This window comes from Phaenicophaeus curvirostris, chromosome 21, assembly GCF_032191515.1.
Source record: "Phaenicophaeus curvirostris isolate KB17595 chromosome 21, BPBGC_Pcur_1.0, whole genome shotgun sequence".
Classification (NCBI taxonomy): domain Eukaryota; kingdom Metazoa; phylum Chordata; class Aves; order Cuculiformes; family Cuculidae; genus Phaenicophaeus; species Phaenicophaeus curvirostris.
The window spans coordinates 720,542-977,547 of NC_091412.1; the positions used below are offsets into that span (position 1 = coordinate 720,542).

At 51.6% G+C, this 257,006-nt stretch overlaps 8 protein-coding genes, 1 long non-coding RNA gene and 2 other non-coding genes across 23 annotated transcripts; 8 read left to right on the forward strand and 3 right to left on the reverse strand.

The window, feature by feature from the left end:
- The first annotated feature begins 1,150 nt into the window (after positions 1 to 1,150).
- On the forward strand, positions 1,151 to 5,260 carry LOC138729631 (uncharacterized). Its single transcript, XR_011338920.1, has 3 exons — positions 1,151 to 1,217; positions 1,517 to 1,661; positions 5,008 to 5,260. It is a non-coding gene; the product is annotated as an uncharacterized lncRNA (long non-coding RNA).
- Positions 5,261 to 8,448: 3,188 nt separating this feature from the next.
- On the forward strand, positions 8,449 to 64,015 carry RNF43 (ring finger protein 43). Its single transcript, XM_069873946.1, has 9 exons — positions 8,449 to 9,968; positions 45,414 to 45,536; positions 52,105 to 52,179; positions 53,705 to 53,836; positions 54,151 to 54,252; positions 54,884 to 55,039; positions 56,333 to 56,435; positions 56,874 to 58,391; positions 63,737 to 64,015. The coding sequence occupies exons 1-9, from the start codon at positions 9,732 to 9,734 to the stop codon at positions 63,778 to 63,780; spliced, it is 2,490 nt and encodes an 829-aa protein (XP_069730047.1). The 5' UTR covers positions 8,449 to 9,731; the 3' UTR covers positions 63,781 to 64,015.
- A 4,564-nt stretch (positions 64,016 to 68,579) lies between these two features.
- SUPT4H1 (SPT4 homolog, DSIF elongation factor subunit) lies at positions 68,580 to 73,296 on the forward strand. The gene is made up of 5 exons (XM_069874016.1): positions 68,580 to 68,670; positions 70,521 to 70,627; positions 70,918 to 70,973; positions 71,159 to 71,212; positions 72,884 to 73,296. The coding sequence occupies exons 1-5, from the start codon at positions 68,602 to 68,604 to the stop codon at positions 72,949 to 72,951; spliced, it is 354 nt and encodes a 117-aa protein (XP_069730117.1). The 5' UTR covers positions 68,580 to 68,601; the 3' UTR covers positions 72,952 to 73,296.
- A 31,977-nt stretch (positions 73,297 to 105,273) lies between these two features.
- On the forward strand, positions 105,274 to 169,466 carry TSPOAP1 (TSPO associated protein 1). 11 transcript variants are annotated; one of them, XM_069873912.1, is made up of 32 exons: positions 105,279 to 105,415; positions 108,257 to 108,364; positions 110,494 to 110,622; positions 112,715 to 112,891; positions 118,700 to 119,017; positions 123,494 to 123,601; positions 124,460 to 124,543; positions 126,621 to 126,710; positions 127,975 to 128,097; positions 128,494 to 128,598; positions 128,949 to 128,999; positions 129,981 to 130,001; positions 133,837 to 134,020; positions 134,257 to 134,477; positions 137,256 to 137,365; positions 139,093 to 139,202; positions 140,595 to 141,410; positions 141,915 to 142,066; positions 143,690 to 144,283; positions 146,317 to 146,619; positions 146,890 to 147,069; positions 151,363 to 152,493; positions 153,088 to 153,211; positions 153,360 to 153,511; positions 153,693 to 153,861; positions 156,105 to 156,176; positions 156,544 to 156,579; positions 157,283 to 157,386; positions 159,193 to 159,264; positions 160,381 to 160,509; positions 164,315 to 164,370; positions 168,157 to 168,296. In XM_069873912.1, exons 1-31 carry the CDS (start codon positions 105,308 to 105,310, stop codon positions 164,339 to 164,341), a joined length of 6,108 nt encoding a protein of 2,035 aa, XP_069730013.1. In that variant the 5' UTR covers positions 105,279 to 105,307; the 3' UTR covers positions 164,342 to 164,370; positions 168,157 to 168,296. The 11 variants fall into 11 exon arrangements, with proteins under 11 accessions (XP_069730017.1, XP_069730011.1, XP_069730016.1 ...); XM_069873907.1 differs by lacking the exon at positions 164,315 to 164,370 and having other exon boundaries at positions 105,278 to 105,415; positions 168,157 to 169,465; XM_069873908.1 differs by lacking the exon at positions 164,315 to 164,370 and having other exon boundaries at positions 105,278 to 105,415; positions 118,700 to 119,002; positions 168,157 to 169,465.
- A 7,924-nt stretch (positions 169,467 to 177,390) lies between these two features.
- On the forward strand, positions 177,391 to 199,407 carry LOC138729467 (myeloperoxidase-like). Of its 3 annotated transcripts, none has more exons than XM_069873713.1 (12): positions 177,391 to 177,473; positions 178,653 to 178,828; positions 180,747 to 180,870; positions 182,745 to 182,874; positions 184,429 to 184,635; positions 185,428 to 185,743; positions 189,464 to 189,624; positions 191,187 to 191,433; positions 191,775 to 191,945; positions 193,629 to 193,866; positions 196,981 to 197,204; positions 198,251 to 199,407. In XM_069873713.1, the coding sequence occupies exons 2-12, from the start codon at positions 178,759 to 178,761 to the stop codon at positions 198,271 to 198,273; spliced, it is 1,911 nt and encodes a 636-aa protein (XP_069729814.1). In that variant the 5' UTR covers positions 177,391 to 177,473; positions 178,653 to 178,758; the 3' UTR covers positions 198,274 to 199,407. The 3 variants fall into 3 exon arrangements, with proteins under 3 accessions (XP_069729814.1, XP_069729815.1, XP_069729816.1); XM_069873714.1 differs by having other exon boundaries at positions 198,254 to 199,407; XM_069873715.1 differs by lacking the exon at positions 177,391 to 177,473 and having other exon boundaries at positions 178,768 to 178,869.
- A 3,634-nt stretch (positions 199,408 to 203,041) lies between these two features.
- LOC138729683 (1-acyl-sn-glycerol-3-phosphate acyltransferase alpha-like) lies at positions 203,042 to 206,361 on the forward strand. The gene is made up of 4 exons (XM_069874109.1): positions 203,042 to 203,177; positions 204,214 to 204,347; positions 204,824 to 204,999; positions 206,137 to 206,361. The coding sequence occupies exons 1-4, from the start codon at positions 203,089 to 203,091 to the stop codon at positions 206,359 to 206,361; spliced, it is 624 nt and encodes a 207-aa protein (XP_069730210.1). The 5' UTR covers positions 203,042 to 203,088.
- Positions 206,362 to 209,517: 3,156 nt separating this feature from the next.
- Positions 209,518 to 221,824, reverse strand: LOC138729594 (myeloperoxidase-like). The gene is made up of 11 exons (XM_069873957.1): positions 221,729 to 221,824; positions 220,725 to 220,848; positions 219,063 to 219,192; positions 217,677 to 217,877; positions 217,270 to 217,585; positions 216,258 to 216,418; positions 215,633 to 215,885; positions 213,220 to 213,390; positions 212,164 to 212,401; positions 211,492 to 211,709; positions 209,518 to 209,567 (listed from the first exon to the last, which is right to left on the reverse strand). The coding sequence occupies exons 1-11, from the start codon at positions 221,790 to 221,792 to the stop codon at positions 209,527 to 209,529; spliced, it is 1,917 nt and encodes a 638-aa protein (XP_069730058.1). The 5' UTR covers positions 221,793 to 221,824; the 3' UTR covers positions 209,518 to 209,526.
- A 10,925-nt stretch (positions 221,825 to 232,749) lies between these two features.
- TRNAS-UGA (transfer RNA serine (anticodon UGA)) lies at positions 232,750 to 232,831 on the forward strand. The gene has a single exon. It is a non-coding gene; the product is annotated as a tRNA-Ser (tRNA).
- Positions 232,832 to 233,724: 893 nt separating this feature from the next.
- TRNAE-CUC (transfer RNA glutamic acid (anticodon CUC)) lies at positions 233,725 to 233,796 on the reverse strand. The gene has a single exon. It is a non-coding gene; the product is annotated as a tRNA-Glu (tRNA).
- Positions 233,797 to 239,763: 5,967 nt separating this feature from the next.
- LOC138729527 (C-C motif chemokine 5-like) lies at positions 239,764 to 242,046 on the forward strand. Its single transcript, XM_069873824.1, has 3 exons — positions 239,764 to 240,017; positions 240,849 to 240,960; positions 241,403 to 242,046. The coding sequence occupies exons 1-3, from the start codon at positions 239,945 to 239,947 to the stop codon at positions 241,488 to 241,490; spliced, it is 273 nt and encodes a 90-aa protein (XP_069729925.1). The 5' UTR covers positions 239,764 to 239,944; the 3' UTR covers positions 241,491 to 242,046.
- Positions 242,047 to 246,667: 4,621 nt separating this feature from the next.
- Positions 246,668 to 248,388, reverse strand: LOC138729627 (C-C motif chemokine 4-like). The gene is made up of 3 exons (XM_069874020.1): positions 248,244 to 248,388; positions 247,616 to 247,727; positions 246,668 to 247,220 (listed from the first exon to the last, which is right to left on the reverse strand). Exons 1-3 carry the CDS (start codon positions 248,314 to 248,316, stop codon positions 247,133 to 247,135), a joined length of 273 nt encoding a protein of 90 aa, XP_069730121.1. The 5' UTR covers positions 248,317 to 248,388; the 3' UTR covers positions 246,668 to 247,132.
- Positions 248,389 to 257,006: the final 8,618 nt, after the last annotated feature.

Below are 257,006 nucleotides of genomic sequence, written 5' to 3' on the forward strand. Positions count from 1 at the left end.
TGTCCAGGCCAGAAGCTGACAGATTCCGAAGCAGAATGATGTGAGAAACTGTGCAAAAGGCTTTACTGAAGTCCAAGAAAACTACATCCACTCTCTTTCCCTCGTCCAGTAGGTGGGTCACTTTGTCATAGAAGGCGAACAGGTTGGAGGCTGCGAGTAATTTCTTAGTCCTGCTTCCCCAGTGTTCATTTCTTTTTTTTGTTATCAAACAATGCAGTTTGATCTCTACAGCCCTTGGCTGATATTGCTTTTCAGGTCACAGTGTATCTGTTTTCCTCTTTTGTTCTTAACTAGTGAAATGTGTAGAATTGTTTCTTGAACAGTTGTCCTGTGGAGTATCCCAATGAGGATGCTTCCTTGAGAACTCTTCCCTTCTCTCACAAGCTGGTTATGGCTGCTTACTCCTTGTTCTAGTACTGTTTATTATGTTAATGTCACAGGGATGGAAAGGTTACAACCGTCACTCGTGAGCTGAGCTGGTGAAGGCTGTGAGCTCTAGTTCTTCCTTCTCCTTGTTTTTATGCCTGGGAAGAGCTGTGGTTCAGGTGTTGGACAAAAGGCATTGCTGGCCAAACAGTTTTCACACGGCCTTGTTAACATCACGAGTGCAACACAGGCAGACGGTGCCTTTCAATATTCCAGAAGTGTTTGGCCAGTGCCGCCAGCCTCATGGTGTGAATATCCTGTGCAGGGATGGGAGTTGGACTCGATGAGCTTTGCGGGTCCCTTCCAACTAAGGACATTCTGTGATTCTACGTGTCTATGAAACACTGCAGGCTCTGAACAATCACACATCTTGAGCACAGTGATTGCTGGGATACTGTAGGAGAGATGAATATTCTAGAGCCGGTGACAGTGAGAACACCTTCCTGGTGACAGGTAAACTCCAGGTGGTATAGAAACAGAACTTGAGTGTTTGGTGTTTTTTTTCAGCTACAGCTTTGTGCCACATAGTCATGGGAACAAATAAGTCCAAGGAACGGCTGCCTGCAAAACACACATGGAGCAGCAGCAGAGGGCTCCAAAAAGCCTATAATTTGATGTCTTAAGAACTGGGTGGGGTGGGGTGAGATTTCTAACTAGAACTATGTGGCTCGCATGTGTAGTTTTGCATCACACATCTCTGTCAGGTTCTTTGAGTGAGATCTGTCAGCACTGACGCTGGGTGGGTAGCAGTGAACGCGCTGGCATTTCTCCTGGCTGGTTTCTTACAGCTGGTTTGATAACCTGGGGAGAGCCTTAGGTTGGAGAACAGGTGCTCTGGCTTTGTATATTCCAGTTTTCTGAGTTCATGTTTTGCTTCATCTGACATTTTGTTAGAGCTGGAGTTCAATTTGGCAACCTTAATTCTGAGCTAAGAACTCTTCTTATGTGAACCCTCTGGGTTTAGCGCCTGTGGGATGTCCCTTTGGAGTGGGAGTGGAGAGCAGTTACTGTGTTCTCCTTGAAGTGATGAAAAGAAGATATTGAGTGATCTTTGGCTTTCTTTCTTTTTTTACTGTTTTTTTTTTTAAAGGCGATTACTGGAGTTCAGCGTGAATTCATCAGGCAAGAGACATCAGAGACACTGTTTGCTGCAGGAAACGAGCCTGAGGAAGAGTCAGCAAAACTCTGATGCAGGAGAAGACAACAGAATTCACCCTGGAATGGCAGCTCCCCTGGTAAGGAGCAATTCTATGTTTGGTTTAGAGATTACCGAGACAGCTACACTGGACTATTATGGCAAGGTGGGATCAGAATAGCTGGGTTATTATCTGCAGTGCAAGTGCTTTGACGTGCCTTTAGTTAAAGTATCATGCTTGTACAATCGCAGTGTCCTTCCCAACACCTTTCTGCAGAGCTGCTTATGGCAACCCCTCTTGCGTGGAAAAGGGTGTAAATTCTATCAGTAAATAAACCCTGAAGTTCCGGGGGTTGTGTCAGAAATCTGGGTGTCACGATGCTGAGACGAAGCGCATTGATGGGTTTGCGGGAGGGCTATGAAAGGAGCACTGAGCAATGTGAGCACTGTTGATGTTAGGGAAAAACCCACAAAACTCATGAAGCTGGGATAGAAGTCCAGACTTTTTGTCTCAAGTCACTCAATCAATTTGGTACCAGTGCTGATCTGGATGCTGAAATACATGAGAAAAAACAGCATCAGAACATCTGAGGGCAAAGAGTCCACAGATCTGTTAAATAAAGGAAAAACCTCCACGCCCACACATGAAAGAACCAGAAGAGGGCACAAAGAACACTTGGGATCTGCTCTGGAGGAAGACTTGGTGCAGCCTGCAGGTCTCAAAAACAGCTCTTTCCCTTCAGGCTGCTCATAAGAACTGACTGCAGAGTTTGAAGAGAAGTTGCTAATGTCAAAGGGCAGATTCTAGGTTCCAGAGAAAGATGTTGGTTAATAATTCAGCTCATATCACCCATCAGTTTCAAACAGTTAAGTAAGGAATAGAATCTTTTTGTCAGGAAACTGAGGAAAAGAGGTTGGATGCCAACCTGAAAGAACAGAGGCTTTTGTTTAAAATGCAGAGTTGAGAGTTCGTGTTCAGTTACTTCTTGCAGTGGCCCAGGAGGTGAAGAAGCCAAGAGCATCCTGGCTTGGATCATCCACAGGGTGGCCAGCAGGAGCAGGGAAGGGATCATCCCCCAGCACTCGCCACTGGTGATGCCGCACCCTGAATCCTGTGTTCAGTTTTGGGCCCCTCTCTAAAAAAAGGACATTGAGGGGCTGGAGCGCATCTGGATAAGGGAATGGAGCTGGGGAAGAGTCTGGAGCCCAGGGGTTCTGGGAGGAACTGAGGGACCTGGGGCTGTTTAGTCCGGAGAAGAGGAGGCTGAGGGGAGACCTCATCACTCTCTGCAATATGTTGGGATCTTCTCCCAAGGAACAAGTGATAGGATGAAAGGAAATGGCCTCAAGTTGCACCAGGGCAGGTTTAGATGGGATACTAGGAAGTATTTCTTCACTGACAGAGTGGAGAAGACCTGGCAGAGGCTGCCCAGGGAGTGATGGAGTCTCCATTCCCAGAGGGGTTCAAAATGCCTGTGGTCATGGCAGTTCGGGTCATGGTTCAGCAGACACGGTGGAGTTGGCCTGACGGTTGGACTGAGTGAGCTTGGAGGGCTTTGCCGACCCTAATGATCTGTGATTTCATGATTATTGGTACCGTGGACAATTGGCAATCTTCTCAGCTTCCACATCTACAGCAAAACATTTGCTTTATGTGCCAGTTGTAAAGTGATGTACAGGGACATTTTGGAAAGTATTTCCATGGGATTGTGCCACAGAGATGACACACTGTTACACTAATGCTAATTAGTGACAATTTGCACAGAGGCTGCTCTCTGGGCAGTGTGATCGTCTGTGCTGCCCCTGCTGCCACCCCTGCTGTCCCTGTCAGGCTCAGTGCATGTGGATGCAAAGCCGGGCAGCACGGCTGAGCCAAATCTGGCCAGGCTCAAGCTCGACCAAACCAAACCCAACCGGGCATGTGGTGCCAGCGTGGAACAGGCACAGTCCGTCTGCATTCAGCTGGGAGCCTGGAGAGGGAGGTTTAAATGTGAGCTGGTTGCTGCTGCTCTGACTGCGTGTTCATCTGTCAGTGCCTCCTTTCCTCCATGAGCCTTTGGAAACCACTTTTTTTCTTTGAGCTTTCTGTGCTAAAATGCTGCCTGGCGACAATTTCCACGTGTTTCTTCACCACTTCTCCTCTGAATGAGATTAAGTTCAATCTGTTTTCCTCTTTTCCTCCTGCACTCCTTTGCAAGGTTTCTGAGCCCACACTTTGATATCTATCAGGCTGTAGAAAAGGTTTTTGTTCTGTCTTTTCCAGTAGACTGTTGCCAGGATTCATTTTTCTTTGTTAGATGGTGACATTGAGTTCGATGTATCCCACAGACAGAGCCAGCATCCTCTGGTACCAAAGGCCAGTGCAGTGGAGATGGAAGGAAAAGTCCCTTCTGTGACCAGGATCAGCTTTGCTCCTAAACCAAGTTGAAAATCATAGAATCATTAGGTTGGAAAAGACCTTGGCCATCATCAATTCCAACCACACCTGTCCACTACTAAATCATATACCTGAGTACTTCATCTCCCCATCTTTTAAACCCCTCTGGGTATGGGGACTCCACCACCTCCCTGGGCAGCCTCTGCCGGTGCTTGAGAATCCTTTCTGTGAAGAAATTTTTCTAATGTCCAATCTGAACCTGCCCTGGAATCAGCTTAAGGCCATTCCCTCTTGTCCACCTCTCACTTGAGAGAAGAGACCAACACCCACCTCACTACATCCTCCTTTAAGACAGTTGTAGATAGTGATTAGGTCTCGCCTCAGCCTTCTCTTCTCCAAGCTAAACACCCCTAAGGCTTTCAGTCGTGCCTCATAAGACTTAAGTTTGTATAAACCAGCCAGGAATCAACCCTCCCATGTGAAGCACTTTTCCTAAGCTGTGAAGGCGTGTGTTTAGAGATTCGATGACATTCGGTGACATCGGCAGTGGTGGTGCTGTTGTATCCTTATCAGGGTCCTCCTTCACTTTCTTGGCCACCAAGACTTGGCCGTATGCTGGAATATCTCTGTGTCGCTGTGGATCAAGGTTGTTTTCACAAAAGAAGTCTCTTGTTGATCCTGTCTGTGACACCACCAGGTGTGGTGTACATCGAGGCAGCTGTCTGTGCCTTTTCTGGGTTGACAAAGGTGCCTGTCACAAGCAGAAAAAGCATTTCTGTGGATCCTGTCAGGGCTTTCCAGCAACGGACACTTGGTGATTGGTATCTATGGAACTTGGAGACCAGGAGCACTTGACTTCCAGTTTGTTTTATTATTGTTTTATTATTTATAGTTTTCCAAAATTAGAATAATTCCTGTTCTTTTAAACAGTGGCCTCATTTTCTTAGGGTGAGAACAGTCTTCCAGGCCGTATTTTATAGCACCTGACAGCAGAACAATTGCTGGGTGTGCTGTCAAGGGAGACGTAGACAAGGGCTAAGATTGACTCAATATTCCTTTTTCTTCCTAGATGTCTGCCTGTGGGAAGATCCACATTATCAGTGATATGATCTGTGAAGGAAGAAATGAAGAGAGAGAAGGATGTGGAAATCATAGAATTCTAGAATGGTTTGGGTTGGAAGGGACCTCCAAGCCCATCCAGTTCCACCCCTGCCATGGGCAGGGACACCTCCCACTGGATCAGGGGCTCCAAGCCCCATCCAACCTGGCCTTGAACCCCTCCAGGGATGGGGCACCCACCACTGCTCTGGGCAACCTGGGCCAGGGCCTCCCCACCCTCATCGTGAAGAATTTCTCTCTAATGTCTAATCTGAATTTCATCCCTTCCAATCTAAAGCCATCCCCCATCCTCCTATCACTCCAGGCCCTTGTTAAAAGCCCCTCCACAGCTTTCCTGTATCAGGTACGGGAAGGCTGCTGCAAGGGCTCCTTCCTAAGTGTTGTTGCTGTCAGCAGGTTCCCTCACCAGCCTCCCTCGGCAGCGCAGAACACGCACACTCGCGACCATCTCAGCTGTGGTTGTAGAGAAACAACTGCTCCGTGTTTTAGCTTTTACTTTAGAACCATTGACTGTCCTGAGTTGGAAGGGACCCACCAGGACCATCGAGTCCAACTCCTGTCCCTGCACAGGAGAAACCCAACATTCACCACCTGGGGCTGAGGGCCTCGGCCAAACACTTCTGGAGTATTGTCAGACTGTGACTGATTCCTTGCGGAGCTGTTCCATTTGGACTTCGGAGGGTATTTTTAACACTTCTTCACTTACATCTTCTACCTGTCTGTGTTCAGAGTATTTCATCTTAAGTAATGAGTTTGCAGCTTTTGTTCTGTTTTAACAATTTTCTTCCAGTTCTAAATTTATCTGTAGTTACAAATTATTTGTTGATTTGAATTTTGTGTTTTAAATAGGTTTTCAAGATAAATTTTCAGGTTCTAAAATGTGGTTGATATGATAGTTCATATGATAGTGTTATTAATAGTACATCTAAAGTTTTTAGCAGCTCTGCAGTTGTTTTTCTCTTAAACCTGAAAGGAGGTTGTGGAGAGGAGGGAGCTGGGCTCTTCTCCCAAGGGACAGGGGACAGGACGAGAGGGAATGGCCTCAAGCTCCGCCAGGGGAGGTTCAGGCTGGACATTAGGAAAACATTTTTCACAGAAAGGGTGATTGGGCACTGGCAGAGGCTGCCCAGGGAGGGGGTTGAGTCCCCTTCCCTGGAGGGGTGTAAGGGACGGGTGGACGAGGTGCTGAGGGACATGGTTTAGTGATTGATGAGAATGGTTGGACTCAATGATCCGGTGGGTCTCTTCCAACCTGATGATTCTATGATTCTATGAACACACTCTTTTGTCCAAGTGCCCCACTTCATCCGACAGTTTCCCGTGGCCATCGATGGATTTCGTGGCCACCTCATTTCACCAGCCTAGAAGACATATCTGTGCGGCCACTGACAGGAAAGCAACCTGTGTTGAACAACCTGTGTTCTCAATCCTTGTTTGAGGAATGACTAAGCTGTTGACACCACACTCAAGGTAGCCAGGCTGTGCCCGGCTGTTACCCACGGCCACAGGCTTTGGGCATTGATCCCAGGTCAGCGCCTAAACTATGTTTCACCAACTAATGCCACAAATCAGGTGGTGAATCCACTTGATCAGGAGGAAGTAGTGGTAATTCCACTACACGGAGGCAAATGCCAGCTTCATTATCCTGAGAAGCATCCAGCAGGAGCATGAGGAGAAGTGACCTCTGCAGCCATGCGCAGTTAGTGACTGTGGTCCTGCCTGAAGAACACCACGGTTAATCTGGCCTGGGATAACCCCACAGGTCTTGGGGAGCTCTAGGCTGAATGCCTGGCATGTCAGCATGCTGGGGTGGCTGTTGTGCATTCAGTGGATAACCGTAAGTACCTTCACTCTTGCTCCCAAGTAGCAAGTGATAGGACAAGAGAAAAATGACCTCAAGTTGCACCAGAGGACATTTAGATCAGGAAAAATTTGGTCATGGAGACAGTTCTCAGCCCTGTCAAAGGCTGCCCAGGGCAGTGGTGGAATCTCCATCCCTCGAGGGGTTCAAAATTGTGTGGCCATGGCCCTTGGTCATGGTTTAGCAGGCATGGTGGGTTGAGCTGGTGTGGGACTTTTCCAACCTTAATGATTCCTTGATTCTACAGTTCTGTAATAAGAGATTTTTAACTCTATTCTTATTGAACTGTATTGTTGTTTACCCTCAGGATGGTGGTTTTACCCCCTTTTTAGCACTCTGCAATACATTAAACTTTTACAAAGAAGCGAGATTTACTTTTTTTTTTCGTGTGTGTGTGTGTTTTGAATTACAAATGATGGAGTATCAGAGCTGGAAAAAACTGCTCCACGTGTCAGGAGTTCTTGCTGACACTTCTACTACGCTTAAGAAGAACTGGACCGGTTTGCAGGGTTCGTTCCCGTCTGGCTCTCCCGGCCCCGTGAGGAGCATCCTCCCCGCTCCCGGCTCGGCTCCGCGCATCCCGCACGCCCCGGGCAGCGCCGCTCCGATTCCTCTGGCGTCAGCCTGAGCCGAAACCTCCTCGCAGGAGCGACTCGAGAAGGGCTGCTGGCTGCCGAGGAGCCGCAGCCGGGGGAGGGCAGCGCCCGGAGCCCTTCCCGGGGCCGGAGGGAGCACGAACCCCGCATCCCCGGTCTCATCACGGTCCCGCATCCCCGGTCCCGCCGTGTCCCCCACCCCCCCAGCCGCCCCCCGGTCCCGCATCCCCGGTCCCGTCCTGCCGCTCCCCGTGCCCCCATCCCTGCTCCCATCCCGGTCCCTCAGCCCCTATCCTGCCCCCCGCATCCCCGATCCCCGGTGCCCCCCCCCCCCGTTCCCCGTCCCCCGCCCCTCTGTCGCCGCTCCCGGTGGGGCCGGGAGGCTGCGGGCCGGGGGGCGGAGCTGGCGGGGCCGGTGGCCGCTCCCCCCGGGCCCGGGGCCGCCCCGCCCCGCCCGCAGGTTCCCCTCGCGGTGCCCGGAGCGGCGGCGGCGGCGGGAGGGACCGGCGGGAGCGGGGATGCTCGGTGGGGCTGGGGCTCCCCCGCACCCCACCCCCACCCCCCCCGCTGCTGACCGGGATCTGGGGCTCCCTCGCACCTCCTTGCCCTCTTCCCAGGATTTGGGGCTCCCCTCAATCCCCCCCACCCCGCTGCTTCCCGGGATTTGGGGCTCTCCTGGCACCTCCTTGCCCTCTTCCCAGGATTTGGGGCTCCCCTCACCCCCCCCCAACCCGGCTGCTGCCCGGGATTTAGGGCTCCCCTCATGCCTCTCTGCCTTCTGCACGGGATTTGGGGCTCCCCTTGCACCTCCCCACTGCTGCACGGAGATTTCCTTCTCTTTACTTTACAACACTTTTTATTATAAATACGAATTTTTATGTTTGGGTTTTTGGGATTTTTTTGGTTTTGTTTTTTTCTTTTAACCAAAGACCAAACCGACCGCCCTCAGACCTGCTCAGCTTCCCCAAGCGGCTGGAAATCACTTTTCCCAAGGATTTACAGCGCCGTTTCCACCCGTCCTGGCCCTGCAGGCTCTGCCGAGCTGGTTCTTTTCCCTTCTCAATCACTTTTTCTCTCCACAGCTGTGTGATCCCTGGAATTTCGGCTTTAACTGGGAATACCCTCGGTCTAAATTCTCCCGGCTATGGAGACTCCTTGATCCATTCCAGGTGACCTGTGGGCAGAGCATGGAAATTCATATTTCATTTTGTGGGGCCTTTAGTTGGGATCTTCTTGATGTTTGCTTGGAAGTGGCTGTACCGGAACTCCGGCGTGCGCAGGAATAGTGCGCGAGAAACCAGATCCGCTGAAACCTCTTCCTTGGTGCCTGTTTGACTTGGGATCGAAACTTTGAAAATGTTTGAAGGCCTTTTTATTTCCTGGGAACCTGAGACCGTGAAGAGAAGCTCCGTGCTTTATTAATGATCCTCGGGAAATGCACCTGGAGTCGGAGGCTGAATACGGATCGCTGGGAGAAAAGGAAAACTGACCTCCAAACTTGAATGAAGTGCTTCTGGCATGAGAAGGATGGAGAGGATCAACACGGTTTGGAGGAGAGCGGGACAGAACTAAACTGCCTTTTCACCGTAAAGTCAGGAAAACCCTCCTGTGGAATTCCTGAGCGGGATCCCGGTAACTGCCGGGAACGTTCAAGGGGAAGGGCTTGAGCTGACGCTGTGAGAACGCGGGCCAGCAGGTGAGGTGTCTCCAGGGCTGTTGGAGATGGATGTTTGGAACCCGTGGATCTTCCTAACTCTTGAGCAGGAGACACGAGGACACTGCGTCCGTGGGAAGGTCTCCCTGTGCCTCCTCTCGGTGGGACCAACGGGTTCCTAATGCTCCCTGCTCTTCCTGCCTGTCAGAACTGATTTCTTGCTTGCTACCTGTTCCGCTGATCTTTCCGGATTTATCTGCTGGAGGAGGGACTCGCAACCGAGGATATTCTTGTAGTCTTGTTTGTTTAAAATATGCCTGGGAGCTCCCAGCGGCCTGCGCGCACGTGGAACCGCGGAAGGGAAGGGGCGATGGCGAGAACTGGAGCCGTTGGCCGGTGAGCAGCGCTGGGGGTGACGGAGCCTCTCGCCTCTCCCTCCACCTCCCTGCTGCAGGGCCTTGCATGCTCGGAAACCCGACGAGCTCTGCCGACGGCTGGAGCTCGCCGCAGGGCGAGGACACGTTCCTGAGCAGTATGTGTGGCCAGAGCCCGCTGCTGGTAGCATGAGCGCTGGCCCCCTGCGGCAGCCGGCTCTCCTCTGGCCTTGGCTGCTGATGGCGACGCTGCAGGCAGGACTGGGCCAGCCAGGGCTGGCGCTGGCGGCTGCGGGAGAGCCAGAGCGGGCGGCAGCGCAGAAAGCCATCATTAGGGTGATCCCCCTGAAAGTGGAGCCAATCGTTCTGGAAGGGGAGTTTGCAAGTGTTGCTGAGGTGACTCCAGCTGAGGGAAAACTGCTCCAGGTAAGAGCAGCTTTATTTTATCCAGCTCCACCTGCCTCCTCTCCTCTCCTCTCCTCTCCTCTCCTCTCCTCTCCTCTCCTCTCCTCTCCTCTCCTCTCCTCTCCTCTCCTCTCCTCTCCTCTCCTCTCCTCTCCTCTCCTCTCCTCTCCTCTCCTCTCCTCTCCTCTCCTCTCCTCTCCTCTCCTCTCCTCTCCTCTCCTCTCCTCTCCTCTCCTCTCCTCTCCTCTCCTCTCCTCTCCTCTCCTCTCCTCTCCTCTCCTCTCCTCTCCTCTCCTCTCCTCTCCAGCTCCCAGCGCAATGTGTTCGGTTTGATTTCCCCACCAAGGCGAGGAGGGATATTTGCTGTTTGCCCACCCGTGTCTTTTGCCCCCATCTCCCCAGTCCCACACGCGCCGGGAGGCGACGGGATCAGGCGGCCGATCCACTGGGTCGTGATCCATAGCGAGCTGCTATGAACGCCGAGTGCGGGCTGTGATCGGTTGATCCCTTGAAGATTATTGTGTGTCTTAGTGGACGTTATAAAGCTGAGTGTGCCGAGTCTCGTGCTGGGCCACTAAACATTAGACAGAAAGCATCGGTCCTTTTATTTAGTGCAATCCACAAGGTTTTCCACACTCAGCCAGCGGCTGGGGTTCCCTTATGGCTGAACTGCACAGCCAGGCTGCCCACCGGCACTCCAGTCGCTGTCCCGTGCGCTGCCTCTAGCCAACAGTTGGATTTTACCTGCCCAGGGGTTCCTGCGGTGCCACCACCAGGTGTCTCTGTCAAGGAAATTGCTGCTGGGTTCTGACATTTCCTAAGGAAACAGCACCTGGACATCTCACCACGGGGTGCAGATGCTGCTCAGAGCCAGAATTGGTGAACAACCCCATCCTCTGCGTGAGCCGAGTTTTGAGCTCTCCGGAGACCCGGGCTGCGCTCAGGATTTGCTTGTCAGTCATGTGCTTTGTTCTTGAAAACAGAAAATGACAGAGCCGGCGTTAATATTAAATCTTCATTTTTTCTTGGCTTTTGCTGGTTTTGACTTTCCAAATGTGTCATGTTGTAATTTAATCCAATTTGTAGCTTGGAAATTTAAGTTAAAGTAATAAATTTTGTACAGAATAGAAAAGAAATACAGATGAGCCAGATTTAGAAGAGTCACCTGTCTGAAAGCGAAATGGGCCATTTATAAAGCCCGTGTTCCACGCCTGTTGAACGGCTCAGAATAAAAGTTAAGCTGTAAAATTACATTACTAGGCTAAAAAAAAAAATCTTAGACAAACGTACTCAAGGTCCTGTTCTGTTGTGAGGCCGTGTCCTGGAAAGTCAATATTTATTCCTTAGCAAAACTGCAGTGGTGTTGCAACGGGGCACAAAGTGGGGAGCGAGGACCTTTGTGGAAGGAGAAGGGGATAAAACCCTCCTGTGGGACCTGGGAGGGGGCTGAGCAAATGCAGTGGCACAAAGTTTTTGTATCGCCTGCCCTCACGGGAGTAAACGAGAATCCGGCAAAGTCAGGAATAGTGTTGGTTTTACAAATGAACTGAGCTCTTTGCAAATCCCCCTCAAAACGAAGAGGGCTAGGGAAACGCTCCCCTCCTCCGAGGAATCTGTGTGCGCAGACACCGATATGCAGTGTGCGTGGCTTCAGGCCTTGATTCTCCTGCTCTGGGTGTGCAGGTGATCGCTCCTATTCCATATCCCACTGAATCCAGTGCAGAAAACCTTCTGGATCTGGTTGTGGATGGCAGTGTTGGGATTAGGGGCCTGGGCTGGGCCTCCTGCTGAGGGACGTTTGCCCGGTACCAGGCACTGTGTGCTGGGAAAGCTTCATCCCTGGGCTCTCCCTTGGGGATCGGATGGTGCAGTCTTTGATTCTGCCACCACGTAGCACAACTCCAAATAGAAAACGGCATTTGAAACGGTCTGAATCTTGATCCTGCAGTGGGTTCCTGCCTCCGGAAAGACAAAATGGGAAACAGTAATCGTAGTTGTTGTGGGACGAACAAAGAAAGAACTTAATGGGAGGAACTGCTTTTAGTTCACCTTTAGATAGTCAGGTATTAAATACACCTGAACTGGGCTTTATGGGGACATCTCATTTTACAGGTGGTTGTCAGCATCCAAGGCTTCCAAAAACTTTAGCTCACATGCTTAACTGATGTCACTGGAACCCTTATTTAAATACACTTCATCCTGTTCGCACATAGAATCATAGAATTGTTAAGTCTGGCAAAGCCCTCTCAGCTCATCCAGTCCAACCATCAGCTCAACTCCACTGTGCCTGCTAAATCATGGCCCCAAGTGCCACATCTACATGGTTTTTGAACCCCTCCAGGGATGGAGATTCCCCCACTGCCCTGGGCAGTCTCTGCCAGGGCTTCATCACTCTTTGGATAAAGAAATTTTTCCTGATACCAAATCTAAACTTCCCTGGCACAACTTGAGGCCATAACAGGTTCTGTACAGGCAATGTGGGTTCATAACATGATTATCTATGGAGTTAATGAGTTAAGGCAGTCTGAGTTTCACACTAGTTTTGAGTAGGTCTTCCTGGCTATGCAGACTCTGTAAGATGCTGCCAACCCTCATGCCCGGTGCAGGAGGACACAGGCTGCAGAGCTTGGCTTGGCAGAGGAGATTGGATGGCCCGGTCCTGTTCTTAAAGCAATGCTCTTTGCTCAGTGGCACAACAGGATTGTTTAAGGGTAAGTGGTGCAGAATTAGCCCTATATTTGGGTGAAGATCTCTTTACCTTATAATTATCTCCACAGTGTTTTAGTCAGTAAGTTTTGAGAAATCCATTCTTCATTTTGTATAGAAGACCCAGGCTGTAGGCGAGGAGCCTCAAATGTGCTCCTACCAGACCATTCTCTTGGTTTCATTTCTCCCTGCCATATTCCCTGGGGTCACCTACAGAAATGGATTTTGATCATGGCGTTTTATGTTCTTAGATGCTAACTTTTAAAATACCTTCTTGACCTACAATAAAATAACTGCAGTGTCAAATTCCTCCTCCTCCCCCCTCACCCCCGTGGCTGGTTCTCTGGATTTTTGGGTTTGCAGAGATGGAATGGGGAGGGGGCAGTGGGATGCCCTGCCTGCCCCTGGCCCCATTCAGCTGCAGGCAGGCAGCGTCACCGCCGGTGCTCTGCACGCTGCGGTGTGATGCAAAGGGAGAGGAATTTCTCAAGCAAGGAGAGCCACTGAAGAGTTTATAGGTCAGAGAACCAACACCTTTGAATTCTTACAGAACCCATCTTCAGGCTTATTCTGAGCACATGCTGGCTCTGACAGCACGTGCTCCACACATCAGCTGCCTAACGCAGGAGCAGGGGCGTTGTGAACTCGTTTGCCATTTCCCAGTTTTTGCAGGTTTGGATCACTGTTTGGATCGCTGTTGAGTTACTCTGGCAGTGTGGACTTCAAAACAAGTTACCGAGAAGTCAAAAACTGCCCTGTATTAAAGCTGGAAAAGGCAAGCATTTCAGACAAGTAGGCTGGAAAGAACACATGTGGATCTTACTGATAACGGGCAACCCATGAGCAGCTCAGGATCCAACGTGCCCTCCGGATGGCAATTCCTATAGCAGCGTGCACACCAGCTCCCTCTGTTAGGGCCAGTAATGCAAGGTTTATAGTCCCCACTCTGGTGGAAGTTTTCACTGTTCTGTGGGTGATTTTGAGGAATAAATCTTGGTTTCCTTTTTACCTGAGCCTCAGTCTCCGCCTGATACTGGAGAGAGTGAATGATGTCGGCTTGAAAATAGACAGGGAAACAAGGAAAGCTTTGGGAAAAAACAGAGTGTGCCACTATAGAGATCTGAGAGAGGGAGATTGAAGGGTTTTTCAGATTGAGTTAAAAAAAAAAAATCCATGTGCAAACCCGATTGTGGGAAAAAAAGCTTTTTATTTGAGAAAAGGTATATGTACAAGCAGAGAGAATTAAACCTGAACATTAACAGCTTTTTTAAAGTTTGAGTGTGGGTAGCCCCAGTCCTGCATCAAAGGAAAAGGATGATCCGTTAATGTGTGTGGTGGAGCTGGGGGGTAATGTTTTGGCAATGTTAAAAGTCTGGAAAAGGTCCCAAACAGTGATATTTGAAAAGAGACTGATAAATTCAAACTGCTCTGTTCTTTGCCTCCTTAGAGAAGGCAGAGCAATCATTGATCACCAATCACTTGATGTGCCTGAATGTAGCAAAATCTTGTAGAGAGGTGGAAGAGCAGAGCAAGCAACAGTATAATCAGTTTGCCCAATGTGCATTATTTTATCGCCAGTCGCACAATACTTTGTTTCATTCCTGTGTGATCTCAGCACTTAAATAGGGACGTGATTGCAGGAGAAAGTCAACTTTCATTTCCCCACTGAGCACATTGTTTTAACTCATGACTGCAGGAAAAACCCTTGGGAACGCAGAGCAAACTCCCTGAAGGCCCTGAACCCCAAGAGCAAGGATCAGCCTCTTTATTCTCCTCCCAAACAAACCAGTGATTTAAAAAAAAATCATGATTTTAAAAGTCATTCTTCTGTTTAGAGTGGAATGAGTGAGAGTAAGATATTTGGCAAGAGCTATGTCTAAGTAGTGGGCAGGTATGGTTGGACTTGATCTCAGTCTTTTCCAACCGAACTATTCTATGATTCTATGAGGAAGATCCTGAACTGCAATTTTTGAGTGTTTTGTACAATTCAGAAGTTGAAAATCAAACATAGATGTATTCAGAAAAGCAGCATGGTGCGTTTGTAATAGCAATGATAGTTAATCAGTGAAAATGCTACCATGAACCCAACATGGGCATCCTGGAAAGGGTGAGTGTTTCCAGTGCTGCGATGCACAGAGCCATTGGAGAATATAATCACCTACTTAACTGCTCATACAGGGTTCCGCTCCCGACCCATAAGGAAGTAAATATATTAGTAAGTCTTCTATACTACTGCCTCCTGGATCAACAAAAGGATGTTGAGTGCATAATGTTGACAGAGATCAAAGAAGTGGGAAAGTCTAACCAAATGATAATGGGGACTTAAATTACCTGTGAATAAACTGGTCCGATAGCACAATACGAGTCAGTTCAAAGAAGCAATTTCTGCCTCTTGGAACAGCTAGTACTAGAGTACACAGAGAGAGATTCCTGACTTGATGTTAAGTAATGTGCAAGAACTGGTTCAAAAGCAGGCGAGAATCACACAGAATCACACAGAACTGAGCCGCTCGTGTTGGCTGCAGCGGAATACAATGTGTTGCTCAAGTGCCAAAAAGTGGAACTCTGACACTGACTCCTAGAACAGAAAATTGCACTGAAGTGAAACAGTGGGATGGCTCTTATGGCTTAGAAAAATATCTTTGGATGTGCCATAGATATTGCTCGGGAAACTGAAAGCACTGGATCGGAAACGCAGTGGTAACCCAATACAAGAAATATTTTGCTGTGAGGGTGGGGAGGCCCTGGCCCAGGTTGCCCAGAGCAGTGGTGGCTGCCCCATCCCTGGAGGGGTTCAAGGCCAGGTTGGATGGGGCTTGGAGCCCCTGATCCAGTAGGAGATGTCCCTGCCCATGGCACAGGTTGGGACTGGATGGGTTTAAGGTCCCTTCCAACCCAAACCATTCCATGGTTCTATGAAACCACTTGCCCCAAAAGATCTTTAAAAAATTTGACCTATAGAATTAGTATAGGATTGGTACAGTACACAGGATAACCCACAGTGCAGATGACTATGACATTAGTATCAGTCCAGGATTTAGGTGTATCTGAAAGATAAACTATCACCATCCAGATAGAGATGAAGGACTCTCAGCTAGAGTCAGCTGCTAGAAAAAGCTGAACTTAGAGGCCGTTCTGAACTTCTGTCCCTCACTTGGATATGTGCAGAGGCTGAGCTGGAGCTTTGCATGCCGTGGCTTTTCCTTTCCTGATCCAGAAAACATGTGGTGGGAAACTGTTATCTGTTTGAGAAGGAGCTTGAAGGTAAATAGTAAAAGTAGAGGGTAAATCTTCCAGCTCCCCAGTGCACCATCTGGTGCTGCCCGTTGTCGTGGTGGAGTTATTTGTGACAAATGTAGACATAGACCCATCCCGAATGAAATATTTTCAGTACTAAAAAGGTCATGGTTCTGGAAGCACAAGTAATTATATGGGGCGGGCATAAATGGGAGAAACAAACGCAACTGCAGCAGAGTAAAGATCCATGGTCAGGTGGCTAGATCAACAGGCTGGGGTGCGTGACAGTCAACTGAACAGTGCTGGCCATGCACACCCATCTTGGAACAGACCCAAGGAGCAAGTGGACATTTCCCACAGATAAGCTGGCAGAGGGGTGAGATCACAAGAGTAGGGAAATGAACCTCAGGCATTCCTGTTAGCTGTAATCAGGCTGGATTTGTGGGCTGGATGCTTCTGAGCCACCAGAGAAATTACTTTTTGTTTTATACCTCCAATAACCTAGGGGTTTGGTTGGCATTTTGTGCAGGTTATGGAGGGCAGTTCTGAATTGCATCTGAATTAATTATTTTTAAACAAAAACTTTCAGAATTGTCAAAGTAATACAACTGTCACCAACATTGTATGATCAGAGAGAGAGCTCCTCTGTATGAAACTTGTGGCTGCCCCATCCCTGGAGGGGTTCAAGGCCAGGTTGGATGGGGCTTGGAGCCCCTGATCCAGTGGGAGGTGTCCCTGCCCATGGCAGGGGGTTGGAACTGGATGGGCTTTGAGGACCCTTCCAACCTAAACCATTCCATGATTCTATGACTTCATCTTGGACAAGAATTAGCATTCATTTTTCTGTATTGTATCTCTATATTTCCCAGCAGAGTTGTAAGCCAACCCTCAGTAGAAGGTTCTGTATCACTGTGGAGCAATCCTCTTCTATCATCCTTTTGGGCTTCCCTCCATTCTAAGTCTTGAAAATTGATAGAGATGAGAAGACTGTAGGTGTAGGTGGTGTAGATGGTCATAGAATCATTAAGGTTGGAGAAGATCTCTCAGCTCATCCAGTCCAACCCCTCCATGCCTGCTAAACCAAGTCCCCAGGTGCCACATCTACACATTTTTTGACCCCCTTCCAGGGCTGGAGACTTCACAACCGCCTTGGGTAGGCTGTTCCAATGCTTCACCGCTCGTGGTCATGGTGGTCTCTTCTGTCTTCGAATTCTGTGATTTGGTCTTTTTGAATATCTGTTTATTCTCCCCTTGTTTCACTGGCTGTAAGGCACAGGGGGTGATGTACGGCCTTTCATTTGCCCGTGACACTTTCAGTCTGCAGTCAGGAACTGTAATCACTTCCCATGCTTCGGAGCTTCAGGCTAGCTGCCAGCACGGGTCAGGCAGGAGTTGGCCAAGAGTTGTCTTGAGACCTTTCCACCTTTTTTTTTCTCAGGAGCATCAGGGACTGGTCTTAGCTCAAAACAAGGTGCCGAAATGTGGAGGTCAGTGTTCACAAGCAGAGAAGATATTGTTTCAAATGTGCTTAGGTTGTAAGGGTTACTCCTGTGCACAAGACGGAACAGATCACTAGATTGAAGTGGAAGACTTTCTTCCCCCCTGCAGCCACCCTGTTCAAATTATCTGAAATTCTGGGTGTGTATCCTCTTCCTCTGCAGCTTGAGACATGAATCATCCGTCTAGATCAACAGATGTATTCTCACCTCGTCACTTCCCTCACCCTAAAGGGGCTGGTTAAGGGCATTAGTGGCCCTTTGATCTCTCTTTTGTTCTTCATCTCAATAATTTGGTCTCCAGTGATCAAATGGGTTCGTCTAACTTGTATTAATGTGCTCAGTATCAGGGCAGTGGCAGGAATGCAATGGGTTTTCACACACAGAAATTGTGACTGGGCAGCTGAATTAATTCCTCTGGCCATGAACTGTGAAGAAAATTATCAGTTTTTCACAAAGTTCAGTTATGACATGTTAACATCGAATGTAAGTAGAGCAGTTGGGGGATTAAATTTGCTCTTGTTTTGACAAAAGGCATGTGAATTCTAGTTCAGAATTACATGAAAGAATAGAATTTAGATTCCTTATTTCTAATACCCTTCAGCAGCTGCTGTTCCTGGGGGTCTTTGTTCAGCCAGGTGGGTTTCCTTGACTGCTGGTGCATCGCTGTGGAAGGGATGCACACACTGCAGGCACTCAAAGAGAAGGACATGTGAACCGAGTTGGATCCAAATATGGAAAAAATGAACAGCACGTCGGTCCTGTTACAGACGTGAAGCAGTTTGCCTTACAAAGGCCAAAATGAGCAATCACAGAGCAGAGCAGGTGCAGTGAAGATAGGGCCTGAAAAAGGATTTGAGGTAGTAGCCACACAGTAGAGCAGAAGGAACAACTTGAGGAGATCTCAGTAGTGAATGGAGAACGTTGGTTCTTTCATTAGTTGAGTTTTGTGCAGGATCCTGGCAGCACTGGATGCGTCTCTTGTGACTCTTGGCTTCATACAGCCAATGTGACTTTAGAAGTCTTCCTAAAAGAGTAAATTTCTTTATGGAATACTTTCTTTAGGGGTGTAGACTTCAAAGGGGTAGACAGGAGGATGCACCATGTCTTTAACCCATGGAAGAACTAGTGTGCTGCTTATATTCTTTAGGAACACTATCATTGGTACCGACAGAAAGACCCCAGCATCAGGTGCATTCATCAGGAGCATGTTTCCTCTCTGAAACATTAGCCAACGCTGAATGCTGGAACCTGTGACCAAAGTAGTATCCGTTCTGTATATCAAAATCTTGGAGTGCACCTTGCACTATCCTGCTCCTGGGCATCAGGTCTCAGGATATAACCGATGGATCTTAGTCCTTACACTCGTTTCTGCCATTGCTGTCCTCCCTCTTCTCCCAGTTTTGGGCACAGACCGAGAAGTCAGCCAGAGTAAATGTTGCAGCACCTGATCAGTGCTAGGGACCGAGAAGATGTATGCTGGTCAATTTTGCAGCTTCCTGACCTTTCCAAAGATATCTGTTACAAGATACCATGGTGGCAGGAAACTGCTCACTAGTGCTGGATCTGTTCATCCCTCCTCATTCCCAATGAGTTGTGTATATCGTTGGTACCAGAGACTGCATCTTTGGTGCCTGCCCAAGGGTTTGGGTGAGGCACCTGCTCTTGGGCATTCGCTTCTCTTTGTGATAACTGTATCTCAATACCAGGTATTCCTGTGGTTGAAATAAGAGCCTCTCTGCATATTAGAGAATACATATATATATATTTAATAGGTTTGTTGGCATCTATAACTCTCCTCTTGCCTAAAAGTGAATCATGGTAACTTGTGAACATCAGGTGTTTGGTCACCAACAAGACCAGTAGATGTGTTAAGTCAAAAGTAAATTACAACCCTTGCTAACTAACCATATCATTTGTATTTTAAGGTCTTCATGTTCAAATAACATCAAATAAGATACTCTGACTTTCCATCCTTTCTATCAGAAGCCATGGAGCCAGAGAATCCAGTGTGCCTGGTGGGAACTCAGCGTCAGGAATGCTGAATGTATCATTTGGAGAAAGCTGTTTTAGCTGACAGGCTCCCAGTGAGAAATGTGGGAGAACATCTGAAGGACCAGGCTGCAGAATCGAGGGATTTGCAAAGCTGACTTCTTTGCCTCAGTTTCTAACAAGTACTGGTTCCATTGCCTATAGGGCAGCGTGTTTCCTGGATCACTGGTAAACACATTCTTGATTCTGAAGGATTAATTGATACCTGTCTAATCCTTCTTCCCCCAAAAGCCTGCTGTGAGACAAAGCAAGGTGCATTAGTGGCAATCTTGCAGATGTCAGTCTGGCTGGGCAGGCTGAGGAAATGCTAGAGCCAGAGTTACCAGAGAAGCTTGCCCATCCTCCTGGACTGACTTGCACAGAAGTCAAGACATTTGCTCCAGTCCCTCCTCTGAACCCTGTGGGTTGTGATGCTTAATAATGGTTGTTAGTAGGAGAAGACTCTCTTAGCTTAGACATGTCATCCCTACATAGACCTGTGTTTCGGTGATTCTGGAGTGTTCACTGGGACTGATGAGCAGTAACGTACGGATTCCATCAGTGCTGATACCTGAGCAACTATTTCTGTCCATCTGAGGCATTTAAAATTTCCTTTGGATCTCCTGGTCTTAAAATTCTACATGGAACTTTGCTAAAAGTGTTGACCTCTGTCCCAGCATGAGGTCTTGAGCAGGGTCTCACCATCCAGACAGCGCGATAACATGAGCCTGCACCAGCTTGTTTCATATTCTAACCATGTTCTTAAATGTGGCTTTCCTGGTAGCAAGAAGTTCTGCCAGAGGGCAAGAAAGACCAGCTGCTGAATGTCTGGCATCCAGTGTCTTTATTCTCACTTCCAAGATAAGATTTCCTATATGCTTTCCTGAGGTCATATCTAAGCTTCACTGGAGCCAGAAAATAGCCCTTCTTTCCCCCCGCAAGCGAACCCCAGATCTCCATGGACAAAGCAATGTCTCCTCTGATGTTTGATGTCAAGCAGACCATCTCCTTCCTGTCTGCACAGAGCCAAACCTGTCAGGTGGCCTCAGTTCACCTGTGTTATGAACTGGGAGATAAAAGAGGTGCAGCGATACTGGTAATTGCATAATGTATTGTATCAGGAGATGTTACGATATGGCCTAAGTGTTCCTGCCTCCGGCCAGCAGTAAATTCCATCAAAGGTCAAGTTGTACAAAAGCTTCTCCGGTGGATATCTCCATCTCGATATCTGCAGAGCTGGCCGGTGGCATTCCATTATACTCTATACTATTGCAGATACTTCCAGGAATGATGCCAAATTAGGCAGATTGTGGTTTGCAGGCTACTCCAAAACGCTTGAGACGCCCCTCACCACATCTTGTGGGGAGAGACAGAGAGGGATTTACTGCTTGGAGTTACTTTCTGAATATGGACATGTATGTCATTTGAAGAAGAAAAGAAGATAACAGGGTAGTCATTGGGCTGTTTTGAGATGTGTAGGACCAATCCACATGAACCGCTCTCTCTGTTTCCACTGCAGTCTCGTAGTTGGGATGAGCTGTAGTCTCACAATGAAGAATATATGCACAATGTGTATCTCAAAGAAGACTGCTTAATGATAGGAAACTCTTTTTCTCCTTCCACAGCAGTAATCTGACTCTTGTGCCATGACTTATGAAGTGAGAGCACAACAGGTAAAATCTAACCACAGTATTTATGGGTGGACATACTGCTTTGAGCAAACACGATGAATGCCAGCATTGAGAAGCCTGATGTCTCCATGGAGGCAAACTTCCTTATGTTTATTTAATTCTGTTGACCTAGTTAAGAACTTTGAGAGATTTTTAATGGCTTATAAACTCTGGTTAAGCAACCATATGAACATGGTTTTAAGTATTCCTATGCTTAGGTGAGGCTGGATGGGTCTTTGAGCAACCTGATCCAGTGGAAGTTGTCTTGCCTGTGCCAGGGGGGTTGGAACTGGATGAGCTTTAAGGTCCCATTCCATGATTCTATGATTCTATGACTTGAAAACTTCTGTAGAACCTAGGTGAAAGCCGCTGACAGTTAAGACCTTTGGGGACATGTTTATATTTGCACAGATTTGAAAGAGATGTAGGGAGATTTTGTGTTGACTCATGGGTTGTCTGTGTCCTGTTGGAGAGATGACTGTCTGAAGAGGTTAATGACAGTCTGGCTGCTTCTTGACTGCAAACCAGTCTGTAGTTTGGGCACGTGTTAAGGATTTCCTTTGATCCAGTATTGTGACTGCTGTAATCTTCAATCTCCTCAGTCTGAATTGCACTCAGAGGATCCCATTTGACGTTTTGACCAGGATCTCACACTGGCACTGTATGTTCCGCTGTTATTTCATCATGATAGTATCCTTTCATCGACCTTTGGTTGTTTTCAAAGTTGGTGCTTTCAAGGATATAAGTCCCTCATCATTTGAGTATTTTCTGAGCTCTTCATTCTGGTGTTACTTTGCTGTCTGTGATTGTGTCTAGATGTACTAAAATGTCCATTGTACCCAAAAGATCAGAGCTGGTGGCAAGCCTTGTTTCTGCCATTGTTTCTGATGGTGCAGGACTCTGTGATACCTAGGGCAGGATTGCCAGAAAGAAGCAATTGTACGTTTCTCCATTTGATTGACTGTTCCCATTAATTAGGTAGTTCTTAAATTACATCATTTTAGTTCCATTTAAATTATTAAACTGAAGTGATTTGATCTGAGTCAAGCCAATGGAATGATATATGTGCATATTGAATGTCATTCTCCATTATTCTTCTCCTAATTCCTCACCTGTGGATGCTTCAGTGTGTAGAGTTTTGTCCATATCTGCTGACTGATGAGAAGCTTGATATGAGCCAGCAATGTGTGCTTGCAGATGAGAAGGCCAACCATATCCTGGGCTGCATCTAAAGAGACGTGGCCAGTAGGGTGAGGGAGGAGATTCTGCCCTGCTATTCCACTCTTGTGAGACCCCACCTGGAGTCCTGTTTCCAGTTCAGGAATCCCCAACATAAGAAGAATATGGAACTATTGGAATGGGTCCAGAGGAGGATACAAAGTTGTTCTGAGGTCTGGAGCACCTCTCATATGAGGCCAGGCTGAGAGAGTTGAAGTTGTTCAACCTGGAGAAGAGAAGGCTCCAGGGAAATCTTATAGCGACCTTCCAGTACCAGAAAAGGCCTACAGGAAGTCTGAGGAGGGACTTTTTAGAAGGGCATGGAGTGATAGGACAAGGAGGAAAGTCTTTAAATTGGAAGGGGAAAGATTTAGATTATACATTAGGAAGAAATTTTTCATGATAAGGATGGGGGGGCCCTGGTCCAGGTTGCCCAGAGAAATGGTGGCTGCTCCACATCTGGAGGTGCTGAAGGCCACATGTGATGGGGCCTTGAGCAACTTGATCCAGTAGGGGGTGTCCCTGCCCATGGCAGGGGATGCAACTGGGTGGGCTTTACAGGTTCCTTCCAACTCAAAATATTGTTTGATTCTATGATTTTATCAATGGTTGATGGCTGGATGTTACCCACGCCTGAATTGTTCATTAAGAAAGTGCAGTTTTGCCAAACTTCCTTTCCTCTCTTCAGCTGAGAAATGAAACACACTGGTGTAAAGAATGAACGGAAATATTGTCTTAATCAAATGGCTTTGGAGAAGTTATTCTTTTTACTATACTCAGTTGACACAAAGCCCAGCTGAGGGATCCACTTACCCGACTTGGAAGGGATCTGTGTTGTTTTGTCTGTAACTGCTGCAATGATGAAGACTTACAATACAGAAACCATACAGGTTTTAAAACAGTAATGTCATCTAGTAGGAGGAAAGATAGATTGGTTGAGCTGGCAGAGCCCAGGGCTGACTTCTGTACAGAAGATATCCATAAGCACTGGCTGAGGGGGAGAACTGTGAGTTTCAAAGTCGTTTGTCTTTCATCTTTCAATTTTGAAATTCATATTTGTTTTGCCGGAGTTCAGAGCACCTTCAGGAGTTCACCTGCCTTTCAGATATATTTACAGTATTTATTTGCCATTTCCACTCGGGCTGCACCTGTAAGCTGATATCCTTGGATTTCTCTTAGTTTTGTTTTGCTTTGTTTTCAACCACGTTTTAACAAGATAAGCATCTCTCTGTGTGTTTCCCCTTCATTTCAGTCATTGTCCTCTCTAGTGACTGATTTCCTGCACTCATCTGTTCATGTATTGTGGGATATCAGTGTACAACCCACAGACACCAGTTCATGAAGCCTGCACTGCATCAGATCATCATCTTAGGTCATTCATTAAAAGTTTCTCAGAGCATGAAAAGGGAAAAAAGCACTAATTTCTCTGAACTCACTCCCTGAAGACACAACCTGTGTAAGCAGAGATGCTTACCAGATACCTGGGAATTTGACGTCATCTGAAACTGAGGTGGGAATTGAGTTTCTTTCAGATTTGCAGAGTTAGAACCATAGAATCATAGAATTGGTTAGGTCAGAAAAGCTGTCTAAGATCATCCAGTCCAACCGTCAGCCCAACCCCACTGTGCCCACCAAGCCATATCTCCAAGTACCATGTCTGCTTGTTTTGTGAACTACTCCAGGGATAGAAACTCCCCCACTGCCCTGAGCAGCCTCTGCCAGGGCTTCACCACTCCATCAGTGAAGAAATTTTCCCTAATACCCAATCTAAACCTCCCCTGGTGCAACTTGAGGCCGTTTCCTCTCATCCTATTGCTTGTTCCTTGACAGAAGAGACCAGCACCCACCTTACCACAACCTCCTTTCAGGTAGTTGTAGCATTATGACTTTTCCACTGAAATTATTCAGCTACTTGAAAATTCAATTCAGGTGTTTGTTATAAACTCAGTGTTTACCACTGTTCTGACTTGCTGCAGAGCAACACAGAAAAAGAAATAGATTTGAGTATATGTAAGGTTTGAACCATAAAGGAATTTACGACTAAAATTGAAGTTCTGCATTAAATAAACTAGGAAATAATTTTGTCTCTTAAAGCCACGTGAGATACGTGTTCTTAAAATGAGCTAAGCAAGTATTTATCTACATTCTACATCCTCCAAGCTCACTGTAGCGGTCTTGCCTGATGAAAAAATACCTGGACAACTGTGATGCAATCTCATCAAGAAGCAAGGAGATGGCTACCTTGAGTAACATAAGAATGCAGTGTACTTTTGCCCGTTATCAACTGGAAGTTTAGGATCAAATGAGAAGCCAAGGTAGTAAATTCAAATAAGAATAAGTTGAATATGCCTTTTCTCTTTCTTCTTATCGCCTGGTGATACTGTTTCAGTCTTACTTGCGTAGTGTTTGGTCAATGTTTATGTATAATCACAGAATGGTTTGGGTTGGAAGGGGCCTCAAAGCCCATCCAGTTCCAACCCCTGCCATGGGCAGGGACACCTCCCACTGCATCAGGGGCTCCAAGCCCCATCCAACCTGGCCTTGAACCCCTCCAGGGATGGGGCAGCTACCACTGCTCTGGGCAACCTGGGCCAGGGCCTCCCCACCCTCACGGCAAAACATTTCCCCCTAAGATCTCATCTCAATCTCCTCTCTTGCAGCTCAAAACCATTTCCCTCATCCTGTCCCTGCCCTCCCTGATCAAGAGCTCCTCCCCAGCTTCCCTGTGGGCCATACACATACAGGCACATTACCATCTGGAGCCAAGCAAATACAGATCATTATGTTGCATCTTCAGTCTTCCAAGGTGTGCACTGACCTTGTAAACAGGCTGATAAGGGAGTTGAACAAGAATGAGCTGAACCAGTCTGAGGACAGCAGGAAAGTGACTGTGCTGCACCTCTTTGAGGGCCTCCCACAGAGATATGAGTGATAACTCCAGCCTTGCCAAACTGCACAATTGGTTTCAGTATTTGACCTGAAAACCTGGAGCCAGATTTAAAGGAAGTATGAAAGCCTGAGTCAAGAGGTTAATTCTGTGTAGGTTCTTCTGTGTTGTTTATTAGCAATTAGGTAGTGTTGAATCTCTTCCATCAGCACCCTGAGCAGCACATGTACAGTTCGTAAACCTGTTTTGTTATCATCTCTTTTGGCTTAAGATTTTTGTGTAGAAGAATGACTTCTTTTGCTGGTTTTAAAAGAATCGTTTTCTTAAATTTATTGGACAACATGAAGTCAAAAGTGTCTTTATCCCAGAAGTGAAAACTATCATATGTGGTGATGCTGACTTCTGCAGGAAATCCAGTCCCTCCAAAAGGATCTTCATTGTGGATGAGTTTTACCCCTTTTGTGGAAAGCCACTGGAAATGACTGGGACTTCCTGGTGTCAGCCGATCTAAAGCAGTGTAGGTGACTCTCACAGGGTGAATGAACCATGTATTATAAGGGCACAACAGTGTTTAGGGGGTTTGTGTCTTAGAGAGAGAGAAGACAACTAGTTCAGCGGTGCATGGGCTACACGCACAGGTTGATATGGTAGATGCTTGAAGTTAGACAAAAAGCCTGTTAAGAGAAAAAGATCAAGGAGGGGTTATCCTCCCAAATCCCAGCAAGTGCTGTCTTTGGGAGCACACAGGCTGGAAATGGCAGACAGGACACCAATTGTTAGCTGGGTCAGATCTTGCCCACATGACTTTCTGGATGTTTTACACTTCTACATCATCTTTCCTCAGGGAATGTGATAGGAATTATTTTTGTTTACTTTTAAACTTCCACTTGACGGGAGCTTGGGGTGCTCCTGTCATCCTTGGGTTATGAATTACAGTGAATTCTATATTTGTATTGCTGATGATGTTCACAATTTTATGAGGTGCTCTGGGTGGAGCATCTAGACAGGTAGATGCTCTTCTTCTCCAAAACCATCCCACACCTTGTTTCTACCTGTCTATTTTTGCTGCCTGGCTATTTTTTAATGTTGTTCAATTTTGAGATAGGGCAGCCATCATCAAATACATGGTCCAGCTCTAGGTGTGCCACAGATAGTATTTCATAGAATCATAGAATGATTGGGGGTGGAAAGGACCTCAAAGTCCATCCAGTTCCAACCCCCTGCCATGGGCAGGGACACCTCCCAGCAGATCAGGTTGCTCAAGGCATCATCCAGCCGGGCCTTGAACACCTCCAGGGATGGGGCATTCATGACTTCTCTGGACAACATCTGCAAGTGCCTCACCGAACCTGTCCAACTCATTAAAAATGCAGAAAATGTTCAACTTCAGTTACTAGGCTCATTTTCTGATGTTTTCATAAGTTAAATGAGCTCAAGGAGAAGTCCAGGATGGGGTGAGCAGCAGGGAATATGTGTCTAGGGGTACGAGAGGAGATGGGAGCTCTTAGCATCCTGTTGCTCGTTAAAGCATACACCAGGCAGCCTGAGCTCCTTCATGCAAGTCTACACATCTTGAGATTGGATAATTTAAAAAAATACCATTTCATCTGCAAATTTTGTCACCTTATTAATTTATCCTTTCCCCAGCAATTTATGACCATGCTGAAATGCTTTGCATGGCCAGTTCCTGGCTTCCCTGGCAATGAACCATGACACAAGCAATTCATTTAGCCTTTTCTGCAAATACTTTTTGAGTGCATCTTTTATTCCCTGTGTTGTTTGTTTGCTAGCTGCAGAAACTTGCTAAGAGGCTTCCTGCTTCTGATGTGTTGAAAAAGGTTTTATTGTCTGTATGTACTTCCCAAGCATGTTTTTCTCTGTTGATCAGTCTCCTTGGCTTGCCAGGATTACAGTATCTTCTGCTCTCATTGTATGGACTGACATTCCACTTTTTGAAGGTTGCCCTTCCCTTCTAGTAATCTCTCCATCACTGTTCACTGCTGGTCTTTTAAGGTCCATCTCAGCTCCTTCTGCTTGATGGGCTGGGTATACTCCAAGCCTCTAGCGGGAGATCACCAAACCATTATTTTATCACCAGGACCCATTTTACCTTCTCGTTTGACTTCAAAAATGTCTTTATAACCACTTTCCTTATTCTTAGAATTTGTTACGGTTTTAGAGGTTTTATGTATGTCACCATTACCATCTTTATGAATGTCACCTTTACCACTTTCCTGAGACTTCTTCGTCTCTGTTGTCACGATTATTAATTTTCCTTTCCTATGAACAGGGGGAATTGAATATACAATGGTCACTATTACAGGAATTATCTAGTTCAAACCAGAAACTTGATGTACTCCTCAGGAATAGAATCATAGAATCATTAAGAGCGGAAAAGCCCTCTAAGCTCACCCAATCCAACTGTCAGTCCAACCCCACCGTGCCTGCCAAACCCTGTCCCTGAGTGGCACAGCCACACGGTTTTTGAACCCCTCCAATGATGGAGACACCCCCCACTGCCCTGGGCAGCCTCTACCAGGGCTTCACCACTCTGTTGGTAGAGAAGTTTTTCCTAATATCCCATAGAAACCTCCCCTGGTGCAACTTGAGGCCACTTCCTTTCATCCTATCACTCATTACTTGGGAGAAGAGACCAGCAACCACCTCATCAGAACCTCCTTTCCAGGAGCTATAGAGAGCAATGAGGTCTCCCCTCAGCCTCCTCTTCTCCAGGCTGACAGCCCCAGGGCCCTCAGCTGCTCCTCACCAGATTTGTGCTCCATCTAGATTTCATCTACCTCAGAGGCAGCTCTGAGCTGCTCTGTAAAGAAGTTGATAAAGATGCCTAGAGCTGTCTTTAGGTCAGACTTCAATGCAACATGTGCCCTGCCTGGACGGTGATAGTGGAAGTCACACATTCACACTGTGCTTTTCCACTTCTGTCACCACTGCCACTTCCCTTAACCTTTCCTGGTCTCTGTTATCACCGTGGTCAGTAGGTAGCTTTGATACTTTATTTTTCTTCAATACAGACATGGAACTTTTTTTTCAATACAGATCTCTGGAACACTTTTGTACAATTAAATATAGTTTTTATGTATGCATTCATATACTTACCGTGAGGGTGGGGTTGCCCAGAGCAGGGGTGGCTGCCCCATCCCTGGAGGGGTTCAAGGCCAGGTTGGATGGGGCTTGGAGCCCCTGATCCAGTGGGAGGTGTCCCTGCCCATGGCAGGGGTGGGACTGGATGGGCTTTGAGGTCCCTTCCAACACAAACCACCCTGTGATTCTATGATACATATACGCACATGTAAGAGATACATTTATTGATACTCATAGCATTCTTGCTTGGTGGGTATCTGTGCAATATCCCATTTTTTCAGGTGCGGGTATTAAGAGATAAATTTTATATCCAGATTCCAGTTATGAATGCATAAAGCCTGACACAAAATTACTTTTTGAACCTGAAGGCAGTGTGGTGTGGTGGGTGCTGCTCAAGAGGGGAGTGCTGAGCACTATGTGTTGCCTTCTGGAAGTGCAGTGAATTGGAAAATGCTCACTGGAGTCACTAGTCCCGAGAGGCAGAGGCAGGACGTGAGTCGGGTAGAGACAGAGGCGCTGGTCGAAGGTCTGAAGTGCTTAAACTCTGCAAATGTTAATAAAAAGTATTAGGCAGGCAACATGTTTCCTCTTGTTGTGTTATGGTTGAATTTCACATGGAGACAGCATGCCACAAACCTCGCTTTCCCTTGCCATCCCTTCAGCCCAGCAGCAGCTTTCCCGAGCCTGAGGCACCACAAGCTCTGACTCATTTACTTAATATTCCTCTAATGAAACTGCCCAGAGCCCTGGACCTCTTCTCCTCCAAAACAATCTTTCTCCTCCCTATTTTTCCACACCCTATGCTTTCTTCTCAGCTCCCATCACATTCCTAATCAGACTTTTGCTGAGCTACCTTGAGAAGACCTTCCCTTCTCCCCAGCCCTTCCTCCCCTGCCCCGTCCCCTCCTCCTCTGGCCAGCTCAGCCGTGGCAGATGGACTACAAGGACCAGCCTACACATCAAGGCTGTTTGGAAATGTCAATAGATGTACCTGACAGCCTTTAGAGTGAAGCCAGGAGAGCAAGAAACAAAAAAATGTGCTTCTTCAGCCATAGTGTGATGGGGGGAAAGGGATGAACCCATCCACATCATGGTCCTCTCCCCACCTGGGCTGTCTAGCAGGACCCAGGATAGCTTGAAACTGCACTAATTTATACACAGCCTTGGCCAGAGGACCGTCCGGGCTGTGTGAGGGGAGCTGGAATGAGTACAGAGTGCTCCTTGCAGGAAGGATGGGAATGGCAGACAGGGCTGTAACTGGCCTGTGGGAAAACCTGCCTCCAGGGCTGTCTGTAGTGCCTTGGGCAGCTGGAGGGCACTGGGACAAGCAGAGCCCCAGCCCAGCAGGCTGCCATCAGGAATAACCCAGGAGCAGCTGTGGTGGCTCCTGCCCAGCTTTGATGATGGATTCACCATGGCTGCCCCATCCCTGGAGGGGTTCAAGGCCAGGTTGGATGGGGCTTGGAGCCCCTGATCCAGTGGGAGGTGTCCCTGCCCATGGCAGGGGTGGGACTGGATGGGCTTTAAGCTTCCTTCAGATCCAAAGCATTCTGTGATTCTGCAAAGATCACATTTCCACTTGAAATCCATGGGTGACGAGGGAGTCAAGGGAACTGCAGACGTGCAGCACATGTTCAGCTGCAATGCTGGGCAGAAATTGGCAGTTTCATCTTCTTCCCCCTGCCCCAGGTCCGTTGCCTTTGCTCTCTCCTTGCTCAGAGGCTGGCCCTGAACACTGGGAGCAGCAGAAAAGCTGGGGTGCAGCTATTATTTATCTTTAACATGCATATTATTATGTTAGCTACTAGCACTGCTCAAGAGACTGCAAAACCTAACAGGAAAACTGTGGTGGGCATAAAGGAAACATGTTTAGGGGTGAGCATTGCACCTGTGGGTTTTCCTGGATGTGGGACACCAAATGGCACAGGACTCTAATTTGACTGCTCGGGATGGCGTGGCTGCATCGAGACATGCTGGTGGGTGAGGAAGCAGGTACTGGTGGTGTTACCACTGCTCATGATGAGGCTATGAGCAACCTGATGGAGTGGAAAGTGTCCATGCCCATGGCGGGGGGGTGGAACTGGATGGGGTTTAAGGTTCCTTCCAACCCAAACCATTGTATGATGCAGGGTCAGTAGAAATCTCCGAGGGGAAATTTCGTAAAGATCTCTGCACTGCTCCTTCTTTTTTGTCCATACTGGTTATTTCACTGAAGTATACAGTGCCCCTCTGAAGGACTTCGGTCCTTGTGTTTCTGGTGGGAAGAAGATGGGGCTGACCATGACTGGCTGCCCAAGGCTGTCTGTGAAAGATACAGAAGCAATGCTGATTCTTCCTAGGGTTGGAAAACTTGAAACCTGTGAAGCTTGGCTTCTCAAGCTCAATGCTGATTACCAAAGTACTTGCTTGTAAGAAACATGTTCTGCAAACTGGTGGCGCTTTATGATCCTCCAGATTTCTCTTTATAAATGTTGATTTAGAAGGTCACAAATTACTTTGTGGCATCTGCAGAATTCCTGCACCCAGTGCTTGCTACGACCGTCAGAGCCATTTGCTGGGGTATTGGTGTTCAATAGCCAGCCAGCTGTGTGACCCTGACCAGGTTTTGTGATCAGTGGATGGAGGATTTCTTCCTCCTGAGCAGCTCTGGGAAGACACACAGGTAGGTTTTGAGCAGCCCGAGAGAGGATTTATTTTTGGTTGGATGATCCACCTGGCGAGGGGTGCGTGGGAGTGGGGAGGGAGGCAGGGATGCCCCACATGGCAGGTGGGGAGATGCTGGGGAGGTGATTTGCCTCTGCTGAAGAGGAATAATGGAGTAAGGAAAACTCCAGGGTGCAAATGGGAAGGAACAAAGCCATTTTAGGTTCATGGTGCAGAAAGTGCAGGCGGCTCATGAACCTGGCGCATTGTGCTGGCAAGGAGGGGGCTGGTGGGTGTTCTTGTCGGTACTGCACACACAAAGCTCTCCTGGGCCGGCTGCTCCTGCAGCCTGTACAGACAGGCCTGTGCTCCTCAAAGATGAGGGATCGGATTCTTGCCCTCCGGGGGTTTCCAACCAGCGCACAGTTCAGAGGAGCCCTTTCTTTCTCCTGCTGTTCACGCCCTTCAAAGAATTTTCTATCAACAAAAGAAATTGTTTTATAATCCACTTGATGTTCATCACCAGTCCTGGGGGGTGAAAGGGGTTTTAAAGGACCAGGGAAATGGAGCCTGGAAGTCGTGGAAGCAGGGGGCAGCACCCAGTGGCAGAGCCCTGCCAAGCTGGGGCAGAAGAAATCTGAGGGCACTCCAAAGTCAGCAAAGCTTCAGATGCAGCTCTAGGAGTGGGGGTATTCAGACAAAATGCCAGAGAAGGAACATGCCCTGGAAAGAAAGGGTAGTGGGGTCCCTGATAGGTTCTCTGGAAGGCTGAGAAAAAAGTTACTCCTGCAGCTTGTGTGACTGGACTCGAATGTCTGCGTTGGGTAACTCACCATGAGAAGATCTTTGAAATTTTGGTTGTAGCTCAGACTGTACCTCAGAGTCAATAAACCTCTGTCACACTCAGAAGGATTTTCTTTGAATATTGTTGGTCATTATTCCAGGAAAAAAAGCAGTCTCTTTGAACTCTACTTGATGGCAGCCCTGTCCTGAATCACAAAAATATGGAATAGTTTGGGTCAGAAGGGACTTAAAAGCTCATCCAGTCCCAACCCCTGTCATGGGCAGGGACACCTCCCCCTGGATCAGGGGCTCCAAGCCCCATCCAACCTGGCCTTGAACCCCTCCAGGGATGGGGCAGCCACCCCTGCTCTGGGCAACCTGGGCCAGGACCTCATCACCCTCACAGCAAAACATTTCTTCCCAAGATCTCATCTCAATCTCCCCTCTTGCAGCTCAGAATCATTCCCCCTCATCCTCTCCCTGCCCACCCTGATCCAGAGTCCCTCCCCAGCTTTCCTGGAGCCCCTTTCAGCACTGGAAGCTGCTCTAAGTTCTCCTTGCAGCCTTCTCTTCTCCAAGCTGAACAACCCCAACTCTCCCAACCTGTCCTCATACGGGAGGTTCTCCAGCCCTCACATCATGACCTCCTCTGGCCTCGCTCCAACAGCTCCATGTCCTCCCTGTGCAGAATTGGACACTGGACACAGGGCTCCAGGTGGGTCTCACAGAGCAGAGCAGAGGGGCACAATCCCCTCCCTCCCTGCTGGTCCCTCTGCTCTGGGTGCAGCCCAGGACACGGTTGGTTTCTAGGGTGTGAGCTTATGTTGCCAGCTCATGTTGAGCTTCTCATCCCCCAGCACCCCAGGTCCTTCTCCTTGGGGCTGCTCCCAATCTGTTCTCCACTCACCCTGTGTTTGTGTTTTGGGTTGCCCCAACCCAGGAGCAGGACCTTGCACTTGGCCTTGTTGGACCCTATGAGTTTTGCACAACCACACTGGTGCGGAGGTGCAAAAGTGGGATGTCGTGAGAGCCTGGAGAGCTCTCATCAACATCAAGAACTATGGGACAACCTAGGGAAAAAAGGAAGATATCCTCATGAAGAAAACAATTCCTGTGGGTTTTGCAGTTCATGGTTTTCAGAACTGCAACCCACAGATGTAGATGAACAGCAGATCTGAGTTTGTCCCTGCCAGTGAAGGTACTGGAGAATTCTCATTGCAAACAGACATCATTCCTGTCCTCAGGAGCATGAAACCTGTGTGATCAGCGTGCAGGCTCTGCCAGCTCTGAAATGGAGCTGCCACCAGCATCTTCTGGAGCAGTTACCCTTCTGCCATCACTGGTACAAATGGGTTATAGAGAGAGATAGACAACTTGCCATTTTTATCATAGACATGCCATGCAGTCTCCTCTTAAGTGGTGGAAATATTTCTATTCCACTATTTCTGTGTGTGTTACAGCCTTGTTTGTAGCCCAGGTCCCACAGCCCTACCTTGAAGCCAGTACCTGTTGTCCATATCTTCACCCTTTCAGGCTGTGATTAGGTCTCCACTTTCAGCCTCTTGAAGCAAAAATTTCTCAAAGCTCACAAAAAAACCCGGGACTCAAGAGGATGGGGCAGGGTTGTGGGCAGGTTGCTGAGGAACATCATCGGAAGGGGGTCCATGTGGAGGCACAGCCTCTGCTCCCAGGACAAGCAGAGAGGTGGGGCTGGCAAAACCAGGCTTGGTAGAAAAACCGTGTTGAGTTGTCTGACCATGCGTGAGGCTGTAGTGAAGGCAGCTGCTGCAGCAGAGATGTCCCTGCCTGGATCTGTGGTGGTGGAGTCAATATTTGTCAGAAAAAGCTGGAAATATAGGTTCAGGAGCTGGACCTGGTTACCTTCCTGGTTTTCTTGGCTCCCATGAACGTGTTCAGAAGCTGATGAGCTTGAAAAGGGACAAAAGGTGTTTTTTAAATGTCAAAGTTGAAAGTAGTTTTCCTTTGCGAAAAAAAAACAATCACCACCAAGCCATCTAGAACTGGCTGGGCGGCTGGTCTGACTCCATGGCATCTTGATGTTGTATCTCCTGGCCAGGAGCACGCACCAAACAACACACAACAGCCTTTGAGCTGTTTGTGTCAGGGCTGTTTGCTTACTTAATTTTAAAAGAACCACATCCAGATAATTGGAAGGATTGCTACATCATGATGCTCTGAAAGTGTCCTTTGGCACTTGGTTTACAAAAGCTCAATAGCAATGGGGTCATTGGCCAGCTGGCCACCAAAGCAGGAAACTGAACGACAACGAGAATAGTGTTTCATGGAGCTGGAGTGCCTGAGACTGCTATGAGCTGTGAGGATGGATCAGCTTCGGGAATATGGGGAGTGCTGGGGGATGAGAAGCTCAACATGAGCTGGAAATATGCACTTGTGTCTCAGCAAGCCAACTGTGCCCTGGCATCCGAAGTAGTGGGACCAGCAGGGATCCTGCCCCTCTGCTCAACTCTGGTGAGACCTCACCTGGAGTCCTGCATCCAGTTCTGGAGTCTTCAGCGCAGGAAGGACATGGAGCTGTTGGAGCAAGTCCAGAGGAGGCCATGGAGATGATGCAAGGGCTGGAGAACCTCCCATACAAGAACAGTCTGAGAGAGTTGGGGTTATTCAGCCTGGAGAAGAGAAGACTGTGGGGAGACCTTAGAGCAGCTTCCAGAGCTGAAAGGGAGTCCAGGAAAGCTGGGGAGGGGCTCTGGATCAGGGAGGACAGGGATAGGACAAGGGAGAATGGTTTTCAGCTCAAAGAGGGGAGCCTGAGATGAGATCTTAGGGGGAAATGTTTTGCTGTGAGGGTGGGGAGGCCCTGGCCCAGGCTGCCCAGAGCAGTGGTGGCTGCCCCGTCCCTGGAGGGGTTCAAGGCCAGGTTGGATGGAGTTTGGAGCCCCTGATCCAGTGGGAGGTGTCCCTGCCCATGGCAGGGGTGGGACTGGATGGACTTTAATGTCCCTCCCAACCCAAACCATTCCATGATTGCATGACATTAACCATGGAGATGGCTCTTGATGTTTGCTCAGCTGTGTGCCAGCAGTAATGGCCACAGGCACCGATAGTAGCCGGGTTGATATCCCCTCCCTGCACACATGTGTCCCTGCAGGAGAAGGAGCATCATGTTGCCTACTGAGGTGATGACTTTCTCTATGGGTAGAAAGAACATTTGATACAGTTGGACAAAAGTGGCATCTCTGCAGGTTTCCAAAGAATGAGAAACAGCCACCCTTGGGCAGATCCCTAGAAGTACAGGAGTGTTTGGGAATTCCCCAACCCCTGGTAGCAGAAGTGATGGATGCGAGCTGTGAGATCATAGACTGGTGAATGAGAAATGCTCTTTGGGCTGTGGGCCTGCCCACACGGCGAGGGGGCTGGTGATTAACAAACGGTCATTCCGTGTGTGCCAGAAGAGTGGCAGGCGCTTTGCAGACATGAGGACTTGATCATAGATGCAGGAAGAAAGCTCGGGCCAAGACAAGCGGGAAGGAGCGGCTGTGGAACTCTTTGTGTTGGTTAGATTCAGCAAGGAAGGTCACTTCTAGACTGTTTTTTGGTATTAGACAAGGATTTGAATGCTTTTCCAGGAGTAGTGCCACCCCCACTGCTCCAAGGCAGTTTGTCCAAGTTGACCTTAGTGGTTTCCTGCCAAAAATACCTACGAACAATAATGACTTGTTAATGATTTATCCTGGTGTTCTTAAGGGCTGCACTGATTCCTAATACAACAGAAACCATGGAAGCACTGCTCTGCAGGCTTTCAGGTTTTGGCATCAATGGTTTTTTTGTCCTCACACAATGATGGGAATGAAGATTGCATGGAGAAGCCAAGGACTTGGTGTACTGGGCAGCGTGAATGCACGTTGTTGGGTGTAACATTAGGGAGCATTGGTGGGAAAATCAACTGAATTTACCGGAGCAGAGCTGTAACGAGGGATTGTGCCTTCCAGAGTTTGCAGACAGTCTTGATCAGACACTTCATCAGCTTCTGTGCAGGAACACCAATGCCAGTGAGGCACAGCTGTATGGGTGGTTTGTTTCTGCGAAGAGAGTGGCAAATTCACATTCCATGGACCAGGCATGGCTCTGGCAATGGGAGCAGTGAGAACAAGCCTTCTCCTTCCCTGGAGTTAGGCACCTGACATTTTCACAGGCCATTGGGGCAGAAGCATAGAGTCTAAGGGCATGGAGGGATTAAAACCTGTCTGTTCTTCTAGCATGGCTGTGTAATAACCCCTTGATCCGACATCCTGCCTCGGCAAGGGGAGCACAGTGAGACTAAAATCAGCAGATACAGAGGGAGAATCAATGATTGCAACAACCACCTCCACCCTTCAGGGCCAGGAGAGGCAACCGAGCCCAGGAACTGGAGTCTGCATGAGTCAACCTACAGTGTAGATGGCTGGTTTTACACAACACAATGTGGTTTTGTCACTGAGCAGCTGTATCAGAAGCTCTAAACAACACTAGACTCTCTTGTCAAGGGATCTTTCTCTGGCAGGGACCAGTGTAACTGCTGAGAAAAAGCAGAGAGGTTGGGGTTGTTCAGCTTGGAGAAGAGAAGGCTGTGGGGAGACCTTAGAACAGCTTCCAGAGCTGAAAGGGGCTCCAGGAAAGCTGGGGAGGGGTTCTGGATCAGGGAGGACAGGGATAGGACAAGGGGAGGACAGGGATAGGACAAGAGGGGAGCCTGAGATGAGATCTTAGGGAGAAATGTTTTGTTGTGAGGGTGGGGAGGCCCTGGCCCAGGTTGCCCAGAGCAGGGGTGGCTGCCCCATCCCTGGAGGGGTTCAAGGCCAGGTTGGATGGGGCTTGGAGCCCCTGATCCAGTGGGAGGTGTCACTGCCCGTGGCAGGGGTGGGACTGGATAGGTTTTGAGGTCCCTTCTAACACAAACCATTCCATGATTTTATGTCCTTGTTATCCTGGCTTTCATCCTCCTTTTGGATCTCCATCCCTTCTCAAGAAGATGCAGGTTGATGAGAGTTGAACCCTCCAGTAGAGGTGATGTTGCAGCTTTCACTGTTTCAAACAGTCTGTGAATGGCTCCCTTCCCTGTCTGCAGTGTGAAAAATACTGTTGGAGCTCAGTCAGTCTGTGCTATTTTAAAGTAATATTTGGTCAAATTATTGGGCGTCCTCGAGTAAGGACAGTGGGTAGGTAGTCTTCTAGTGGATCATATTCTGTTGAGCAAGGAAGCTATTTCACTTTCTGCCCTGTTTTTCCTGGATCCTGTGTATCCACAGCTCTCTGCTGCTCTAAATACTGCAGATGAGGTGTCTGAAATGGAAATTTCTTCACCTTTTTGGCTTCAGCCCCTGGAGTCCTGGGCCAAGAGCTGTGTCATCCTCACCCCTAAGAACCTCCACGTGGAGACATGCCCTTTGGTAATGAATGCTGGAGTCTTCAGAGACTCCCAACAGGCTGAAACTAAGGGGAAGAGTTTTCTGCTTATCTGCTTCAAGTTCCTCTCAGCGTGCAAGCTCAGCTCTTTGAACGTCTATGACATCTCCAGTAGCTGGGCTCCATACAATGCAAGCAAGGTTGTTAATAGCCAAAGGTCCATCTGAGAGAGAACAGAGATCTCTCTTGGAAGTCTCCTAGGAGAATATCTTCAGTCAAAAAAAAAATAGTTATTGGCTTAGTTGAAATCCTTGGTGACGTCCACTTGCAGAGGACACTATGGAAGAAAGGGAGCGAGGTGTGTTTGTGAAACCCTCCAGGCTGCTGGCCACCCTGCTCCAGGTGCGTCCTCTGGAGCAGTGACACCAGTAACGCTGGAAAGGTGTAAAAAGTAGAAGACTGCTCTCTGAATGCTCTGGTCTCTGCTGGCTGTGAGAGGTGGGTTGCAGGGTTGCATCAATTTGGGGTCTTGCCCTGTGTGCCTGTGCTGGAATCCTCATTTCTGCTTAGCATCTTAAGATATCAGTGAAAGAAATTTTCCAGCAATTCTAACTTTGCTGTTTAAACTGGTGCAACTCTGTACGGCCATGTGTTGTGTGGCCTTAAAAGGAGCTCATGTTGTACATTGGAAGGGGAAGGCTGTCAATGAGCCAGGCCTGCAACCCAGACACCCCATCTTTTGTCCCTCCTGGAGCAGCCCAGGAGCTCAGCGTCCCCAGGAGCCTGGAGCTGCATTCTCAGCATTCCTGCAGCTCCTTAGATGTCAGTGATGTCATCGATAGCAACCAGGGAATTGCAGATCCCAGAGGGCCTGAACTCATGTCTTAGCAAGTTGAGCGTAGGAGGAACCAATTTCTGTAGCGCACTGCACTGTGCGAGCAAGTTTTATTGAATCAAATCACAGTGAATATATTTGCATCTTCATTTCTGTCTCCTGGCGATAATGCACCATGTAACAAGAGAGACACTTGTGTCCTTCACCAGCCTCTCTCTCATCCTTGTTTAAAAAGCATCTGAGCAATAAAACAATGGGAAGCCAGTATGGTATGTGATTAAAAAGCAAGTAATTTATTCCTTCAGCCACTCAGTCTTCACCTTTGTGCCTGGGACCTGCTGCCATACATCATCCTTCAAGCACACAATTGGCACCATGTGAAGGCATCTCCCTGGGAAGCATCCCTTAGAAACTCCATATTTTGCCAGCCTGCAAAAAGGATGCTTTTGCATTTTTTGTGTGGGACAAAATGCCATATTTTGGAACACAGGAGCAAAATTGTCTCATAAAGTTTCATACTTTTTTTCATACATACTGCTGGCCATACATACTACAAAGAGCTGTTGGGTGATGGCTCACCAGTGCTGCTGCAGCCTCCTGGAACACATGGAATTCTAAACCCCGTCTGGACTGGAGCAGAGAGTTTTTAACAATGATCTGTGGATCCCTTGAAGCCATGGTAGCTCAGTCTATGATAGTGAGCAGTAGTAAAGAGCATATTCCTTCCTGGAGTTTGGTGGTAAGAGGGGCTGTGGTCCCTGAGGCATGTTTCTATCTGAAATGGAGATTTTACTTCTTTATTTCTAGTTGTAGCAGTATCATCTCTTCTAGCAGAGATTTTAGCTTCTGCTCTTGCTGAAGCTAAAACTGCCACAGGTTGCTGCGGGTGCAGGACCATCAGTAGGATGGAGCCATCCTCTGCAGTATTTCCTCCCTCAGCGGCAGTTTGTTCGGTAGCCTCAGTACTGCTTGAATGTGGCTCTGTGTTACTCAGCTGTAATTAGAGCAGCTTGCCAGTTTGTGATTTATCCCTTCACTCCAGTGGGATTTCCAGACATGGTGCAGTTTGCCTCAGAGAGCTGGGGCTTGTTGTCTAACCCAAATCTAGCCAGCCCTTATACCTACACTTGCATTTTTCCAGCTACAAATAACAATGGAAGTGATTTTATCTAATCTCCCACCACCTGGTTTGTTCTTGTCCACACTCTTAGGCATGAGGGTGTTGAAAATGCTTTTGGCAGGAGTAGCTTTAAGCTGTGTAACCACCAATATTAACACAACCACCCAGGCTACGTGTAAAGAACAAAGTGTGGATGGCAGGAACCTCGTGCAGGGAAGGAAACTGGGACAGCCAGAGCTCATGAGCTCTAGGGTGTTCTCTAATAAAGTCTGGAAGCCAGCACAGGCAAAGCCCTAGGTGATGTCCTGCAAGGAAGAATCCACCTGCATGGATGCATGAGGCACGAGGGGCTTTAGGAATCTCTTGGGTGTTCCTGTATGTCTACATGAGTTGGTGGCCGGTCCCCAAGACACCTCGCCAAGAGTGACTTTCTAGCTTGGGTTTCAGGATCGAGCACCGAAGGCCCCTCCTCTCCGCCAGCGCTTCGGCGCTGTGCTTTGGAAGGACTCCAGGCCAGCAGTGAAGGGCTCTTTGATAATATCTGACGGGCGGGTAAGAATTTTGGGCAGCAGCCAAGGTACACATTGCCTGTAATCGTTAACTCGGTCTGTAAACAGTTCAAACGGCACTGAAGAGGCCGTCAGTTATTACATTAGAAGAAAGCCTTTCATCTCCCCGCTCAGAAGCCAGCCGTACGGTACCGGCCCCTGCGGAGCCGGCTGTGGCTGCAGGTCTGCAGGCAGCACCAGTGGTGCTTGGCCATACAATGAGCACCGCGCTGACCTTCAAACCTTCGACACTGAAGCAATAGCTAAATCATTCGTTTCCCTTTGTTCTGCACCTGGCTGAGATGGTGGAGCCCAGGGATATCCAAAGGGGACGGGACAGAGCAATGTTCCCCCTGAGGTGCAGCACCAGCTGGCAAGGCTTGGCAGGGTGACCCCTCCATCCCATGCCCATCTCCTGCCTGCAGCTCTTCCCTGGGGAGCTCTGGTGCATATGCAGTCATGACAAATGCCCGTGTTTCACTTGGGATTACGTAAGGTTGCCCTGGACCATTGCTGGTTTCTCCAGAAATGGCCACAACAGTGGTTCAGGGCCACATCAGGGCCCTGCAGTCTCCAAGCAACACTGCTTCAGCTTCAGAAGAGTCCTAGAGGATTCCCTAGTCCACAAGTCCTATAGCCTCCCTCCAGAAGCAGTTCAGCCCTGCTGGAGATGTGTGATGCTTCAGAGGAAATCATGGCATGATCTGCCCCATGGAGAATTTCCATATTAATATTTGCTCTTCTAGATCTGTTATCTCCTTTCTAGAAGAGTGAGAATACTCTTTCTGGCATCAGTATTCAAGGGTTTAACTTTAAAACTCACTGATGAAACTTGCTGGTTGAGGAAATGAGACTAGTCTCTGCAGTAAAGTGATCTGGACCAGATGAGTCTTTGCATTTGGCCCATCACTGCAGAGTTGCTTTTAGGACCAGAGCTGTCTCCTTTAAATGTCCTTGATGTATTGGTTGTGGAAGACCTCATATGTCTGTGCCAGCCCTACACTGGTCCCAAGTGACAACATCGCTTTGTGCTTGGGCTGTTAGGGAAGGATGCTGCTGCACTGCCGCGCTGTCTGCACAGTTCGGGCTTTGCCACTGCTTTGAGCTGTCACTTGAGGGGAGAGACTTGTGTGAGTTGTGTGGTATGGTTTAATCCCTGAACCACGGCCGGGACAGCGCAGGAGGCCATTGTGCAAGAGGGTCTTGAAATATTGTCCCCCAGTGTGGGAACACGTTGAGCCCTCTGAGGTGTATGAGGTGTGCAGGGCAGCACAGGTTGGATGCTGTTCATTGGGTTTTCATTCCTGACGGCGTGCAGTGTGCTTGGAGGCAGCTGGAGTGTGAGCTGTTCTCCTGTGACTTGGGCCAGCTTGCCTTTGCTTTCATTTAGTGATGTGAGTCAAGGCTGACCAGAGAATCTCCCTTTGCCTTTGATATTCCAAAATGGATTGTGTGGACCAGAGGAAGTTTAACCAGGCATTGCGATGAAACTTAGCCAAAAACATCTTTTGGCCCACACTGTCCTCATGGTGGCTGTGCTAGAAGTGAAAGTTTCTTCCTCTGCGTGGGACCTCTCTGCCCACAGGACAGTGAACTCCAGCAGAGCCATCAGTAGGACAGGGACAGGGGGGAGTGTAGTGACAGTTTTCTCCTAGACCATGGCCATGCTTCTACAAGTAGACAGAAAAGATCCAGACCTAGTAACTCACCTAAACCATCAACTCCTGCACAGCTGATAATCAAATAACATACCTTTTGGGCTTCAGCACTTCTCTTTGTTGCTCACCAGCTTTGGAATGAAAAGGAGAAGGAGATACAGTTATTGATTAGGGACTGATTTGTTGTGTCAAACCCTCAGGCACTGCTGACCCTTGAGATGGCCAAAAGGCAGTAAAGCTCATGAGCACACGTGAGGGAGCAAGCACAAGAGTATTGCACTTGTATATCCTTTGTCTCCTCTCGAACCTCCCGCCCCTCCTCCAGAGGCCTTGGATGGTTGTCTGGGCTACTCACACGCTGAGGCAGGAGCTGAGTCTATCGAAGAATAATGCATTTGTTATCAGTGAACATGTTTGTCTGTGACTCACATGTAGGTAAGGTGTGTTTGCTCTTATAACAGCTCTTGAAACTTTATTCAGGTACATTAAAAAGCCCCAGATCCTCCTTGCTGAGCTTCATGGCCAGGAGTCTTGGAAGCTGCAGTTTTTTCCTCAGGCCCCTTAAAACACTCTGCCATTCCTATTCCTTTTCCAACCAGCCATTTCCATCTTCTTCCCCTTCATCCCTGCTCCTCATCCCTCCTCATTCTCCCATATCCTTCAAGCAGCATCCCACAGCAATTATCAGCTCTGCTGTAGCTGCACAGAATCTCAGAATCATGGAATGGTTTGGATTGGAAAGATCCTCAAAGCCCATCCAGTTCCACCCCTGCCATGGGCAGGGACACCTCCCACTGGATCAGGGGCTCCAAGCCCCATCCAACCTGGCCTTGAACCCCTCCAGGGATGGGGCAGCCACCCCTGCTCTGGGCAACCTGGGCCAGGGCCTCCGCACCCTCACAGAAAAACATTTCTTTCTGGAGTGGGTGAGGAGACTCCTTTTTTTGAGGTCTTGAAAACAGGTTGAGCGAGTGTCTCTGAGGAATGTTTGAGGTCTGGCTGATCCTGCCTTGGGGCAGCACAGTGGGTTAGGTGACCTGCAGGGTCAACTTTGTTTTCTACTGTTTTATAAACAAAGCCCCCATGTGAGAATTGAGCACATCTCTGGCTTTGCCCAGGACCTTGCTGAGTCCCCCACGTTTCTGCAGGTGAGCTTGGTACAACCATGAGTGGTGCTGGCATGGTGGGAGGGACAGATTGGTGTGAAGACAGTGGGTCTAGTGGGAATAGAGTGGGAAAGATGGCAAGGATGAGTTAGAAAAGAGAACTTCAGTATTTTAGAGGAGGAGGTGGTGTGAACAGGATAGAAAAGAAGGAGATGCCATAGGATAAGGAAACAGAAAAATACAAAAAGTAATAACAAGGACACACGGAGGGCAGGGGTAGGATGAGGGCTAATGTTTTTTAGCTGCAGGAGGGGATACTGAGATGAGATCTTTCGAAGAAATGTTTTGCTGTGAGGGTGTTGACGCCCTGGCCCAGGTTGCCCAGAGCAGTGGTGGCTGCCCCATCCCTGGAGGGGTTCAAGGCCAGGTTGGATGGGGTTTGGAGCCCCTGATCCAGTGGGGGGTGTCCCTGCCCATGGCACGGGTTGGGACTGGATGGGCTTTGAGGTCCCTTCCAACCCAAACCATTCCATGATTTCATGATTCATTGTAGAATAAGAAAGGGCCACTGGTGTGCCTCAGCTCCATGGGCAGCTGCCCATGTGAGCCAGGATCCTGTGTGGCTCCTGCTCTCCCTGCTCTGTCTCCACTGCCTGCGGTGCCCTCTGTGGGTGCTGCTGTTCTCCAAGGCAAAGGACCCTTGCTTGGCCAGGGATGATTGGTGTCCCAGAGGGAAAGAGAAGAACACTGCAGTGCCTAATCTGAACAGAAAATCAAAGAGAAGGCTTTGGAGCACCCATGAATGCCTCTTCCCCAGATACACTGCCTGGGTCCCCTCCAGGACAGCTGCCAGCATTTCAGACATGCTCCTCGCACTCATCTGGGGAAGCTGAGCTATCTGCTTATTCCTAGTATTTATCATTATTGCTGTGATCAGGCCCAGCAATCCTTGTCACAGTGAGGCTGCTCTGTGCCCCTGCAGTGCCCCAGCACCCCAAGCCATTCCCACCCAGGGTTGGACACAGCTCTGAGCAGCACCTGGAGGTGCAACTTATTCCCCAGTGCTGGTGGCCTGCGCTGCCCCAGGCACAGGGAGCAACCTGGGGCAAGTTTGATAGCGCTGGCAGGAGGGTTATCGCTAGGTTAGTATGGGTATCACGAGACACGCTCTGTGTGTTTCCTGTTTTGTGTTTTTCTGTGATTATTACAATGATTTATTAACCAAAAGCCAGAGAACTCCCCGTCAAGCAAACAGGGTATAAAGGTGCTGACATCACCTGGTAAAGCGGCAGGATCACGGGCACGTCAATGCCACCTTGGGCTTGGTTGGAGCAGCACCTGGCATTGCTCAAGTGCAGCACGGGGTAGTTTGGGAGCCTTCTCTGAGCACTGCCAAGTCATAACAGATATGATTGCTTCCCTGGAAACGTGGATATCATAGAATAATAGAATCACGGAACGATTTGGGTCAGGAGCAATATTTAAGCCTATCCAGTTCCAACCCATTGCCATGGGCAGGGACACCTCCCACTGGATCAGGGGCTCCAAGCCCCATCCAACCTGGCCTTGAACCCCTCCAGCGATGGGGCAGCCACCACTGCTCTGGGCAACCTGGGCCAGGGCCTCCCCACCCCCACAGCAAAACATTTCCCCCTAAGATCTCATCACAATCTTCCCTCTTGAAGCTCAAAACCATCCCCCCTAACCCTGTCCCTGCCCTCCCTGATCCAGAGCCCCTCCCCAGCTTTCCTGGAGCCCCTTTCCACACTGGAAGCTGCTCTAAGGTCTCCCCACAGCCTTCTCTTCTCCAGGCTGAACAACCCCGACTCTCTCAGTCTGTCCTCATACAGGAGGTTCTCCAGCCCTCGCATCATCTCCATGGCCCTTCTCTGGATTCACTCCAACAGCTCCATGTCCTCCCTGTGCTGAGGGCTCCAGAACTGGACACAGGACTCTGGGTGGGGTCTCACAGAGTGGAGCAGAGGGGCAGAATCCCCTCCCTCCCTGCTGGTCCCTCTGCTTTGGACGCAGCCCAGGACATGGTTTCGTTTGCCTTCCTGCCATCCAGCACCAGACCATCATCCCTCCCCTGCTAGACTGAAAAACCAGAGGCAATTACTTTCCAGGCAGGGATTGGAGTGGTGCTCGAAGTATATAATTTGAGGCAGTGAATGCACAGTCATCCGGTGTGTTCGTGGGCTCTGCCCTGGCAGCAGGACAGCCTCACTTGCAGTGGGCTTGACCACCAGGACCCAAACCAAGTGTCACAGGCAGGAGTGAGCTTGCACCCCTCCTGTAGCCTGCTCTGCCGAGGTGTGCACCCAGCCCCGGTACCTCAGTCCCATACCTTCTCACCTCCGCGCTGCCAGTGGTTTGACTCAAGCTTCTGAACACCTTTCCATGACTCACTGGGGATTTGGTCACTGACACCTTTTCCTCTCCTTTCTTATTCCTGGTACTTCTCTACCTGCTTTCAGATTTTTTCCCTCCTTCCTTTGGCTTTTCTTCTGCAATTTTATCATAAAGTTGTTGAGTTTGGTAGCTAAGAATAAGTGTGGAATCTATGAGGGCACCAAGAGTTTGCTTTTGTTGTGGCCCCTTCACATCGCCCAGAGGAGCTGATGGGGAGCAAGTTGGCTGCAGGCAGCGAGTCTTGTGCCCTGGGGCTGGGGAGGATGCCAGCAGCCCTCACAGCACCGGGATCTGAGCTGTCAGGATGCTCCATCCCAGAAATCAAGGTCTGTGGTCTCATGGGCTGCTTTACCTCTGCCCGTCTGTGACTGGGACAAAGCCAGGTGTGAATTCAGCCCAGGGCAGAAACTCCAGCTCTCTCTGGACATTTTCCTGGTTGACCAAGGCTTTAACAGTGACTTGCATGGTGTTCAAAGCCTCCCTGACTCTCAGACAGGGCCAAAGGCTGTATCAGCAGTGGTGATGCCACCGCAAGGGTGTCCTACACCCTCTGGGCAGGTCCTTAGGGCACAGAGGTTGCAGTGGGCTCAAACCCTCCTTTGCTGTGCTGAGCCCCAGAGTCTGAGTTTCCATTTGCTTTTGTCCTGCAGTCCCACCCGCTGTCCCTGTGCAACACCAGTGAGGATGAACACACCGAGTCCGGGTTCATCACCATCGTCAAGCTCGAACAGCCGGATCGGGATCCCAACCCCTGCCTGTCGCTGGCCAACAAGGTAGGTGCAAAAATGCCTCCATGGCACCAACCTGGGAAGCGAAAGCACTGGCGCAGGGAACAGAGAGCAGGGGGAGGCAGCAGGGTAGGAAAAAGCTGCTGAAAGGTGGAGAAAAGGACAAGGATAGAACAGGGTCCTTGGCTGAAGGGGTCCTTTGGGAGAGATGCTGTACCACCCAATACCCATCCCTCCTTACTTTTTTGATCATCTGGTTTTGTAAAAGGTGTGGAGTTTTCCCTAATCTGACTGCTCTGGGATGCTCAGACCTTACCTCAGTACCCCATCCCCTTTATTGCCTAGAAATGTTGTGCCCCTCCTGTTTTATAACCTCCTGTTGCCTCTTGCTGCAATTTGTGTTTCTCTATGTCCTCTGTCCTGTGGGGAAAACATGGACATGGCAAACACTTTCTGTGGTCCTGTCTTTAAATATAATATTGTAATATATAAAATAATACTGTCGTGGCTGCCTCATCCCTGGAGGTGTTGAAAGCCAGGTTGGATGGGGCTTTGAGCACCTTGATCCACTGGGAGATGTTCCTGCCCATGGCAGGGGGTTGGAAATGGGTTGGAAATGAGGTTCCTTTTGACCCAAACCATTCCATGATTCTATGAACTCTTTACTGGATGGGCAGTTAAGATAAATGCAACCCAGAGGAATTTGTGGGGACTGTAATAGCACAGGCCACCACCCACCCAAAGGGGTAGGAGATCCCAGAGGTCTTCAGATCAGGTCTTCTGTGACAGAGGTACCTTAGTGAAACAGCATTTACTGTGCCAAAAGCTGAGATCACTGGTACAATTCTCTGGTAATAAGGAAGTTAGGTAGGAATGAGGGTCATTTTAAGCCTTAAAATCTTTGTGTCTCTGATAAGGTTGTGTGGATAAGCCTAACATTAGCTTTTTCTCAGTGGTTCACTGTGTCCTTTTGTTGTTTCCGTACTAAATGTTGTGTTGTTTCCCACAAGCACAGTATGAATGTGAAAACACCCTTGTTTAGCTTTTCTTGGCTTTATCTGTGTTGCATTGGGGTGATGCCACCCCTGCTGTCTGCTTTCTGCTGGGGATGGGACAGGGACCTTTTCCATCCTCCCTGCAGCTCAGCTGAAGAAGTCAGGCAAACTTGTACCAAGCAACTGTTCCTGCACAGCATTTTTTTTTTAATGCAGAAGCTGTGAAAGGGATGGAAAGGAAGGAAAGGGAAGGCTGTGATGCTGTGATGGATTTGCTGCCCCAGGGCTGCTTCCCCGCAGCTGCACTGGCAGCCAGGCAGCAACCTGGTCCCTCTCTGGACCACAGTGGAAGCCTCATTTGGTTTGCTACTGCTCTGGGGATGATGCCAGCTGTTAGCACAAGACAGTGTGCTGGAGTTATCAACCTCTTATCAGTCACCGCACATCTGGGAAAAAGGTCTGGTCCCATCTGTGGGTGTTAGTGATGCACAAGGATGGTGGGATAACGAGGGAACCCAAGAGCTTGGGACACAACACTTGGGACACAACAACCCCATCAAGGCTCTAGGCTTGGGGAAGAGTGGTTGCAAAGTTGCCTGGTGGAGGAGGACCTGGGGCTTGACAGCAGCTGAACATGATGGCTTAACATGAGGATTAATGGGTCAGCATGGATGAACATGAGGTTTGACAAGGCCAAATGCTGGGTCCTGCACTTAGGGCACAACAACCCTGAGCAGCTCCAGACTAGGAGAAGTCTGGCTGGAAACTGCCTGGAGGAGAGGGACCTGGGGGTGTTGGTTGACAGCGACTGAACATGAGCCAGCAGGGGCCCAGGTGGCCAAGAAGGCCAATGGCATCTTGGCTTGGATCAGAAACGGCGTGGCCAGCAGGTCCAGGGAGGTTCTTCTCCCTCTGGACTCAGCACTGGTGAGACCGCTCCTCGAATCCTGTGTTCAGTTCTGGGCCCCTCACCACAAGAAGGGTGTTGAGGCTCTGGAGCGAGTCCAGAGAAGAGTAACGAAGCTGGTGACGGGGCTGGAGAACAGGCCTTATGAGGAGCGGCTGAGAGAGCTGGGGGTGTTTAGCCTGGAGAAGAGGAGGCTGAGGGGAGACCTCATTGCTCTCTCCAGCTCCCTGAAAGGAGGTTGTGGAGAGGAGGGTGCTGGGCTCTTCTCCCAAGGGACAGGGGACAGGACGAGAGGGAATGGCCTCAAGCTCCACCGGGGGAGGTTCAGGCTGGACATTAGGAAAAACTTTTTCACGGCAAGGGTCATTGGGCACTGGCAGAGGCTGCCCAGGGAGGGGGTTGAGTCACCTTCCCTGGAGGGGTTTAAGAGATGAGTGGATGAGGTGCTGAGGGACATGGTTTAGTGATTGATGGGAATGGTTGGACTCGATGATCTGGTGGGTCTCTTCCAACCTGGTGATTCTATGATTCTACGATTATATGATCCAGCAGTGGCCCAGGTGGCCAAGAAGGCCAAGAGCAGCCCGGTCTTTATCAGAAACAGCTTGGACCAGGGAAGGGATTCTGCCCCTGTATTCAGCACTAGTGAGGCCACATCTGGAATCCTGGATTCAGTTTTGGGCCTCTCGTTAAAAGAAAGGCATTGAGGACCTGGATCACATTCAGAGAAGGGGAACATTGCTGGTGAAGGGTCTGGAGAACAAGTCTTATGAGGAGTGGCTGAGGGGGCTGGGGTTGTTTAGCCTGGAGAAGAGGAGGCTGAGGGAAGACCTCATCACTGTCTACATCTGCCTGAAAGGAGGTTGTGGTGAGGTAGATGTTGATCTCTTCGCCCAAGTGACAGGTGATAGGACAAGAGGGAATGACCTCACGTTGCACCAGGGCAGGTTCAGAATGGACATTAGGAAACATTTCTTCACCAAAAGGGTTCTCGGGCACTGGCAGAAGCTGCCCAGGGAGGTGATGGAGTACCTATCCCTAGAGGAGTTTAAAAGATGGGCAGATGAAGTGCTTAGGGATATTAGTACTGGACAGGTACAGTTGGGCTTGATGATCGCAAAGGTCTTTTCCAAGCTAGTGATTCTATGACTTCCAGCACAGCTTGTGACAGACATGAGAGCAGGGGCTCTGCATGTACCTTAGGGAGCACAGCTGGGCACCCCAACTCATCTGTGCCCATCCGGACATGACCATTGTGTTCAGGTGGTCCCAGGCTGCTGTGTCTGCCAGGGGGGATGCTGAGGTAGGGGCAGCAGTGGCTGGTTGGGTCAATGCAGCTGCTGTGGAGGATCTCGAACAGGATGGAGGAGCCATCAAAGAGTCACCTTCCATTTAAGAACCTAAACGGTTTAAAAGCTGATTTTCTAGTTATTCAGGGAGGAGAGGACATGGTGTGTTGCTGCGCTGTGGTCATCCACACTGGCTTTGATCCCTTCACCAGGACCATCAATCCCTCCAAAGCAGACAAGCCCCTCAGTTCACTGCCACGCTCATGTCTTGATAGTGACACTTCACTGGCTTTTAGCCATCACTGCTTTGTTACCAGAGCTGAATCCAACACTGGGTTTCGAGATCCAGTCAAATGTGCATCAGTTGCCATTCTGCCTGCAGGCAGATCTACTCCAGGATCTCACCCAGGGAAGTTCACAGCTCTGCTTCCTCCAAACAGGACTGGTTTAGCCCTGAAATACAGGCAGATGCACCTTAAGCTGGCCACATCTCTGGTCCCTGCCATCCCCCTGCAATTGCTGTCTGGATGCATCCCCACCCTCCTGAAGCCTCTGCCAAGCTCCTTCCTTCCAACTTCATACTGAAACCTTCTTCAGAACCCCTGGACAACGCTTCTCAAGAGCAGGGATGTGTGATGATCACTGGAGCAGGAACTTTGTTTACCTGGCATGTGTTTTTTGCAGTAGAGCTTTGCACAATGAATTGCAGCACTGTATCAATGATGATAAAAATACCCATGTGCACAGTGTTATCAGAACCTCTGCTTTAGCTGTCAGCCAGCCAAGCAATGCACACAGACAGCCCTGTCCAGCCCGGCACGAGGATAACTCCACCAGCCACCTGATACACTTGTCTGCTTCTCCTCTCTTAGATTCTAGCACTGCTTCAGCATTCAGAACTGAAACAAATAGGGAAGGTGTTTGGTCTGCAAGGGGAGAGGAAGGCTTGGAAAATATCTCTGGAATCAAGTCGGGGCAATTCCAGGCACAATTGCCTGGAGGGGAGACTGAGGGGAGAATGGACTGGGAGCAGCCTCAAGGAGAAGGACGTGGGTGCTGGGGCGTGAGAAGCTCAACATGAACCGGCAACTTGAGCTCACAGCCCAGAAACCAACCATGTCCCGAGCTGCATCCAAAGCAGAGGGACCAGCAGGATGGGAAGGGATTCTGCCCCTCTGCTCCACTCTGTGAGACCCCACCCAGAGTCCTGTGTCCAGCTCTGGAGCCCTCAGCACAGGGAGGACATGGAGTGAGTCCAGAGAAGGGCCATGGAGATGATGCGAGGGCTGGAGAACCTCCTGTATGAGGACAGACTGAGAGAGTCAGGGTTGTTCAGCCTGGAGAAGACAAGGCTGTGGGGAGACCTTAGAGCAGCTTCCAGTGTGGAAAGGGGCTCCAGGAAAGCTGGGGAGGGGCTCTGGATCAGGAAGGGCAGGGAGAGGACTAGGGGGAACAGTTTTGAGCTGCAAGAGGGGAGATTGAGATGAGAACTTGGGAAGAAATGTTTTCCTGTGAGGTTGGGGAGGCCGTGGCCCAGCTTGCCCAGAGCAGTGGTGGCTGCCCCATCCTTGGAGGTGTTGAAGGCCAGGTTGGATGGGGCTTGGAGCCCCTGATCCAGTGGGAGGTGTCCCTGCCCATGGGAGGGGGTTGGGACTGGATGGGTTTTGTGGTCCCTTCTGACCCAAACCATTCCATGATTCTGTTTTTCTTTCTGATGCATCATTTATGAATTGTTGGTGTATATTTTGCCTGAGGGAACCATTGATTGTGAGTCTGGCTGACAGAGTGCTGAATCCTTCTAAATCATCCTGTAAATCCATATTTGCACCTAAAGGTTTCAGTCCCCTAAGAGGGAGGTCGGCTGTGCCACGTGGCTGAAGATATCGGATGCAGAGACAGGAAGCACTCAGAAACGATTGCAGCACGCAGGCTGGGAATTGCTTGGACAGAAGCTGTGTCTTTTGCAGTGGAAGCCAGGAAGTCACTTGTTCAGTCTCAGTTGTTCATTTCACATCTTCTGTGTCTTTGTCAGAAGAAAATCTTTGTAGAGCTGTTCTCTGCTCAGCAAACCCTAGCTGGCTGCAATGGATGCAATTCACTACCTGAAAGTCATATTTCTTCTTTGGTGCTGGCAAACGTCGAGGTTCCTTAGATCCCAGGCAGGACCACAGCCTCTGATCTCTGCCTGAGCCCCTGATCCCACTTTTCCAGCTTCCCTGTCTGATACACTGAACCCAAGAGTGTAAAATCCTATGATTCCTGCCTCCCTGGTCTTCCCAATCATCTGCACCTGCATTCCCATGCTGATCTCCGTTCCCAGACCCAGGCACAGCCCCCTGGTACCCAGTGTCTCCTCAGCGAGGTGCGTGCAGGTGACCAGCACCTGTGAGCACAGGATGGAGCTGAACCTGCTCCGCCACTGCTTGCTACGCTGGGAATCCCCCTTCCCTTGGCTCTGCTGGCGCTCTGCGTTTGATATTGCAGCTGGGAAGCGGCGGCACTGACCTCTGGCCCCTGAGCTGGGGTTTGGCAATGCAGTGGGTAAACTGCTGCCGCAGCTCCGGCAGCTCCTGTTTGCACAGGCGCTCGGGACGCGCAGATCAAAGGGCTCCGCATGAGTAACAGCGGCCCAGCCCTGCACTTTGTTCACGTTCCCGTCTCCCTTTCACAGGAGGCTGCCTCTGCCTGCCTGGAGGGCTCCAAGGGCTTTGGTGGGAGGACTTGGGTGACCCTGTGAGGTCCTCCAGGCAGTGCGCTTTGACCTCTAACGAGTACGGCACGCAAACGCGTTTGGGTGGGTGTCCAAGCTGTCCTCCTCGGATGGCAGCAAACGGTGGGCTGTGAAAAGCCATCTCCCTCCTAATCCCAAACCAGATCTGCAGCCCGGGCATCGCCTGAGCTTCTCTGTGATAAATGTGGGGACAGGGAGCAGGGAGATCAATGTGTGTGGGAGTCAGGCCCATAGACAGCTCGAAGCTGGTGCAGTCATGGGGAGACACAGGGACCTGCAGAGGCTTCTGGTGTCCCAGGACAGGATGCCTGTGTAGCAGTCAGCCAGGCTAACGGGGCTGCGGATCCATCTCCTGCACATCCAGCTCTGGAGCAAAGGGGCCCCTGGCACAGCCAGCTGGGGAATCTGGTGTTGAGGTTTATGAGTCGCTGTGGCTGCAAGCCCACCAGCTCACTTGCCTCCACAACTTTAAGGAGAAACCATGGATCAACAGCAGAGCTCTAGCAAAAGCAGGTGCTGCAGCTCTTGGACACGAGTACTGAAAGCAAGGGGTAAACTGGTTTCTCAATCCAAGCAGCAGCTGCTTCTTACCCAGTTAAGAGCCAAGGAGGTAAGTACCTGTCCAAATAGTAGATGTCCATACAGATGTACAAGACAAAAGGGCTACTGAAGCTTCTGTTCCTTTTGACAGGCAAAGCTGGCAGGGGAGCGTGGAGCTCGCGCGATCCTTTTTGACATCACCGATGATGAAAGTGCTGCTGATCAGGTACAAACCCATTGTTATTATCAGCTAAACAAGTGACTCTGTCCTATCTCAAAACATGCCCAGGTCAGGACCCACCAGCCACCAACACATCGTTGGGGGTCCCAGGAGTATTCTGGGGCTGGAGATCCTGTGGGCTGGCCTTGAACATTAGCTCTCAGCTCATCCATGCACACAGACCGTGCTCTGCTCTTCTGCGCCGTCTGTGGCACATCCTGATTTCTGCACAGCATGAGCAGGGCAGCAGCTCCCAAACAGCACTTTGCTGCTCTTAAAGGACACTGTCTGGTCAGCTGAGCTTTTCTGCCAGGAGCTGGATGCTTCCTCTTGGGTCACAGATTTCCCAATCCTGTCTAGTACGGACAGCCCTGGTGTGCCTGAGGAGAAAGAAGATTTCTCCGCTTTTACAAGCCAAAGTCACGGCCACCCTGCTATGCTGGTGGTGATGCTCCTGCTGCAATTTCATCCTTGGTTTAGAGACCTGCAGAGGTCCTTTCTACCAACACTGCTGTCATCTCTGGAAAGGAGTGGGTTTCCCATTGAAATAATCAAGAAATAATGAAAAGCTAAGCTGCAAGAGGGGAGATTGAGATGAAGTCTTAGGGAGAAATGTTTTGCTGTGAGGGTGGGGAGGCCCTGGCCCAGGTTGCCCAGAGCAGTGGTGGCTGCCCCATCCCTGGAGGGGTTCAAGGCCAGGTTGGATGGGGCTTGGAGCCCCTGATCCAGTGGGAGGTGTCCCTGCCTATGGCAGGGGTGGGACTGGATGGGCTTTGAGGTCCCTTCCAACCCAAGCCATTCCATGATTCTGTGATTAGATGAGAGGACAGGTAGAGGAGCTGGTGCCTGAGCTTCTTCAGACTCTGGGCTGACTCCTGCTCGCTGGATCCATCCCTCATGGTTCTGTCATGCACTGAATTTCTAATGCCAGAGAAATGCAGCAGTGAGTGCAGGCCCATGAGGTGATGCTGAGGCTGCTCATTAAGGGCATGGGAAGTCATCAAGGGATCTGCTTTCCACCCTGGCTAAGGTCAGGAGGGCAGGAGGAGAGGGCAGACTGGGGCACTGGCTGAACCAGCCCATACTGGGCTGCCTGAATAGGGGTGGAAAACTGCCAGTGTGATCAGAAACAGAGAGCCTGTCCTGCAGATGGCAGAGGGACGAGGGGGAATACTGTTGGATCTCGCAGGAAGGGAAGAGGAAGCACTTTCATAGCAAAGGCAGTTACTGCGTGGAAGAGGTGGGACCAAGAACTTTTGCACAGGGACTTGAGAGAGGAGCACAAGAGACACTGAGCAGTGTCCAGTTGTACATGAGAAGTCACCATCAGGGGAAATGAAGAAAGTCAGGCTGAAGAGTTGGTAAAAGAGGAGAAGCTTCCATGTGGTTTCCTCATAGACCTTTGGGGGAGCTGTCAGTCTCTGAAGTGCGTGCAAGAAGCACTGGAAGAAACCAGACTTGCCTTGGGGCCAGGATAGTCCTTGTTTCAAGCAGCTCTGGACCATCTCTCAGTGTGTTTGTTTCTTTACAGCTGCGAAAACCCAGAGGTCTGAGTCAGCCTGTGGTTCTGATCAGGGGCCATGATGCTGAGCTTCTCATGGGCGTCGTCAACAAGAACAGAGAGGCCCATGTGAAGATAGAGGTCAAGGAGCCACCAGCTTGGGTGAGAGACCCACCAATCCCACTGCCTCTTCTATCCTCCCTCCTAAGCTGCTCTGGGCTTGACTATCTCATCTTTAACCTTTAACTATGGTCTCTAGGGAGCTGAGAAGCTGCAAGAGAGAGAAATTCCATTCCTGCTGGAATGTACAGAAAAGACTGAAGCCTTTTTCTTTTATCTTTAAAGAGCAAGATAGAGCTTGGCCGAGGATCATGGATTCAAAGCTGATGGTCAAGCAGAGAATGGGATTCTCCTACCTGGTCTCTAATTCCCATCCCTGCCACGCAAGAATAATTTCTTCCCTTTTTATCCAACAGCCAGACTATGACGTGTGGATCCTTCTCACGGTGGTCAGCACTGTGGTCATCATCATTTTGATATTTTTTGTCCGCACAAAGTGCCACCTGAATAGGACTCAGGTAGGAATCTCATGGAGCAGATGGGTCTGAGCAGACGGGAATGTATGAAGGGCAGGAATAAGAACAGTTTCAGAGGGGAATTGTGCCTCTGGGTGAACTGGAGATGTGGCCACGTGAGGCAGGAGCAGGGATGAGCAGAGTGAGCTTAGATGGGCCGGCAGCTTCCCTCATGTGGCAGCCTTGCTGACCCACCAGCACTGCAGCCCCAGTGCCTTCTAGAGCCTAGCTCAGCACCCAAAGATGCAGAGCTGGCCCACAAGCTCTTGATTTTAACTACTGTCAGTATTGGTAGAGAGCAGAAGATTTCATATTTTGAATAGAAACTAACAAATTAAATAATGATCTTTCCAGAGTCAGAGCTATTCCCGGGTTTGGAATAACCCATTTGTCCTACAGAGCCTTTGGGGCTCACCGATTCGGCACCACTGAGTGGTTTTGTATGTCCAGTGCTAGATGTCTCCTGCTGGTGACAAAGCCTAGCCTGGCTCAGTAAAGTTGGACAAAAAGTCACCTCTGGAAATGAGTATAGCCCCCAAATTCCTGATAACCCCATTCTGAAAACAGAAGGGCAAAGGAAAGTTTGGCAAGGTAAGGTTGAACCTCTCCTTAAAGCCTCCTTTCTCCCTGGCAGGACTCTCTGCAGCAGCAGACCTTGCAGGCTATCGGGCAGCTGGCCACACGCACTTACCAGGCAAGGAGCCGGCAGGCATCGCGCTGGGACTCGGCCAGCAGCTGCAGCTCAGCCCCAGTCTGTGCCATTTGCCTGGAGGAGTTCAGCGAGGGACAGGTAGGCTGCTCTTCGCCACGGCTCTGAGCTTCCCAGCCACAGTTCAGTGAGAGCAGAGCAGTCCAGCAGAGGCAGGAGACCCTTGGGACTTTTCCACTCCAGCAGCTCTGGAGTGGCATTGATGAATGTCCCTTGGCAGGAAAAGCCCCTGCTGAAGTCATAGATTAGAATCATAAAATCAATAAGGTTGGCAAAGCCTCCTAAGCTCATCCAGACCAACCATCAGACCAACACCACCATGACTACTAGACCATATCCCCAAATGCCACATGTACACAGTTTTTTAACCCCTCCAGGGATGGAGACTCCATCACTGCCCTGGGCAGCCTCTGCCAGGGCTTCACCACTCTGTCAGTGATGAAATTGTTCCTAATAGCCAATCTAAACCTCCCCTGGCATGGCTTGAGGCCATTTCCTCTCATCTTATCCCTTGTTACTTGGGAGAAAACACTAGCACCTACCTCACCACAACCTCCTTTCCAGGAGCTGCAGAGAGCGATGAGGTCTCCCCTCACCCTCCTAGTCTCTAGGTTAAGCAGCCCCAGGTCCCTCAGCCGCTCCCAGAACCTCAGCACTCCAGCCCCTTCCCCAGCTCCATTCTGCACTTCAGCCCCTCAATGTACTTCTTAGAGTGAGAGGCCCAAAACTCAGCCCAGGATTTGAGGTGGAGCCTCACCAGCAGCGAGTGCAGTGGATGATCCCTGCCCTGCTCCTGTTGACCACACTGTTTCTGATCCAAGCCAGGATGCTGTTGGCCTCCTTGGACACTTGGGCCACTGCTGGCTCATGTTCAGCTGCTGTCGACCGGCACCCCCAGGTCCTTTTCTGCTGGGCAGCTTTCCAGCTGGTCTTCCCCAAACCTGGAGCACTGCGTGGGGTTGTTGTGGCCCAAGTGCAGAACCCAGCACTGAGCCTTGTTGATTCACTAACTTGAGTCACTTGCAGATTCACATACTCTGAAGAAAGCTCTCCAGCTGTTGCAGTAGGGTAAAATGTCCATAAAGCATCCTTGTTGAAACAATGGGGCAAAAGTGAGACTTGCTTATCCAAAGCACTTATGCTGAAACCCCCCTATTCCCAAGGGCTAGCACTTCTCTGGACATTCACACCCCAGCAGTGAACACAGAGAGTGGAACCAGAGCTGCCAGGCTGCTGCACAGCCTCCTCCATGCAAAGTTGAGCTGCCAATCGCTCACCACTAGGCATTTTTCCATCCTACAAGGTTCACTTCCATTCAGGTCTTGGGATGTGGTTGTCCCTCCTCACAGTCCTCTTCTCTCCACCTCTCTCTAGGAACTACGGATCATCTCGTGTTCCCATGAGTTTCACCGGGAGTGTGTGGACCCCTGGCTGCAGCAACACCACACGTGTCCGCTTTGCATGTTCAATATTCTTGGTAGGGCTCAGACACAGCATTTCCAGGCCAGGGATGGAGTTGGGTGCAGGGGTTCTGTCCAGGAGGTTCATGTGCCCTTGGATGATGCACACAGTGGTTGTGTCAGCAGGAGCATATGTCCCTGTGCACATGGTTATATGCAGAGAGGGGTCCCTGTGTGTGTGAGCCTCTGCAGCACACAGCAAGGTGCTGGGCTTGGGCTGGGACCTGCACCAAGAGGAGGGGTTTCCAGTCCTGGGATCCATGGGGAAGGGAGATGGGATCTGAGGGTCAGGGCATGGGAGGCTTCTGAGTGTGCAGGACCATCAAGATGCAATAGTGAGGAGTTTCAGGGCATGGGTGGAACCATCATGGGAGTGCAGTGGAAGCTCACTGGCGCTGGGGCTACTGCAGCTGGGCTGTGGGACGCATGCTGGATGCTCCCTTCTCTCTTCACAGCCAGAGACTCAGTGGACCAGGCCACGGCCGCTGGCTCCAGGCTGGCCCCTCGGGACATGGAGCCTGGACGACGGCTCCACCTTTTCCGCCAGCACCCAGGACATGCCCTTTACCACCTCCCACACGCATACTCTCCAAGGAACCTCAGGAGCTTTCCACCGGAGCCAGCCCAAGCCAACCCTTTCTTCCACTCTCCAGAGCTCTCCCAGCTGGATTTTGGCACCATCCACTACGTGCCCTACAGGCCAGCCACCTCCCTGCCTGCCTGCAGCCACTCATCACCCCTGGCCCGGGGTTTGCTGGGCCAGCAGCGTCCCAACCCCTTAGTGTGTGGGCAGATGCTGCCGCCCCACAGGACGTGCTCTCTCCAGCCGCAGCCGCCCTGCCCGGGGCTCACGGCAGCCCTGGCACAGAAGCAGCACCGCGTACCGGCCCAGCGCCGGGGTGGCAGCCACGGGCACCAGCACAACAGCAGCGGCTCTGGAGAGAGTTATCTCACTGAGCACAGTGGGTACCTGGCAGATGGGCCAGGCAGCGACTCCAGCTCGGGGCCTTGCCATGGTTCCTCCAGTGACTCCATGCTGAACTGCACAGATGTCAGCCTGCAGGGCATCCATGGCAGCTGCTCCACCTTCCGCAGCTCCCTCAGCAGTGACTATGACCCCTTTGTGTACTGCAGCTCAGAGGGACCCACCATGGACAATGGCCAGGAGCAGCCGCGGCCACTGAGGGAGACACGACCCAGGTCCTTGGACCTGGTGGTGCCTGGGGGTGCTGCTCCGGCCAAGCCTCAGGTGCTCAGCCACATTCACTACCACCACCACCAGCACCATCATTACAGGGGAGACACAGACTGTGCACCTGGGCGGACTGGGCAGCGCAAATCCCGCTACTCTGGGGCCAAGGTTGGCTTCCACAGTGCTCGGACACAAAAGAGAACTCAGAAAAGCCCTCACTGCCAGCAGCCTTTGGAAAGCAGAGCTGGGCTACAGGAGGCAGCTCTGGCAGGGCGGGCAGCCTGTCCTCAGCAAGGCTGGGAGCCCCCACACACCCTCTCTGCTGCTTCAAACAGGTTGGACTTGAGTGTTGATGGCACCAGACAATCAGAAGCAGCGGGCACATCTGCTGTCCCACTGCCCCTGAGATACAGCTTCCAGAGCCGTCATCACCGAAGGAAAAGAAAGTGTCCGCTGGATCCCCACCCCGCTCTCCTGCCCGAGGACTCAGCCTTGCCCAAGGCCTGTGACACTCACGTTCCTCCCAGCCACCCTGCTGGCTACCGCTGCTCTCCTGAAGTCCAACCCCTGATCCCAAGCACTCCCCTGCCCTGTGATTCAGGCTCTCGGCCCCTCTGGAAGTGTTTAGTGACGCAATCCAGCTCACAGCTGAAAAAGCAAGAGGAGGGATTGTTAGGACAAGAGGGAAACCACACAGCTCCTGCTGATTTCTCAGGGACAGGCACTCCCAGACACAGTCTGAGTCTTCTCCCTCACCGCCCATCGCAGCAGGGCAGGCAGGGTAAGTCTGGTGTTTGCCTCTTCTCGCAGCAAGCAGGTGAAAGAGGGTGGCTTGCTGAAGGTTCTCATTGCCTAGTGCCTTCACTGCCCTTTCCTACAGGACCATCAACAACAGAAATGTGTCAGAGCTCACCCCTCCAGACATGATGGCCTTGAACAATTAATAAGTCTGTTAATGAATGCACTGACCCCGTCAGTCTGAGAATCGTAGAATCACAGAATGGTTTGGGTTGGAAGGGACCTCAAAGCCCAGCCAGTTCCAACCTCTGTCATGAGCAGGGACACCTCCCACTGGATCAGGGTCTCCAAGCCCCATCCAACCTGGCCTTGAACCCCTCCAGGGATGGGGCAGCCACCACTGCTCTGGGCAACCTGGGCCAGGGTCTCATTGTTATTATTTAGGACAAGAAGTCCTAAAATAATACGATGAGAAAGCAGGTGGCTGTTTTGAACTGAACATCTCTAGCAGCTGGAATATCTCACAAAGGAAGGGGTGGGATCACATTTCTCAGTGTCCTGTCCTCCATTCTGGAGGTCTTACTGACAGAGTCGTTATCATTAAGGCTTATTGGCTCCAGTTGTTTCAGCCAACCCCAGCTAACTGGAAACATTAAGGAAGGAAGTGGAAGTAGGAGAACAGACTGGGTGAGTTTAGGGGTTCACACGTCCCTTATTTGTTACCTGTCTCTGTTGTGTGAGCGTTGCATTTTAGTGTGGTTTGGAGAGAAGATGACAAAGTTTGGCCCTTTGTCTACCTGCTGTACATCTCTCATGGAGAGGAAGCAAATGAGTTTGAGATGAGGCTGTTTGAAAGAACCCAAGCTAGGCCTCGAGTTGCAACAGGGGAGGTTTAGATTGGATACTGGGAAAAAATTCCTTCACTGCCAGAGTGGTGAAGCCCTGGCGGAGGCTGCCCAGGGTGGTGGAGGAGTCTCCATCCCTGGAGGGGTTCTAAAACCGTGTGGCTGTGGTACTTGGGGACATGATTTAGCAGGCATGGTTGGGTTGGGCTGATGGTTGGGCTGGATGAGCTCAGAGGGCTTTGCCAACCCTTTGATTCCATGTGTTCAGTTTGTGGATCTTGCTCTCTCAGGCTCCTCCTGATACAGCACCCAGCACATCGGCATGGGATGGCGCTGGCTCTGAGCAGAGCTGTGCTCCCTCCCTCGCCTGCAGCTGACTCACTGCAGGTCCTTGGGCAAATCAGTTTGATTTAGGTACCAAATACAGAGCTAGCTGCCTAATTTCTGTTCCAATGCTGCCCTTACACTCGTGATTCACTGTGCCCACTGTGCCACGGAGATAATAACTTCCTCCCCGTGCTGGTCTATCCAGCCCTAGCCCACACCCAGGCTGCCGGTGGTGGGACACCTGCCGAGGAGGAGAGGCTGGATGGGTGCACTATGCTGGTGCCTGCAGTGCTCCAGGCTCCCAGAATCCCAGGAACAGATTTTTTTTTTCCCAGGAATAGAGGTGCCTGACCCTGGAGATAAGTGATACAGAAGGTTCTTCAAAGAGCCCAGAGGGATTCTGCTGTGGCAAGAGGGAAGGACGCAACAGTGCAGGGATGTGTTTCTGGTTCACAAGTAACTCTGAGTGCTGGTGTCCCCCGAGCCAGAGGCAGTAGACAGCGATAGTGCCAGGACACAGCCCTTGCAGGATCACAGCAAGGGACCTCTGCATGGACAGAGAGCCCTCCTGGCTGCTCAGGAGTTGCTTTGAGATCCCAGTTCAGAAAGAAACTTTGAGGACTCCCTGAGTCCCCAGAGCTTGTGCACCCAACACAAGGTGGTGGGTGCTGCAGCACCCAGGGTATTGGGAGGGTATGTGCTGTAATGTCTCTGTCTCCCAGTAGATGGTCCCAGCAGCCCAGATTTGTTCCCACCTCCTGATATTGCAATGGGGAAAGTTCTCTGACACCCACCCAGAGCCAGTGCCAGTGTGCTTTGTCTTCATTCCCTCTCCTCTCCCTTTCTGAGGAGCCAGAATGACTGATGTGTTTGAAAGCAGTGTGAGTCTGCCTGTTTGGCTGCAGTAGCGTCTGTGGATGCTTTCCAGACCAACAGAGAGTCAGTATCTCATTGTAAGATTGAGAAAATGCATAGAAAGGACTATTAGGACTTTGAAGGATTTTATTAGGAACCAAGGGCAGTTGAAGAGAGTGGGAGCTCATGCAGGGCTTATGCAGAAAAGCCATGAGGCTGAAAACACGTTGGTTGACATAACACAATCTCTGAGTTATAATCACATTGGTTCTTTATCTTAGAAAGATACTGGACATAAATCAATAGAGACCAAGTGAAAAGAGCAAAGAACAATTTCAATAGACAGTCTTGTGTAAGCAGGGCACAGAAAATAGACAAGGAGACCAAGGAGAAATGCACGTGTGCTTCTAAATCAGTGTTGTAAGGCTAAGAGCATAAGTGGATGGATTAGAAAGCCTGGCTTTAAATTAAAGTTTTGACATAAACTCATCAGAAACCTGGTTTAAAACAAAACAAACAGTGTGAGCCTGTAATTCTCAGGGGAAATTACAGAGAGGAGAAGAGCGTGTCTCTTCTGGTGGCATGGGAGGGACGCTCTGTGTTAAGGAGAGTGTGAAGTCCAATAAGAAGTACCACAAAAATCCCCAGCTGTGCCTAGTGAGGAGCAGGATGGTGTTGGGGTTGTAGCACGTGGCATCAGCACAGGCTGCAGTGGGTGAGCTCACGCAGACACCAGAATCTTCTTCCTAAAAGAAGGAGCTGAAAGAATAAGATGCTTTTGGGCATGGGGATCATTGAAAGCCCTAGAAAAGGGCTGGGCAAGGGGCAGAGCAGAGGGGAATTAGAAGCAAGAAGCTGTTCTTCCAAAAAAAGGGATGGCTAGACAGAGAAATGAAAAAAGAGTTGGATGCAAAACCAAGTGTGCAGCCCTGGCAAGGCAGCCAGGAAGGATTTCTGTGAAAAAACTGGTGAAAAAGAGACAGGCTGTTAATTAATAATAATGTTAATGCAAACATTTTCAGCCTCATCAGAAGGCAGAAGGCTGCCAGAGGCCTGCAGGTCCAGGGAGTAGAGCAGGTCGAAAGGGCTGTTAGTGATCAGTGTGGAAGGGCTTGAGTAGATTCTCACCCCAGCGTATCTCAATTCAGGGTGTGGGGAAGAGCATCCCTCACAAATCCAGTCATCAGTAGACATTCCTGAAGTGCATGAACAGTAGCACATGGCCAGGGCTCTGGCTCCGTCACCTGGACATCTTGCAGGGGCTCAAACCACAGGCTGCAACCTGCTACTCCTGCTCTGAGCCAGGAGGAAGACCTGAGGGCAGTATCAGCTGCAGCCATAGAATGAGGAGCCTGACTTTCCTGCCAAGCAAATTGTTAGAGATTCAAATCCAGGGTCTGACTTGTAGGCACAGGGCTGAGTGTGAAAACCAGGGGAGGAGGCAACACAGTGTTTGTAGAGAGAGAAAACGCCTTGCAGAGCTTTTAGGGGAAGGAAGCTCTCAAAGGATAAAAGGAAAGGTGCTTTCATAGGTAAATAACTGGCTAAAAAATAGAAGACAAAGTACAGACCAGCCTTACTGGAAGGAAGTTACTCGGAGAAGGCAGAAAGTGGAGTTCTTCAACTGTCTGCACCTTTCAGCAATAAAATAAATATATAAAAAATAAATAGCCTGGAAAAGGAGCAGAGCTTGCAAAGTGTGCAAAAGACAAAATTCTTCAGGACTGTCAGCTTTAAAACTGCTTACAAAGCAGTACAGAAGGATCTCCCATTGTTGAGTCATCAGCAGTAGAGTGATGGAGTAAATCCCATGGAAGTAACAGAAAATGCCACACATGAGCAACACCGCTTTTAAGTAAAAATCAGATTATTATTAGGAGCTGTCTGGGAACCAAACAAGGAGCAGCAGAAAGTGCTGTTGTGCAGTTGCACGGGTCTGAGGTGCTTTCACAGCTCCCATCTGCCACTGGTCTCCACCTTTCAAAAAAGGATGCAGCAAAGGTATTGAGTACACTCACAGCAGTGAATGTTTTCTTAGAAAAGAGACAGAATACAAAGATTTTCACGTGGGAAAAGAAGAGGATATGAAAGAGAAGATATGAATTTAGGAGAGCAAGGGAGGAGAGACTTGGTGGTGCTTGTAACAAAAGAAGTGGTGGCATCAGATGGGAACCAGCAACTTTAAAGCATCCAATAAGGTAACAATCAGCACTCATTGCCCAGAGGATGTAGGTGCCAGAAGTAAAATGGGTTCGAGAGCCTAGATCAAGAGCTATCACATGCAGAGATGCAAATCCACCCTCTGGCTCAGGAAGTCCCTAAACCAGGGTTTCCAGAAGCTGGCAGTGCTCCTGTGGGATGCAGCACCCTCCAGGCATGTGCTTACCTCACCCAGCTGCAAGGTGAGGCTGAAGCTTGGTCTGGGGAAGCCCTTGGAGATACTCCACTTGTGCTGGCAGTGCTGTGCATGGGCATCACGGGGAATAATGCTGCCCGCAGTCATCACCAAGGCATAGAAGGTGATCCCAAAGATCCTTGCATGATCTTGAGGTTTATACTGCTTCCTTGAGCTCCCCTACCAGGGTTTCCTGGTGCATAAAGATGCATCGCTGCCTGTGAGACTGTACCTGGGCATCATTTCACTGGAGAATCATTCCTCAAGGAACACTGAATGGATCATTTTAAATAAGTCAGACAAGTGGCAGTGAGTTACAGCTTCCTGAGCCAGCGCAGCATGCATGGCTCTGGTCCCACAACAGGCAGATGCTCCCAGCACAGGCTGATGAAATCTTTTTGTTCCTCTCTCTGGGAAATCTCACCTTCTGCAGCACGTGGCAGCATCCTCCCCCTCACCTCCTTCTCCTGCTCACCCTCTTAGCAATTCTCTTTTTTGTCATACCCTTGATCTTTACTAGAGATGGGGAAAGGGATGAGAGGGCAGGAAAAGTGGAAGAATCAACAAAACTGATTTTAAGCTGAAAGAAGATTGAGATGAGATCTTGGGAAGAAATGTTTTGCTGTGAGGGTGGGGAGGCCCTGGCCCAGGTTGCCCAGAGCAGTGGTGGCTGCCCCATCCCTGGAGGGGTTCAAGGCCAGGTAGGATGGGGCTTGGAGCCCCTGATCCAGTGGGAGGTGTCCCTGCCCATGGGAGAGGGTTGGGACTGGATGGGTTTTGTGGTCCCTTCTGACCCGAACCAGTCCATGATTCTGTGATTCTATAGGGATGTGGAGGAGCTCTGCATCCTGTTGAAGAGCTGACAGGATGGCAGTGTGTTGGAACCTGTGGTCCCTTCCAACACAAACCTTTACGTAATTCTGTGATTCTGTTACATTTTTCTTTTTCCCTTTTCTTTGACTGCAGGGTCTGAAGAGGAGATCCAGGATGTCCATGAACACTCAGTTTAAAACACTGGCCTGTTTCTTACTGGAGAGCTGGAGTGGACAAACATGTTCATCATGCTGGCTGCAGAGGAGCTCCCGTCTCGTTCTCTGCACAAGCAATGTGTGATAACCAGCCCTGACCTGCATGGGCCACACTGAAATGCAACCTGCAAATAAGCAACGTGACACTGTGGTCTCCTCACATGTTCCCATGTTGCAATGGTCACGCAGAGCCATGTTCTCCAGGTCTCCTTCTCCTTAGGAGCAGTCTTTGGGAGTCACCAGCTGGAGAGCTTGTGGAGTGAGTGCAAGCTGCTGTTCTGGCATGTTCATGCCACAGAAGGTTTTGCTAAACCTTTCAAAAATAAACAAGCCTTCGAGACTAAAAGCTGCAGAAATTACTTTCTGTGGCCTGGTAGCTCCTGACTTCATTTCCTCACTTAGGTCAAAAGCCAGGCTTCTTAATTTCACTTTTCCACTCTCAGTTCAGATGCAGGAACAAGCTGTTCTCGATCTCAGCACTCACAGCTCTGCCCTGCAAGGCGCTGTTTCTGACTTCACTGGAATCCCGTGACACTTATGATCACTTCATTATCCCTCGGCTGACACCATCATGGCCATTTGCTGCGTTTCAGCAGCAGCAGGAGAGGTGAAGACATGGGACAATGTTGGCATTTCTGCGAAGCAGCTAGATCCGACTCTCTCCATTGCAAAGAACCCACGCTCTCACCTGGCATTGGCAACAAGTCTCTCACTCATCCTCAAACTCCTCCACTTACCCTCATGGTAGGTGTGACAGTCGGCCCTGCTAAGAGCAACTCATTTTCTCAGCATATTTCAAACCTGCCATGTCTTCATCCCAGGAGTAATGGGAAATTCTTGCATTCTCATGGCTCCTGATCCTCTCCTTCCTCTGTCATTGCCCCAAGACAGCAAAAATTCACATCGAAAGCATCCATAATAAATGCAGAGCAGAGTCCCATCCATCTTCCAGACTTATCTTTGGATTTCTGAGCCATCTGAAATGATCCTGAGAAGGGATTTTTCAAAATACCCTTCTGCTTTTTCTAATATTTTGATGATAGAGACAGAAAACTTGGGAAATTGCTCTTGCTTTATTACTGGTTTTATTGCCTCCCCCCCTTTTTTTTTTCTGGAACGTCACTAGTTCTTATCCTACATCTCCTTAACTGGGGACATTCAAGTGAAGTAGAACCTGCAAATTCTAAACCTAAGGAACCCCACAGTTTTCATATAGCAGGGAACTAGTGTTGGGTTCATTGCTCTAGAGGATCTTTCAGGCCAAAGCATGAGCCAGATTCCCATGAAAGTGTGCATGTATACAGCACCCAGTGTTTCTAGAGTTAATACATTTGTAAGGATCCAGCACTGGAGCTGAAGGCAGCTCCCAACAATTTGAAACCTGGTGCAAGAACAGATGTCCCCAGCTGCTCAGTGCTCAGTCAGCTTTCTGTGTCTTCCTTGGAAGCAGCAGCTTCTCCTCCAGTTCAAGAGAAACCACTGTTAATGCAGTCCCAGTCCAGGACAATCCTGCCCCTGCCTTCTTTCACTGGCAAGGAAAGCTTTTTACAGGGTTTGCTGCTCTTCATCTTTGAAAAAGGTGTCTTTGTCCCAGCTGCTGATCAGTCGCTGACATTCAAGTGATGGTCTTCAAAGCCAGCCAACAGCACTGCCTTAAACAAACCATTAGTCCCTTGCTAGCACTCAGTTTTTGTCTCCTGTGGTCAAGGTACTGCAGGACCATTCACTCTAGAGAAGAGATGAATTTCTTGCATCAAAGAACCCAGCAGAATTCTGTTTTACCCTTTCCAGGCTTGTCCTACAGAGCAAGCAGAAGACGTGAGCTGACATGTTTTCTTCCTTGCAGGGAAATCAGTCTCAAACCAGAGGAGAAAAGGAGTGGATCTAGATTCCCCCTGCTCAGCTTGTCCATGGCTTGTCTCCACCAGCTCCCTGATCCTCACTGACCACCCTGAAGGGCTCGGATGGCTTTACAGAAGGGAGAGTCATGGAATCCAGTTGCTCCTATACGGAGTCAAGAAGGCTGAGAGCCTCCAGGATGCATTTCACTGCCTTGAAATAAGGGTGTTGTGTTTGCAGTCTAAAAGTCCTCTTCTCTTTCCCTCCTTATCCTTAAAAACCAGGAGGGCTCAGAATCTGTGGCAAGCCCCAAGCCTCTTGGAGAAGGCGGTTAGCACTAACGCACCCTTTCCACTCCCCATTGCAGTATTACCAGGCTGTGCAGGGCAATGCCTGCTTTAAGTGTTTTCCTTTCCCGATGTTATGCTGCTGTTCCTTTTCATCTACAAAACGGCCATCCTGGATGCTGGGCCCACTCCCAGGGGCTGGCTGAGCTGGATGGGAGCGTGCAGGTCTGCCTCACTGAGTTCTCCGGTGGGACGAGAGGGAGGAAGTCTCCAGGAAGGGTGTTTTTAAGCGCCTCTTCAGTAGATGGACCACCAGCCTCGCTGCCTGGAAGGGAAGAAGCAACAGCTGAGGAAATGAGGAACAGCTCCTCTCAGTTCCTGCACCTCTTGCTTCTGGGCGATGCTTTGGAGTGCTCAGCACCCTTGGGTTCCAACACTGAACTTCTTCAGCAATGAAGCAGAGCTCATTTTCCTTCATTGCATCCAAAGTCCCAGCTGAAAACTGATGGAAACCAGAGCATCCCTAACACCCTCTGTCCAACCCCAAAGACTCAGCCCTTCCCCAGGGACCACCGACTTCCCAAGACCTGGGTACTGAGGGCCGGGATCTCCTCCCTTCCTGCGCAGAGCCTCCACTCTCCCTTTTATAATGTTCAGATCCTTTGGAAATGTGAATATAGGGGGTTTTTGTTTGTTTGTTTGTTTTCTTTTTTGGTTGTTTTTTGTTGTTGTTGTTTTTTTCGCTGAGTCTGTCCTGGTTCCTGGGGCTTGGGAATAAATTATGATCCAAAAAAAAAAGGAAGAATACATTTTATATATATGCAAAACTGTGTATTTATGTCCGATGGAAACGAGGATGTGTGAATAATGCTGATGTGCTCAGAAATATATTTATTTACTAATATATTTATCCATGTACGTAGTCTGCTCGCCTGGTTCTTTGCACCAAGCCTTTCACATCATGAGACCAAAAGTGCCTCTGCCCAGCATGTGTGAAATGAATTGCTTGGACCCAGATCCTGGCTTCCCACCTCAGACCTCAGCACTCACCCCCAGACCTGGGGGCCTTGATCCTTTGATCCTAGCCCACAGATGCTGCTCCCCCACGCCCCAGCCCCCCGTCCCCCACTCTCATTCCAACTCACCACCCCTGACCTCAGCCCTCAGACCCCCAGCCGTCAATCCCGGCCACTGCACCTGAACCCCAGCCCCCAGTCCCCAAACCCCAGTCCCCACCCCAAGATCCCAGCCCTCAGATCCCAGCTCCTGCACCCAAATGCCAGCACCTAGACCCAGATCCCAGGCCCTACTCCACAGACCCTGGTGCCACCTGCCCCCAGACACCCAGACAGAGATCCTGGTCCCCACATCCCAGCCACCAGTAGCTGCCCCCAGACACTGGGATCCCTGCCCCAGCCTCTGACCCCAGATCCAGACCCCAGCTCCCACCTCAGATCCCAGAGCCAGACCCTGGCTCCCACCTCAGGTCCCAGATCCGGTCCCTAGCTCCCACCTCTGACCCTAGATCCGGACCCTGGCTCCCACCTCAGGTCCCAGAGCCAGACCCTGGCTCCCACCTCAGGTCCCAGATCCGGTCCCTGGCTCCCACCTCTGACCCTAGATCCAGACCCTGGCTCCCACCTCAGATCTCACATCCAGACCCTGGTGCCCAAATTCCAGTCCCCAACCCCACACCCCTCGCCCTCCCAGTCTCAGCCCCCAGATGCTGGCCCCTCACCCTCAGACCCCTGTTTCATGTCCCCATTCAAGCCCCCAGCCCTTGGCCCCCAGCCCCACACCCAGGCACCATCTCCCAGCCCCTGATACCAGTCCCCTGGCCCCAGCTTCATTCCACCTCACCCTTTGGGACCCCAGCCCTCAGACCCCGGCTCCTGCACCTAAACCCCGGCACCCAGACCCCTGATCCCAGTCATAGAATCACAGAATCATGGAATCACCAGGTTGGAAAAGACCCACCAGATCGAGTCCAACCATTCCCATCAATCACTAAACCATGCCCCTCAGCACCTCGTCCACCTGTCCCTTAAACACGTCCAGGGAAGGGGACTCAACCCCCTCCCTGGGCAGCCTCTGCCAGGGACCAATGACCCTTGCCGTGAAAAAGTTTTTCCTAATGTCCAGCCTGAACCTCCCCTGGCGGAGCTTGAGGCCATTCCCTCTCGGCCTGTCCCCTGTCCCTTGGGAGAAGAGCCCAGCTCCCTCCTCTCCACAACCTCTTCTCAGGTAGTTGCAGAGAGCAATGAGGTCTCCCCTCAGCCTCCTCTTCTCCACCCCCAGCTCTCTCAGCCGTTCCTCATAAGGCCTGTTCTCCAGCCCCCTCACCAGCTTTGTTGCTCTTCTCTGGACTCGCTCCAGAGCCTCAACATCCTCCTTGTGGTGAGGGGCCCAGTCCCTTCACTGCAGCCTCTGCACCCGAACCTCAGGCCCCAGCAGCCGCCCCCAGGCCCCAGGATCCCCGCCCCAGCCTCTGACCCCAGATCCAGACCCCGGCTCCCCAATGCCGGTCCCCAAGCCCACAGCCCAGCCCCTTTCCACCCCAGCCCTCCAGGTGAGGCGGACACACCCCGGATGCTCAAAAAGAACCGCGCCCCCCGCCCTCGATTCTCGCCCCGCCCCTCCCATCGGCCCCGCTGCCGCCGCCCCGCCCCCGCCGGCCATGGCGCTGGAGACGGTGCCCAAGGACCTGCGGCACCTCCGCGCCTGCCTGCTCTGCTCGCTCGTCAAGGTGCGAGTCCTCCTGTACCCAACTCCCGCCCCGGGGCTCCCCCCTTCCCCCCCTTCCCCGCCCCGGGGCTCCCCCCTTCACCGCCCCGGGGCTCCCTCCCCTCCCCCCCCCCCCGGGGCTCTTCCTTTCCTCCCTCTCCCTGCCCGGGACTCCCCCTTTCCCCTTCCTTCCTCTCTCAGGGCTCCCCCCTTTCCCCCCGGTTCTTTGCCCAAGGCCCCCCCCTTTCCCCCCCGTACCTCTCCCAGGGCTCCCCCCTTTCCCCCCCGTACCTCTCCCGGGGCTCCCCCCTTTCCCCCCCGTTCCTCTCCCGGGGCTCCCCCCTTTCCCCCCCGTTCCTCTCCCGGGGCTCCCCCCTTTCCCCCCCGTTCCTCTCCCGGGGCTCCCCCCTTTCCCCCCCGTTCCTCTCCCGGGGCTCCCCCCTTTCCCCCCCGTTCCTCTCCCGGGGCTCCCCCCTTTCCCCCCCGTTCCTCTCCCGGGGCTCCCCCCTTTCCCCCCCCGTTCCTCTCCCGGGGCTCCCCCCTTTCCCCCCCCGTTCCTCTCCCGGGGCTCCCCCCTTTCCCCCCCGTTCCTCTCCCGGGGCTCCCCCCTTTCCCCCCCCGTTCCTCTCCCGGGGCTCCCCCCTTTCCCCCCCCGTTCCTCTCCCGGGGCTCCCCCCTTTCCCCCCCCGTTCCTCTCCCGGGGCTCCCCCCTTTCCCCCCCCGTTCCTCTCCCGGGGCTCCCCCCTTTCCCCCCCGTTCCTCTCCCGGGGCTCCCCCCTTTCCCCCCCGTTCCTCTCCCGGGGCTCCCCCCTTTCCCCCCCCGTTCCTCTCCCGGGGCTCCCCCCTTTCCCCCCCCGTTCCTCTCCCGGGGCTCCCCCCTTTCCCCCCCGTTCCTCTCCCGGGGCTCCCCCCTTTCCCCCCCCGTTCCTCTCCCGGGGCTCCCCCCTTTCCCCCCCCGTTCCTCTCCCGGGGCTCCCCCCTTTCCCCCCCCGTTCCTCTCCCGGGGCTCCCCCCTTTCCCCCCCCCGTTCCTCTCCCGGGGCTCCCCCCTTTCCCCCCCCCGTTCCTCTCCCGGGGCTCCCCCCTTTCCCCCCCCGTTCCTCTCCCGGGGCTCCCCCCTTTCCCCCCCCGTTCCTCTCCCGGGGCTCCCCCCTTTCCCCCCCCGTTCCTCTCCCGGGGCTCCCCCCTTTCCCCCCCCGTTCCTCTCCCGGGGCTCCCCCCTTTCCCCCCCCGTTCCTCTCCCGGGGCTCCCCCCTTTCCCCCCCCGTTCCTCTCCCGGGGCTCCCCCCTTTCCCCCCCCGTTCCTCTCCCGGGGCTCCCCCCTTTCCCCCCCCGTTCCTCTCCCGGGGCTCCCCCCTTTCCCCCCCCGTTCCTCTCCCGGGGCTCCCCCCTTTCCCCCCCCGTTCCTCTCCCGGGGCTCCCCCCTTTCCCCCCCCGTTCCTCTCCCGGGGCTCCCCCCTTTCCCCCCCCGTTCCTCTCCCGGGGCTCCCCCCTTTCCCCCCCCGTTCCTCTCCCGGGGCTCCCCCCTTTCCCCCCCCGTTCCTCTCCCGGGGCTCCCCCCTTTCCCCCCCCGTTCCTCTCCCGGGGCTCCCCCCTTTCCCCCCCGTTCCTCTCCCGGGGCTCCCCCCTTTCCCCCCCGTTCCTCGCCCGGGGCTCCCCCCTTTCCCCCCCGTTCCTCGCCCGGGGCTCCCCCCTTTCCCCCCGTGTTCCTCTCCCGGGGCTCCCCCCTTTACCCCCATTCCTCACCCGGGGTTCCTTCCTTCTCCCTGTCCTGCTCAGGGCTCCCCCTGTCCCTGGTGCAGCCCCCCAAGCTCCTTCCACCCTTCCCCTCCCTCCCTGCCCCCCCCCCACGCTGACATATCTGTCCCCCCAGACCATTGACCAGTTTGAGTACGATGGCTGTGACAACTGCGATGCCTACCTGCAGATGAAGGGCAACCGGGAGATGGTCTACGACTGCACCAGCTCCTCCTTCGATGGGTGAGTGTGGCTGCCCTCCTTGGCACCGTTGGCTTCCGCTGGCCAGGAATCAGAGAATCATGGAATGGTTTGCACTGGAAGGGGCCTTAAAGTCCATCCGATCCCACGACCCTGCCGTGGGCAGAGACACCTTGCACTGGATCAGGGGCTCCAAGCCCCATCCAACCTGGCCTTGAACCCCTCCAGGGATGGGGCAGCCACCACTGCTCTGGGCAACCTGGGCCAGGGCCTCATCACCCTCACAGCAAAACATTTTTTTCTAAGATCTCTTACTCCTATCTCTCCCACAGGATCATTGCCATGATGAGCCCCGAGGACAGCTGGGTCTCCAAGTGGCAGCGCATCAGTGAGTGTTTTTTCCTGTCTGGTTTGGGAGCAAGAGATCCCACTTCTCCAGCAAACCCTTCCCTGGGGCACTGGGAGTCGCTGCTTAGGCTGTGGAGGGTGGGTTCTGTTCCCGATGAGGGGGCATCTGCACAGGCTGGGAAGGCTGCTGCTCTGCGGGGTAACTCGGCCTTTTCTGTCCCCCAGGTAACTTCAAGCCAGGCGTCTACGCAGTGTCTGTGACCGGCCGCCTGCCCCAAGGTAATGCTGCTGGCACGTGTGAGGGCGGCTCCTCCAGATGGCAGCTGAGGGGTGGCTCTGTCTGTCAGGCATTGGGGCTGTCACCGTCTCCAGGGTGACAAATTGGGCTGTGCGTTGTGCTGCACCTGCGTGAGGAATCAGGATTTAGGGGTTTGGTGGACAATGTGGGTTGGGAACAGAGCACACAGTGTTCTAAACTGAAGGGATGAGTGAGGTGACTGCAAAGAGGAGCCACAGAGCTGGAGGATGGTCTGGGGGTCCTGCAGACAGCTTTTCTACCTGCAGTCCCTCAACACTCACCTGCCAGAGGCAGATATGGAAGATGTTGCTGGCTGAAACCTGTGGGACCAGGCAGGCCATCAGAGGGCTGAACTGTGATAAAAGTGTGACTCCAGAAAGTGAGCGCATTTGAAACCATACAGCTACAGGGAAACGGGGAGGTTTGTCCATAGAAAAGGTTTTCGCAGGACTGAGTGCTGCTGTGGTGTTCTCTGTGAGCAGACTCCCCTTCCCATCCTCGCCTTGTTTGCATTAAGGTGGGGTTTGTGCCTTTATAAATGAGGTAGAAGGTGTAGAGGGTTGGCCTTGTCTCTGTAAGGCAGAAGCTGCATTATCTTTATAGCAGAGAGCTCCTGCCCTGTTTGCAGTCCCAGAGCAGACTCCCAGCCTGTGCCCTTCCTAGGAGTGCTGCCATCCCATATCCCTGGGGTGAAAGCTGTGTTTGTGTCTGGAGTGCCAGGCTCCCTATTTCTGCCCTGACCTCTGCCATTTGCATTGGAAGAGAGCTGGAACATCACAAGGCTTGAAGCTGAGGCCTGCTGGCACAGCTTTGGGCATGTAGAATCATGGAATGGTTTAGGTTGGAGGGGACCTCAAAGATCTTGTTTCAATCTCCCCTCTTGCAGCTCAAAACTGTTCCCCCTTGTCCACTCCCTGATCCAGAGCCCCTCCACAGCTTTCCTGGAGCCGCTTTCAGAACTGGAAGCTGCTCTAAGTTCTCCCTGGAGCCTTCTCCAGGCTGAACAACCCTAACACTCGGCCTGGCCTTGTATGAAGTAACATATCCAAAATAACCAGGGTGCAGCAGGCAATGGTGAGTTCGATGCCGCTGTAGGCAGGGAACACAAGAGAGCAGGCAAGGGAGCACTGGTGGGAGATGCTGTCTCTGGCCTATCTCAGCCCATCTCAGCTTCACAAGGAGTGACGGGATTGGGAACCCCACAGTAACCAACCAGCTGTGCTCAGGGCCTTGCGGCCGACCCTTGGCTGTGCCTTGGTGCTGCCAAGAGCTGTGCTGAACACCATAGTGCTCTTCTGTCTGTTCTTAAGGGGTTTCTGGGGAGGTGAGACATGCCAGCAGGTCACAGAAGTGGCTGAAAGGTTTAAGAAATGCCCTTAAGAGCTTGACCTGTTCAGTGACGTCCTAATATTCAAATATTTTCAGGTAAGAAATAATGTAAATAAAATCTCTACCTGTTTCTTTACAAGAGGTGATGTTTGTGAGCTCTGCCTAGGCTTTTAGAGTAGAAGTGGGAACAGTTCTGTTAGAAGAAACCAAGATGATTGTGCAGTTCCTGATCTCTGCAGTGGAGTCATAACAGAGCAACCAGGCTTTCTCAGGGCTCTTCATCCCTAGAGAATACTGAAATGCGTTTTGTCTCCTCACTGCAGGGATTGTCCGAGAGCTGAAGAGCCGTGGTGTGGCTTACAAGTCCCGAGACACAGCTATCAAAACATAAGGGCTCTTGTGGTGCCTGGAGGATTCCCCAGCGTGGCATTCAGAGGTGGTGGGCACACAGGGCACTGCTCTGAAACCTTTTAGTTTTAGCATGTGGGAAAGCCAGCCTGGACTCCAGGAGCTTGCTGGCTCGGCTCCTCTCGCTCCATAACTCTGGACTCTGCTGTACCACTGCCCACAAAGACTGTCGGAGCTTTTTTTGAGCCTTGACAAGTGAGAGGGTGTGGGTGGGTCTGGGAAGTGGTGTTTAATGGTGATGCATAAACCTTTTTTACACATGCAATGGAACAGAGGAGACCTGGGATCTGGCTGTGCAAATACTGCAATAAAGCACACTGCCTGGTCAGAGCTGAGTCCATCCTTGTGCTCAGTCACTGGTTCCACCTGCTGCAGGAAGCAGGTGGCACGGTGAGGGGTTTTGGGCTCAGTCCTCTGTCTCCCAAACTGCTTGGAGCCTCCAAGTGCCATCCCTTCTTGTGCCATGGACCACACTCCTGTCTCAAGAGGGAGATCCTGCCCTGCCTGTATTGTGGTGTCCTTTGGTGTAGGAACAAGCGGACTAGTGACGTGTGTCTTATGGCTCACAGCTGGGGGAATAGGTGAGATCACGTTCAGTATTTCACGTGGAGGTCATTATCTGGAGGTGAGGATGTCCTGGGCCTACAGGGTCCTGTACAAGAGACACAGAATCGGGCTTGGAGAACCTTCAGCTTGGCCAGTGCTGATCTCCAGGGCAGGCGGAGGAAAATGAGCCTGTTGCTGATGTGGTTGGGAGGCAGCACTGGACCTGTGGGAGTGGAAGGATGGAGAAACGGGTGAAAACATCCATCCAGTCTCCTGTTTGTAGAAGTCTGGGTGTTGCTGCATACGCAAGTGTCAGCTTGGGTAGTGTCTGCATTGCATGCGCTGCTGAAAGATTTGGGCTCCTTAGGTGATGGGTCTTCATAGAATCATTGAATGGTTTGGGTTAGGAGGGACCTTACAGCCCATCCAGTTCCACCCTCCCACTGGATCAGATTGCTCAAAGACCCCTTCAGGGATGGGGCAGCCACCACGGCTCTGGGCAACCTGGGTGAGGGCCTACCCACCCTCACAGCAAAACATTTTTCCCTAAGGTCTCATCTCAATTTCCCCTCTTGCAGCTCAAAACCATTCCGCCTCATCCTGTCCCTGCGCTCCCTAATCAAGAGCCCCTCCCCAGCTTTCCTGGAGCCCCTTTCCGCACTGGAAGCTGCACTAAGGTCTCCCCACAGCCTTGTCTTCTCCAGGCTCAACAACCCCACCTCTCTCAGCCTGTCCTCATACAGGAGGTGCTTCAGCCCTTGCATCATCTCCGTGGCCTCCTCTGGACTCACTCAACAGCTCCAAGTCCTCCCTCTGCTGAGGACTCCAGAACTGGACACAGGGCTCCAGGTGGGTCTCACAAGAGCAGAGCAGAGGGGCAGAATCCCCTCCCTCCCTGCTGGTCCCTCTGCTGTGGATGCAGCCCAGGACACGGTTGGTTTCTGGGCTGTGAGCTCCCATTGCCGGCTCACGTTGAGCTTCTCCTCCCCCAGCACCCAAAGTTCACCAGCAGCCCTTGATCACGATGGTGGCCTGGCCAAGGGCAGAGTCCTGGATTAGTCGCTTCATGAAATAAGCATGGGTTTGTTTGGTTTTTTTGTTTGATTGTTTGGTTTTTTCTGCGTTAATCCTGTAGATGGGAATCTCAGTTTTTGTTTTCTGCAGACAAGTAGTGGAAAACCAATGTGTCCTGCAAACTGCATTTGATCTGAGACGGAATTGGCTGCAGTGGAGGGTGTGCATTGCTGTTGGGCAGCGATGCTGTCAGGAGCATGGAGGCAACATGCTCCCTGTCCTGCTCTGGTTTGTAAAGCTGCCCCTGAAAAAGAGTCCCAAGCACTGCACATCAGCCAGTGTAGCTTCCTGCAGGGTTTTGGAGCACCCGTGCAGCTGTAGAAGATGGGAGGCCAGGGGAGCTGCGTGGGGTATGTGGCCTAAGTCATAGAACGGTAGAATCTTTGAAGTTGGAAAAGCCCTCTAAGCTCATGAAGCCCAACCATCAGCCCAACCCCCTGGCGCCCGCTAAACTGTGTCCTGACGTGCCGCATCTACACAGTTTTTAAACCCCCTGAGGAACAGACACTCCACCACTGCCCTAGGCAGCTTCTGCCTAGTGCTTCACCACTCTTCCAGTAAAGAAGTTTTTCCTTATATCCAGTCTAAACCGCCCCTGGCACAACCTGAGGCACCACTTGAGGCCATTTCCTCTCATCCTTTCACTTGTTACTTGGGAGAAAAGACCTGCACCTATCTCACCTCCTTTCCGGGAGCTGCAGAGAGCAATGAGGTCTCCCCTCAGCCTCCTCCAAACTAAACAGCCCCAGGTCCCTCAGCCCCTCCCAGAACCCCTGGGCTCCAGCCCCTTCCCAGCGCTGTTCCCTTCTCTGGACGTGCTCTAGCCCCTCAATGTCCTTCTTGGAGTGGGGGAAGCCAGGATTCAAGGTGTGGCCTCACCAGCGCTGAGTGCAGGGGGACGATCCCTTCCCTGCTTCTGCTGGCCGCCTCATGGATGACCCAAGCCAGGATGCTCTGGGCCTTCTTGGCCACCTGGGCCACTGCTGGCTCATGCTCAGCCTCTGTTGACCAGCATCCCTGGGTCCTTTTGCGCCAGGTAGCTTTCCAGCTACTTTTGCCCAAGCCTGGAGCATCGATGGGGCTGTTGCGACCCAAATGCAGAACCTGGCACTGAGCCTTGTTGAACCTCATACACAGGCATGGACCTCTAGGTCCCAGATGGCAGTTTCATACCGGCTGTGCCGTGACAGGCATGAGGTGAGCTGGGATCTCCCTGGGGTTCCTCTGTCCACTGGGGGACAGTCCTGTGTGAGGCTAACAAGAGCTGACAGGGTTCAGACTGAAAGAGATCTGGGAGGATGAGGTGGGCAGCTCTTCCTCCAGCTGCAGGGAGCTGGGACCGGGCAGTGAGGTGTTGGCTCCAGCTGGTTGGAAGGATGTTGGGGATGGTAAGAGGAGGACAACCACCCTGGCCGTGCTCGGGTCCTGGAGCCTCGCGCTTCAAGTGCCACCGGGTGGCAGCACAGCTTTGTGCTCTGGGCTGGAGCCTGGTAATGGGCTGGGGTGAAGCTGCTGGAGACAGACCTGAGCAAGAGAGACACGAGGCTCATCTCCACCTTCTGCTGTTTCACAGTGCCTTTTGCTCCCTCCTGGTTTCCTAGGTTTGTCCCCCTTCCCTGGTTCCAGGGGTGCAGATGACTCTGCTGGAGCTGCTCGGAAGCTAGAGGTGCATCTGGACCCTTCCCCAGTGCCAAGGCCACCTCGTCCCTTGGCCCTGTGGTGCAGAGGAGATGACGAGAGGGCTCTGCATGCAGCAGGGTGGCTGGTTCAGACGGCTTCGGGCTGGGGTCTGTGGCCATGGGTGTTCATGTCCCACCTGCCAGGAAGCTTAAGTCCTGCAGTGACACCGTCACAGTCCAGCACTGGGAGCTTTGCTTGGGAATGGTCTCCAGAGAGCAGTGTATGTCATCACCACAGCCCTCGGGGATGTAAACCCCACGAGGACCTCACCCTTGCTCGGAAGCACGACCACTCCAGGTTCTATAGAGTTAAGACAGACGGATGTTGCAGTGCAAGTGCAATGGAGCAAGAACAGCAAGGTGAACAGGCTGAATGCCACCGATCTTGCAGAGAGAGCTGCACCTCCTCTGCCTGCAGCAGCTCGCAGTGCTTCCAAGAACCTGGTGCCTCTAACCAGGCTGGCTCAGTGAGCCACGAGCTCACTCACTTGCCCACGCCTGCACCACATCTCCCAGCCCACGCTGCCCAAGTGATTCATTGCTCCCAGGCTGCCAGACCTGAGCACTGGACCTCTGCAAAGCGTCTGAAATGAGCATTTCAGTTCAACTACAGCCCCTGGAGCTGCCTGGGCTTTGTAGTAGTGAGAAGCAAATGGAAGCAGAGCTTTATTTGCTGAGAAAAGTAGGGCAGGGATCTCTCACGTTGAAGAAATTGGAGGAAAAATGTGCAGTGACGGTAGCGGGCCGGGCTGAAATCAGGAGAGAAAGCGTCAGCGGGGCAGGGAGCCGTGCATCTGAGTCAATTTAAGACAGCTCCTCCCCCTGCACCAAATGACGCTGAAATATTTCAGCCAGGCTTGAAAATTCTGCAGGTTTTGGCACCCGAAGCAACCTGGCAGCTCTGGGCAGCCCCCACCACGCAGGCAGGAAGCCCGAGCCCGTGGATTCCTTCATGCAGGGTCCAGCTCTCCCTCTGGGCAAGAGAAGTGACTTTCACAAACTGCAGAGCACAACGTGTGGCTGGGCACAGCGACACTGGGAAATGCCCGGCCAAGCTGTCCCCACCTGCACCGGGGCCCCTCCACCTGCCGCCCCGGGCTGGGGAGATGCCCACATGCTGCTCCCCCACCACACAGGGGCCGGGGCTGTGGGTGAAGGGGAACGGGGTGTGCTAGGGTGTGTTGGCCTCACTAGGGGGGCTGAGAATGAGCCCCCCACTTGTGCTGCAGGAGATGCTCTGTGCACGCTGTGACATTGTCCTCTCGTCACCCCCGTGCTGGTGCAAAGACGAGCAGGAGAGGTGCTGCCCAGGGGCGGCTGCAGCAGGGGCAGAATCGCTTCTCTGTAAACTGGGAGCTGGGGGTGTTCAGCCTGGAGAAGAGGAGGCTGAGGGGAGACCTCATCGCTGTCTACAACTGCCCGAAAGGAGGTTGTGGTGAGGTGGGTGCTGGGCTCTTCTCCCAAGTGACAGGGGATGGGACTAGAGGAAACGGCCTCAAGTCGTGGCAGGGCCGATTCAGATTGGGCATCAGTAAAATCTTCTTCACTGAAAGGGCTCTCGGGTTTTGGCAGAGGCTGCCCAGGGAGGTGGTGGAGTCCCCATCCCTGGAGGGGCTTAAAAGACAGGTGGATGAGGTGTTTAGGGATATGATTTAGTAGTGGGCAGGTACAGTTGGGCTTGATGATCTCAAAGGTCTGTTCCAACCCGGTGATTCTATGATGCTAAATTGGCTTTCACTCACTGCCTTCTAGCACGCAGACTCAACTTTCCCAGGTGCCTCTTGGCTGTCGCCGTGTGCCAGGGGTGCTGGTTGCCACAGGGATGCAGAGACCCTTGGTGATAGTTGTTGGGGAGGCAGTGGGGAACCCAAACCAAATGCCAGCTTAAAGCTTTTTTCCTTGGAAACTTGCTGAGGAAACCTTGGCAGGATGGAGATGCAGGAGGAGATGACCTGGGTTGTCCTCGCTGGAGTAAGGATGGCAAATTCACAATGCGTGCAGACCACACAGCCTGCCCATCAGTTCTGTGCCAGGGCCCGTGGGCAGAAGCCACCGAGGTGCCCAAGCTTGTCTGATGTGGTGGGAGAGGAGGCGACCCAGAGCGAGCTTTTTGCAGCACCCGTTTGGATGGGCTGCAGAGGGGATGGGTGCAGGCTTGGGAGCTGCAGGCAGCTACAAAAGCTTTCCAAGCATTGCAGAAGCAAGGCCCACTCCCCATGGCCCATCCCAAGGAATTCCTGGTGCACTCATGATGGAGGAACTGGGGGTGGGCAAGGAACTGGGCTGTGCTCCCTGCTGAGGGGATCTGTAGGGAAGACGGGGAGCTCTGATGTATGATGGGTCCTCTAGGTGGTCGCCCCCCAGGAACTGCAGTGGAAGGAGGAGGCTCTGTTTTGTGAAGGGGAAACAGGCCATCTGTTCCTGAAAAAGGACTGCAAAGGGCATTTGAAGACAGTGCAAGCTCAGTCCTGTTTGTAAAAGAGGCCCTAAGCTGTTTCATGGTGGACACCACTAAACCCATTGGTCTGCTAACAGAGTTGGGGTTTTGGTGGCTGGGGGGACACAGGAAAGTGATGGAGGGTCCCAAACCTCCTCTTGGCTGAGACCTCTCACCTCCCTGGTGTCTTTCTGCAGCTCTGCATCACGGGAAGGGGAGACACCAAGAACTGGTGGGGCTGAGTGGGATCTCTAGGGGTGCTGATGGCCACTGACAACGCGAGGCCACAGCTGAAGTTGCAGAAGGGAGTTGAGAACCCCACAGTATCTCCTCTGTCCCCAGTCTCCTGGACCTTCTGCCGCATCCTGGGTGGCACTTGTCCTTCTGCCTCCTGGCCAGATGTGCATCTCTCAGGCTCTGCCCAAAGCAGCTGATGGGCTGGAAGGGGCTTTTCCCCCCAAGGAATGGTCCCCCTGCTTGGGTAGGAGCCTCTGAGTGCCCAAACGGAGCCCTGGGACACATGCCGGGTGAGGAGGTTGCATCTCCTCCAGTGGGGCCCCAAACAGCCCAGGCCACGGGGCAGGTCAGGGTGGCCACATGCCCTGGTGGCTGCAGGATGTGGCTCCCTGGCCAGGCTGGGGTCTTTGTGTCGCTCTCCCAGCATCGCCTGTCTGGGCCAGTTGGGAAAGGTGCCATCAGTGCCAGGCTTGAGGAGATGCTTCCTGGCAGCCCCAGACACCTGTCCTCATTCCTCAGAGTCTCCAGACCTCAGAAACGCTCGGTTCTTCCCATGTCTTGTCCCCAAAGGGGACAGGGACTGCTGGTGAAAAACAGATTGTCACCACAGGGCTCAGCCCTGCATCTCCTGAGCCCAACATGTGCTGGGAAGCCCTCAGCTCATCCCTCTTTCCACCTAGCAGGTTCCACCTCAGAACATCCTCCAACCCAGATGGGCCCGTCGTGGCGCCAAACACCCCGGGAAGGCGCAAACCCTCGCACTGAGGTGGGAAGGATGGAAAGAGAGTCACCCATCTGTGCCGGGGGGGCCTTGTGCTGGTGCTGGAGCTGTGGGTTCCCCTTCCCCCACCTGGGGCCGGCTGCAGGTGACATGGAAAATGCCGGGGCGCTTTGTGCCTTGCCGGCCGCCCAACGGTTCCGCGCCGGCATTGGCGCAGCGGGGCCACGATTTGTCTATATATGGGCAAAGCGAGGCGCCGGCACGAACCCGCGTGTCCCCCCGCGCCCGCCCCAGCACGTCACTTCAGCTTTTTGAGGTTTCCCTTCACGCTCTCATTTGCCTCCCGCTTCGCTGCCTCTTTCGCCCAGCAGTTAGTTTCTGGTTGACTCACTTTTAACGGCCACGCTCCAACCCCAGCCCTGCCGGCAGCGGAGGCGCAGGGATCAGCCGGGTGCCCGGTGGGGAAATGGGGCTCAGCCCCATGGCTCTCACCCCAGTGGGTCCCATCCCTCTTTTTTAGGTGTAGACATGGATGCTCAGGGTGACTAGGGCTGCGATTCTTCCTCATACCCCCCCTGAGCCTGGCAGGATGGTGGTGATCAATGCTCTGCCCACCCAAGCAGCTCCAGAGGGCTGGTTCTGCCCCCTCTGATTTTTATGGCACAGCAGCAGCCCTCCCCGAGCTCTCCAGCAGCATCACCAGGTGAAAGCCCCCTGTCCCAGGGTTCTTTTTTGAGGCCCCTGCTTGTGCTGCAGAGCAGAATGAGCTGTGCCTGCCCGTTCCTGTGCCCATTCCCCATTCACAGGGGGCTATAGTAGCTTAGGTTGGGAACACAGTCGTTAGGTTTCAGTGTTAACAGTGCCACAACTAAGGCACCACAGCTCTGTTGGGGTCTGGTAGAATAATACCAGGAGACGTTACCAGCTGTTTGTGCCACTGAGGCCAGCAGAACCCCTTTTCCACTGGCCCTAGGCACTCAAGGAAGCTTTGGATGACACCATCACCTTCCTCCTCCGTCTGAGGACCACGGGGTGCTGGATGGGTAGGAGCACAGGTCTGGGTCTGCAGGCCAGGGTGCAGCGAAGGGACTCATCTTCTTTAAACACAGTGTGGGGCTGAAGGCAGCAAATGTGGGGCTGAAGGCAGCCAGCTAGGCTGCCACTTCCCCTGCCTGCAGCGAGCGCCGCAACCGCAGGGGAGGAGGGGAAGTTGCTGCAAGGCCTGATAAGAAATATCAGCGCTTTCGCAGCGCCTGGGCTGCATGGGCTGACAAGGGCCCTTCCCCCTGCCCATGGGCCAGGGCTGGTGGCACTGTTGCCCCCCGAGCCCCTGGCTCCCGCTCCCCTGCACTCACCGATACTGGGAGGGTTACTGGAAATGCAACAACCCATGTTCCATGGGGCAGTGGCAAGGCAGGGGGTGGTGGTGGCAGCGAGGAACCCTACGTGCTCAATAGAGAGCAAAAAATGGGTGGCAGCCCAGGGTGCATGGGGGTGCTGGGGGTGCCCGACCCATTTCTGGATGCCCTGGGATGAGGGGAGGGCAAAGCCGGGGGAACAGTGTCCCAGCAGGAGATGGTTTGGGCTGGGGAGCTGCAGCTGCACCCCAGGACGCAGCAGCGCCCAGCACCCAGCATAAGCAGAAACAGCCTCAGGTTGTGACATGGAGGTTTAGATTGGATATTAGGAGCAATTTCTTCACTGCCGGAGTGGTGAAGCCCTGGCAGAGGCTGCCCAGGGCAGTGGGGGAGTCTCCAGCTCTGGAGGGGTTCAAAAAGTGTGTGGCCGTGGCACCTGGGGACACGGTTTAGCAGGCAGAGTGGGCTTGGGCTGACAGTTGAACTCGATAAGCTTGGCGGGCTTTTCCGATTTTAATGATTCCGCGTCTCTATGATTCTACCTGCAGGCTCTGTTGTCGGGTCGGTGGGTGATGCTGAGCGGGTGGGCAGGGTGCAGAGGGGGGTCCTGGCAGTGGTGTGGACCAGGCACTTTCAGAAGGTCCTGGCAGAGGAATCAGGTCTGTTTCAGCCTCCCCCAGCCCTGAAAAGCTCTGTGCTCCCTTTGGGATCTTTTAGCTGGGTGTGCTGAGCAGATTGGGACCAGCGATGTGGGGCTGGGATAGAAATTCCTGAAGCCTCGTTTGCCAGTTGGTAAAAGAAACCAATGACCAGGGAATGCGTAAGTTCATCAGCTGTGGAGCCTTTTAGACCTCCTCACCGGAGCCCAAGGAACCAGATCTGCTGATTTCCTCCTTTCTGCGAGGCGGGTGGCTGCTGCTGGGAGGAGGAAACCAGCTTGGGACACCCAAAATGTCATGTCCTTCTGTCCGTTCTTGGCTGGGGAAAGAGGAAGCGTTACCTCCCCCACTTCTCTGCTGGGAAGGCGCCCGCAGCCCTCCCGCCTGGCTTCTCGGTGCACAGACACCCGGCCGTGCAGGGGGTGGGCAGCATCTGCTGGAGAGCTGGGGAGGGCACGGCTCCTTCCCCACTGTGGTCTCTGCAGTGTCCCTCGGCACTGGCCATGTGCGTCTCCCTCCCTCTGCCATCTCCAGGTGGTCCCTCTTAGCTGCCTTTTTCAAGAGACACGTTTGCATCTGACTTTGCAGCACAGTCAGCATTACATGGACTTTGTCTCCAAAACTGAGGACAGTCTGTAAATTCCAAGTAACTCAAGACTTGTGAGGTCTTCTCTCCATCCCTCCCTGCCTCCCAGCACTCTGGATTTAGCACGGGCTGGCTCATCGTTGGAGCAAGTCACGCTGCAAGAAACACGGCCTCAACCCCAGAGCCAGGGGGAAAGTCTCTCAGCAGCACCTCTGGGACAAAAGGTCCCTCCAGCTACGGCAAAACAGGCTCCTCAGCTTTGCTGTAAAAGCACGATCACCTGGACCCTGTGCAACTCTGACCCCACAGGACGGCACCCACCACCGCTGGGCACCGTCCCGTGGTGCTGAGGTGGCCGGCAGTGCTGAGTGCTGTGTCCAAGGAGGGCTTTGGGTCAGGAACCTGCTCACACCATTCCAGATGTCCAGGTCAGGTGGCACCCAGCTCCACGTGGGACAGCTGAGCCATGGACGTGCCCTCCACCACCCCTGAGGAGTTGCTGGCCACGTGTCTCTGGCAAGGCAGGGGGATGTTCTCCTGGGTCAGAGGTGTGTCAGCTGCCACATGGACTCTGTGGAGGCAGCATCAATCCCCTGACAAACTTTTCACCAGTGGAGGGAGCGTGATGTGCCCAGCCTGGTGACCGCAAGGGAAGGATGGGACACAGGGCGGCCCCGGGGGGGCTGGAGGTGAAGGGATGGACCCAGCTGGGCAGGCGCATGGGCTCATTCCAGCCATTTCTGTTTGGTTTCCTTTTCTGGTGTCACGGTCTGAGCAGTTCAGCCACAGGCTGGAAGAAGCTTCAGGAACCAAGTCCTGCTCTGCCGAAGTCCCCTCTACCCGTGGCCACCAGCGCACATGCTGCTCAAGTCAAGTCCCTTCTGGCTGTGCTGCTGCTGTTATTTTTGGCTTTGCTCTTCTCCAAATCTCAACAGTGGGGGGTTTTTTTAACACTTCAATCCAGATTATCAAATTGTGTCAGCCTAAAAAAGAGCCCTTTGTGGAGTCACATGGAAACCATTGCATGGACCAATGTGGTCGCTTTGGGGGACATAGCTCATGGGGTTTGACCTCATTTAATGGAAGAGTCATCTGGTGCTGGGGAAGGGAGCGCTTCCAGCTTGCAACCTGGTGCTGGCCGTGCAAACCCCACAGCGCCGTGTCCCAGGGCTGCTCCAGCCTTGGAGCCACCAGGCAGTGACAGCCGTGACCACCCGGGTGTGGAAGCCCTGCAAACCCTGCAAATCCAGCTTTCGGTTTTCTTCTCAGGGACCTCATGATCCTGTCTGGCCTTACAGCTGCCCCGAGGCTGGGCTGGTGTTGCAGAGCACTAAGTGAGAGGCTTCAGGAGGTCTCTTGAGCAACACATCTCCTAAAGAGATGGTTTAGGGCTTGCAGCCCTCTGGCTGCCACCAAGCAGAGCCCCAAATCCTGCAGCCCCCCACCACAGGCTGCCCACAAGTTCTCTCTGTGTTCGGGAACATCTTGCTGCCATCCAGATCTCCACCACCACAATGAGGTGAGGGGACAGTGGAGCTGTGCAGCCATCCTTGCCCTGCAGGGTGGATTCAGTTCCTGGCAACACGTGCAAACAGCTCTATTTTTTTTATTCCCCTTTCTTCTTCTTTTTTTTTTTTTTGCACAAACATGTTTGTCGCTCTCAGCCCCAAAGCCCAGGAGAGCAGAACCGGCTGCTCTGCAACAGCCCCCAGTGCTTCCGGCGCTCGGTGCCGGCCGCCCCTCGCCCCACGGCTGGGCTGGCTGTGGTCGCGCTGAGGGGTGGTGCTGGGTGGGACCGTGCACCGTTATCTCCTCAGCAGCTACGGCTCTTCCTGTGGTTGGGGCCACGTGGGCAGGATGGGGTTAAAAGCAGCCCCGCTCCCTGCAGGGGCTCATTGCTCCCCAGCCGCCACCAGCAACCCATGCACCTCACCACACCGGCACCCAACATCATCCACCAGCACCTAGCGTGGGCCACCAGCTTCCAACACGCACCACCAGCAGCGAGCGTGCACCACCAGCAGCCAACGTGGGCCACCAGCATCCAGCGTGGGTCATCAACATCCAGCGTGGGCCACCAGCAGTCAGCATGGGCTACCAGCATTCGGCACGCACCACCAGCACCCACCATGGGTCACCAGCACCAGCACCCATCATGGGCCACCAGCACCCAGCGTGGGCCATCAGTGCCCAGCATGGGCCACCAGCACCCGGCATAGGTCGTCAGCACGCAGCGTGGGCCACCCGCATCCCAACCTAGGCATGGGGAAGCCATCCGAGGTGCCCCCATGGCACTGGAGGAGCAGCGTGGGGGTCTCCTGAAGTGCCGGTGAAGTCCTGCCACGAGGGGGGCGGTGGGTGCCAGGGCTGATGGCAGGTAAGGGGGTGACCCCATCCCGGGGAGCGGGGCGCAGCGGGGCGGCACGAGGGAAGGGCGGAGACTGGGGGGCAGGCAGGGGCGGGAAGCGCCAAAGCAGAAGTGGCGCACTGGGAGTTTTTGGTGGCAGCAGGGACAGGACCAGGTGGACGTGGAGGCCAGTGGGGCAGGCGAGGTGAGACTGTTGGGGCTGGGGGTCTCCATGGCCTCAGGTGCTGGGACCTCTTTGTGACCTCCACCACATGGCCCGAAGGGCAACGGAGGCACCATGAAGGGTGGCCACGGGGTGAGGTGGGGTCCTATGGAGGGGGCAAGTCCACAGAGCTTCTATGGCCTCAGGGGCAGGAGGATGGGGGCAAGGAGGTCTTGGGTAAAGAGGAAGGTGGGATGAGGTTGAGTCCCCCTTGGGAACATTGCAAGGGTGATAGATCCCTGCAGTGGGCACAGGGTGAAAGAGTCCTCTGTGACCAGAGTGCCATTTAGGTGAAGTCCCCTCACGGGGGACATGGCACAAGGGGGCCCTGTGACAGATGAGGTTTGATGGGCAATGATGTTTGAGGTGGGATCCCACCCTTGTTATCTGGGTGTGGGGCTCCTCAGAGACAGATGGGGTTTGAGGGGCAATGATAGAGTTCAAGGTGGGATCTCCACCATGGGAAGGGCAAGGGGGTCGTCTGTGAACGTGATGGTATGAGGCGGGGGGTCCCCCCTTTGCGGACAAGTCAGAACTCCAGTATGACTAGGGTGAGGTATTAGGTGACTTCCCCACTTTGAGGACAGGGTGAGGTCGTCTCCTGTGCTCAAGACAGAGCTTGAGGTGGGACAGTGGGGTATGGGCTAGTCTTGCCCATGAGGACAAGGTGAGGATGTCCCCTCTGCCCAGGGTGGGGGTTCAGGGGAGACAAGGGGACACAAGGCAGGGTCTCCCCCATGAGGATGTCGATGTCCCCCATGCCCAGCACAGCTCCCAAGGTAGGAGGTGACACTGCCAGGCTTTTTCTCTCCCTGGGCAAGACCTGCCCAGCAATTCTCATCCTCGGTCATGCTGATGCTGAAGGTGACCAGTGGCTGCGCCACGTGGGGGGTGGGAGGTGGCCACGCGTGAGCTGAAGCGGGCACCTCGCCAGAGATGGAGCAACCGCCGGACCCCGACTGAGAGACAGTGCAGTCACCCATAAAGTAGAAAGCACTACTAAACAGCACTGCAGGGTGTAGTGTTTCCTACTTTATGGATGAGTGTACTGTGGGCTACGGAGAAGAGAGCGCCGCTGCGACCCAACGTGCCTGTCCCACCTCGTATGTGCTCCAAGAGCTGCGCCCACTTCACAGGAGGGTGCCCGCGCCCATCTGCCCACCCCATGGGCACCATCGCGGGGCTGCAGGTGCTCTGCTCACCCCCCTCTCCCCTGTCCCCCCGCCGCGTGGCCCCTGTGCGTAGCAGAGGCTCTGCTGGGTCAGAGCATGCCCCACGCTGGGAGGACAGGTAGGTGGCAAAGCCTCCAGTTCCCACTTTTTTCCCTCCATCTTTGCTCTCCACATGGCGAAGTGCTGGGAAGAGCTACACAGTGCAGCCATGTGGGATGGGGAGAGGGGTGGGAGGTGGATGGGGTCTTGTGGGTGTCTTGGCGCTGCCCAGAAATCGCTGGGGGCGTCGGGGCTGCTGAATAAAACTGTTTGGCATTGACTTGTGAGCTTCTTCTTTATCCTGTTCCTGGGAAATGCAAAACAAGGGAAGAGATGCTTGTGACATGCAGGGCCATAGGAAGTGGGGTTCTGCTGGAGGTGCAACGAGCTTGCAGTGCCTGAGTCCAAGTCTGAACCCCTGGGAGATGCTGGGGACAGCTGGGACCACGAGCAGGGGGGCAGAAATGGCTCAGGAGATGCCAGCAGGTCTCAGCCCATCACCACAGTGTGCTCAGCTTCAGTCCCCCAAGACCCACCCCCAAAGCTGCTGTGTCCTACAGCAACCTTGGCTGGGGCTGCAAAGCCACTTGGAGAGAAGAGCCCATCCTGTGGCCCCTGAGTCCCTCCAGCCACGTGTCCCTGGCCCATCCTTCCTAGGAGGGGGCTAAAACCAACCCGGCTTTTGGGAATGCAGGAGGGGGTCCCTGTTCCCCAAACATCAGCTCCCCAGCCACCCTCCCCTTGGCTTTGATGCCCATCTCATGCTCATGGGAGATGACACCTAAAAAGAGCAGAACAAATACATTAAAAAGACACTTTTTTTTTTTTGAGCCCAAATGTTAATGGAAAGTTCCCACATTTTGTAAAACCCACTGTGCTCGTTTCAGGAACGCTTGTTTGTGGTTTTTATTGAGTTTAGGGTATTTTTCTTTCACTCTCTGGGCTGCCCAGGATGGACACGGGGGTTTTTTGCTTCTCTTTGCTGTCCCAGCTTTCCCACCTACCCTGTCTTTGCCTGCTTGAAGGAGGTGCTGGAGGAAAAAGAAAATCAAATCCAAACTGTCATCATGGTCTCAAGGGGCTACGTTTTAAAGAGCAAAACCCCCAAAGGGCATAAAAAAGGCCCGTGAGCAGCCAGCCAAACATCCTGAGCTGCTTTCGGTTTGTTGGGAGCTGCGAAGGAAGAACAAACGCCAGGGTTTAACATGCAAAGGCTGGGAAAGTCACCTGCTGCTGATGAATATTCAAATATTGGGAAGGGTCAACACCGAATGGGTTTGATCCAGCACGGTTGGGGTTATGGATATTGCAGCCACACAACATTCAGTGCTGGGAATGATGCTTGAAAAGAGGTTTCTTGCTGAAAGCAGCAAAACAGAAACTGCTACATTTTCCTTGGGGTTTTTTGTTGATTTTTTTTTTTTAAAAAAGTACACCTGTTTTTTTCATGTCCTCTCTCCACACTGAATGCATTTTGCCACATTCCCGCATGGAAAGGTTTCCTCTCACCATTGCGGTGAGCTCCTGCTCTCCCAAGGGCCCTCAGGTCCTTTATCCTTGCCCCGGTTGATGCCATGGAGGCATCACGGTGAGCTCCTGCTCTCCAAGGAACATTGGCTTCTTTATCCTCGCCCTGGTGGATGCCTCGGTCCCTGCTGCTTTGCAGACCCTGAGCAGGGCAGGGCAGGTGCTGAGCCCCCTCCAGGTGCTGCGGGGGCGCGGGTGCCTGTGCCCGGGCTGTAGGCACCACAGGGGTGAGACCCGGCCTCTCCTGCACCAGCCCTGGTGTTTCCACACCACGTTGTGCTGGGACACCATGTGTGGGGCTGCACCGTGACCAAGGCCAGCCCAACACATCCCCTTTTCTGTCGGGTTATTTTTAAGCAGAGTTCCGTACCCGCGCTGCTCCACAGCACAGCCTCGCCGGCAGCTGTGTGCTGCTGGGGGTGGCAGGAGCAAGAGGAAGAGTGAGCCTGGACAATGTGGCCACTCGCGTCTCCTCCTTATGAGGAACGGCTGAGAGAGCTGGGGGTGTTTAGCCTGGAGAAGAAGAGGCTGAGGGGAGACCTCGTTGCTCTCTACAACTACCTGAAAGGAGGTTGTGGAGAGGAGGGAGCTGGGCTCTTCTCCCAAGTGACAGGGGACAGGACGAGAGGGAATGGCCTCAAGCTCTGCCAGGGGAGGTTTAGGCTCAACATCAGGAAAAAATTTTTCATGGAAAGGGTCATTGGGCACTGGCAGAGGCTGCCCAGGGAGGGGGTTGAGTCACCTTCCCTGGAGGTGTTTAAGGGACGGGTGGATGAGGTGCTGAGGGACATGGTTTAGTGATTGATGGGAATGGCTGGACTCAATGATCTGGTGGGTCTTTTCCAACCTGGTGATTCTATGATTCCTCTGTGGAGCTGCACCAGGACGGTCAGAGCAGTCCCTTGAGCCCAGGGTGTGTGTATGGAGGTGGGAAGTGGGAGCTACAGGAGAGAGCAGCCGCCCACTCAGGTCACCACATGCTGCTGCACTCATGAGCTCACGCACAGACAGCAGGGCCTTCTCATTGGGGATCTACCAGAAAGAAGGTGGAAATGGGTTGGCACCCTCCGGCCACCTCAGTCTGGAGGTGCCTTCGAGGGCTGACAGCTGCCACTGTCCCCACAGCCCCCTGCGAGCCCCCTGGGGCTGGTGTGGCCGTGGGTGCTTGTCCATCCTCCTGCTGCCTTCCCCAGCTGAGACCGCAGTGGAGCTCCCACAAAGCCCTCCTGGGCCCTGCCAGATGCCATCCCCAGAGCCAGAGGAGAAACTCAGCAGGACCCAGCAGGCACTAATTGGTCTTAATTGCCCTGAGTAGCCTCACCTAGGGCCCCAGCCCCTTAGACCTGCTACAGTACTGCATTATTTAGATCAGCTCTGGGTCCTCAGTCCTTGTTTGAGCTTTGATGTCAGTGAGCCCCTGTTTGGTCTTGTCTCCTGGATGGCCCCTGGCTCTCTATTGTAAAAAGCTTGTCTCCAACCATGTCTCCTGGATGGACCTTAGATCCATGTCGCACGTAGCTTGTCGATAGTTCTGCACCCTGAACAGATCCCACATCCAAGCTGTAGCTGTGGCTGCAGCCCTGACTCTGGCTCCTCTGGCTCCTGTCTGGGATCCCTGGTTCTGGTTCATCTTATCTTGTCTGGGGCTGCCAAGGGACTTTGTCCTCAGTGTTCTGCTCTAAAGCTGTGAGGTGGCTTCCTGGTTTTTGAGGCCCTTGTCCTGGGGTCACACTAGGCTTCTCATTTGTTGTCCAGTCATCAGGGGAGCCCTCATTGCGCTCTGCAGCTTCCTCACACGGGGAGGAGGAGGAGCAGGCGCTGAGTTCTTCTCTCTGGGGACCAAGGAGAGGAGCCGAGGGAATGGCAGGGAGCTGTGCCAGGGGAGGGTTAGGTTGGACATGAGGAGAAGGTTCTTCCCCCAGAGGGTGGTGGAGCCCTGGAACAGCTCCCAGGGAAGCAGTCACGGCACCAAGGCTGACAATATTCCAGAAGCGTTTGGCCAAGGCCCTCAGCCCCACGGTGTGAATGTTGGGGTGTCCTGTGCAGGGACAGGAGCTGGACTCGATGAGCCTGGTGGCTCCTTTCCAACTGGGGACAATCTATGATTCTATGACCTTTTCTCCCCAGAGCCTGTTAGATCCCCTGTCCTGGAAGAGCCTCAAGGATCTTTCTAGGAAGCGCTTTAGCCCATCTCCTCTACATGGAGCACAGCCCCACAGCAGATCCCTGGGGAGGACCAGGGGTGCATTGAATTTTGGGTCAGGGAGCTCCTGAGTCACTAAGTCTTTGTTTAATAGCTCAGATGATTTTATCTTCTCTCCTATCTAAAGATGGTCTGTAGCCATGACTTAGCCAGCTGGTGAAACAGCTGTAGACTGGACAAGCCATGAAAGGTAATCTCCAGCTTCCCAAGATCAGGGACCCAGGAGATATCATGGGCTGGTGACAGGGGATATGTGGACGTCCTATCCAGGGCCTTCACCCCACCTAACTGGGTCTTGAAATTAAGGCTGTGGGAGACGCACAACTGAGCCTGAGTTGGCCCAGGGGGTTGTTCCTGGCCCCTCTTTCTCCAGGGTGGTAGGTCCTGGGGGTGCAATGGAGCCATGTGGGTCTGGTTCCAGTGAGGGGGAGAAGCGAGAAGCTGCCCGGGGAGCTGCAGGACCCTGAGCTGAGCAGAGACTGAGCTGCACGTGGCAGTAGAAGTGCAAATCAAGATGTGTTGGAGCAGGGTTTCCAAGGAAGCTGCACAGCAAGCAGCATGCGTGCTGCTCGCAACCACGCGATCGTATCAGTGGCACATTTCCCTTCCCACCAGTGGCTCATTTCCCTTCCCACCACTGGCTCTCATCTCCTGCTCACCAAACCCACTTAGTCTGTCTTGCCAGCAAGCGGTGAAGGGCCTGGGCCACCCCCCACGCTTGCACAGCTCCTGCCTGGTGTCTCCCCACGGGGAAAACTGTGAATGGGGAGCAACCATGGGGACCCCAGTGTTGGGGGGGTGGGATTTGGCCAGAGCTTTTCCTGGAGGGGCAGGGGTCACTGAAGACAGCATCTTGAAGGTACCATGCAGGAAGGTGTGATCCGTTGCCTGGAATCCTCCCTCTGGTCTGGCAGGCACATTTATTGTTCACCACGAGCTTGGGGCTTCCCCCCATCACACTCACAAACTCCTTAAAAGTGGATGCTTGGACGTCTGGGATTTGGGTGGGATGGGAGCCTCCTGCACGCTGTGAGATGCAAGACCTGGTGGTGACTCTGTCTAAGTGGGTCATCTACACCCTTTGCAGTCAGCGGTGAGAAAGAAATGCCTTAGCAATGTTTTGCCTGTGCTGTCTCTGCTCACGCGGAGTTGAGGCACAGCCCATAGCATCTCTTTCAAGAGCTGACACATCTGCACAGAGCACACCTGGATGTGCTGCTGAAGCTCTCAGAGGAGGAACTCATGAAGTGGTGCCTGAAATGGGCAGCAAAGGCATCCTGCATGGCACCTCCCCTGGGGCAGGAGGCCCAGAGCCTGCTCTCCTGGTGCTGGAGACACTGCCCAACACTGTCCCCACCCCGCAGCAGGATGGGAGATCACAGAGGTACAGGATGACCTGTTGCCTCAAGGAGCTGTTGCCCCACAAAAAGGCTGTGGGGAAGCAGGACCCGTCCCCAGCTCTCAGCAGTGTCATGAGGTCTGTGCCACCCCTCTTGGTTTTATGATCACCAGACGTCGGGTCAAGCTTTGAACATGGCTGGGGAGCAAGGAGAGCTACAAGTCGCCTAGGGTGACCCTGGTGGCTTTGCCCTGAGCAGTGATGACACTGTGCGGCCTCAAATGAGTGAATATCCTCTCTCTCTGGGGGGCCAGGAGGAGCATCCCCTTTGCTGGGTGGGGGGGGGGGGGCGCAGCAGAATGACCATCCCCTTCCCTGAGGGGAGAAGAGCAAGCAAACCCTTCCTCGGGGAGGGGGGCAGGGCGAGCATCCTCCTCCCCAGGGGTCCAGGGCAAGGATCCCCTTCCCAGGGGGTGCCAGGCTGAGCTACCCCAGGCAGAGCTGCCCCTTCTCATGCCCTGCACCCACCAAAGCCTGCGGGTGGGGGGCTACGAGGTACCCTAATGGGGGATGTGATGGGGAGGGGGATGCGATGGGGAGGGGGATGCGTGTTGGGGATGAGATGGGGGTGTGATGGGGGGGATGTGATGGGGAAGGAGAGATGAGGTGGGGAGGGGGATGCGATGGAGGGGGGGATGTGATGGAGGGGGTATGAGATGGGGGGATGCGATGGGGGGCATGTGATGGGGAAGGAGGGATGAAATGGGGAGGGGAGTGCAATGGAGAGGAGGATGCGATGGGGGATGTGATGGGGAGGGGGATGAGATGGGGGAATGCAATAGAGGGGGGGTGCAATTTGGAGGGCATGCAATGGGGGATGCGATGGAAAGGGAGATGGGATGTGGAAGGGATGCAGAGAGATGCAGTGGGGAGGTGCGATGGGGTGAGGATGTGATGGGGAATGCGATCTGGAGCAGATGTGAGCGATAGAGTGGGGGATGAGATTGGGAGGGGATGCTATGCGGGGATGTGATGGTGGGATGCAGTGAGGAGTGGATGCAATGGTGGGATGTGATGGAGGGGGAGATGCAAGGGGGGGATGTGATGGGGTGAGGATGCGATTGGGGAGGGATGCAATGGGGAATGCAGTGGGGAGGGGATGTGAGCGATGGAGGAGGGGAGGCGATGGAGGGGTGATGCGATGGGGAGGGGGATGTGATTTGGGGATGCGATGGAGGGGGGATGCGATTGGGGATGTGATGGGAAGGGGGATGCAATTTGGGGATGCGATGGAGGGGAGATACGATGAGGGGGATGTGATGGGGAAGAAGGGATGCGACGGGGAGGGCATGCGGAGGGGATGCGATGGGGTGAGGATGCGATTTGGGGCGGGGGGATGCGATGGGGAGGGGATGTGACGGGGCAGGTGTGATGCAGGGATGCGATGAGGGGTGAGAGGGGCGGCTCTGCCGCATCCCCCCCCCGCCCCTTCCCCCCCGCTGCCTCATCAATAAGCACACACCCCCCTCTCTCTCTCTCCGCACCGTTGCCATGGAAACCGGCGGAGCCGCCGCTCCCCCCGGGGCGCCCGGCCCCGCTCCCCATTGATGAGGCGGCGGCGGCGGCGGCGGCGGGGGCTGCCCGAGGCCACGGTGAGGGGCTGGCATCTCCCCCGGCCCCGGCGCTCAGCAGCCCGGGCTGGGGCCGGGGGCGGCGGGTTTGCGGGGGGAGGCTGAGGGCAGGGAGAGGCGGCGGGGGGGCCTCCCCCGAGCCGGGATGCAGACGCCGCCGCCGCTGCCGGCGAGCGCCGAGCCCGCCGCTGCGATGCGGGGTCCCGCGGAGTCCCGGGCAGCCCCGCCCGGCTCCGGCTGAGCCCCCCGCCCCGCCCCGGCCATGGAGCCCCCGGCCGGCCCCGAGCCCGGCGCCGACGGTCACCGGGAGAGCCGCCCCCGGCCCCAGGAGCGGCCCCCGAGCGGCCCCCGCAGCCCCCCGGCAGCTCCAGCCGCTCCGGAGCCCCCCGGGCCGCTGCCGGACACGGACCGAGCCCCCCAGGTACGGCGGGGGCCGGGGAGGAGGCGTCGGGCGTCCCGGGGATGTCACCTTGGCACGGGGCGGGCATGGGGAACGGCTGGGACACCCGCGTCACCTTCGCGGTGGGGCTGGCGCGGCCGGAGACCCTGCTGCGCGCGGGCAGAGGGGTGGCTGCTGCAGGGGCTGGGGTCTCTCCAGAGCCCTGGTGATGCTAGAGCTGGAACGGGGTCTCATCAGAGCCCTGGAGGTGCCAGAGCTGGTGCAGGGTCTCACCAGAGCCCTGGTGATGCCAGAGCTGGTGCAGGGTCTCATCAGAGCCCTGGTTGTGCCAGAGCTGGAACAGGGTCTCATCGGAGCCCTGGTGGTGCCAGAGCTGGTGCAGGGTCTCTCCAGAGCCCTGGTGGTGCCAGAGCTGGTGCAGGGTCTCATCAGAGCCCTGGTGATGCCAGAGCTGGAACGGGGTCTCATCAGAGCCCTGGTGATGCCAGAGCTGGAACGGGGTCTCACCAGAGCCCTGGTGGTGCCAGAGCTGGAACAGGGTCTCATCAGAGCCCTGGTTGTGCCAGAGCTGGAACGGGGTCTCATCAGAGCCCTGGTTGTGCCAGAGCTGGAACAGGGTCTCATCGGAGCCCTGGTGATGCCAGAGCTGGAACAGGGTCTCATCGGAGCCCTGGTGATGCCAGAGCTGGTGCAGGGTCTCATTGGAGCCCTAATGTTCCCAGAGCTGGAGCAGGGTCTCATCAGAGCCCTGGTGGTGCCAGCGCTGCAACGGGGTCTCATCAGAGCCCTGATTGTCCCAGAGCTGGAGCAGGGTCTCACCAGAGCCCTGGTGGTGTCACAGCTGGCGCAGGTTCTCACCAGATGCTGACTGCACTGGGCAGAGCCCACCTGGTGCAGCCACAGCCCCTGCTACAGCAAAAGCTGAGCCATGCCCGCAGCGTTCCCTCCCTCCCGCAGCATCACTGGCTCTACAGGTAGTGGTAGGGATGTGGTTCCCTGCCACCTCATTCCAGAACATCCTCGCTTTGCCCAGGGAAGCTGAGGAGAAGCTGGGGCCTCTGCACTGCAGGAGGATCCTCTCCCTGCAGGCACCCAGGGGCACCGTGAGGCAATGCGGTGCCTGGCCCCTTGCAGCACCCCTAGATACAGCCCCAAAGGCTCCCCTGGTGTCTCACCTCCTCAGTCCAGGCCACAGAAGTTCACCAGTTTATCTCCTGCTTAGGACAGCTTGACCCCTTCCCATGGGTGAATTGGTTAATTCCTGGGATCTGTGAGGGTCCGAGCACTTTTGAAACAGGGGAAGGAATAAGGTCTTGACCTGTTCTTCTTGTCGATGGAGAAGGGCTGAGCAGACCTGGTCAGGGTGGAGCAGGAGGGGTATGAGCCAAGCCATGGCCCAGCTGGAGAGCAGCCTGAGCTGGCTGGACTGGGAGAAACAGAGTTCTGGAAACCCACCCAGTGACAAAATGGTTTCACTCAAGCATGGTTTGTCCTGGCCCTCCTGAAGGGCTGGTTATCGTGATGCTTAGGGAAAGGCCGTGTGGAACCTTGTAGTCCTTGCTCTGTGGCTGACCACAGCCCCCAGCTGCTCCAGAAGCACCCCAGCCCAAACACGGGGCAGCGCTACTCATGGTTCAGTCTTTTCTGCCCATCCCTGAGTCCAATCGGTTGTGCCAGACCTACTGTCTTCAACCCTTTAGGAGATGGGGCTGGCAAGGGTTGGGTAGGGGGTGCCAGGGTGGGTAGGCTGAGCGTGGCACGGCGGGAGGCGGCTGGTCAAAGAGGGGCTTGGGGGTGCCCCGGCGGCCACACAGCACCCTGCAGGGTGGGACCGTGCACCCAGCTCTGTGGTGGGACCCCCATGGCCCAGCTGTGCACAGGATGGTGGAGAGGGTGAAGACCCTGAGCACCTGCCATTCCATTTCCCTCGGTCCTCAGGCTGCATTGAGCATTTCCCTGTGATACTGGAGACCCCTGGCTTGGTGGGGGCTTGACGTTTCCCTTCCCACTCCCACGGGGCTGTGGCAGTCCCATCACAGCACCAGTGTACTGGGGCAGCACTGTGGTGGAACCTAATGACACTGATTGGACTCGATGGTTGGACTCGATGATCCGGTGGGTCTCTTCCAACCTGGTTATTCTATGGTTCTATGATTCTATGATGGTGCTGTGGTGGTATCAGAGCAATGGTACTGGGATAACTGGTGGAACTGCACTGTACTGGGCAGTGCCTTAGGAGTACCATGATGGTGCTGTGGTGGCACTGGTGGCACATCCATAACATTGTTGTTGGACCTCAGAAAGGCTCACTTGTCCTTTCCTGAAGTCAAGTGACTCTAGTGATGTGAAAAGCCTCCAGTTCAGAGCCAGGAGGGAGCTCAGCTGTCACTGGCAGAGTGAGTGCTGATGATGCTGGGCTAGGAAAGCCACATCCTCAAACCCACTTCCTAGGGAGCAAGGTGCTGTGTTACAGCTGGGAACAAGGGGACACTATGTAGCTGCCCTCCAAAAGCACAGCTTCTCCTGGCCAGGCACCAGCAGCCTGTGTCCTGCTGCCAGAGCTGGGCTTCCTTTAGGACATCCGTCCTTGGGCTGTCAGCGCTGCATTATGCAAACAGGACAGCCGCCTCCAGGGAGCAATCTCCTAGTGCAAGGAAGAGCCTCCTAAGGGCTCATCGCTGGCAGAGTTGATTAAAGATGTTGATTTTATGATGAAGCTCCTGTCTTGTGTCGCAGCCTCTGCCACTCTTGCTCTGCCATTCCCTCAGGAATGGTCCATGAGCAGATGATGAGGTTCTCTGTAGGTCAAGTTCATCTTTTCTGCTCAGGTCCCATGTGCAGAGGGTGGAGAGCTGTTGCCTTTCTCCATTTGCGAGCTGGCAAGAGAACTCTGGAGATGGAGAGGTGGGTTGGGGGTCTCACTTGGAGCCTCCTATCCAGCCCCTGCAGGGCTGGTTCCAGAGCTGGAAGAAGTGGCTTAGGGGCTGATGAGGCAAGTGTTGAATATCTCCAAGGGCTGTCCTGAAGCTTCAGCATGCTCAGAGTGAGGAGTGTTCTCCATAGGTCTGGTGGGAATTGTTGTGACTTGTGCCTGTGTCCTCCCGTCCGTTTGCTGTGTGCCTCCACATCCTGTGATGCACTGCAGGGTCTCTTGGCTTCTCTGCAGAGTAAGGTGTCCCACCACGTATCATGATGGGTCCTGGGCCTTTGAAATCACTCTGGTCTTGCTTTCTCAAATTTCTGTGTGGACACAGGCGGTAAGAAATTATCTTTCTGCTGAGGATCTGCAGGCACTGCAGGTGTACGATCCTGATTGGAATAACGAATATCCGAGAAGGAGAAAAACTACGTCTGCTTAGGCAGAACAGGGTTAAAGCGACACAGATAGAGCCTGGCTGGGAAGTGGAAAGTTCCCACAGTGCTGTCTGATGGATTTTAGAACACATCCCACAAGAGCTCCATTGTCTGCATCTCTTATGGGATGCTGCTCCACTGGGGTCTGCTTTGGCCCTGGAAGCTCAGGTTGGGTTGGGAGCAGGTTGCTGAAGTGCAGGCTCTCTCACGATGCCCTAAATTTGTAGAGGGGAGAGGAGCAAAGTCATTCAATTCAGGTGTATTCCCCGTGCCCTTTACTTCCAGCATTACCTGCTGCCCCCACCAACTGCCTTTGCCGAAGGGATGAGCTCAGCAGCTGCCCACGTCCCTGACCTCCCGTCCCTGACCTCCCGTGAGCCACATAAGAAAAGAGCACAGCCAGGGGTCGGCTCTCGTGACTTCTCTCAGGCAGTTTGCAGATGACACCAAAATGGGTGGGAATGTCAATCTGCTGGAGGGCAGGAAGACTCGGCAGAGGGATCTGGACTGTCTGGATCCATGGGCTGAGGCCAGTGGGATGGGGTTCAACAGGGCCAAGTGCCAGGTCCTGCAATTGGACCACAACAACCTCACCAGTGCTCCAGGCTTGAGGAATAGCGGCTGGAAAGCTGCCTGTCAGAAAAGTCCCTGGGGGGGTTGGTCAACAGCAGCTGAACATGAGCCAGCAGTGGCCCAGGTGGGCAAGAAGGCCAATGGCATCTTGACTGGATCAAAATAGTGGTGAAGACCTGGCAGGGCTGCCCAGGGCAGTGGTTCAGTCTCCATCCCAGGAGGGGTTCAAAACACATGTGGCTGTGGCACCTCAGGACGTGGTTTAGCAGGCACGGGGGGGTTGGTCTGGTGGTTGGACTGGATGAGCTGAGAGATCTTTTCCAACTTTGGTGATTCCATGACTCTGTGACTCTAGAGAGGTTGCTTTGGATCTGAAAATCCTAAAAGCCAAGCCTCACCTTTCCTTGAAAAGATAGAGTTGAGAATATTCAATAAATCCACCAAAACCAACTGAAAATGCTTAAATCAAGAAGCCCCCCAGTCAAGAAGAATTTAGATATCCACAAATGAACCTGTTCCTCCCAGTAGGGTAGAATTCTAACATGCTGGTAAGGATTCTCTGCTTCAAGCATCCAGGCCAAGCTGCGTTAAACAACCAGCTCAGTGCCTTCTGCAGGAACTTGTGGCATTTCAAGAGTTTCTCTGTTGGCAAAGATGGAAAACCATTTAGTGTCTGAAGGTGCGCAGAGCTGTACCCTTGACAAGAAAGGGCAAGAAGGTCTCCCTGAGCCACAAAGGCAGTTCTTGCTGTGATAGATGCCATCTCCTGCAATCTCACTTAGAAAAAGACTGTACTCCACCTTTTTCAAAATCTGAGTAAATTAATATTTCTTCTCTTGGAGAGGCTCAGCCCAGAGCAAATGAATGAGAGCTGCTTTCTGCAGGCACTCAATGTACGGCCAACCTCAGACAGGCCTGCCAAGAGGGGCCAGTGTGACTTTGCTTGCAGGAATTGTAGAATCACAGAGTGGTTTGGGTTGGAAGGGACCTCAAAGCCCATCCAGTCCCACCCCTGCCATGGGCAGGGACACCTCCCACTGGATCAGGGGCTCCAAGCCCCATCCAACCTGGCCTTGAACCCCTCCAGGGATGGGGCAGCCACCCCTGCTCTGGGCAACCTGGGCCAGGGCCTCCCCACCCTCACAGCAAAACATTTCTCCCTAAGATCTCATCTCAATTCCACATCTTGCAGCTCAAAACTGTTCCCTTCACCCTATCCCTGCACTCCCTGGTCAAGAGCCCCTCCCCAGCTTTCCTGGAGACCCTTTCAGCACTGGAAGCTGCACTAAGGTCTCCTTGCAGCCTTCTCTTCTCCAGGTTGAACAACCCCAACTCTCTCACCCTGACCTCGTACAGGAGGTTCTCCAGCCCTCACATCATCTCCATGGCATCCTCTGGACTCGCTCCAACAGCTCCATGTCCTCCCTGTGCTGAGGACTCCAGAACTGGACACAGGGCTCCAGGTGGGTCTCCCAGAGCGGAGCAGAGGGGCAGAATCCCCTCCCTCCCTGCTGGTCCCTCTGCTCTGGATGCAGCCCAGGACGCGGTTGGTTTCTGGGCTATGAGCTCACGTTGCCGGCTCATGTTGAGCTTCTCCTTCCTCAGCACCTCAAGTCCTTCTCAGGGCTGCTCCCAATCCATTCTCCTCTCAGCCTGTAGTTGTGCTTGGGATTGTCCCAACCCAGGTGAAGGTCCTTGCACTTACTGACCATCAAAGAGCATCTCTGGCTCTTGTAAGTAGTGTAAGGGGTTGATATTTTCACTCCCTCTCTTAGCTATTTAAAGATGCTGGAGATTTGGGTGTTCTCAGTTCAGGACAAAATTCTATAATTGCCCCAAATGAATTTCCCCTTTACTGAGAGGGTCAAGGAACACCTTTCCTGTCATGCCAGAGTCTGGGCAACTGACACAGGTTTTAAGCCAAAGTGACCCAAGCAGAAAAGGTGCTCTTGCCCCCTGGGAAACTGCAAGTAATTTGGAAAACAGGAATACATGGGGGGAACTGTGGAGCAGAGATCTGGGCAAAAACTGAGCTGCACATGCAGACTCTGCCACTCCAGCTCCCTGATGTATCTTCCAAAGTGAAAGAGCACATCTGCCTCTTCACTGCTAAACACAGAATCATGGAATCATTAAAGTTGGAAAAGCCCTCTAAGCTCATCCAGTCCAACCATCAGCCCAACCCCACCGTGCCTGCTAAACCATGTCCCCATGTGGTTGGGTATTCTCTTCTAATGCTCCCAGAACCCCTGGGCTCCAGCCCCTTCCCCAACCCCATTTCCTTCTCTGGACAACCTCCAGCCTCTCAATGTCCTTCTTGGAGTAAGGGGCCCAAAACTGAACCCAGGATTTGAGGTGTGGCTTCACCAGCGCCAAGTCCAGGGGGACAATCCCTGCGCTGGTCCTGCAGGCCACCCCATGGCTGATCCAAGCCAGGATGCTGTTGCCCTTCTTGACCACCCAAGCCACTCCTGACTCATGTTCAGCTGGCCAGAACATGAGAGGTGATCCAGGCTCTCCACTCAAGAAAAGCAAACTTGTGAGGCTACGAATACTGTGGCTGTGGCTCTGAGGTTGGATGGAGACCTGGCATTAACTTTCCGAGCAATGATCTCCTGAGAGGGCAGCAGCACTTGTCTGGGGAGGAGATTTCCTGACTCGCAGCTCCGTGTCTCTCCAGGATGAAGCCCTGGTGCAGCCTGCGGCCACGCGCTGTGGACCGGCACTTTGTCCCCAAGTGCATCCACCAGCACCAGCTTCATGCCTTCCTAGGGAGTGTTTATTGTATTAGTGTTTCTGTTACAAGAAAGATGAGATATCAGAGAAAAATTCTCCTCTCTCCAACCACCAAAATACCAGACCTGGGAAGAGCTGCATTTTATCATTCTTCTCCATTTTTGGGGGGGGGGTTGTTTATTTTGGTTTGGTTTGGGTTTTTGCATGCTTACAGAATAGAATTATCTAGCACGTGGCATCCAAACCAAGTCCAGATGCTCCACAAAGAGCCTGGGATTGTCTGGGCCTGAGCCTGCAGGGCTGGGAGCTGCAGGGTGACCTTTGATCAGGACTAAACAAAAAGCCCCCAACGTTTCTATAAGAAGGCAATGCCCATGTGGTGGCTCAGATGGTTGAATGCGCAAGAAGCAGGGGTTGCAAACTCTTTCCATGTTTGCTCTGAAGGTGTTAACACATTTACTTCCCACTTCTTCTACATTTGGCTTTTGTTCTTGTGGGAACACTGTTGCTTGAGCCTTCTTCTCAGCAGATTCCATGACTTGCTCAGCAGCACCAGAGACACCTGCACTGGGGGAAAGAGGCAGCTTGACTGGCTCAGCTCATGATCAGGCACCTGCATTTTACTCCCCAAACAGGTTTTGGGTTACACAGCCCTGTCTTCACCCAGCTCCAGGTTCTGCAAGGAACTGTTTAGAGATGCTGTTCATGTCCCCTGCCTGGGGTGGGGATGGAGCACAGCCCCACTTCACTGTAGCTGGGCCAGATCTTTCTGAAAGCTGTTAAGAGAGAAAGGTGAAACTTGTGCACCAGTGTTAGAATGGGAGGTGGGAGAACAGGCTGTGCATGTGTTTCTCATCCTGTGAAATGCAGACAGCTTTCTCATGAGGTGTGTCGGTGAGAAAAGACCCTACAAGTGGTCTTGGAGGCTGGGCCAAAGCCTGGAGCACTTCCCCTGTGAAGAGAGGCTGAAAGAATTGGGGTTGTTCTGACTGGAGAAGGAAGACTTGGAGGAGACCTTAGAGCAGCTTCCAGTACTGAAAGGGGGCTGATAAGAAAGACGGAGAAAAACTTCTTAGCAGGGTCTGTGGCAACAGGACAAGGCGTGATGGTTGTAAACTATAAAAGAAGAAGCCTAGACTAGATATTAGTAAGAATTTTTTTACTCTGGGAGTGGTGAAACATTGGCCCAGGTTGCTCAGAGAAGTAGTGGCTGCCCCATCCCTGGAGGTGTTCAAAATCAGGTTATCCAGGGTCTTTGAGCAACCTGATCTCATTGAATGTGTTCCTGCTCATTGCAAGGACTGGATGACCTTCATAGTCCTTTCCAACCTAAACCATTCCATAATTCTAAGTAACAGAGGGGTGCCCAGGGGCCACAGAGTGACCCAAGGACAGGAAGGTGATCGTGTTGTACTTGAGGAGCTTGGATTGCGCAACCCCACGCTGGAGGCTCTCTGGGAACCAAGGTGGATTGCACCCCAGCAACCATCAGTTTCTGTTTCTGCACACATCTTGGGTTTGCAAAATGATTTGTGTTTAAAGTGGGGAGAGTCTGGGTCACAGCTGGGGAAAGCCTGTCCAGGGCCACACACGACTTGTCATGCTTCTGCATTAGGCAGGTAAGGGCCAGCTGGAAGGAGCATGGATTACAGGCCCCTGCACCCCACCGAAGGGCCAGATAAGCACCTCCACCATGAGCAGGACCTTTCCCTTCTGAGAGTCCCTGCTTGGTCAGAGTGATCACAGAATCACAGAATCACTAGGTTGGAAAAGGCCCACTGGATCATCGAGTCCAACCATTCCTATCCTATTCCTATTCCTGGGTCCACCCCAGGAGGACTTCTGCCTGTGGACCTCTGTGCTGGGCTCTGTGGCACAGGGACAGGCTGGCCTTAGGGAGAAGGAAAGGGTTTCTCCAAATTCTCCATCCCTCTCAGCTCCGTGCCCTGGTTTGTGTCTGATTGTGGAAAATGAAGAGGTGTGTGTGCAGTAGGTCAGGAGCAGCTCAGAGCTGCCTTCCCAGCAGCCATGCAATATTTTCTTGTCATTTTTTCTCTCGTCTGCTTGCAAAGCTTCTTGTATTTTGGATTTGCTGTTTAAGGTGAGGAATGATGCCACATTGCATGCTAGAGCTGGCAGCAGTCTTGGATTTTGGAGAGCTGATGCTCTGCCTCTGCCCTGAGAGCTTATTTTCCACTTACATTCCTCCTTGTCTCGGTTTTGCAGGAACATTAATATCTCCCTGGCTGGGGGGGCTGGAGAAGCTGAGCTCATCAAAGCCCAGCTGAGCCAGGGTGGTCAGGGCTACTGAGATGATTTTTCTCCTCCTGGAGTAGCTGGGTTTGTTTCCCTGGGATCAGTGATGGTGATTTTGTAAGAAGCTCTAAAGTCAGAGAGGACCCAAATTGGTGAGGCTTCAGTTTTCATAGAATTGTGGAATTAAAGCCCATCCAGTTCCAACCCCCTGCCATGGGCAGGGACACCTCCCACTGGATCAAGTTGCTCAAAGCCTCATTCAACCTGACCTTGAACACCTCCAGGGATGGGGCATTTTAGCTATGTATCTCATTTTAAACACATGCTGAGGAGCACATGAAGAGCTGGCAGTGGTCAGAGGGTGCGCAGGAGAGGATGCCTGGGGAAGAGCAAGAAGGAGCAGATATGGAGTGAACGTCCCCTTGAGCATTCTCTTAATACCCTGCAATCGGTGGCTCCAGCAGTGCCTGTGCTCGAGGCAGTGCCTTTGAAGTTAATAAACTTGGAAGGATCTTTTCTTCCGTGAACTCGTTACATGGGGTGATGGCAATCAGATAAATGAGGAAATCACATAAATAAGGGCAACTTATAGGCTAGGAGAGGGCCGGGCATGCTGACTCATGGAAACAGGAGCTGGCAACGCGCAGGGTGAGGAGCTGGTGGGGGAGTGCCATGAAGTCAACGGAAAACCAGACATGTTTGAGTCTGAAAGCAGGAACCTGGCTGAAAATGAAGGAAGCGGAACAAGCTCTGTGGGACACAGACTGCCTGTCAAAGGAGTGGCAGAAGAACCCCAACTGCACCCCAGGCATGGCTTTGACTTCTCCCATGCCTTTAACAAACCATCCTTTCTACCTCAGCTGGGATTCTGCTTGCCTCCACATGAGACACCCTCACTGTGCCAGCAGCAGCACGGATGGGTTTTGCTCTTGCTCACTGACCGAACAGGAGGTGATGCTATTTCTGTCCTGCTTTTGACACACAGCGAGGGCACTGCAGAGGAGCAGCCTGTGGGGAAGAACTTTGTTCCGTGAGGGGGTCGATTCCCATGAAACTGGATGGAAGAGGAGAAAATGGATTGGCAATGACAGGTTTCATTTCTAAGTGGCAAGGACTGAGAAGTAAGGAAGTTAATTACCAAAGTCAGCTGGAATGAACAGCTAAAGGGCTTTGACATGGTGGAGGCTTGGTGACAATGATTTCACATGAAGGAAAAGTGGTGGATTTGATGTATCCAAGGTAGAAGGAGAGCTGGTGTCGTTTCATGATGGAAATAGGTCTGCAAAGGGGGGGTTGGTTTTCAGAGTTGGCTTTTGCAAAGCAAACCCAGCAGCCGAACCCATATCTGCTGTAGATGGGGAAGTCACTGCAGGGACAGCTCGAAACTGTGTGTTTTAAAATCAATCATGAGAGTACCTGTTTCCAAAGGGCCACCTGAGCCCTCCTGCTTATGGGGCCACTTGGGAAATTCCTCCTGCCTGGCTTTCTGCAGGGACTGTAAAACAAGGTTGGGCTTCAACTTTGGCAGGTTTCCCAGGGCTGGCATGGGGGAAGCCCTCTCGGCTGGTCTGTGCCAGGCTGTGCCGCAAGGCACTGGCAGCCTGAGCCGCATTGCAGAGCAGCCACTGCAGGCAGTGCCTGCCGTCCTCCCCGACGTTTGATTTACTGCCCCTCAAATGGTTTCCTGCAAGTTTTACGTAGGACTTTAAAGGCTGCGCTGGATGCTGCGTGCTCTGGGGGAATTTTGGCTGTGTGACCCATTTAGCAGCCTGGCTGGCACCTGTCTCCCTGCAGAAGCTGCTGCAGCTCCATGATGCTTTTTGAAGTTTTTAGGTGAAAAAGCAGCAGCTGTCTTGCAGCTGCCACACTGAGGCTTGCCTTTGTTTGCTCATCCTTCATGCATCCTGGAGAAACTGTATTTTCGGCTTTACCTGCCAAAAGAGGCGACAGATGATGACGATTTCCCTGTAGTGGGAGGCTTCAAAGCCGCATGCCTGCTGTGCAGGGGGACCGTGGTGTGCTCTCCCCCCTCAGCATCCCTGCTGCTCTTCTGCCTTGCTCTGGTTTGAGAACATTTCCCCTACGGCCAAAGAACGTGTCACTTGGATTAAATTTAGTGGCCAGGGATGCTCCTGATCTGGGTGACGTGACTGCCTGGAGATGGTCACTTGCCCTGCAGCGTCAGCTCTGCCTTCGCTCCTGCTGCCTCCAGCTCTCTGCAAACCTCGCTGACCAGGGGATGCTTTGGGATTTCGGCTCCTGCTGGCATTTCTGTGTGTCTTTATCAAGACGAGTCGCTCTGGGGGGAGCCTCTGAGCCTCTTTCCCCAACGATTTCCTCAGCTCCTTTTGAAAAGCACTGTCCACGGAGCCACGAGGCTGCACCACGGAGCATGAGAGCCTTGGGGAACAGCGGAGTGGTTAATAAATTAAAAGCTATTTCATTATAGCAAATTAATGTTTAATGAGCATGGGATGACGTCTAGACAGTCCTTTGGTTCCAGGCTCTCTGTGGTCTTGTAGGAGGGTTCAGCTGATGCAGCTGGCACTGGCTCAGCACCGAGAGGAAGGTTTGGCAGAGCTTTCCTGGGCAGTGAGATCCTCACACAGCACAGACATTCTGGCATGGTGAGGATCTCGTGGCAGATGTCCCTTTTGCCTCTCCAGGCAAAGCCCCAAGTTGATGCGGCTACAGAGGGACGTGCTGGCAGGGAGAAGGCTTGGCTGCATGCCTGGCCCCAACCTGGAGCACGCAGCCACGCTCTCCTGCCCTGCAGCAACCTCACCCAGGGATCCTGCAGCACCCAGGGAACTGGAAAGGGTCTCTGCTTGGTCTAGGACATCCCAGACTTCGCCACATCATGGACATTGGAGTTGTGGCACGAGACCTGAGCTGAACCAGAGACAGCATGGTGGGATGAGGGTGAGTGATCGTGAGGCTTTGCATCCTGCCCTGAAGAAGATTTTATTTTGTAGCTGCAGTAAAGGGGGTTCAACTATAGAAATATGAATGTGGGTGTCCAGAAGACCCCCCTGCCATGCTGGAAGTGCTAACTGACCCTTGCAAAAACCCAGTGCTGATGCCATCAGAAGTCCTAGTTGCCTAACAAGGAGAGGCAGGAGCATATCATGTCCTCCACCACAGTTCTCCAGCCGCTATCCTAAGTGGCTGAGTCTTCTGGCCTACCCTGGCACAAGGGAGCACAGACAGGGAGCCTGAGGCCTCTCAGCAGCTGCTAGAAGATGGAAATAACGCCTTTTGACTTCATCCCAGGGGCTGCCTGCTTGGCTTTGGGGATGGCGGCACTAAACCAGTCCAAGGCGCTGCTGTGCACGGTATGGGAGATGCTGGTAGGATTCTCCCCTGTCACCTCTCCTGCTCTGTTCCCCCATCAGCACCCGCAGCATCCCCTGCCTGGATGCCCAGCCCGAGGGAGTGCTTTGCTGTTCCTGGAGCTGGTGACAGGGGCATGTTCTTGGGGGCACCTCACTGTCCCTGTAGAGCAGCAGAGGCAGGACCAGTGGCACAGGATCTGGTACTGGGTCTCTGGGACCACAGCACTGCAGGGTTCTTGGCTCCCAGGAAAGCTGAGTTTGGAGAGCTTCTTGATTCCTGGATGTGCCCTGACCACCCTTGGGAGCAGCCCTGAGTCACTGGGAGCGGGAGAGGGCAACCAGGCGCCTGGTTGCAGCAGTGACTGTGCCTGTGTGCCTAGGGGAGAAAAAAAAAGAACAGAGGGAAATAAATATATTTTTGCTTTTCTACAAGTGGGAAGAGGTATGATCTCTTTCTGTGGGGAATTTCACTCCAGCCTTCTTAGATCCTGGGGTGGATGCCTGCAAACTACTCTGCCAAAGGCCTGGCAGCTCATGGCACCCAACATCCCCTCTTGGTGGCTCAGAGGGCTGGTGGAACCTGGGGACACTGTGTGTAGCCAGCAGAGAGGGCTGTCTTGAGATCATCGAGTACAACCGTACCTGTCCACCAGATCCCTGAGCACTTTGTCTAAGTGTTTTTTAAACCCTTTCAGGGATGGAGGCTCCACCATCTCCCTGAGCAGCCTCTGCCAGTGAACCCTTTGGCGAAGTAATTTTTCCTAATGTCCAATCTGAACCTGCTCTGGTGCAACTTGAGGCCACTTCCTGTTGTCCTGTTGACTGTCACCTGGGAGAAGAGACCAACACCCACCTTGCTACAATCTCCTTTCAGGCAGTTGTAGAGAGCGATGAGGTCTCCCTTCAGCCTCCTTTTCTTCAGGCTAAACAACCCCAGGTCCCTCAACTGCTTCTCATGAACAACACTTGTTCTCTACACCCTTCACCAGCTCTACTCCCCTTCTCCAGGTGTGTTCCAGACCATCAAGGTCTTTCTTGGAGTGAGGGGCCCAAAACTGAACCCAGGATTCCAGGTGTGGCCTCACCAGCACCGAGTCCAGGGACACAATCCCTTCCCTGCTCCTGCTGGCCGAGCTGTTTCTGATACAGGCCAACAGGGTGGACTTTGTGGCACTGGTCTTCTGCCTTTTTTCTCCAGTGGATGTGATTAAGAAGCCAAAATACAATATTGGTCTAACGTGCAGTGAGTTTTAGCCAGTGTCAGCCCTCCTGGAGCTTCACAGCATCATCCACACGCTGTGAGCTGCCTGCCCGACATCTTGCTACCCACGAAGCTTGGGCAGCGCTTGTTTGGTAGCCCAGGGCCGTTCCACCCGTGGCCTTGGCTCGCAAACTGCAGAAGCTGAGCTGTGCCCTGGGAAGGTCGGAGCTGGGCAGCAGGACCACGGTGCCGTGAGCAGGTCCTGCCTGGTGCTGGGAAAACATATGGCCAGCTGTTTCCGAGGTGTGTGACTTTTTGCTGCTGTGTGGCAGATGTGAAGCAATAGTTTGGCTCCGAGCTTTGCTAATGCACCACAACCCTTCCTGGGAGGCCGCCTGGCGGGCTCGCTGCTCTGAGCAGGAAGCGGTAACCGCAAAGCTCTATATACAGCTCCCGGCAGAGCTGCTGCTGCTTTTGATGTGACAAAATGATGGTGGTGTTTTGCAAAGAAATCCTGCGTGTCACCTTCTTCCGGAGCCGAGGCTGACACACAGAGGGCAGAGGCCAGTGCCTGGGCCAAACTGTGAGAGCTGGCACAGGGGGAGGTGGGCGAGTTGCTCTCGTCACCTCCAAAAGCCACGTGGTGGCAAAGGCAGCCGGGTCCCCCCATGTGGCGAGCAGCGCACATGGCTGGGGTATCATAGAATCATAGAATAACCAGGTTGGAAGAGACCCACCGGATCATCAAGGCCAACCATTCCTATCAAACACTAAACCATGTCCCTCAGCACCTCGTCCACCCGTGCCTTAAACCCCTCCAGGAAAGGTGAATCAACCACCTCCCTGGGCAGCCTCTGCCAGTGCCCAATGACCCTTTTTGTGAAGAATTTTTTCCTAATGTCCAGCCTAAATCTCCCCTGGCAGAGCTTGAGGCCATTCCCTCTTGTCCCGTCCCCTGTCACTTGGGAGAAGAGCCCAGCTCCCTCCTCTCCACAACCTCCTTTCAGGGAGTTGGAGAGAGCAATGAGGTCTCCCCTCAGCCTCCTCTTCTCCAGGCTAAACACCCCCAGCTCTCTCAGCCGTTCCTCGTAAGGCCTGTTCTCCAGCCCCTTCACCAGCTTCGTTGCTCTTCTCTGGACTCGTTCCAGAGCCTCAACATCCTTCTTGTGGTGAGGGGCCCAGAACTGAACACAGGATTCGAGGAGCGGTGTCCCCAGTGCCGAGTCCAGAGGGAGAAGAACCTCCCTGGACCTGCTGGTCATGCTGTTTCTGATCCAAGCCAAGATGCCATTGGCCTTCTTGGCCACCTGGGCCCCTGCTGGCTCACGTTCAGTCGGCTGTCAACCAAGCTCTTAGGACAGTTTAGATGGTACCGTGGCAAAATGTAGATGTCTGGGAACAAGATGAGGGTCTGGGGACAAGATGTGGGTCTGGGCAAGCTGAAAGCATCCTTAAACTATGGAGACAGTAGCTGTCACCCACAGTCTCGTCCTGGAATCAGCCTCCGCATGCCACCCTGCCCCTACGATGCCAGTGCCCCAGCCCTGCAGCTCCCCTGCACGGCCAGGTCAGGGCGGTCATGCAGCCATGGTCCCTCTGCCCCTGGCCCCATTGTGAGCAAAGCACTGCCTTGCCTCTCCCATGCTGTTTTGCAGAGCGGGGCTGACTACAGCTTCCTCGTGAATCAGAACACGAAGCTCCTGAGTGCGCTGGAGGACTTGCAGCACCGCTGCTCCAGCCTGGCCGAGGAGAACAGCTTGCTGGTGAGCACAGGATGGGACCCCGACCCGGGCTGGGTGAAGGGCCAGCTGCTGGCATGGGATCCTCTGTGGGGAGGGAATCCCATCCAGGCGAGCTGCTGTCTGCTGCTGGCTCCAAGAGATACCAGCACATGGGATAAGCTGGGCAGGGCCAGGCTGGAAAGAGGGCCAGGGTGCTTTGTGTGCCCTGGGTGCCTTCATGCTACACCCGCTGTTGGCTCAAGCAGGGCCCCTTCCTGGCAATGCCGAGCAGAGCAGGACCCTCCGTTGCCCTCTCTGCCACCTGTGTCTGGTGTTCCTTGCCTGCTGGAAACCACAAGAGACTTCAATGCTGCCACCCACGAGAGCTGGCAGAGAACAAGGCAGCGAGGAGCTGACAGCAGGGCAGGGGAAGTCGCTCTCATTTCCTCTTTAATTGGAAAAGCAGAAACATTGATTCCCTCGGTTGCAGCTTTGTGTGACAGTGCAGCACTGCCCCCTGCTCCCACGGGACCTCAGCACCCGCCTCCTCCCCAGCTGCACCCCAGCACCCAGAGCTGTGCCAGGCTGCTCCAGCCTGGGCTGGGTCCTGCCCCACTGCCCTGCCCCTGGCTCCCCAGCCCCATGGGGGCAGCCAAGATCCCTGGGAAATATGAAGAGGGGGTGCTCCCTTCCTGCATCCTCCCTAGAGAGCATCTGCCCCTTGTGCAGCACCGCATCATGGGATGCAGCCACCCCAGTCCCCTGGAGATTTGATCCCTCAGCATTTCACATTTATATCACCAAATTAAAAATGCATATGTTAGATTATTTAGAGGGGAACAATTTTAAACTGGAAGAGGGGAGGTTGAGATCAGATCTTAGTAAAAAATGTTTACCTCTAATGATGGGGAGGCTCTGGCCCAGGTTGCCCAGAGCAGCAGTGGCTGCCCCATCCCTGGAGGTGCTCAAGGCCAGGTTGGATGGGGCTTGGAGCCCCTGATACAGTGGGAGGTGTCCCTGCCTATGGCAGGGGGTTGGAACGGGATGGGCTTTGAGATGTCTTCCAACCCAAACCATTCCATGATCCTATGATAATTTTCTTATGCTAAAAGCATGAATCAGAACGACCTGCACACTGTGGGGTTACCCCTTCTCACTTATCTGGATTTTGTCAAAGCGCTATCATATAACCTTTCTTCAAATCTTAAAAAGCAGCCTTTGTCTTCCATCTGAAGAAAAGCAGAGGAGGCAGCGAGTGCCCATGGTGGGATCTCACAGGGGTAGGGAGGAAAATCATTGGAGGGCTCAGCTGCCCTGACATTTCTGCTGATGTAAAAAGACAGCACAACACATCTGGGTACGACCTTGAGAGAATGAGGCAGTTCCAAGGAACAGCTTATTGAAACAGACAGATAACAAATAAAAGAGGATTAATAGTGAACAGAACCGATAGGAAGAAAAAGGAAATGTGCTTTGCAAACCTCATCAAGTCCTTTGCTGCTTTCTCCACAACTCATGCTTCAGTGTCATGAGAACAAGGACAGCAGCGAGGCTCGCAGCACAAATCCACAACAAAGTGCTGAGTCCTGTAACCCCTGGGCAAGTAGAATCATGGAATGGTTTTGGTTGGAAGGGACCTCAAAGCCCATCCTGTTCTAACCCCTTTTATGGGCAGAGACACTTCCCAGTGGATCAGGGGCTACAAGCCGCATCCAACCTGGCCTTGAACCCCTCCAGGGATGGGGCAGCCACCACTGCTCTGGGCGACCTGGGCCAGGGCCTCCCCACCCTCACAGCAAAACATTTCTTCCAAAGATCTCATCTCAATCTCCCCTCTTGCAGCTCAAAACCATTCCCCTCATCCTGTCTCTGCCCTCCCTGATCAAGAGCTGCTCCCCAGCTTTCCTGGAGCCCCTTTCAGTACTGAAATGTGAGCAAGAGGTCACAGAAACAAAAATACCAGTAAAACCACAGATTTGTGACTGGAGAGATGCCAAGAGTGGAGGTCTCATGGTTGGGACAGTTAGAGGACAATCGGCCAAACCCAGCTGGGAAAGCCGTATGGGTACTGAGCAGGTCAGGCAGGGCCAGGGACCTGGGCTCCAACACCTCTGTGTACAGCTTCCAGCTGAGCAGGGGCTTCACCTCCAACTTCTCCTTCTGTTATCCAGCGCAGGAGCTGCTTCCCTCAGACGGAGGAGAAAGTGAAGCACCTGAAGAGGAAGAATGCGGAGCTGGCAGTCATTGCTAAGCGCCTGGAGGAGAGAGCCCGGAAACTCCAGGAGGCAAACCTCAAAGTCGTGAGTGCAGGGGAGAAAGTGAATGCAAGGCTCATTGCTGCATGGCAGCTGAGCTGGGGGAGCACCTCATCTCTGGGACTTCTCGCTTGCTGCTTCTATTGAGCTCGAAAGGCCTTTTCTCTCCCCTTTTCTTAATCATACGGTAAACATGCTTTGCTCATCACCAATAGGGCAAGAATCACAAACCCCAGCCATTGCCACCTCCTTCTGCTCCTGCCTGGGGAGCTGGCTTTGAGCACTTTCCTCATGCTTGCTGTCTTGCTGTAGACATGCAGCCCTACCGTAAGGTGTTAATTTAAGGTAATTAGCTCAGCTTTCCCTGCACAAGTCATAAAAATAATTCGTCTGACTTCACCGAAAAGAAACAGGAAGGATTTGAATAAGAAAAGAGTGCGGTACAGCAAAACAGGAAGGGGTGAGAGGCGCTGCTCTGCCCCATCCACACCTCACTTGCAGTGCTGGGCAAGCCACATGGTTTTGGCTTTCTCCAACCCAACAGCAGCTTGTTGCAAACGCTGGAGTATCTGACACAGTGCATGGCTGGTGGGAGATGCTGTAGGATGTGGGCTCTTGGGCACAAGCACTTGCATGAGCTTCCTAGAAGTGGATTGCAATGGAGGAAGGCAAAACCTTCCTTCTGCTGGAAGGAAAACAGGGATTGTGCAGGGGAATTCAAGCCCTTTAGGATAGAAAGGAGGAAGTGAAAGCTTTGCTGATGAGAAGGTAGGGGGTTTTCCTGCCCTCTCTGTTCCAAGACATGGCGCTGCGTGGCTGTCACAGGGTTTGGTACTTGCAGGGCAGAAGTTGCTGCCAGGTGGACTTGTCAGGTACTACAAAATTGTTTGATACACATCCAGCAGCTCTGCATACCCTCCAGCCACTCTACAAACACTGTTTTATTTTCTTCCTAAGTAAAACTTTGCAGTGGTGACAGTTGAAGATCTGTGCAAGCTCTGGGAGATCTGACTTGCTGGGCTCCTGTGCCAGCCCTGGTCTCTCAATAGCAGGAAGTGCTTGGATGGCTGAGGCTCACAGAGTTTTGTCTGGAGGCAGGAGCAGGATGCATGCCCAGAGAAGGGACCTTGAGGAGCTGGGGTTCGTCTGGCAGTGGTTGCCTTCAGTGCCTAGTGCACAGGTCCCACAGAGCCAGGGCCCAGCACACAGCTCCTGCATGTGGGCAAGGTCATAGAATCATAGAATGGTTTCAGTTGGAAGGGACTTCAATGCCCAGCCAGTTCCACCCCTGCCACGGGCAGGGACACCTCCCACTGGATCAGGGGCTCCAAGCCCCATCCAACCTGGCCTTGAACCCCTCCAGGGATGGGGCAGCCACCACTGCTCTGGGCAACCTGGGCCAGGGCCTCCCCACCCTCACAGCAAAACATTTCTCCCTAAGTTCTCATCTCAATCTCCCCTCTTGCAGCTCAAAACCATTCCCCTTCATCCTCTCCCTGCCCTCCCTGATGAAGAGCCCCTCCCCAGCTTTTCTGGAGCCCCTTTCAGTCCTGGAAGCTGCTCTAAGGTCTCCTTGCAGCCTTCTCTTCTCCAGGCTGAACAACCCCAACTCTTTCAGCCTGTCAATGCTCAGGAATGACCCAGGGAGGAAGAGTTTGCAGAGGATGCCATGTTCCAGATCCAGCATGGATAGTGTCCCCCCTCACCAAACTGTCAGGCTTTGTGCAGATGAAAATACCTGGACAGGGAGAGGCAGGGTTGGATAAACCCAGGGAGTGGATGTGTCCTCACTGCACAGAGGGCTGGGATGAGCAGAGGGGTGTGAACCGCCCCCTTGTCCAGCTCCACAGGGATGGCACCCAGTGGGAGAGCTGGCCCCATGTTGACTGTACCCATTGCCCTCTTCTGCCGAGCACTTCCTTCTTCCCACCTCTTTTCTGACCCACTTCACCATCCAGCCCTTCCTCTTTCCTCCCACTTTTCCATGGGTCTGTCCTGCTCTTCTATCTGCCCTCTGGGGCTTGGCTGCATTTCTTGGTAGTGCTTCCTGCCTGATGGCTGTTGGGGTGATGGAGTGGTGGTGGTTAATGAACACTGATGCATGTGGCTTTCTCCCTTGCTGCTCTCTCTGGTGTAGGTGACTGCTCCGGTGCCTCTGAAGGGTTCCAGCCTGGAGCTGTGCAAAAAAGCATTTGCCCGCCAGCGTGCCAAGGAGCTGACAGAGCAAGCCAGTGCTCTCCTGGAGAAAGACAAGCAAATTGAAGCTTTGCAGCAGGAATGCCGGGAGCTGCAGGCGAAACTCTTTGCAGGGAAGGTGAGACAATTTCTGGGGCATCGCTTGGTGGCTGGGGACAAGCAGGGCAACAAGAGTGATGGGAACCAGACTGAACCGATTAGTCCCAGTTGCAAGATGAAAACAGAGAGCATTTGGTGAATGAGTTGGGCTGGGGACATTGGGTGAATGTGTGGCAGAGACAGTGTCTGGAGTCATCCAGAACACTGTGTTGGGGGACACCCTGATTATCCCTCCATGAGTCTGTGGGTCTGAGCTGCCATTTTCAGCAAAGACTAAGACTCTCCACCTGGAAAACCCCGAGATGTTGCAGATACAGGATGGCTTTTCACAGTGCTGAACGTCAAGCAGGATGTAGAAACAGGACTTCCTTTGAAAGGGTTTCTTTTAAAAGTAAACCAGCTGAGCACACTCTCAAGAACCAGTAAAAAACCCATGTGTTGAGCTGCAGCTTTCGGAGTACTCGCAGCCGTCACAGGACTGGTGGTAATTTGGTTCATCCTTGTATCGCTATGACTAAGAGTAACAATCATCAGGCAGGGGTGGGCTCATGAAACCATCCACAATGCTGATCATTGAATCATAGAATGTCCTGAGTTTGAAAAGACCCACCAGGGACATTGAGTCAAAGGCAGAGTGAAAAAAAAAACAAAAAAAAAAGACTCTCTGCATCCCTTCAACATAGAGGAGTTTAGGGGGTGAGGGGTAACCAGGGCAGAAATCCCAAACTATAGAGAATCATAGAATGTCCCAGGCTGGAAGGAATCCACAAGGATCCTTGAGTCCAACTTCTGTCCCTGCATAGGCCAACCCCAACATTCACACAGTGGGGCTGAGGGCCTTGGCCAAATGCTTCTGGAATATTGTCAGCCTTGGTGCCGTGACTGCTTCCCTGGGAGCTGTTCCAGGGCTCCACCACCCTCTGGGGGAAGAACCTTCTCCTCATGTCCAACCTAACCCTCCCCTGGCACAGCTCCCTGCCATTCCCTTGGCTCCTCTCCTTGGTCCCCAGAGAGAAGAGCTCAGCGCCTGCTCCTCCTCCTCCCCGTGTGAGAAAGCTGCAGAGCACAATGAGGTCTCCCCTCAGTCTCCTCTCCTTCAGGCTGAACAAACCCAGTAACTTCAGCCGCTCCTCACACTCTTCCCCTCCAAACCCTTCCCCAGCTCCGTGCCCTCCCCTGGATGCTCTCCAGCAGCTTTAGGTCCTGTTTATCCTATGTCACCCAGAACTGCCCCCAGTGCTCAAGGTGGGGCTGCCCCAGAATGGAGCAGAGCGGGACAATCCCCTCTCTGGCTCAGCTGGAGATGCCGTGCTGGATCACCCCCTCAGCACCACCACGGAACTTGCTGATATAAATGATGGGACAAAAGGAATAATTCAGCTCATCCCGAGAGAGATGACTGAAACTGGTGGGGTTCATTGCTCCCTCAAAGTGCTCCTCTGCAATGCTCTAAAAGGACCCTCTGCCGACATCTGAGTCCAGGCGAAATGATTCCTGCTCATTGTGACTAAAGCAACCTGTTCAGGGTGCATCAGATATGTTTGATTATTTTTTTTCATGAGCTGTTTTTTTTGCAGTTCAAATCAGTTAATAAACTCCCATGAGAAACTCAGTAACACTTGGGCTCCCACTGGATTCCCCCTGTCTTTCTAATGCCTATGTGGTCAACTGTGACCAGACGTTCCTGCATCCAGCTGACCTGAAGCAATGTTTACATGGCCACCTATTTTAGGTGAGAAATACTTCTTCACTGAAGGCAGCTTTGGTTTTGTCTCTGCCATATATTCATTTTAACTCTGTATTTGAAGAAGATGCTTAATCTTTCCCTAACATGGATCTCAAGCAACAAGTGATAGAATGAAAGGAAATGGCCTCAAGTGGCACCAGGGGAGGCTTAGTCTGGATATTAGGAAAAATGTATTTACCAGAAGAGTGGTGAAGCCCTGGCAGAGGCTGCCCAGGGCAGTCAGTGGTGGAGGCTCCATCCCTAGGGAGGTTCAAGAAGTGTGTGGCTGTGGCACTTCGGGACGTGGTTTAGCAGGCATGTTGGGGTTGATGGTTGGACTGGATGATCTTGGATGTCTTTTCCAACCTCACTGATTCTATGATTCTATGAAAGATGATCATGCATTCACCGCTTGTACCGAGCTGCTCCACTCATCCCTACTGGCATTAAACCACAGGAGAAAGTAATCCAGGTCTGACTGTGCTCTACAGTGTCACTAAGAAGGGATTCCCTTTCTGTCCCATTCAGTTCTTACCACAGCATCCTCAGCAGTGGGAGCAGACCCTTTCCAGAGTAACCTGATGTTCCTAGCAGACCGTGCTAGGCAACCTGGCTCTGCCAAGGAGAGGAAAGTGCTGGCCAAGGAAACACACAGAAGTGTGATCCACAGGGCTGACAAATTCAGGTGCTGCTTCCTTAGGGCATGGGTCAAGGTCCCACATCCCAGGTGTTCAAGGCCAGGTTGGTTGGGGCTTTGAGCAACCTGATCTGGTGGGAGGTGGAACTGGATGACCTTTAAGGTCCCTTCCAACTCAAACCATTCTGTGATTCTATGGCTGACCTGCCTGGCTGAGAAGGTGAGAGCATCTGTGTCACTGCCGAGGCACCAGAAACTGGGAGTATCGATAGGCAAATAGGGAATCTGCAGAGAAGAGAGCAAGAGTGGAAATCATGCTGTCTGGGCTTGGTTTTCCCATTTCTCTTCTAAGCAAGCCGCTCATTAAATTTTAATTCCCAGCTAGTTAAAATTCCAAATTCCCCTAATCCGCCTGCAGTGTGCCGAATGCACAATGCCAGTGAAGGGGGTTGTGTGCAGAGATGCTATGTGCACACTCGGAGTTTGTAACCAAATCCATTTTAATCCAGGGTGTTTAAATCAGCACCAATTTCAGTAGCAGCAGCTATGAAACAGATCCACTCGGTTCCTTCCCAGTAGTGGGACTGACACCCTGGGCTGCAAAAGCATCGTTCTGGTTTTGTGAAGACAGGGCTCTTCAGGTAGGATAAAATGATCTCCTGAGGTCTGGTGATGGGCTTCCAACCAAACCCCAGCTCCAGCCAAAACCAGGCTGCAGTTTCTTGCAGCAGGGATTCTTGGAAGCAGGGGCTCGCAGAGAACAGCGAGGCAGCTGCAAGGGATGTCTATAATGGAAACTGCGAGTGGAGGACTGAGTTTTTTTCTTCTCCCTCACTCCCTCAGGCTTCAGAGGCTGTCAGTTGGGAATAGCTGCCTTGTTTTGGTGGGGGGAAGGGAGATTCCTCGATTCAGTGAAGCCTTTGACACTGTCTCCCACAGCATTCTCCTAGAGAAGCTGGTGCCTCACAGCTTTGATGGGTGTACTCTTTGCTGGGCAGAAGTATGGCTGAATGGACAAGCACAGAGAGAACAGAGTTAAATCCTGATGGTGGCTGGTCACAAGTGGTGTCCCCAGTGCTCCATGTTGGGGCCAGTTCTGTTTAATATCTTTATCCATGATCTGGATGAGGCGATCGAGTGCTTCCTCAGGCAGTTTGCAGATAACACCAAGTTAGGTAGGAGTGCCGATCTGCTGGAGGGCAGGAGAGCTCTGCAGAGGGACCTGGACAGGCTGGATCCATGGGCCAAAGCCAACAAGATGGGGTTGCACAAGGCCAAGGGCTGGGTTTTGCATTTGGGCCACAAGAACCCCATGCAGGGCTACAGGCACTGGTGAGGCTGCACCTCGAATCCTGAGTTCAGGTTTGGGCCTCTCACTCCAAGAAGGACATTGAGGGGCTGGAGAGTGTCCAGGGAAGGGAATGGAGCTGGGGAAGGAGCTGAGGGACCTGGGGCTGTTCAGCCTGGAGAAGAGGAGGCTGAGGGGAGACCTCATTGCTCTCTGCAGGTCCCAGGAAGTAGGTTGTGGTGAGGTGGGTGCTGGTCTTTTCTCTCAAGGGACAAGTGATAGGAATAGATGAAATAGCCTCCAGTTGTGCCAGGGGAGGTTTAGAGTTGATATTTGGAATAGTAAGAGTGGTGAAGCCCTGGCAGATGCTACCCAGGGCCCCCCAGAGTCTCCATCCCTGGAGGGGTTCAAAAACCATGTGGTCATGGCACCTGGGGACATGGTTTAGCAGGCAAAGTGGGGCTGGGCTGAAAGTTGGACTGAATGAGCTCAGAGGGCTTTCTCAAACTCAATGAGTCTGTGATTTTATACAGAGCCACAGCCAATTTTGTTTAAAGAACCACTACCATGTGTCTGGCACAGAGGACGCCCAGCTACTCACTTCTTGAATCTGTATTCAGTTCCCATAAATGCTGCCTCAGTTTCCCCCTCATAGCATGAGAATAACCATGTTTTTCTATACAAACAGTATTTATAAAGCACACAATATTTTTAGGGCAAATAAGAAATGAACAGGGAAGCAGATTAAATCTGTATTGGATACCAATCATGCACTGAATTCACTGGCTTAGGCGCTTTCCAGGGGAACGAGCAATGTCTCCTCCAGCAGCATATTTGTAAAGACCGGTTTTCCTAATCAGCTTTTGAAGGTACGTGTGGACATGAAGGTACATGTTTTTTAGCTTCCTGAAATCTGAAAACCTTTCGAGAATTAAACAAACCAGTGACCTATTCTTACTGGGTTTGTGAGAGTAAAATTTCACCGGTTTCCTGCAGAAGGTGCTGGGTTTGGGTCTGGACGGGATGTGACTCCTTGTGCTAACGATGAGCCCAGCCACACACACTGTCTCTGAAGAGGTTAGAAACAAAGAATGTTTTAAACCAAACATCATCCTAAGCAAGACCCACGAACGAGTCCCACGTTTTCTTCATTCTTTCCAGCATTCCAAGCCCTCGCCAGCGTTGGGGCAGCAGGAAAGGCTAGCACCAACCCCATGGAGAACCAGCCCAGGTCCTGCTGGGGATGGCGTGATCCTGACACGCTCTCTGCTGGCAGGGGCTGGGTCTGCCGAGCATGGGGTCACGAATGGTTTGGGTAGAAGGGACCTCAAAGCTCATCCAGTTCCACCCCTGCCACAGGCAGAAACACCTCCCACTGCATCAGGGGCTCCAAGCCCCATCCAACCTGGCCTTGAACCCCTCCAGGGATGGGGCAGCCACCACTGCTCTGGGCAACCTGGGCCAAGGCCTCCCCACCCTCACAGAAAAACATTTCTTCCCAAAATCTCATCTCAATCTCCCCTCCTGCAGCTCAAAACCGTTCCCCCTAGTCCTCTCCCTGCCCTCCCTGATCCAGAGCCCCTCCCCAGCTTTCCTGGAGCCCCTTTCAGCACTGGAAGCTGCTCTAAGGTCTCCCCACAGCCTTCTCTTCTCCAAGCTGAACAACCCCAACTCTCTCAGCCTGTCCTCGTACAGGAGGTTCTCTAGCCCTCACATCATCTCCGTGGCCTCCTCTGGCCTCGCTCCAACAGCTCCATGTCCTCCCTGTGCTGAGGACTCCAGAACTGGACACAGGGCTCCAGGTGGGTCTCACAGAGCAGAGCAGAGGGGCAGAATCCCCTCCCTCCCTGCTGGTCCCTCTGCTGTGGAGGATGCAGCCCAGGAGTTGGTTTCTGGGCTGTGAGCTCATGTTGCCAGTTTGTGTTGAGCTTCTCCTCCCCAAGCACCCCAAGGCATTCTCCTCAGGGCTGCTCCCAATACATTCTCAGGAGGAATAATGGGTTCATGTAAGGAAAGCAAAGTGACTGCTCTTGAGGCATTGGGAAAACAGGGATCCTGGTGTGCCTTGTCCCCACTAACCATCCAAGCTTTAGGAGTTGGCCTGTTAAATCACGCCCCCATCCTGATCCTGGTTTTGGAGCCTGGCTCAACGTGCTGTCCCATTTGTCTCCCGCAGGATGATCCTCACGGCCTCAACATTGTCAACTTTGACCGCCTGCTGCGGGAATCCCAGAAAGAGGTGCTGCGGCTGCAGCGGCAGATCGCCCTGCGCCATTCCAGGGACCCTCCTCGGCCTCCCAAGGATCCTCCTCAGCGTTCCAAGGATCCTCCTCGCCATTCCAGGGACACTCGTCGGCATCCCAAGGACCCTCCTCAGCGTTCCAAGGATCCTCCTCGGCATTCCAGGGAGCCCCTACCTTCCCCCGGGCCCCGCTGTGCTGCACCAAGCACCTGCTCCGAGGGCTCCCTTCGGCCACAGGTCAGCGACCTGAAGGTTCTGCTGCTTAATTACTTGGTTAATTAATGTTCACGGAACCCTGAGGCAGGCAGGAGCGCTGCAGGACAGGGCTGGGGTCTGCATGAGGAGGCTGGGAGCTGCATGAGGGCTGGGGGCTGCACGGGGATCTGGGGGCTGCATGGTGGGGCTGGGGGCTGCACAGGGATCTGGGGGCAGCATGAGGGCTGGGGGCTGCATGGGGATCTGGGGTCTGCATGGGAGGCTGGGGGATGCATGGAGGGGCTGGAGGCTGCATGGGGGGGCTGTATGGGGGGGCTGGGGGCTGTATAGGGTTCTGAGGGCTGCATGGGAGGGGCTGGAGGCTGCATGGGAGGCTGGGGGATGCACGGGGATCTGGGGGCGGCATGAGGGCTGGGGGCTGCATGGGGATCTGGGGGCTGCATGGGAGGCTGGGTCTGCATGGGGGGTTGGGGACTGCACAGGGGGGTCTGGGGGCTGCATGGGGGGTCTGGGGGCTGCACGAGGGGTGTCTGGGGGCTGCATGGGGGGTCTGGGGGCTGCACGAGGGGGGGCTGGGGGCTGCATGGGGGGTCTGGGGGCTGCACGAGGGGGGTCTGGGGGCTGCAGGTGGGGGCTGGAGGCTTCAGGAGGGGGCTGGGGGCTGCACGGGGCAGTTGGGGGTCTTCACGGGGCTGGGGGCCTGCATGGGTCTGGGGCTGCGCGGGAGGACTGGGGCGTGCACGGGGGGCTGGGGGCTGCACGAGGAGCCTGGGGGCTTCATGGGGGGGGGGGGCTGGGGTCCCGCTTATCCCGCCCTGCCCGTTGCAGCCCAGGGAACCAGCAGCAATCCCCTGCCCCCGGCTTGCTAGAAACAAACGCCATGGGCGCGGGGGGGGGGGGGCGGTGCCGGGGGCGGTGCCATGGGGATCCCGCCCCCAGGCCGCCCCTTGGCCCCGCCCCATCCTGTCCGTGGCCGCTCCCCCCCCGTGCCCCCGCCCCCAGGGCCCTCCCGGTCCGTCCCGGCGCGCCCCCCCGCGGCCGCAGTGGTCGCGCCCGGCAGTTCCGGGGCGCCGCGGGGCGCCGCCTCTCGCCGGGGCCGCAGGTGAGGGGGGGGGGGGCCGGGCCGGGGGGAGCGGGGCCGGGGCTCTGCCCGCTCCGGGGCCGCGGGGCCTGCGGAGCCCGCCGGGGCCTGCGCCGCCACCCGGGGACGGTCCCAGGGCGACCCTGGGCCTGCAGGGCGCGAGCGTCCGGTCTGCATCACTCGTGGTTTAGGGTCCCTCCCCTCAGCAGGTGCTTTTGTTTCTTTCTGGCCTCTCTCGTTATCCAGAGGGAATCCTGGGATGAGTTCGGTGTGGTGAGATCTTAGGGAGAAATGTTTTGCTGTGAGGGTCGGGAGGCCCTGGCCCAGGTTGCCCAGAGCGGTGGTGGCTGCCCCATCCCTGGAGGGGTTCAAGGCCAGGCTGGATGGGGCTTGGAGCCCCTGATCCAGTGGGAGGTGTCCCTGCCCATGGCAGGGGTGGGACTGGCTGGGCTTTGAGGTCCCTTTCAACCTAAACGATTCCATGACTCTGCTGGTCTGAGTTTCTTCTTATATCCACCAGAATAGTCTTAAGACTTCATATTTGCCACCTTCCACTTACTCCATGTTAAGGTAGTGTTGGAGAAGTGACATGCTGCACATATTGATTCAGTTATGACAAAGTGAGAGATTTGATTCTTGCCGAAAGGGGTTTTTGACATCTTGGGTGAATATTTACTAGCCTTGGTGCCTCGTTGCTGTTAATTTTGTTGCTTCTACAGACAGTTTGAGAGATATCCTCATGTCCTTCTCAGGATAGAGTGCTTCTCACTTTAGAGTGCAAGGAGCAGCTGAAGTCACTGGGTGAGACCTCATTGTGCTCTGCAGCTTCCTCACACGGGGAGGAGGAGGAGCAGGCGCTGAGCTCTTCTCTCTGGGAACCAAGGAGAGGAGCCGAGGGAATGGCAGGGAGCTGTGCCAGGGGAGGGTTAGGTTGGACATGAGGAGAAGGTTCTTCCCCCAGAGGGTGGTGGAGCCCTGGAAAAGCTCCCAGGGAAGCAGTCACGGCACCAAGGCTGACAATATTCCAGAAGCTTTTGGCCAAGGCCCTCAGCCCCACGGTGTGAATGTTGGGGTGTCCTGTGCAGGGACAGAAGTTGGACTCGAGGATCCTTGTGGATTCCTTCCAGCTTGGGACGTTCTGTGATTCTCTATAGTTTGGGATTTCTGCCCTGGTTACCCCCTCACCCCCCAAACTCCTCTGTGATGAAGGGATGCAGAGACTCCTTGTTTTTCACTCTGCCTTTGTGTTCCTTGAACAGCCTTTCCATACCTTCATTTTCACCTGACCCTGTAGATTCTGTCAGACAAGGACAGTATGTCTTACAGCCTTGCTCGTGGGTGCTCTTTATTTCTTTGGTTCAGGAGAGTCTGTCCTCATTGCCAGAAGATTTTCTGGCTGATAAAAGGGAACAAGACCAAGCCTAGCAGCAGCATTGAAGAGGGAGTATGAGGAGGCTGTTGCTGGTCTTTTAGCTGAAACAGAGTAGAGCACCCGGACTCTGTGGGCTAGATTCCCGCGTTCCCAGGGATGCTGTGCTGAGGATGAAGTTTGCTTTCGGGGCAGTAACCACAGTTATCATAATTAAAAGGAATTACTTTGCTCTTCTGTCCTGCTCCCCAGCACAGTGCATCTGTGCAGAATTCACCGGCTGTCAAAGAATAACCTCAGGGGGTAAAGCACAGGCTTCTCCTCTCAGTGTCTTTGGGAAATCCTGTTTCTTTTTCTCTTTATGATTCCTGCACTTTTTTTTGCTTAGGGTTTTGGGTTGATGCTTGTCTCTGTAATGATAAATCATAACTCAACAGGGGTTTCTTTCAGTGGTAGTGCTCGCTAAGGAGCAGTTCTCACTGACCCTTCCCTTGTGTTGGAGCAACTCGTGTTGACTAGTGGGATGTGGTGGATCAGAGTTAAAAACAACCCAGGAAACCCAGTATCCCTTCCCCTTGTCTGGAAACCTGCTGCAGTTTTCTGCTCCAGCCCAGCCTGCTGTATTGCTTCTTTAGGGACAGGATTGCGATGCTGCTCTCTGGGTGCCAAGGGTAGATCTTTCTAGAAAGCTCACAACATTTTTCATTTACTTTTTTGCGTGCTTTAAACTTTCTGATCACATGCCAGAGCACAGGTACTTCTGTGCCTGGTGTCTGTTCAGCTGCAGCCGACAGAGCCGGGGTGTGCGGATCGGCGATACAGCCCCATCCTGCTCCCTTGCAGGGTCTTTGCTGGCCTCAACAGGTGCCGTGGAGAGCGCTGGTGGTGGAAAGAAGCCATTCTGCAGTGGTCAAATGTGTCCCTGGCATCTGGCTTGTGTCTAGAGCATCTTCTAGTCCCTGCTGGGAATGAGGTGGCACAGCCCCAGGTCACAGCATTCTCTTTACAATACATGCCAGTCCAATTTATCGGTTGTTTAATACAGTGATGCGTCTGGGTTCTGCTATAAAATAACAGTGGGGGCATGTGGCTGGGCCATATCTTTGTTCTTGGGGGGAAATTAGGTCTGTGAAACCCTTGTTTTCCTGGGCTTGAGTTTAATCTCTGGGTTTCCTGGCAGTGATGCCTTGAATATGGACCTAGTTAAACCCAGAGTGTCCAGCGTAAAACAGAGAAAAGAAGTGTTGCTTTGGGTCTAGTGTTTAGACCCTGTCCTGCTGGCTGGCTGTAAACGGGGTTCAGGCTGTGGAACATGGGTCCCTCAGGACCAGAGGTGTGCAAAGGGAAAGGAGAAATTGTCCTTCTGCCAAGAGGCCAGCTGAAAGTTAAGGGCTGTGGTGAAGTGTCAAAATCCTGCTGCGTGCTCACTGTACAAGTTGGCTTTAATGATCCTAAAATCCACTTATAAAAAATAACTGTAAATTCAGCATTTAAAATAGAATATTTTCATAGCCTCTTTCTTCTGTTTGCCTTGTTCTGCTCTCAGGGGGGCAAGAAAACACAGTCAAATATTAGCTGAGAGTGGAAATTCAGGGGGTTAAAGGTGTGTTTGTCTGTAGCCCATATTAAAAGGGAATTTCTTAGAATCTTGTGTGCGAATGTGTACAGAGCAGTGTCTCCTTTCCTTCTTTTTATTGCTTTGGAGAGGGCCAGGAAAGGTGTTGCTGATGCCTTCCACTGAACAATTAGATGAGGCACAAATCAGAACTCGTATTTGAGAGCCTTCTGGAGCCTCTTGTTGAATATGGACGGCTTGGTCAAGCGGGATTGATTGACACTGGGCTCCAGAAAGCTGCCAGAACAGGTCTGGTGGCTGAGACATCCCTGGCATGGTGTTGATCTTTCTCCATCTCCAGTGGTGCCTTTCAGAGCTTGGGTTCCTTTGTGGAGCGTTGCTCTTCCTTCCAGGGCTTCCAGGAGAACCTTTTTTCACTTGGTGTTCAGGGTGTGCTTTGTGGTCCTGGCTCTCCCTGACCTCTCTGGCGTCTCGCTTGCTTTCCAGGTGGAACCAAGCACGCAGCTGCTGGGACCTGCCCCTGAAGGCCATGAAAACTTCCCTCCCCAAAATGCAATAACGGACCCAGAGAGCAGCCGACAGATACAGCAGCTGGTGAGTTGTGGCCTTGGTTTGGTGAAACAATGTGACACTTTTTCTTGGGGTTTTCATCCATGGGAATCCAGGCAGAGATTTTAGGGACTGGAAGCTTTTCAGGTGCAACTGCTCTGCAGAAGTGGGAAGCTTGGGGAATCAATGGGCAAACACAGACCATTTGCATGGAGAGTGGTGCTGGGGGGCAGCTCCAGGTGTTGGGCTGGCGGGGAACTCTGTCATACTGAAATGACAGGGAAAAACACTTGATGGATTCCATGCTGGTGTGGTCATCTTTGACTGGGAACCAGATATGACTGTCCTGGGAGAGCTGGCATGTGAGGAGTTTGTCCTTTGTGAATTATTCCAGCTAACCAGGCAGTTCACAGCAAGGTGTAGCTGCTCCTGTCCATCTGAGGAACCAAGAGTGGCAGCAGATCAAGGTCCATACTCGGAGGATGTCACCTCTATGTTAGATGCCATTTGGATTAGAATAGGAGCTAAGGTAGCACATCTAGAGTTTCAAGCTGGATATTTTGCACAGCTCTGTCTTTTTGTCCCCCACATCCCATCCTCCGTCCTGTTCCATTCAAACAGGAACAACCTGCGCAGATGGGAAACAGAGAACTGTTTCCAGATGGTGAAAGGCTTGGGGAAGAGAGGAATAGCTGTCTCTCTTGAAGAGTGTTTTAGTTTTGCTGCCTTTTATAGAAACCAAAGGAAATTTTTTTTTTTTTAAATTGCTTAAGTTTGTCACAAAGAGATTTTCTCAGGAAAATGAAATAATGAATACTGAATTGGGTCTGAGAAGCTGGGCTTGAATTTCTTCTGCTTGGTAAGGCTGTGGCTTGCTGCTCTACTTACGCTTGTTTCATGCAGGAATTTGAACTCAAGAAAAAGCGCAAAAAATGTGAAAACCTTGAGCATGAAGTGAGGAAAAAGCATAAAAGATGCAAAGAACTGGTAAGCGTTCTCGTTGCCTACTGTTGTGCATGTACTGGGGGAAGGGAAGCTAAGCTGCTGCATGCCTTTCTTGGCTTCCCTTCAGTTTATCTTTCTAATGAATTGGCAATATTTCTCTTAATTTGAGCAGTGTCACAAATTTGAGGCTCCAGCCCTTGAGGCTGGAATTGTTTATTTAGTTTTTCAGCTGGCTGTGGGTAGAATGTAGCTGCACAAATCACTGGATGGAACTCTGTGGCCTTTGCTGGTCTGAGACACACTTGTAATTGTCATATTCACTCCACATAAGTATCGGAAAATTTCTGCATCTTAGGATGGTAATTACAGTGTTGCCTCTTTTTGGTTTCCTGGATGTTTTGCAGATCCTGTCACAGCATTTCTCGCTTCTGTTCCTGCTTTGCTGAGCAGCACCAATGGCATTAGTGACTCTGACAGTGCATGGTTTCCCCCAGGGCTGCTTCCCTGCAGAACAGATGTGTAACAGCTTGCTCAGCTATCAGTTCATAGAAGTGAACATGGTTTGGGTTGGAAGGGACCTTAAAGCCCAGCCAGTTCCACCTCTGTGCCATAGGCAGGGACACCTTGCACTGGATCAGGGGCTCCAAGCCCCATCCAACCTGGCCTTGAACCCCTCCAGGGATGGGGCAGCCACCACTGCTCTGGGCAGCCTGGGCCAGGGCCTCCCCACTCTCACAGAAAAACATTTCTCCCTAAGATCTCACCTCAGTCTCCCCTCTTGCAGTTTAAAACTGTTCCCCTTCATCCTGTCTGCCCTCCCTGATCCAGAGCCCCTCCCCAGCTTTCCTGGAGCCCCTTTCAGTACTGGAAGCTGCTTTAAGGTCTCCCCACAGACTTCTCTTCTCCAGGCTGAACAACCTCAGCTCTCTCAGCCTGGCCTCATGGCAGAGGAGGTGCTCCAGCCCTCGGGTCAGTTTTGTGGCGCTTCTTTAGCTCAGTTCTATTGCACAGCTCCAAGTAGTTTGCATTTCACAGTGCAGAGTTCTGCCTTATTGTCTGGGTTAGAATTGAGCGTTTAAGAAATAAGTTGGTCATTTCACGTTATTAGACTGTTGCTTTTCAAGGACAAAAGAAGACCAACTCACCTTGAAATACCAGGGCTGATACTCTGTGCACAAAGGGGGTTGGCTCTAGGGAGATCCAGAAAATATTTCATTGAATCATAGAATCATTTGGTTGGAAAAGACCTTTGAGATCATCAAGTCCAACTGTCCCTGTAAACCGTCCCTGAGCACCTCGTCCACCTGTCTCCAGGGATAGCGACTCCACCACTGCCCTGGGTAGCCTGTGCCAGTGCCTGTGAACCCTTTCGGTGAAGAAATTTTCCCTAATAGCCAATCTAAACATCCCCTGGTGCAACTTGAGGCTGTTTCCTCCCATCCTATCACTTCTTACTTGGAGAAGAGATCAGCACCTCCTTTCAGGCAGTTGTAGACAGTGATGAGGTCTTCCCTCAGCCGCCTTTTCTTCAGGCTAAACAACCCCAGTTCCCTCAGCCACCTCTTATAAGCCTGAGAGGATTTGATGGTCCATAAAACACTGGAATATGTGTCTGTGTGGGGTCACGTGTGACAATAATGCTACTGAATTCCTCTAATGGTGTACAAAGTTACTGCAGGTGGACTGGACCTGACAAACTCTGTTGGTGTCTCTCTGTATGTCCATGGCCTCCTGCCTGCTCAGACCACGTTCTCTAAGGTGGAGTGATAGGTGGCTCAGGTTGCTTTCTTAGCTTCAGACTGAATCCTGGTTTCAGGCTAGAGTCTGCTGTTTAAAACTTCTGGACAGCAGTGTATAAATAATGTGACACTGGAGCTGGGAATCAGACAAACAAATGTCTTTATCATTCTGGGCTTTAAGATTACATAATTAGGAGAAGAAACCCAAGAGATTATTTGTCATAGAGCTGGTATCTGCTTGAGTGCTGTTCCACTCCTTGAGCAGTATCCCATCAGCATCCTGCACCTTCAGGCAACAGGAGCAGCGGAGCCATGCGGCAGAATAATCTGGGGGTCAGTCTGAGGGCCTTGGTGTGGTAACAGATGCTGTTTCTGGACAGGAGATCCAGCTGCAAGAGGTACAAAGTGAAAATGTGCGGCTGTCCGAAGAGAACTTGCAGCTGAACAAGAAGGCTGGATGGGCAGGACAGGTAAAAGGCAGCGTCTTTGTCAGGCAGAGCATTAACTTCTCTCAAAGCTTGCTTAGAAGAACTTGCTAGCATGCTGGGTTTTCAGGTCGTGTTCTTGTCTGTGGACCTCCCTGTCCTGTGAACCCACAGTACCTGTAAGCAGAGCAGGTCACTGCCCTCTTTTAATGACAGAGTATCCCAAGACTTGAGTGAGCTGCTTTGTCCTTGCTTGGTTTTCCCATGGTAACTTGTTAGTGAGTTGGTAACCAAAGGCAGGCAGGAGTTGATGGGGAGCAGCACACGCTGGGCAGAGGGGGTAGCAGAGCAGAACTCATTGCTGCAAGCATGTTCAAAAGTTCTGGAGTGCCTCTGATGTTGTTTTGTCATCCTCAAAGAGGGGTTTTAGTGGCTGATGCTGGGACAGGGCAGAAAGCGCCCTCTCTGCCCTGCAGTTCGGAGCTGCCCTTTGCCAAATGGACACCCCAAAAGCTTCAGGTGCTGGGAGAAAGGCAGGATACTGGCATTATTCAGTTTGCAGAGCGGGTTTCAGGGCAGGGTGGCTGCACCTTGGATGATTGGGTTCTACAAACATGCTGTATGTGACAAGGATGGAGGAGTTGGTACTCCAGTGAAGATCCTCCATGGGTTTCTCTTCCCAGCTCCTCTAAACAAATGCAATGCACAAGAGTTAGGAAGCCACCTGTCTGCCTCATGTGTCAGAGTCATCAAGTTGCCTCCACACATAAGACTTCCCCTCAGATTGATAACTGTTCTAAGTGAAGTGTTTGTCTTTGCTTGATTATCTGCATTGTTAGTAGTCATCAAGCCACAGTGCACTCCAGAACCAAAATAGATTGCTCTAACGTCCCATCGTAAGTGGAGATACACGTGATTGCAGCAGGCTGCCATGATTGTCTGTACAGCTCTGTGTTTAATCTTACCACCTAGGATGAAAAGGGCTTGCAGACCTTTGTGACTTTTTATATCTCCCAGCCTTTAGCCTGTTTTATCTCAGTCCCTTTCTCCCTGCAGAAGGGGAGCAGAGCCAAGTCCAGTGGGAGAAGCAGTGCAAGTAAAGTGTCCAGCACATTGCAGGCTGACACAAATCCACGTGTGTTTGTTTTGAGTGGAAGCCAGAGGTAGAGGAAAGTTCATGATATTGGGATCATTGCAGGTAGAAGGCAGGTTTGCAAAACAGCCCGTTGAGATACAGGAGTAGTCATCCGTTATTTATTCAAGGAATACCTACAACTACTCATGCTAATTGCAGATACTTTCTCCTCAGGTTGAATCTGAGAATGCTGACCTGAAATTGCAGGTTGTTTTGGTTACTAAGGAACGGGATTCAGTAATTCAGACGAATCAAGGACTCCAAACCAAGCTGGAGAATCTAGAGCAGGTGCTGAAGGTCAGTGGGGCCTGTGGCTGGAGGACTGTCCAGACACTCGGTGCTGCTTTTGGATAGCACATGTTATCTCTTTGCTTTTGTTCTGTCCATTCTTTTGTCTCCTTGCTTCTGTTGGGAATTCTGCTTCTGCAGGATCCTGGAACATGGCTTTCCAGAGTGGGCAGAGATGCTATAGAAAGGCTGCTGTGGGGCTTGGGATGGTAGGGAAAATAAGACAGCCATCGCTGGTTTAAGAGTTGTCTTTGCCTGTGTTGCTCTGGCCGTGGTAAGAGGTTCTTGCTTTCTCCTCTGTTTGATGCCACCATGAAGCAGAGGCCATGTCTTCATGGCCCATAATGGGTCCCAGGGCAGTGATTCAGTGGTGTCACCCTTAGCTATCTGTGTCTTGTTCCGCAGCACATGAGAAATGTGGCTGAGCGAAGGCAGCAGCTGGAGGTTGAGCACAAGGAAGCGCTGCTAGTCCTGCAGGAGAAGCAAGAGGAAGTCAGACGGCTGCAGCAGGTATGCAGCGTGGGAGAGGATTGACACTTTACTCTCTGAATTCTGGGAAAGTGATGGTATCTTATTTCCTTGGAATGTGGTGCACAGAAGAGTCATGTGTGAGTTCACAGGATAAAGTAATCCAGGGAGGAGTGTCTGTGTCTAGGCAAGCTCTGGTACCTGGGCAAAGTATAGGGCTTTTCTCATGAATGGCAATTCTGATCTTGAGGTGCTTTCTGTCCAAAGCCAAAGATCGTTTCAGTCTGTACAGCATTTTAAATCTCTTAACAGTCTATCAAAGTGGTGATGACAGTAGAAGGGAACTTTGGGAGGCTGCTTTCTTACTTACTCCATTTCTTATTCCTTCCTAGGCACAGGCAGAGGCAAAAAGAGAACATGAAGGAGCAGTACAGCTTCTGGAGGTAAGGCAGAAGAGAGCGATGGATCAGTGGCTGCAGATTTGGTATCTCTTGCTCTTAATGTCAGCTTTCTTGATGCCCTGGGTATTGTTGTCTCTTCAGCAAAATGCATTGAGATCTTGGTGGGACACAACACATTGCTGCTGTGCTGGCAGAGTAGTCTTTGGGCTCAAAGTGTCTGGGTATCAAATCCTGACCTGCTCAGTCCTCAGACAGGTTACTTCATTCAGATTGTGCCCAGCACATGTGCTTGGATTGCTTTTTGATGTAATATTAATGGCGAATGAGTGTGGTCCGTTTCACTGTTGGAAGAGCTCGGTCACATGATTGTCATGAGGGTAGTCTTCTTCCTTGGAAATGCTGAAAACTCAATGAGAAAAAGCTCTCCGCAGGCTGCTCTGACTGGCTCTGCTTTGGGCTGCGGGAGCTGTGCTGGGTGATCTCCAGAGCTGCCATCCACTCTTCCATTTCCACACTGAGACAGCGCTGGGGGTGAGCAGAGGTACAGGATGGTTTCTGTATGTGGAGGTACCATGGCCAGAAGGACTATCTGCTTAGGAGAAAACCTGGAGGGGTTTGGTCGTGGGAATGAAGTTCTGGAGCAATTCTGCTTGATTCCCTGGGTCTCCGACCCAGGAAAGTGTCCATTCAGTTGATTTTATGGAGGGCTGCAATGTGCCGGGAAAAAGACAACTTAAAATTTAGCACTGATTCTCGCTGCATGCTGGTTTGGAGGCCCTCAGACAGAGCCTGGTTATCTTATTCATGTGTTTGGGATGGGTGTTTGGCTTTGGTTTAGAAAGCAGATCCTTGTGGGAATGAGGTGGGACTCTCAGCATGGAGCAAGGCAGACCTTGTGGGTCAGTGAGAAAACAATTGTGTTCAAAGGGAGGGTTAGGCTCTCCGTGGTGGGTTGTTGAGTCTCGGCTGCTCTAACTGCTGATTTGGTTTTGTGTCTCTCTTTGCTTTTCTTCGTGCTGCCAGAGTACTTTGGATTGCATGCAGGTACTGCTATGATCCTGTCAGCCAGGACGTTTCTTTCTTCTGTCCTGACTTCGGCAGTTCCTTGATATTCTTGTTTTACCTGTGCCCTGAGAAGACTGCAAGAGTGTCCCCACCAATAAACAAATGCCATTAAAGGAGCTGCCGCTATGGGTTTGATGGAGCAGCTGCTTTTCTGTTGAAATGCTTTGCTTTCCTTATCAATTAGAATTAGAAGCTTTACTTTTTTGTCATTTCCAGCTTTTTTTGATTTGCCCAGCTGTGCATCTTCTCCCCATGTCATGTACATCTGAAGGCCTTCTGGGAACTCCTTGCAGTCCGGGAGTGAAGCATTTCCTTCAAAACCCAAAAGCAGTGAGAAGTGCTGGCTTTGTGATTGGTTGGCAGGTGGGAAGCAGAGGTTGTGGATAATGGTTTTCGTGGAAGAGGTAGAACCTAACAAAATTCTGGTCTGTGGGCCATGCTGCTGGCCTGGTCACAACTGATTTGCAAAGAAAGCTGGTACGGGGTTTGTAGCTGACAGAAAACTGCTTTCAACAGGCACTTTCAGATCTGACCACAAAAAGCTGTGAGAAAATCTCACAAGTAACAGGGAGATGAACTGACAGGTGGCCCTGCACGGACACAGAGGAGAGCAGCTCTGATCAAACCTGCACGGCAACAGGCTCGGAATGAGCTCTTCTAGCAGGAAAATGCAACATGTGAAATAGGGTGGGGGTTTTTAAGATCTTAGCATAATACACGGGTCTGGTCAAAAGGACAAGCACAGCTTTGGGAGTTTTTAGGAAAGTGATTGGGAGCTGCCCAAGGATGTTTCTCAGGTATGTGCACATCCTGTAGAACCAGCACCCACATCAGGGTCGAGTTAGGGATCCTTCAATCCCTTCAGTGCTAGCCCTGCTCTAGCCAGGAGTTTGGACTGTTGTAGCAAAGTTGTGAAGACACGGCAGAAGATATAGAGAAGGGTGACAAGGAGCATCTGGATGGGGAATGTCATGTGCAGGAGAAGCACAACAGAGCAGCCAAGAAGGAGAATGTCCAGAAAACACAGCTGAGCTGGTTGTGGTTGAGTCTAGCTTGGTGTGGAAAATCAGAGTAAGGTCCCAAACTGGTCGTTAAAGCAGTCCCACCAAGCTTTGCTCCCTGCTCTTGCAGCCACTTCTGGTGACCATGCTTTTCAGTCTCCATTGGTGCGGGGCTCCTCTTTCTACCCCTTTTGGGTTGGGTGTAGACACTATGGACTCTCCTCTGTGTCTGGGGCTTGGCTCCTGCTGCTTCCCTGATGTTCCTGGCCACGTCCTTAGGCTCCTCTTCCTTATCCCCCTGCCTCCTAGCACTGCCCTGGACACTGTTGCTTGCCCAGCTGTGTGTGAACCTCTGTGAGCCCACTAGGAGTGTGTGTTGTGTGTGATGTGGTGGGAATCCTTAAGGGACATTTGTATGTTGGGTTGAATAACACAAGATTGAAAAGACACTTGAGTAATTGGGTATCTTGGAATTAAACTGGACGATCCAGGCTATTGGCTTCGCCACCAGTAGAAATGGATTAAACTGCGATTAATAAATGTACAGAAGCTGTAATGCTGTTCAACACAATGTCCAGATGCATCTGCTGGCTCCGATCTCCAGACAAGACAGGAAAAGCTGCTCTGGTCCTGTAGTTGCTCTGTCCCCTTCTCTTGGCATAGGCTGTGTCCTGACGTGGGATCAGGGATAGATATTGGGCCCAAGGAAGTCTTGCCTCAATCCAGTGCAGTGTTTTTACTGGTGGTGGTTTCTTCTCTCTATTAAGATATGATGCACAAGAGGAGAAGCATTGATGTGAAAAATCTTACCTCTAAGTAAACTCGAACCCTTACAGTTGCAGAGGAATCTGATACAATGTGACCTGTTGAACAGGGAAGAGGCTCTGAGCAAGTGGAGAATGCAGATGTTTCTGGAAGTTGCTGGTGGCATCTGCTAATCTCTTTCTACTCAGAGACAGTTACTTCATGCCAGGCTTCAGAGGCTTCCCTTCCAGACTGAGAGCTCCAGGGTAGCTGTGAAGGAAGCAAGTGATAACATGTAGAGCAGCTTCCACTATGGAAGGGGGCTCCAGGAAAGCTGGGGAGGGGCTCTTGACCAGGGAGTGCAGGGATAGGGTGAGGGGAACAGTTTTGAGCTGCAAGACATGGAATTGAGATGAGAGCTTAGGGAGAAATGTTTTGCTGTGAGGGTGGAGAGGCCCTGGCCCAGGTTGCCCAGAGCAGGGGTGGCTGCCCCATCCCTGGAGGTGTTCAAGGCCAGGTTGGATGGAGTTTGGAGCCCCTGATGCAGTGGGCGGTGTCCCTGCCCATGCCCGGGAGTTGGAACTGGCTGGGCTTTGAGGTCCTTTCCAACTCAAACCATGCTGTGTTTCTATGACAGAGACGTTTAAAACAGATTTGCCTTGATAAAATATAAGTGCGTGCACACTTGGAAAGTGGGAGGGAAGGGCTAGAAGGATTTTGCAGTGCTCTGAGACCAGAAAGAAAGCTTTTTCCAGGTCAGATGGGTTATTTTTAGAGCTGCCTAAAAAACAGACTTTCTGCTTCTCAGTATATTTGAAGACATAATTTATTTTGGGGGGTTGGGTGGAGAAAAAAGAACCTTTGAAACCATTTTTTAAATAGAAAATTTTGAAGAGCACAATGCAGTCACGTGTATTGGTGCCTCTTCCCTATGCAAAAATGAGATGAGCAACTACGAAGCCTGATGTGATCTCAGCCCAAAGAGAAAAAAGAGAACAAACATCATCTCTTGCAAGGCAGAGCCTGCTCCTCAGCCAGACACATGCACGCTAAATTAAATGTTTTCTTCATGAACTCTGTTGCAGTACTGCTGGTTAGAGAAAACTTTCCCTTCCTGCACTAAGGGTTTTCGGCTTCTTTGTCATCTGAAGTGCCCGAGCAGGGGCTGCACAGGCTGTTGAGGGAGCCAGGGGGAGCTACAGCCCAGTGGAAGGATGAGAAGAGGGAAAGGAGTAGTTGCATCTTCCTGGGAATGGACCTATAGCTGGGGTGAATGTGGGCGTGTGCAGGGGCAGCCAGGGCTCAGCAGTGTTTTCAATCCGGACGTGTAGGAAGAGAGTGCTAGAAAATACAGACAGATGGTTCTCTAGTAAGAATGTGTCTTTTCCATAGCATTTCACTAAGGTTCCCTGCATCTCATCTTGCTAGGATGCTGCTTGCTTGTACTCAGCATGGAGCAAGTCACCCCTGTTGAACCTGGTGGCAAAGCACATGGGCTACCTGCGTCTGAGAATGGTTCTGGGTACAGGCCAGGGTGCTGCCACTCTCTGCCCTTCCCAGTGCCTGGAGGAGCCGAGGTCTGGAGGGGCAAGTGGGGTAAGGTCTTGGGAGCTTGGTGGAGCCTCTGGAGTGGTGGACAAGACAGAGCATTGGGAGAGTAATTCCTTTTGGAGACGTAATTTTAATTCTCCAGTATACATGCAAACCCTTTCCAATCTTTCTCTTTTCAAGACATTTTAATCTTTGACCTCATCAGGCCTTGTGCAGGGCTTGGGTAGGAAGTCAGTGTTCAAACCCAGCATTTCAGGGATGATTGCTAATGGAGCCTGCAATCAGTCATCTCAGACTCATAGGTGATGGGTCTCAGGTTTGCAAAGGTGCTGTAGGAGAACTGGATAGAATTGGGTAGGACTGGTGGAGCTGCCAGTTCGCATTGACCATTCCTGGCACACCTTGAGAGTCTTGGAGTCTTGAGACCCACTGAATGGGTGCAGCAAAGGTTCTTAGGAGCCTCGCTCACTGCTGGTTTTGATATGAATTTGTGCCTCATCTTGTGTCTCTCCTGTCAGGCCCGAGTGAAAGATCTGGAAGACCAGTGTCGCAGTCAAACAGAGCAGTTCAGCCTCCTGTCTCAGGAACTCCAACAATTCCGGCTTCAAACGGGAAAAATCGACCTTCTCACCTCCACGCTGGTGACTTCTGAGCTTCCTCTTGCTCTGTGCAGCTCTACCCCGCAGCCCCGCTGGGAGAAGGGTAATTACTGGAGATGCCTGCAAGTATTAACTTGTGGGACCTCTGTCTCTCTCTCTTCTAAATACCCTTGGTCCATTTTGTAGTCATCAAGAGAACCTGGCATTTCTCTGCCCAAGGAGAGCCCAGGGTGTACAGTCTGGAAATGAGTCATGTTTTAGAGACTGGAGCTGCTCTAACGGGTGTTTGCTCACTGCTTGTCTCCTGCCCATGGCTAAAGACAGATCATTTTATTGCAGAATCACCGGTTCCTGGATTGCTCGCTCACCCGAGTGCAAAGAAGGCTCACAATGACGAGGCTGATGAGCTGGAGCCCTCCCAGTGGGCGCCTGATGCCACTGCTGGTTCCCCAGTTGCTGCTCCCACTTCTCAGAAACAAGCCAAGAAAGCGGAATCTCAGTCAAGCTCTTCAAAATCAGAATCCATGCAGAACAGTCCAAAATCGTGCCCGACTCCAGAGGTCAGTGTGGGCGTCCCCTCCATGGCCTGTGCTTTCTAGGCACAAGAGAATAAGTGCACTGCTGAGAGCACCAGTACTGCTGCATTGCTTCCCTCCTGTCTGCCCGAAGGAAGTGGGGAAAAATGAGAAAAGCTGTAGGAAAATATGGAAAAGGCCTTGTTTGCCCATGTCTGTAGTGCTGATTTGAACATATCACTGCACTCTGGGAGGGGAAGGACTGGCGAGACAGAGTACTGGGAGTTTGGGAGAAGAGTGAGGTGGGCAGGGAATTGGTTCAAAGTGTGGGAAAGCTCTTGCTAGGCTTCCTCCTGACACCTCGGCTGCTGTTAACACACACAGGCTACAAACTGTTGTTCTTAGCCTACTGAGGAGCTGTGTCCAGGCTGGGTTTGGCCTTGAGCCAAACTGGTGAGGGGCTCAAACTTCTTTGCCGGTGTTTGAGCCCCTCATCCACAGCTCAAGGTGTTAAAATTTCACTTGGTGAGAGAAACCATGAAAAGATGCTGAGTTTGTGCTGGCAGAGGGGGTGAAATTAATGTGCTTGGCTTGTTTTTGTCACCAAGCTCTCACAGATGGGGCTGCTTCTGTTTCCCAGGAGCTCTCACGTAGTGCTGTAAGGTCAACTCAAGACATCCTTCGTACTCACTTGGTGTGACAGGATGGGAGAAGGCAGTGCCAAAAGCAGGGCTGGTGCTGGTGGTTTGGGTGGCAGTGTTTGCTCTTTGGCTCCACTGATGTTTCCTGAGTGCCAAAACCTTGGAGGCCACATGGTGCTCCTTGTATGTGTGGAGGGCTCTGAAGTCTTGAGCTACTGAGGCCAGGCCACTAATGAAGGGATGCTGCTGTGGCAGCAGCGTCCACCACTGCACGAGAGCTCGGAGAAGTAGTTGTGAATAGAGACCAAGTGAAGGTCACCCCTGGGGAGGAACAGGAATGTGCTGCCCTCTGTTCTGTAGGGGAAAAAGTTGCTTTTTTTTAATTAAAGAGAAAGCTTGAAAGCCACTGTTCCTCCATGGAGAGAGAACACCAGTAGTGCCTATAGAGGTCAGTCTGGGATTCTTGGGCAAGAGCCAGTTTGTAGAGCATTTTGCTTCAGAAGCGCATGGCTATGGGAGCGCTCCGGAGCATTAGCTGGGCTGCTGTGGTTGGGTCTGACTTTGGGTGCTACTGGGTGTAGGCATTTGTTACTCCAGGAGATGATGCGAGATCCTATGGCAAGGAGTACGCTGCCTTGAAAAGGGGCTCTGACCTCTTTCAAAGGTTAACTTTGGCCGTTCATGTACTTGAAAAAACAGCTGCTTTGTATTCTGTGATGGGTCTTCGTCAATAAGAACAGGAAGGACAAGGAGCTGTTGGAGTGAGTCCAGAGGAGGCCACGAAGATGATTTGAGGTCTGGAGCACCTCCCATATGAGAACAGCCTGAGAGAGTTGGGGTTGTTGAGCCTAGAGAAGAGAAGGTTGCAGGGAGACCTTAGAGCAGCTTCCAGTGCTGAAAGGGGCTTCAGGAAAGCTGGGGAGGGGCTCTTGATCAGGGAGGGCAGGGATATGATGAGGGGAATGGTTTTGAGCTGGAAGAGGGGCAATTGAGACGAGATATTAGGGAGAAATGTTTTTCTGTGAGGGTAGGGAGGCCCTGGCCCAAATTGCCCAGAGCAGCGGTGGCTGCCCCATCCCTGGAGGTGTTGAAGGCCAGGTTGGATGGGGCTTGGAGCCCTGATCCACTGGGAGGTGTCCCTGCCCATGGCAGGGGGTGGAACTGGGTGGGCTTTGAGGTCCCTTCCAACCCAAACCATTCTAGGACCTCTAGGATTCCTGCGAGGTCTGCTTTAAAAATGGCAGCTTGAACTTGTTCACTGACACCGTGCCAGACAAGCACAAGGGAATTCCTTTTCGTCAGAAAGTAGAATTGCATTCCTGAACTCATTGCTACGGGATGTAAAGTTCTCAAATGTCAATGGTGTCAAAAAGACCAAGGCAGGTTTCTGGAAGATGTTCCTGCCAAGAGGCACCAAACACATTCAGGGTGCAGCCTCCATCTTAGGAAGGCCGTAAATTACTAATTTTTAGAAACCCATGGGCTGCACCAGGGGGAGGAGAGTTTCATGCTTGCCCCTTCTCCTGTGTCATTTCTTTCTGCCTGGGCTGCTGGCTGTTAGCAGGACTGGCTGTGAGGACGAGATAGAGTTTTGGTTGGGACTGGTAGGGCCTTCTGATGTTCTGGAAGTACAAACCCATTCAATTGAAGTTTTTACAGGTGCTGGAGGGGAACTGCCTGAACAGAAGCACTTGGAGACTTGGAGCCATTGATAGAACTGTGAGATCTCCTTGTGCAGGTTGCCATTTGGGTTGCACACAGACAGACACCAATTAGAGGGAGAAAGAATTGAATGTGCTGAATTACGTAGATGTAGTGTGGAAGGGAGCTCTGGATGCTTTAGTCCAATCTCCTGCTCCAGTGGGACTTCACCAACACTGGATCAGTGTGGCCATGAATGGAGACCCCTACCTTGCAGGAACCTGTCCCGCAGCTGCATCACCCACCTGGGCAAGGAGTTTTTCCTAAAGTCTGACTGGAACCCCTGAAGCTCCAACTCAGAGCTGTTGCCTCTTATTACTACTACTTCTTCATCTTAAAAGTCATTCTTCCAGCTGGTTCTTGGCACAGTGGCCTGGGTGCCATCGCATGTTAGAGGACTTGTTCACTGGTGTTCGGACCTTTGACTGTTCCTTTACTGTGATTTGGGCCATATCATATCCTTCGTTTTCAATGTTTTTAGGTGGACACTGCGAGTGAAATGGAAGAACTGGATGTTGACAGCATCTCTCTAATGCCAGAGCCAGGCAGCCAAGCCCCAGCGAAGCTCCAGGTGTTCTTGGCTCGATACAGGTACTGGGTCACTTCTTCTGGTTGGTGGAGTTAGACAGATTGTCTCCTGGTTGCCTACTTTACACAGCTCTCTAGAGCTGGAGCACCTCCCATCTGAGGACAGGCTGAGAGAGTTGGGGTTGTTCAGCCTGGAGAAGAGAAGGCTGCGGGGAGACCTTAGAGCAGCTTCCAGTGCTGAAAGGGGCTCCAGGAAAGCTGGGTAGGGGCCCTTGATCAAGAAGTGCAGGGATAGGATGAGGGGAACAGTTTTGAGCTGCAAAAGGGGAGATTGAGATGAGATCTTAGGGAGAAATGTTTTTCTGTGAGAGTGGGGAGGCCCTGGCCCAGGTTGCCCAGAGCAGTGGTGGCTGCCCCATCCCTGGAGGGGTTCAAGGCCAGGTTGGATGGGGCTTGGAGCCCCTGATCCAGTGGGAGGTGTCCCTGCCCATGGCAGGGGGTGGAACTGGCTGGGCTTTGAGGTCCCTTCCAACCCAAACCAGTCCATGACTTTATGATTCACATCAGAGTTTTGGGCCGGTGAGGTCTCACTCCACACGCAGAGAGGATAACATTGCTTTGGCACATTGAAATCCATTCTAAAGATTAAAAGAGCAAGGATTAGCAGTCAATGCTTGCAGAGAGAACAGGTATTTCTGAGGGGTTTTTCCTGTGCTGGGCTCTCTGATTCACTCCAGGATCAGAGTTTAGAACTGTGTGGCATCCAAACGCTTATCACCAGCACCTTCATCATCATCACGCTAGTGGAGGTTTTGGGCTGCCATTTAAAATGCAGAGTTGTGGCACTGATAGTTGTGTGATTTGGATCCTGAGAGTTGGATAATTAGGAAGAAAAAGGCTAGAAACCTTTTCTTCAGCCCTGTAACTTTCTTCTTGCGCAAATCTGCCCCTTCTTTGGATTTTAATCGGGAGAATCCTGTGATCCTGTGCTGTGCTTGTCCATGGTGTTCATATGCCTGATAAAATGGACCTGAAATGAGTGGGAGATTTTGATGCTTTGGGGCTTTTTGGGGTGTTTTTCTGAAACTGTTAAGCACATGCAATGTCGAGAGCTGTCTGCATAAACTGTTTCAAGATGCAGGTGGATTTAAGAGTGTCTGTTTTAGAATGCAGAGCCCTACAGCTCATCTCGCAGCACTCAAACCGAGCAGGCACTCGAGGAATTGAGATCCTTGTGTAAACACTTTCTTGAGTTGCTCTGATCTGTTCCTTCCAACGTCACAGACATCTGTTCTGCTCCTGGGAAAATTATCCCTAGGCATTGTTTGAACACAGAGCAATACGTTAGGAGTTCTACTTAAACCTGAAATCCAGAGCTTTGACCTCTGCAGAATTTGCTGCTTGCAAAAAGCGGGGACAGTCCCAGAGAACTGTAAGCTGATCATGGAATCATGGAATGGTTTGAGTTGGAAGGGACCTCAAAACCCATCCAGTTTCAATACTCTGCTATGGGAAGGGACACCTCCTACTGGATCAGGTTGCTCCAAGCCCCATCCAACCTGGCACTGAACGCCTCCAGGGAAACCTGGGCCAGGATTTCCACACCCTTATTGTGAAGAATTTCTTCCCAATGTCCAATATGAATTTCCCTCTTCCAATTTAAAGCCATTCCCCCTTGTCCTGTCGCTACAGGACCTTGTAGAAAGTCCCTCCCATGGAAAATCACTGCTCAAATATGTTCCTGTGAACATTCCTACACAAAGTAAGTCTTTATATTGCTAATATTTCAGCTACAATCCTTTTGATGGACCTAATGAGAACCCAGAGGCAGAGCTTCCACTGACTGCTGGCGAGTATATTTACATCTATGGAGACATGGATGAAGATGGCTTCTTTGAAGGTATGTTTGTGGTTTCATAGAACAAAATGTGCCCCAAGTGCTGTGGAGAGTTGAGCTTCAGAGAGGAATTCAGTGACTCTTGAAACCTCAAGAGAAAGAATTTCTGCCTGAAGTTAGTTTGTTAGAGAGAAAAGCAGATTCTGTTGGCAAACGGTTTATTTATGCTATGATTAAATCAAATCTAAAACATTAAATCCTGCTCTAATGAATTCAGTGGGAATTTTGCCACTGCTTTCAGCAGAGCTCCAGGTTTCGTCCCCATATGGTTCCTTCTCAGCTCTGGAGAGGAACGTGTTCAGCCCTGGGCACCTGCAGATGGCCTGTTCCCTCTTCCCAGTAATGCCTAGTGAGGCAGAGGCTGTAAGCAGTCGATGGACTCGATTCCCTCTTGCTCTTTTGGCAGAATGGGCATGAGCAGAGCAGCCCAAACTGCAGTTGTTGTCCTGTTTGGTGTCATACAGTGTGTTTTTTCTTTTGGGATCTTTGATCCTGGTTGCCTGAAGGGCAGATGGCATTGAAACCAAGAACTGTAAATCTCTCGTGGAGTCCCTTTGTGGAGCGGGGTTACTGAATGGGGTGAAGGGTCCTGATTTATTGAGGTGCTTTGCAAGAGCTGAGGCAAATGCATGCTTGTGTTGCACTGCTTGCTCTCTGTTCTGGCTTGCTCTTTCTTTCTATTTCCAAGCTTCTCATGTATTTATTTATTTATTTGTTTGTGTGTCTAGTGTTTAAAGAATAAAAAGGTTATTCTTTACTAATGTTTTCTGCTTTCCCTGCTTTCGGTTGGTTTGCTGTAGGTAGAGCCTGAAAGGGGAAAGCAAGTGCAATCCCCACGTGCTGCTCGTGTGGCTGGGATTTTATGGTTCTTGCTGTGGTTTCAGCCATCCCTGGGAGCCTTTTGGGGATGTTGTCATTCCAGAAGCTAGGAGAACAAAGGAGGGATCTAAAAAGAAGGCCAGAGCTGGATGCAGAGCTGGAAAGATGAACTTGAGGAAGTACTACAACCGCCAAACCTGTATGGCGGGGAGAAGACATAAAAACATCCATCTGTGTAGTTTGGGAAGGCTAGAAAGAAACCATTAAGTTAGCGAGAGATCTGTGATGAGGAACAGTAGGATAATGAAGAAGGAAAATCCCTTAAGCTAATTACACAAAACAGCTTTTTAGTGAGCTGGCTCTGGAATGCAGAGCAGTGAGTCTTCTCACTGTGGCCAGGGCAGCATTTGGAACTGCAGGAAGCTTTGCTGGGAATAACCTCCTGGAGGTGGTTTTGCCATTCCTGACTGCAGTGTGGCTGTGACCTAGTGTAGATGCTCTCACATGGTCTTCCTGTACGGGCTGGAAGGCTGATCGGTAGGTGCAGTGGTAACAGGTTTCCTGTTTTTCATTTAGGGGAGCTGATGGATGGCCGGCGAGGGCTGGTACCCTCCAATTTTGTTGAGCGAGTTTCAGATGATGACCTCATGACGTTTCTGCCTTCGGAGCTGAATGATCTCACCCATAGTTCATACCGGGAGAAAAGTTTGGTCAGTGCAAACACCAGCAGTGAGGATAAGAGTGATTTCTCCATTGAAGAGAGTAGCATCAGCCCGTTGGCCAGTAGAGCAGAAGGAGACCAGGAGGAACCTGTTAGTCACACAGCAGTGCCTTACCCAAGAAAACTGACTTTGATCAAGCAGCTGGCCAGAAGCGTGGTGGTAGGCTGGGAACCACCCCTTTTGCCAGCTGGCAGCCCAGACATTCAGAGTTACAACATCTACGTGGATGAAGAGCTACGTCAAAATGTGAAGAGCGGCTTGCAGACTAAAGCAGTGATTGAAAAGCTGGACTTGAAGACGAAGGCTTACCGGGTGTCTGTGCAGAGCGTGACAGAGCGAGGCAGTTCTGATAAACTGCGGTGCACTTTCTTTGTGGGGCAAGATCTTTGTGTGGCACCAACTATGCTGAAAGTCCGAAGTGTCACTGCCACGTCAGCAGAGGTCGTGTGGCTTCCCTGCAACAGCAACTACAACCATGTGGTGTATCTCAATGGGGAGGAGTGTGATGTAACGAAACCAGGGGTCTACTGGTACATCTTCCGCAATCTGCAGCCGAGCACTCAGTACGTTGCCAAGCTGGAGGCCCGGCCCTTGCAGACACCTTGGGAAGAGGTCCCAGAGGGGCAGGAGCAGAACTCAGCTGTGATTCACTTCACTACCCCGCTAGCAGGTATTGGAGCAGCCATGCTCGTTGCCACAGAGCATGGAGTGCTTGGAGCAGTGCGTGGCTGTGAAGCCTTGGTGCGAAGGGAAGCAAGGTTTATTGAGGTCCCCAAGCCTGAGGTGCTGTCTTGTTCTGTCTTAATGTTTCTCTTCTTTTATTTTACAAATTTATTCTCTCTTTTGTTTTCATTTGCTGTGGGATGACATGCCCTTTTGCTGGTTTAAGCAGCATGCCTCTCCGGGCATGGAGGATCTGGTTTGCCATGACCTTGCTGCATCTTGGCCTCAGCTAATTTTGCAAAGTTCTCCTGTTTGTGCATTAAAGCTTTCAGAGAACAAGAGCACCTTATTTTCTCTGTCTACCATTTCCCAAGACTGCCTGGCTATTCTAGTACGGCTCTGCAGGGGCAGGTCTGGCGCGGGAGTTCTCGCTTTGGTTCTAAGCAGGTTTTAGTTTAGCTTTGTCCTGTAGTGAAGTAAACAAGAGGAAAATCTCATTGGTCTCTTGTAGGCACACCTGATGCTCCTTTGGATGTCCAGGTAGAAGCTGGTCCCTCACCAGGTATCCTTGTGATCAGCTGGTTACCTGTCACCATCGATGCTGAAGGATCTTCCAATGGGGTCCGGGTCACTGGTTATGCTGTATATGCAGATGGACAGAAGGTATCGTGCCAGCGCTGTGCGAGGCTGGCGGCTGTGTGGTTAGGTGGCTGGAGGCTGGGACAGGGGTAGAGAGTGGCTGCAAGAGCCTCAAGGCCTGCAGAGCAGCTTATGATGACCATACCATTCAGCCCTAACGGGTGATGAACATTAACACCACTGAGATGCTCCTGAGACCTGGCCAGGGCTGAGCAGGACACGTTGTATTTGTCTGAGGTGGAGATAAAGCAAGACAAGGCCACCGTCCAAAAGCAAGGAGACTTTTTGGGTTTCTTTTTACCTGGAGAGGACTTTTCTAATTAACATATTGTTAGCTCAGCTGCAGGCTGGTAATGTATGGCTGATCCTCACCTGGAGCCCTGCGTCCAGTTCTGGAGTCCTCAGCACAGGAAGGACATGGAGCTGTTGCAGTTGGTCCAGAGGAGTCCACGGAGATTATCTGAGTGCTGGAGCACCTCCCGTATGACGACAGGCTGAGAGAGTTGGGGTTGTTCAGCCGGGAGAAGAGAAGGCTGTGGGGAGACCTTAGAGTAGCTTCCGGTACTGAAAAGGGCTCCAGAATTGCTGTGGAGCAGCTCTTGATCAGGGAGTGCAGGGATGGGACAAGGGGAACACCCTCAGCCCCACAGTGTGAATGTTGGGGTTGTCCTGTGCAGGGAAAGGAGTTGGACTCGATGATCCTTGTGGGTCCCTTCCAACTCAGGACATTCTATGATTCTCTGCTGTGAGGAGGCAATGACAGCCCTTGGCCTGGAAAGGGACAGGGCTTGCACTGTCTCTTTTGGCTGATGCACAACAAAAAATAGTTTCTTGGTACAACTGAGCTGGGAGAGTGTCTGTGACAGGATCCTTCCCTAGTGAAAGAGGACAATTAATGTCAGCCTCCTGGGCTTCACCCAAGGCACTGGCTTGATTCTTGGGGAAGCAGTGATCTCCATGATGATGAGTGCACTGGGCATGGACAGAAAGACGTGCACAGCCTTGCCACTACGTGGGGCTTGTGTCTGGACTGTGAGGAGTGAGGCGTAGTTCTCCAGCCCTTTCTTAAATTAGGAACAGGCAATGGGAGAGGTGTAAGAACACAGGTGAAGAACCTCCAGGGGTTTCTGGGTTCACAGTGGCCTTTCGCACTCATGGTGTTGTGGCGTAAGAGAGGTGAGGCACTGAAGGAGTACAGTGCCAGACAGAGGGATGCTCTGCTGGTTGATTGCTCCTTTGTCATGGAGTGATTCGTGTTGGAAGGAATCTTAAAGCTTGTCTAGTTCCAACTCCCTGTCCTGGGCAGGGACACCTTCACTGTATCATAGAAAGAGTTTTTCCTCTACAGAGGTCAAAAAAAGGAGGAGTTTGGGAAGGTAGGTGAAACGGAGGCCAAGAAAAAAGGGATGGCCTTTGAAAGCCTAGGGAACGAGGAGAGTTAAACCTGGAGCAGACAGGAATACAAGTTTATTTTATGGACTATCCATCTTCTCAAATGGTTCTGGTAACAATTCCTCTTTAGTGTTCATTCTTCCTTGATGTTGTGCAGAAGGGTGGGGGTCCTGCATGCCTGCTGTCATTAACTTTAGGTTTAGGAATTGAGCTGTGCACAATATGTAATTGTTCCCTGTTTTTTTTCACTTGCAGGCGATAGAAGTTACTTCTCCAACAGCTGGCAGTGTCCTAGTGGACGTGTCCCAGCTTCAGATGTTCCAGGTGTGCCGGGAGGTTTCTGTGAGAACAATGTCTCTGTATGGGGAGTCGGTGGACTCAGTTCCAGCCCAGATTTCCTCAGTCTTGCTCCGAGCCTCTCACCACTCTTCACCTTCAGGTTCTGCTGTTACCGCCACTTTTCCCTCTAGACTGCCCCTCAGAGAAGCCAGGGGCTCGCTGCCTGCCCGCAGCCCACCCGCATGCCAAACATCTGCACCCCTGCTCCGACAGCAACTTCCATCTGATAACTCGAATGCCAAACTGACTGATCCCTCCTCCGCCCCTGATGGCTCAGCGCCACCTTTGCCAGAGAAAGCCTCTTTGCCACCACACCTCTCCTCTCCCAGTGCTTCCTTGGTGCAGGGTTCAGGCACTTCCCCACACGGATCGGACGTTGCAGGAGCCAGGAAGAGCCTGGTTGTGCCTCCCCAACCGGCTGGTGGCACAACGCTCCCTGGGGATGGCGTGGAGCCCAGCCCTGCAGGGGAAGCAGAACCAAAAGGCCTGGGCGAGGCAGCGGCCATGCAGGTAAGCGCTCACATCTCCTGCCTGGTGCCACGTGCGCTGGGAAGGAGAACAGATCCTTTTGGGGAAAGGGAACAGAATGGCATTGAGCGTCGTTGTGTGACACGCTGTTACCTTTGGGCCCTCATCCAGTGCCTGGTGGACCAGGGAGTTGTGGCTGCTGTTGTGTACCTGGAAGAGCAGATGAAGCTCCTAGCTTATTGCATGGGTGCAAACAGATCAGGAATCACAGAATCATAAAGTCGTAGATTCATAGAATCAGAATAGTTTGAGTTAGAAGGGACCTTAAAGATCATCTAATTCCACCCCCTTTGCTGTGGGCAGGGACACCTCCCACTGGATCAGGGGCTCCAAGCCCCATCCAACCTGGCCTTGAACCCCTCCAGGGATGGGGCAGCCACCCCTGCTCTGGGCAACCTGGGCCAGGGTCTCCCCACCCTCATTGTGAAGAAATTCCTCCTTATGTCTAGTCTAAATCTTTCCCTCTACAATTTAAAGCTATTCCCCCTCACCCTATCACTCCATGCCTTTGTAAAAAGTCCCTCCCCAGCTTTCTTGTAACCCCCTTCAGGTACTGGAAGTTCTCCTCAGAGCCTTCTCATCTCCAGGCTGAACAACCCCAATTCTCTCAGCCTGGCCTCCTATGGGAGGTGCTCCAGCCCTCTGGTCATCCTTGTAGGAATAGAGTCAGGAAAGCAGGAATTCCTCAGAGGTTGAAGGTGAAAAGGATGACGATGTCAGCACCAGTCTGGCATCACTTTGCGCTCTGACCTGAGAGATCTTCTCCAGTCTAGTGGGCTTGTGAGGTGCTCCAGCCCAACAGCTCGGCAAGGGAGGCGTGAGTGGAGAAGAGCAGGCAAAGCTGACATCATGCATTTGGAGTCCTGGAGGGTGGATGAGCACTTTCTGGAGTTTTTTAGGACACTGGTGAGAAGGTCTGAGAGCCCTGCAAGAGAACAAGCCAATGGTCTGTAAGGTGCTCACTCTGTGACAAGTGGGAAGTGGGTCCTGGTGGATTATATCTAGAAAAAGAATCTTTTTTTCCATTCTGACCATTGATATCGGGGACACGGTTTCCCTCTTGGCTGCCCGGGTGCTGCTGGCTCATGGTCAGCTTGTTGTCACCCAGCACCCCAGATCCCTTTGTGCAGGGCTGCTCTCCAGCCTCGTGCTGCCCGGTCTGTGTGGACACCCAGAGTTCCTGTGTCCCAGGATGCAAACTGCCCATCGTGCTGGGGATGCATGTCTTCACTTGGCTGTCAACAGAGAGAAACGGATCCCGGATGATTGATTAAACCTGAGCTCCAGACCTGTCTGGTTTTTGCCGGGGCCCAGGGGACCTTTAGAAGCAGGTGCTGCAGTGTTTGAATCTCCTGTCAGTGTTTTCAGAGTGCGCCTGGAATGGTACATCAGGAGAAGGTTGGACTCCATTGCAGAACACAGTGGAGGCTACTTTATTTAGAGTCAGGGGCAGAGAAAGGGGTGAAGGCCCAGCCGCCTTACCCACCTTGTTCCCAGGGTTCTATTCCTTCATCTCTCAGACATTCTTTTCAAAACCAGACTGAAAATCAGACCAATATTTTGAATTTTTGTAACCCCCCTAGGTGAGTCCATGCAGTTGCACCCTGTGTGTCCATTCTGCACTGATCCCTCTTTTCTTCACAGCCTTTACCAGCTCCAAGCAGTGCTGGGGTAGTGTCCTCACCTCCAGCTCCAGGTGTCATGTAGGCTGCTGTTTCAGACGTTCTTCTGGCACATGAAAGTGGGCACTGACAGCGTTGTATAGCTTGGACTCTTCTTGCTGCTCTAAAACTGGTTGTCCATGCTCTGCTGTGGCTTACAGAGACATGTGTGGTGGCCAGAGCTGCAGGGGTGGAACAACCTGGTGTCTCCTTGCAGCCCATGGCAGGGAGTACCGTGTTGCGTTTCCTCTGGAGAGTTTGGGGTGATAAGGGCCCTTTCGGGTGCACAAGCATCACGCAGTCACTTCCCCAGGTTTCATTGTTTTTGATGGCCTTTTTTGGCTTGTTTCCTAGATGGAACAATCTGTGACCAAAGCGCCAGAGCTGGAAAGCCTATCTGACAGGAATCTGAAGCTCCGTGTGGAGACCTGCCATGCCTGCTCCATGGAAGAGTCACCAAAGGGTCCCAGTGCTGAGAGAGAGAAAGAGACAACAGAGAAGCAGTTGAGCACAGAGCCTCTGCCATCCCCCAGCCAGGCTGAGGGGACAGAGGGCACCTCCCGAGATGCAAGCGCAGGTGGGAGTGGCTGCCATGAGTTCCTGAGGTTGTCCCCTGGCAAGGAGGTGGTGAAAGAGCTGTCCAGAGTGAAAAGAGAGGTTTGTTTAACCGTGGTGGAATGTCTCTGCCCATGGATGGCTGTGGATGTGTCTGACACCCTTAATTTTCATCCAGCACTGTTCTGTGGGCGACACAACCTGTCTGCCAGTGGAGTGGGTGGGTGTACATATACCAGTTGCTGCAGTGGATGCTCCCCAGTTGATTTCCTGCCCCACTTTAGCTCTCTGTGGCCTGGAGAAAGGCATAGTGCTCCTCTTTTGCTGGAATAGTGCTGCCACAGCTGAGGAATCTGTTTTGCTTTTCAATAGCAAGAAGAAAAGCTGTCTGAAATGGGAAGACGGCAGCTGACCCTCTTCGCTGAGCACAACCGCAGTTCCGACCTGTCCGATATTCTGGAAGAGGAGGAAGAAGATGAACTGTCTTCAGAAGCTCTGGAAGAGAAGAAATGGGACCAGAGAGAGCCATGTTCCCAGGAGAACGGGGAGAAGGTAACTCGTAGCAGGGTAATGCCTGGGGGAGTGCCAGTGCCACCATCCCATGCCATCCGCTCCAGGGAGCAGGTGCTGATCTGAGCCTAGCGCCCTCAGCAGCACTGGTCTAAGCTCCTGCCTGCTCTGCTTTTACTCCCAGTGTTGCCTTAAGCTAGTGAAAATACAAGTTCCTTGTGAGAGGGAAGGGTGTTTGTGTTATGAATGTACTCAGGGTTTAATTAGCTGGAAAAACGCACAATAGTGTGAATTTCATAATCCAGGGATAAAAATCATTCCTGTCAGTCAATGTCTTAACACATATACAAACAGTGAGTACAAAGGGATCTGTAAAGTCCACATTTCTATAGATCTGTACCAGTCCTCGTGAGGAAAACCAGGCAGGGAATCAATCCTTCCAGTGCTGAAAGGGGCTCCAGGAAAGCTGGGTAGGGGCCCTTGATCAAGAAGTGCAGGGATAGGATGAGGGGAACAGTTTTGAGCTGCAAAAGGGGAGATTGAGATGAGATCTTAGGGAGAAATGTTTTTCTGTGAGAGTGGGGAGTCCCTGGCCCAGGTTGCCCAGAGCAGTGGTGGCTGCCCCATCCCTGGAGGGGTTCAAGGCCAGGTTGGATGGGGCTTGGAGCCCCTGATCCAGTGGGAGGTGTCCCTGCCCATGGCAGGGGGTGGAACTGGCTGGGCTTTGAGGTCCCTTCCAACCCAAACCATTCTGTAATTCTGTAGTGTGGCCCCTCAAGTCCTGCAGGCACTCCTGAATGGGAATAACTCAGTGCAGGTTGTTTTGCTGAAGCCTTGGTTCTCTCCGTAGGCACGGATGGCTTGTAGGAGCAGAGCTGTGGCTTTGCAGCTCAGGTGTCACATGAAAGAACATCGCGATTGAGTTGACTGATGAGTGATCATCCTCCCATGTTACAAGTTCAAACAGTAAAAGCTAGTTAGTGTGTTCAAACGCAGCAGGTACTGTTCTTAAAACCGTGTGACTGGAAGGTGGTGTGGAAATGTTCAGATTGTGGCAGTTGGGATAGATGTGTGTGAGGGACAGGGTTAGGGTTGGATAATTGAGGAACTGGTGAGATTTTCATGAAGAGCGATGTGCCTGTAAACAAAAGAGCACCCTGATCTCCTCATGTCACCAAAGAGCGGGTATAGTTCATCAGTAGTGACCTGTGTGGCTGCCAGCCTGCCTTTAGCACAGATGGATGTATCTGGGGAACATCGTACAACTGGCAGCAGGCAGGGGGTTGACTCCATTTGAGTCCATTTGCTGCTACTCCTTTTTGCCCCTCTGAAGGGAGTGCTGCTGCTTCCCAGGTGAGGAGGTTGGACAGGCAGTGTTTCATGAGCCCCAGGATAACCTGGCAGCTGGAGAGGCCGGGGCTGCCTGGGAAGTACTTCTTGAAAGGGCTTCCAGTTGTGGGATTGCACTGGAAAAAATGGAGCAGCTGAGGGACCTGGGGTTGTTCAGATTTGTGATGGGAGACCTCATTGCTCTCTGCAGCTCCTGGAAAGGAGGTTGTGGTGAGGTGGGTGCTGGTCTCTTCTCCCAAGTAACAAGTGATAGGATGAGAGGAAATGGCCTCATATTGTGCCAGTGGAGGTTTAGATTGAATATCAGGAAAACTTCCTTCACTGACAGAGTGGGGGATAAGAAAGTGTGTGGCTGTGACACTTCACGACATGCTCTAGCGTGTCAACATGTCAACGGTGAGATTGAGCTGACAGTTGGACTGGACAAGCTTAGAGGTCATTTCCAACCTTAATGATTCTATAATTCTATCAGCAGTTTCCGTGGCAGGAGGGCACAGTCAGGAATGCCATTCACTCTCTCTTTTTCCTGTGTTATTGGCATGAATGGGTTTGGGGTTTTATTTTCCTGAAGAAGAAATTCTAACCCCCACCCCCAGATCCTATCAAGTTGAGCAGCCTCGTGCCTCTTGACCTGGCCCTGGTTTCTATCCTGGCAGTGACAGGTTGAGGATGTGAGCATGGCAAACTACTGAACGGGGAGAGGGCATTGGGGGCAGAAAGCTTTAGGGCACTGAGCTCCCACCACTGCTGTGCAGAGCGAAGGGCAATGGTGACTGAAGCGCACCAGGCCTGTGCAGGACGAGGAGCGGGACCTCACCTGGAGTCCTGCAACCAGCTCTGGAGTCCTCAGCACAGGAAGGACATGGAGCTGTTCCAGTGAGTCTAGAGGATCCCATGGAGATGATCTGAGGGCTGGAGCACCTCCCATATGAAGCCAGGCTGATTGAATTGGGGTTGTTCAGCTGTGGGGTGACCTTAGAGCAGCTTCCAGTGCTGAAAGGGGCCCCAGGAAAGCTGGAGACAGAGTTTTTAGCAGCACCTGCTGTGGCAGGACAAGGAGTAATGGTTTTAAACTAAGGGAGGGGAGATTTGGACTGGATATAAAGAAGAATTTTTTTATGATGAGGGTAGGGAGGACCTGGCTCATGTTGCCCAGGCTCATGTTGGAGGCCCCATTCCTGGAAACACTCAAGGTCAGGTTGGATGGGGCTCTGAGCAACCTGGTGTGGTTAAAGATGTCCCTGCTTCTGCAGCGGGGTTGGACTGTGTGACTGTAAAGGTCCCTTCTAACCCATAGCATTCGGTGATTCTAGGATTCTGTGCATTTGGGAACACTTTGGGTTATCTCAAGACTCCTCAGCCGTCTCCATCAGGATTTGGCAGATAAGATTAACCTCAACTAAGCTGTTTAATTTCTGAAACCATTTATTGTATTGAAATTCAAAAGATAGAGCCACAACTTCATAAACAGCTACAATTAGTCTTACTGGACGTGTTTTATGGTTGCATTTATAAATTCCGTGTATTACTCATTTGGTGCTTACAAGCCCTAGAGCACATGTCCTGTAAAGGCATTTGGAGGAAGCTGAGCTTGTTTGGTTTCACAAACAGGAGGCTGGCAGGAGGTCGAGGAGCTGCCTAAAATGGCTTAAAGGTTGGTTAAAAAGGTGAGAGAGCAGAAAAATCACCTTGTTCTTGGCAGGTGATATAAAAAGAGGCAGCAGTCATGAGCTGCTGCATGAGAGGTTCGTGTTGGAGAGGAGTACAAACATCTTTCCCAGGAGGATGGAGCAGCCATGGAGTGGGTCCAAGAGAGGTGTGGGATCTCCGCCCTTTAGTAGTTCCAAGCCTCAGCTCAGCAAAGGCGTCAGTGTTGGAGGTTGAACTGGAGGCTCCTTCAACCTGCACTAAATAAGATTCAAGGCCGACTTTTGCTTGGAAAAAGTTATGGAGGTAGGAATGATCAATAGGCAGCTTAGAAACACCTATTTATCCCCCCACTGTGTTTGAGTTTTTAATTCTCTCTCGACAGGTCTCCTGCCTGCAGCCTAAAATACCAATGGCTACATATACTGTGTAGACTAGATGTGAATGCTTTCAGAACATATCACGACTTAAATAGTCAGGGAGGTTGGACAGAACACCTCCAGAAGTATCTTCCAGCCTGTACGACGCCGTGCACCTAGGATCCGATCTGTTTAGTTGAGTATAAATGTTGGAAGAGACAAAACAAAAATCATGCAGTTGGTCTGAGATAGATTTTTTAAAGCCATCAGTGTTTTCCCCCAAGTTTTAGGTGAGCTGCAAGGGAAGCACAAGTCTGTGTGACCCCTGGGAGACAGCAGGGTTTGGATGTGTTTGTGGCACTGCTGTTGCCCTGGATTTGCAGACAGTAAACTCTAGAGCTGGACCTTGGCAGATGATCGGAAGGGCCTGGGGAAGGTCCTCCCACAGCAGCAACATTTCCAGGGGTTTTCTCACTGCACAGAGTCACTTTCTTCTGTTCCAGCATTAGGCCAGAGAGGTAAGGGAGGACTCTGGGTCCTTGTGGGAGCTGGGACTCATCCCCACGGAGGGAGGAACCCGATCAGCTCCAACGTACCTTAACAGCCCTGGAGGAACTGGGATGCTGCTTCCCCATCATCCCAGGCTGGGGATGCTGAAGCTGTGAGAGCTCAGATGGGTAGGATGGAAGGTGCTGCAGGTGGTTGTGTGCATAGAGACAGAGGCTGGGAGGGAGCTTTTCCATGCATTGGCCTTTCTCACTTTCTGCTGCATTGCAAGTTCATCTGATTGTCTTTTGCCAGAAGCCCCATTGCTCTCTCTTGCTTCCTCCGCTTGCTTCGCTGCAGCCCACAGTCGCCGCTCCATCCTGCTGTGCTGGGAGGGAATCAGCTGTGCCTTTGCCTCTCTTTTTAATGTTTATTTCCTCTCTTTTTTCCTTTGCTTATCCTGGCTGTGACTTTTCTCGGGGGCTGGGTACAGATGGATCTTTGTGATACTGACAGCGATGAGGAGATTCTGGAGAGGATACTGGAACTCCCGCTTCAGAAGAACCACAGCAAGAAATTGTTTAGTATTCCTGAAGTGACTGAGGATGAGGATGAGGATGAAGATGAAGATGAGTGTGGTATGGAGGAAAAGGCAGACCCTCAAGACTCCTTGGAAACAGTTCCTTACCATTCGGGAAGGACAGAGAAGCTACTCAACATCAAGGAGCCATTCCTAAAGGCAGATGGGAGCAATGCCTCCACAGATCTGTCCGCTCAGACTCTGCGGGAGGAGTGTGATGGTAAGGAGAGCAGAGGGGATGCTGACCATGCGAATCCTGCCTCTGTCCCACTGGCCTGGAGTCAGAAGAAGGCAAACTGGAACTGGGGCTACCAGGAGAACGATCTGAAGCCTGGGACTGGGGCAAGTACCCCTCGGAGCAAAAAGAAGGGAACTAATTATCGAGAGAAGAGCCGGAGTCGGCCTGAGATGGGTAGGAAGAAACAGAACGATTTAACAGAGCATTGCAGTCGTCTGCTGGGCAACTGCAGCCCCATGGGAGGCGGGTTATACAGAGCTCCAAGCCTCAGGGAGGAGTTGAACGTTGTGAGCAGCACTGGTGGGAAGGAAGGGTTTGACCTGTACAGTCATGCCAGGCAAGGCGCTGTACGAAAAAGCCACAGGAAAGCAGTGGTTTCAGGGTTTGCAGAACCTCCTGGGATGGCAACGCGCTGCTCCAGCCCCAGGAGCCTGGAAATCGACATCGAATATGACTCTGAAGATGATCAGGATTCAACTTGTGCGTCCCCTCCTGAGAGCAGGCTGTGGCCAGAAAGGTCCCAGAGCTGGCAGGGGGACTGGAGCGATTGCTCCGGTCCGTCTGAGCTCGTCCGCATGGATGGCAGAAGGGATCTGACCAAACTAGAGATGGTGGAAGAGCAGGGCATGGAGTGGGCTGAGTCTCCAAGCCAGCGCCTGCGATTCTTCTGCCCAGAGAAGGAAGAACTGAGATGTGAAAGCAGTTCTGAGGAGCAGGGCTGGGAGCTGGACTGTAAGTCACCTGGCTGGAGAAGGAGGCTCGAACATCCTTTGAAGGGGATACGTAGCACCTCCTTGCACAAAAGGGTTGGGTGACTTTTCCTATTCTGGCTTTGAAGCAGCTTGCAGTGGCATTAGCTTCCCTCTGCTTCCCTGCCCTGCCTGTATCTTGCTTTGTTCAGTGTTGTCCAGAGAAAGGACCCTCCTCTAGGATTGTCTGGAAGAATATCTGAGAGGTTCTGTAGTCCTGTGCTGCTCCGTGCCTTTTCTTGTCGTAGCTGCTTCTGCTTTCCCTGCTCACTGACTGATTGTCACCGATGCAGTATTCCTTTTCGCACTGGGTCTTCCTCCCCATGACAGGAGTTTGTGGGTCCCAAATGAAAGTCCCTGGTGAGATAAACTGATTTGTGAAAGCTCCATGTAGATGATGGCCATGATGTCATTACCTCCCCTCGCAATGCCCTTTCCTGCACCTTCACACTCTCTGGTGCATGGCAGGGCGCCTGCCTGTTCTTAGGTCTGTTTTCCCACTCCCTTGGTGTTTTCAGCTCCGCAGGGTCCCTGAAGAGGAATGTTGCATTTGGATGCGCTGCTCTTTGTGGAGTGCGATTGGGCTGAGCACTGTTCCCATGCGTTGAAAGGGAGAGGCTGCTACTAACTCTCTGGTGGTTCCTGTTGCAGGCGTCCAGTAACAAAGATCCTAGGGCCCAGGAGCTGCCTGGCACGGCCTGGCCGGCTCCCAGCCGAAGAGGGAACAGGAGCGTAAGGAGTCGTCACGTGCAGAAACCTTTGCTCTCTAGTCCAGGTGAGCAGCTGAGCGAGTTGGGCAGCAAGAGGGAGGGAGGCTGTTGGAAACAGCAGGGCCGAGGCTGGTAGGAGGTGTGTGAGCCATGCAGAGCTGTGGCACAGCAAGAGACCTGACATCATCCCTGGTGTGTCCCCATTTCACACAGGTCCTCCAAGAAGCGTGGCTTCAGAAACCTCTGCTAAAGACGATGACATTAGAATATTTGTGGCTCTGTTCGATTATGATCCTGTTTCCATGTCTCCTAACCCCGACGCAGCAGAAGAGGAGCTCCCATTTAAGGAGGGGCAGATACTGAAAGTAAGAGCACACCTTAGTGAGTGTCCCCTATTCTGTATGAATCTGTCTGATGTTCTAGGGACAGCATAAAAGCTTGGGAGTCAGAGCCTTCTTCCTCTTGGGCGTTTCCTTAGCCTGCCTTTCTCTGTACATCTTGGTCCCTGTAGCATGAACAGCCTCTGGCCTGTCTTCTCCTTCGCAGGTGTGTGGAGATAAGGATGCTGATGGCTTTTACCGAGGCGAATGTGCAGGAAGGGAGGGGTACATTCCCTGTAACATGGTATCTGAAGTCCAGGTGGAGAATAATGAAATGAAGAAGCAGCTCCTAAAGCAAGGATTCCTTCCTGCTGACACACCCGCGGAGAGCCTAGGTACTGTATCTCCTTTCCGGCATACTGCCCTGTTGCCAGCACATTTCTTTGCTGAAATGGGGAAAGCTCAGCTGTGTCAAGCTCCGTGGCCAGTGCAGCGCTGCGCAGCGGCCTCCAGGGCTGGTCCCTGGGATCTGCAAGCCTGTTAGCGGCTGTTGCAGGAGCAAGCAGGGAGGTCTCAATAAGTGAGGGAGGCAGATGCTCTGAGTTTTTGGTTTATACCTGACTCTACCACAGCACAGCGCTGCCCAGGGCTGTGTTTGAAGCTGCTGGACCTCCTTGGGGTGTCCTGTCCATGGATGCAGCACAGAGCACGAGGGAGGATGATCCTCAACTAGAGGAGGGCAAACAAAAATATTTGAAGAGCAGCTGAAGGGTGCGAGTTAGAGTTTTCATTTCTGTGTTCTCTCCTTTGTTTTGCAAGTCTATAATTGCACGCATAGGGGTGAAGATGGGAAAAGACTTACAGGGAAGGGAAGGAAGGCTGTGAGACAAGGTAGGCAGTCAGGAGGCTACAAGGAGCAGACCTGGTTCTTGGGCTCCTCCTCGCTCACTCCCTGAAACGCATGGTTGGACTTGATGATCCTGAGGGTCTTTTCCAACATAGTGATTCTGTGGTTCTGTGTTCAGTGCTTTATGCACTGCAGGGACTTCCCTGTTTCTTCTCACTCGTGTGCTCCAAGAGAGGAGAGGAGCCTTTCCTGGGATGTGCAACCATCCCACCTCAGGCTGAGTTAGGCTTTGAGCTGCCCCAAGGCTCCTGTCAATGTATTTGTGTTCCTTATCACTCACGTCTCTCATCCTGCCCCTTCCTGTGTACCCTTTGCTACCAGTGGCAATTGTTTGACCTGCTCCTCTTCTTAAAACAAGAGGACATTCTTGTTTTGATTCTTGTTTTGGCTACCCACTACTGCCCACCAGTTCAGCGCAGTAAAACAGCACGAGCCTGGGGCTGAGGGGTGCTTGGAGAGGCAGGCTTTTCTGGGGAATTGTCTAGCAGGGACCTGCTCAGTGCAGAAGCTTTAGCTAGAAACTTACCAAGGTCCCTGCCCTCCTGAAGGAATGGTGGGTTGCACCTCACCTGGCATTTGTCAGGTGTTAGAGGTACCAGGTTTTATTTCATCTTTATGATGTTGCTTCTGAAAGATAAAATACATCTGGACAAGCTGGAGAAGTGGGTCTGCATGAACCTCGTGGGGTTCAACAAAGCCAAGTGCAAGGTCCTACACCTGGGTCCGGGCAATCCACAGTTTCAATACAGAACGGGGAACGATGTGATTGAGAGCAGCCCTGAGGAGAAGGACTTGGCATGCTGGGAAGGAGAAGCTCGACATGAGCCGGCAACATGTGCTTGTAGCCCAGAAACCAGCCATGTCCTGGGCTGCATCCAAAGCAGAGGGAACAGCAGGGAGGGAGGGGATTCTGCTGCTCTGCTCCGCTCTGTGAGACCCTACCTGGAGCTCTACATTCAGTTCTGGAATCCACACCATAAGAAGGATATGAAACTGTTGGAAGGGGTCCGCAGGAGACCATGGAGATGATCCGAGGGCTGGAGCACCTCTGCTATGAGGACAGGCTGAGCGAGTTGAGGTTGTTCAGGCTGGAGAAGAGAAGGCTCTGGGGAGACCTTAGAGCAACTCCAGTACTGAAAAGGGCTCCGGGAAAGCTGGGGACAGCTTTTTAAAGGGGCATGGAGTGATAGGATGAGGGGGAATAGGTTTAAATTGGAGAAGGGAAGATAGATTAGACATTGGGCAGAAATATTTTGCTGTGAGGGTAGGGAGGCCCTGGCCCAGGTTGCCCAGAGCAGTGGTGGCTGCCCCGTCCCTGGAGGGGTTCAAGGCCAGGTTGGATGGGGCTTGGAGCCCCTGATCCAGTGGGAGGTGTCCCTGCCCAGGGCAGGGGCTTGGAACTGGATGGGCTTTAATGTCCCTCCCAACTCAAACCATTCCATGATTCTATGGAAGTGTTGAGGTCTGTCTGGTGTGTTCTGTGGAATGGCTGATGGGCGTAAATCCAGCGTGGGTTTCTGTGTGGATTTGGGATGTAGCTCGTGCCTCATCTAAGCCCACATACAAGAAATGGAGATCTGGGCTTTGCCTGCAGAAATCCTGGTGTCTGCTTCCCAGGGGAAGCCTGTCGTTCTGCTGTGTTGCTTGTTCACTCTTCAAAATGCTTTTCACTTTCCATTCACTGTTTGTTTCTCTTGTCTATTTATTTGCTTTTTTTGGCTTTTTATTAAGGAAATGGCACATTTTCTCCACCTCCACGCCGCCAAAGTGTCCCACCTCCAAAACCCAGACGCTCCAAGAAAGGTCTGTGTCCTCCACTGCTTCCTTTTTGAGTTTTGCTATAGGATTTCAGATTGCATTGAATTCTTACCACTTGATTACAGGACCCTCAGATGTTTGTCTCTATACAACTTCTGGGAAGTGGACAGAGAGGCCATCCCTGTGCTGGTGTTAAGTTTTGAACAGCAGTGATGTCTTATATAGTTGTGGAACTTGATCTCTGCTTCCGCTACGTCCTTGAGTCATGGTTCCTAATGTAGACTGAGTAGCATGAAGGGTTTGCTTCTGTTGTTTGCAGCCTTGGTCTTTGTTCTTGTTTTGTCACTTGTGTGTGGTGGTCACTGCGGAAGGATGAACACCCACTAATGAGAGGTTTTATTTCCCCCAGCAGGGCTGGATAAACAGGAGAAGTACAAGGCTCATCCAGGTGAGAATTGCTCTTCCTTACTGTGAGAAGAGGGATGGTATATTTGCACAGTTGTAATACAAACACGTTTTGTAATCGAGGGCCAACGCAGGACCCTGTGGTGCCCTTCAGAGTAAGGACGTGGTCACTCAGGAAAGAAAAGTTTGAGCTCTTTTATTTAGTAGTGGGTGTGTTGGCCTTTGACTAAACAGGGTGTTTGAAGGTGGAGGGCATGCATGGTTGTGTTTTCAAGGAGCTGGGAATCTCTTACCCATCTGATGCTGCAGTCTTTAAAATCCAAGGTCCCTTGAGGGGTGCTCACTCTGCCTGGGTGCACAGTCATCTCTTGGTGTCTCTAGGCCGAGCCTGCCAACCCCTTGCTGGCCCCCCCAGTGCTCACCTGAAACAGGATTGAAGTCCTAGAGATGAAGGACTGGACAGTGTTATTTCTGAAACAGCAGACTTTGCTTTTGCAGGCTTGGAGCAGGTCTGTGTGTACTGGGGCTGAACAGGCAGATGGTGTAAAAACACTGCATGTGCCCAGGCTGCTGAGCCCTGCCTGCTGCTCTTGGGCTACTGGTCCGTGCTGTCCCGGCTCTTGTTGTTCCCCTGGCACTCAGAGGATAAATTTAGTAGCTCAGTAGCAGAGCATTGCACGGAAGGAGCAAGAATTTTATCTTGGAACTTGCACCTCAGGTTATTTTGTTTAATTTTTGGCCTGCAGGACAGAAGCATCAGGACTTTGAAGCTGAACTGCTAACTTCTCGAAGTATGGTGGCTGTCTTCGACTATAACCCTAAGGAGAGCTCTCCCAATGCAGATGTAGAGGTAACAACCAGCTGCTCACTCCTCTTGTTCCTATTCCTCTTATTCCTCTCTCACCCTCCCTCCAAAGACATTTAGTGCTTTGGTTGAAACCAAGATGATTTTAGCTTGGGAGTAAAACAGCTATAGAGGGTTGGCTGAAGTCATGAAATGTAGAGTTTGCTGGTCTGTTCTCTCATGCATTCTCTGCTAACAGTGTTCAGGGTTCAAGTGTGAAGAATAAGAAGCAAATTACCACTGATGATTTTCAGTAATTGTCTCAATGAAACTAGAATCATACAATTCCCTGAGTTGGAAGGGACTTGTTAGGATCGAGTTCACCTCCTGTCCCTGCACAGGACACCCCAACATTCACACCGTGGGGCTGAGGGCCTTGGCCAAAAGCTTCTGGAATATTGTCAGCCTTGGTGCCGTGACTGTTTCCCTGGGAGCTGTTCCAGGGCTCCAGCACCCTCTGGGGGAAGAGCCTTTTCCTCATGTCCAACCTAACCCTTCCCTGGCACATTCCCTTGGCTCCTCTCCTTGGTCCCCAGAGAGAACTCAGCACCTGTTCCTTTTCTTCCCTGTGTGAGGAAGCTGCAGTGCATGATGAGGTCTTCCCTCAGTCTCCTCCAGGCTTTCTGCAAAAAGCCTTCTGAATGCAAACATACTCTTTTGTCTCTTTCTCCATATCAGTTTTAGTTTACTCTTAGCAAATATAAACACAGAGTTTGGAGTCAGATTCTTTCAATGCATCCAGAAAGGAGCGTATTGCCAAGATGGGCACAGTTCAGTGCTTCCTGCCCAAATCAAGTGTCTCACGAACAAGAGAGTCTGCTTCTGAGGAGCGAGGGTGTCAGGGATGGTGAATTGTCTTGGGAGAGATCTAATGAGAGCCTGTATCAATCAGCATCCCTACGGGTGTTCATGCATCTGCCCAAAGAATACTCTGAGCTCTTGTCAGCAGGAAGGTCGCTGTATTTTTTGCAGTGATTCGGCCTTCCCAGAACCTCACCTGTGGACGGAGCTCAAATTGTTGAAACAAGTTGGTGCAGTTCAGTTGCATTGGTCGAGGTGCTCTCTGTTCACACTCCCAGGAAATCTAGAAGGCTTCAAGTCCTGTTTTTGAACTTGCACCAGGACACAGGAGGAGCAGCTGTGCCATTCAGGTTGCTCCAAGCCCCATCCAACCTGGCCTTCAACACCCCCAGGGATGGGGCAGCCACCACTGCTCTGGGCAGCCTGGGCCAAGGCCTCCCCACCCTCACAGCAAAACATTTCTCCCTAATGTCTAATCTTCTTTTCTCCAATTTAAAGCCATTCCCTCCCCTCCTGTCCCTGCACTCCCTGATCAAGAGCTCCTCCCCAGCTTTTCCATATCCCCCTGTTTCGTACAAATGCTCTGGTTTGAGGTCAGATCCTCCCATTTGTGTGTATTCCCGCTAGCGACTCATCCCTGACCACTGCATACAGAACAGGTTCTTCCAAGTGAACTGGATTTAGGTCTTACATTTCAGCAAAGAGGTACTTCTGGTGCTGGTTTAGCCTGTTCCCAACGCACCTTTCCAGGGCTGTTGGTAGGCACTGTTTGGAAGCTTCATTTAAATTGGTTTAAGAAGCCAATTGGTTTAATGAAATGCTGCTTTAGTGCTGAGTTCCTTAGTCACCCACTTCAGTTGCTCTTCTATGTGCTGATCCTGGAAGTCCTATCACAGTGGGCTGCCTCCCTCACGGTGAGATTGTGCAGGAAGCCCAGGATGATGTTGTGTTTGTGTTGAGAAATTCCAGACAGCGTCTTTCCCGTGACCACTGTTCTCTTGCTCTTCACAGGCTGAACTGACTTTCAGTGCAGGGGACATTATCACTGTGTTTGGGTCCATGGATGACGATGGATTCTATTATGTAAGTACAGGGCTTGGGAAGGTGCTGTGGCTACATCGGAAGTCCTTGGATCCGATCTTGTGGCAGGAGAGTGGAAATCAGGGAACAAAATATTCTACTTCTGGGAAAAAAAGTAAACCCATATCTGCTCATTGCGGGGCAGATTGTTCCTGGCAGCCCATGCTCCTCCTGTAAAACAAATATCCAAGAGGTTCTGAGTTTATTTCTTGACATAACTCGATTCCAGGTTTCCCAACACCTGGGATACATTTTTCTGTACATACATCAGCTGAATCAGCATCTGCTATGAGCTGATTTGTCACCAAGCATCCCTCATCCAGGGCAGGAGGCTAAAATGGTAACGGAAGAATTAAAATGTGTGATGGCCTCCAGCCAGCCAGACGTCAACAAGCATCGGTATCTGTTTAATTTACTGTGCGTACCTGGGGACTGTGTCAGCTGTCAAGCTGCGTGCTAGACATGATCCTTGTTCCTTGAATCACCCACCTTCTGCCCAGAAAGCAGCGTGCCTTCACACATCAAGGGGAGATGCAGCTTCAGCAAAGTCCGGAGGGCAGCTCTGGGAAGTTTTTGTTTGACTTCTCTTATAGTGTTGGCCAAACAGCATTGCTGGGGTTGGGTTTGTCTCACCCACCCCCTGCTGTTGAACCAGACACAGGTTTTTAGGGATACAGCCAACCCTGGCTTACAGCTCTGGACCTTGGTGAGCACAGACAAAATGCCTGCAGAATGTTGGACCAGTAGGACCTCATTCTTTAAAATAATAAATAAATACCAAAGCAAATCAAATGCCTTTAGCAAGCCTGTGGTACGGTCACATTCCCGTTGCTTCTGGGATAGCAGTGGAAATGTTTTGAGTGACCATGTAGCTGGAATCCATTTGTCATGGTTTGCTGCTGGCTTTTCTTACTTTCCTCTTTGCTTTTGCATTCTGAATTGTTCCACAACAAAGCAAGAATGTGAGTCATTAAATTGGCTGGATCCTTCCAACACAGGTGTGTTCCTGGGCTTCTCTCCTTCAGTAGCCGAGACGTCTCTGCACAGGACTCGTCCTCTCTTTGTTATTTCTCCATCAGCCAGGAAACCTGATGTGAGGAATGAATGTTGATCTTGCAGGGAGAGCTGAACCAGCAGAGAGGGCTTGTCCCGTCTAACTTCTTGGAAGCTGTCACATCAGATGGAGGCACGGTTGAGGAACTTAATTCAAAAGATAAAGAAGCTTTTCCGTTAAGTGCTGAGAGCCAGGTAAGATTGTGTGACTCTGCATGGTCCAGACTGTGATGTGGCTGGAGTTTGGGTATTGTGCAGCAAGAGAATAATTTGAATTATTGCATGCAGCTCAGTTCATGCCACGGGAGATGCTCAGAAGTTTAGAGGGGAGTGCTAGGAGTTCTTCTTGAAGGCTTTCCTGTAGTGCAAAAAGAGACTCAGAGCAACAGCATCCGCTGGGGCCTCAGTCTCATTATGGTCAGTTGAGCCAAGAGCATCCCAGGTCTCGCCAGCAAATTCTTTACATCCACAGATGGGTCAGTGATGAAATGCTGCTGCAAGCACAGCAGCTCAGCCGGCTCCCCAGCCACGTGAAATACCTCAGATATGGTCATATCCATGCCAGAGAGTTGGGGAGTTAGTAACACCCAAACACCAATTCTTCTACCCATCCTGAGTTGGATACAGCTTAATCCAGTTCACGGGGCTTTCAGACAAATTCAAACACACCAGGGAGTTTCACAAACAGATCTACGGGATGGATCCCAAATCTTGAGAGCAGCCCACAGGCACAGGGAATTCAAAAGCCATCCCCTTGCCTGTGTTGCTGATAGTCTTGAAACACATGGTTTGGGTCAGGGAGGTTTGGGTCATCTGCCAGATTCAGTCAGTGCACAGTGGGTGAGGTCAGAAGCGTGTTCTAGAGAATATGAGGCAGTGAGGGATACAGCTTGGTCCCAGCTCATGTGTACTCAACCTTCAGTTCATGCTGGAACATTACTGGCACTGTCAAGTGGTGGAAGACCAGTAGAAGTGTGTGAGAGCAGTCCCAGACTGCCTTTGCGCCAGTCCTTAAGGAAGCACATGGCCCTGGATCCTCCTCTGTTGAACTCTCTCTGCTGGCTCCACCCTCGCTTTCCTGCTCCCTGCAGCATCCCTTGTCCTGTTTTCCATGCTCAGCTCCTCCTTTCTCTGTACTCACTTCCCATCTCTATCTTAACCGCTGCCTGATCTCCCCTAGGCTTCACCTGCAGCCCCATCTCTTGCTTCCAGGTGTTTCAAGCCTTGTTGGTGCAGTGTCTGCCTCAATGCCCTCTTAGGAAGAGTGGGCGGCAGGCCTGGCTCAGCAAAGAGGTTTGTGGGTGGCTTGTTGGGTCATCTTCTAAACTCAGAAGTTACTTGTGTCGCTTGTGCTTACCTGTGTGAGACACTCGGTCCCTTTCCTCCCAGCACATGAGTGCTGGTCCGTGCTGGGGGATCATAGGTTAATAACCAGGGTTTAAGAACCCCGAGGTTACACAGGCCTGACTTTCCTGGCAGGAAACAAGCAGTCCGAGTGGGTTTCCTTCTTGACTTTCCCTCTCAAAATGATTTACTCTTCCAAATTCCCCATGTGTTGGAATAGCAGATGCCAAAAGAGCCCTGTAAAAAGTAGAAGTAAACCAGGTGGCGTTTGAAGTGTGGCTTTGTACAGATCTAACCCTTCTCTCAGGCAGCAACCAGCAGCAAGGGCCTGTTTCAGATGCCAGGGTCACTATTCCAGCCCCAGCCTGGGTGGAATTCAGGTCACCTTCAGGGCTTGAAGAGCTTATCTGCCACTGGGACACACGAAGAGTTAGGCCTAATGATGTTTTGTTAAAGGTGGGTGAGAGAGACCAACTTGGCTGATGGACGTGGTAGCACAGAGCAAACCTCCCTTAACTTCAAGCATTCCTGTGTGCTTCCTTGCTTCTGTTTTACTGGTGAGGAAGCTGTGACAGTTTGCCCTCCCCTGTCCCAGGCTTTGTCCCGGCCTTCACGGGGTCACAAGATCTGGTTACCAGCACGAGCTGCTCCTGCTTGCTGCCCTGTGGCTGCCACTCCCTCCCCTCTCACTGGCGTTGGGTTCAGCAGTGGGTGACTGGGCACAGCACTTGGGCCCAAATATCTCTGTGTGCTCAAGGCTGTCAGCTTTTCTTTCTATGGTTTATGACAACCTTATTTTTTTAAAAACTGCCTTTGAAATGTGATAAAAATCCATATAAAATAGCCATGTTTCAGGCTCACCTGCCCTTCCGACCATTCTGTTTGTCTCCATCTCGCTGCCAGAGATCCAACAGAGCTTCCCTTGCCTTGGCAGTTGGAGGGTGCTGGCCTCTTCTCCCAAGTGACAGGGGACAGGACAAGAGGGAATGGCCTCAAGCTCCGACAGGGGAGGTTTAGGCTAGACGTTAGGAAAAAATTCTTTACAGAAAGGGTCATTGGGCACTGGAACAGGCTGCCCAGGGAGGTGGTTGAGTCACCTTCCCTGGAGGTGTTTAAGGCACGGGTGGACGAGGTGCTGAGGGATATGGTTTAGTGTTTGGTAGGAACGGTTGGACTCGGTGATCCGGTGGGTCTCTTCCAGCCTGGTTATTCTGTGATTCTGTGATTCTGTCTGCAGAGCAGGAAGCTGTTTCCTTAGGTCAGGATGGATTTGGGAGGTTTGGCACTTGGCTGATCCATGAGCTGCTGCTGTTTGTTTGTAACCTGGAGACTTGGAATATTCAGATGATTGTGATTAAACAATTTGATTTCAGTGGGAATCCACCTTAGCTGTCCAGGCAGGACTTTGGCTGCTTCTGTGTAGTACCAGACTGCCTCCCATCCTGCTGCCTTCCTGGGATACCTGTCCTGGATGGTCCGGGCTTAGCCCTCTCCTGCCTCCTGCTTGTGCTTTGCAATCCCAACCTAACCCGCTTCCAAACAGGAAGGGCATGTTTGCCCCATTTTAAAACCCATACGTTTACCCTCATAACCAGACTTGTAATGAGTTAGCTACGTTTAAGTGCGTTCAGTGATTGCTGAGAGGAGACAGAACCTGACCCCGCTGAGTATTTGGCTCTGTCACAGCCGTCACAGCACCCCAGCCTCTGGGCAGAGGGCATTTGATGGCTGAGGCAGAGGGGAAACCTTCTGTAACACATTCTAAGAGCCATCCCTGAGCTGGGACGAACTCTCACAGTGACACAGCCTCACCTGGGGCTTTCCAAACTTCAGATGGATTTGCTTCATGGAGTTTAGGATCTTGTTCAAGTGCGTGGCTGGCGGATGGAGCACAGACAAGAACCCCTCTGCTGCTGCTGCTGTGTGGGTTTGAGGGAGCAGGGGGTGTGCAAACCATCACCAAGAGCAGAAGGTGTGTGGCAGCCTCTGGACAAATACTGGTTAAATCTTCTGAGGGACAGAATGACAAAACAGGCTTGTGTCAAACTTACTGGTCCCAGCGTGAGACCTAACGCATCGAGGAGCGTGAGTGCTCACCATGGTACCATGGCATTGCCTTGGTGTTAAAGCAGGTTCCAATCTGAGCAGAAGCTTCTCCATCAGAATCATGAGGGAATTTTACATTGCTGGTAACTTCTTGGATCTGACATTTTCACCCTGTCCCTCACTCTTCCCCTCTCCGTGCTGCAGTGCCAGAGGCCTCAGAATAAGGACAATTTATTTCCAAATTGAACTGGGGGAGGTGGATCATTTTGATTTTTTTCTGAGTAAACCTTCAAATGCTGGCAACTGCAAAAGCTAAAGCAATTTAACTTCCAAACTGACAGCAGTCGGGGAATAGACTGAGCAATAAAAAGCAAAGCACAAAGAGAAGCATCCAAGAAGCTACAGTCACAAGGTGGGGCCCTGAAACGCTCATGCTCATCAGCTTAGAGCAGTTGCTTTAATGCTGCGGGTGTCGAATGAGTATTTGTGCATCATAATATTCAGTTTCTGTCACTGATTGTAAAGCGCCTTCAGCAAGTGTTCGATTCTAATTGATTTCCTGTATTTATTTCTGCCTGTATCATGCACCCGTGATGGTTCTTTTCTTCAGAGAATGAGGAAGAGAAGAGTCCAGTGATAGCTATGAATGATAGAGAGAGCAACCATGTAAGTTTGTGTGAGATCTCATCCGTCTCCCACAGCCTGGCGCACTGAAGGGCCCTTGCGCCTTCAGTTTACTTCTCTTCTCTGGAATTGGACAGTCTGGTCTGGGGCTCTGCTGGCAAGTCCAGCTTTGAAACCTCTGGTGGCAGAGCTTTCCCTGCCCAATGAGTTCTGTGTTAAAGACAAGCGGTGCTCTGTTCAGCGCATCAAGTGCAATGGTTTGGAACAAATATTCGGTGGGTTTGGGGACCCTGAGCATAGAATCATGGAATGGTTTGGGTTGGAAGGGACCTTAAAGCCCATTTATTTCCACCCCCTGCCATGGGCAGGGACATCTCCCACTGGATCTGATTGCTTCAAGCCCCATCCAGCCTGGCCTTCACCACTTCCATGGATGGGGCAGCCACCACTGCTCTGGGCAACTGGGGCCAGGGCCTCCCCACCCTCATCATAATGAATTTCTTCCTAATGCCTAATCTAAATCTTCCCCTTTCCAATTTGAAGCTATTTCCCTTTGTCCTGTCCCTGCACTCCCTGATCAAGAGCTCCTCCCCAGCTTTCCTGGAGCCCCTTTCAGGACTGGAAGCTGCTCCAGGTCTCCCTGGAGCCTTCTCTTCTCCGGGCTCAACAGCCTCAACTCTCTCTGCCTGTCCTCATAGCAGAGGTGCTCCAGCCCTCGGATCATCTCCATGGCCTCTTCTGGACCTGTTCCAACAGTTCCATGTCTTTCTTATGCTGAGGATTCCAGAACTGGACACAGGGCTCCAGGTGGGATCTCAGAAAAGCAGAGAACAAGGATCGATCTTTGCTGGATATTCAGGCTTAGAAAAGACCAGCTTTGTAATTCAGCCTGGCCTTTCTGCCACTGTTCACTTCTGCAGACAAAGCTCCACTCAGCCTTTGAAAGACCCTGCTCAGGCTGTGTGGAGCCTGGATTCAGCCTAGGGTCTTTTTTTCCTTCTTGATTTTACTCCTTCCTGAGCACAGTCCTGAAAAATACCTGCACACCATCAATTTAAAGTGATAACATAGAGTCCCTAAAGCCAGCTTTCTGTGGGTAATTGTTTTATCTGATAACACGTAAGAAACAATTTGGGGCTGGGAGGGTGAGGGCCCTGGTTCTGGGGTGCCACGGCAGCACACCTCTGGGTTTCTTAGTTTCAAACCTTGTTTTCCTGAAACTGTGCAGATCAGGAATACCTGAGACAGCACTGAAACCATCCCCTGAAACCTAGCCTCATGCTTCTGTTCATCAACTCTGACAGCCTTTATCAGCATCTCAACAGAGATGTTTTTCCTTCATGTTTCTTCTAAAGAAACCCCAGTTTTAGTATCATTTGTCTCTTACCCAATGAATCTGTGAGCTGGTTCTGTTGCTTTTCTGCCATAAAAGACCTCTCTCTGTAAGTATCTGGACAACCTTGGGTATGGGAGTGTCTCTGAATGTGAGAATCTGCCTGGGCATTGTGGACCACAGCTGGGGACCACAGCACTTGCAGCCCCAAAGATGGAAAGCTGCTTGTCCCATCTTTTTTAACCCTTTAGTATTTGATAATGACATTGATGCTGTGGTTTCCTTGTTACAGGCAGTAGCTGTGCTGTTTGTGAGTTGGTCTCAGCACCTGCCTCTCATTTTACACTCAATCTTTCATGCAGAACTCTACAGGAGAAACTGTAGAACATTTGGACCACTTCAGATCTGCCCTAACTCTGTCCCACCTTTGCCAGAGAAATGGTTTCCAGGGGTCCATGGACACTGAGCCTCTGCTGCCCTAGCTCCACAGGTGCCTTCGTGTCACTCCCACCTCCAATGAAACCACTGAGCTTCACAGAGGAGATCACTCGCTGTGTGTGAGTGAAAACCCTTCTGATGTCAAGCTGCTGCTGCTGTGTATTTTATCCAAGGATATCCACAACACATGAGGATTTTCTGGAGCAGAACCCAGGGATTCTTACTCCATACAGCTCACCCAGTAAGCTACCACAAAGACCCTCATCTGGCTCCGTTTTTCTCTTTGCCTCCATAAATCACAGAATCATGGAATGGTTTGGGTTGGAAGGGACATCAAAGCCCAACGCCCATCCAGTCCCAGCCCCTGCCATGGGCAGGGACACCTCCCACTGGATCAGGGGCTCCAAGCCCCATCCAACCTGGCCTTGAACCCCAGGGATGGGGCAGCCACCACTGCTCTGAGCAACCTGGGCCAGGGCCTCCCCACTCTCACAGAAAAACATTTCTCCCTAAGATCTCATCTCAATCTCCCCTCTTGCAGCTCAAAACTGTTCCCATCATCCCATCCCTGCGCTCCCTGGTCACAGCCATGTCTTGTGCTCCTTGTCCCACAGGAGGTGGAGTGCTGGAACAGCAGAAGGGTGTGAGAGCTTTTGCTTTTGACTCCAAGAAACCTTAAATAAGCTAGGAATTGTGGTTGTGGAGAACTATGGCGTCTGTGCATCTGCTTGATTCAGCAGCTTTCCCCAGGCGTAGTGTGACACAGGTCCAAAGCACATGCTCTCCTGCTAGTGATTGTCCCACATTTCCTGTGCAGGGTTGATGTCTTTGCTCTTCAGTGATTCTTCCTCCCTAGGGAGAGCATCCCATTACCAGTGCCTCTAACTCATCTTCCCTGCCGGAACCATGGCTACTCACAGAGCTTTATAGGGCTGGCACTCAGCTCTCTCTGCCTTGGTGGAACCCAAGGAGAGAGATTATGAGGGCATGACGTTTCAGTGTGACATTTCAGCTTCCCTGGCAGAGCTCTGTAGCCACTCTCATGTTGTGTTTTGGGGAATGTCAAGGGAGGATGTACAGCTGGGAGCTTGGAAGATGCTGGTTGGTGAATGCTGTGTGGAAAAAAAGCAGTGGGACAAATGTTCTCCTAGGCTTCAAAACCCCAAGCCTCTTCCCTGGTGAACTTCTTGGGAAAGCTTGCTCTGCCAGATCAGAAATGGTCACTGTCCGGACACCAGCAAGAGGAGATCATGGAAAGAAGACTGCTGGGAGCTGGCCCGCTATCAGTATGTTGTGAAAAGGCAGCTGGGCCCAGGACTAAGACACTTCCTGGTCTCTAAAAGCTGTTTCCAGAAGGAGCAGCTTATGGCACATCATTTGGGCCTACAGATTCCAGTTAATGTTCTCAAATGCTGGGGTGACTTAGGAACAGGTCATTTGCTGTATGCCACTTGATCCAAGACTTCTCCATGTCCTGCTCCATCCATCCTGAGCTCTTTCTCCATTATTGATGACTATCATTGCCCCTCCTGCTCCTTGATCTGGTGGGTGCTGAGCAGCCTTGCAGAGGCTCCAGGTTTCTCTTCTGACTGTGGCAGAGGGTGGCTATTGCTGCCGCTCTTGAATGTTTGAAGGCCTTGCCCAGCCCTTTATTAGGTTGGATTTGTTCTTAATAACTCCTCCTTCTGTTCCAGAGTGTGCTGGGTATCCACCCACCCGTGCTATCAGGAGAACCTTCACTTACGGTGCCTTCCGCTGTGAAGCAGCTTCTTCCATCGAGTCCTCAGTGGGACTTTCCTGCTGTCCTGTTCTTTGGCCAAAGTTCAGGAATTTCAGAATGCCAGAGCTCAGGCTCAGTCTGGTTTTGGGGTATGAATAAGCTTAAATCCACTGGAAACTTTGTACCTGAATCTGCAACCACGCAGAGGCGCTGAGCCCTGCCAGGAGAGGGCAGACTGGCGGGAAGCAGGCAGGGTTCTCTTCTGAGGTTTATGTTGTGATGTCCTGCAGCACCTCTAACTTCTGCTTTTTCTTTTGTTTTCTCTTCTCCCCCTCAGCTCAATCTGGACAGGTCTTTTGATCAGCGTGACTGCTCACCAACACCAACTCTGCCACCTTCCTGCTTTGTCATGGACGAGCAGTGTCCAGAGCAGGCATCGCTGGCCCTTCTTAACTGCAGTGACACGCCTGGACAGAGCAAAAAGAAGAGAAGCTTCTTCTTCAAAGGCAAAAAGCTCTTCAGAAAACTTGGGTCCAGTAAGAAAACCTAACAAAGGATTTATTATTGTGTACAGACTGCCTGTGCCACGACACATTGGGACTGACCGTTCGGGAGCAGCCCTTTACAATAAGCTGCTTAGAGGATTTTCTTAGGGAAAAGTGTCTGTTGAACAGAGAAAACTCTTAAGCGGGGCTGTGGGCTCTGCTGCGAGCCTGGTGGGTGCCCTGCAGAGTGGGCAGAGGCTCTGAGTGCCACCGTGGCACGGGGGTGAGGTCTTGGCTCCATGGCCATGTCCTGCTCCGTGCAGCCCTCAGTACAACTGTTCCCTGTAAATATTTTCCTTTATCAGTTCTCTTCTGGCTGTAAGTTAGCTCACCAGCTTTTCCCAGCAGAGCCCCTTAGGAGGAGCTCCCGTGTACTCCCTAGTGTTCCTCTGCTCCAAAGGAGGCTGTGTCAACTCCGTCACTTCCTGCAAAGAGAGTTTGCACTTTTCCATTCCCATGAATTCCTTTTGCTGTCTCTGGGCTGACGAGTGAGTTCTTTGTACTGTAAACCTGTAAATATGCAGCTGTGCCTGGGAGCATCCCACGCTGCCTCTGTCACGATTCAGCACGAGAATTCCCACAGGTGAAGCAGCGTTCCCTGCGTTCATCCTTCTGCTGCTGGGGTGGGGGCTGCTGGAAGCTGCTCCTGGCTGGCTCACCTTGCCCACTCACTGGCTGGGGACTCCGCCTTATTTATTTATTTATCTGTCTATCAGTCTATTTATTTATTTATTTCTCACCTGCCTCTCTCGCAGTTTGGTTTGGCTGGTTTGGTGGGCTGCTCCCAAGTTGGAACAGTTGGGGAGCAGAGCTGGGGCTGGAGAGTTTGCAGCTATTTTCATATGAGATGATGTGTTCCTTGAGTTCAGACACATCCCTTTCTAAGCCACAGAGAGTTTTGTACTACATGGTTTCTATCCTTTTCTGTGTCTCTTTCTTTGCATGTTCCAGTGGGTACTTATTTTGAGAAGGATGGTTCCAGGAGGCACGTGAGTGATGCCAGCACAGCATCCGCGGGTGTTGGTGGTCCGGTATGTTTTTATTTAAGATCAAATTTTATTATAATAAAGTCTATTTTCACAAAAATACATTTTCCTTAAAAAAAGCACAAGATTCACTGATCCTTCTTCTCGGGGGAGGCCAAGGGGAGGTTGTACCCAGTCACTTGCACCTTGAGGATGCTCCACAGAACTTCCTGTCTGCCTTTTTTGGGACCATGCTGGGAGCTGCCTTTTCTGGAAGTGGAAAGCCTTTGCCTTTCCTGTTTGAGACCTAATCAGGGAGGAGAGAACACCGAGGTGCAGTTACACAGTGTCACGCTGTGCCTGAACACAGTTCTCCCATGTCCAGACCTCGTCTGGACTCAATCATCACCCTGCTGGGTGGCTTCATGCCTGGGTCTGGGCGCTGGTGCTGTCACCCAGCCCAGGGAACCTGCACAGCCCCGTTTCTTCCTGCGGTTCTGTTCTCTGCTGTTCCCTGGATGTGGGCACTCCTGGGTGTGAAGTGAAGGGCCTCGGGCTGACGCAGCCGTCCTGACGCTCGGGTCTCGTGCAGGCGGATTGCGGGGCCGCAGGGAGGGAGCGCCCGGCCGCTGCAGCCACACTTGTGCTTCCCTGTTGTGGTGATGAGGCAGAGCAGTGAGAGCAGCACCAGCCACAGCAGCTCCACCCAGACCACAGTGTTCAATTGCCTGAGGATTTCGGTTTTAGAATAGAGCGAAAATTAAGAGGTCAGTGGTGCATTTTGTGAGAAGTACAGCTTTTATTTTTTTTCTTCTAAGTTTCATATGCTTTGAAGTTTTCCATTTTTGTATTAGCGCTTCCATATCGAGCTACCTTCCAGCCGGTCTGGAAGAACGTACCTATGGAGATCTGCATACCTCTTGCAGATTAATAGAATCATGGAATCATGAAGGTTGGAAAAGACCTCCAAGCTCATCCAGTCCAACTGTCAGCCCAACCCCACCGTGCCTGCTAAGTCACGTCCCAAAGTGGCATGGCCACACAGTTTTTGACACGGAGACTCCCCCACTCCCCAGGCAGCCTCTGCCAGGGCTTCACCACTCTGGCAGTGAAGACATTTTTCCTGCTATCCAATCTAAACCTCCCCTGGCACAACTTGAGGCCATTTCCTCTCTTCCTGTCCCTTGTTTCTTGGCAGAAGAGACCAGGACCCACCTCGCTACAACCTTTCAGGTAATTGCAGAGAGTGATGAGTTCTATCACCCAGATGAGAGGAGAAACCACCTTTTTTCTTCTCTGTGGCACTTCAGGACATGATTTGACAGGCACAGTAGGGTTAGGGTGACGGTTGGACTGGATGACCTTAAAGGTCTTTTCCAGCCTTAATGCTTCCATGTTTCTATTTCTCAATGTACTTCGGGTAAAAGAGGGAAAAATAGGGAAACCCCAAAAGCTCTGAGGTCAGACTGCAGGTTGTGGCTCTGTACCTTATTCTTAGGACTCATTGAGCAGTTGCTGCCTCATGGTCCCACCAGGGGAAGTGTGGACACATGAGGCTGCACTGTGGTGATTTGGGGCCCTCTGTGAAGGCCACAGATGGGTCAGTTGTGTGGAGTGGCAATTCTGCCTTTGGTCCTTGGAGAATCCAGCCAAGGTGGCAAAAGCCATTGGGGGATTTCCTAGGGACTTCGCAGGTTTCCCTGCCAGGAGGGACCTGGCTGTGAAGCTGCCACACCTCAGAGAGGAACATTTCAGGGGCATCTTGACATTGCAGTGAAACTGTCTGCTGTGCAGGGCCGGAGTCGGGGCAAGGATGGATTGAGAGCTTTGAAGTATTCAAGTTGCTGCCACTCTCAGTGCTGGAAGGAGTTTCCAGGACTCCTGAAGCAGAGTTAAAGGCTGAAAGCCACCAGCAGCCCCGCAGTTTTATCTTCAGCCTGGCCTGCTGTGGAGGAAGTTGTTGCCCTTGTAACTGAATTCAGCAGCTGGGATTTCCTAAGTGGGTTGTTGAGGGTCTTTTGAAAGAAGCTGTTGTTGCATTTATCAGTTCAGCAGAGGACAAGCTGAAGAGAAAAACCTTAGGAAGAAAAGCAGCATCTCTAGCATTTTGGGGTCTGCCCATTGCCAGAGGCTGTGCCTGCAGGATGGCTCCCTGGTTCCTGGGGCTCCCTCCTTGCCGAGCCCTGTTGGCCAGGAGGTGCCTGTTGTCTCCTGGCTCCCCAGGCCTGGGCTGGGATCCCTCCCAGCAAACTGTGCTGTGACAGACACAGATCTCGATCTTAGAGCAGTCACCCTAACCCAGCTGGTTCCCCAGCACCAGGCAGGCATTAGGACAAAGCTGCTGGAGAGAGGTTTAGGACCAGGTTTTCATGGCTGCAAGAAACTTTAAAAATAAGGTAAAATGCAAATATAATCTGGATGTCCACTACTGTCCACTACTAAACCAGAGGACCTTGCTCATTCATCTTTTAAACCCTTGCAGGGAAGGACTTGATGATCCAGTGGGTCCTTTCCAACCTTATGATTCTATGATTCTCAACCATGCCCCTGGGCAGCCCCTGTCAGTAAAGAAATTGTTCCAAATATCCAATCTAACCCTCCCCTGGCTCAACTAGAGGTCATTTCCTCTCGTCCCATCACTTGTTCCTTGGAAGAAGAGCCCAGCACCCACCTCACCACAACTTCGTTTCTGGGAGCAGCGGAGCGCAATAAAGTCTGCTCTCAGTCTCCTCTTCTCCAGGCTGAACAACCCCAGGTCTTTCAGCTGCTCCCAAAACCCCAGGGCTCTAGTGCATTCCCCTTCTCCAGACGCACTCAAACCCCTCCATGTCCTTGTACTGAGAGGCCCCAAAGGATGACTTCTCGAGTCCTGCTGGCCACCCCATGGCTGATCCAAGCCAGGACACACCCTCTGCATTAATCGCTGTGCTGTGTCCCAGGTGGGGATGGCACAGCTCTGCCTGGAGCCGTGGTTGCATCCTTCCAGCTCCCTTACTCCATGAGAACAGCGTGTGGTCTCTGTTACTGCTGGTGAGCACAAGGGCTTGGTGCTTGCCCCAGCACTCAGCAGAAGGCTCCCCCAGATCCCCGACCCTTCCCATACTCGGCTCTACGGGAGCACGGGCACAGCCTCCAGAGGAGGGAAACATTGAAGAGACAAAGCTTCATTCCAACCGTCCCATTGTCATGGTTTCTGAAGCATTTCTGAGAGCAATTAAGTAAGTTTCTAATTGTGAAATGTGATTATCAGCAGAGACAGGCACCAACTGTTTCTCAATCTTTTGATAAATCCTTATCCTCTTCAATCGGATCAGCTGCGCAACCCAGCAGATCAAGAGCACAGACAACGGCCTCGGAAACCTCCCAGCTCTGTCCCCTCGCACAGGAGCAGCCCAGGCAGGGCCGGTGGAGGGTTTGGAGGGGAAGAGTGTGAGGAGTGGCTCAAGTCCCTGGGTCTCTTCAGCCTGGAGGAGACTGAGGGGAGACCTCATTGCGCTCTGCAGGTTCCTCACACGGGGAGGAGGAGGAGCAGGCGCTGAGCTCTTCTCTCTGGGGACCAAGGAGAGGAGCCGAGGGAATGGTAGGAAGCTGTGCCAGGGGAGGGTTAGGTTGGACATGAGGAGAAGGTTCTTCCCCCAGAGGGTGGTGGAGCCCTGGAACAGCTCCCAGGGAAGCAGTCACGGCACCAGGGCTGACAATATTCCAGAAGGGTTTGGCCAGTGTCCTCAGCCTCATGGTGTGAATGTTGGGGTGTCCTGTGCAGGGACAGGAGCTGGACTCGATGACCATTGTGAGTCCTTTCCACGACATTCAATGATTCTATTGAATCTATGATTCTATGGATGTGATGAGGGCACCTCCTGTGCCTCTGGTGCCCTCTGCCCAAAGCAGGGCCACCTCTGAGGCCGGGGGAGGTCACTCAGGGTCTGGTGTAAGTGAGCGCTGTCTTGTCCACTTGGGAAAAGGTTCTGGCTCCATCAAGGGGGATTCTGCCCCTGTGCTCCACTCTGATGAGACCTCATCGGGAGCCCTGCATCAAGTTCTGCAGTCCTCAGCACAGGGAGGACATGGAGCTGTTAGAAGAGCAAGTCCAGAGGAGGCTACAAAGGTGATCCGAGGGCTGGAGAACCTCCCATATGAGGACAGGCTGAGAAAGCTGGGTCTGTTCAGCCTGTAGAGGAGAAGGCTGTGGGGAGACCTTAGAGCAGCTTCCAATGATGAAAGGGGCTCCAGGAAAGCTGGGGAGGGGCTCTGGATCAGGGAGGGCAGGGAGAGGATGAGGGGAATGATTTTCAGCTGCAAGAGGAGAAATTGAGATGAGATGAGGAGAAATGTTTTCTTGCGAGGGTGGGGAGGCCCTGGCCCAGGTTGCCCAGAGCAGTGGTGGCTGCCCCATCCCTGGAGATGTTCAAGGCCAGGTTGGATGGGGCTTGGAGCCCCTGATCCAGTGGGAGGTGTCCCTGCCCATGGCAGGGCTGGAACTGGATGGGCTTTGAGGTTCCTTCCAGCCCAAACTGTGCTGTTTTTCCACTGATGTGCCCTGGGGACACCAGCAGATATGGGTGAACTCTGCCTGAACAAAGGAATTTCTATTACAAAAGGAAAAACACCTTGCAACGTGTTTGTGGGTGGGAGTGAGCTGAGGAGCCGTGCTGGCAAGCAGCTCATTTGCTTCTGTGACATTCAAGCACATCTTTGCCCCAATCCAGCAGTGTCCAAGTGTCCAGCCTTGCCGGCAGAGCTGCACCACGGCAAGGGCTCATCCATCAGCTGGGTTTGCACTCAGACAGGGAAGGAGACTTTGGCCAGGGGAGAGGTCGTGTTTGCTAGAGGAGCTCCCAGTTCGACACCAGTTTGGACATGGGTAAGATGTCCCACTTGAACCGTCCCATGCTCAAGGTCAGCGTGCTGCAGGCTGGTGGATCATCCAGGTGCCTCCTCCTGCAGGGAAGTGCACAAGGAGCAGCATTCATAGACCTTTCTGGACCACAAGGACATGGGGCAGGGGGCATTAGAGAAGTGGAATGGAGAGTGTTGAGCAAGAGCAGACGTGCCTTGGAGCTGGTGCCTCCACAGGTGGATACAAAGACGCCTTTTTTGACCTTTAAGTTCAGCAAAGGATGTAGAGCAGGATCGGGGAAGGAACCCTGTCCCTGTCCCACATCCCCAGAAGGAATCAAGACCCTCAAACCACCACAAATTTCTGCCTTAGATGTCTGCCCCCAAAACACTGGGGAAGCTGTGTCTGAGCGTCGGGCTGTGTCCAGGTGGGTGCTCAGGATCCTCCTGCTGAGGGAGCTGGGGCAGGAGGTGGGTGCTGTGCTGCATCAGCCTCGCACACCCCTGGGGGAGGCCTCGCACCCCGGGGGTTGGCCCCGCTGGGGCAGATAACACCCCGCCACAGATAAAAGCGCAGGCACGGAGGGAGCTGCAGCGAGGACAGCAGATCGCAAGGTGAGAGCCTGGCCCATTGCTGCTGCTTTTGCTTATCGGGAGCTCTCGTTCCTGTCCCTTGGGTGGGGACCAGGGCTGTGGTTGGAGCATCCAGGTGAGGTCTGTGCTTCCTGCTGCTCATGCAATTGCTTTCCCCACCTTGCCCCAGCACCAAGCGTGGCTTGGGGAACAGCAAACTTGTGGCTGGACCACAGTGCAGGTGTTGCCGGAGCTCCGCCACAGGGGAAGGGTTCAGCTCAGTGGTTTGAGGTGGACCCCGGGCTGTCTTTGCCAGCAGCTCCGTGGTGGGTGCCAGGACATGAGCAGGAGCCACAGCCACAGCTCTGGGCTCCTTCTGATAAAGCTGAGTGCTTTGGAACAGCCTTGGGAGGTGAGTGGGTCAGCTTTGGACAAGAGGGGAGATCAAGATGAGATCTTAGGGGGAAATGTGTTCCTGTGAGGGTAGGGAGGCCCTGGCCCAGGTTGCCCAGAGCAGTGGTGGCTGCCCTATCCCTGGAGGGGTTCAAGGCCAGGTTGGATGGGGCTTGGAGCCCCTGATCCAGTGGGAGGTGTCCCTGCCCATGGCAGGGGTGGGACTGGATGGGCTTTGAGGTCCCTTCCAACCCAGACCACTCTGTGATTCGATGATGCCCATGTGTCCAAGGCCTCCCATGCTGCCCTGGCTGATCCCTCTTCCCCTCCGGCTGAATCAGCAGGGGCAGCTCTTCCAGCCCCAACCTCTCCCTGTGCACTCGAGCTGCCCGCCCACAGGGCTGCTGGATCCCCTGGCTGCTGCCCCATGTTGTCACCTCTGTCATCCCAGAGCAGTGTGTGGGGTCCCTCGAAAAGGCAGCTCCTTTTCCATGTGCCATGACAAGAACCTCCCAGGGAGCAAAGGAATTCTTGGGGACTGAAGCTTGGGACAGAGACACCTCAAGAACCCCCGTACCATGTGCTCTCAGCAGTGGGGGCACCGACCTTCCCAGTGCATCGCGACAGCCATGGCTTCTTGATTTTCTTCTCACGTTTCTTTGCAGCGATGAAGGCAGAATTCTTCCTAAGGCTACCGGTCCTCCTCAGCCTGCTCCACGCACCTCTGTCTTCTGGCTATGGTATTGTCCTTCTCGCAGGTTATGCACTTTTCTGTTCTGAGCAGAAGGAAGTTCAGTCTAGGAGAACATGAATTTATTGTCCTGCAAGCAGTAAATCCCTGCAGAGGTCTCAGAAGGAGCAGTAAGTTTGTATCTGCAGTGGCAGCAACCCTGGCTGTTCCAGGTTTTTAGCTTTATACCTGATTTCTTGAAACCACATTAAAGAATGGGTTGATGTCCAGAGCTGCTCCATCCCCATGGTTCAAGGTCTCCATCCCCACACACTGCAGCACAGCGAGTGAGAGCTGGGAGAGTGCAGCTCTGCCCTGGGGACCACGGGCAGCCCCTTCACTGCATTCCTGTGTCTTTTATGGAAGCTGAAACTGAACTCCTCGCTCCCCAGGGGATGATCCCTCTCAGAGTGAGGAATGAATTCTCATCTCTTTTTGAAGAGATCTCACTCCAGCTGCTGCAATGTTTGACGAACTGGGGGCTGTGGAGTTTGGGGATGGGCCAGTCACTTGGCTCTCACCCAGCCCTGAATCTCCACTCCAAAGCACACAGAGACCTCTGCCTGTCAACTTATGGTGTAAAATCCTTACAGAAAGCATATACCTGACCTCTCTTTTGTCTCTAATGATGGTCCAGGCAATAACTTTTCTCACACAGATTGTCAAAGAGGTGAACTTGGGGTTGATCAAGGAAGATATTTTAAAGAATCTGGGGAGAAAATTGAGATATTTATCCCCTTTGTGCTGATTTCTGGAGTCATCTTCTTCCCCAGGATCTGTAGGGAATGCTGTCACTCAGAAAAGCCCCCCAAGGGCTGTCCCGCCCCATTCTGTGACCCTCAGGCAGCAGACGCTGGGGACGTGATTTGTGTTTGGAACTCCCCAAGCAGGAGCGGGAGCAGGATGCTGCAGGGTGGACTGGGGAAACCAGGAGGGCAATGGGGCTGTGTATCCTTCAGCCTCGAGGTGTAGGGGGTTTATATGAGCTCTGACCAGTTGATGTCGTGGGGAAGGAACCAAACTCACCACAGCAGTATTGGCAACGGGGCTGTAACCCACCTGGGGTGAAAAGCAGGGAAGCAAAGGCAATAATGAGAAAAGAAAACAGAGGAGAGCTCTTAATGCTGAGCTCTCAATGCTTGCCATGGCAGCCAGTGGCGTCTGTGCAGGCTCTCTGAAGGCAACTCTGGCTGGAGATGTAGAAATAGGGTGAATCACATTAATTGGGGTTAAAGAAATAGCAACCGAAACGGCAGGCAGGGTGATGCCTCCATATCTGACAGTGGCTCTTTGAAGCCTCCACCAATGGAGACATCCTCTCCATGCCTGGGAGTGACTCTCAGGCCCCCCAGAAGGATGTGTGTGTGTACAGACACCCCTCTCTTGAGAGCAAGCAGCAGCCGTGCTGTGCCAATAGGGTGCTGGAGGCACGAGGAGACCCCAGTGGCAGCGCAGGGGACACTCCCGAGTGGCAGGCAGTGCTCTCACCTCTGCTTTTTACTTTCCCTCACCAAGACCTAGCAGAGGAGCTGTCAGACGTTTCCATCCTGAGCAGCGTGGATGAAGCCAAGCGGCTGGTGGATGCAGCCTACAAGCACACACGCGACCGGTGAGACTTGGGGCTGGGCTGCTCGTGCACGCTGGGTGCCCTGTGTGGCTGCTGCCAGATTGCCCTTCACTGCAGCTCCACTGGGGAAAGGCTTGGGTGGGAAGGGACCTCAAAGCCCATCCAGTTCCAACCCTGCCATGGGCAGGGACACCTCCCACTGGATCAGGGGCTCCAAGCCCCATCCAACCTGGCCTTGAACACCCCAAGGGATGGGGCAGCCACCACTGCTCTGGGCAGCCTGGGCCAGGGCCTCCCCATCCTCACAGCAAAACATTTCTCCCAAAAATCTCATCTCAATCTCCCCTCTCTCAGCTGAAAATGCCTTTTCCTATCCCTGGACTCCCTCACTTGAGCAGAGCAGGCAAGGGTGGGAGATGCTCCAGGAGCACAGTGGGCTGTAATCCATCATTTCTCCTTCACCCTCGTTTTACACATCTCCAGTCTGTTGGGTTACCAAGAGCTGTGATTCTGTCCCCCTCTGTGTCTGCCATGCCTCCCAGCTCAGGAGTCCTTGGCTCTTTTTATTCACTCAGGGATGTTCCAAGGAGGACTGGAGCTAGCAGAGGCTCCTGCTGACTTCTTGTGGTTCCCCCCTACGTAGGGAGCAAAGCACTGCAGGCTGCAGTGAGGATGTGTTGTGGGGTCTGACAGAAGAACCCAGGTTTTGCCACCATGGTTTCAGAGCCTATGGCTTCCTGCAAGCTCATACAGATCCTCCTTCAGTAGCCACTTCTGAAACCCCTTGTTGGCTTAGGGACCCCTCCATGTGAGTGCTCTTTGGGGCTCCAGCAACATTAAGACAAGGCAACTTGGAGCCATTTGGGACCTCTGGATGGAGAACAGCATCTGCAGATATTGATTGTCTGAAGAACACTTGAGTGAGGTTTCGTTGCCTCAGGGATGTTAAGACCTAAGATTTGGCTTCTGGCAGGTGGAGCTGGGCAACTTAAGAGATTTCCTTTCTGCAACTCACTCTGCTTCTCTGCCAAGGGTGGCAGAAGCAGCCCTGATCTATTGCAGCTACCATGCTGGGAGGTGGATGACTCTGTCTTTGCTGGCAGTTCAGACCAGTAACGTGCCAGAAGCGCTGGAGTGCCCGATGCTCAAGGCTGTAACCTGCACGAGTCTTGGCTTTGCCTCATTCCAGTCCTGTAGATCTTGTCTTATTCTTCCTTGCAGCATAAAAGAACACCTGCAGAATGATGCCCTGACCCCAGTAGAGCTCCTGGGGTATTTCAAACAGCCAGTGGCAGGGACTCGGGCTGCTGCTCGGGCTGCAGATTACATGGAAACTACACTGAGCCTCCTCAAGGAGAAGCTGCGCGGGGCTGTGAGGGGGGACTTCAATGTCACAGGTAGGGAACTCGCTTTGCTGGTGGGAAGGAAGAGGAGGAAGGTGAGTAGCTTGGTCACTGGGGCTTTGTGGGGCTTCAGAGAAGAAGATGAAAGGGGGGTCTCATGGGCCACGACTCCCACCCTGCTGCAGTGAGGCAAAGAGGAGTAGTTTTACTGTGCTCTTTTTCCATCTTAAGAAATTATTTGGAGGTTTATCAGTTAATGAAAGAGCTTTGAGTGCTTCCCTGGTTCTCTCTGTAGTGCAGTGGTTGATGTACCAACGGGTCAAAGCTTGTAAAGGCTTTGCTAGATAATATTCTTTTGCTTGAGCAGGGAATGAGCAAACATAGAGAATGTGGCTCACATTCTCAGCCCCAAGGTGAGCAGTTTTTCTGGCAGACTTCAGCTGGCAGTAGTCAAAGTCAATGGAATCACAGAATCATGGAATAGTTTGGGTTGGAAGGGACCTCAAAGCTCATCCAGTCCCACCCCTGCCATGGGCAGGGACACCTCCCACTGGATCAGGGGCTCCAAGCCCCATCCAACCTGGCCTTGAACCCCTCCAGGGATGGGGCAGCCACCACTGCTCTGGGCAACCTGGGCCAGGGCCTCCCCACCCTCACAGCAAAACATTTCTCCTTAAGATCTCATTTCAATCTCCCTTCTTGCAGCTCAAAACTGTTCCCCCTTGTCCTCTCCCTGCCCTCCCTGATCCAGAGCCCCTCCCCAGCTTTCCTGGAGCCCCTTTCAGCTCTGGAAGCTGCTCTAAGGTCTTCCCACAGCCTTCTCCTCTCCAGGCTGAACAACCCAAACTCTCTCTGCCTGGCCTCAGATGGGGAGTGCTCCAGCGCTCTGGAACATTCCCTGCCAGATTGTTCTGCTCCAGGAACAGGACACTGTGAGAAAGGCACAAATAGAGAATGAGAACACGGCAATGTGAAAGGACATTTCAGATTGTGTCTTCGTGCAGCGATGTCCTCCATGAGGTGGCAGTCCTGGCCAGACCGTTGTGCTGAGAGCAGAAGACAAGTTAGGAGCAGTTAAGAGAAAGCGTTCAGGGAGGCACAGGGCTCCTGTCACATGAAGATGAACTCATGGGGGTGCCCAGCATTCCAGCAAAACACTGACAGGCCAAGATACACACACCACAGGGTGCTCCAGCATCACTCCAGTGTGGGGTGAGTGGGAAGGGGGAGACAGGACTCCAATACCTCTCCAGAGCCTTGCCAGAAAACCTCACTGCCTCCTCATCCTTCAGCTCAGGAGGCAGCAGTGGCTTCTTAAACCATGCTGTGACCCAAACTGTGAGTGGCAGCAGTGACCGGGAAACCCCAAGGGACTCAGGAGTGGAAGCAGCCGTAGCTGCCAAGTCTTGGATGGGCAAACTCAACCAGTTGTCTCCCACCCGTGGGGAAGCACGCACGGTGGGAATGCGAAGTCTGTGTCCCCTCACGCTTCCCATCCCTTCATGCTGCCCAGCCAGGATCCTGTCGTGCTGCCCAGCCCCCTGATGGTTTCTTCTCCAGGCACCAGTGATGCACACTGATGGCTGCTTCACAGCAAAATGCTTATAACACAGCACTAGGGTAACTGTAGCTCTTAGCAATTGATGGGAGTGAGAAAAAAGGAGAGTAAAAGAAGATAAAAGGATCACTAATGCAATCATTCAGCTGCTGCAGGCCACCATATAATTATAAATAAGATCTGACCACACCTTTGTTGGGTTTAATGCTTTCCAAACAAGCAAATACAAAGCCCTTGTCTAGAAAGCATCCTCAGCACAGCTTTGAGTAGGAAGTCCTTAAACAGCTGCCCCTTGTGCTCTCCTGGTTGATATTGTGAGAAGAAACTGTTTCAAGGGAGCAAGAAGGAAAACTCCCTCAGCCCCAGCAGGGCCAGGATGTTCCTTTGTGTTCATGCTCTGTTGTTACCTGGCAGACTTGCTCACAGTGGCACAGCTGGAGAGGATTTTCAAGGCAAGCGGATGTGACCAACAGGAGAAGAAAATGACTTGTGATGCTTCTGGCCAGTACCGGACGATCACAGGCGAGTGCAACAACAGGTGAGCGGCTGTGGCATCAGGAGGGAGGACAGAAGGGTCCATCTAGACCCATGTCCTCAAAGATGATCCATGTAGGATGCCTTCTTTAGAGTTTTACACCCCACAGTGTTGTTTCCTAGATGTGCAGGGGTGCGATTACAGTTGTGTGGTCCATGAGCTGGCTCTTTGGCCAAAATGTAAATGGCTCTGTGTTGGGGACTGACCCTCCAGCCCAGGATGCACCTTTCTGCTTTCTCCTGGCATCGCCTGCCTCTGGCCCTTCGCAGGGTCTCAAAGTGCTTCCTGACCCAAAGCCATCCAGGACCATGATCTCACCATCTCCATGTTGGCCAGGCACATGGGCCGGGAGAGAGCACTTTGTGCTTGGCCTGTGTTTGGACCTGCCTGGAGGGGCAGGACTGTAATGTGGGATATGAAAGTGATTTCTCAGCATATCCAGAGCTTTCTCAGTGTAAGGAAAGGAAAGCTTAGCTAAAGAATGGAGTAGTTTAAAAGGGACAATATAGAGCATTCCCCATCCCTTCTCTATTTCCAAGAACCTGGTCAGCAGAGCATCTCCTGAAAGCACTTCAGGTGCAAGAAGCAGCTCAGACAAATCTGCCTGCTTTAGCCTTCAGGTATCTCTCTCTACAAGAAGTCAGGAGACTTCCTCCTCCCCTTTTCAAAAGTGGTGGGTTTATTCAGGAGATCTGAGCTCTGGGGTGAGGATGGATCACTTATACCTGAACAAGACCCTGAAGCCCCGGAGAAGGTGGGCTCGGCAGTGCCCTGTGCTCTGTGTCCTTCCATTGTTTGGCCCCAGGCAGTTACAGCTGCAGGGTAGGACAGGCAACAAGAGAACACATCACAGAATCCCAGAATCATAGACTCGTGTAATGGTGACCTCAAAGCCCATCCAGTCCCACCCCTGCCGTGGGCAGGGACACCTCCCACTGGATCAGAGGCTCCAAGCCCCATCCAACCTGGCCTTGAACCCCTCCAGGGATGGGGCAGCCACCCCTGCTCTGGGCAACCTGGGCCAGGGCCTCCTCACCCTCACAGAAAAACATTTCTCCCTAAGATCTCATCTCAATCTCCCCTCTTGCAGCTCAAAATCATTCCCCTCATTCTCTCCCTGCCCTCCCTGACCAGGAGCCCCTCCCCAGCTTTCCTGGAGCCCCTTTCAGCACTGGAAGCTGCTCTAAGGTCTCCTCACAGCCTTCTCTTCTCCAGGCTGAACAACCCCAACTTTCTCAGCCTGGCCTCATGTGGGAGTTTCTCCATCCCTCGGATCATCTCTGTGGCCTCCTCTGGACTCCCTCTAACAGCTCCGTGTCCTCCTGTGCTGAGGACTCCAGAACTTACACATGTACTCCAAAATTAAATATGTTATTAGTTTAATTAAGTCTTTAACAGTATGATCAAAGTCTAATAACCACTTAGTCCATTACAGCATAGTAACACTCATAATCCCAGTCATTCCATTTCTATTAAAGTTCACTGTGAAGACCATGATATGAACAGGCACAAATCTCTACCCCTTTTCTCAGCCACTAAGCTCTCGCCTTCATTTTTCACCCATGACCTGGTGTTGAAGGCCCTTCTTCAGGCTGGATGACCCAAGGAGTCACCAGCAACCTGACTTCTTGCCTGGGAGAAATGGAGGCTTGGTGTTCATTATCATAATTGCTGTTATTTTTAAACTTGAGGCTCGTTGCTGGCGCTTGGCAACACCAAGACCAAAAGGCCAGAGTGCTGCAGCAGCTCCCCAAAACTTGGACATTGCTGTGTCATCCCATCTAAGGATCGTATCTCTCTCTCCGTATCCATGAGCCCTTGGCCCTGTGGGTCCTCTGGCCACTTATAGTTCGCTGTTCTTCCATTTTCTCCGACAGGAGGTACCCATCTCTAGGAGCTTCAAACAGAGCCCTGGTCAGATGGTTGCCAGCAGAATATGAAGACGGTGTGTCAATCCCCCATGGGTGGACGGAAGGAAAGCGTTCCTCTGGATTTCCCTTCCCACTGGTAATGTTTATATCAGTGATCTGAAACTCCACCATCAGGGTTTAGTGCTGGGACAGATCACAGGTGCCAAAGTGCACGTCCACCACCTGGCAGGGGGCGGGTCAGGAGGAGGAAGTTAAGTTGACCAACTTCAGGGTGGTCATATGAGGCTGCCCATGGTGATCTAGTAGAAATGCTTTCACATTTCCTTGCTTTCAGGAAAAGAAAAGGAAAATTGATCCTATTTCTGCAGAAGTGTGTAGCAAACCCGCACTGTTGGAGTGGGTCCAGAGGAGGATACAAAGATGATCTGAGGGCTGGAACACAGCCCATACGAGAACAGGCTGAGAGAATTGAGGTTGTTCAGCCTGGAGAAAACAAGACTCAGAGGAGACCTTATAGCAACCTTCCAGTACATGAAGGGGGATACAAGGAAGCTGGGGAGGGACAGGATGAGGGACAATGGCTTTAAATTGGAGAGGGGTGGATTTAGACTGACGTAAGGAGGAAATTCTTCCCAATGAGGGTGGGGAGGCTCTGGCCCAGGTTGCCCAGAGCAGTGGTGGCTGCCCCATCCCTGGAGGGGTTCAAGGCCAGGTTGGATGGGGCTTGCAGCTCCTGATCCAGTGGGAGGTGTCCCTGCCCATGACACAGGGTTGGAACTGGGTGGGCTTTTAAGGTCCCTTCCAACCCAAACCATTCTATGGTTCTAAACAAAACAATGTGCAGTTCTGTTAAATGAAGTGCATTTAAGACAAAATCATTTACTCTCCTCTCTTGATTTGGTTTGTGGAAGCTGCTTGTCTCCTGACAAGTAATGTGTCCCAGGATAAAAAGAACCAGTGGATCCCTAGAACGAAACGTATCCAGCAAGAAATTCCATGTGTGGGTCCAAGGATGAGATGATCAGTTTGAGGGATGGCTCTTGTGGTGACTGGAGGGGAGCAGGAACATTGGGAAGCAGCTTCTGATCACTTGGGCTTTGTGCAACAACAGCACTAAGGAGGAGCTCGGGAATTTTTTGGCTTGTGTGCCTCATGCTCATGTTTTCCCTCTATTCCTAACTCTGTTCTACAGCACAGAGACAGGGCTTGAACAGAGATTTGACCACGTTCACTGTAGTAATTCATGAAGGAAGAACTGGTGGGAGGGATTGTGATGGATGGAGAAGAGATGAGAAGAGGGATTTAGAAGAGTGTCCTGCTGCAAGAGATTTACTGAGAAAACCTTTCGTAACTCCCAAAGATCTTTTTTTTTTCCACTCTTCTTTTTCAAAACAGTCTTTTAAAACCATTTGCCTCCCTTTCCCAGGCTCCTGCTGAGATGCTTCCATGCATCCATCAAGGGATGATCTTGGCCTTGATGCTCAGAAACCTGACTGAAGCCAGAAGAGTACAATGCTCAGCAAAGGGGGCACTCAGAGATGCCTTCCAACTCCAACAGAGATTTGGTCTTATTCCTGTGAAGTATAAGGAATTCATGCTTGGTGGATTTTTGCTAATGAACCTCCAGACTGATGCACTCATTCACACAAGCGATTTCCTAACACACGTGTTCTGCTTTCATCCTCTGCAGGTTCGAAAAGTTTCAAACGAGATTGTCCGCTTCCCCGCTGAGCAGCTCAGGCTGGACCAGCAGAGATCACTCATGTTCATGCAGTGGGGCCAGTTTATTGACCATGACCTGGATTTCAGTCCGGACACCCCAGCCAGAGTCACCTTCAGGGGCAAGGTGGACTGTGAAACCAGCTGTGTCAAGGAGCCCCCTTGCTTTCCCATCAAGGTACAGCCAGGCTGCTTCTTGCAGGGAATGGTAGGAGAGGGCAGCTTAGCTCAGCCAGGAGATGTTGGTGGTTCTCACTGTCCTTGGCCATGGAGGGACATCCTTCCAGATCATGCCAAAGGGGTCAGACTGCTCTCTGTAAGGTGGTGGTGCTGAGTCCCAGGAGCTGTCCCAGATGTCAGGCATAGTCACAACCCGTCTTCCCCTCATTTTCTAACCATTTACCTGTCTCCCTTAACGATGTGGTACGGTGCAAAGGCAACACAGGTGATGTCTGAATTATAGTGAGTGTGTCAGAGACAAGAGCTGAGGGGTGTCAATACCTCAGAAATTCCTTGCCCATTTGATGATTAAATGCTCAGCAGAGGGCGAGGAAGTGATGAGTATCTCAACAGTGACGAGGAAGAGCAGAGAAGGGATCATGCCCCGGGACTTGGTGCTGGTAAGGCCGCACCTCAAATCCTGGCTTCAGTTTTGGGCCCCTCACTAGACTCCAAAATGAGACAGGAACACCTGAGCCTTTAAGATTCAATCCAATATGCGTATATTTGGGGGAAAATGTTTAGCTATTCGTAGGGACTTCACAGAATCTCCAGGCTTTCAGGGATATCTGGGTCTTGGATGGATCAATCTGACCCTTCATATCTGGGGTTCATGACAGATGTCCACGCTCCCTAGCATGGGGACTGTCTTTGAAGTGTCTCCCACCTGCCTTTTCTTACAGTTGCAGAATCACAGTGCAGTTTCTGCACCCCTGAAGTGGGGATGAAATGTTCATTTGTCTTCCTGCAGATCCCACGTGATGACCCACGAATTAAATGCAGAAAAGATTGCCTTCCTTTCTCTCGCTCAGCTGCTGTTTGCTCCAGTGGCAGAGCAACTCGAGAACAGATCAATGCACTCACCTCCTTTCTCGATGGCAGCATGGTGTACGGCAGTGAGGTGCCTTTGGCCAACAAACTGAGGGATCGGACCAACCAGCTGGGCTTGCTGGCTGTTAACCGCAATTTCACCGATCATGGGAGAGAGTACATGCCCTTTGACAGCGCGGCGAAAGACCCCTGCCTTTTAGTCAGCAAGGGAGTTAAAATCCCTTGCTTTCTTGCAGGTACGTTGGGTGTTCCAGCACGAACAACTCCACCGCTCCAGATCATTTCTTGAATTCATAGAATCATGGAATGGTTTGGGTTGGAAGGGACCTCAAAGCCCAGTCAGTTCCAACCCCTGCCATGGGCAGGGACACCTCCCACTGGATCAGGGGCTCCAAGCCCCATCCAACCTGGCCTTGAACCCCTCCAGGGATGGAACAGCCACCACTGCTCTGGGCAACCTGGGCCAGGGCCTCCCCACCCTCACAGCAAAACATTTCTGCCTAAGATCTCATCTTAATCTCCCCTCTTCCAGCTCAAGACCATTCCCACAGAGGGACTATTCATAAAGGCTTGTGGTGATAAGATGAGGGGGAATGGGTATAAACTGGATAGGGGCAGATTTAGGTTAGACATTAGGAAGAATTTCTTCACTATGTGAGTGGTGAGACACTGGAACAGGTTACCAAAGGAGGTTGTGGGTGCTCTGTCCCTGGAGGTTTTTAAGGCCAGGTTGGATGAGGCCTTGGGTAACCTGATATAGTGGGATGTCCCTGCCCATGGCAGATGGTCTTTAAAGTCCCTTCCAACCCTAACTATTCTGATTCTATGATTTCCCTTCATCCTCTCCCTGCACTTCCTGATCCAGAGCCCCTCCCCAGCTTTCCTGGAGCCCTTTTCAATACTGGAAGCTGCTCTAAGGTTTCCTCATAGCCTTCTCTTCTCCAGGCTGAACAACCCCATCTCTCTCCATGGTCCTTAGACATCACCAGGACCGAGCAGTGGAACCAGTGGGAGAGCTCTGTTTGGTATCATCCTCCAGCACCTTAGAAAATCTCTGGGTGTTTTATGTTTCCTTTGGCCTCTCTTATCTGTCCATTGGTCCAATCCATTGCTCCACGTCTTCAACTGTTTCCCCAGGTCACTCCTCAGGGAGGAACACGACCAAACACAGGTGCCCAGTGAGAAGCAGAATGGGCAGGCGTGCCAGATTCTTCCTAGAGTCAGGTCCCAGCCTCCGGGACTCTCTGTCCCAGAGGTGATGGTGCAGTTGCTCTTCCATAGCTGGATACATCAATGAGTTTATAGTGAACGGCTCAGGCTGGCTCAGAATCTCCTTTGAAAGTTCCGTATCTTATTTGTGACTTTTCCGGTTCCTGAGAACTGGGGAGATTTTACGTGTGCAGTTGCGTAACGGGGCTCAGCAATTTCCTACTGGAGCTCTTTTGGAAGCTCTGGGTGGATGCCTTCTGCTCAAGGAGACCTCACAGAGCTTTTTTTGTTTGTCCTTCTGCAATCTCTTACAGACTGCCTTTCACGATCAATGAAAAGGGCTCTGTGCTGAGCACAAGGGCAAATCCGTCTATTTACTATGGGACTCGGGGACTAAATGTGCTGTGTGTACTTTTCTCTGAGTGCCTCTTTATTCTGTCATCACCTGCTTGCTCTTGGGTTTCCTGCCCTAGATGTTTGAAGCAGGATTTAATATTTCATAGCAATGACCTTTGTAATATATTCCTTCAAGTTGTGACTCATGTTGCTCTTACTCGCCACAGCGCTCGATTGTGGCTATCAACATCAGCATTCTGCTTAGGAAACTGCACACTCTCCTAGGTGGAAAACTGTTTGGATGGCCAGGCCCAGAGAGCTGGGGTAAATGGAGTTAACTCCAGCTGGATGCCGGTCACGAGTGATGTCCCCCAGGGCTCAGTGCTGGGTCCAGCCCTGTTCAATGTCTTTATCAATGACCTGGATGAAGGCATCGAGTGCTCCCTTAGCAAGTTTGCGGACGACACTAAGCTGGGTGGAAGTGTCGATCTGCTGGAGGGTCGGGAGGCTCCAAAGGGATACGAACAGGCTGGACCGCTGGGCAGAGTCCAATGGGATGAGGTTTAACAAGGCCAAATGCCGGGTCCTGCACTTGGGGCACAACAACCCTGAGCAGCTACAGACTAGGAGAAGTCTGGCTGGAAAGCTGCCTGAAGGAGAGGGACCTGGGTGTGTTGGTTGACAGCGACTGAACATGAGCCAGCAGTGGCCCAGGTGGCCAAGAAGGCCAATGGCATCTTGGCTTGGATCAGAAACGGTGTGGCCAGCAGGTCCAGGGAGGTTCTTCTCCCTCTGGACTCAGCACTGGTGAGACCGCTCCTCGAATCCTGTGTTCAGTTCTGGGCCCCTCACCACAAGGAGGATGTTGAGGCTCTGGAGAGAGTCCAGAGAAGAGCAACGAAGCCGGTGAAGGGGTTGGAGAACAGGCCTTATGAGGAATGGCTGAGAGAGCTGGGGTTGTTTAGCCTGGAGAAGAGGAGGCTGAGGGGAGACCTTATTGCTCTCTCCAACTACCTGAAAGGAGAGGAGGGAGCTGGGCTCTTCTCCCAAGTGACAGGGGACAGAACGAGAGGAAATGGCCTCAAGCTCTGCCAGGGGAGTTTTAGGCTGGACATCAGAAAGAAATTTTTCACAGAAAGGGTCATCAGGCACTGGAACAAGCTGCCCACGGAGGTGATTGAGTCACCATCCCTGGAAGTATTTAAAAGATGGGTAGACAAGGTGCTCAGGGACATGGTAAACCACTAAAGTGGCAGATTGGAATGGTTGGACTCGATGATCCAAGAGGTTTTTTCCAACCTGGTGATTCTGAGATTCTATAATCTTGCTTTGGCTGTAGTTTCAGCTGGTTTCGAGGATGCCTTTGGACTTGCAGAGCTCCTTTGGCCATCCTGAGTGCCTGCTGCCCATTTTCAGTTCTCTCTTGAGCTGTGAGACTGTCTCTCTGATACTGGAGTCTGGAGAGCACCAGCTCTTATTTAAAAATTATTCATTTAATTGTCCTAGCCCTTATTTGAAAAAAAATCTTCCCTATCCCTCTGCGATGCTGAGCAGAACAATGGTGGCATATTGGCTTCTACTTCCTCAGCAGAAATGTGGGGATTCACTGGTGCTTTTCAACCCTCAGGGCCCAGAACCTGTTTTCATAAAATTACAGAATAGTTTGACTTTAAAGATCATCTAATTCCAACCCCCCTGCCGTGGGCAGGGACACCTCCCACTGGATCAGGGGCTCCAAGCCCCATCCAACCTGGCCTTGAACCCCTCCAGGGATGGGGCAGCCACCACTGCTCTGGGCAACCTGGGCCAGGGCCTCCCCACCCTCACAAAAAAGCATTTCCCCCCAAGGTCTCATCTCAATCTCCCCTCTTGCAGCTCAAAACTGTTCCCCTTGCCCTCTCCCTGCCCTCTCTGATCCAGAGCCCCTCCCCAGATTTCCTGGAGCCCCTTTCAGTACTGGAAGCTCCTCTAAGGTCTCCCCACAGCCTTCTCTTCTCCAGGCTGAACAACCCCAACTCTCTCAGCCTGGCCTCATACAGAAGGTTCTCCAGCCCTCAGATCATCTCTGTGGCCTCCTCTGGACTTGATCCAGGAGATCCATGTCCTCCCTGAGCTAAGGACTCCAGAACTGGACACAGGGCTCCAGGTGGGGGTCTCAGGAGAGCAGATGGGCAAAATCACCTCCCTTGACTTGCTGGTCCCACTGCTTTGGATGCAGCTCAGGATAACTGCCCTGCCCAGGTTTCCTTCTTCTCCTGTGTTTTTCTCAGCCATCTTCTTCAGGATGCAGATATTGATACAACTAACCATTTCTCTGTGTGTGCTTCCTCATGTGGTATTTGGCTGCTTCCATTAGGAGCAGCCAAGCCTCACAGGTCACTGACACTACAACTCTGCCTGCTTGCTCACAGGTGACTCTCGAGCAAATGAGATGCTGGGGCTGACGTGCATGCACACACTCTTTGTGCGGGAGCACAACCGCCTGGCGAGACAGCTGAAGAGACTAAATCCTCACTGGTGTGGAGAGAAGTTGTACCAGGAGGCACGGAAGATCCTGGGTGCCATGATCCAGGTACCAGCCACAATGTCATATGTCCTGTCTCTGATGCCTTGTCTTGCTGTCTCCCAGCGTTGATGTGGTGGGCTTTGTTGGTGCGGGGTGTCCAAAGAGTGCAATATTGCAGGATGCAAATGTCCACATTCTTTCCATCAGCCCCTTTAGTGCAAAATAAATCCCTCAGACATACCTGAAATAACAAGGACAGAAGGGTCTCCTTGAATCATTGATGTCCCTCTGCTGTTAAACTTCCAGATTGTTTGATGTTTTTTTATGTGCACATTTTTGTGTGAGAAACAGGGGGACAGAAATGTCAGAGAAGTTTTTCTAATCAGTGTTTGCTACAGGATAAAAATGGTATTGGAGATTTGGACTAAAATTCCTCTTGGTGTTGAGCTTCCTCAAGAAGACCCCTGTGCTGGCGGGTGCAAGCAGCCATGGTGTTCCATGCCCTTCAGGACTGTGCTGCACCCCAGGCTTCACCCTGGATGAGATCCTAGGGTCACAGAAATATTCCTGTGCTTGAAAGGGACCACTCCAGAGGTTTGGAGCTGGACAAGCCTCAAGGCCAATGAGGTTTCATAGCCAACAGAAAATTCTGACTCCTATGAGAGAAGAAATGGGATTTCCAAAGGCAAAACTTAGCCATACCTATCTGGAAGCTATCTTGTGAGCTGGTTCAACTTACACACACACATGAAAGAAGCAGGAATATCAAAAGTTTTAAGTTTTTTAAATGGTCCATTTGAATGTTATAGTACTGTTGAATAAATGTGTTGGGTGAGACAACATGGAGAAACGCAAACGCCTGCATTGAAAGCATTATGTCCATCATCATATTGAGATCAATGGTTTCATCTTGCAGTTCTCAGACAATGAAGACATCTTCACCTTCTGAAAAATAATTTGACTTTTCAAAATTGTATTGTGCAGCCTCCTCAATGTCCTAAGGAGATGCAAGAGCAGTGTTGGATACCTCTGCTATGAGGACAAACACAGCTGCCCGTGGGTGCTGATGTCACCTGTGCCAACACCACTGACTTTTTCTCTGCCATCTGAAGCATGTAGGGTGGGAGGGAGGAGGAACTGCAGCTCTGTCTGGCTTCTCCCATAGGACAGAGAATGCTTGGGAAGATCTGTCAAGCTCTGACTTGCCAGACTGTCGAGACAGGGAGGAGCCCGTCTGGGGACACCTGAGTGCCAGGTGCTTGGCAGCAACAAGCGGATGATCCTGGTGCATGTTGTGCGTCCCAGAGCATGTTATGGTGGGCAAGTGCAGAAGAGTACTTGCACCAAGGCTCTAGGGCTGAAGAAACAGAACTGTCACTCAACAGCGTCAGAAAGGACCCTCACCAGATTGCCAGAGCAGCTGGGTGATGGTCCAAAGAGATGAAAAAAGTATAGTACCTGTGGAGTCCTCTGCTCCACAGCTGTGCTAGCAAAATTTCCTGCACAAATCCCATCAGAGAAGTTCAGTGTGACAGCACCTGCTGTCTGAGGCATGAACAATAACTTTGCTTCTAAATAAACTGATGGCCAAGCAATTAATGATTCAAACTTTCCTTGTTTTCCCCTAGATTATAACCTACAGGGACTACCTGCCTCTTCTGTTGGGAAGCAGCTTCCAGAAACTGATTCCGCGCTACCAGGGCTACAATGAGTCTGTGGACCCTCGAATAGCTAATGTCTTCACCCTGGCTTTTCGTTTTGCTCATGCTTCCGTTCCCCCAACTGTTGGCCGCTTAAATGAGATTTACAAGCCCATAGGTCCCAAAATTCCACTCAGAAATGCCTTCTTTGCTGTCTGGAGGATTGTGAAAGAAGGTAAAGCCTTTCTTGCACCTTTGCAGTGTAAGTTTATTTCATCCAGTCTTTTCTGCCCTCTCTGGACAAGCTCCTGCTTCAGCTAAACTTCAAAGCAGTTGGCATTAAATATGTTAAATGACCATTATACTCAGCCAGAATTTTTCCCAGCATAGCTGATCTCTGCAGCCAAATGCATCTTATTACAAAGGAGTCTGGTTGCTTAATTGCTGTATTCTCTAATTGATTCTCTTGTAGGAGAAGGTTCTAATTAAATATAAGCTGCATTCAGCTTTCCTGAGCCTCCTACAGACACACTTCCCACCTTGCCCTGCTCACAAGTCTCTGTGTACCCACTGCAGGTGGCATTGACCCCTTTCTCCGGAACCTGATTGTCAGTCAGGCCAAGCTGATGACCCAGCAGCAAATGGTTGTGGATGACCTCCGGGATCACATGTTTGAGCAGGTTGAAAGGATTGGGTTTGATTTGCCGGCACTTAACATGCAACGTGGCAGAGATCATGGCCTTGCAGGTGAGTTGGCTGTGGAAGCAGAGCTCCAAGTGGAAAGCAGGCACTCTTGTGATTGAACATTGAGCAACATCTCCAGCCTGTGAGTGGCTGAACCTGCTCCTTCCCAAAGCATTTCATTGTTTCTGTGCTATCGTAGGTAAGTGAGTAAGAGTTTGAACAATGGAATCGGAGACTGGGTGTAGCTGGAGGAGAAACATGGAGGCACATGGGGCATTGCACAGACCAGAGTCAAGTGTGCAGGAAATGACTCATTTGTATTGTTTTGAAACAGGAAAACTGGGAAAGTAGTTCAGCAACAACTTTGCAGGAGTGGAATTGGGGCCAGAAGTCCCCCATAGCTTTTCCCAGGCCCCTGTAGTGGTCCAGCCCAGGCAGAGGTGACTAGAAGAGTAGGTCACAATACCTGAAGAAAATTTCATTGTAATTTCTCTGTAAAAGCAGTGTCCCAGAAAGAAAAGCATGTTACTATCACTGTCAGGGATCTGCAAGATGCAAAACCAGTGTGATGGCATTGCAAGATGCTCTTGAGAAATAGCTTGTTGATAGCATTTACAACTGCCTCTAGGTCTGTTGCTGTCTAACAGAGTTATTAGGTTGATGTGTCTGGAGCTACTGTGTCAGTAACAGCCTGAAAGACACAATAGGGCTCCCTTAGAGACCATGGTGAGAAACACACACTATTCATGAGTTTTAAGTCCAGACAGAGGCTTTGCAGCTTATCCAGGTGTATAGTCAGCTCACAGAATTGCTCTGCCTTTGCTGTAAGAGAAAACTGCGATTTTCATAGAATCATAGAATCATGGAATGGTTTGGGTTGGAAGGGACCTTAAAAGTCCACCCAGTTCCAACCCTGTGCTATGGGCAGGGACACCTCCCACTGGATCAGGGGCTCCAAGCCCCATCCAACCTGGCCTTCAAACCCTCCAGGGATGGGGCAGCCACCCCTGCTCTGGGCAACCTGGGCCAGGGCCTCCCCACCAAAATATTTCCTCCCTAAGATCTTATCTCCATCTCCCTTCTTGCATCGCAAAACCATTCTCCTCATCATATCCCTGCACTCTCTGATCCAGAGCCCCTCCCTAGCTTTCCTGTAGGCCCCATTGTCCAGTGAATCTTGTCCAGATCCATTTTCAGTGAAGACAACGTCAGTGAGTTTTGTGAGGATCTCTCTCCTGTGGCTCTGCCTGAAGGCAACTGAGACTGTATGACCCCTGAGCTCCCTTAGGGTCCCATGGTCACAGCCCTTCAGCATGCCCAGCCCTTCTGGCTCTGCGCTGCAGCTTCAGCAGGGCATGGGTCTCCCAGAGCTCCTCAATCACATCACTAGGAGGTTGTTTGAGATCCAGCGTGGCTCCAGAGCCCGTGCACAGGCACCTGCATTGCTGCTGAGAGGAACAGCAAAATGTAGCTCAAAGGTTGTGGAGCAACTCCCATGGGCAGGGATCACTTGCAAAGACATGGCCCTTCCACAGAGAACACTGAAATGCCAGGCAGAAAGAACTTGCTCGGGACGGGTGGAAAGTGAATTGCATTAAGAGAAACACAGAAAAATTCAGAAAATGGTTTAAAACTTATTGGGAATCTTCCTGTGCCCCAGCTTTGGGGGAAGAGAGGGTAAAGTCTTTCCAGGAGAGGAAAACACATTCCTGACCTCTGTTTGCTCTGATACCAAACTCCTTGCAGGTTATAGTTCTTGGAGACGATTCTGTGGGCTCTCACAACCTTCTGGACTGAAGTCACTTGCTAAAGTGTTGAGGAATGTTAATCTAGCGAAGAAGTTCCTACGGCTGTATGGGACACCAAAGAACATAGACATTTGGATCGGGGCGCTTGCAGAGCCCTTTGTGAAGGGAGGCAGAGTTGGGCCTCTCATGGCTTGTCTCATCGGCACCCAGTTCAGGAATGTTCGTGATGGGGACAGGTAAGAGAGGAGCTGGGTACGCACACCCCAAAGGACAGGAGGAGACTGGGGTTTATGCAGATTTCTTTATGCAGATCTGGAGACTGTTCCAGCTGGATTTGGCTTTTTTTGTAATACGCTTCCAAATGGTCCTTTCTGCTTCTGGTGATGTTCTTGTCTAGATCTATCATGGCTGAGATCCTAAGCTGAAGTCACTTTCCAGCCAGGTGTTTTCACCCTCAGCCCATTCACCACTCATGCAAATACAATTGTCCTTCTCCATGCTAACAGTTCACACCCAGTGTGAATGTTTGAGCTCTTTTCCTCCTTCAGATAAGGGGTTTCAAGGAGGCCCGTGTTACTGAGTGCTCAAACAGCAGCTTAACAAGAAAACCAGGTACAGCTCTGAGGGTGGGAAAACCAAGATCTAGATGGATTGACTTCAACAGTTAGAATAAAAGCCATGAGGTTTAATCACCCTAAATAGCTTGCACTGCCAGAAGATTCTCACCATCTCTTGATGCAGTGGCTGGTGCTTTGGGTAGTTTTGGAAACCTATATGCAGACCAAGGGATGATGCTGAAGGACCAACACACTTTCAGGCTTTACAAGGTGTAAAATAAATCATTTCCTCTCTTTTGATTAAGTCCCAGCTCAGCCCGAGCTGCTTCCCTGTCCCCAGCAGCATCCCTGGTCTCTCTCTGTGGTGGCTCCTTCTGGGCTGCTGTGCTGGGCACAATTCAAGCACCTGTCCAGCCTCCCACCTCACGGGTTTGCGATGCACAGCCTTGCATCAGTGCAGTGTCTTGTGCACTTTGCAGGGGTCTAAGAGATTATTTTTCACTACTTCTCCTCTCCATCCCAGTTCTGAATTGGAACACTGTAGTCTGACATGGATCAGTATTTGGGCTTCACTCAAACCAGGGGTTGGCTGGGTTGGGGTTTGTTGCCAGCCAAAACCATTTGAGCAGTGCTGTGTTTTCAACATAAGTGAAATCCTCCTCCTCCTTGAGTTTGCTGGGGGGTGTCAGTGCCCCATTTTAAGCTGTATTTCTGAAGCAAGGTCCCTGCACTGGCTACAAATATCACCTGAAAATGGGATCATGACCAATGTTTCTGGAAAAGTATGGGGCACTCAAAGGCAAACATTCCACTGCTCATCCTGAAATGATATGCATAGAACCATAGAATCATGGAATCGTTAAGACTGGAAAAGACCTCTAAGATCAAGTCCAACCACCACCATAACCCCACCATGCCTACCAAGCCACGTCCCCAAATGCCACAGCCATGTGTTTTTTTGAACTCCTCCCAGGATGGAGACTCCACCACGTCCTTGGGCAGCCTCTTCCGGCATTTCACTGCTCTTTCAGTAAAGAAATTTTCCTAGCATGCAATCTAAACCTCCCCTGGTGCAACTTGAGGCCATTTCCTCTCATCCTATTGCTTGTTACTTGGTAGAAGAGTTATTATGGCAGAGTGCAAGAACCCATTTTCTTTATTTCCTGGCCAAGCAGGAGAGTCCTGTGTTTGGGTAAGGCTAGCTGGAACTAAAACCGTTCTGCACAATTCGTTTCATCCACTGGTCCTTTCATGTAAATTAAGTTTCACCTTGGAGTGGAAAAGCACAAAACTGCATCCAGTCAACATTTAAGCAAAAAGAATCCAAGATGTCGCTGCCTTTAGCATTTCCTTTATTTCACAGCATGAATGGTTTCAACTACAGAGCTCTGAAAACAGAGCTGATCCTTCCTTTAAGATGTAATTAGTACAGTACAGAGGCCCGTCCTTGAATAACAGCAACATGAGATTTAAAGTATAATTCAGGAAAACTTTCATAACAAGGACAGCAGCAAGATGGGCCCTGACCAACAGGGTGGGGTTCAACAAAGCCAAGTGCCGGGTCCTGCACCTGGGACACCGCAAACCCATCAATATTCCAGGCTTGGGGAAGAGCCGCATGGAAAATGACCTGGGGGTGCTGGTCAACAGAGGCTGAGCACGAGCCACAGTGGCGCAGGTGGCCAAGGAGGCCAGCAGCATCCTGGCTGGATCAGCCATAGGGTGGGCAGCAGGAGCAGGGCAGGGATCGTCCCCCTGCACTCAGCACCGGTGAGGCGGCAACCTCCAATCCTGGGTTCAGTTTTGGGCCCCACACTCCAAGAAGAACATTGAGGCGCTGGAGCATGTCCAGAGGAAGGAACGGAGCTGGGGAGTCTGGAACCCTGGGATTTTGGGAGCAGCTGAGGGTGCTGGGGCTGTTTAGCCTGGAGAAGAGGAGGCTGAGGGGAGACCTCATTGCTCTCTGCAGCTCCTGGAAGGGAGGTTGTGGTGAGGTGCATGTTGGGGTCTTCTTGGTAACAAGTGACAGGACAAGAGGAAATGGCCTCGAGTTGTGCCAGGGGAGGTTTAGACTGGATATCAGGAACAATTTCTTTACTGAAAGGGTCCTCAGGCACTGGCAGGGGCCACTCAGGGCAGCAGAGGAGTCCCATCCATGGAGGGGTTTAAAATTAACTGATGGATGATGTGCTCAAAGATATGGTTTAGTAGTGGACGGGTATAGCTGGATATGATGATCTCAGAGGTCTTTTCCAACCCAACAATTCTATGATTCTGAGATATGCATTCACCACCAAGAAGCTGCCAGTCTCCAACTGAGGGCAGGGATTATCAAATCCCAACCATTATTTTAACCTACAAAAGGCTATAAGAAAAGAGATTTTCCTGTAAATGAGAAGATTTGGAAATACCAAGAGCTGCATAGCAAGCAAGACAAGAGGTAAGTAAAAGTAAGACAGAGAGTACGTACAGGGCTGGTTCCAGCATGGCACTCGTTGGGATCAACGCACAGCCTGTGTTCAAGATGTGCTGACTCTTCTATTTGAAGTAGGTGCTTGTGCCTCATTTGAGAGAAAGCAGGGCAAGCCTTTAATTTAATTGCATCTTTCTTATATGTCCTTGGCAGAAAAGCAATTTAAGTTATCCAGCTGGTGAGTCAGGGCAATTAAATTAAATTAAATTGGTTCTTGGCAAAAGAAATTATATTGGTGCTAATGAGCAATTATGTCGCAGGCGTCTGGAATGTGAAGAAGCCAGAACGGAAAAATCTGTTATGTCTTCTTTCTCTTACAGGTTTTGGTGGGAGAACAGTGGGGTTTTCACTCCGCAGCAGCGCTCTTCACTGGCCAAAATCTCCTTGTCACGAATAATATGTGACAACACCAACATCTGTAAAGTGCCAAAGCAAATCTTCCAGGCCAACGGGAATCCTTGGTGCTTCGTGAGCTGCAGCCACATCCCAAAGCTGGACCTCAGAGCCTGGATGTCAAAGAGCACTGAAGAAATTACAGAGCAAGGTATGAGCTTTAAACAGCCAAAGATGTGAGACAACCAGAGCCTGAGACTGTAGAACAGAGCTGCCTAGCACAGGGCTGAGTACGTGCATTGGGTACACACCTCGCACGCATCCCACCAGGTGCCCTGTGAGGAGTTCCCCTAGCACGCAGGGGCACTGTCATTGCAAGACCAAGCTAAGTGCATTGCTCTGGGAGTTTTCTGATGAACAGGCTTCTCAGTTCAGTTCTTCACTGTTGATGCCCCTGCTTTTCTGTGTGGGAAGCGATGCCTGGGTCAGGGAGGCTGATCTGTCTGTCTGTCTGTCTAGATGGTTGCTGTGCCTTTAGACAGCTCTGAGCAGGCTGTATGTTCATCCTGGTAGGCTCAAAGCAGCTCTGCCCTTGAACAGAAATTCCCACTTGACGGAAGATGTAGTGGAGTTTGACTCCTGCTAGGAAGGGGTTTGCCTATATTTGCAGTACTTCCCTCAGCTGCCTTCACGTTTTGTAAAGTCCTTGAGGTTTAATGCTTTTCTTCCAAAACACTCTCCTGGGAAGGAGACATAGGTGAGAGTGTCTCTGCCCTGGGAGAGGCAGCTGCTTCAGTGCCTCAAGGCCATCCCATTTCCTAAGAAAACATTGTCTTTCCTCTGCTCTGATGGTCAGATCCTGCCATGCTCTTGTGACACCATCCAGGCTGCGAGAAGGAGCACAGCTCTGTAGCTACCAGCAGCCATTAGGAGCTCAGACAGCTCCGGGTGCAGTCAGCTCCCGCTTTCCATGAGGATGGTCCAGTACGTTCTCCGCAGGGCTCTGGGGCATCAGCTTCAGTGGGAGGCAGGACACAACCATAAATGCCATCTTCATGGTGCCAGGAAAAGGGAGACTTGTAGGATCTTGTAGCCAAGGAAGAATCCCTGGAGGCCTTCAGAGGAATCAGGATTGGTACCAGAGTTACTGATCCCTCTTTTCCAGCTTAACCTATGGAAATAAATCAAACAGGATAACAGGGAACTATGGTACATCCATTTCTCTTTCGTTAACACATTGCTTTTTATGTCCTGTAGAAGAAACATCTGGTGACATCTAATGCTGAGCACTGAGGATTCCCCAGAAACCTGGACTTGGGCAGCTGCTGAGATGGAACCTTTTTCCTTTACAGTGCACATGCTTTTATTGCCTGAAATGTTTAGCCATGATTGCTGTCATTTGCTTAATTTAGTTTACATGAAACCTTTTCAGTGAGATGGAGTCCAACTCTAAAAGAACATCACTGAAACATGTCCCAGCTCTGCAAATCGCTCCATATCCCAAAGCAAAGCAGAATGAGTTATCCAGAGGCTGCCTCCCAACCAGACCGACTGCTGGCTTAAGCAATTCCACATACACTGAGTGTCAGTGAGCTTTACTGTCAAAAACATGGCTTGTACCCTCCTTTCAAAGTTCCCAGCCTACACTGAAAGAGATCAGAACAGTGCACCCTCTGCTTGTTGTTGCTCTCAATATTCTTGTTTAAAACAAGAACATACTTCAGTTTGCAGTGAAAATCTACTCACTTCATGGTGCCTTTGAGTGAAACAAGAGCTGCCATGCACCTCAGACTTATTGAAAATGCCTTGTTTGAGGTTTTGCTTGAATATGGAATGAAGAAATTTTCTACACGGAAGAAAGCTGTTTTCTCACAAAGTTTTTGCCCTTAGCCCAGAATGCCTAAGGCATCATTCAGTGTGATAGAAATCCAGGACAAATTATTCCAGCAGCCTGGCATAAGCCAGAGGGAGTTACCCTGGGCCGTGGTGTTGCTGGAATGTATCCTGGAAAAGGTAATCTTAGAATGGTTTGAGCTGGAAGGGACCTTAAAGCCCATCCAGTTCCAACCCCCTGCCATGGGCAGGGACACCTCCCACTGGATCAGGGGCTCCAAGCCCCATCCAACCTGGCCTTGAGCCTCTCCAGGGATGGGGCAGCCACCCCTGCTCTGGGCAACCTGGGCCAGGGCCTCCCCTCCCTCACAAAAAAACCATTTCTCTCTAAGATCTAAACTGTTGCCCTCATCATCCCTGCCCTCCCTGGTCAAGAGCCCCTCCCCAGCTTTTCTGGAGCCCCTTTCAGAACTGGAAGGCTGCTGGAACAGAACAGTCTGAACAGACAAGGAAGTAAAACCTAATCTTGTCTTTCTCCCCTCAATATTTTTTTCTTGAAGGGGATCCAAACCATTTTCTCTTTGCTCTGCAGTTTGCTCTGTTATGGTTATCAATCAATAAATTGCAATTTTGAACTGAGGCCAAATTGTTCCTTAGGCTTTGTGAAAGGTGTAAAGCTACAGGTGAGTGGAGGGTGGTAATGAGTTCTGTATGGGGATATCAGACAAAGCAGGTCAAAGAAACTGTATTTTTAATGAAAGAAGGTGCTACAGTCTAACCCATGTTTTTGTTTTGATTTGCACTATGAAATATCCCACAGAGAAGGTGTGTGGTGCAGGATTTAGTTCCAATAAAAATCTTGACATCTCTTCATCACCACCCCCGAAATGGGAAGGGTCTATGTGAGATCTTCAGAGCAAAAGAAGAGGCATAGATATCAGCTTCTGCCACTGTTCTATGAGTCTAGGAGTACACTTCACTTAAGTGGAGGCCCACAAAGGCGATCAGTGAGCTGGAGCACAGGATGTACAAAGAAAGGCTGAGGAAGCTTGATATGCTCTGTCTGGAGAAGAGAAGGGGAGAAGGCAGTGATTTTTTTCAGTCTTCAGCTCTTCAAAAGCACACAATGACACAATAAGAGCTACCAGACACAGGCTGCAACAAGGGAAATTCCCATTAAACTAACAAAACCACTCTTCCCTATGATAGTGGTGTAATGTGGACACAGAGACCATAGAACCAGGGCGATCTCCATCCTTGAAGAGGCTCCAAACTTACCTAGACAAGGCCCTGAGCAAGTTAAACTGGCTTTGGAGTTAACGCTGCTCTGAGTAGCTGGTTGGATTGTAGATCTCTAGGGGTCCCTTCCTGCCTTGATTTTTCTGTGACTTACAGTGATGAAGTGATTTCTTTCCCAGCCCACAGCTCACCTGGAGCTCACCTGGCTGTACTGAGTGCTACCCCCTTAGGTACAGGCCCCATAGTCAAGGTTCAATTCAAGCCTGGTACATTAGGTTTCTGTCAGGGCTTTCTGGACACCACAGCTTTTCTTGTAGAAACTCCTCTTCTCCTGTCATTATGAAAATTTTCAGCTATGTCTTTGTTCATCAGTAAGTATCCAACGCTAATCTGAACCTTGTAGAACAGAGTGATACGTGGATTCACCATGGAGCTGCTGCCAGAACAGGATAAATACAAATATCTCAGACCTGATGGCGTGTCTCTTATGCATTTATCCTGGAATCCCTCTGAAGTTTTTAATATCAGTGTTAATGGCTCTACTGAACTGAGCAGTAACTGCATACACTAGAGGAGTTCCCTTTTGCTCACCTTTTGAAGGCCAGGTGGCTGATGTGGTGCTTGGCACTGAGCATCCCAACACGTCACTTCTCATATCACAGAATGTCCAGAGTTGGAATGGACCCAAAAGGCTCATCAAGTCCAGCTCCTGTCCCTGCACAGGACACCCCAACATTCACACCGTGGGGCTGAGGGCTTTGGCCAAACCCTTCTGGAATATTGTCAGCCTTGGTGCCGTGACTGCTTCCCTGGGAGCTGTTCCAGAGCTCCACCACCCTCTGGGGGAAGAACCTTCTCCTCATGCCCAACCTAACCCTCCCCTGGCACAGCTCCCTGCCATTCTCTCGGCTCCTCTCCTTGGTCCCCAGAGAGAAGAGCTCAGCGCCTGCTCCTCCTCCTCCCTGTGTATGGAAGCTGCAGAGTGCAATGAGGTCTCCCCTCAGCCTCTTCTTCTCCAGGCTGAACAGATCCAGGGACTTCAGCCACTCCTCACACTCTTCCCCTCTAAAACCTTCCCCAGTTCCATGCTCTCCTTCAGATGCTTTCCAGCAGCTTTAGATCCTTTTTATCCTGTGTCACTCAGAACTGCCCCCAGTGCTCAAGGTGGGGCTGCCCCAGAGTGGAGCAAAGCAGGACAAGTCTGTTCCAATGAAGCTATTTGTGCCAGCAGTTTCCAGTGGGAATTGCTCCCATTTGCTCCCTCTTATTTTATACTGAAATCATTGCTTTTGCATTTAGAAATCAATTGTGATTTTTAACTTGAGCAACTTTCTTCTCTTTCCAACATTACTGTGCTGACAGTCCATTTTCTTCTGAACTTTCATTTGCTCATCATGCACAGAAGATATTAAACAACACCAGTCCCAGTACAGACCCCTGGGGGACACCACTCATTACGGATCTCCATCTGGACTTTGAGCCATCGACCACTACTGTTTGAATACAACCATCCAACCAGTTTCTTATCCACTGTACCATCCACCCATGAAATCCACATATCTCCAATTTAGAGAGAAGGATGTTGTGGGGGACCATGTCAAAGGCTTTAAAGAAGTCTAGATCACATCCATTGGTTACCCATGTCCACTGCTGCAGTTACCCCATCACAGAAAGCCACTAAGTTGGTCATACAGGATTTGCCCCTGGTGAAGCCGTGCTTGTTGCCATTAATCCCATCCATGTCCTCCGTGTGCTTTAGCAGAGCTTCTATGAGAATCTGTTCCGTGATCTTCCCAGGCACAGACGTGAGGCTGACAGGTGGGTTGTTCCCAGGGTCATCTTTTCTACCCTTTTTAAAAATGGGCACAACGTTACCCTTCTTCCAGTCACCAGGGACGACTTCTGATTGCCAGGACTTTTCAAATATCATGGAGAGTGGCTTGGCAAGTGCATCTGCCAATTCCCTTGGGACTCTGGGATGTATCTCATCAGGTCCCATAGACTTATAAATGTTCAGGTTCCTCAGGTGGTCACGAACCTGATCCTCCTCTACAGTGGGAGGTGGTTTACCCCCCTGGTCACCATCTTGCTGTCCCATGACCCAGGAGGGGTGAGGAGAGCGGTTATTGGTGAAGAGTGAGGCAAAAACCTTGTTAAGTTCCTCAGCCTTCTCCTCCTCTGTTGATATGTGATCACCACTTCCAACCATCAGCAGGGGTATGTTCTCTTTGACCTTCCTCTTTAGATTGATGTTCCTGTAGAAGCCCTTCTTGTTAGTCTTTACTTCCCTTGCCAAGTTCAGCTCCAGCTGTGCCTTTGCCAGGGCAAGTGACAATTGTCTCTACATGGGACACTTCTGACACCCTTCCTGCTCTCCTTGAGGAATGTTCAGTTGCTCAGCTTGGTCCCTCCAGTGCCTGGGTGTGTAGGGCTTTGAGCATCATGGTTTTTTCCTCTTTCTCTTCCCCATCATACTAATTTCTGACTTGATGGGCCTCTTGCAGTTGGTTCACTCCTTTGTGAAGTTCAATGCTTACGCGGAGAGAGGGACAGCCTGGGGTCTGTGCTGCCCAGCACATCCCACTCCCTCCCATTAACTTCAGGGTTCCTACTCACAGAGCCCCCTGAAAGACACTGCCTCTCCAAGCTGTCATTGCTCTACCAGCCCAGACACATATGGCTATTGAGTCTTTGCCTCTGCTTGCCAGCCAGCTCCTAAGCACAGTGATGCTGGATATCTCCTGCTAAACCGAATTTCCATGGTTGCTTTAGCTCTGAGCAGCAAACAGAGTCTTTCGGAAGCATCACTCCTGAATCTCATTAGAGCTTTATGCCACTCACATGGAACTGATCTAAACCCTGTTCCACAACATCAGGTGCTTGTGACTCATTTACTGCTCTGTGCAACATTCCTGTCATTGACTCTGAACTGGAAGGATGGTGCTTTTGCTTCTTCGCTACCCATTTACTTTTCTGTTCATTGCATTTCTCATCCTTTACCTCCATTCAGATTTTTCTGCAAGATGACTTTCTATAAATTCTGGCTCTTGATCCTAACCATTCCGGTTATTATGATCAGTATTCCTTGTGGACGTAACATGGAAAACACGAAGTAAGTTGTGCTTGGCTTCTTTCTGCTCTTCTTTCTGTTGACAGAGTCAACGCGTGCTTTGGTTTGGAGGGTTCTGGGGTGTGTGCTGCAGTGGGGAGGAATGAGTTGTGTGTTGGTGTGGAGAGTTGCCAGACCCTGTAATTCAGACAAGGGATGTGGAGTTCACTATTGTATTTGAGTTGATAGATTAATGAATGATGGAAGGAAAAGATGCAAAAAGTGATATAAATTTGAGAGAGTTGATGATGCCAACAAACTGGGTGTAATGCATGCGTAAAGCAACTTGCTGGTTTTAGTAAACCTCTCTTACTTGGTCTTCTGAGCTGCATTTCTCTCCTGCGTCTGGCTGGTCATTTTCATAGAATCATGGAATCACAGAATTGTTTGGGTTGGAAGGGATCTCAAACTCATCCAGTTTCACCCCTGCCATGGGCAGGGACACCTCCCACTGGATCAGGGGCTCCAAGCCCCATCCAACCTGGCCTTGAACCCTTCCAGGGATGGGGCAGCCACCACTGCTCTGGGCAACCTGGGCCAGGGCCTCCCCACCCTCACAAACAAAACCCCTTTTCTTCCTCAGATCTCATCTCAATCTCCCCTCTTGCAGATCAAAACTGTTCCCCCTTGTCCTATCACTGCTTCCATCTAAGTTGTGTTGAGAAAGCTTCTGCAGGTGCTTTTCTCTTTCTCAACTCTATTCTGAGCCGGTGTCCACCTGCACAGGCAGGTGCAGACATCACCGCAGTCCATGGTAGCATCTGTGCTTGTAGCCTCCGGAAGAGCTGCTTAAATTGCGAGGCCATTGGTCTAATCTGGCTGGAAGAAAATCTACTGGGTACATTTTTCTCTAACAAAATAATGAGCTGAAGAGATATGCCAGTTGTTCTTGTCCCAGTCACTGGTCAAATCTGGGACTGTGGAGCAACAGGCTACTCCACAGGAGCAGTCTGTGAGATGTACAGGTTTGGAAGAAAGGTGTTTGATTCCTTACCCAATTTCGGTATCTCTTTGGCTTACGCCTGCTCTTCTTTTCCAGGTTTTTGTGCATGTCATTTTGGCCACTCAAATACATCTTTGGTCTCGAGATAGTTGTGAATGGCAAGGAGAACCTCAGGACTAAGAAACCATTTTTCCTCGTGTTGAATCACCAGACCTCCCTTGACTTTCTAAGTATGTGATGATCCTACCTCCTGCTCCTGGCCTCACTTGTCTGGGATGGGATGGGATGGGATGGGATGGGATGGGATGGTAGTAAGAAATCACAGACTCTACCATGGGTAGAGAGGCAGGATGGACAGCTACACAATCCATTACCGACTAGCCCCAAGCTAGGGCTGCTCTTCAGAGTGTTGGAGCCCAATAGGCATTTTCAAGCTAAATGAGCTTCATCCTTTCCAAAAGAATGAGGACGAGAGTGTCTTAACCACAGCCATGTCATAGCTGCTCTTATTCAGGATCAGCAATAGTCCTCTCCAAGTGAGTGGTTGGGCTGGAGACCCCAGAATACTTTCCCAACATGTTTCTGACCCTGTGAAGCTGAACAAGCACTGCAGGTGTGGCATCTCCCAGAGCACAGGGCAGTAGCCCAGAATCTGGAGGAAACCTCAGTGCAAATAACAACTTGTTCTCTCCTTGTTCCCTTGCAGTGGTCACAGAGTTATTACCAAGGTGCTGCGTGCCCATTGCAGAGAAGGAAATCCTATACGTGGGCACTTTTGGCCTCACCTGCTGGCTTTCAGGAATCTTTTTCATTGACTGCAATAAGAGGGAAGATTCTATTGCTACCTTGACAGAGGTGGAACACTCCCTGCACAAAGAAAATGTGAGTGGAGAAACACTAGAAAGCATGAACCTTGATGAGTCTCAAAAGGACTGGGCACTGAGGAGAACAGAGTAAGGGCATCTCTTAGTGTCATTACGACACTAAGCTGGGTGGAAGTGTCGATCTGCTGGAGGGTCAGGAGGCTCTGCAAAGGGATCTGAACAGGCTGGACCGCTGGGCTGAGACCAACCCCATGAGGTTTAACAAGGCCAAATGCCGGGTCCTGCACTTGGGGCACAACAACCCTGAGCAGCTACAGACTAGGAGAAGTCTGGCTGGAAAGCTGCCTGGAGGAGAAGGACCTGGGGGTGTTGGTTGACAGTGACTGAACATAAGCCAGCAGTGGCCCAGGTGGCCAAGAAGGCCAGTGGCATCTTGGCTTATATCAGAAACAGTGTGACCAGCAGGTCCAGGGAGGTTCTTCTCCCTCTGTACTCGGCACTGGTGAGACCACTCCTCGAATCCTGTGTTCAGTTCTGGGCCCCTCACCACAAGAAGGATGTTGAGGCTCTGGAGCGAGTCCAGAGAAGAGCAACAAAGCTGGTGAGGGGGCTGGAGAGCAGGTCTTACGAGGAGCAGCTGAGAGAGCTGGGGGTCTTTAGGCTGGAGAAGAGGAGGCTGAGGGGAGACCTCGTTGCTCTCTACAACTACCTGAAAGGAGGTTGTAGAGAGGAGGGATCTGGCCTCTTCTCCCAAGTGATGGGGGACAGGACAAGAGGGAATGGCCTCAAGCTCCACCAGGGGAGGTTCAGGCTGGACATTAGGAAAAAATTCTTCACAGAAAGGGTCATTGGGCCCTGGCAGAGGCTGCCCAGGGAGGGGGTTGACTCACCTTCCCTGGAGGCGTTTAAGGGACGGGTGGACGAGGTGCTAAGGGGCATGGTTTAGTGTTTGATAGGAACGGTTGGACTCGATGATCCGGTGGGTCTCTTCCAACCTGGTTATTCTATGATTCTATGATTCTATGATCTCTGGTGGTTTCAGTGTATTGTGCGTCTGTAAAGTTCTTGAAGTGGAGGAATTGGATGTCTCTGCACAGTCAAGAGCAGACACATCGGTCCCAGGGACATGCGGCTGTGCAGTGGTTTAGAATAGTAACTGAACTTTCCTCTTTCTCAGTGTCTTCTCTCTCTACAGTTCAGTGTCTTGATCTTCCCTGAAGGAACTCGCAATCATGGTGGCTCCCTATTGCCCTTCAAACGTGGGGCCTTCCAGATGGCCGTGAAAGCCCAGGTGAGAGTCACCTTCCTCCTTCCCTTTGGGGTACAGTTTGTCTACCATGATCCACCGGGGCCATGTGGCTTCTTGTCCCTATCTTCCCTTTGGATCAATCATGCATCCAGCATCCCAGCAGGAGCTTAGAAATGACCCAGGAGAGGCTTGTTTCTGGGAAAAGGGAAAAAAGCCTTCATGACTCAGCTTGGGAAAAAAGTGGGACAGTGTCTGTCTTCTCAGGAGGGGAGGGAATGGTAGATTTCAGGCATCACTTTTGCCTCTCCCTTTGAGTTTCAGTCATAGAATACAGAGTCAGAAGGGAGCATGCCCTCTTCTCTTGTGAAGCTTTTCTCTATGCATCTCTTTTGCCTCCCTTGCATGGCTCTGCTGGCAACATTGCTGCATCTCATTTCTTAGCACATGTGTAAGGACATGCGAGGGAGTTAAAAAAATAACAGAGACACTCCCAAGGTGGGTGTCTACACAGGCAGCATCTTGTCTGCACTGGCCAGAACAAGGGTGGCTGGGGTATCATAGAATCATAGAATCACCAGGTTGGAAAAGACCCACCAGATCAAGTCCAACCATTCCCATCAATCACTAAACCATGTCCCTTAGCACCTCGTCCACCCATCCCTTAAACCCCTCCAGGGAAGGGGACTCAACCCCCTCCCTGGGCAGCCTCTGCCAGTGCCCAATGACCCTTTCCATAAAATATTTTTTCCTGATGTCGAGCCTGAACCTCCCCTGGTGGAGCTTGAGGCCATTCCCTCTCTTCCTGTCCCCTGTCCCGTGGGAGAAGAGCCCAGCTCCCTCCTCTCTACAACCTCCTTTCAGGGAGTTGTAGAGAGCAATGAGGTCTCCCCTCAGCCTCCTCTTCTCCAGGCTAAACACCCCCAGCTCTCTCAGCCGTTCCTCATAAGGCCTGTTCTCCAGCTCCCTCACCAGCTTCATTGCTCTTCTCTGGACTCGCTTCAGAGAATTCTAGCTCCCTAGTATTTTTCCTATTTGCACCAGCCCATTGCTCAGGTTCATCCCAGGAGGGGTTGGACACAACTTGTCTAACTACAGAGTCTCAGGCATAATTTCTGTCATCCCAAAGCATGTTTCTGGAAGGAGGAGCTCTGGTGGAGTTGGTACATGTAGATCAGAGCAGAGCCAGTCTGGATGTGTAGCATTACAGACATCTCAGTCTCTTTGCTGCAATTCAGACAGATCCTGAGGGCTTTCCGCTGTGAGAAGTTATTCAATATGAGAGAGTTGGGGTTGTTCAGCCTGGAGAAGAGAAGGCTGTGGGGAGACCTTAGAGGAGCTCCTGGTACTGAAAGGGGTCCAGGAAAGCTGGGGAGGGGCTCTTGATTGGGGAGTGCAGAGATAGGACAAGGCGAAATGGGTTTTGAGCTGCAAGGGGGGAGATTGAGATGAGATCTTAGGCAGAAATGTTTTGCTGTGAGGGTGGGGAGGCCCTGGCCCAGGCTGCCCAGAGCAGTGGTGGCTGCCCCATCCCTGGAGGGGTTCAAGGCCAGGTTGGATGGGGCTTGGAGCCCCTGATCCAGTGGGAGGTGTCCCTGCCCATGGCAGGGGGTGGAACTGGATGGGCTTTGAGGTCCCTTCCAACCCAAACTATTCTATGATTCTATTATTCTATATATTTTTAGTCCACACTCTGGAAGCTGCAACTCCTGCTTTCTGAATATGGGTTTACTCTGTCTTCGATGTTTCAGAGGATGGCATCTTGCCTTTCTCTGCCTGAGGTGACCACAGCCTTTCCTCACTCCCAACACTCTGGGGCCTCTTGGATCACCATGATCCCCATGCTCCATCACCCAGCCAGGTCCTGGCAGCCCCCTGCGACCCTGGGTGGGCAGCGTGAGGCACTGGGCTGAGGTGAGCAGGACATGCCAGCACATATCATCATAGCAAAGCACACACGCAGGTACTATAGGCATGGGAATTTACCAAGCCCTCATCAGAGAGGGACCAACTCCACCCAGAAGCTTCACTCATGACTCTACCATAGGCTGCCACCTTCTTGCTCCCTTCTCTCCTGGTTGTGCCAAGGAGAGCTGGAAACTTACTATGCTATTTATATGTTAGATATTGACTACAGCCTAAGGAGTGATCATCCCAGCCAGATGATGGATTTTTAGCTCTAATGTTTGTGGTTTACACACCAGCCAGGTTGTGGTTTACACACCAGCCAGGTTATGGTTTGTGTTTTTATCCTGATGCATTTAGGTCTAAGCCATAGCCAAAGAATGGTTTGGACATGTTTGACATACCAGTATTGATGCCAAACATAGAGGATGTAGGCAATGTATTTCATTAGCACCCAGCACACTCAAACACACAAATGTTCACTCTGGGATTTAAATAAAACCTCTCTCTAGGCTCAAAGATCATAGAATCTTTTGGTTGCAAAAGACCTTTGAGATCATCAAATCCAACTGTACCTGTCCACTACTAAACCAGATCCCTGAGCACCTTGGCTACCCGTCTTTACACCCCTCCAGTGATGCAGACTCCATCACCTCCTGGGCAGCCTCTGCCAGGGCCTGAGAACCCTTCGGTGAAGGAATTGCTCCTAAATCTAAACCTCCCCTGGCATGATGTGAGGCCATTTTCTCTTGTCCCATCACTTGTTACTCAGGAGAAGAGCCCAGCACCCACCTCACCACAACCTCCTTTCAGGAGCTGCGGAGAGCGATGAGTTCTCCCCTCAGCCTCCTCTTCTCCAGCCTGAAGAGCCCCAGCTCCCTTAACTACTCCTCATAACCCTTGTTCTCCAGCCCTTTCATCAGCCTTTTTGCCCTCCTCTGTACACACTCCAGTGTCTCAACATCCTTTTCCAGTGTCTTCAGAGACTGAAATCTCACTGCTAAGTAGAAACAACCTGAACCATTTAGGCCTTTGTGAAAAACTAGACGTAGATAAGGAAAGTTTTAATAACATTTACATCAACTGGCTAATTACTGAGGCCACCAGCCTCCAGATTTGACATTCATTCAGGGTGGGAAGTAAAATCTTGTGCCATTAGAGAGTCTGAAGTACCCAGCTCCTGACCAGCCCTTGCACACCTCTCGACCTCTTTTTAGGGCAACAGATAACAAAATGCCACCACCCTGAAATATGACTTTATTGAATGCTTTTACAAATTTTTATTTTACAATTAAAAATCACCATACAGCAAAGAAAACAGCAGACACAGTCTTAAGCACCTCTTGGGGCAATCACGTGCCAGGTTCAGTCAACTGCTGTCAGCTGAGTATGAGCTACAGGCAGGAGTTTCCCAAGAGCAGCTCGGCACCACCGTTAGGAGTTTCCAGCACTGGTCTGACGAGCAGGATCAGAAACTGTCAGAGAAGCAGAAAAAGCTACTGAGAAGCAGAAAGTCTTTCCAAGACACTATATTTCTCCCCTCATTTTTATCTGACTCCATGGCTTGAAATAGTCAATGGGGAATGGGCAAACAAGGACCAGAGCACTCCTGGATCCTTGTACCTCTGGAGTGCTTCCCACCTTGTCAAAAGGTCCCTCCAGTGACCCAACATCAGCCAGCTCTTTGGATGAGTGGCTTTGGGGCAATTTCTTGGCCCTTGAAAAGGTTAAACTTCATGAAATTGCTTTTTCAGACCCTAGGATTTCATTGTCTCTGGGTTGTGCAAATACAGTTCAGCTTCCTCCCAGCCCGATGACAAAAGAGCCTCAGGAAGCAGTAGTTAATAAAAGCAATCAGGAAGCCACTGTTGTTGAGAGAGAAAGTGAGCATCAGCTGGACTTGGTTCCTAAAAAATGAGGTGAAGTCACCAGAATTTAGCCTTTATATCAAGTGCAAATGTCTTCTTTAAACAGCAGCACTTGTCTCCAATACAGTCTATCAAACTCATTCAAGAACTGCGCAGAGATGCTGTATGGTTTGTGCCTTGCAGAAAGACAGAGTAGGTGATCCCTAGGTATTGTGATCATATAAACAATGTACCAGAAGGAAAATTTTAAGCCAGTCCATTCTGCTCAGGTCATACTTGTCTTCTGCAAGTCTCTGCACACCCTACACCATTTTCAGCTGGGAGAGTCCATGTCAAAACATATCAGGAGGACAACACTAGTGTCCACATCTCTATGAAGACACTGTTTTACTGTCTTTCAGATGTGGCACATCATCTTCTCTGACTGTATGTGCTAAACAGCTGGTACATCAGATCCTACAGTGTCAAATCAACACCAGATATCCAATAAAATCATTGAATTCTGGAACGTTTTGGATTTGAAGGAACATTAAAGCCAATCCAGTTCCACCCCTGCCATAGTCAGGGACACCTCCCACTGGATCAGGGGCTCCAAGCCCCATCCAACCTGGCCTTGAACCCCTCCAGGGATGGGGCAGCCACCACTGCTCTAGGCAAGCTGTTCCAGTGCCTCATCACCCTCACAGAAAAATATTTCTGCCCAAAATCTTATCTCAATCTCGCATCTTTCAGCTTAAATGCTTTAAAGCTGTAGGGAAGGCAAGAGGATAACAGGGGCTTGGAGCAGAAAAGTAAGAATTTGGAGCAGGTTAATTCTGACTGATTCCTTCATGGACACTCATCCTATGAAGTAAGACTCCCATTGTCCTGAATTAAGGTATTTACAGAAGTACACATTCACAAAGGCCAGAAAAAAGTGGATTTTCAGGGATTCCCCTTCTAGCTGACGAGGAGGAGGCAGACAAGTAAGGGATGATGAAGGTGATGGCTTACATGGAGACCAGGCTAACAGTGGTGCCTGGGTGGGGGTGAATGGGGTTGTTTAGCCTGGAGAAGAGGAGGCTGAGGGGAGACCTCATTGCTCTCTACAACTATCTGAAAGGAGGTTGTGGAGAGGAGGGAGCTGGGCTCTTCTCCCACGGGACAGGGGACAGGACAAGAGGGAATGGCCTCAAGCTCCACCAGGGGAGGTTTAGGCTGGACATTAGGAAAAAATTCTTCACAGAAAGGGTCATTGGTCCCTGGCAGAGGCTGCCCAGGGAGGGGGTTGAGTCACCTTCCCTGGAGGGGTTCAAGGGATGGGTGGACGAGGTGCTAAGGGACATGGTTTAGTGTTTGATAGGAATGGTTGGACTCGATGATCCGGTGGGTCTCTTCCAAACTGGTTATTCTATGATTCTATGATTCTATGATTCTATGAATGGATCCTCAAGGTCTTTTTAGGGGCAGAGTCACCATGATGATCTCAATTCTTTCATTTCTTTAGGCCCCCTTGTAGGGCAGTTATTCATTCTGACAGACACCTGCATACCTGTTGTGCTACTCTCAGGCTCTTCTTCCCAGGGTGAGAGGTTGAGCGTTTCCACCTCGTGGCAGTCAACAAAGTCTCTGGGATAACTGTTGACCTTGAACACATTCCTGGGTATCTTTTTGACACGAGTGTTGTCACAGATCACTGCTGACAGCGAGGTCTTTCGCAGTGCGTTCAGCTGCTGCGGAGTGAAAACTCCTTGGTTCTCCCACCAGAACCTGCAATGATATTTTCAGAAGAATCTCAGAGTCTCCTTGAAAGAGTTTGGTGCTGGCTACTTGCCAAGATGTGAATGTGACCAAGGTGAGTATGTGCTCAGATCCACCATGACTCATCAGGCAGCAGGCACCTCCCTTTGGAAAGAAGCATCTCCAGTGCGGCCAGGTCTTCCACAGAGCATCACCAGCCTGCTGGGATGCAGTAACTGATCCTCCCATTTTATACCCTGAGAGAAAATGCCACCTGAGGCAGAGACTACAGCAGATCACCCATGGCCTGGGGAGCCTCATCTGCAAGGTTCTGTAGAAATAGACTGTAAAAAGAGCTCTGTGACAACTGGGCTAACATCAAGGTGTGAGCCCTGCTGGGAGCACTCACTGGTCTCTTGGAGGTGGGCTGGATTAGTTTGTTGCATGAAATGCTGGCATTTTTCCCATAAAAAACAACCCTTACCTGTCCCCATCACGCAGGTTCCTGAACTGGGTGCCAAGGATGCAGGCCAGGAGGGGTCCAACTCTGCCACGAGGAACAAAGGGTTCTGCAACAGCCCCAATCCAGAGGTCAATATTGTCTGGTGTCCCATACAGCTCCATGAACTTCTTGGCCAGTTTGGAATTGCCTAGCACCTCAGAGAATTCTTCTAAGTTCTGAGGCTGGGAGAGCCCACAGAAGCGCCTCCAGGCATTGTAACCTGCAAAAGCAGGAGCAGCAGTTCATCAGGACCCATGCCTACAGCTACCATCTGCCTACAACCAGGAGCTAAACAGCTCCCTTGGCCCAGGGATCTGCTTCTTCTCATGGCATTAAAGGATCTGGAAGACACTATTGTCTAGATAGACTCCACAGTCACGTTTTTAAAAACTCTTTTTGTATGCACACTCTGAACTAACAACTTGAGTTGTCCTTGCACATGACTACAGGTTCATTCCATCCTATCCATTGGTGCTACCTAGTGTACCAGTCTTTACAGTTTGGCAAGGCAACATTTCTAGGATCAAAGTCCTAGAGAAGAGCAGCATTTGGTTGTGTTGAACCCAAGAGCACTCATTCTTCTCTAGGGTCTGGGGGCTATCACACCTGTGGATGAAAGCCACTTCTGCTCGGAGCACTGGGTTGTCTGAAGACACAAAATGTTGATGAGCAAAGAACAAAGCACGGATGGTCTATCCAGCCCACATGAAAGCTGAATGTAGTAGCTTGTCTGTACCTTCTGTATTCCACGTGCTGTCTCTTTGCAATATACCACTATTTCTACCCCTCTTTATTACATTAACCCAACAACAAATTTTTCTTCCCAAGCCTTTTGTCTTTGTCTTAAATCCCCGGAAAAAAAAAATCTTTATAATACAGAAACCTTTTTTCCCCTTAGTGACATTGTCTATCCATCTTTCACCCTCAAATATGTTTCTTGCCATTGGTATGGAAAAAGCTTAGTACAGTCATGGAACCACCACAGACAGCAAAAGGAAGATTATTGTTCACAGGAGATGTGGACTCATATCTCTTTACCTGGAAGGCCATGGTCTCTTCCCCGTTGCATGTTCAGGGCTGCTAGATCCAGACCCATTATCTCTGTCTGCTCAAAGAGGTGGTTCTGGAGCTCCTCCACAAGCAGCTGATTCTGTTTCCCCAGTTTGGCATGGTCAACCAGCATGCCCCGTATCAGTGGGTCAATGCCACCTGCATTCATCAGAAATTAGGAGAAGACTTTTTGTACCAAGTTCCAGCTTTGATGCTCCATTTTGTGCAGCTGCATGAGATGTTGTTTCTCCTCTGGGCTGTGTGGGGTTCACCTGACCCCTTATTTCCATTTCAAGGTACGAGCGCGTATGTACAGACCTGCATACGCTGGGAGATGAGGCCTCCCTCTCGTAACTGGATTCCTCACCCTTCTCCATCTCCATCCCTCAACCTTGCCCTTCCACAGCCCCAAACCCACTTCTTTCCCACCTGGACATCCAGCTCACTTTCTGTTGAACTGCTCCTTAGCCTGGCAGTCCCCAACATGCCCTGATACAATCATAGAATGGTTTGGGTCAGAAGGGAACTCACAGCCCATCCAGTCCCTCCCTCTGCCATGGGCAGGGACACCTCCCACTGGATCAGGTTGTTCCAAGCCCCATTCAACCTGGCCTTGAACACCTCCAGGGATGGGGCAGCCACAGCATCTCTGGGAAACCTATTTCATGAGGTTCTGTTCAAAGTTTAGGTTTTGCAATTGGTTTTGTTTATAATTAGCTATTAATTGACAAATGTTTATTAAAATATTAATTACAAAGATAGAATCCATTCATGTCTCTTTGTCTATGTCTTTCTCATAGCCATTAAGACAGTATTAGTAAAATATGGGAAAATTGGCTGCATGTGTTCATTTTGGTAAGTTTTCCGTAATTAGATTACTCCTTTTGGAAAAGACATTTGTCTTGGAAAGATTCCTGCCTGAAGATTAGGCTGCAGAGGAGCAGGATCTTGTAACTCCCTTTAGAGCCATGAAGAGAGACCAGCACCACTAAGCAGCAGTTGTGCTGTCTTAGCTCAGTTAGATTGAGCCTACCCTGTGGCAACGCCTGCTAATTACAGAGGGATAGATCAGCTCAGACTGACCTAAAATTTTGTTGAGTGATGTTCAGTGCTGTGAGTAGCACTGGGTGGAAGTGTGGATCTCTGGGTGGAAGTACTGATCTGCTGGAGGGTCAGGAGGCTCTGCAAAGGGATCTGAACAGGCTGGACCGCTGGGCTGAGACCAACCCCATGAGGTTTAACAAGGCCAAATGTCGGGTCCTGCACTTGGGGCTCAACAACCCTGAGCAGCTACAGACTAGGAGAAGTCTGGCTAGAAAGCTGCCTGGAGGAGAGGGACCTGGGGGTGTTGGTTGACAGCGACTGAACATGAGCCAGCAGTGGCCCAGGTGGCCAAGAAGGCCAATGGCATCTTGGCTTGGATCAGAAACGGCGTGGCCAGCAGGTCCAGGGAGGTTCTTCTCCCTCTGGACTCGGCACTGGTGAGACCGCTCCTCGAATCCTGTGTTCAGTTCTGGGCCCCTCACCACAACAAGGATGTTGAGGCTCTGGAGCGTGTCTCCACCAGGGGAGGTTCAGGCTGGACACCAGGAAAAAATGTTTCACAGAAAGGGTCATTGGGCACTGTCAGAGGCTGCCCAGGGAGGGGGGTTGAGCCACCTTCCCTGGAGGTGATTAAAGGAAGGGTGGATGGGGTGCTGAGGGCATGGTTTAGTGATTGATAGTAATGGTTGGACTCGATGATGCAGTGGGTCCTTTCCAACCTAGTGTTTCTAGGATTCTATGAGTCTTGTTGCTCCTGGAACAGGATGAGCAGTTCCCCTGTTTGCAGGCAATACTTTCACTGCTGGATTTCACTGAGCTGAGAGATGCACAGTGATCCATGAAGGAGATTTAGCCTGTTACGTGGTCTGGTTATTTATGGACATAAATGCAGTTGTCGTGCAATGAACTGAGAAAGACAACACTGACAAAACTGTGCAAAAGAACCTACAGAACTGTATGTGCTGATGCAAAATCCTGCTCCAGTGAAGCTGCTTGTGTAGGAGCTGGAGCTTGATAATGTTCAGCAGTTGGAGTAAAGCAGCATGTAACTCCTGGCAGGGCTCCTTTGCCTGGGTGCACTGCAGAATCAGCCCTAGGCTGTGCTTGGTGACTGTTCTGCAGGGCTGTCCTGCTGCTCCAGAGTTATCAGCCCATTAATGTGCCTGCAGCCCCCTGGGCAGACGGGTCCTGAGCATCTTCCAAGCTGAATGGTGCTGTAACGTGTGCAAGGCCAGTTCTGTAAATAGAGCTAAAGCCAGTTTTGGAGTCTGGGTTCATGTGTCTGGCCAGCTAACCTCCATCTGAGTATCTGGTCCACCTGACCAGACCAGGGCTGCTGTCTGCCTCACGTTCTTACCTTCCATTATAATCCTCCATGTTGCGCAAAAGGTCAAATGAAGAGGGACATGGGAGAACGAACCCAGAGGCTGGAAACTGTCATCCAGACGGGATACAAAAGACCTTACTGATGTGTGACCAAACCGGAACGCCAGGGAAAACACATTTGAGATTGTCGGATCCACATCCTCATCATAGCCAGCGTATGGAGGGATCCACCTGTTGGTCTCCTCCGCCAGCAAAAGCGGGAGGTAATCCCTGTATGTTATTATCTGAAAGAGCCCAAAAGCAGTGCAAGTTGCCAGCAGCTGTAGCAGAAATGTCATCAAAGGAGAGTGCAGAGCACGAACACGGACTGGCTGTCCTTTAGCAGAGTTCATTAAGATCATCAGAAAAAAAGATTTGTAGCAACAACACGAGTTTGGAAATACATATTGAAATTATTACTATAATAAATATTTCATAAATTGGTAAAATTATGAATGAAAAGTTCTGGATACCCGTGCTGACATACCATCCTTATTCACAATTTTTGAAGGCCACACGTAACTTCACTAGACCTACAAAGCATTGTTTTCCTTGTTCCTTGGAGAAATAACCATTCTTAAGCACGCAGCTGATAAACAGTACGCAGTGAGCAGTACCTGGATTACAGCGGCTACAATTTTCCGACTCTCTTGGTAAAGCTTTTCCCCATCCCAGTGAGGATTTAATCTCCTCAGCTCTGTAACCAGGCGGTTGTGTTCCCGTAGAAAGATGGTGTGCAGTGCAGACAGACCCAGGTTCTCAGTTACCCGTTTGTCACCTACAAATGAAAAAGGTTTAGGAATTTTGCAAGTAGTTTTTTATTTCAGCAGGAGGGCTTTGTGTTAGGACAGATGAGGAACAACTGATGGTCAGTGGTCAGTAATGTTCATGGTTAAGCTTCCAAGCAGTCGTCATTCATAGAATCATAGAATGATTTTGGTTGGAAAGGACCTCAAAACCCAGCCAGTTCCACCCCCTGCCATGGGCAGGGACACCTCCCACTGCATCAGGGGCTCCAAGCCCCATCCAGCCTGGCCTTGAACCCCTCCAGGGATGGGGCAGCCACCACTGCTCTGGGCAACCTGGGCCAGGGCCTCCCCACCCTCACAGCAAAACATTTCTGCCTAAGATCTCATCTCAATCTCCCCTCTTTTGGCTTAAAGTCAAATTACTTAATTCTCCCTGGTACCACACTCTAATTTTTTATTATTTCATAGATCCCAACCTGCATCAGAAGCCAAGTCTGGAAGTTTGTCTGAAATTTAAACAAAACGATGACTCAAAACACAGAACCTTTTAGGGTGGGAAGTGACCCATTACGGGCACAACATTAATTATGAGTCTATGATTAAGAACTTTTAATTTTGGGGAGGGCCCCACCTTACATGATCACGTCATGCAGCTCCTCATACTAATGTAAAGACACATCAGATACCTGACTATAATGATCCTTTTTGGCTTTATGGGCCACTGAAAACTACCCTACAGATAGAATTATGGAATCATTAAGGTTAGAAAAGCCCTCTCAGCTCATCCAGTCCAACCATCAGCCCAGCCCCACTGTACCTGTTAAATCATGTCCCCAAGTGCCACATCTACACATTTGTTGAACGCACAGATGCTCCTTACCTGCTTTAAAGCAGGGGATGTTCATTTTCTTGTTGGTGAGGATACAAACACTTTTTGTTTTGTTCTCAAAGGGCAATAATTCCAGCCCTGCATCTGTAAAATTCTGGTTCACAGCCATCAAACCCAGGAGGTTTGTCAGGTTTCTAATACTCTTTGCCACAGAGTCTTCACTGCCGTACACTGTGCTGGCGTCGATGAAGGAGCTGATGGCATTGATCTGCTCCCGAGTAAATGTCCTGGGATTGCACACAGATGCTGACTGGATGAAGGGCATGCAAGAGTTGGACCTCAGCATCCACGGGTCATCAGGGGGGAACTAAAACAAAGATAAGTGATACCTCAGAAATTCATGTGGTTTTATTTTTACTGTCTTAGGGTATCGTGGGGTGGACGGAAGGTTAGGGTACCTTAATCGGGAAGCAAGGGGACCTGAAGGCACAATCAGTCTCACAGTGAAGCTCCAGGCTGGCTCCTGCACCACTGGAAGGGGCCAAGTCGATGTCATGGTTGACCCACTGGCCCCAATGCATGAAGACGAGAGAGAGCTCTTGATCTTGAGTGATGTTCTCATTGGCAGTGTGAGCAATTTCATTTGACACTTTTCGAACCTGCAGAAAATCAAAATGAAAATGTGTCTGATTATCTCTACTGTGGTGAATTTTTCTCTTAGTAGAAGACGTACTATGAGATCACACATAAGATGATCTTAGAGGAGCTCCTAAGAATTAATTATGGCAATAAACAGACCCATACTATGCCCCAGCTCCACTGAAACAGATGTGACAATCATTACTCCATAACAATTCAGCCAAGCCCAGCTTCATGGAAAGGCTTTTACAGCCAGAACTGAGGTATATGCACATATCCAGAAAGTCAAGAAGGTGGCTGAAGAGCACGCAAACCTTATGCCTGGTGCAAACATCCAGGAGTTTCTGAGCATACTGGGGTGTTGTCTGCATCCAAACTTTGGGTGCACACTTCTGAAAAGGTTGGGTTGTCCATGTTTTGCTTAGTGAAGTACTCACAGGCTTCCTTGCTCATTTGCCAGCCAGGTGAGGGAGGGGATTGTCCCGCTCTGCTCCGCTCTGGGGCAGCCCCACTTTGGGCACTGGGGGGCAGTTGTGGGTGACACAGGATTAAAAGGATCTAAAGCCGCTGGAGAGCATCCAGAGGAGGGCACGGGGCTGGGGAAGGGTTTGGAGGAGAAGAATGTGAGGAGCAGCTCAAGTCCCTGGGTCTGTTCAGCCTGGAGAAGAGGAGACTGAGGGGAGACCTCATCGCGCTCTGCAGGTTCCTCACACGGGGAGGAGGAGGAGCAGGCACTGAGCTCTTCTCTCTGGGGACCAAGGAGAGGAGCCGAGGGAATGGCAGGGAGCTGTGCCAGGGGAGGGTTAGGTTGGACATGAGGAGAAGGTTCTTTCCCCAGAGAGTGGTGGAGCCCTGGAACAGCTCCCAGGGAAGCAGCCACGGCACCGAGGCTGACAATATTCCAGAAGTGTTTGGCCAAGGCCCTCAGCCCCTCAGTGTGAATGTTGGGGTGTCCTGTGCAGGGACAGGAGTTGGACTCGATGGCCCTTGTGGGTCTCTTCCAACTCAGGACATTCTATGATTCTGTGTTTGTCTCCAACAAAAAATGCCACCCCAAACCATAGCTCAATTGTTGAAACCAAGCCTCAAATTAGGACCTGAGATCAGAGGAAACGATCAACTTTAGATGTTGCTACAGTTTCATTTCTGATGGATGCAGTGAGGGCAGCATCCACTGCTGTTACCTGGAGAATAACAGTTCTCACCAGTGGGAGTGGAAATCCATTGTACAGCTTCCCTTCACTTGCTCCTCGGGGAACAGACACCCCATCTTCATAAGCTGCTGGGAGCCAGCGAGCAAATGCCCGGTTCGAGGACCCCAGCTCAGGATGCTTCCTGGAGCACCACAGGAAAAGCAAACATCAGTGTTATTTCAGAAGCAAACAGGCTTTTACCCAGTAATATTTTGCAGCCCTTAATTCCACACCTGATTATTCTGTTAACAGAAGTGATAGACAGAAAACCCTGAGAAGTAAATAACATCAAGATTATTATTGCAGAGAAAAATGAACTTTGACATGAAAAGGAGATTCTTGATGCCATTATATTAATTTTATTTGGCAATTTAAATCTCTGTATCACCTCTGTCTCCACTGCTGCTCCACACAAAGTCACAGTAGGGCCATCACCAGTGATCAGGGTGGCCACACTCCTGTCCAGCTGAGAGCTGGAAGCTTTCAAGGATGAAGATCCTGCACCTCTGTAGGGCCAAGACAGCACCTTCAGGAAGTTTTTCCCCATATCAACACATAAAACTGCTCAAACTACAATCTCCAGATGTGGTCACTTGTTCTATTGCCTCATGTTACAGAATAATTTGATCACAAAACTCACCAAAAATTGTTAAGAAGAACAATTATGCTGGTTGAGCCACTGAGTTGTGGCCTTGGAGTCACACAGAAATACAGGTTATTTTGGGGAAACCAGCTACTGAATATGAGCAGCTTTCTGTGTTTAATCTCTTAAATCCGTAAAACCTGGATAATACTCAAAAATGAGAGTTAGACTCAGAATTTACAACAGTGTGCTGGGAAATAAGAATGTGCCCTAGAACAACTGGCACAATTGCATCCAATGTTAAGAGCCCAGTACCATCACAGCTCTGGTTTTGATTGTTCTCACTGTCCTTGCAGGCAGAGTTCTGTAAAATATTCAAGCATTGCCTCATGATGTGTGCCTCAAGCTGAGCAAGATCCCTGGAAAGATGTGAACATAACAGAGTCCTTTCTATCCCAACCACCTCACACTCTCCCTGGCAGCCTAAGAGATAAGGAAACCCAAGATCTGCCCCGCCTCAGTGCTGCTTCCAATCCATTCACCATCCAGCTTGTGTTTGTGCTTGGGATTGCCCTCACCCAGGTGCAGGACCTTGCACTTGGTCTTGTTGAGCTATATTCACAGTGCCCCTAAAACCTCTGGTTTTAGGTATCTTGCTTGTGTAGTCATTCCAAGACAACTGGAACCTTGAAATTTGATAGTCATCGAAAGCACTGAGCCTCCTTAGGCCAAGGAAATTAGCACTATCCATGCTCCAGATGAGATTTCCTGGAGCCTGATTCTGAGTGGGAGGCTGTCATAGCCCCAAAATCTGCTTTCCTCAGTCTTGCCCTTTAGTCCAGCCAAGAAGTCCTCTCCTTTATCCAAAGCAGCACATGAAGAGCAATGCACTCAATTCTCAATTTTTCAAGAAATGACAACATTTTCCTGCCAGGCATAGGTAGAAATGAAGCATCTGTTCTAGGCATTGCTAGAATGAGCATTTCATTCTTCTTGCCTTGTTGGAAGGAGCTTACTAGAACAACCTTAAGCCGCCTGTCCTGGGTCAGTGTACAGACTGGAGACTCTTGTTGCCCACACACAACTCCTACCTGTTGTTGCACTCCCCAGTGGTGGTTCGGTACCTGTCCTGCTCCGGGCATTTAATGGAACGAGTCTGATAGTCACAGCCAGTTTCTTTGGAAATTATGTCCCTCTGTTTTCTGTCTAGTAGGTCTGCAAGAGAAACCATACAAAATAACATCTACTCTTACTCATTTTTATTTATCTTCCAGTACTGAAAGGGGCTCCAGGAAAGCTGAGGAGAGGGTCTTGAGCAGGGAGTGTAGGGATGGGATGAGAGGAATGATTTTCCTCTGCAAGAGGGGAGATTGAGATGAGAATTTAAGGAGAAATGATTCGCTGGCTCAGGTTGCCCAGAGCAGTGGTGGCTGCCCCATCCCTGGAGGGGTTCAAGGCCAGGCTGGATGGGCTTGGAGCCCCTGATCCAGTGGGAGGTGTCCCTGCCCGTGGCAGGGAGTGGGACTGGATGGGCTTTGAGGTCCCTTTCAACCCAAACCTGTTCTATGATTCTAGGTCAATGTTTGACTCAGCTGAGTCAGGGCTGTGGATATTAACATCTGAAATGGAATTGTTAATTTCGTGTCTGAAACACTCAGTGGATAATCTCTCACCTCTGGTCTAGAGAAACTGGGTTAGCATGGAACAACTTTCCAGGGGAACACGGGGAGCAGGACTCCCAGCAATCTTCTAACCTAGTCTGGGACAAAATCATGGTCCTGCAGAGTGGTACAACCTGGGCAGGTGTGGGCAATGACTAGAAGTGGATCAGAGCCTCCTGGCATTCAGCACATCTTGTCCCCGGTTTATCACACTTATTTTCAGGCTGCTTTTACCATCAAAGCTATGAGCCAGGCACTGCCAGAGATGATGATTAAGACACCAGATGGTCTGGTCTGCCCCTGAGCATGCTTAAAGGGGAAGGGTCCTATCAGCAGTGTTTTGGCTCATGGCAGGGCTGCTCTCCGACTTTCCCGCTGTGGAAGATTTTCTGCTGTTAGTTGTTTGTAAGAAATTTTGATCTATCCCACATTACCTGTAACATTGAACCTCCATTTCCCAGATTGCTGCAGCTTTTTTCTGAGGAGATTCAAAGTCATTTCCAAGTAATCAGCAGCACGGATAGCAGATCTGGTTGTTCCTACTGGGTCTTTTAAGTGCTTCAGGAAATCCATTGGGTTGGCAACATTTTCCTGTAGTTTTCTCTTTAAGCTGAACATAGAAGAGTTCCATGAAGCAGCTTCTCTGACAACAGACCTCCTCTGTCCTCCCTGAGCTGAGCATACTGAGATGTGAGAGCACAGTTGGGACCCAGGCAGTCTCTGCTCACCGAGGATGAGCTGGCCACTCATCAGCTTTGCACATCGTCTCAGACAGGTTTTGGCAATCATTTCATTGTGATTCCCTACTTCAAGCCACCATGAATGTTGTTCTACCATGTGAAAAACTAGATCAGTGGAAAACTGAGATAGAGTCACAGCATGTCCTGAGTTGGAAGGGACCCACTAAGATCATTGAGTCCAACTCCCGTCCCTGCACAGGACAGCAACAACTGGATAAATGTTTACATCTAGTATGTCACAAAAGACATTCTGTGACCAGAGAGACAACCTTGGTCCTGTTGCATCTCTTCCTGGTCCCATGGCTCTTTCTTGCATGACAAAAAAAGCTTCCACAAGCTGGGTAGAGAGAGAATCTTCCCCAGAGGATCCTGTTGCCTAGAACCAACCTATGGGGACAATATATGGAGGGATGTCTGGGGTTTGACTTCCCCATAGACTTATTTGTGACAGGGTGCTCATCTGCACAACTGCCTTAAGGCTGTGGGTCGCAACTTCAGTACGCAGGAGGAGACTCGGGGTGTGCCTGATGTGCATGGACTGCCGAGAGGGGTAGGTGAGTAGGGTGATGAAAGGTGTGACTGATGAAAGGTGGTCCTGGGACCGAGGTGGGAAGACAAAAAGACAGCCAAACAGGGCCAAACAATCTCTCCAACTATGACAAGGATAGCCCTCTAAACAAAGACATCTCCATAATACCTATGCACTGGAAAACAGAAGAAAAGTGGGTGTATCTTCTCTTATATCCTTACAACACAGTGGCCCTCATACAAAAAGGACTCACCTCCTTCGAGCATCTAAATACGCTGTGTCTACCAGCTGCCTGGCTTCACTGACACTGTTCCGAAGAGATGAGTCTGAGAGCACCTCTGAGTCCTCTGCTAAAAAAAAAAGAAGAAAAAGCAGAACTCAAGGATACTTTGTGATGTGCACCAGGAGGTACACATCTCACCCCATCGCTGGGTGCTGAGGTGAGCTGATTCACTTTACGTGCAGTCCCCACTGGGTGTTCAGAGCTACCTGGACACCTTCATCTGAGCTTCTCTTGCTCATCTGCATTACCTCATTACTGACGTCCTGAAAGCCACAGGACAAGAAATGACATGGTAGTTCACTATCCAGTTCACAGAGCTGATTCTGATAGCTTTGGGTGGGTTTTAGGGAGTTACTTTGTACCCTTTTTAAGCTCATCTTCCCTATAAGAAGGGGAATGTGTAGAATAAGCCAAATATACGATCTCTGACCCAATCCTTCTGTCATAAAGTGATGATCATATGCTTGGAAGATCTGTTGACTAAACAAACAATTTACTTAGACAAGTTTCTTAGGCATCGATTTCACTCTCAGGGGATAAAATACAGGATATTTCACGTTTATCTTGGAGCTATATATAATCAGGAACTCAAGACTCACGTTTGTGTTTGACTCACATTTTTTAAAGCACAGTAGCAGCCAAAGTAGAAAATGAAACTTACCATTTAATGAGGAGTCCATTGCAGCAACTAAGCAGAGAGTGATGATGGATCCCAAAAGAGCCATTCTTGGGCTGATGCCTAGAGAAATGCAACATAAATCTTCTGAATGGGCAGGGCTTCACTGAAACACTAAAAGGTACTGACACCCCATGAAGAAGAGCCAACCGATGAAGTCTTCTTCCTCCAATTACAGGAGACTCCACACTAGCAAGCTCTCATCCTAACTGGGGACTTCAACCACCCCGATATATGCTGGAAAAGTAGCACGGCAAGCTGTAGGCAATCTAGGAGGCTCCTGGAGTGCATTGAAGATAATTTCTTAGTCTAGGTGATAGTGCTAAAGCACATGGAGAACATGGAGGTGATTAATGGCAGCCAGGATGGCTTCACCAGGGACATATCCTGTATGACCAACTTAGTGGCTTTCTATGATGGGGTAATCACAGCAGTGGACATGGGTAACCAATGGATGCGAGCTAGACTTCTTTAAAGCCTTTGACACAGTCCCTCACAACATCTCCCTCTCTAAATTGGAGAGATATGGATTTGACGGCTTGATGGTATGGTGGATAAGAAATTGGTTAGATGGTCACATTCAAAGAGTAGTGGTCAATGGCTCAAAGTCCAGATGGAGATCTGTGATGAGTGGTGTCCCTCCGGGGTCTGTAGTGGGACCGGTGCTGTTTAATATCTTCATCAATGATATTGACAGTGATATTGAGTGCACCCCCAGCAAGTTTTCAGATGACACCGAAGCTGAGTGGTGCAGTTGCCACACTGGAAGGATGAGATGTCATCCAGAGGGACCTGGACAGGCTGGAGAGGTGGAGCTGTGAGAACCTCATGAGGTTCAACAAGGCCAGGTGCAAGGTCCTACACCTGGCTAGGGACTATTCAAAAAGGCTTGTGGTGATAGGATGAGGGGAAATGGATATAAACTGGAGAGGGGCAGCTTCAGGCTTGATGTAAGGAGGAATTTCTTCACCATGAGAGTGGTGAGACACTGGAACAGGTTGCCAAGAGAAGTTGTGTTCATGGTCAGGCTGGATGAGGCCTTGAACAGCCTGATCTAGTGGGATGTCCCTGCCTATAGCAGGGGGGTTGGAACTAGATGATCTTTAAGGTCCCTTTCAACCTTAACTATTCTATGTATCTATGATTCCACCCCTGGAGGTGTTCAAGGCCAGGCTGGATGGGCTTGGAGCAACCTAATCCAGGTGGAGGTGACCCTGCCCATGGCAGAGGGTTGGAACTGGATGGGCTTTAAGCTCCCTTCCCACCCAAATCAACCTATGATTTCTTCCAGGATCCAGGAATAAAATACATCATTCCCCAGTCAGCTCCATAGGTGGGAATTTGGCTCATGAGGACTGTAGCTACAGTTATTGGCAGGACACAGTGACAGCCCTGTGATTTGGGATGACACTAAATGGGGCTGAGTAACTGCCAAGGAGGAAGCAGCCAAGTACAGTCCAGGCTTCTGCGATGAATTCTATTGGGAAGGTGAACTGGAAGAGGGCAGTGTCCTGGTGTCCTGACATTTTGAGTGTCCTTCTTGGGTGGCCACTGTAAAGGTTAGACCCCACACGTCCTTCTCAGTCTTGTCACTGAGCAAAACACACTGCTATAACTAGCACTGGACCTCTGGCCTCCAACCACCTTTTCCACAGAGTCATAGAATCACCAGGTTGGAAAAGACCTCTTGGATCATTGAGTCCAACTAAACCATATCCCTGAGCACCTTGTCTACCCATCTTTTAAATAACTCGACCGATGGTGACTCAACCACCTCCCTGGGCAGCCTCTGCCAGTGCCCAATGTGAAAAATTTCTTTCTGATACCCAGCCTGACCCTCCCCTGGTGGAGCTTGCGGCCATTCCCTCTCGTCCTGTCCCCTGTCCCTTGGGAGAAGAGCCCAGCTCCCTCCTCTCCACAACCTCCTTTCAGGGAGTTGGAGAGAGCAATGAGGTCTCCCCTCAGCCTCCTCTTCTCCAGGCTAAACACCCCCAGCTCTCTCAGCCGTTCCTCATAAGGCCTGTTCTCCAGCCCCTTCACCAGCTTTGTTGCTCTCTTCTGGACTCACTCCAGAGCCTCAACATCCTTCTTGTAGCGAGAGGCCCAGAGCTCTATTTCTTTTTCACATTAATGCTAGAAATGTTTATCATTTGATGTCATCAGTGTTATTCACAAAGGCACATTGCCTTCCCAGAAAGGAGAGCTTTAACCAAAAGGTTACAACTGGATATATTTAGCTCATTTAGCCAACATTTCACCTGTTTAGACAGACAAAATCTGGAAAAGCTAAGGAGCTTCTCACAGCGGTTTAGGCTATCTTACACGTACAGTCTGCTGAAATTCTTCAAGCACCTTCACAGGAGCTGAAGGCTGCTTCATCCTTGCAATCTTATACAATTACACAAAGCGGCAAAGCTGTCTTTTCTCACTTATCAACTGTATTTCACGTACGAGAGTGAAGGAAGTATGAAGTCCCACCAGCTCCCAGCACTCTACGCTCCCTCCTCACCTCCTTGAGCTCACCTAGGGAACACACCAAGATCCACAGCAGCAATATCAAAGCAGTTAAATACAGTTATAAAATTAAAAAAGCACTGCTCTTACCTGCCATCCCTGCAGAGCTGTTAGAGCCGGGAACAAGCCAGCCCTTTATAGCACCTGCACCAGAGCAGAAATTAGCACTGGGTCTGACCTGGGTGTGGCCAGAAAGAGAGAAATTGGGACCAGTTTGAGCCAAGAGGAAATATCTGCTGCTTTGCTTTCCTAGATTAAGCACCAAGGTGCTCACTTCTCCATTCCTGCTCAGTAAACAGTGGCTTCCTTTTTGACAAATCTGTGAAAAACAAAGATGAAGAAAGGCACACAAATCTTTTCTGCAAGTGAAAGGGATTGGCTTCATTATATGATGGTAAGAGAAGATGGTGGAATTTTGCTTTTCTTTCTTTTGTGATTGACGTGTCTGATGGCTTGGGAAACTGGAAATGTGTGACTTTGCAAACATAAATTTGTGGAGTACACCACAGTCCAAATAGTGGACCTGCCAAAATTTGTATCCAGGAAACATAGAATCATGGTATCATGGAATCACTAAGGTTGGAAAAGACCTCTAAGACAATCCAGTTTAACCTCACTGTGCCTGCTAAACCATGTCCCCAAGTGCCATGGCCACCTGCTTTTTGAACCCCTCTGCAGATGGAGACTCCCCCACTGCCCTGGGCAGCCTCTGCTAGGGCTTCGCTACTCTGTCAGCAGAGAAATTTTCCCCAATACCCAATCTAACCTCCCCCGGTGCAACTTGAGGTCATTTCCTCTCATTCTATCACTTGTCCCTTGAGAGAAGAGACCAGCACCCACCTTCCCACAACCTCCTTTCTGGGAGTTGCAGAGGGCAATGAGGTCTCTCCTCAGCCTCCTTTTCTCCAGGCTAAACACCCCCAGGTCCCTCAGTCCCTCCCAGAACCCGTGGGCTCCAGACCCTTCCCCAGCTCTGTTCCCTTCTTCAGATGTGCTCCAGCCCCTCGACGTCCTTCTTGGAGTGAGGTGCCCCAAACTGAACCCCGGTGTGGCCTCACCAGCACCGAGGCCAGGAGGACGATCCCTTCCCTCCTCCTGCTGGACACACTATGGCTAATCCAAGCCAGGATGCTGTTTGCCTTCTTGGAAAACCAAAGTTGTCTCTCATTTAGAATGTCTCAATGGAATGGTTTGTATAATTTAACACCAGTCAGACGATCATTGATTTGGAAACACATGCTAAATAACTGCTGATTGTTGTGAATGGCAAAGCCTTGACAAAGAGCAAAGCAGCTGCACAGAGCAAGCTTGAGCTGCCTCCAGTAAAACCATTTCATATTAATATGGACAATCACAAAGTTATGTCCATGCAAATAAGAAAAGGACAGAGAAACACATGGAAACAGAATCATTTGGTTTGGAAGGGACCTCAAAGCCCATCTAGTTCCAATTCCCTGCCATGGGCAGAGACACCTTCCCATCAGGTTGCTCATGGGAGATTCCATCCTAAAGTAGGCAGAAAGGAATGAAGCATTGGGCCAGCTGAGCACTTCATCTTGGATTACACCAGCTACACTGTCGGGAAGAGGGCTGTGCTTCAGCGGGCAAACAGGAAGGTAGCAGAGATAATTTAATTCTTTGGACATCAGTCAGGCTTATCTCAAAAGACAATGCTGAATTCTTGCTGATAATCAGCCACATTAATCCCACCAGGGTAGGTAGCCAGTCTTTCCTGCTGTTCAAATATTGTTAAAGTTCTTATTAAGCCAAAACAAATAAAAAAAAAATATGAGAAAGGAAACTGCTAACAAACATATATCATTTCAAATATGGGGAAAAGTGTTTGTGAAGGTCAGGTTGATGTTCAAGACCAGATTAGAGTTCAAGACCAGGTTGGATGAAGCTTTGAGCAATCTGATCCAGTCAAAAGTGTCCCTGACCCTAACAGAGGAGCTGGAACTGAATGATCTTTGAAGTCTCTTCTGACCCAAACCATTCTGTGATTCTATGAAATATGATATCAGTATTACTCCCCTAAAGAGAAATCCAAACCCAAAAGCAGAAGCTGGACCCTTGCATCATAAGGACTCTGGTCCCCCTGGCAGGTGCTCCGTTTTGTCCACCCAGCTCTCTGCCTACAAAACGAACATAGGCAGAAGTCCACATACCTGAAGGGTAGTCTTGCTCGCTCCTTTGTATGAGTGAGACGTCTCACTGCAATTGCATTAGTTGCCTTAGGGCTTTCATGTGTCCATAGGCAAGCTGTCCTATGTTGCCTCCAACTTAGGTTTATGTGTTTTGGTGCAAGCTTTTCAGGTTCATAAGAAACTAACGTATCTTGCCTACCATTGCTGATGAACCAGGAGAGTGTTCAAGACATGAGCAGCGAGGACATTAATTATCCATGAATTAGAGTTGTAGAATAATAGAGACAATAAGGTTGGAAAAGATCTCTAAGCTCATCCAGTCCATTTGTCAACCCAGCCCCACCATGCCTACTAAATCAATCCATGGCCGCATGGTTTTTGAACCCCTCCAGGGATGCGGACTCCACCACTGCCCTGGGCAGCCTCTGACAGGGCTTCGCCACTCTTTTGGTAACGAAATTGTTCCTGACATCCAACCTAACCTCCCTCCGGCACAACTTGAGGCCATTTCCTCTCGTCCTGCAGCTTGTCCCTTGGGAGATGAGCCCAACACGCACGTCAACACGACCTCCTTTCCAGGAGCTGCAGAGAGCGATGAGGTCTCCCCTCAGCTTCCTCTTCTCTAGGCTAAACAGCCCCAACTCCCTCAGCTGCTCACAGAACCCCTGGGCTCCAGCCCCTTCCCCAGCTCTGTTCCCTTCTCCAGACGTGCTCCAGCCCCTTCCCCAGCTCTGTTCCCTTCTCCAGATGTGCTCCAGCCCCTCAGTGTCCTTCTTGTAGTGAGGGTCCCAAAACTGAACCCAGGGTTCAAGGCATGGCCTCACCAGCATGAAATCCGGGGTGACCTACCAAAACTACTCAGCAGCAAGTTCCCCCATCAGATCTGCTCTCTGATTGATCAGCATTTTCAGATTTCTTCTCATTCAGGTTCTTGATATGACATTACTTCTTGGAATTGCTGTCTAGACTGCAGATCATGATAAGTAAATCCTATTGTAAATTAGTAACCTGTAGCTATGTAACCACTGACAGTGTTTGCTAAATATGCGATTAAGCATTAGCTGTATCAACAAGATCATTAAACTGAAGCAACACACAAAAAAAGAAAGAGCTGATTATTCCATTCCTTATTTCCCAGCCTAAGGGCAAAAAGCTACATCATCCCCCTCCCCGCTCAACACTCCTCCGGTTTTTCCGCAAGCTCTTTCAGTGCCTATTTTGTGACACAGACCCATCTATGCTAGTAAAGTCCCCTTCCCTGGAGGTGTTTAAGGTACAGGTGGATGAGGTGCCGAGGGGCATGGTTTAGTGTTTGATAGGAATGGTTGGACTCAAAGATCCGAAGGGTCTTTTCCAACCTGGTGATTCTATGATTCTATGAAAATGCAGATGTGAACCACAAGGTTTCAAAGCTGCTTCTTCATCTGCCAATGGCACCTTCCTCCTCTGTTTCAAACTATGGATTTATTTGCACACTACTGAGAGCCAACAGCCTGGACAAGCCAAGGTCATCCTTGTCCAGGGCACAGTGGCATGGAAGAACCACTCCAGGTTTACAGAACTGTACTCAATGCGTCTTCTGCTCCAACAGGTGAAGCTTGTAAAGGGAAGGAGCAAGTAAGATAAACCAGCAAGAAGTGAGAAGTGACAGGCTAGCAGCACAGAAATTGTAGGGCAAGTACAGAAGGAAAAGTTCCCAGCAATTCAGAGGTGACCCTTAATTAAATCATTTTCATAGTATCATAGAGTCATGGAATAATTTGGGTCAGAAGGGACCTCAAAGCCCATCCAATTCCACCACCCCTGCTATGGGCTTGGACACCTCCCACTGGATCAGGGGCTCCAAGCCCCATCCAACCTGGCCTTGAACCCCTCCAGGGATGGGGCAGCCACCACTGCTCTGGGCAACCTGGGCTTAAGCACTGGCTGATGGTCAGGACCAAGGGTGTTACCATTACACCAGGTAACAGACCCAGCAGGGAACAGTGACCACCATGTGCTGGGACCGGCAAAGCCAACACTCACGCAAGGCAGGTGTTATTTTCTGAAACATGAAACGCCAAATGCTGGAACCTTGAGAGCAGCAGTCTGATCATTTCTAGGAAGAAGAGAAAGATCTGCCTCGTAACAGAGCTTGCGGTTTTCTGCATTGCATAATATTGAAAGGTGTTGTTTATTATGACAGAAGAGCTGTCAGGTCTCTGTTGAACCCACGCTTCTCTACAAACACATCCTGTTCTTTCTGCTAGGCAAGGTTGTTTTGTCTGTAAATATTGCAAGGCGTTCCCTGACAATGACATGAGATCAGAGAAGGAAAAAAATCCAACAGCAAATAAAAAACCCCAACTCTGAGAATTGTTGTGGGAATTCTCACCACTGCAATGGGAGTCTGAGTTCAGCCAGGCTGCAAGAACCAGTTGGGATATGCCCCCTCCAGCCCTTTCTGCCTGGGCTTCAGAGCTCTCCAGACAAGATCTCTTGCTCTTCTTAACCCCTTCAGACCTATCTTTCACATTCTGGTCCCCTTCAAACTCCTCCATTTGGGTACCACTGCTCTGCAGGTCCCTCTGCTTCCTCTCTGGTCCCCTCCTAGTCTTTCCATTTGGGTCTGGACCACCCTTCCCACTCATCGCCCTTTCCAAATGCACTCTGGACCCCTCCAAACCCCTCCTTTGTGTTCCACTAACTTGCAGTTCTTTGTGCTCGGGTCTGGTCCCTCCAGGTTCTTCCATTTGTCAACTGAAGGATGTTTGAATCCTTACCCTGAAATGAAACTTCACCTCAACACGAGTTGTTTGGATACACAGTGCACAGTACTTTGTGCTTAAAAGGACTATAGAGAAACAGATCATTCCAGACCACAGACCTCCTCTTTACTCAGTGTGCCCATGAGGATGTTGGTGGCTTTCCAGGTCTGAAGGCTCTCCACTCCTGTGCCCTACTCTAACCTGAACCACACAGGCACTCCAGGAAATTCAGGGAATCTCCCAGCTCTGAACATGGCACTTGGAAGAGGGGGAAGGAAATTAGGGTAACTGAAAGGCTTGAATTGGAGTTTAACCTTTCTCCTGAGTAGCCAAAGTTCCCCTTAGTCAGTTTGCAGATGACACCAAATCGAGCTGGGGTGTCAATCTGCTGGAGGGCAGGAGGGTTCTGCAGAGGGACCTGGAAAATGGGATGGGATTCAAAAAGTCCAAGTGCCGGGTCCTGGACGTGAGACACAACAACTCCATCAGTGCTCTAGGCTTGGGGAAGAGTGGATGGAAAGTGCCCCATGGAAAATGACCTGGGGGTACTGGTCAACAACAGCCAAACATGAGCCAGCAGTGGCCCAGGTGGCCAAGAAGGCCAACAGCATCCTGGCTTGGATCAGCAGGAGCCAGCAGGAGCAGGAAAGGGATCACCCCCCTGCACTTGGTGCTGGTGAGGCACCAAGTTTTGGGCCCCTCACTCCGAGAAGGACATTGAGTGGCTGGGACTTGTCCAGAGAAGGGTATGGAGCTGGTAAGAGTCTGAAGCCCAGGGGTTCTGGGAGTGCCTGAGGGACCTGGGGCTGTTTAGTCTGGAGAAGAGGAGGCTGAGGGGAGACCTCATCCCTCTCTGAAGATCCCTGACCCAGTGGGAGGTGTCCCTGCCCATGATAGGGTGTTGGAACTGGATGGGTTTTGAGGTCTCTTCTGACTGAAACCATTCCATGATTCTATGATTCTAAACCAGGGAAAATCACACAAGTCTGCAACATTGTCTTGCCAGCAACTGGAAAAAAAACCTGCCTGGTCTGTGTGTCAGGCTGCCTCGTTGAAATCTGCACTTCTGTTCACAGAGGCAAGTACATGTGTGTTGGGGGTAGAAGGGCATGGAGGAGGCTGGGATGTTCCCAGACTGGGAAAGGAGGTTTACAGAATGATAGAATGTCCTGAGTTGGAAGGGACCCACAAGGGTCATCGAGTCCAGCTCCTGTCCCTGCACAGGACACCCCAACATTCACACCGTGGGGCTGAGGGCCTTGGCCAAACCCTTCTGGAATATTGTCAGCCCTGGTGCCGTGACTGCTTCCCTGGGAGCTGTTCCAGGGCTCCACCACTCTCTGGGGAAAGAACCTTCTCCTCATGTCCAACCTAACCCTCCCCTGGCACAGCTCCCTGCCATTCCCTTGGCTCCTCTCCTTGGTCCCCAGAGAGAAGAGCTCAGCGCCTGCTCCTCCTCCTCCCCGTGTGAGGAACCTGCAGAGTGTGATGAGGTCTCCCCTTCTACACGATGGTCATTGAGGGACAGGTTTTCTCTTGGAGAGAAGATGAGACACAGAGCTTTCACCATGCCCCTCTGCAGTGTCACCACTACTGATGTGACGGGTGCTCGGCTCCTCTCCCAGTGCTGCTGGGATGCTGGTTTCTGCATCAGCCTTTGTCCTGCTCCGGGCAGGTGACAGCAGTGACTGCAGGACCCGCGTTGCGTGTGCGGCAGGGCTCAGGAACGCAGAACCCATGTCCAGGGAGGGATGAGGTCCTTTTGTGTCCCCTGGGGCAGGGTGACAGCCTCAGCTCCACAGAGCCCCTCCAGGCAACTGCTGTGATGGCCGAGCGGTGAAGGCGTTGGACTTGAAATCCAATGGGGTTTCCCCGCGCAGGTTCAAATCCTGCTCACAGCGGGAGCTTTTACTTGCAGCCCCCAAGACCCACCCCTCCTCAACCAGGGACCCTGCATAGTCCCCTGTCCCCAAAATGCCAGGGACCCGCACAAGCGCTGCGTGTGACAGCGAGAAATCCTGTCCCACCGCACATCAGAGTCATCCTGCCCCTACAGCCCCACAGCTCCATCACCCTGTTTAGCCTGGAGAAGAGGAGGCTGAGACCTCATTGCTCTCTACAGCTACCTGAAAGGAGATTGTGGAGAGGAGGGAGCTGGGCTCTTCTCCCAAGTGACAGGGAACAGGATGAGAGGGAATGGCCTCAAGCTCCACCAGGGGAGGTTCAGGCTGGACATCAGGAAAAAAAAAATCACAGAAAGGGTCATTGGGCACTGGCAGAGGCTGCCCAGGGAGGGGGTTGAGTCACCTTCCCTGGAGGGGTTTAAGGGGCGGGTGGACAAGGTGCTGAGGGACATGGGTTAGTGATTGATGGAAATGGTTGGACTCGATGATCCAATGGGTCTTTTCCAACCTGGTGATTCTATGATTCTAATAGTCCCACATCTGGGTCACTTTACAACCTACAGCCCCACATCTGGGTCACCCTGTCCCTACATCCCCACACTTGAGTCATCCTGCTCCCTACAGCCCCACACCTGGGTCTCTTTGCTCCCAGAAACCCACACTGAGGTCACTTTTCTCCTCCCAAGCAGCACAAGCTTGACGCTCCACTCCAACTATTTTTCCGCTGGCGGGTGCAGCCATGGGGCAATGGGGGACAGGAGGCTGCTTCATTCCCCAAAACTCATCCAGCTCCTTGTGCTCTTGAACCCTCTGCTGAACCCAGGAGATTCTTAAGGGTGGTGCTGGCACCCAGGAAAAGGTTGTGTCCTTCATTGGCCACCAGGAACCCCTTCCCTGGCTGGGAATCGAACCCAGGCCGCGGCAGTGAGAGTGCCGAATCCTGACCACTAGACCACCAGGGACGAGGTGGGAATGCGGGCAGACACGTCACTGGGCACCAACCGCGACCTATGGGAACAGGGACACTGGGGCCCAACAGCCACACCAGCTGGAATGGACGATACAGCCTTTCTGATCCCAATCACAACTACAGGCTGGGTGGAGAACGGATTGGGGGCAGCCCCAAGGAGAAGGACGTGGGGTTCTTGGGGATGAGAAGCTCAACATGAGCCAGCAATGTGAGCTCACAGCCCAGAAACCAACCGTGTCCTGGGCTGCATCCAGAGCAGAGGGACCAGCAGGGAGGGAGGGGATTCTGCCCCTCTGCTCCCCTCAGTGAGACCCACCTGGAGCCCTGCATCCAGTTCTGGAGTCCTCAGCACAGGGAGGACATGGAGCTGTTGGAGCGAGGCCAGAGGAGGTCACGGAGATGATCCAAGGGCTGGAGAACCTCCTGTACAAAGACAGGCTGAGAGAGCTGGGGTTGTTCAGCCTGGAGAAGAGAAGGCTGTGGGGAGACCTTAGAGCAGCTTCCAGTGCTGAAAGGGACTCCAGGAACGCTGGGGAGGGGCTCTGGATCAGGGAGGGCAGGGAGGGGGCAAGGGGGAAGGATTTTGAGCTGCAAGAGGGGAGACTGAGATGAGATCTTAGGAGAAATGTTTTGCTGTGAGGGTGAGGTGGCCCTGGCCCAGGTCGCCCAGAGCAGTGGTGGCTGCCCCATCCCTGGAGGGGTTCACGGCCAGGTTGGATGGGGCTTGGAGCCCCTGATCCAGTGGGAGGTGTCCCTGCCCATGACAGGTGGTGGGACTGGATGGGCTTTGAGGTGCTTTTCATTCCAAATCATTCCAAAGTTCTATTCTATGTTTCTAGGAGTCCACAGGATCGCCCAGGGCAGAAGGTGACAGTACCAGTGTCCCCTGCCCCTGCAGCACCCAGCACAGTGTGGTTCAGACCCAAGGGGTACAAGCGCCGGCACAAAAGGTGACACACAGGGCGATGCCTGGTGCTGTGGGAGCCCTGCCTGCCCGGGGCTGTGTGCAGGGAACTTGGGGGCAGGCACTTCTGGGGCTTCTCAGCAGATGGGTGAGTGGCAACTGAGGTGCAGATGAACGAAATGGCCCCAAGTTGTGCCAGGGCAGGTTCAGATTAGACATTACGAAACAGTGTCCTCACTGGAAGGATTCTCAGGCACTGGCAGAGGCTGCCCCGGGCAGTGGTGGAGTCCCCATCCCTGGAGGGGTTTAAAAGACAGGTGCACGAGGTGCTCAGGGGTGGTTTGGTAGTGGATAGATATGGTTGGATTCGATGACCTCAAAGGTCTTTTCCAAGTAAATGATTCTATGATTCTGGAAGGGCTCCAGGAACATTTCCCACAGAAGACAGCAGAGGGCCCGGTGCTCCTTGGATGCTCATGTGTGGTTGAGAGGGGAAGTCAATGCATTCCTTGACAAGAAAGAAAATCGCTACACTTGCAGGGTCTGTGCACACAGCACTCACTGAGGAAACCTCCCTCTGGCTCGCCTTGCCCCATGCAGGTCCCTGAAACGGCCAGTGAACCCCTGTCTCCATCTGAGGCTAAACCTCAGCATGGTCCTCCCTGCAGCCCTTCTGTGATGTGGTCTGGGGTCGCAGTGGGGCATCCAGCATCCCTGTCCCGTGGTGCCCTGGTCTCTGCCCAGACTGCCCTGCAATGCCTGGTGGATTCCAGCCACTGGCACCTTGCCTTTGCCACCACCTTTCCCTTAGGGGATGCATTTCAGTGAGCAGAAGAAGGCAAAGAGAGGCAGTGGGTGGCTTTGTGGGGCTGGGTGGTGGAGTGCAGAGTAGGATGAAAGCAAGGAGGACCAGCAATGTCCTACAAGAACCGACCTGGAGCAGGATCGGAGCCACAGTGAATGGTATGGCATCTTTCACACACTGTGGCATCTCCACCACAATGGTCAGGGATGCAGAGTCCACCTCCTCCGCTGCAAAATCCTGCACAGGGCCAGAACCCCCAAGCGAGGGGCAAAGCTGAGCTGTGCAACGGTCACGAGGGATGATGCCACTCCTTGGCCATGGCGTGTCAGGGGGGGAAGAGGGAGCTGTGCTGGGCTGAGGCACGACCAGCCTGCACTGTTGGAAAGATATGCAGATGTCATGGTTTCGGTTGCCTCTACAAGCTCCAACAGAGCATGAGCTCTGGCAGCCTTGCGGTCGGGGCAGCATCAATATTTCCTGTGGTTTCTTAGATCTTTATCTGGACCTGCCAGATATTTTGTCACATGCAGTAACAGTTCCTCCCTGCAAACCTAAGCACATCGCAACAGGCTTCGTTGCATGTCCTACGGCAGGACATGGTCTCAGGCTGTGAGGGCAGGGGAAGGGGAGATGAGCGATTGCCACCCCAACAATGTGAAGGGATGCAGCTAAAAAATTCAAGTGCTGTTGTAGCGAGGAGACAATACTGAGACACATGGTCTTGCTGCACATCTCTGTGTGAGGCTGGGACATGAGCAAGGCATGCATAGATTAGCCTGAACAATGGGCTAATGGCAATATTGGAGAATGGATTGGGAGCAGCCCTAAGAAAACCCTGAGGACTTGTTGATGAATGAAAAACTCAACATGAGCCAATACTGTGCTCTTCCAGCCCAGAAACCAACTGTGTCCTGGGCTGCACCCAAAGCAGAGGGATCAGGAGGGAGGGGATTCTGCCCCTCTGCTCTGCTCTGGTGAGACCCACCTGGAGCCCTGTGTCCAGCTCTGGAGCCCTCAGCACAGGGAGGACATGGAGCTGTTGGAGCGAGTCTAGAGGAGGCCATGGAGATGATCCAAGGGCTGGAGCACCTCCCGTATGAGGCCAGGCTGAGAGAGTTGGGGTTGTTCACCCTGGAGAAGAGAAGGCTGTGGGGAGACCTTAGAGCAGCTTCCAGTGCTGAAAGGGGCTCCAGGAAAGCTGGGGAGGGGCTCTGGATCAGGGAGGGCAGGGAGAGGACTAGGGGAACAGTTCTGAGCTGCAAGAGGGGAGATTGAGATGAAATCTTAGGGAGAAATGTTTTGCTGTGAGGGTGGGGAGGCCCTGGCCCAGGTTGCCCAGAGCAGTGGTGGCTGCCCCATCCCTGGAGGTGTTGGAGTCCAGGTTGGATGGGGCTTGGAGCCCCTGATTCAGTGGGAGGTGTCCCTGCCCACGGCAGGGGTGGGACTGGATGGGCTTTGAGATCCCTTCCAACTCAAACCATTCCATGATTCTATCAAGTGTTGCAGCTAAAAAAATTGTAATAGCTGTTGTAGCAAACAGACAAAGCTCAGACACGTGGCCTTGCTGCACACCCTTGGGTGGCTCTTGAGAAATGTACACACAAACTAGCCAGATTAATGGGCTATTTACAATATTAGAATGGGTACAAGAGTAGCAATAAGGCTATTTGTTGATGTTGAGGCTCTGGAGCGAGTCCAGAGAAGAGCAATGAGGCTGGTGAGGGGTTGGAGAACAAGACTTATGAGGAGTGGCTGAGAGAGCTGGGGGTGTTTAGCCTGGAGAAGAAGAGGCTGAGGGGAGACCTCATTGCTCTCTCCAACTCCCTGAAAGGAGGTTGTGGAGCGGAGGGAGCTGGGCTCTTCTCCCAAGTGACAGGGGATAGGACAAGGCGGAATGGCCTCCAGCTTTCACGGCAAGGGTCCTTGGGCACTAGAACAGGCTGCCCAGGGAGGGGGTTGAGTCACCTTCCCTGGAGGGGTTTAAGGGATGGGTGGATGAGGTGCTGAGGGACATGGTTTAGTGATTGATGGGAATGGTTGGACCTGATGATGCTGTGGGTCCTTTTCAACCTGGTGATTCTATGAATCTATGAATAAGTAACCCCAATCCTCACCTCGGAGAGTAGGATGTCCATGGGCAAATTCCATTGGGGATTTTGTCCATCGTGAAACCTGAGTTCACATGTTGCTGTGCTGGTGCCAGCCTCTTGCTTCAGCTCCAGATCTTCACATGCTTTTGAAGGCCTGAGTCCTCAGGGTCCCCAGGGACACCAGCACACTCAGTCTTGTGGGGATGGCTCCAGGGAGGATGCTTTTGAGAAGCTCTTGCCCATCCCAGCAGGATCTCTGGAGCAACGTTGGGCTGGCAGAGCCTGGGGGCCCTCCTGCAGCACCACTCCCCACCCTTGGGGATGTGGCAGAGAAAGGGACACTGCGGGAAGGCAGCCCCAATGCGCCAAGGCACAAGGAAGTCTCCAAGTGCCCCACAGAGTCCCATGAGGCATGGTGGGAGAGAAGAGTGGAAACAGAGTGCCCAGTGCCCACTGCCCTAAATGGGCAGCAAGGAAACCCAGGGAGAGAAGCTCATGGTGCCTCGTGAGCAGCAGTTGTCACTGGGGAATGTGCATGAAAATACCCAGAGAAACCACAGGCTGTGAGCTGACAAATTTGTTGCAGAGAAGAGGGAGGTGGAGAAAGGGGAAATGCTCCCTGGGGCGTCCTGGGGAGTCCTGGGCCTCCAGGGGAGGACAAGGAAGCTGGGGGAGGGTCTGGACGAGGAGCAGCTGAGGGACCTGGGGCTGTTTAGATTCTGAAGTTGTGGGGAGACCTCAGCATTCGCTGCAGCTCCCAGAAAGGAGGCCATGGTGAGGTGGATGCTGAGCTCTTCTTTCAAGGAATAAGTGACTGGACGAGAGGAAATGACCTCAAGTTGTGCCATGGGAGATTTAGACTGGATAATTTCTTTACCAAAAGAGTGATGAAGCCCTAGTAGAGGCTGCCCAGGGCAGGGGTGGAGTCTCCATCCCTGGAGGTTCAAAAACCATGTAGACATGCTACCTGGGGACATGGTTCAGCAGGCACAGTGGGGTTGGGCTGCCTGGGTGGGCTTAGAGGGCTTTTCCAAGCTTAATGATTCCATGATTCTGTGATTCTAAGATTCTTACAGTCAGGGCAGTGCCAGTGGCCTTTGGGCAGGCCACGAGTCCTGTGTGAGTGTGCACAGGGCTTACACATCTGCATGAGAGCTGATCCATCCCCACTCCCTGGACAGAGGAATCTCCTGCTCTGCCTTGTGCATCCCATCTTGTACCAAACCCACACTGGCACTTCTGTTTGCCCTGTATTTCTGCTGTTTGCAGAGTCAGACAATGGAGCTGGGCTTTGCCAGGCAAGCATTCCCCTTCTTGGCTGATGCTGGCCTGTGTTAGGAGGGGGTTGGAGATCCTGAGATCTGTGCTGGATGCACAAGACTGAGAATTTTGCATTTTATGATGCCAAGACTGCCAGCCCAGGTCTACAGGCAGTCCCTAGTGCACTAGCCATCCTGGCTGCCTGAACAGGCAGCCGAGCTCAGAGCGTGCCTCCTGCCTGAGCTGCCTGTGCTGCACCCTTGTACCCACTGAGTGTGTGCCCCAGTCCCACCACAGCAGCAGCACAACCCCCTGGCTGGACCTGTTCTGTTCATAGAACCATCGAATGTCCTGAGTCAGAAGAGACCCACAAGGATCATCAAGACCAACTCCTGTCCCTGCACAGGACACCCCAACATTCACACCGTGGGGCTGAGGGCCTTGGCCAAACACTTCTGGAATATTGTCAGCCTTGGTGCCGTGACTGCTTCCCTGGGAGCTGTTCCAGGGCTCCACCACCCTCTGAGGGAAGAACTTTTTCCTCATGTCCAACCTAACCCTCCCCTGGCACAGCTTCCTCCTATTCTGCCATTCCCTCACGTCCCTCCTGTTCTGAGGGTCTGAGCACCTATGGCCTCAAGGCTTGAGTCCTTGAAAAGGAGACTGAGTTGAGGTCCTCCTGGTCCTTCAGGGGGGATGCTGAGATGAGTTTGCTGAGTACCACTGTCATGTTGGTGAGTCTAAATGCGAACCTGCTGTTCAGGGGTGGTTTCGTATCCTGTCTTGGTCAGTATAGCCCTCATGCGGGTGCGATTTGCTCAGTCACCTCAACTCACATGAAAGCTATTCTGGTATTTCCTAGACCTGCTGCTTCCTTTTTTGTTTTCAGCATTTCTGAGGCAAAGGTGCCATGACATCAGCTCTCACACTTTGGAAACTCCAAGCGCTTGCCTTAAAAGCTGACTGACAGGGGTGGCCACTGTCCCTATAAAAAGCAAGGACCAAACCAGCCCCGTGCACCAGACACAGGAGGAATCCACTCTGCTCCTGCCTCTGCCCTAGCAGCTCATCCCTGTCCACAATGAACATCTCTGCTGTCTGCCTCTCCATCATCCTTGCTACTGCCCTCTTTCCCCAGGCCTCTCCAGCTCCATGTGAGTATAGCCTCTCTCTGCTTCTTGGGGTGGATTTTTCCTCTGACTGGCAGGAATTTGGAAGCAGAACTGGAAAAAAAGTTAGATGCAAAGGTTGGAAACCTGTGTGAAAATCTTTTCCTGCTTTCTCAGGACTTGACTCTCTTTCTAGCATCCTTTCTCTTAGGCATGAATTTTACTCAAAGTTTTCAGGTTTCATCGCCCATAATTTCATTGTTGGGCATTAGAAGTGGCCCCAAGGGGACTGTAGCAATTTCTGTCATTGTAAGTGAGGGCAAAATATTTAAGAAGACAGCCCAGCAGTGACCGTCATTAAGCTTTGGTGTTCATCATAGCGATTTCTTGCAGACTTTCCAGGGAAACAGGAAGAGAATCATAGATTCATGGAAGGGTTTGGGTTGGAGGGGATCTCAAAGCCCATCCAGTCCCACCCCCCGGCCATGGACTGGGACACCTCCCACGGGATCAGGGGCTCCAAGCCCCATCCAACCTGGCCTTGAACCCCTCCAGGGATGGGGCAGCCACCCCTGCTCTGGGCAACCTGGGCCAGGGCCTCCCCACCCTCGCAGCAAAATGTTTCTCCCTAAGATCTCATCTCAATCTCCCCTCCTGCAGCTCAGAACCACTCCCCCCAATCCTATCCCTGCCCTCCCTGATCCAGAGCCCCTCCCCAGCTTTCCTGGAGCCCCTTTCAGCACTGGAAGCTGCTCCAAGGTCACTAGAAGAGGGCTCCATAGCTGATGAAGGAGATGGTTGCCCATAAGGGGAATGTGTAGTTTCTCTTCTTATCGTGAATGATGGACTCATGCTGGCTTTCCTGATCTCTTCCAGTTGGGGCTGACACAACTGTGTGCTGCTTCAGCTACACAGTACGAAAGCTGCCTCAGAGTCATGTGAAAGATTATTTCTACACCAGCAGCAAGTGCTCACAGCCAGCAGTTGTGTAAGTACCAGCTCCTCCTCTGGGCTCTCCACTGAGAAATATGAAGTCTCCTTCATCCCCTTGAACCATCCTGATGCTGGGAATAAGGTGGGGGAAGGAGATCCCTGTGTAGCCAGCAGGACCTCCCAGTGGAGATGAGCCCAATGCACGTAATGTGTCACCTACAAGAGCTGAAATTGATACAGGCTGTGGGGCTGAAGCCAGCAGACTTCTGTGCTGAACATGGCCAGGAACATCTGAGCATGGTGGGGTTCTCCTAGGAGGCCTTGGGGTTTTAGTAGGCTCTGCAGCCCCCTGGTGCTGGGATGGGAGCCTGGAGAGGAATCGATCCCCTTGGGAGCTAGCCTGGATCCCAGGGTAGGGGGTGCCCAGGAGATGACCCAAGGTCTTCATGTCCTTTTCCCTCTCTGGGGCTGTAACACCTCCCTGTCTGACTTGACAGGTTCATCACCAGGAAGGACCGGGAGGTCTGTGCTCACCCCGATGCCAAGTGGGTGAAGGAATACGTGAACACTCTGGAGCTGCAGTGAGCACTGGGAGCTGAGACACCTCTGCCCTGAACAGTCCTGCAAGACCACCCAGTGGAGTCTTAAATCTATAAATCCTGATGCTGAGCACTGGGACCTTCTGGGCCACCTTGGGACCCCTGAAGGTCGTTTTGGCTTGCAAAGCTGTTATTTATCTATTACAACTTAGCCAGCTTTAGGGGCAACTATGATGCTGGGACTCTCCTGGACCTGCAGACCCACCTTGGTGTAGCCTTGCTGTGTGACATATCGCTCAACTGTCCCCTTCTTTTCCCTCCACTGCTGGAATGGGAGGAGGATGTTTTCCCCAGAGCTATTTGTGGGAAGTGGTTGGTCAAAATTAGGTATGAATGTAAAGCCAGGCTGACTTCCAAGTCAACTGGCTGAATCTTGCCATGGTATAGTGGATGCTGTGAGTAAGATCTGGCTCCACTGTGGAGGAAGTGGAGCACTGGTTGCTGACAGGACACTCATTGTGGAACCACATTGTTCAGCCTTGTTCTTAAAATGCTGTCTCTTGCTGGTGCCAAAGAATAAAGATTGTTTTCTCTCTGTGTCAGCTCTGGAAGCTGATTTTCCTCTCCTTCCTGGAAAATTAAGACTGATAGAACCATACCACAATCATTTTGGGAGAGGCAGGGGAAGAACCGAAACTTCCCAGCTGGAAACGCCTCAGCCTCCATATCTGCAAACCCCTTCCCTTTCTCCCTGCCATGGCACGCTGAGCCAGAGCTGCTGTGCAGGGATGCAGTCCAGACCCTCATACCCCTCCCTCCTGCTAGGCAACCTGCCCAGCCACAGACCACTTGGGCTACTTTGAGAGGTCCCCTGGGGCATCCTCATCTACCCTGTGGGAAGGGGCATTTCAAGTGTTAATTAGCAATTTTTGGTCTTATTTTGTAGACATGGCTTCTTGCTGTCACTAAGGGATAAAGCCTTCTGTTCGTAATGCAATGATTGTAATTAAGTTTTGGTGTTCACCATAGCAATTTCTTGCAGACTTTCTGGGGAAACAGGAAGAGAATCATAGAATCATGCAATGGTTTGGATTGGAAGGGATCTCAAAGCCCATCCAGTTCCACTGCCCTGACATGGGCAGGGACACCTCCCACTGGATCAGGGGCTCCAAGCCCCATCCAACCTGGCCTTGAACCCCTCCAGGGATGGGGCAGCCACCACTGCTCTGGGCAACCTGGGCCAGGGCCTCTCCACCCTCACAGCAAAACATTTCTGCCTAAGATCTCATCTCAATCTCTCCTCTTGCAGCTCAAAACCATCCTCCATCATCCTATCCCTGCCCTTCCTGATCCAGAGCCCCTCCCCAGCTTTGCTGGAGTCCTTTTCAGTACTGGAAGCTGCTCTAAGGTCTCCTCAGAGCCTTCTCTTGCCGAGGCTGGACAACCCCAACTCAGCCTGTTCTCGTACAGGAGGTTCTCCAGCCCTTGGATCATCTCCATTGCCTCCTCTGGACTCACGCTAACAGATCCATCTCCTTCTTATGCTTTCCCTGCATCCCGGTGGGTCTCCTGACTGCATTCTGCCTAGGTTCTGAGGGATGGAGCTGGTTCTGAGGGATGGAGTGGGTCCCAAGGATGGAGGGGTTCCCAGTTCTTGGTGATGGGATACAATGTGGCACAGTCCCAGGCAGAAAGGATGATGGTCCCTGAGACAGGCAGGAAAGGTATAGAAGTGTGGAGAAGTTCTTCTCGTCCAGGAGAAGAAATAACAACCCAAAGACAGAGGCTGATTCACCTGGAGCAGAGCAAGGTCCAGAGCAGACAGCAGCAAGAAGCAGAGCAACAGAATTCAACCAGAGAGATAACGTTCCCACCAGCAACTGAGCAGACACACAGATCATGTTTGTGCTTCGCACTGACCCATCCAGCCCCTGCTTTCTGCAGAGAAGCACCAGTGATGGATGATAGAAATGGGTGGGTGCAGGAGAAAGGCTTCTCGAGAGAAGTGGAGCTGCCAGAATATCACCAGTGCAGGCTGGAAGGACAAAACTCAAAGAGGCTGAGCCATGAGACCAAGTTCAAATCACCAGCTGTCAAAGTGCTGCAGGGTGAGGTGGTGGCAGGATGCACGTCCCTTAATGAGACGATGTTGCCTAGAAATAACCACAATTGCACTCCTCATGCTGAGAACAGCTGAGAGCAAGAGCAGGGGTGAACCACCCCACGGAGTCTGATGGAGGGGGCAGCTACAGAGCTGGGTTAGGGAGAGAGCCCAGCAGGGGACAACGCAGCCTTTGGGTCTGAAGGTCTGCAGGGTTCATCTTCCTTCCCAGGGCTTCTCTCACCTCCACTGGGAGAAAGGGGACAGCCACAGGGTTTGTGTTCTCCAAAAGACCAGAGAGGACCAAGATAGTAAACCCAGCCCAAGCATGTCCAGTTGTGGATCAGGTAGGGCACTTGGATCAGGCTGGCTCGACTGCTGCTCCTGGAGCTTCAGGAAGGAAACCGAAAGCAGAAATATCATAGAGGGAAATTCCCACATGTGTCTGGGATTCTGGCCAGGGACTGTCCGGAGAAGAGACAGCTGAAGCACCGAGCGCTCCTGACTTTCCAGTCTGTCTCCTGCACCCTAGGTCTGGGGCAAACCTCAGACCTTGTGCTCTCCAGCTTTTTGTACACAACATCCCTCCTCTGAACCCTCGCTGCACACAGACCCCCACGTCAGGGACTGTTCCAGGCTCCTGCAGTTCCTCTGCAGCACCAAACTCTGCTTCTCACAAAGACAAGCACATAGCAGCTGTGGCAGGGGTTGGGATCCCCTCGGGAGCAGGAGACCCCCAACACCCCATCCCCAGGGTCCTCACCTTCCCACCCACAGGCAGCAGCTCCTGTCCATCCACATTGCCACACGCTGATCACTCTGCTCCTGTGTTTCACAGCACTGCCAGGGAACCCTGCCCCAGACTCATCTCTGCAGATTTTGTCTCTCCCTAAGGATGGCAAACCCAGATCATAGCGTGGGACAAGACTTCTTGCAAACAGAACGGTTTGGGTTGGAAGGGACCTCAAAGCCTATCCAGTCCCACCCCTGCCATGGGCAGGGACACCTCCCACTGGATCAGGGGCTCCAAGCCCCATCCAACCTGGCCTTGAACCCCTCCAGGGATGGGGCAGCCACCTCTGCTCTGGGCAACCTGGGCCAGGGCCTCCCCAACCTCACAGCAAAACATTTCTCCCTAAGATCTCATCTCAATCTCCCCTCCTGCAGCTCAGAACTGTTCCCCTAGTCCTCTCGCTGCCCTTCCTGATCCAGAGCCCCTCCCCAGCTTCCCTGGAGCCCCTTTCAGCACTGGAAGCTGCACTAAGGTCTCCCCACAGCCTTCTCTTCTCCAGGGTGAACAACCCCAACTCTCTCAGCCTGGCCTCATACAGGAGGTTCTCCAGCCCTTGGATCATCTCCGTGGCCTCCTCTGGACTCACTCCAACAGCTCCATGTCCTCCCTGTGCTGAGGGCTCCAGAACTGGGCGCAGGGCTCCAGGTGGGTCTCACCAGAGCGGAGCAGAGGGGCAGAATCCCTTCCCTCCCTCCTGGTCCCTCTGCTTTGGATGCAGCCCAGGACACGGTTGATTTCTGGGCTGTGAGCACACGTTGCTGGCTCGTGTTGAGCTTTTCATCCAGCAGTACTCCAAGCCTTTCTCCACAGGGCTGCTCTCAATCCTTTATTCTGACCCACCACCTGATCATCTCTGCCAGGACCCTGCTGTGCCAGGAGAGCACAAGAACCTTGTCAGGGTTGAAAGCCTGTGCCTTTCTCAAATGATCCTCCTAGCAGAACAGGCAGGAGCCATCCCCATGGAGCTGGAGCGGAGCCCTCCATGTGGTACCCCAGCACCAGCTCCGTGTCCTGGGACAGAACGTGGTGCCTGAGCTGGGTCTGCTCCTTGCTGGGATGCTGCTTGTTTGGTGGCCCCATGAGCACTCCTGCCTGCAAATGACTTCCCAGCCTGGAAAACACAATATTAGAGGGAAATCACAAGACAACACGGAGGTGCTTTCCCATCCTCAGGGTTGCCAGGTCTGATCTACAGCTGCAGGGAAAAAATGAAACAATAAGGGAAAGGCTTTTTTTTTTGCTTTAGGAGGAAGGAATGCCAACCAGGACAGGGTAACTGCAAGGCCAGGGCAGCTCTGGGTACCCATGCTGTTGGGGACATTTCTTCTCAGAATGCAGCAAAAGAAAAGTCTGAGCATGACTGCAATGGGCAAGCTGTACCCAGCACTGTGCTTTTACCCTTTACTCAAGCTGTGCTTTACTACAGACCGGAGAAAGCAGGTTTGTTGGTGGCTGTTTTCCCCCTGCAACATAGCCAAATCCTACTCTTCATTTCACTGATTGGAAAGTGAGGAACAATCTCTGTTGGGATGGTCAGAAAGTAAGCTGGGCTCCCTGCCCCTCTCCAGGCAGCCCTGCTGGGGCTCAGCAGGACCAAGTAAACATGGGGGCTGGAGGGCAGTGGTGTGGTGGTGTCTCAGGGGAGCAGATACGTGGGAGGAGAGGCGCTGTGGGGCTGCTTACATATTCATATTGGCCTGTGGGCTCTGTGCTGGGAAACACTGATGCTTCGCTGGCAGAAAAAGCTGGCAGCAGTGGGAACGGGCAGCAAATTCACCCTGCTCCACACCTAATAACACTTTGCGTGCGAGTTGATGAGCAGCTTATGTCTCTGGGTACCTCCTAGCTTCCAGAGCAGCCCCACCACCACAGCAGCTCCATGCTCTCTACTTCTTCCCATCCATCCATGAGCTGCTCTCCCTGCTCCCCTCCCAAAGCCTCTGGGATTTTACCCCTTGCAGCAACCTGTCCTATCACCACTCCCCTGCACACAGACAGCAAGCCCAGAGACCATTTTGGAGTGCAGCATGTGGGGCTGGGACCACAAACGAGCACACAGGACGTGCCTTGGGGGGTGGGGAGCACGTTCATGTATACAGAAGGCCCATATGTGCAAACAAACATGGTCAGTTCTGAAGAGGATGTGGAAGAAGGTGGGGTGGTGAGAGACTGAGGTGTCAGATGTACATCTGTCTGCGGTATGGAAACTTGATAGGTTTGCCACAAACCATCTCCCACCGTCATGTGCCATCTAGAGTGTGCAGAGAGGCGCAGGGTGAGGTTCTGCCTCGGTGCTTGTGAACACCAAATAAAAGGGGAAAAGCAGACATTTTATCCAAATTCTTTATTCTCTAGAACCATGATTTCACATGTGTAAGCCAAGGCCACCCATCATCCAACACTGAGACTCAGCCAGACTCCCACAAATACCACTCTCCCATAAACAGCATTGTTATCCGCACAGGAACGTATTGCCTAGGCTATGTGATAATATCTTAAATAATTTAAAATAAGATAAGAACAATTGAGGTGCAGCCCATGGGCCTTCCTAGGCCATGGGTGGAGTTGTCAAGGCAGAGGGACAAGGCTGCAGACTGGTCTGTGCAAGCCAAGGGTGACCAGCAGCAGCCCGACACGAGGTGCCTCGCGGAGCCCTTCCAGAGGTCCCTTGGTGTTCCCTGCAGATGACGCGAGCTCATGCAGCTCCTGTCAGCCCAGGGTCCTGCTCCATCGCAGGAGCTCAGGATAACGCAACACATGCATGACAGCAGCTACACTTGCCATCTTGCTTTGCTCAGTTCTGCTTCAAGTTTTGCAGGAAACTTTGCACCCAGGTGTCACTGGGGTTGGCACAGACTTGGCGACCTCTCTTTGTGATGAATCTGTGGGACAGGAATGAGACATGTTAGACCTCTACTCAAACCTGCATTCCAGGAGATCCTGGACCTCAGCTTTGGGGCATTGCAAGAGGGTCTCGCTGTGCCCTAATATGATGCTGAAACCAGCAGCCAGCTGTGTTTTCCTCTGCTCCCACTCCTTTTCCCACACAACCTCCTTGACTCCCGCAGGAACACCCCTGGGCATTCCCACAAGAGGATCCCTGGCAGCCCCTGTGCAAGCCCTTCTGCCTTGGGGTTGCCTTCACCCTGCTCTGTTCCTGCAGCCCCTTTGCCCTCAGCCACCCTGCAGGGCTGCTCTCTCCCACACACATCCCACAGCCGCAGACCCCGCACTATCCCACCTTTTCTGCCCCCAGGACTCAGTGCTGGGTACTTACACGATGGCTGGCAGGGTGCAACTGGTGCTGGTGCTGTAGTGACGCAGGATGAGCTTCTGCGGGAGCTTGTGGTGCGTGTAAGAGAAACAGCAGATTGGGAGGTCAGGTCCAACTGGAAGAGGCAAGGAGAGATAACGTGAGCATGTGCTGGGCTGTGCATCGGGAGCAGCCAGTCCATCAGCTGAGGGACCATGCTGGCAGGGAAGGGAGTGAGGATATAGAGAATAATTCAGGTTGAAATGGACATTGGGCATCATCTGGTCCAACACCAGGAACATTCAGCCAGGTGCTGGGGGAGATTCCCACGTGGTCTTTGCTCAGAGCTTTGCTTCCCCACCTACCCCGGCCCCAGGGTAGAGACTTAAGTCCCTAAACTATAAGGAATAAGTACTCCAAGCCCAAGATGGCTGGACGGACGGACGGACGGACGGATGGATGGATGGATGGATGGATGGATGGATGGATGATTTTCTAATTCTGGGGCTACTACATGCAGCTGATCTCAGTGCAGAGTTCAGAGTGGTACAAGTGCTGAAAAATTCTGTTATCAGCCAGGAACACTCAACAGAGAAATGATAGCAAAGGCTGAGATCTACTCTTCTTTCACAAATGAAAAAGCAGGACTCACCTGGGCCAGCAAAAGTTTGGGAACAAGAGGTTGCAATGAGAAGAAGAGCAAAAACAGCTGCGGAGATCTTCATCTTCCCACTGGGTGAGGGCAGTCAGAGAGGAGCAGAGGCTCTGGCAGATGCAGCTTGGACTGCAGGAGCTGGATTCAGCTCTCTTTTAAAAGGGAGTCCTGGAGGCAGCTAGGAGAAGCCCCAGTGGAAATTCCAGGATGATGACAGAGGGTGACATGAAAGTGAAACAGCTAAAGGGAATTTAAAACAATAAAACAGCAGAAAGAATGGGATATGGGTCCATCAGGGCCAAGTGTGCTGAGCTCTGACTCATCGCTCGTTTTTGACTTCATCAAATCAAAAGGAAATGAAAATATGCCAAGCGGCATAGCTACAAAGAGAACTGTTTGTGGGAGCTGCGGGAGGGATTTTCCCTGTGTGTCTGGATAGCAAAAGACAAGAAGTTTATCTAAAATTATGCAACTCTGGAAAAAAAAAAGCCCAATGGGCTCCAGCACACACTCGTGCCGGGCATTTTTATCAAGGGTTGCTGAACCGCAGCACGTGGAGCTGAGAGGGGGCTGGACAGCAGGCTCTGTGCTGCGCAAAGCACTATCAGTCCCACAGGTCTTGGCTTAGCTCAGATCAGCAAGGAGCTGAGGCTGGAGACACCCCTGGATATCATCCAGTTCAGCCCCTGCTCAAAGCAGGATCAGCCAACTCTGTGGGTCCCACCAACACCACGGCAGTGCTGCAGCACATCCCCCACCAAATGAGTGACCTCCATGGCAATGGTCTATCACTTAACAGGTTTATGGACATTTTTTCTCTTCCTGAAATGACGCTGCTCTCTTCAGTCATTGATTACTTCATAAATCATGGTTCTGAGTTTGAGGAGGTGCATCTTTACAAGGAGATATCTGATGATGTTAGAGATGCACACATGAAAGGGGTGATGCACAAATGGATTGAAAAAGATCTGGAGCAATAAATTCTGCATGGAGATGAAATCCATGCTGTGCTAAACCAACTGGTGCACAACAAGTAGAAATGCTTCCCCACTACCAGGACCATGTCTGGATGGGCTTTGAATATCTCTAGGGATGGAGACTCCACAACCTCTCTGAGCAACCTGTTTCAGTGTTCAGTAATGAAGTTTTAGTTGATGTTTAAATAGAATTTCCCATTGCCTTTTGCACTGTCACTGGCCACCACTGAGAAGAATCCAGCTCCATCTACTTTGCTCCCCACACACATTGGTAAGTTCCCCCGAGGCACCTCTTTTCCAGTCCCAGCTCTCTCAGCCTCTCCTCCTAGGAGAGGTGCTCGTATCCCTTAATCACCTTCATGGTCCTTCACTGGATTCTCTCCAGTATGTCCATATCTGTCTCATCTCTGGGGAACTCAGCATTGGACCCAGCAAGGGAGGTGTTCTCGCCTCCCTTGACCTGCTGGCAATGCTCCTGCTAATGCAGCTCAGGAGTATGTTGGCCTTCTTTATGGCAAGGGCACAACGCCCACCGTGTCTAGTTTTGTGCCTACCAGGGCCCCGGGCCCTTTGATGCCAAGCTGCTTTCCAGCTGGTTGGTACCAGAGTGCACCAGCACCTAAGGTTGCTCCTCCGCAAGGGCAGAAATTTGCTCTTTACTTTGTTGAAGTGATAGGACGAGAGGAAATGGCCTCAAGTTGCACCAGGGCAGGTTCACATTAGATATTAGGAAAAATTTCTTCCCTGAAAGGGTTCTCAGGCATTGGCAGAAGCTGCCCAGTGCAGTGGTAGTGTCACCATCCCTGGAGGGGTTTGAAAGACAGGTGGATGAGGTGCTCAGGGACCTGGCTCAGTAGTGTACAGGTATGGTTGGACTTGATGACCTTAAAGGTCTTTTCCAACCAAATGATTCTATGTTTCTGTGAACTTCATGAGGGTTTTGTCAGCCCATTTCTCCACCTTGAGGAGGTCACTCTGGATGGCAGCGAGTGCCCCTGGTGCGTCTGCCACTCCTCCCAGCTTTGTGCCACTGCAGACTTGCTGAGCGTGCACTTTGCCCCATCATCCACGTCACTATTAAAGATATTAAAGAGCACTGGCCCCAGTATCAATCCCTCGGGTTCCCCTCCGCCAACTGGTCTCCAGATGGACTTTGTGCCATGGGCCACAACTCTCTGAGCCCAGCTCTTCAGACAGTTCTCAGTCCCTCAGTCCCTCTCATTGCCACTTGTCCAACCCCTGCTTCATCAGCTTTTCTATGAGGATGTTGCAGGAGCCTTACTAAAGCCAAAACAAACAACGTCCACTGCACTGCCCTCACCCACCAAGCAGCCATCTCCTCTCTGCAAACTACTCACAGTCACCACAACAGCTACCAGCCTCCACAAAGCAATCAAACTGCAGGATCTCACCCTTCTTTGGAGGGTCTTTTCAGGCAGAAGGGGCTTTGACACCCCCAAACTCTCCAGGGCAGCAGGGAGTTTGCTGGAAGAGGCCGTTTGCCACACTGGAGATATTTTGCCAGCCTGAACCTCTCCCTTCAAAAGCTTCTTTGAGTTCAAGATGGATATTCTGGCCAAAAAATAATGAGAAACAAGTGATGGAGAACCTGCCTGGCACTGCAGAGCCTGTCAAGCCATGGCAGGTCCCTGGCACAGAAGAAGTGCCAGCACAGTGCTGGGGAGGTGTTCCAGCCCTCGAATGGGAGGTTCTCCAGACTTTGGATCATCTTCGTGGCCTCCCCTGGACTCACTCCAACAGCTCCATGTCCTTCCTGAGCTGAGAACTCCAGAACTGACCACAGGGCCACAAGTGAGGTCTCACGAGGGTCAGTCTGAGTGGCTCTGGGCAGAGGTGCACGGCACAACGAGAAGTGGCTCCAGCTTTTGGCTGAATTGCTGCAGAGCAAAACCAAATTATGGCTTTTTGCCAAGGAAATATATCATACAGAAACCCACATTGGGAGTTTTCTGTTCCTCTTGGCTTGCAATTTAGATGCTAGTGTGTACACGGGGAAATGACAAACACCGGCTGCCAGCGCCGCAGTGCCGGGCAAGAGAGGTTGTGGCTGCAAACAGACAGCTTTGTGGCTAACACCAGCCAGAGGCAGTTTTGCTCATGGGAACTTCACAGCTTCTGCTCTCCAGCCTTGCTGCTTGCAGGGAGCGAGCGAGAGGATCATGGTGCAGCACGGAGCACCAGGGGTCGTGGGGAGGTGTGATGGGGGTGTGATGTGATCAGTATCAGGAAATTCTGTCCTCCATGCAGAAGCCCTAATATGGTCAGCGGAAGGGAAGGAGCTGTCATTTACTGCTAATGAGTTTTCCAGAGCTGGAGGAGGAGGAGGAGGGTCTGCAAAGCGCTGCTGCAGCTGCAGGAGCTTGGTGTGTCATCGGCACAGACGGATCAGCGCTTACAAAACTGCCCTTTGTCAACTGTGTTGTTGTTTCCCCTGGAGTGCTGAGAAGCCTCCTGGAAGGGGGGAACCTCTCTCTCCCCAGATGCTCCTCTGCGCTGCTGACCCCCTGCCCCGGGATTCCTGCTCTGAGCCACTGGCTGTGACTCCGCTGCAACCCTGGCTGCGTGCTCCTGCCAGGCTGCTCCCTCCGATGCCAGCTTCGGTTTCCACTTTTCTCTTTCTGTTTTCACTTCTCTGTTTAATCTCAAAGCGCCCTGCTGTCACTGTTCCAGCAGTTTAAGCAGTTCAATGCTGATCTCTCTCAAGCTTCCTGTATTATTCCTGGAATACAGCAGTTTTATCGGTGTGGCCCCACTCAGAGTAGGGCATGCAATTTGTTTGGGTGCAGGCAGAATAGAAAAAGAAGGCTAGAATTATTCAAAGAGGAAGATTATGGAAAGGATGTTCTAGCAAGAGCTGAGTCTTCATCCCCTGCAATAGACAGTGGCAAGGATTAGCCCAGAAGCTTTGAGAGTCCTTCAAGCGCCCCAAAATCCTGAGCTGGCTAAGAGCCACAGGTCACAAAGCACACACCCCCAGGGCAGAGGGATGCAGGTTAAGTTGCAGCTCTTCATTCAGTTCTGCAGTCTTCAGCACAGAAAGGACATGGAGCTGCATGGAACTGTTGGAGCATAGTCCAGAGGAGGCCACGGAGATGATCCGAGGGCTGGAGCACCTCCCGTATGAGAGCAGGCTGAGAGAGTTGGGGTTATTCAGCCTTGAGAGGAGAAGGCTGCGAGGAGAACTTAGAGGCGCCTCCAGTGCTGAAAGGGGCTCCAGGAAAGCTGGGGAGGGGCCCTGGATCAGGGAGGGCAGGGACAGGATGACGGGGAACTGTTTTGAGCTGCAAGAGGGGAGATCAAGATGAGATCTTGGGGAGAAATGTTTTGCTGTGAGGGTGGGGAGGCCCTGGCCCAGGTTGCCCAGAGCAGTGGTGGCTGCCCCATCCCTGGAGGGGTTCAAGGCCAGGCTGGATGGGGCTTGGAGCCCCTGATCCAGTGGGAGGTGTCCCTGCCCATGGCAGGGGGTGGGACTGGATGGGCTTTGAGGTTCCTTCTGACCCCAAAAGTTCCCATTCTGTGATTGTGATAGCTGTCCCTGGGCCAGTGGGGAAGGCTTGTCTACCTTCCCCTGGGGTACAGCTCCCCTATGGGGACCACACCATCCCAGCCCCACACCATAGCACCATCATTTGAGCACACAAAGGGATATCATCCTGGCCCCATCACTCCTGCGGGCTCTTGGATCCCCTTGCCCATGAGCCCGCAAGTGGTGCAAGCTCTGACATAGAATCAGAGAATCACCAGGCTGGAAAAGACCCACCGGATCATCGAGTCCCACCATTCCCATAAATCACTAAACCATGTCCCTCCAGCGCCTCATCCACCCATCCCTTAAACCCCTCCAGGGAAGGTGGCTCAATCCCCTCCCTGGGCAGCCTCTGCCGGTGCCCAATGACCCTTTCCGTGAAAAATTTTTTCCTAATGTGAGGTGTTTGGCTGTGGAGGTGCCTGGGACAGAATCACAGTGCCCTGGGGGTCACAGCCTCATCCTTCTGCCTTGATGAAGCCCAGGTTCTCCCTGATCCCATTCACACACCAGCTCCACTAAGTCCCTCTTGCACCTCTCTGCTCGGTTCCAGGGATGCTGGTGGCCACATGGGGAGGCTGCGGGGCTGCGGCATTGCCAGCCAGCGCTGCTGGAACCTCAAGCCCTTCCCAGGGATGTGGGTGCCAGGCAGAGCCCGTGCTGGCCGGGGCTGCCGGACAATGACCCTTTTGAAGGGCACGAGCCCATCTGGGGTGGCAAAAGGCTCAGCATCACGGGGAGCGGGATGGGACTTGTACTTCAGAAGACACTGCAAAGTGCCCTGACCTACAAACAGTCCCGACGCGTGGGAAGTGGTTTGCAGCCTTGCAGTGAGCCCAAAATAAATCATGAGGTTTGTAGATATCGGAGCTCTGCTGCCGGTCTCCATGCATGACCATGAGCTGGAAAGCTCACACCTTGCTGTGGAGTTTCCTACCCCGTGTCTGTGCCTGGGGAGGGACCGACAGCAGACGTGGCCCTGCCACACGCTGCAAAGAGAGGGATCAAGCTGGTGCTGGTGGACACAGGGTATTCAGGAGGTCCAGTGGCCATAAGTTAGGAAAGTAAGTGTCAACTCTGGTCTCGGACCTGTCCCTGCACAGAGGAGGGTCATGACACAAGTCCTGTGAGGAACAGCTGAGGGACCTGGGGCTGTTCAGTCTGGAGAAGCAGAGGCTGAGGGGAGACCTCATCACTCTCTGCAACTCTAGGAAAGGGAGTTGTGGTGAGGTGGGTGTTAGGCTCTTCTCCCAAGGAACAAGGGATGGGACAAGAGGAAAAGGCCTCAAGTTGTTCTAGGGGAGGTTTAGCTTGGATATCAGGAAAAATTTCTGTACTGACAGAGTGGAGAAGCCCTGGCAGAGGCTGCCCAGGGCAGTGGGGGAGTCGCCATCCCTGGTGGGATTCAAAAACCCTGTGGCCGTAGTTCTTGGGGACAGGGTTTAGCAGACACTTGCAGCCAGGCCACTCAAATCTTGTGGAGAGCAGGGCTCCAGGAGCACTACTGAAAATGGAAACAATCAGCTTGTGGCTTCCTTCTTTCACTTTTTGTTGGATTATGATGAGCACACAAGTCCCAGTGAGTTAATTAATAAACTAGTTCTGTTTTTCATCCTAGCAGAGCTCTGAATTTTCAGCCTGGTCTTCCTTGCACTTTCTGGAGGTCACACCAACAATCTGAACAAGGTGAGCTGTCCTCTAGGGCAGAGCACGAAGCCCCAGCAGAGACTCCTCAACTGGTCCTCCCAGACATTTACAGGGATTGAGGGATGCTGATGGGAACCAGCAGTTGGGGTGAGCCAGGAGCTCAGACCCACAGCCTCTTCCCTAATGCCTAAATTGCTAAAACTTCAGTTTTCCCTGTTCTTTCATTTCCTTTCATGCCTAGGATGGACAGGGAGGTGGAGCAATGAGGTTTTTTCTTTGACTTTAATTTCATACATCCTTGGAATCACACAGTGGTTTGGGTGGCAAGGACATCTCCCACTGGATCAGGGGCTCCAAGCCCCATCCAACCTGGCCTTGAACCCCTCCAGGGATGGGGCAGCCACCACTGCTCTGGGCAACCTGGGCCAGGGCCTCCCCACCCTCACAGTAAAACATTTCTGCCTAAGATCTCATCTCAGTCTCCCCTCTTGCAGCTGAAAACCATTGCCTCATATCCTATCCCTGCCCTCCCTGATCCGGAGCCCCTCCCCAGCTTTCCTGGACCCCCTTTCAGCACTGGAAGCTGCTCTCAGGTCTCCCCACAGCCTTCTCTTCTCCAGGCTGAACAACCCCAACTCTCTCAGCCTGGCCTCATACAGGAGGTTCTCCAGCCTTCAGATCATCTCCATGGCCTCCTCTTGACTCGTTCCACTAGATCCATGCCCTTTGCTTTGAAACACTGTGGTGTTCTCTGTGGTTTGCTTTGTTTCAAAAGAAAGGACACGAAAAATGTGAGGCATCAACGATTTAAAAGTTACAGTATTCCTAGGGATTTTTTCCCAGAAAACTCCCCTGCTGGAGGAAGATTAAACCCTCAATGATATCCATTATTTTTCATCAGCTATAAATACCTCCCTGGCGTGATTCAGTTTTTGGGAAGCACGAAGGGGTCTCTTGTGCAACGTGGCTGGTGATCACTCCTGCTGCCTGGCCGGGGTGGCTTTGCTTTCCTCTTCCTCCAGCGTGATGGAGCCAGATATTTCCTAGTCACTCCCACATGAACAGGTTCCCATTGGAGACAATTCCAGCACATGACGTCATCTCCAGATCACCACCATTTCTCTAGAATGGGGAGGGGGGAAGCTTCTGGGCACTCCTGGGAAGTCGCAAGTTCCTTACTGTGAACAGAGCGGGATGGAGATCCTGCAGGTAGAAGTGGATCCTTCCTAGAGGCAGTTTCAGAACCCAGGACATTTAGATGAGATCTTAGGAAGAAATGTTTTGGTGGCAGGGGGTGGAACTGGATGGGCTTTGAGGTCCCTTCCCACCCAAACTACTTCATGATTCTACAATCAGCAGAGAGAGGCACCTTGCAGAGTCATCCATCCGTTCCCATCCCACTCCCTGCTTGTCAGGTCACCCATCCCCAGATACCCTGAGATGTTGAGGAGAGATCCTGCCCCTACAGGCAGAACATCCAGCCAGGCAGGAGGTGGGAACTCAGTGTTCAGTCAGATGCCAGCTGGACCAGAAATCAGCTCTGAGTTAGCGTCTGCTTTCTTGGCTCCTCTAGTTGCTCAGGGAATAGAACTTGGAGATATACGTAAGAGCGTAGTTGGCTTCTGAGCTGTTCCCTGTGATCATACCTTCAAGCATTCACGGGCCATGTCATGAGATCTGCCACCTACAGCCAGCTGGTCGTGTCCTGCTCCCAGGGCTTGTGGGGTGGGTGGGGGAAATACTATTTACAGCTCAGAAATGGTCAGAGAAAAGCAAGTTTCATTAAAACAGAAGAATTTTTAGGAATTCCACATTGACTATTGGAATGCTTTCAATGAGATATTTTTCCATATCAAGCAGCTGAAAAACTCCGAGTCTTTATACCTTTGTCAGCAAGCAGATGCCAAATTATTTTGGACCTCTTCTTAATGACTCAAAAGAATTTTCTCGGTTTAGCTGAGTCACTTTAGATCAGTTCATCCTAAATACCATATGATACCAGGACTGGTTTGGGCTGAAACTTTTCTGCTGCTGAAAGCCAAAAATAACAACAAAGTCAGAGTGTTTGCTTTCCAGAGGTCCACTTTTTCCTTAGAAATCTGACAAAAGCGCCCTCTCTGCCAGCTCTTTGTAGGCTGGATAGAGGTGGGAGGCTGTAGTCATATCAGTGATACTTGGAGAGGTTGTGACATGCTCCTAAAAAACGTTTCCTCGCTTGCTCCCCCTCCCAGTCATGATGAAATGAGAAAGTCATTTCTCCTAGCTCCAGAAAGAAGGGAAGCTGCGTGTCTTCATTGAATCACAGAATCAGAGAATCATAGGATCATAGAATCATAGAATCATAGAATAGTTTGGGTTGGAAGGGACCTTAAAGATCATCTAGCTCCAACCCCCCTGCCCTGGGCAAGGACACATCCCATTAGATGAGGCTGCCCAACACCCCATCCAATGTTGCCTTGAACCCTAACCCTTCATCTGAGCCTGGAGGTGCTCTAAGATGGAGAGATGGCTGTGAAAGAGTAGGTCAGAGCGCCTCAGGGGGAATTAGGTTCCTCACATAGCACAACCCTGGTGTGAGGTGGAAGTCTC

What these genes read in the sequence shown, in the direction of transcription:
- TSPOAP1 (XM_069873907.1), top strand. Translation starts at nt 105,308, where the DNA reads ATGGAAATAACGCCTTTTGACTTCATCCCAGGGGCTGCCTGCTTGGCT. An exon ending in GCACGGTATGGGAGATGCTG is followed by an intron (nt 105,416 to 108,256) that starts GTAGGATTCTCC and finishes GCTGTTTTGCAG; the next exon opens with AGCGGGGCTGACTACAGCTT. An exon ending in AGGCTGGATGGGCAGGACAG is followed by an intron (nt 126,711 to 127,974) that starts GTAAAAGGCAGC and finishes CTTTCTCCTCAG; the next exon opens with GTTGAATCTGAGAATGCTGA.
- LOC138729467 (XM_069873713.1), top strand. Translation starts at nt 178,759, where the DNA reads ATGGAAACTACACTGAGCCTCCTCAAGGAGAAGCTGCGCGGGGCTGTG. An exon ending in CCCCTTGCTTTCCCATCAAG is followed by an intron (nt 184,636 to 185,427) that starts GTACAGCCAGGC and finishes GTCTTCCTGCAG; the next exon opens with ATCCCACGTGATGACCCACG. An exon ending in CTGGAGGATTGTGAAAGAAG is followed by an intron (nt 191,434 to 191,774) that starts GTAAAGCCTTTC and finishes TACCCACTGCAG; the next exon opens with GTGGCATTGACCCCTTTCTC.
- RNF43 (XM_069873946.1), top strand. Translation starts at nt 9,732, where the DNA reads ATGAGCGCTGGCCCCCTGCGGCAGCCGGCTCTCCTCTGGCCTTGGCTG. An exon ending in ATGAAAGTGCTGCTGATCAG is followed by an intron (nt 52,180 to 53,704) that starts GTACAAACCCAT and finishes GTTTCTTTACAG; the next exon opens with CTGCGAAAACCCAGAGGTCT. An exon ending in TTGCATGTTCAATATTCTTG is followed by an intron (nt 56,436 to 56,873) that starts GTAGGGCTCAGA and finishes CTCTCTTCACAG; the next exon opens with CCAGAGACTCAGTGGACCAG.
- LOC138729627 (XM_069874020.1), bottom strand. Translation starts at nt 248,316, where the DNA reads ATGAAGATCTCCGCAGCTGTTTTTGCTCTTCTTCTCATTGCAACCTCT. An exon ending in CCAAACTTTTGCTGGCCCAG is followed by an intron (nt 247,728 to 248,243) that starts GTGAGTCCTGCT and finishes TGCCTCTTCCAG; the next exon opens with TTGGACCTGACCTCCCAATC. An exon ending in TGCACCCTGCCAGCCATCGT is followed by an intron (nt 247,221 to 247,615) that starts GTAAGTACCCAG and finishes CCTGTCCCACAG; the next exon opens with ATTCATCACAAAGAGAGGTC.
- LOC138729683 (XM_069874109.1), top strand. Translation starts at nt 203,089, where the DNA reads ATGACTTTCTATAAATTCTGGCTCTTGATCCTAACCATTCCGGTTATT. An exon ending in CGTAACATGGAAAACACGAA is followed by an intron (nt 203,178 to 204,213) that starts GTAAGTTGTGCT and finishes CTTCTTTTCCAG; the next exon opens with GTTTTTGTGCATGTCATTTT. An exon ending in ACTCCCTGCACAAAGAAAAT is followed by an intron (nt 205,000 to 206,136) that starts GTGAGTGGAGAA and finishes CTCTCTCTACAG; the next exon opens with TTCAGTGTCTTGATCTTCCC.
- LOC138729527 (XM_069873824.1), top strand. Translation starts at nt 239,945, where the DNA reads ATGAACATCTCTGCTGTCTGCCTCTCCATCATCCTTGCTACTGCCCTC. An exon ending in CCAGGCCTCTCCAGCTCCAT is followed by an intron (nt 240,018 to 240,848) that starts GTGAGTATAGCC and finishes GATCTCTTCCAG; the next exon opens with TTGGGGCTGACACAACTGTG. An exon ending in TGCTCACAGCCAGCAGTTGT is followed by an intron (nt 240,961 to 241,402) that starts GTAAGTACCAGC and finishes CTGACTTGACAG; the next exon opens with GTTCATCACCAGGAAGGACC.
- SUPT4H1 (XM_069874016.1), top strand. Translation starts at nt 68,602, where the DNA reads ATGGCGCTGGAGACGGTGCCCAAGGACCTGCGGCACCTCCGCGCCTGC. An exon ending in TGCTCTGCTCGCTCGTCAAG is followed by an intron (nt 68,671 to 70,520) that starts GTGCGAGTCCTC and finishes CTGTCCCCCCAG; the next exon opens with ACCATTGACCAGTTTGAGTA. An exon ending in GACCGGCCGCCTGCCCCAAG is followed by an intron (nt 71,213 to 72,883) that starts GTAATGCTGCTG and finishes TCCTCACTGCAG; the next exon opens with GGATTGTCCGAGAGCTGAAG.
- LOC138729594 (XM_069873957.1), bottom strand. Translation starts at nt 221,792, where the DNA reads ATGACTTTGAATCTCCTCAGAAAAAAGCTGCAGCAATCTGGGAAATGG. An exon ending in ATGGATTTCCACTCCCACTG is followed by an intron (nt 217,878 to 219,062) that starts GTGAGAACTGTT and finishes GATTTTCTGCAG; the next exon opens with GTTCGAAAAGTGTCAAATGA. An exon ending in AAGAGACCATGGCCTTCCAG is followed by an intron (nt 212,402 to 213,219) that starts GTAAAGAGATAT and finishes CTGCTTTTGCAG; the next exon opens with GTTACAATGCCTGGAGGCGC.